Source organism: Gouania willdenowi, chromosome 9, assembly GCF_900634775.1.
Source record: "Gouania willdenowi chromosome 9, fGouWil2.1, whole genome shotgun sequence".
NCBI classification, from domain to species: Eukaryota; Metazoa; Chordata; class Actinopteri; order Blenniiformes; family Gobiesocidae; genus Gouania; species Gouania willdenowi.
The window spans coordinates 29,337,465-29,612,127 of record NC_041052.1 but is presented as its reverse complement, the minus strand read 5'-3'; the positions used below and the strand labels follow the sequence as shown (position 1 = coordinate 29,612,127).

At 41.2% G+C, this 274,663-nt stretch overlaps 9 protein-coding genes and 1 pseudogene across 20 annotated transcripts; 8 read left to right on the top strand and 2 right to left on the bottom strand.

The window, feature by feature from the left end:
• The first annotated feature begins 10,939 nt into the window (after positions 1-10,939).
• LOC114469177 (noelin-like) lies at positions 10,940-18,190 on the top strand. Its single transcript, XM_028456407.1, has 7 exons — positions 10,940-11,089; positions 14,013-14,162; positions 14,462-14,617; positions 16,079-16,298; positions 16,482-16,588; positions 16,704-17,084; positions 17,176-18,190. The coding sequence occupies exons 1-7, from the start codon at positions 11,054-11,056 to the stop codon at positions 17,455-17,457; spliced, it is 1,332 nt and encodes a 443-aa protein (XP_028312208.1). The 5' UTR covers positions 10,940-11,053; the 3' UTR covers positions 17,458-18,190.
• Positions 18,191-32,076: 13,886 nt separating this feature from the next.
• Positions 32,077-34,225, bottom strand: LOC114469843 (uncharacterized). Its single transcript, XM_028457679.1, has 3 exons — positions 33,485-34,225; positions 33,043-33,325; positions 32,077-32,905 (listed from the first exon to the last, which is right to left on the bottom strand). The coding sequence occupies exons 1-3, from the start codon at positions 33,769-33,771 to the stop codon at positions 32,201-32,203; spliced, it is 1,275 nt and encodes a 424-aa protein (XP_028313480.1). The 5' UTR covers positions 33,772-34,225; the 3' UTR covers positions 32,077-32,200.
• Positions 34,226-38,340: 4,115 nt separating this feature from the next.
• Positions 38,341-47,595, top strand: LOC114469931 (fibrinogen C domain-containing protein 1-like). The gene is made up of 9 exons (XM_028457836.1): positions 38,341-38,403; positions 40,408-40,486; positions 40,715-40,830; positions 45,647-45,995; positions 46,125-46,236; positions 46,316-46,452; positions 46,645-46,741; positions 46,858-47,037; positions 47,140-47,595. The coding sequence occupies exons 2-9, from the start codon at positions 40,409-40,411 to the stop codon at positions 47,424-47,426; spliced, it is 1,356 nt and encodes a 451-aa protein (XP_028313637.1). The 5' UTR covers positions 38,341-38,403; position 40,408; the 3' UTR covers positions 47,427-47,595.
• A 10,103-nt stretch (positions 47,596-57,698) lies between these two features.
• Positions 57,699-79,915, top strand: LOC114470152 (disabled homolog 2-interacting protein-like). 3 transcript variants are annotated; one of them, XM_028458164.1, is made up of 18 exons: positions 57,699-57,946; positions 63,018-63,144; positions 64,664-64,836; positions 64,901-65,172; positions 65,246-65,454; positions 65,519-65,663; positions 66,652-66,796; positions 66,891-67,127; positions 68,724-68,907; positions 69,154-69,377; positions 74,234-74,301; positions 74,391-74,807; positions 76,267-76,514; positions 76,596-76,709; positions 76,803-76,925; positions 77,083-77,162; positions 77,238-77,325; positions 78,769-79,915. In XM_028458164.1, the coding sequence occupies exons 2-18, from the start codon at positions 63,025-63,027 to the stop codon at positions 78,937-78,939; spliced, it is 3,018 nt and encodes a 1,005-aa protein (XP_028313965.1). In that variant the 5' UTR covers positions 57,699-57,946; positions 63,018-63,024; the 3' UTR covers positions 78,940-79,915. The 3 variants fall into 3 exon arrangements, with proteins under 3 accessions (XP_028313965.1, XP_028313964.1, XP_028313966.1); XM_028458163.1 differs by having other exon boundaries at positions 74,234-74,325; XM_028458165.1 differs by lacking the exons at positions 76,803-76,925; positions 77,083-77,162; positions 77,238-77,325; positions 78,769-79,915 and having other exon boundaries at positions 74,234-74,325; positions 76,596-76,777.
• Positions 79,916-80,258: 343 nt separating this feature from the next.
• Positions 80,259-113,901, top strand: pomt1 (protein-O-mannosyltransferase 1). 5 transcript variants are annotated; one of them, XM_028456422.1, is made up of 21 exons: positions 80,259-80,369; positions 94,116-94,248; positions 94,336-94,442; positions 94,513-94,563; positions 94,654-94,800; positions 94,868-94,976; positions 95,044-95,103; positions 95,171-95,264; positions 95,349-95,504; positions 99,456-99,586; positions 99,653-99,748; positions 100,602-100,694; positions 103,322-103,447; positions 109,912-110,008; positions 110,766-110,858; positions 110,935-111,055; positions 111,305-111,399; positions 111,466-111,579; positions 111,961-112,087; positions 112,249-112,426; positions 112,588-113,901. In XM_028456422.1, exons 2-21 carry the CDS (start codon positions 94,136-94,138, stop codon positions 112,760-112,762), a joined length of 2,283 nt encoding a protein of 760 aa, XP_028312223.1. In that variant the 5' UTR covers positions 80,259-80,369; positions 94,116-94,135; the 3' UTR covers positions 112,763-113,901. The 5 variants fall into 5 exon arrangements, with proteins under 5 accessions (XP_028312223.1, XP_028312226.1, XP_028312221.1 ...); XM_028456425.1 differs by lacking the exon at positions 103,322-103,447; XM_028456420.1 differs by having other exon boundaries at positions 95,171-95,504.
• A 332-nt stretch (positions 113,902-114,233) lies between these two features.
• Positions 114,234-139,940, top strand: snapc4 (small nuclear RNA activating complex, polypeptide 4). Of its 3 annotated transcripts, XM_028456418.1 has the most exons (23): positions 114,234-114,297; positions 121,603-121,716; positions 121,788-121,840; positions 121,915-122,008; positions 122,093-122,118; positions 122,190-122,312; positions 123,133-123,276; positions 123,353-123,437; positions 123,540-123,621; positions 123,745-123,846; positions 123,935-124,007; positions 124,068-124,232; positions 124,378-124,528; positions 124,602-124,708; positions 124,818-124,912; positions 129,989-130,083; positions 130,164-130,249; positions 130,319-131,116; positions 131,227-131,517; positions 134,243-134,407; positions 134,474-134,666; positions 138,495-138,729; positions 139,755-139,940. In XM_028456418.1, the coding sequence occupies exons 2-23, from the start codon at positions 121,605-121,607 to the stop codon at positions 139,825-139,827; spliced, it is 3,348 nt and encodes a 1,115-aa protein (XP_028312219.1). In that variant the 5' UTR covers positions 114,234-114,297; positions 121,603-121,604; the 3' UTR covers positions 139,828-139,940. The 3 variants fall into 3 exon arrangements, with proteins under 3 accessions (XP_028312219.1, XP_028312218.1, XP_028312220.1); XM_028456417.1 differs by having other exon boundaries at positions 134,243-134,666; XM_028456419.1 differs by lacking the exons at positions 138,495-138,729; positions 139,755-139,940 and adding an exon at positions 135,109-135,559 and having other exon boundaries at positions 134,243-134,666.
• Positions 139,941-143,190: 3,250 nt separating this feature from the next.
• On the top strand, positions 143,191-169,733 carry ankle2 (ankyrin repeat and LEM domain containing 2). Of its 2 annotated transcripts, none has more exons than XM_028456863.1 (13): positions 143,191-143,584; positions 150,004-150,477; positions 153,768-153,962; positions 154,132-154,316; positions 155,627-155,815; positions 155,886-156,008; positions 159,204-159,267; positions 159,642-159,817; positions 161,046-161,149; positions 162,458-162,648; positions 162,741-163,569; positions 167,243-167,374; positions 169,088-169,733. In XM_028456863.1, the coding sequence occupies exons 2-13, from the start codon at positions 150,015-150,017 to the stop codon at positions 169,296-169,298; spliced, it is 2,862 nt and encodes a 953-aa protein (XP_028312664.1). In that variant the 5' UTR covers positions 143,191-143,584; positions 150,004-150,014; the 3' UTR covers positions 169,299-169,733. The 2 variants fall into 2 exon arrangements, with proteins under 2 accessions (XP_028312664.1, XP_028312663.1); XM_028456862.1 differs by having other exon boundaries at positions 162,738-163,569.
• An 811-nt stretch (positions 169,734-170,544) lies between these two features.
• pgam5 (PGAM family member 5, serine/threonine protein phosphatase, mitochondrial) lies at positions 170,545-181,998 on the bottom strand. Of its 2 annotated transcripts, none has more exons than XM_028456864.1 (6): positions 181,649-181,998; positions 178,072-178,244; positions 177,576-177,701; positions 177,339-177,433; positions 171,595-171,728; positions 170,545-171,003 (listed from the first exon to the last, which is right to left on the bottom strand). In XM_028456864.1, the coding sequence occupies exons 1-6, from the start codon at positions 181,864-181,866 to the stop codon at positions 170,853-170,855; spliced, it is 897 nt and encodes a 298-aa protein (XP_028312665.1). In that variant the 5' UTR covers positions 181,867-181,998; the 3' UTR covers positions 170,545-170,852. The 2 variants fall into 2 exon arrangements, with proteins under 2 accessions (XP_028312665.1, XP_028312666.1); XM_028456865.1 differs by having other exon boundaries at positions 171,595-171,725.
• A 5,630-nt stretch (positions 181,999-187,628) lies between these two features.
• LOC114470474 (uncharacterized) lies at positions 187,629-187,746 on the top strand (annotated as a pseudogene).
• Positions 187,747-192,415: 4,669 nt separating this feature from the next.
• zdhhc8b (zDHHC palmitoyltransferase 8b) lies at positions 192,416-263,769 on the top strand. Of its 2 annotated transcripts, XM_028457515.1 has the most exons (12): positions 192,416-192,713; positions 231,221-231,342; positions 239,185-239,336; positions 243,877-244,049; positions 244,343-244,445; positions 244,769-244,860; positions 245,073-245,190; positions 254,141-254,246; positions 260,818-260,924; positions 262,069-262,818; positions 262,903-263,069; positions 263,387-263,769. In XM_028457515.1, the coding sequence occupies exons 1-12, from the start codon at positions 192,610-192,612 to the stop codon at positions 263,547-263,549; spliced, it is 2,157 nt and encodes a 718-aa protein (XP_028313316.1). In that variant the 5' UTR covers positions 192,416-192,609; the 3' UTR covers positions 263,550-263,769. The 2 variants fall into 2 exon arrangements, with proteins under 2 accessions (XP_028313316.1, XP_028313317.1); XM_028457516.1 differs by lacking the exon at positions 231,221-231,342 and having other exon boundaries at positions 192,417-192,713; positions 262,069-263,069.
• The last annotated feature ends 10,894 nt before the right edge of the window (positions 263,770-274,663 follow it).

Below are 274,663 nucleotides of genomic sequence, written 5' to 3'. Positions count from 1 at the left end.
CCATTGATGTCCAGAGGAAAATGCTGAGTGTGCACTCTCCTGAGGGCCACAACAATCTCCTTGGTCTTCTCCACATTTAGGAGATTGTTGTCTCTACACCACCCAGCCAAGGGCCTCACTTAGCTCCTGCATTTGGTCTCATCACTGTTACCTTTTCTTTAAGGCGTTGTCAGGTTCGGATCCTCAGCACATCCTCCGGTCTATGAATATACAGTATATATAATTTCATGCAGCTTACATCACAGTTGCTCGTCATATTTGTGCACTTCCAACACCTAACTGCACAGCCTTGTTCCTGCTGCTAACAACAGCTCTGTCTGTTAGGCTAATTCTGCATGCTGAGTCGGCGCAAACCATACAAGAAGCAGGTACAGAGTCGGCGCCAGGCGGTATTAAATGGGGGGCATTAAGAAAATACCCTCCCCTCGTACTTTATGACAAGTAGTGAAATAGCATTTGAGTGTTCAGCTTTATGTGCAGCAGGGGTGCAAGAAAGAAGGTAAATAATAGTAAATGAGCATTTAATGACAACCTAAAGCTATATAAACAGCCACAAAAACAATGATAGCTTGCTAACATACCTCTGATGAAGTGGTCTCTACAGACACAAACATCAGCAGACTCTGCTCCTCCCGACCGCAGACATAGGTTTAAAACCCACTCTTTACGGCGTTGTACTGTGAGCTTTTTACATTTCTCACCTTTGTGAATGACAATCTCATTTTCTTTTCTCGATTATAACGATTGGAGCAGCCGTAAACTCCACAAGACATGGGCATTTTGATTATTTCAGACGGCAGATTCTGAAGCTTCACTTCCTGCCCTCCATCCGAATTTTGCACTCTCGCTTTGTCGCGATGCAGCAATGTGACTGAAGTCACGTGAATCAACAGAGCAGGCCATAGATATATATACATTCTATTGGCTAATCCTAACAACAGCTCTAGGGTACGTTCAATAACACAAATGTAAAACAATTACACCACAGTATACAGTGGGGCAAAAAAGTATTTATTCAGCTACCAATTGTGCAAGTACTCCCACTTAAAAAGATGAGAGAGGCCTGTAATTTTCATCATATCTATACCTCAACCATGGGAGACAAAATGAGAAAAAAATCCAGAGAATCACATTGTTGAATTAATTGGTAAATCTCTCAGTAAAATAAGTATAACAACGTAATCCTCTCTCCAGTGGTTCTTTAAGTGTTTACAGTACATCCTACAAATACAACACCATGTTTTTTAGTATTTATTTATTTATTCAGTTTATTTCTGACATGGTTACATTCACTTTTTTTTTTTTTTTACATTTTTTTATTTTTATTTTTTGTACATGCCGAAAAAGGAGACGAGAGAAGCAGTTTGCTTATCTGGGTCCCGTCCCCTGTTTTACCATTGCAAATTTACATGGGTTTACATGTCTCTCTGGTCAAACATTCTTGAGTTGTTCTGAACAGTCCTTTTTTGTGTATTAGTATTAGTAAAACCAAGAGTGCTTCCCTTGATCCTGAAATTTATGTTGCAGGGGAAACGCTACTGACGGTCCCCAAATATAAATGTCTTGAACTGGTGATTGATTCACATCTCACCTTTAAAGTGCACGAAAAATGTTTTTACACTCAATGATTTTTAGCCATTTTAATTATTGTCTAACAAGCTGGTCCCAAGCTAATCACAGTACTTTAAGGCCATTAGAAACCTTAAATAAGCAAGCTATCAAAGTAATGGACAAAAAAACAAATATTACCATCGCTGCTTGATTCTGGAAAAGTACAGTTTTTTAAGTTGGCCAAATCTTCACAAATTTGCAAATATACGCTTGATGTACAAAGCAACACGTATTTTGGATCCTGTCCCCCTTGCAGGTCTCATTTATGGGGTGCCAAGTGTAAAAATGTAGTTTTCATTATTTATCTCATTTTTCTCATATTTAGCACATTTTCCTACATTTAACACAACATTTAACCACATAAATAGAGGTTTAAAAAAGCATTAAATCTAAATATATAAATCTAAATATAAATGTTAAATGTTAAATCTAAATGTCTAAATCTAAATGTTATATATCATATCTAAACGTTAAATGTTAAATCTAAATGTCATATATCATATCTACATGTTAAATGTTAAATCTAAATGTTAAATCTAAATCTAAATGTGGAACTTAAATGTTTTGCACATTTGCTAATTGACCCCACCCCTTGTAACCTCAACCAATGCACAACCAGAGACACACAAAACCACTCCCACCCATCTCTTCACCGATGCTTGGCTAGGTGATATGTATGGCTGGTTCTTTCCGTGCGGCAGAGATTGAGCGCGCGGCCATGGCAGGTGGACGAGCTGCCCTTCACATTACCCTCCCGCAACACAACAGTGCAACACAGTTATTAAAATGTATTTCAATCCCGTAGTTTGTTGGTGTGTGATAATACGATGTGACATGTTGAGATCTCCTTCTTCATATAGAGCTATGGTAGCTGAATGGATAAGGAGGTACATTGTAAAGTCAAAGGTCTATGATTCGAGCCCACCATTGGCCGCCTTTCAAATTTTGTCTTTTTGGGGATGTCAAAAATGTTTTAAAAATTTTCATTCTGCCATCACGTCATTTCAACGTTGGTCTGCTCAGCAGACGTATTTCAAACATCCCAAAACAGACGAAATAAAAAAAGGTGGCCCATGGTGGGCTCGAACCCAGACCTTAAGTTCTCTAGCGCAGTGCTTGATCTATTCAGCTACTGTAAGTACTGAAGAGATAACGTACTTTACTGTGTTGCACTGCGGGAGTGTAATGTGAAGGGCAGCACGTCCACCTGTCAAGACCGCGTGTTCAATCTCTGCCTCACCCAGGCAAGCATCGGTGAAGAGGTGGGTGGGAGAGGTTTTGTGTGTCTCTGCTTGTGCATTGGTTAAGGTTACAATGGGCGGGGTCAATTAGCATATGTGCGAAAGATTTAGATTTAACATTTAGAGTTTGAGAAAAAACTAAGAATGTTTTCTGGAAAATAAACAATGATTAATTTATTGACGTGTGAACTTATTAAATATCAATTTAGTTGGATTATAGATCAGAGATATGATCAGATGTTTTGTTTGTTTCTTTTTATGAGAATTGTTTGTCCTAGAATATACAGTACTGTGCAAAAAATGTGATTTAGAGAAATGATTGTTAAATTTAATTTAAACAACGACAAAGAAAAATTTGTAAATCAAATAATTATGTGCAATCTTTGTGTCTTTAAGCCTTCAAACATATTGTTTACACTTGCTGAAGGTAGAGGATATTGTTGGGTTATATATGGATGTATTTTTGACCAATAGGGGTGTGCATTGACCACTATCTGTCGATACGATTGATGGTTTGCACGTCACAATACGATCTACATAGCGATATATATATCGTTATATCAATAATTACAAATTTCACCTTTACAAGTACAAAATGGTTAAAAAAAAGATAAATTAAACTTGCGAGAACAAGTAAGTGGTAATTAACTGTAATTCAATTACCATTATCAATGAAATTATTTTTTAGATCGATATGATAATCGCACGGTGAAATATTGCGATATATTGCCGAATCGATTTTTTTCCCACCCCCCTATTGACCAACGAAAGCAAACTGAGAAAAAGACAAACAGACCAAAGTGAAGTTGTAGAAAAGTTTAATGTAATTTTTAATGTAATGTAATATTCAACAAGACACGAGGGAGTTCAACTGCATCAGCACAATGACCACAATGAAAACAGGTGCAAATCTGCTCGTATACGACAGGACCAACTGGACTTGTAAAACATTTGTATCTGACCAATCTCAGCGCAACAATGATCGGATGTCTATAAATACGGAGGAATGAATTTGATTAACATGTTACGTCCTCAAATTTTCCTGGTTCGGAGGCCCCGCCCACTGAGGTCACACAAACACTAGCAAGGAAATAAACATTTTCTGAGATGAAAATCAGCATTATCACAGCTGACGTGAAGAAAAACAAAGATTCGCTTTTTGGTGAAACTGGAATTTAAGGAGCTAATTTAAACGCTCTGTGGAAGAGAAAAACGGAGCGTTTTCATGTTGGAACAAAGTCTTCTGAACTAACTTAACCAATGCCTAATGATAGTTTAAATGAAATGTTACTCATCCACAGCCTCAACACGTAAATTCCTGCTTTTTGATCGAGACACTTCTTTACATTTTTGTCAAGAAAAAGTATATAATTTAGGCTTGCAGGCGAGAAGGTCAGACCTGACGTGAGATCCATTCGTAGCGTACGATCATGTCAGAATTGATTAATACCAGAGCTTGCATGAATTTGGTTGAACGCACATCGTACGCTCAGATCTGAACGTACAAACGGTTGATAAATGAGAGCCAATGTGTCGATATAGGCCTCACAGCAACAAGGCACTGGGTTTGAATCCTTGGCCCAGAGGCTTGGTAACCATTTTGTATGTGGAATTTGCATGTTCTCCCTGTGTTTGTAAATGTTTCGTTTTGTTTAGAGATTCCAGTTTTGTCCCCTTCATTGAAACATGCAGGACATTGGGTTATGATCGAGTTCTGGATCAATACTCACTGACCCAGGAGGGAACAGGCTGCTGACGGCCCCTCTCCATCCATCTCAGCTTCAGTCCATGTTCATGGTTCTCCTCTTCCTTTTTCTCTTGTGGAGTCCTGGTACGTGCTGGTTTAGTTATGTTTTTATGTCCAATCCATTTCCATTTCCTCTGTGCTATTTACCCTGTGATTGATGTTTGGGATGTTTTCTGCCTGTTATGGCAATTATTATATTCATCATCATATCGTCAAATGTGTGTTCATATGTACAATTTGTCATGCATTACTCTTTACACTTTTGAACAGCTGAGTCATGTTAGATTGTATTGTATCCACAGTGAAGGCCAAACTCAAACTCACATGCAGATATAAACGCACACACACTATCAAGGACAGATACCGTTTGACGCCATCTCCAAACGAACAGAACAAACTGACTTGACCTCCTCCCTGCTTTCTCCTTCTTATCTCTCGAGGTGGGGGTAGAACAGTTGAATTAGGTAAAAATGTGTGTGTAAAGTGTGATCTTTAGTCAGTCTTGCTTTTTTCCTCTAGCCGGAGCTTTTTGACCATCCTGCCGCCTTTCCTCCCAACAGGATGGGACACTTCTTTTTTTTTTGTACTCTTTTTCATTTAGTTTTATAATAAATCCTTTTTTTTTTATAAAATCATCAAGCTTTGACTGGACATCATCATTCAACACAGAGCCTAATTCATGTCACCAAATGAGGTCAACCGCAAATTTGCCATTACATGCCATAGTTCAATAAATCCTAAGAACGTTTGTGAAACTTCTCTTTTCAGTGAGAAAAGCTGATTTTTAGGCCTCAATCAATGCATCAGTAATCTGTAATTTGTTTTGCACAATTCATTGTGAAATGCTAATAAATGCACAATAATCTGTCATTGAAGGAGGCGGAGTTAAATTGCAGTTTGTGAACATCAGGACTAAAGCATCTCATGCATTGAGTAATGTTTGTATTGCTGATTAAAAGTCCATAAAGTTTTAATAAACAGTTGATTGTCCCAAGCTGATGATCACATTCACATCTTTATCAGTGTGTCCCTGGGGGGCGGTGTCTTCACTCAGTCAAATGGATAATAGGGATGGGATTTGACCCTGTGAAACCACAGATACTTTTTAAAGGAAACATTGTACACATGATTCTATTTTCTGGAATCATTTATTTTAAGTCACTATTCATATTGACTGCACACTATATTCTTCAGCAAACATCAGAATCAACTTTATTGACCAAGTAATGTATGCATACACACGAGGAATTTGTCTTGGTGAACTGTGCTCTCTCTGATAGTGTGAACATTAAATAATAACAATCAACTAGAAAAAAATTAAAATAAGTATAAACATAAATATAAACAGTAGTTAAACTAATACGTGCAAACTAAATAATAATAATAATAATAAAATAAAATACAATAATAATAATAAGATAATAGTGCAGTAGTGCATTGATGAGTAGTGCAGGTGAACATTTAAATTAAAATATTATGTCCATGAACATTCTCAGTTATGTTTAGTTCCATGGTTATTTCACAGTAACAGAAACAGGTCTGACACCCTATGACTGTTTAGAGTTGATCAGAGTGACAGCCTGGGGGAAGAAACTGTTTTTATGGCTGGTAGTTTTGACGTACAGTGATCTGTAGCATCTGCCGGAGGGGAGGAGTTTAAACAGATTGTGTGCAGGGTGGGAGGGGTCTGCAGTGATGCTACCTGCCCGTTTCCTGACCCTGGACAGGTATACTGTAAGTCTTGGATGGAGGGCAGATCAACACCAATGATCTTTTCTGCAGTGCTGATTATCCGTTGTAGTCTGTGTCTGTCTAGTTTGGTTGTAGATCCAAACCAGACAGTGATGGAGGTGCACAGAACAGACTGAATAATGGAGGTGTAGAACATGATTAGCAGCTCCTGGGGCAGGTTGAACTTCCTCAGCTGACGCAGGAAGTATGACATGGGTCATATGTAGCGTGTGCTCTGATTTTGTGTGACCCCCAAATCAATTCCCCAAAAGTTGAAATTTAAGTTGTTTATTTGACACATTTAAGAAAAACTGAAAATGAAATACAAGGAAATAAAAAGGGACTGAAAAACATTCAAAAAACACACAAAACGACAACAAAATGACGACAAAACACACAAAATAACTCTAGAGATGCACAGAACGACAAAGAGCACAAAATGGAACAAAATACACACAGAATTGCAAAAAAAAAATCACAAACACAAAAAACATTGCAAAAGAGAGACAAAAGGACAGAAAAATGCACCAAAAAACAAAGAAAATCAACAAAACAAACTAAATATAAAAAACCAAAAAAGACAACAAAAATGAAACCAAAGAACAGAAAAATACATAAAACATAGACATAAAATGTAGAAAATGACTCCAAAAAACACAAAATAGCAAGTAATTTAGAAAAAAGCCTTTGTCCTTTTCTGCATTCTTGCTCAGATTAATCAATATTCTTAATGCTGTAATGCTGTGGCATTTTAGTTTTTTATTTTTTGACTGTAATGCTGTTTAACCTTTATACCTAAATGGACTAAGAGGGCAACAGTCAGACTGTGAGTGGTTCATTGCAGCTCTGGTAGAAAAGTGGTAGGTTTAATGTAGTTTTATGTCTTTTTTGTGAATAGTGTTGAAAGTTGAGCTCGTTTCAAGAATAGCTTCTTCTTCATCTAAGTCAGGGGTCACCAACATGGACCATGTGAGGGGCCCTCAGCAGCTCTAGTCACTATTGAGCTCCATCTAAAATCTGATTTACTTTCCAGAAATCCAAATTTTACATGTTTTACGATTAGTTAAAAGTTGTTTGCTTGTAGCTAGTAAAATAGCAACATGGGGTTTTCTATGAATTGTCGGAAATGAAACAATTGAAAAAATTAGGAGAAATAAAGTGTTGCATGTTGAAACTTAAACATTTCCAACATTTTAAGTGTCTGCTATTCTTCCTTATTATCGTACCCTCTAATTAAAGTGAAACCTTGAGAATGTAGTATTTAAGAAGCTCTTTTCTAACTGGTTGCCCTATTATGTAGACTATTCAGTACCTTTGAAGTAGCTCACAGTTTCAGAAAAGTTGGTGACCCCTGATCTAAGTTGTATATTTTAGCTCCATGACTTTGATCAATGTGAGAGGAATTGAGTAGACCCCTTGGTATCATTGGTGGCCCTCAGGGGAATGCTAATGCTGTGTGGTGGTCACTCACTCTTCAAGTGTGAACGCCCTCCAGCCTCTGTCCAGCTGTTTCAGCTCTGTAATGTCTTCATCTGTCAGACTGAAATCAAAGACCTGCGAAAAGTTGCATCATCAGTGGTGATGCTTATCCTGGTCCTCAAGAGCCACTATCCAGCATGTTTTAGATGTTTCCCTCTTCCAACACACCTAATTGGAATGATTAACTCATCATCAAGCTCTGCAGAAGCCTGATAACGATCCTGGTCATTTCAATCAGGTGTGTTGGAGGAGGGAAACATCTAAAACATGCTGGATAGTGGCTGTTGAGGACCAGGATTGGCCACCCCTGGTAGGATAAAGATTATTCAGCCTTTGAATCCCATGAGAGATCACTCTGTGTGTGTGTGTGTGTGTGTGTGTGTGTGTGTGTGTGTGTGTGTGTGTGTGTGTGTGTGTGTGTGTGTGTGTGTGTGTGTGTGTGTGTGTGTGCGCGCGCGCACGCGCACGCGCTTTGTCGCTCTTTGGGATGACAGAAACTATCTGCTGTATGTGGTACCTTAGCAACACCTGGAAACATCTGTGTTAGCCCAACAATGTGTAGGCTACACTGTACAGCTCTATGAATGTGATATAGACACACCTGTGCAGTGCTGCGTCTGTGCTTCTTGGCTAAGGCTGAAACCACAGGATCCTCCAGGAGTTTGTGTGGATCTGTTTCTCCTCTGAATCTGCAGCAGAACACCGCTATGGGGTGCCAAGTGTAAAAATTGAGTATGAAAGTTTTAGCTAACTCATTTTCATTATTTATCTCACTTTCCTCATATTTAGCACATTTTCCTACATTTAACACAACATTTAACCACATATATAGAGGTAAAAAAAAAGCATTAAATCTAAATATCTAAATATAAATGGTATAAGTTATATCTAAATGTTAAATCTACTGTATATCTAAATCTGAATGTGATGTTATATCTAAATGTTAAATCTAAATCTAAATGTTAAATCTAAGTCTAAATGTTAAATCTTATACATAAATGTTAAATCTAAATGTTAAATGTTGGGTGGGAGCAGTTTTGTGTGTCTCTGCTTGTGCCTTGGTTAAGGATCCAATGGGCGGGGTCAATTGTGCGAAACATTTAAGTTCCACATTTAGATTTAGATTTAACATTTAACATTTAGATTTAACATTTAACATTTATATATAAGATTAAACATTTAGTCTTAGATTTAACATTTAGATATAACATATAACATTTAAATTTAGATTTAAAATTTAGATATAGATTTATCATTTAGATATAACATATACCATTTATATTTATATATTTAGATTTAATGCTTTTTTTTTTTTACCTCTATATATGTGGTTAAATGTTGTGTTAAATGTAGGAAAATGTGCTAAATATGAGAAAAGTGAGATAATTAATGAAAATGTGTTAGCTAAAACTTTCATACTAAATTTTTACACTTGGCACCCATTAGTCAGAGGAACAGTAGTGAGCGGGTTACTAGAGGCTCTGTGTGTGATCCCTCTGCGTAAGAGCACCTTCAGTCAGTCCGCCTGTTTCGTTAGAGGAGCCAGAGAGTGGAACTCACTACCAGACTGTTAAACATCAGAGCACATACAAACCACCTGAGGGGACGGCGAGTGAACAATTACACTTGCCATAATTAACTGTGAGCTGTCATGTTTGTATGCTTTGTTTATCCTGTGAATAGTGTTTTGTTTAGTTTTTTTCCCTAATGGTTCAACTTATTGTTACTGTTCTCTTGATTTGGTTTTTTTAACATGTATGTTTGTCATGTTAATGTATTTTAATGTATTTTATTTGCTTTTTTAACATCATGGCCAGGGGACTACAGATGAAAAATAATGTCCTTGGCTAATTCTGGCTTTTTTATTAATGTTTAATCATGTGTTTTATTAAATTTCACTGTTCACTATTGAAATAAACTAAACTGAAACTGAATTACACAACACAATATGCACAAATATAACATCACATTTTACTCACTTTGAAACACTCAACTCTTCCCCACCCCTTCCATTTCCCTACCTTGACTCTTTCTTTCCTGTTTCCTTCCCCCTCACCTCGGTATAATACTGCCCTCTATTTTTATATTTTCTCTTTAATAAAGTGTTTTTACCCTTCGTTAGGGAGGGCTGGTGATGGTCACAATTATGTAAGAAAATAAATTCATTTATTTAATTGCAATAACAAAACATTGCATTGCATTGCTGTCTTAAAAAGATTGCACTTCTTGTAGTGTTGATCTTTGACAGCATGTGTAGACAAAAAAAAAAGAAGATCCTGGTTGGTGCAGATTTCACAGCTGCGTTTAGGAAAGAAAGATTATTAATGGATAAATGCAATCCTTTCAATTACCGATGACATGTTCATAGAATGATCCACCTTTTATTGGCAGGTCATTTCCGAAGAAAACTGATTGGTCAGGAGGTGGGAATTTTGTACTCATTTAGAATTTCATCCACTTCATAACCTGGTCCTGACCATGTGTGTTCAGCCTAACTTACCATGGTGATTTAGCCCGGTAAGAAGTTAGTCTGCGTTCTAGTACGCCACACACCAAATAAATCCTGGAAGTTAGAAAGAGAAGAGGAAATCTATCTTCAGAGGACAGGCCGTAAATCATTAATTACATGAACACAATGTTAAGTTTATCTACTTTATTCAGTGTTTTTCACTCCATGGTATGTGTGTATGTGAGTGTGTTCCTCCTGAGACTCACACACTCTCCCACTCTCTGATGCTGGCAGATATAGTGATGCTGTTTCCATGGCAACCCCACAATGATTAATTTAGTCTTCCATTTTCTGCTGCTGCTTCTCGTCAGGCTGATGATCCAGAAATGTTCTAAATGCTGCAGCCTTCCTGTTGTTTGTGTTATTGTGTGCCGCTTTCTCAGATCCTTTGTGTGTTTGAACAAAAGTCAGCTTTAAGGCAGTGCTCACTTAGACCTGAGTGTGTTTATTAATATCTAACACACACAGTGCCATTGGAGAGCTCCACCTCTTCCTGCTGCTTCACAGATTTGTCCACCAGCCGGGCTGTGAAAACTCACACACACACACACACACACACACACACACACACACACACACACACACACACACACACACACACACACACACACACACACACACACACACACACACACACACACACACACACACACACACACAATCTGAGTGGGAGGATCTAGTTTCCACTCGGCTGCTTTTTGGTGTCACTTTAGAAGGAGGACGAGGACGGAGCTGATGGAGGAGCTGAACGTGTGTGTGTTGCTGCTGATGGTGAGTCCCTTCTCTTCTTATAATAACATCTCCTCACATGTGTTGGTCTTCTTCATCCTCTCATACGTACACCTGTGGTCACATGTGGTCACAGCAGCACCAATAACACATCCTGTGTGTGTGTGATCACATGCAGTGGAGCAGCCTGTAACGCTCAGTGGGATCATCATACTGGTTCGTACTGGTTTCTACTGGTGTGTCAGCTGCTCTCCCTCCAGGGTTGTGTTCCACAAAGCAGGCTATGTAAACTCAGAGTAACTTAAGCCTGAATTATATGAGAGCTAAGTGGACCTCTGAGTCAGTCACCATGGTAACAGACCCTGCAAACAGGTTTACTATAATTTGTGCCTTGACTCCTCCCACTACCATTCACTTCATTCCAAGTCAGATCAATCAATATCAAAGCTTAAACATCTAAAACGACTGAAGGTAACTGATGGAGAACTCAGTGATTTTATTCTTTTAAATTATGACCTAAATTCTGCTGTGACCTTATTTGCCTAATTTACCAGTCTATCATCATCATCCTCATTTCCCAAAAAGAGGTTGAGGGTATCATACGCAAAATTAAACCCTCCACATGCACTATGGATCCTTTTCTCACTGCCCTGATAAAATCAAATATCTCTGCTATCAACCTCCTGATCACCAGCATTATTAACCAGTCCCTTCAAACCAGCCATGCCCCATCATCCCTTAAGATGGCGATCATCAGACCCCATTTCATAAAAACAACCTTAGACCCAGATATCCTCACACATTACAGGCTCATATCAAACCTCTCGTTCCTGTCCAAAGCTCTGGAAAAAGCAGTCGCAGTTCAACTTATAGAACATCTGGAACAGAACCAACGTCATGAAAAATTCCACTCTGGCTTTCGATCAGCACAGGGACTGCCTCAGTTAGAGTTTTAAACAATCTACTTCTGGCAGCTGTTTGCTGCATTCGACACCGTTGACCACAACATCCTCCTTCAACGCCTACACCACACTGCTTTTCATTCTAGTTACGCCGTGGAATGGTTCAGATGTTACCTCAAGGACATTTCAGAATATGTGGCCCTTGGGAAAGCTAGATCCCGTATCCACTATTCCACCTGTGGAGTCCCCCAAGGATCAACCCACGACCCGACCCTTTTCACACTTTACAAGCTCCCCCTTGGCCATTTCATCAACAGACATGGACTTTCTTTCCACTGCTATGCCAACGATACACAACTATATCTGAAAACGGACCCCTTTACCTCTGTCTCTATCGCCTCACCATCTCCACCTGCACTCACCACCTGCCAGAACAGTTCATTTAAAGTGACGCATTGCCTCCCATGTTGTTGTTTCTGTTTACATTGACACATAAACATGTGCATCGCCATAGGTCTGCAAAAAACTTCCAACTCCATCAGGGTTTGAGCTGTTGTCATGGTAACTTGTGCTATCAGGGCTTTTTATGCTCAGAGTTCATTGAAATAATGCAGATCAGCTGATACTCGAGAGTTCAAGGCAAGGCAAATTTATTTGTATAGTGCATTTCATACACAAAGAAACTCAATGTGCTTTACATGATCAAAAAGTGCGACAGAAAACATTTAACAGCTTAAAAATCAATAAGAACATTAAAATCAGCAGTAAAACTTTTAAAATCAAATTTAAAAGTTCAGGGACAGACTCAGAGTTAGTTGAACCTGGTACCTGGAACAGGTTTACTCTGTGATGATGATCACTAAATATATACTTCTTGTGGACTTTGAACCCTGAAAACAAACTCCAGGATGCAAACAGAGCAGGAGAGCTCCGCCCACAGGTCAGCACTTCACCTACATCTGAAGGACACAGGAGCTTCTCTGAGGACGAAGTACCCCTGACTGCAGTCCACAGTTCGGGGCGGAGCTTAGCGCTGCTCGACATTGGCATGCTATTGGCTTTGAGTCCACAGTTCGAGGTGGAGCTCAATGCGACATGCTATTGAGCTGTGTGATTCTCATACAGTTAAAAATAATCAACCTCAAAATAAGTAAATCGTGCTATATAAATAATATTATATGTTACATAATTCTATAGGCATATAAAATAGATATGGTTAGAGTAAGGGTTAGGGTTAGGGTTAGAGTAAGTCTGAAGGCGATTGATTTATTCAACGTTGAGCACCGCTCCGAAAGTCGAGCGCCGCCCCGGACTGCAGACTGCAGTTAGGGGCTTCTCTCATGTTCACTACTGTCACCTACTGGACCTTCAACCTGGGCAGGGTTGCAAACCAGCGGAAAACCAAGGGTTGACACTTAAACTGGTTTATCGCTGGTTTGCAACCCTGCCCAGACTGCAGTCAAACACAATTTAGAAAATGCCTCAAGAAGCATGCTTCAGTTGAGGAAACTAGACTAGGTGTTCTGCCTGGATCATCTCAGTCTGCAGGAGAAGACCCTGACTGCAGCCTGCAGTTCGGGGCGGCGCTCAACATTCAATAAACCACGTTCAGACTTACTCTAACCCTAACTCTTACCCTAACCCAACTCACAAAACCCTTTTGGATGAGTGGCACAAGGAAGAGGGGAACACGAATAACAAGTGTCGGCCCGTGCCTGCCTTTGATTCCCTGTTCAACTGGGGGGGGGGTCCTCAAATCCTCCCAGGGAGGTCTCATCGAGAAAACACATTCCTTTACCTAACCCAAACCAAATCTATTTTATATGCCTATAGAATTATGTAACAAATAAAATGTAAATTATATGTTACGATTTACTTTTTTGAGGTTGATTATTTTTAACTGTATGAGAATCAGACAGCACAATATCATGCCAATGTTGAGCAGCGTTGAGCTCTTCCCCGAACTGCAGACTGCATTCAGGGGTACTTCGAACATGAATCAAACACTCGCTTTCCTCTGCGGGCGGGGCCTGTGGCTGACCTCTGACTTCCTTCTCTCTCAGGTGGGCTTGTGTGCCCCCGAGGAGGCATGGCAGGTGTACAGCTCCGCTCAGGACTCCGTGGGTCGCTGCGTGTGCACGGTGGTGACGCCGCAGCACAACGTCTGCTCCAGAGATGGACGCACCAACCAGCTGTTGCAGCTGCTTGACAAGGTGAGACTCACCTGTGGGGGGCGGAGCTTACAGGACTATATGTGACACGCCATGAGAACACCAGGACCATGTCAGCCAGTGGGCATTTGAGTTCTTAATTCTGAAGCTTTCACATGATGTCACACACACAGAAGTCAAAGAATGTTTGAAGAAGTTGTGGCAGTTTGAATGTTGGTCGTCTCCAAACTACAGAACAGAGAAATTGACGATGATACTGATGACAATGATGGTGATGGTGATGATGATGATGATGATGATGATGATGATGATAATGATGATGATGATGATGATAATCTCAGGTGGGGAACATGAGCCGCTCTCTGCTGCTGTTGGAGCAGCGTACACACAGGGACCTGCAGTTGGTGGAGAGGATGGAGGAGCAGCTCAGAGGGGCGGAGCAAAGGTTCAGACAAGTGGAGGATGGACAGCACAGCGCCACCGCTCGGCAGTACAAGGTACTTCGCGCACACAGCTCACATATACATGACTGAACATGCTGAGCCTGCAGCTGAGTACTGGCTGGTTTAATGGAGACAGTAACACTACAGTATTAAACCAACTGGTCATCATATTAACTGGTGACTTCAGATGTCAGTCATCAGTTAACACAGACACAATTTTGAACAGAACATGTTTGCAATTACAACTTCTTTGATCCAAAGCCACGTCCAATGTGAGCAGTGAGGGTCGCATCCCACAGTGATGGACCAGGATTAAAACCAGTGCCCCATTGGTTACAGCTGGCTTCATTAACCCTTACACCACCATTTTAACTCCATCTGATCCTCTGAATAAATCCTGCTAATATCAGTAATAAAGTGTGTTTCTAATATTTAATGTAACGTGATATAAATCCATCAGTTTACAGAGACATGTCTGAACACCAACATTTGAAGATGTTCTCCTTCATGTTCACATGTATCTGAGCATGAGTTGGAGATAAACTCATCCATAGGAAGCATTTGGGAAGGATCCTCACTGATGAAGCTGCGTCACTACCATATATGGTAATTTTCCATAAGCAGAGCAGAAAGGAGTGAAAAGTAAAAGGATGAATTTAACGTTAGGATGGACAGAATAATGTCAGATATTTGGTGGAGGCACTTTTTTTAATTTATTTACGTCAGACAAAGAAATAAAACAATAATTCACAAACAAAGCATTTCATGAGTCAAAAAATGAGCTTTTCCACTTTCTTTAGAATCATCATAATGTGACTTCTGACCCTGACCTCTGACCCCTGACCCTGACCTGTGACCCTGTCTGTGTTGTAAATGTCATCCTAACGTATACTCATACTAAGTGTGACATGTAAATGAGTATGTAGTGTGTTCACATTAGATAGTATCAAAAGATTGATAAGTGAGAAATACCCGGTTGTATACTATATGGGGACATTTTTTAAGTGTGCATGGTGGGCACACTCATACTCAACCGTCCCATTATGCATTGCAAGCTGAAAAGCATCGCTTCTTGTCTTCCATTATTTATTTTCTTTTCTGTTGTACATAGGGCTCTTATTTTGAAGTTAACAGAAGGTTTAGTCAGTAGCACAATGGAGGGTCTCTGAAAATGTGAATTGTGTATACGTGAGTTTTATGGATCAACGGAGCACATGTTGATATTCTACTTGGTCATTTTCTTACTTAAAATGCTTTCAGAACTTTCAAACTTGGAGAATCAGTGGAGATATTTAACCTCAATGTGCTTTAGGTTTTTGTCCTTGTAGGTTCCAAATGCATCTTGGGAAACTTGGAAATATTCTTCAATGGGAACGCTCATCATCCTAATCATACTTATAGTATCTAATAGACAGTATATATTCATTGAGTTTGTAGTGGATAGTGTGTTATTGAGACATTTACAACACAGGCCCTGACCTGTGACCTATGACCTCTGACCTGTGACCCCTGCAGGCCATGAAGTCTAAGATGGAGGAGCTGCGCCCACTGGTGCCCCTGCTGGAGAGCTTCCGGGCAGAGGCGGTGCTGGTGCAGAGCTTTAAGGAGGAGTTGAACAACCTGAGCCTGTTACTAGGAGAGCTGCAGCACTCACTGGGCGGACTGGAACAGCAGCAGCTGCACAGCCGGGTGCTGCACCTGGAGGAACGGCTCAGGAGCTGCATGCAGAGGCTGGGTGAGACAGAGCCTCCTAATTAGTCCTGATTGGACAGAGGACCGGAACACTTAGCCACACCCTCTCCCCCACAAAGCAGAAGGCAGCACACACATTGGTTATACTGGTTCACCTTTTTGGACTGGTTATACTGGTTATACTGGTTTAGTGGTTATTGTGGTCTTTGACCTCTTTCTCTTGCAGCCTGTGGGAAACTGACAGGAATTTCTGAGCCAATCACCATTAAGACATCAGGATCAAGGTTTGGCTCATGGATGACTGACCCATTAGCCCCGCCCACTGACACCCGGGTCAGTCTCACACACACACACACACACACACACACACACACACAGATGCACACCCTTCTGTCTTCACACATTTCAACACAATTTTTGAAGTACCTGAACCTGTCTGTCCCTTCAGGTCTGGTACATGGACGGTTACCATAACAATCGTTTTGTGCGGGAGTACGCGTCCATGTGGGACTTCATGTCCTCTGATAACTACACATCTGTCCGTCTCCCTCACCCTTGGTCGGGGACGGGTCAGGTGGTCTACAACGGCTCGCTGTACTTCAACAAGTTCCAGAGTCACACGCTGATCCGCTTCGACCTGCGCTCCTCCCTCATCCTGCGCTCGCGCCAGCTGGACTTTGCCGGCTACAACAACATGTACCACTATTCGTGGGGGGGACACTCGGACATCGACCTGATGGTGGACGAGGGCGGGCTGTGGGCCGTCTACGCCACGCACCAGAACGCAGGAAATATTGTGTTGAGCCAGCTGAACCCTGACACGCTGCAGGTAGGATTACCCACTACTCCAAGTACTTCCAGTACAAAAACCTTTTTACATTTGACTCAGTCTGTATCGTTTGTGACTGTCTGTCCCTCAGGTCATTCGTAGCTGGATGACCAACCATCCTAAGCGCAGTGCTGGTGAGGCCTTCATGATCTGTGGGACGCTTTATGTCACCAACGGTTATTCAGGAGGAACTAAAGTTTACTACGCCTTCTCCACCAACTCGTCCACCTATGAGTACATAGACCTGCCCATCAGCAACAAGTACTCACACCTGTCCATGCTGGACTATAACCCCAGAGACCGAGCACTCTATGCCTGGAACAACGGCCACCAGGTGCTGTACAATGTCACGCTCTACCACATCATACAGTGACTCTAAGCCCCGCCCACACAGCTCCTATACCACATCATACAGTGACGCGTAGCCCCACCCACACAGCTCCTATAGTTCATCATACAGTGTCCCTTAGCCCTGCCCACACTTGTCATTGGTTAGAAACGTTCCTGCGTCTCTGGGTTTTGATTCTTCTTCAGAAAAAGGAAAATCACTTTTATTCACAGCATTTATAACGTTTGTGTTTTTTTGTCCAAATAATGAAACACTTTGACCACTCCCACTCCAGGTTTAACACACCATGTGACCTAACGTCTCTGAGTCAACCAATCAATCGGTGTTTGTGGCCAATCAGAGAAGGTTGAGGTTTTTGCTGAATGTTTTAAATGTAAAGTGAAGGCTTGCTTTTTATATTTACACACATAAAGAAAAGGTTTTGTCTTCGTTCTGAACTCTTTGTATTCTTCATGAACGTTGTTCACACTGGCTGCGACTAAAGTATGAAACATTTAATGAACTGCTCTTTAATACTCTTTATAATGTTTTCTATTGTTTTACAGAAAAATCTCATTTCAAACTAATGTGTGCGTGCGTGCGTGCGTGCGTGTGTGCGTGTGTGTGTATCTGTCAGACACTATTTTCTTCTTCCTTGTTTCTTACCCGAATGTGACTCCACCCACCTGTGAGCATGTGACAGCTCTCTGCTCTGTGATTGGGTGATGTGTTTGATTTTTTTTTTCACTTCCTTCTTCAATAAACGACTGTCACATGACTGAGCTTTGATTGGACACACCTCACAGGTAAACACACAGTAGATGAACTACTGTATAACAGAAACACACACAAGGACTCCTTCAGTTAACCCATCCTCTTCAAAATCAGACACACATAAGCACTCACTTATTTGAACAGGTTAGGTGACCTCACAACCTTCAGGAAACTGCATTCCCGTCAGTGTGCCATGTCTACAAAACCCTAACTTGTTCAGCAGAACTGTCATATGTCTTTAAAAAAACAGACCAGATTTGAAGAATGTAGCATTCAGAGAGAGTTTAGACAAAAAAAATCTGACCATAAGAAAAGAGAGGAAAAACTCCTCCTAATACTGGTGCTAACTTGATGCGAGCACCTAGGTTAGCACCAGTTCTTTCTGTTTCCACTGTTATGGCAATTATTATATTAATCATCATATCGTCAAATGTGTGTTCATGTGTACAATTTGTCATGTGTTAATACACAATGACTGCATTATATCGTTGTGCTTTTGAACAGAGACGTTGCTCCTTTGCTGAGTCATGTTAGATGAGATTATCCGCAGTACAGACCAGTGCCAGTGTAGCAGCACTAGGGTGCTACTAAAAGTCGTGGTTGGAGATGGCTCCCCAGGTCCAGCTCCTGAACCCCTTACCTCTCAGTCTGACCAACTACAGTCAGAGGATGAGCTGTTGAGTGAAGAGGATATATTCGCTCTGAGACAAGAGGCTCCGCCTGTACATTACTTTCAAACTCCTGCCGTGACCCAGACACCATTGCCATCTGTCACAGTGCCAAGACCCCTAAGGGACCCTGCTGGCAGGACAGAACAGCCATCTGCTCATTTGGCCGTTCCATCTTCTGTTCCGCCAGATGTGGGTGAGCCAGCTGTGCAACGTACGGGACGGTTGACTGCTGGACAACATTCAAATGTCTATCACCTCCCCAGACCCATGGGTGCTGCAAACTCAAGCGTAATGTCAAACTCTGTTTCAGCTCTCTTTTGGGCTTGGTGCTACTTTTTCTCATTGTTGGGACAACGATGCAGAAAGGGGGGTTAGATTGTAGCAGCACTAGGGTGTCTGCAGACAAAATCCCATCTGATTGGTCTCCTTGTTGGGCGGGCAGTATAAAACGGGAACACTGGGTGTCATTTCCTCATTGCACTGTCAGCTTGGGGACCCGCCCACTTCCCGGTTTTCCGTCGTGAATCGCTCTCTAACCACCAGAGGAGGTATGATTTCAGCTGCATGGTAATAGTTATGATCGGCAGCCCTTCTCATGCTGCTTTTCTTTCCTGTAGCTTTGGGTTTTTTGCTGCATTGGTGCCCGTGCTCGCTCTCCGTGGTGCTGATGTGCACTTGCCTTCCATGTGTGATGCTTTTGAAAACTCTGGGTTACCGTTGTGTACGCCTCTCCTTGCTTCCTGCTCTACTGGTGCATGCTCTCCTTCAGTGCTTGTGACATCGCCTGAAAGGTATGCTTACGGTGGAATGTGTTTTTTAGACCCCACGATTGACGGTACTCCTTTATGGGCTGTTTTATTGTCTAGCTGTGTGCGCCCTCCTCGCTCTCTGCTGCGCCGAAGCGCATCCGCCTTCAGCCTCTGACAGGTACACACACCCCATGTCTGCTCCCGCTGTCATTAATTTAAATATTATGTCTAAATAAAGGTTTGTGTGACAGGGTTGTTTATTGGAGTGAGTTTGAGACCACTGCTGCTTTGCTTTGCTTTACTTCACGTCGCTGCTCTGCTACACTGAATATCTGTGGAACTGTTTGTGAGTCCATCTGCCGTCTTTGTGTCCCCGTGCTGGGGGACTGGACTTCCCCGTGACTCATTCCGATGTGTACCTAACTCTGACCGCCCCCCCATGCCACACCTGTGGCTACCTGTTTGAACTGATATCACATATCTTTGTATAGTATCTACGTTTAATAGAATTTGATCTGTTTATTGTCTATTTACTCGTTTTATATTTTGCATTTCAATTCTGCTTACATCAACCCATTTAGTGTACTCTTTTATTGTTGATATTAAGCTGTTATTTATCTTTTGTAAAATATTTGTTTAACCTCTGGTTTGTTATGTCAGTTGCTGAGAGCCAATAGTGGTGGTCCTGGTGGAGGGTTGTCGTGTGCTGCGCTGTGTAGTGCTTGTTTCTTGTCTCCACGTGTGCCTGAGTGTGTGTGAATTTGTCACCTTTTAGGTGTGTATTGTCTTGAAATTTCCCACTTTGTACCATTGTTTCCACGCTGGTAAGCCTCACTGGTCATTGTTGTTAATTTGCTTTTGTTTTATAAAGACTGTTTTTAAAATATATTTTTGTGATAAACATGTTAAACTGGGAACACGTCTGAAGCTCCTTTAATCAACGGGCCTGAGTGCCTTGGGTTATACATTTATTATTTTGTCTGCAAATCATTAAGTACTCTATGTTCTTTTAAATATTACTATTTCCTTGGGTGAAACTCCCAAGGTGGCGTTGTCATTACTAATAATCTCTCCATTTTGCCACACTTGGCGTTAGTCGACAAGACTGGTTTTTGAGAGCAAAGACGTGTGTCCCAGTGTTATTTTTGTGTTAATCAGTTTAACTTTTCCTGTCATTTTAGGCACAAGCAAAGCAGCAGCAAGGCCTCCTGTGGATGCGTAGGTGTTTTTTGCCGTTTGGTAAGCAGACGTTCAGTTTTCCATTTCCTGCGTGTCTCGTATTACTGTTTTGGCATGGAGGGAGAGATGCAGGAGTTGAGGGACTTAGTTGCCCAGTTACGTGCAGAGAATGAGAGGCTGCGGCAGGAGCAGCCCATGCCCGGCCCTAGCCTTCAGTGCCTGCTGCGTCCCTCTCTGCTCAGGCTGTGGTTAGTGCACCCTTAGCAGAAAGACTGGTTCTTGTGCCCAGGGACCGGAAGTGTCCCATGTTTAGGGGAAGGATAGGAATAGGATTAGCCGAGTGGATTGAGGAGGTTCTGGCGTGTATACGAGCTCGTCACTTGTCTATGTTCGACCAGGCATTCTTTTTGTATGACCATCTTGAGGGAGAGGCATGTGATGAAATGAAATTCCGTCCGAGTGCTGATCGGTGCAACCCGGATAGAATAGTTAGTATTTTACAAGAACTTTGTGGTTGCACTGAATCATATGTGGCACTACAGGAGGCCTTCTTCTCACGACGTCAACAAGACGAGGAGACGCTGCAAGAATTCTCTCTAGCACTAATGAGTCTTATGTCACAAGTAAAACAGCGCGCACCTAATGACATGCCAAATGCAGAGTTTTTACTACGTGATCAGTTTATTGAGCATGTCAATGACAGTGCCCTTCATCGCAAGTTAAAATGATCTGTTCGTGGACAGCCGGGAGCAGACGTTTTGGTGGTCCGAGCTGAGGCAATTAGGTGGGAGAATGAGGGTTTAACGGCAAGTATGAGGGGTAGGAGCCATTCAGTCCCTTCGGTTCTTGGCCTGCAGTACAGATTAGAGGGTGTTCCCCAGGCGGGTTCTAATTCACCCCAGAGGTCTGAGCTATGTGAGGTACGGGAGATGCTAAAAGTTCAGCAAGAGCAGCTCCACCAACTGACCCAAAGCATTTCTCGTCTACACAATCCCCTACCGCGTAATGCTCGTTGCGTCGTGAAAATATTATCTGTAGGAGGTGTCATCAGACTGGCCATTTTGCAAGGGAATGTGATGGCATACGGGCCCCTTCAGCTCAGCATCTGCTTGGCCCCACACAGGCTAATGGACAGCCTCATTATTTCCAACCGTCGGAAAACTAGCGCCCGCCGAATTGCAGAGCCAGAGTTTGGGGGTGCAGGAACTAGTTGCGTGCATTTTGAGGGAGCTTCTATGCTCATGTCATCTTGTCCCCACTTGACTGTTAGTATGAGTGGTGTGGAGGTCCCCTGCTTAAGGATCCATGGTATCCACAGTTACAGAGAGCTTTTTCCTCCAGCACTTTGAACCTTGGGGTCGAGACAGACTTAGTTCTTGCCATTGGTTGCAGCTTAGAGCTGCCAATGGTTTGGCTATCCCCTATGTTGGTTACCTAGAGTTAGATGTTCAGCTATGTGATAAATCTGTGACTAGGTGTGGGATTTTGGTGGTTAAGGACTCCCCTGGTAGCACGCCTGACCTGGTTCCTGGGGTTTGAGGAATTAATATAATTGACAGATGCTATCATGAGCTGTTTCGCAAGCACGGATTAGCACATTTTGACCTGCCTGTAGTGTGCAAGGCACCAAAGCCCATGCTGCATGCACTGCAAAAGTGCCATCAGGTCAGTGCGCGGGCCCCTCAGCAGCCCTTGGGAAGAGTTGAGGTGCGTGGCAAAGGAACTAGTGGTATCCCTTCTTGCTCAATAAAAGTTGTGGCAGCTACATGTGCCGAGAGGTTTTCAGACGCCACTGTGTTGTTTGATCCTTCAGCGACTTTTTGCGGGTCTGCTTGTTTCCCCTTCCCTAGTTCAAGTGGTTAGGGGTACTGCATATATCCCATTGTAAATGTAGGCTCGAAAAATGTGCAACTCTATCTTCAAACAGTTTTAGGCACCTTGGAAGAAGTAAACATGGTCAGTTTGCCCCCGGGTGTTTCTGAGGTGCCATCTAGGGTGGCTACAGTTTCAGCTCAGTCGGTCTCACATTCAGTGCTGGAGCAGATACAAACAGTTAAATGACAAAACGAGAAAGGATGCTTTCCCCCTTCCCCGCATTGAGGAGTCCCTCGATGCATTGACGGGTGCCCACTGGTTCTCCACTTTGGACCTTGCCAGTGGGTATAACCAGGTGCCAGTGACAGAGGCAGATCGGCCTAAAACAGCCTTTTGTATGCCGTTCGGACTTTTCGAGTGGAACCGCATGCCTTTTGGGCTTTGCAGTGCTCCAAGCATGTTCCAGAGACTAATGTAGCGCCTTTTTGGTGATCAACAGTGCCAGTCTTTGCTCTTGTATCTTGATGATATTGTGATGCCGTCCCGGACGACGGGATTGTGATTCCTGCCTGCCACAACTCCTTTACTCCTATAACACCATATATACCATATATATATAACACACCATCAAGCAACTGGAGAATCTCCATACTTTTTAATGTTTAGTCAGGAGCCAAGACTCCCGATTGACTTCTTGCTGGGTAGGGTGACAGAACCAGTTGGCGGTGAAGTCAATAGGTGGGTGCAGGAACACCAGACTAGTTTACAAGTAGCCTTTGAAGGTGACCTTGAAAGGTTGAGAGCAGCTGCAGAGCGGAGAAAGCAGTATCATGACCAGCAGGTCCGGGATGTTTTGCTGGAAGTTGGCCAGTTGGTGCTCCTGCGTGACTTTGGAAGGAGAGGGCGCTGCAAGATCCAGGATCACTGGAGCTCTGTGTATCAAATTCTCAAAGCACCACAACAGGGGGGCTCGGTGAACACCATTGCACCAGAAGATGACCAGACCAGAGCTAGAAATGTCCATCACACACTACTAAAAGTCGTGGTTGGAGATGGCTCCCCAGGTCCAGCCCCTGGACCCTTTACCTCAGTCAGAGGTTTCAGCTATCTTTCGGCCTTGGTGCTACTTTTTCTCATCGTCGGGACGACGATGCAGAAAGGGGGGTTAGATTGTAGCAGCACTAGGGTGTCTGCATACAAAATCCCCTCTGATTGGTCTCCTTGTTGGGCGGGCAGTATAAAACGTAAACGCTGGGTGTCATTTCCTCATTGCACTGTCAGCTTGGGGACCCGCCCACTTCCCGGTTTTCCGTCAAGAATCGCTCTCTAACCACCAGAGGAGGTATGATTTCAGCTGCATGGTAATAGTTATGATCGGCAGCCCTTCTCATGCTGCTTTTCTTTCCTGTAGCTTTGGGTTTTTCGCTGCATTGGTGCCCGTGCTCGCTCTCCGTGGTGCTGATGTGCACTTGCCTTCCTTGTGTGACAGCTTTTGAAAACTCTGGGTTACCGTTGTGTACGCCTCTCCTTGCTTCCTGCTGCACTGGTGCATGCTCTCCTTCAGTGCTTGTGACATTGCCTGAAAGGTATGCTTACGGTGGAATGTGTTTTTTTGACCCCACGATTGACTGTACTCCTTTCTGGGCTGTTTTATTGTCTAGCTGTGGCTGTGTGCGCCCTCCTTGCTCTCTGCTGCGCCGAAGCGCATCCGCCTTCAGCCTCTGACAGGTACACACACCCCATGTCTGCTCCCGCTGTCATTAATTTAAATATTATGTCTAAATAAAGGTTTGTGTGACGGGGTTGTTTATTGGAGTGAGTTTGAGACCACTGCTGCTTTGCTTTCCTTTACTTCACATCGTTGCTCTGCTGCACTGAATATCTGTGGAACTGTGTGTGAGTCCAGCTGCCCTCTTTGTGTCCCCGTGCTGGGGGACTGGATGTCATGTCCTCTACTTCTGGCATCTCCTGAAGTGGTCCGTTGGCACCATCTGGTGGTCTCCATGCCTCACTGTCCGGACTACTCACCTCTAATCTTCAGGATTGCTTCCAGCTGCGGCGGGGAGTGGTCTCCCCACCTGCAAGTATTCACACCACTACTTAAGACACTGGCAGACCACAAACCGACGCCAAACCATAAAACATTGCTCACTCAGACCCTCTCCGCCGCTGGGATCCCTTCTGCCTCCTTCATCTCTGGAATCTCTCTGCTCTCTCCACCCTTCAGCTGGTTCCTCCCCACTCCTGTGCCAGGCTCCTTCCTTTCGTCTGTGTTGGCTGCAGCTCGAGCGTCTCAGTGTTCCTGCCCATTCGGGGTTCAGAGGTTTTCTTTTGTTAGTTTTTGCCCTTTCTTAGCTTATGCCTTTAGGCCTAGAATTTTGGTTTCGTCAGTAGTTTCCTGATTGTTCTTATTTAACCTTAGTATTAGGTCTCCCTCAGTTTGCTCAGCACTTCCTTAGTTCTCCACTACCCCACTTAGGGCGCTGGTTGGTTTTATGTTGAATTCTGTTTTGTGAAATAAATCAGTTACTTGTATTTGTGCCTCCTGTTGTGCTGTCTGCGCTTGAGCCTCAGTTCTGTCTCGTGACAGTATGGTTTGGCCATAATGAGCTCAGCAGATCGCACGACAGATGAGGGCTCAGCCGCTCATCAGGCTGTAGTTAGTCATGACGCAATTCTAGGCCGGCATGAGGAGCTACTCAGGACTCTTGCGTCTAGCGTTAATGCTTTAATCAGTCAAATGTCTCACCTTACTGGTCAGCAGTCCGTGTTAGCATCTTCCATAGCTGCGTCAGGTAGCCAGCCTACCCCCACTAATGCCCACGAGACGACGGTTGTAGGTTCTCCCTCGGCTCTGGCCACGGTAGGCCGTGAACCCACGGTTCCGGTTCCTGAGCGCTATGCTGGGGATCTCGGTTCTTGCCAGGCCTTCCTGACTCAGGTTTCACTCGTCTTTGAGTTACAACCGACTTCCTACGCGTCCGATAGGGCTAAAATCGCATATCTAATTGGCCTTCTACGGGGACCTGCACGGGACTGGGGAACAGCTGTGTGGGAGAAACAGGGGGAGGTCTGCTCCTCCTACTCCCGCTTCTCTGCAGACATGAGGCGCGTCTTCGATCACCCAGTTCGGGGCCGAGACGCTGGAGATCGCCTCATGGCCTTGAGGCAGGGGGCCCGCAGTGTTGCAGAGTACTCCGTGGAGTTCCAGGCCCTTGCAGCTACCAGTGGGTTCAACGATCCGGCCCTCCAGAGGTCATTCTATAGGGGACTGTCCGAGGCTCTGAAGGATGAACTCGCCACCAAGGAGGAGGTGGCCAGCCTGGAGGCCCTAATCTCCCTCGCCATCCGGCTTGACAATCGGTTGAGGGAGAGGCGCAGAGAGCGCTCACACTGGAGGGACTCAGCACCCTCCCGCCGACTGAGTCCCACTCTCCAGTCTGCTACGCCCGCACCGTTCCCTGAGGCTGCCCCCGAGGCCATGGAGGTTGGTAGGATCAGTGGGGCACCGCTGACTCAGCAAGAGAGGGAGCAGAGGCGGGCTACTAACACCTGTTTCTACTGTGGGGGTTCCGGGCACTTCATTGCTTCCTGCCCCAAGAGACCAGCAAAAGAGAGGGCTCACTCGTGACGGGGAGTCTACGAGTGAGCCGGACTGCTTCCACCTCCCCTCATCTGCTACAGCTACCCGCCACACTCAGCTTCCAGAACCACTCACTTTCTGTGACCGTGCTGGTGGATTCTGGGGCCGAGGAGAACTTCCTTGACTCGGACCTCGCCAGGCAGCTCCACATCCCATCGGTGCCACTGGATTCTCCCGTGGAGGCCCGTTCTCTCAACGGCCTCTCCCTGGCCACGATCCGCCGGAAAACAGTTCCTGTCTCCCTCCGGTTAGCAGGTAACCATCATGAAACACTAACCTTTCACTTGATGGAACATTCTCGCCCACAGTTGGTGCTGGGGCACCCCTGGTTGATTAAACATAACCCCTCTATTGACTGGTGCGGCAGCCAGGTTAAGTCCTGGAGTACTGGGTGTCATGCTAACTGTCTCCGTTCAGCCCCATCCCCTGCTCCTGTAAATCCCAAGCCAGATCCTCGGCCTCCAGACCTGTCCGGCGTTCCTGAGGTTTACCATGACCTAGTTCCAGTCTTCAGTAAGGAGGATGCCCTATCCTTGCCTCCTCACCGGCCCTACGACTGTGCCATCGAGCTCCTGCCCGGAGCCACCTTGCCCTCTGGCCGTCTGTACAACCTCTCGAAACCCGAGCAGGCCGCCATGGAGACTTACATTAGGGACGCCCTGGCAGCAGGTATCATTCGGCCCTCCACTTCTCCGGTAGGTGCGGGATTCTTTTTTGTAAATAAGAAGGACGGGTCCCTGCGACCCTGTATTGACTTTCGGGGCCTAAATAATATAACTGTGAAGAACAAGTACCCTCTACCTCTGATAAACTCTGCCTTCACCCTTCTCCACGGGGCCAAAGTGTTCTCCAAACTTGACCTGAGAAATGCTTATCATTTGGTGAGAATAAGAGAGGGAGATGAGTGGAAGACGGGTTTTAATACCCCCCTGGGACACTTTGAGTACTTAGTAATGCCCTTTGGCCTCACGAATGCCCCCGCCGTCTTCCAGAACCTGGTTAACGATGTGCTCCGGGATATGATTAACCGCTTTGTGTTTGTCTACATAGACGATATCCTGATTTATTCCAGAGACCAGGAGGAACACGTCAGCCATGTCCGCTTGGTTTTGGAGCGCCTGTGGAAGAACCGCCTTTTTGCTAAAGCGGAGAAGTGTGAGTTTCACGTTACTACTGTATCATTCTTGGGTTTTGTCATCTCCCCAGGACGTGTTATGATGGATCCGGCCAAGCTATCGGCTGTCACCGAGTGGCCCCAGCCAGAGACCCGGAAACAGTTACAGCGTTTTTTGGGCTTCGCTAACTTTTACCGCCGCTTCATCCGTGATTATAGTAGGGTGGCAGCCCCTCTCACAGCCCTGACCTCCACCTCAATCCCCTTCCAGTGGACCCCCAAGGCCGAGCAAGCATTCCAGTCCCTCAAGGTACGCTTTACCTCTGCTCCTATCCTTGTTCAGCCAGATCCCCACCTTCAGTTTGTGGTCGAGGTGGATGCCTCGGACTCCGGGGTTGGGGCCGTGCTCTCCCAGAGGACCCCATCTGACCAAAAGCTGCATCCCTGTGCCTTCTTCTCTCGCCGCCTGACCCCAGCAGAACGGAACTACGATGTGGGGAACCGGGAACTGCTGGCGGTCAAGCTCGCTCTAGAGGAGTGGCGTCACTGGCTGGAGGGGGCAGAGCACCCATTCATTGTCTGGACGGACCATAAGAACTTGGAGTACATTCGTTCAGCCAGGAGATTGAACTCTCGGCAGGCCCGCTGGGCGCTGTTTTTTTGTCGCTTCCAGTTTTCCCTCACGTATCGCCCGGGGTCCCGTAACATCAAGCCGGATGCCCTGTCTCGTCAGTTCTCCTGCGACGAACCCTCTGGTGACCCAGAATCTATCCTTCCCCCTGCTCGTCTTGTCGCCTCTCTAACCTGGCAAGTGGAGGATCAGGTCCGTCAAGCACAGCCCCAACAGCCAATCCCAGGTAACTGCCCGCCTAATGTTCTCTATGTTCCTGAGTCTGTGCGTACCCAGGTGCTCCAGTGGGCTCATACCTCTCGCTTCGCCTGCCACCCTGGGGGCTTCCGGACCACAGCCATCCTGCGGCAGAGGTTTTGGTGGCCCTCTCTCGAAAGAGACACTCGGGACTTTGTCGCCGCTTGTCCCACCTGCTCCCGGGGCAAGACCCCTTATAGACCCAGCTCGGGCCTCCTTCAACCACTCCCAGTGCCCACTCGGCCTTGGTCACACATCGCTGTAGATTTCGTCACGGGGCTACCCCCCTCTGGAGGTAACACGGTCATCCTCACCATTGTTGATCGTTTTTCCAAAGCAGCACACTTCGTCGCCCTTCCCAAACTCCCCTCAGCCAGGGAGACGGCATCCCTCCTAGTTGACCACGTCTTCCGGTTGCACGGGATACCAGCAGACATTGTCTCGGACCGGGGTCCACAGTTCATCTCCGGAGTCTGGAAGGCCTTCTGCGCTGCTCTAGGAGCCACCCTCAGTCTCACCTCTGGCTTTCACCCTCAGTCTAATGGCCAAGCGGAGCGGGCCAATCAGTCTCTGGAGACGTACCTCCGGTGTCTGGTCTCCTCCAACCCCACTTCCTGGGGTGAGCATCTGACCTGGGTGGAGTATGCACACAATTCACAGATAAACTCTTCTCTGGGGATGTCTCCTTTTCAGTGCTCCCTCGGCTATCAACCTCCGCTGTTCCCCTCCCAGGAACAAGAACTCTCCGTTCCCTCTGTACAAACCTTCGTCAGTCAGATCAAAAGGGTCTGGGACAGGGCCAGGGCCAGACTTATACAATCAACTGAGAGGATGGAGCGGCAGGCCAACCGCCGTCGCTGCCCGGCACCAACCTACTCTGTGGGCCAACGAGTCTGGTTGAGGGCCAAGGACCTCCCTCTGAAGGTTGAATCCAGGAAGCTAGCGCCTCGGTTCATCGGCCCCTTCCCCGTGGAGAGGATCATCAGTCCGACAGCGGTACGTCTCACCCTTCCCCGAACTATGAAAATTCACCCCACGTTCCATGTCTCGCAGGTCAAGCCCTCCAGGGACTCCCCCCTGGCTCCTCCTGTTCCCCCCCCCCCCTCCTCCCAGGATGGTGGATGACTCACCCGCCTACTCGGTTCGGCGCTTGCTGGATGTTCGCCGCAGGGGTCGCGGCCTCCAGTTTCTCGTGGACTGGGAGGGATACGGGCCTGAGGAGAGGAGCTGGGTCCCCCGCAGTCGGATCCTTTGCCCAGACCTGATCAGGGACCTCAAGCGGCGGCGTCCTGAACGTTTTGGTCGTGCGCCTGGAGGCGCACGTAGGAGGGGGGGTACTGTCATGTCCTCTACTTCTGGCATCTCCTGAAGTGGTCCGTTGGCACCATCTGGTGGTCTCCATGCCTCACTGTCCGGACTACTCACCTCTAATCTTCAGGATTGCTTCCAGCTGCGGCGGGGAGTGGTCTCCCCACCTGCAAGTATTCACACCACTACTTAAGACACTGGCAGACCACAAACCGACGCCAAACCATAAAACATTGCTCACTCAGACCCTCTCCGCCGCTGGGATCCCTTCTGCCTCCTTCATCTCTGGAATCTCTCTGCTCTCTCCACCCTTCAGCTGGTTCCTCCCCACTCCTGTGCCAGGCTCCTTCCTTTCGTCTGTGTTGGCTGCAGCTCGAGCGTCTCAGTGTTCCTGCCCATTCGGGGTTCAGAGGTTTTCTTTTGTTAGTTTTTGCCCTTTCTTAGCTTATGCCTTTAGGCCTAGAATTTTGGTTTCGTCAGTAGTTTCCTGATTGTTCTTATTTAACCTTAGTATTAGGTCTCCCTCAGTTTGCTCAGCACTTCCTTAGTTCTCCACTACCCCACTTAGGGCGCTGGTTGGTTTTATGTTGAATTCTGTTTTGTGAAATAAATCAGTTACTTGTATTTGTGCCTCCTGTTGTGCTGTCTGCGCTTGAGCCTCAGTTCTGTCTCGTGACACTGGACTTCCCAGTGACTCGTTCCCACGTGTACCTAACTCTGACCGGCCCCCCAAGCCACACCTGTGGCTTCCGGTTTGAACTGATATCACATATCTTTATATAGTATTTAAGTTTAATAGAATTTGATCTGTTTGTTCTCTGTTTACTCAGTTTATATTTTGTATTTTATTTCTGCTTACATCAACCCATTTAGTGTACTCTTTTATTGTTGATATTAAGCTGTTATTTCTCTTTTGTAAAATACTTGTTTAACCTCTGGTTTGTTATTTCAGTTGCTGAGAGCCAATAGTGGTGGTCCTGGTGGAGGGTTGTCGTGTGCTGTGCTGTGTAGTGCTTGTTTTTTGTCTCCACGTGTGCCTGAGTGTGTGTGTATTTGTCACATTTTAGGTGTGTATTGTCTTGAAATCCCCCACTTTCAACCATTGTTCTCACGCTGGTAAGCCTCAGCACTGGTCATTGTTGTTTATTTAATTTTGTTTTATAAAGACTGTTTTTAAAATATATTTTTCTAATAAACATGTTCAACTGGGAACACGTCTGAAGCTCCTTTAATCAACGGGCCTGAGTGCCTTGGGTTATACTTTTATTATTTTGTCTGCATATCATTAAGTACTCTATGTTCTTTTAAATATTACTATTTCCTTGGGTGAAACTCCCAAGGTGGCGTTGTCATTACTAATATTCTCTCCATTTTGCCACACCAGCAACAAACAGTATCTGCTGAAGGCCTCATACCAAAAACTCACATTCTTTCACATACACACACAGATAAGCTACATCTAATCAAAGCCAAACTCAAACTCACATGTAGACTCACATGCAGATACACACACACACACACACACACACACATACTCACTCACATTCACACCACACACACATACAGACACACACACCATCTGACGCACATACACTATCAAGACAGATATCATTGCTCCAACGTCTCCACTGTTGGGAGCGTCTGACTCCCTCCTTTTCTTTGATCAGGGTGAGACTTTTCTCTATCAGTATAAAGTTTAAGCTGTGGAACTTTTCAGTAGTTGCTGGCTGCTTGCTCTTCCTACAGGATGGAACACTCTTTTTTGTACTCTTTTCCATTTAGTTTATAGTAAATCCTTTTTTCATAAAATCATCATGCTTTGACTGGACTTCATCATTCAACCAGGGCACAAATCATGTCTCCAAATGAGGTCAACTGCAAATTTGCCGTGACACCACCAACAAAGCACCGGCTCCACGAGCTAAAATACGGTGCTCAGGTGACACCAATTTATTACTGGGCCAGGAGTGATAGGAATTATAATATTAATTATTATTAATATTACAGTAATTTGCCAAGAAGTACCATCTGAAATTGAGTTAAAGTGTTTCAGATCACTTAGTTATTTATTATTACCTTGTCATCCAGGGTTGTGAATTCTTGTCAAGACTGTCTACTCTCCATAAAATAAATCTTATGATTGTAGTATTTTCATAAACCACAGACACCTTGTAAAAGTATAAACATTTACAGTTTTTCTCGAATGTCAGGACACATTTCAGGAAACTGCCCTCCATTTTCTCTAAACTCTAAACACAAAACACTTTTCTCAAGCTAGCTCCACAAAAACTCGCAGTCTCTTTACAAAACGAAACTCTCACTCCAAAACCCAAACTTTCACCACAAAACTGTTGCTCCTATGGCCAAAACCAAACTTTGACAACAAAATGGTCCTCACAGCTTGCAAAAATGTAAACACTATTGGATATCTATCACACACTTCAATAAAAATTGAAAACACAATGTTCAGGGTGTGATGTTCTCAGTACCCCATCATTTGTATAGTAATCACATCTGTATAGTAATCAATAGTAAGTCACAGATTATTTTTAGGGGAACCTCATTTATTGACAACCTGTACAAACATACTTTTTCCAAAACAAATTTCAAAAGAGAACAAAAGCATACATGGGGATACATGTCACAAATTCTTACAGTAAAGAGGTTCTATGGGGCCTGTGGGGGGGCCTGTGCGGGGGACTGTGCACGGGCCTGCGCATCACGTCGTCGGGTGGGGTCAGGCCACAGGACCTCGTCCACATCGCAGGCTATGTTTTCCCTCGCCAGGCAGCGGGGGAAGAAAGCTCTGGCATGCCGGACCCAGCCTGAGTAATCCCCCACATCATCACAGGCCAGGTCCATGGCCCTGAGGAGGTTCTCTCTACTATATGGTTGCCGGTCATACACCTTCCACCGCCATGATGAGAAGAACTCCTCTATGGGGTTGAGGAAAGGTGAGTAGGGTGGCAGACATACATTGAGGAATTGTTGGTGTATATTGAACCACTCTCTTATCTGGTTGGTGCGGTGAAAACTGACGTTGTCCCAGATGATGACATAGATGGGAGGAGGCTGTGCTGGAACCAGATTCTGCTGCTCACGGTCAATCAGGATGTCCCGTAGGTCTCCCAGGAATGTGAGGAGACGCTGGGTGTTGAAGGACCCAAGGAGAGCCTGCCTGTGGAGAAGCCCTTCTGAGGTCATGGCTGCACATAGGGTGATATTCCCCCCACGTTGGCCAGGAACGTCCACAATTGCTCTTTGGCCAATTATGTTACGGCCTCTCCTCCGTCTCTTGGTGAGGTTGAAGCCAGCCTCATCCAGGAAGATGTATTCATGTTGTCTCATCATGGCGTCCAACCCCAAGATTCTCTGTGGAAATGAATAGAGTATGGGTAGTGTCACAGAAGGAGTACTACAGTACACTGTGGGCTACTGTGCAGTACAGTGAGCTTGTACACCCACTGTACTGTGAACAATCAACATTGTATACCCGTATGTATACTTACTTGCACATACTGGAAACGTAGCTCTTTGATTCTGTCCGAGTTACGCTCAAAGGGAACTCTATAAGCTTGCTTCATGCGTAGCTTCTGGCGACGGAGGACTCTGTCTATGGTGGCCAAACTGACTCTGTCAATACCTCCAAAATTTATGTTGTCAGCTATGACTCTCTCCTTTATTTCCCTGAGTCTGATGATGTTGTTTTCCCGGACCATGTCCACAATGAGGATCTCTTGCTGTGCTGTAAATAGGGGAGCCCTTCCACCATGATGTGGCAATCTTTCAACCCTATAGAAACAAATATGCTTTCACTCTTCAAAAAAAGACTTACAATCTACAATACAAACATCAATGGAAATGTCCAGTCTCCCAAAGCAAACGTAATGTGGTGAAACCAATTTAGATTGTGGGCTACAAACATTTAGACAAAGTAACTACAGTACATACCTGTTGTGTTGTCTGAATGCCCGAATTATGGTGGACACTGAGAACCTGCTGAGGTTGGGTTGGACTCTTAGTCCAGCTTCTCTCAGTGACATTCCATGGACAATGACATGGTCAATGACAGTAGCTCGCATTTCATCTGTGATGATTGTACGTGGTTGTCTTGCTCTTCCTCCTTGCACTCCTCCTCTCCCTCCTCGCCCTCCTTGGCCTGCTCCTCGCCCTCCTCTGACACGAACTCCGCCTCTGTACATTCTGTTGCCGTTTGGCACCTTCAGCAAACTGTGCATTCTAAACTGGCCTATATAGGTGTTGTCACATCATTGGCAGGTGTCTTCAATTTTGAGTCGTTGTGCATTCTCAAGCGGCCAATATGGATGGTGTCACATGTGTCTTCAATTTTGAGTCACAGTGTTTAAGCAATGACACCCGTGCTTTCATTGTGTTCAACTTTTGATGTCTGAGTCTACCATTTTGCATTGTGTGAGCAAAAGTGTGTTTTAGCAAGTGTGAAAGTGTTTAGCATAAGTGTGAATGTGTTTAGAGCAGTGCAAATGTGTTTAGAGTTCTGCAACATGTGTTTTGGCAAATGCAAATGTGTTCAGAGTTTTGTGAAATTGGAGATTGAGGTGAAATGTGTTTATAGTTAAGCCAACTAGAGGCCAGATTTATTAAAGTGTTTAGGCAACTGGTCATTGTGCTCAGAGATCTAGAAATTGTGCTTTAGCAATCGAGAAAAACTGTATTAATCAAACACGTTAAAACCTAACACAATAAATCTAAAAGAGCGCTACGCTCACTAAAATCTATGCTATGATGACGTGTGCGTGTGTGTGTGTGTAGTGAATATCTCCCCGACGCGGAGTGAGTTTGACCTGAAACTTAATCGACGGCTTCCAAATACCCCAAGTGTGTGTATCTGTTATTTTGGAGTAATTTGGTCATTTTCTAAATGCATATTTTAATTTTATTTTACTTATGAACGGAACAACAACTGAAACCTATTCAGCTTTTGACCTCAGAGTGTGAGGGAGCGCTAGCGCACCATCTATATCTATTTCACTACACAGCTCCTCACCCGAGCAAGAGTCACGTGTGCGGCCAGAGCCAATCGCTGCGCACACAGCAAAGCAGACACGTACTGTAAACACACGAGCGATAGAGAGGAAGACAGTTTAGACCGAAACACGGGAGCTCTCTGAATAGATCATTTGAAACCGTCAGCCACTGGTGAGTCTTTTGCAGGCAAGTTTTCCAACCCATTCAATACTCCATCTGGAAAACTGCGGATTCTCTGTGGTGCCGTGCGTGGAAGCAAAGCTCTGACCACTCGGTTCGAAGGTAAAAAATGATTTTTGTTTTTTAAAAAAAAGACAGCCGATTTGTACATAATACTTTAATTTACTTACAAAAAACTATAATTTTACAAAAACACAACAGAAAGATACAAAAATACACATAATGACTCCAAAAAAACATACATTACAGATTTAACACATTTATCATGTTCATGTCCCATAGAATTAAACCAGATAAATCACACACATTTATTTGTGGGTACTTTGCACCCACAAATAAACCCCTTTATAACACTAAAGAGTACAGAGTATGTACACCTCTTTGTACATCCAACCTTCAAACACATACTCATTTGGTCATAATTAACTCTACTTAAGCTCCCACATGAATGCATACTTCCGACGGGCACTGTACTAGTATATATAAATGTATATACACTTTAAAGGTAAAAGCTTAGTAGAGAAAGAAAAAAAGAAAGAAAGAAAAGTAGCATGATTTCAGTGTGTGTGTGCGTGCGTGTGTGTGGGTGAGAGGGAGCTATGATAAGATCAGTGTGGAACCATTTGGCTGCGATTACATTAGGCCGATTAGAATTTGAGATCCAGAGTACCTCCGTTCTGATGGGTCCGTGGTCGGTGATCCGTCTCTTGTGGCAGATGGGTTGTTGAAGGAAAGTCTGATAAGCAAAGCTTGGTTCTGGCTTGTGGTAGGACCAATGGCCCTGTTCCCATTGGTTCTGGAAAGTTGAAAAAAAAAGAAGTTTGTGTGTTCTTCACCACGGGTCGAGAACTGACTTTGCGTGGACTTCTTCAATGCAACCTGCTTTCAGGCTCAGCTCATATTACGCAGACATTTGTTCTTGTGTTAGTTCAGCGTTTCAACTCTTACAGCTGGAACAGGAGGTTTTTCTTCTCTGGATGTGCAAGCTTGTTTAAAAGGTCTGATGAAAGAAAAACTGTGTTACAAAGAAAATAAAAGATTACGGAAGACGTACACTGCAGTGAGGGCAGCAACCAGCGCCCTAAAATCCAATGATTTTAATTTTGTGCTTTGGTTATATCGTGGTCTAAGCAATTCTATTGGTTGACTTGTTTTCGGGAGCCAATCAGAAAGTTTGGGTGGTTCATGATTGTGGGCTGTGTTTTTATCATGTGGGTGTGAATGAGTGGCTGAATGAAAACCCCTTTGGAAAGGAAATGATAAAATAGCTCATAACACGGTCATATTATAACCTTCATTACGAGATGAAAGCAGAGATCATATTTTCCCGAACAGTTTGATGCAGACAAGATGTGCTTTATGTAAAGTTAAATGAGAGATATTCCTTAAATACACTTAAGTGTAAAAACAATTATTCTAAGGATTTCGTCGTCTTCTGTGACTAAAGCAGTTATTGACAGTGTAGAAAAATACATTTCAAATTCTTATCAGAAATTTGTGTCTGCTTTTAGAATGTTCTTGGAGAAATGCACAAAGGGAAAATATTCTGCCGTGTGCTTCAAGATGCAGCGGGGGAAGAACAAAAAGTTGTAAATTCCTGTTCTCAGCTCCTTTGTCTCTGTTTGAAAGGACGAAGGAGGAAACTGTTCCTGATCATAAGTGGTCAAAGAGTGTGCCTTGGTATCTGTCATAGACATGACCTCCTACAACGGGAACTAAAAGTGGGACTGTTTTTCATTTATGACGAGAAAGGGTTTGATAGAGTCAATCACCTTCATCTGAAACCCTCATAGCTTCTATTTAGGAACCAACAACTTCCAAAATAAGAGCTGGCAATGTTTGGCGGAGAAAGTCAGAGCCTGATTGTCTCGATAGATGGGTCCAGCCACAGCTGTCTTATATGAGGAGGACTTTGGTTGTTAACAACCTACCTGCCTTCACGCTGTGGCACTAGTTCACTATGTTGGAGCCTCCTGCAGCTTTGGTGAGGAGCAGCTACAGAGGAGACTGGTGGAATTCTTCTGGTGTGGAGCTCACTGAATCAGAGCGTCTGCTCTGTACCTTCCTGCGGTCGATGGAGGTCAAGGACTAATTGACCTTTGCAGTTGACTGTAAACCCTTTGTCTTTTAACGGCACAGCGCTACCTGTACCATAAGGAACTGTCATAGACAGAAAGAACATCTGTGATTTTAGGAAAAATCTAAAACTTTCTCTACAACAAATATTTGTTTCTGGTGAACCTGGATGAAGTTGATCTGTCCAACACATTAGGCTTCTACCAGTCTGTCCAAAATCCTTGGAGAAGTGTTTTTAATGCTCAGAGAGACACCTCCCAAGAGTTGGGCAGCATCAAAGAAGAGCCCCTATTCTGCAATCCCATGATTCTTAGCAGGCTACTTGGTTCCCTCACCATAGAGAGGGCCTTAACAACATCAGGTCTGCCTAAGTTGGAGGACCTGAGGATGGCGGGAGAGTGAACAAGTGCAGCCATGAGCCGGGACACCAGCCAAAGATCACTGTGTCTGCCAGAGAAGCTGTTGGGCGAGGGTAGAGGAGCTCTCCATGGTTATTTCAGGGAAGCTAAGGGGACGGAACCCCAAGAATATCAACCAGCCACACACAGTTTTATTCCACATCTGTCCACCAAAACTGCAGTTAGAGAGATGGAGTCAGACAACAAATTTCTCTCATTGGCAACACCAAAACTGACCTTTCCAAAGTGAAGAAGAAGTGTCTACACGATCACTGTGAAGGTCCTAAACTTTTTGTTGCTGGAAGGGTCATCTCCCAGAGGCAGCTGGAGGTCCCTGTACAAGGCCCTCATTAAGAAACACACTGTGGATCTTCAGTGGAGGGTGGTACATGGGGGTGAGGCCACAAACAGACATGTGGCACGGCTCAATCCTCAAACTCACAGTTGGTGTGTTTTGTGCCAAGCCGACTTTCAAAGATGAAAACTACAGAGAGAACTTTTACCTGCTACTACCACCTTCTCGCTGATTCTCCTTCACAACAAATTCTTCCTAGTCTGATCCCAGTTATAAAGGCCGTGTCATACAGCTCCGGGTGGTCACACATAGCTTCCACTCCGTGGATGAATGGGTGAACAGACTGGTGTCCATGTTGACAGCCTGACGTCATCGTCAACAAAGACTGATTGGCTTTTGTCATGCGAAACAGTCACAGGAGTTAAATATTTTCAACTTTTGCGAATGTACGAATATGACGAAAAATCTGGAGTGTGCTCGCACGGCCAATGCTCTTGATGCATGGCTCGGACCGCACCGCCGCACAGGAATGACTTCACCTCTGGGCCGCGTCTGTTTATTGACTTCGTATGGTCGCACGAACGCATCCGGTGTGAATGCAGCACAAGTCAGAGTGTTTCTTCTTGTGTGCATATACAAGTTGTACATAGACTTTTATTCAATCTGAAGTAATATTGGTTTTTATCAACATATTTTGTTTATTCTAAATATATCAATGAGACAATAGAGGAATTGATAAAGGTCAAAGGTCTCTCTCTCTTTTCTTTGTCTATCGCACTCCCTTCCTCTCTCTCTCTCTCTCTCTCTCTCTCCCTCCCGTCTCTTGCCCTCTGAGTCAGTGTGTGTATCCATGCTGAGCTGAGCGTGTTGTTGGTTCAGATCTGATCTGGTCTGTGTTGAATCCTCTTGAACAGGTGAGTTTCTTTTTGTTCAGCATTAGAACTGTTTTTAAAGTTGGATTGAAGAGTGAAGGAGCGTTGCAGATTCACCATGTTAAAGCTTAGAGATGTGTGTGTGTTTCACACTGTAAGTAGAAACTCATCATCAGTAAAGTAAGTGAACATCCTGTGATATCTTACAATTAAAACTCCACCTGGACAATAAAAATTAATTTTTCCTCTAAAATGAATTTGAACTAAATACAAGCTAATACACTTCAGCCTCCTCTGTAAAGTATAGCAATAAAGAGCTCTGAGAGCTTTGTCTCATGTGTTAGTTGTATTTTAGCCGTTGCTACGTCTTGTAGCACTTGTTTAAACACGTAGTTGATGTTTGAGGAGATTCTTTTCAAATTATAAAAAAAAATGGAAGTCATTTCCCAGTACTCACTGGAACAATCCTTATAAATACAGTAAAGTGTGAGTGTTGTTCTGTGGAGCTTTAAACTTCAAGCTGTCAGTGAGGCATTTACAGTCACAGTCAATCAGAGGATTAGAGCTGGGCATCTGTTACAGACACAGCAGGAGAGTATCTGATCAAACCTGAGAGTTCGGCTGAGTTAATCCAGTATCGTTCCGTCACAGAGTAAACAATTTTGTTGCCATTAAAACACAGGCTTGGTTTACCTGCTGCAGGCTACAGACACATCATTTAAAATTACACTAAAATGGACCAATCTACAGCTTTAATATGGGATTAAAGGAAATCAAACAGAATGTGATGGAGATGTTTCATTATGATTTTAAATGATTAGTACAGTGCCCGTCAGAAGTATGTATTCATGTGGGAGCATATGGGGTATATTTGTGGGTGCAAAATGTGGGTGCAATTTTCCTGGTTTAATTCTATGGGACATGTGCATGACTTCATCATCACTTTTATATTTTTTTGTATGGTGTATGGTGTATGGTGTGCGTGTGTGTATGTGTGTGTGTGTGTGACTCTCTATCTTGGACACAAATCTCCTTCGTTGGTTCTCTCTCACACACGCACGCTGCTGAGAAATGTGTAGCTTTCAACACAGCAGCCATTGCCGACAGTAACTTCCAGGTGAGGTCTGTCCGGTCTAAATAGCGACCGGTCAAACTAACATGAAAATAAACGTTTCGAAATGTCATCACCAAATAAAGAACAGTAAAAAAGTATTTTTCCTCAAAAGAGAAAAGAGAAGTCCACAGGAGCTTGGGCACGCACCGGAAGTGAGCTATGCAGTGAAATAGATATAGATGGTGCGCTAGCGCCCCCTCACACCCTGAGGTCAAAAGATGAATAGGTTTCATTTCGGGGCCGTCCAGAAGTGAAATAAAATTAAAATAAACTTTTTGAAATTACCAAATTACTCCAAAATAACAGATACACACACTTGGGGTATTTGGAACCCGTTGACCAAGTTTCAGGTCGAACTCGCACCGCGTCCGGGAGATATTTGCTCCACCCACACACACACGCACACACACACAGACCATCCTTGCTTTTATAGGTACATTAATTCTGGTCTGATTACATGTTTACTCTGTCTGTACTTTAAAATGAGACAATCACAGTCTCCATGTGTTTGAAAGCATCACTAATATGTCTTTATCCATCACCTCCATTTTCCGTGGCGTGTGCATTCACTTTGTGATGGTGAATTCACTTCCTGTTCTGCCTTAGACACGCCCACATTCTACCAGCAATGCTAGAATGGCCGATGGTTACAAAACTGCAGGAAACTGACTTGTGCTTTACAATTTTAACAAGGCCCTTGTGCTAATGAAAGTATGACTAACACAAGGTCAAACCATCAACGACTGGTTTTACTGGTTCCATCTTAATTGTGTGTGTGTGTGTGTGTGTGTGTGTGTGTGTGTGTGTGTGTGTGTGTGTGTGTGTGTGTGTGTGTGTGTGTGTGTGTGTGTGTGTGTGTGTGTGTGTGCGTGCGTGCGTGCGTGCGTGCGTGCGTGCGTGCGTGCGTGCGTGCGCGCGCATGTCTGTCTCAGGATGATGCTGAACGATCGTTGGACGATCATGAACAACAGCAGCTCTGAGCTAGGCAGTAAACAGCCAATCAGATGCAAGGTGAGTGAAGGCACATTGAAGAAAACATGGAGTGCATGTATGTGTCAGTACTTTGTAGAAAGAACAAAGTACACACTTTAATGTGTCAGTGGGGCACAGACGTGCAGGTGATGAAGAGTGTTAATCTGTTTCTCAAAGTGTTAATCTACAGCAGCTGCAGGTTCTCCTAATCCAACAGATTAACCTCACCAGAAGGCCTGGCCTGTGTGTGTTTCTGTGTTTTGCCAGAGGTGTTGCTGTGTCCTTTCTTGGGTCGTTGCCGTGACGACCAGTGTGTCAGTCATCACTGCAGCAGTTTTCCTCTTCGTCTACCTGAATGAGTACCGACTTCCCCTCACCAACAGGTGACTCAACAACACGCCTGTTTACCTGTTTACCTGTTGACATGTTAATCCGTATACTTGAGGGGTATTCCAGAAAGCGGATTATGGTCAAACTCTGAGTATGTTCAGGCTCAAATATGGGAAACTGAGTTTCCAATTCTTGGAAGCGAGGTAAGTTAAACTCTAAGTATGTCACCACGGTAAAATTGTCCTTAAACTGAACCTGTTCGCTGGCAGTTTTTGTCTAAAAGAAACCCTGGATTTCTAACTGGCTCTGTCCACCTGAACGTCGCTTCTCAAGGAACACTTTAATTTCCCTTGACACTCTTCTCAAACCACACCTTTGTAGCATCACACACCACAGAAGTGCTGCTTTATGTTTTTTTTTTTTTTGCAAACTAGTTTTCTTTACAACATTGGGGATGCACAGCATTGAAGGAAAGGCTTTGTATGCAGAGCAATCAGAAAGGTTGCTCCACATTAAAAAACCTACTGCCGTTTATTGTATAGTTCCCTGGATACAAACCTGTGGCAAATGTAAAGGGGGACATGTCAATATAAAGGAATACACCTTTAAGGCTGGACATTTACATTATTTCTTACTGAAATAAGGGTTGGATATATACTTATTGACCGAAGAGGGAGTGCCGCAACACTTGCTTGAAAGCATAGGTCATCTTCTTGGGACATCTAGAAGACGTCTTTTTTGGACGTCCAGACGACTGTGGCGACTAAATTACATTCAAGATCAATGTAAATGACGTGGCAATAAGCGGCTGTCACTGTCTGTAGAGCTGAGGCTGCAGCGAGAGGGCTGTACACTTCCTCAATTTATTGGGGCCAAATTAAAATGGCATAAGCCTTTTAAATTCTAAGTATATTTTGAGTGAACTCTTCCTTTAGTTACTCTGTCAGTTGATCATTTAAACGGCTGGAGAAAAAGTGTGCAGCACTCTTGATGCAGCAGCCCTGCAGTGCTGCTGCCAGCTCCACAGACCCGTTTGTCACATCATTGGAGCAATAAAGTGATGAAGTGACCAAAAAGCGCAACATTGTACAGCAACTATAGTCACTGAAATCACATTTGGCGCGAATGTACCTTTAGAATAGGCTCATGTTTGGCCGTCCACAAACTCGTGGCGGGTCTACTCCTCCACCAGCTTTGCTGTATCTCCAAACCTGGATATCACATTTCTTCCGCCCCAGAGAAACATCCACTGTGGGTCCCTTCGGAACTTCCGTACGGATAACTCAACTATCATCCGATCCAGTTCTTGATGTCCTCCTCGCTATACCGGTCGGATGTTAGCCAGCCTCTCTCGCTCGGCTAGTGCTGCTGCCGACCACAACTCAACTTTGATCCACGAACAACTCATCCACAAACTCATCACTGACTGTAAGTTTGACTTCTTCCTTTTAACTGAGACATAGCAGTAAGGAAACAACTTCTCCCAACTCATTGAATCCACTCCACCTGGGTTTGTTTACACTTGCAAACCATGTGACTTTGGCCGGGGTGGAGGTCTTGCGATGATTCACCGCGAGAATATCAAAGTCTCGCCTGTGTCTGCGCCGGTCTTCACTTCCTTTGAATCCACAGTATATGAAATCTCTGGACCTACTCCCACCATCATTGCAACTGTTTACCACCTCCTCAATCCAACAGTGATTTTTTAAAATGACTTTGCTGCCTTACTTACTCATTTATCCTCCCTTTCCTCAAAAATAATAGTGCTGGGAGATTTTAACAATCACATGGAGAATATTTTATATCCTGCTTAGATAGTTAGATTGGTCTTCAGCAACATATTAACATTCCCACCCACTCAAAAGGTCAAATTCTTGATTTAATCTGTTGCTCCGGTGTCACCCTTCTCGACTGTGAAGCTGATGAACTCCCCATAACTGATCACTTTCTACTCTTATTCAATGCTGCAATCACCATTACTACCACTAAGCTCCCACATCTCATATAATTCCATAACATGAAAAATATATATCGCACCCTCACCTCCAGTATTGACCACCACCTAGACATAAATACCTGTTCCACCCCTGATGAGCTGGTTTTGCATTACAACACTACACTCTAATCCTTCTCTGGCTCCATTAAAATCCATGTCTGTTACATTCTATACTACTGCCCCTTGGTTCACACACGATCTCCGGCTCATGAAAGCCAGAGTTCGCCAACTCGAGCACCTCTATAAAAAACCTGCCTCACTATTCACAGACATGTACAATAACCACATCCTCCAGTACAAAGACTCCATTACTCAAACTAAATCATAATATTACTCTGGTTTAATCACTTCAAATAAAGGTAACTCCAAGTCTCTGTTTTCAATGAACTCACTCGCCCCCCTGACTCACTGCCACCTCAATCCAACCCTACCACATCCTGTGAATCCCTAATGTCATTTCTTGCCTCAAAAATCCAGAACATTCATCACCACCTCAGTCAGAACTTTCCTCTCCCCACCTCACCAGAATCCTTCCTATTTATTAATTTCTTTTCCACCTTCCAGCTCGCGCCTCCCTCTCTTATTTCTACCATCATCCACTCCTCGCTTATCACTGGAACTGTACCCTCATCCTTCAAAACTGCTGCAATAACTCCAATCCTGGAAAAAAACCTTTGCTGATCCTTCCAATTTCAATACCTTCCGTTCCATCTCCAATCTCCCCTTCATCAGTAAAATTCTTGCCAACTTCACTTTCACCTATCCCACAATAACCTCTATGAACAGTTCCAGTCCGGTTTCCACCCACTCCATAGCACAGAAACAGCTTTCTCAAAAATCACCAACGACCTCCTCATGGAAGCTGATTCTGGACTCCTCACCATTCTCATCCTCCTAGACCTGAGTGCAGCAGTCGACACCATCTCTCACACCACCCTTCTTAACAGATTAGTTTTCATTAGCATTACCCCTTAACTGGTTTAAGTCCTACCTCTCAGGCCGCACTCAGTTCATTCAGCTCCAATCCTTTAAATCAAACCCCTCCCACGTCACCCTGTGCCCCAGGGCTCTGTCCTGGGGCCCCTTCTTTTCATCATTGATCTCCTCCCCGTTGGCAATATCTTCCGTAAACATAGTATTCACTTTCACTGTTATGCGGATGACACCCAGCTCTACCTCACCAGCAAACCATCTTCTACCGCCCATCCCTTACAGACTGCATCATGGAAGTTAAATCCTAGTTACATCATAATCTCCTGAAACTAAACAGTGACAAAACAGAGCTTTTTCCTCATTGGTACAAAATCAATACTCTGCAAATCCAATAGTTTCTCCATCCAAATTGACAACTCCTTCATCTCCCCCTCCCCACAGGTAAAGAGTCTGGGGAGCAGATTCACTAAGATCTGAAATAAAGGGTGGTAAACCAAATGCATCGTTAAATCCTTTGCTGGCACTCTTTCCTCACTTGCTGCGAGGAATTCACTAACATTGCAGCACTAACAGCTGCGCGTATAGACGTGGTTGTGACCGCCCTATTTAAATGAACATTTTGCTCGTTCAACATGGAGAAGTGAGTGCACAGAAGCACAAAATGACATTTGAAGAAGTTCAATTGGAGGTTGGGGGACTTCTTGGTCTGCTGCACAAACATTTCATAATGAAGAAGAAAATAAACAAAGAAAAAATATGTATTTATATTTTTGGATTGACATTTGCACATGTTTTAATACCCCTAAACCTTTAATTTAGTGGTGTTATCTTCGACAGTACCCTATCTTACAAATACCACATCAATGATATCACCTGGTCTGCATATTTCCACCTACAAAGCATCGATCGCCTTTACCCCCATCACACTGCTGCTATCCTTGTCCACAGTCTTGTCACTTCCCGGCTTGACTAATGCAATTCCCTTTGGTCTCCCCAGCAAATCCCTCCATAAACTCCAGTTAGTCCAGAACTCAGCACCCTGCATCTTCACCAAAACCTACTCTTTCTCCCACATCACTCCTGTTCTCCACCAGCTCCACTGGCTTCCCATTCAATTTTGCATCCACTTCTGATCCTTCTGTTAACTTTTAAGGCCATTCACCACATTGGCCCCCCTCATCTGACTGATCTCTTCCATGTCCACAATCCATCCCTCAGATCCTCTTCCTCCATTCATATGTCCACTCCCCCACCCCACCTCACCACAATGGGGAGCTTTCAGCCGCTGAACTCACTACCTCTGGATCTCATGGACTCATTCTCACAATTCAAAGCCGGAGTCAAAATCCACTTATTCACAACAGCATTTCCCACCTGACAACCCCTGCCCTGTCACTGTGTTTTAGCTTCACTTTTACGATTGTTTTTATACTGTTTTAGCTTAACTTTAATTGTAGTTTTTATACTAGGCACTGTTGTGGTTTTATTATTATTATTATTATTATTATTATTATTATTATTATTATATTCCCCAAACACCTGCTTATTTCACCCATCAGGATGAAATAAATTGCTCTCTTGCAGCTCATTGCAATGGTAGCTTGTAATATCTTTGCTGCATTGATGATGGCTTTTCATCGCGTTCGTGCACATGACATAACTCAAGGTTTACATACTCAGAGTTGATTGACCCACTTCATACCTGCTGTAATGGAACCAGATACTCAACTCGGGGTATGCTGACTCAAAGTTTCTATAAAGCCTCCTTTCTGGACGACCCGTCCGTTTACCTGTTCACCAATTCATTTGTTTACCTGTTCACCTGTTTATCTGTATACCCGTTCAACTGTAGAGCAGTTCACCTGTTTATCTATTTACCAGTTCATCTATTTACCTGTTCACCCCTTCATTTGCTTATTTGTTCATCTGTTTGTTTACAGCCACAGGCTCTCTCCCTCTGTGATTTCGACCAGTCCCAGCGTTTCTGGCGCCCTGGTGACCGTGTCACGTGTTGCAGAGGGAGAGCCAATCAGCATCTTTCTGGACCCGAACTGTCCAATCCTCAGCGAGCACTTTCTGAAGTGGGAGGAGCTACAGCGCTCACTGCTGCACATCCTGACGAATCACAATGCAGAGGACAGTCGGGACAGTGGATTGGTGGAGCAGCTAAAGGTATTAGCAGGCCACGCCCACAACCTGAACCGAGAAGCTGATTCACTTAAAAGAGGTCAGGTGGTTTTGCAGCGACAACTGGAAGAAATGCAGAGTGAGCAGAGTCGTGTGATACAGGTGAGGAGGCTCCGCCTACAAACACAGTGCGGTGTGATTACACTTTAATAAGTGATCACACAGCGTGATGAGACACGCAGCACACAGTGAGAGGATGCTGACAACTCCTCTCCATGGTTATCTGTTTAGATGTTGTCTGAGGATCGTTCAAGTGTGATGGAGCTGTCACACAGCCTGCAGAGGGAGACTGAGAGTCTGAGGAGAGTGCAGAGTGAGTTGAACCAGGACAAGAGAATTCCAGGTAACACACACACACAAACACACACACACACACACACACACACAGACACACACACAAACTGAGGAGACCTCTCTATCAGCAAACAGACCCAAAGACTGCAGTGATCTTTTGGCTTCCGGCGTCTCTCAGGATGGAGTTTATTCAGTGTTTCCAACACACGATCCAAACGGATTCATGGTTTACTGCGACATGAGCACTGATGGAGGAGGCTGGACGGTACACACACACACACACACACGATAATTGTCCTTATTTATCACAATCCATGAGAGAAGTGTGTGAAGTGTGTTTTTGTTAATCTCTGATTTTAACACACTTTAACAAACTTTGTGTGAAGTCACTTCAGGTGCTCGAATGTCCAATAGTGTGCGTGCGTGCGTGTGTGTGTGGGCGTGCATGCGTGTATAGGTGATCCAGAGGAGGCAGGATGGCTCTGTGAACTTCTTCAGAGGATGGGAAGCCTACAGGGATGGCTTCGGGGTCACAACAGGAGAGCATTGGCTAGGTGTGACACACACACACACACACACACACACACACACACACACACACACACACACACACACACACACATACACACACACACACACACACACACTCTGAGCCGATCTCTGTGTTCAGGTCTGAACAGGATCTTCTTCCTTACTCGTTCTGGCTCCATGGAGTTGAGGATCGACATGGCAGACTTTGATAATTCCACTGCCTTTGCTCTTTACTCTGACTTCTCTGTGGGTCGGGACTCTGTGAATCCGGAGGAGGATGGGTTCCCTCTGATTGTGGATGGATTCTCAGGAACAGCAGGTTTGTTCTGATGACTTCGACTGATGGTAGTCAGTAGGCTCACCATGAGCACAGCCATTACGGTGTTGTTCTGCCCCCTGAAGCTGCTCTTTGGTGTCCCAGGCGACTCCTTCATGAAGCACTCTGGGATGCGCTTCACCACCAAAGACCGAGATCAGGACCAATCGGAGAACAACTGTGCGTCGTATTACCAGGGCGCCTGGTGGTACCGCAACTGCCACACTTCCAACCTGAATGGACAGTACCTGAAGGGTGGACACGCCTCCTATGCAGACGGGGTGGAGTGGTCCAGTTGGACCGGCTGGCAGTACTCACTGCGCTTCACTGAAATGAAGGTCCGACCCAGACCAAGACCTTCAAACCAGAGCCAACCCAGACCACTGTCATGAACCAGAAGCAGACCAGGACCTAGTAAGACCAAGAGCTCAGACATGAGATGGTCTAGGACCTGGAGCGTACAGATCTTGTGTGTTACTGTGTGTGTGTGTGTGTGTGTGTGTGTGTAAACGTTCCCTCAGACACTGAATGAAGGAGTGTTTGTAGGTTCATCTTTAGACTCTCAGGACCAGATGAATGACGAAGCCTCAAAGACCAGACGCTATGTCCAAAATCGTGTGTTAGTCTACAATCTTCTTGTCTTTTTTAAAAAATTGTTCCTTTTGTGCAGGGTTATTGTTGATTTAGTCTATTGACTATAATGTGACTCAGGTTTAGTCCATATGACTAGTTCAGTTATTGTCTATAGCTGACTAAATGACATTAGGATTTTAGTCGACTAAATCTCTCACAGATATTTGTATGAAGGTTTGTAAACTTACATATATATTTTACTCTTGTTCTTTGAACATCCAAGACTTTACTGAGCTTTTCTTTCATAAAACAGCAAATAAAAAATAGGACAAGTTATTGTTCACACAGTCACACTTTTATTTTATTTTTTAATTATTTAACCTTTATTGAACCAGGCAGAGACATTAGGAAAATAGTTCTTATTTACAAAACAACACATCACAGTCAGTGGCTCTTTCTGAAAAAGTGATGTATTGTTAACTGAAGAAAACGAGATACACTGCGATATACTTTGCTTCCATCTCCTAAGAGTTTAGAAGATGATGTTGGTGTTCCAAATCAGAGCCGCAGATCACAGACAGTGCTAGTTTTAATGTCAGAGGGCTGGAGGCAGCTGATCATCCATTCAAGAGAAGCTTTTTAGCATTTTGATATAAACAGTAAAACGTTTTCTATTCTACTATGTAGAACACACTTTTTACAGATCAAATATAAGCAACATTGTTGAATAAATGAATGAAAAAATAAGGCTAATTGTTCTTCAAACTTGTCTTCTTCCCAGTTCTTACTTGGAGATGCCTCACAAACAGTTTGTGCTGTTAAAACCCTGCAGAGCGTTCACTTTTTTTCTGTACATTTGCTGCAGCTTCCTCTCTCTTTGTTTTATACTTTTCAAGTACAATAACACATTCACAACCTGCATAATCATAGTAAAGGTTGTGTAAAGTAACAAGTGCATTGATCTAATTCGAGAGGAAAAAGCTGAACAATTATATAGGTAAATATTCAATGTTTGGGGAACATCAATCATATCACAAGATGAACCAATTTTAACTGTTTTCATTTGATGGACTTCATGCAATGCCTGAACTCATTTAGAAAAGTATTAAAGTTTAGTCTTTAGCCTGTTTTTACCAGTACCATTTTCCTTGATTCCTCCATGAAAATACAAAACCCCATAAGACAGCGAGAGTTACAGTGCTACCATATCTTTACAACAGAGAAGTACCAAAATAAGTGAATGACATTTTCAGGAAATAGATTGTAGAAGCTACAGCTGGAATCAATATCAATTTTAAATGTATTTTTGATTTAAAGTTTAGAATGGTAACACCTATGGATTAGCTTCCATTTCACATCATCCAAGATGACCCAAAACTTGAAAGACGAGTCCTGGACACGTTTCCTTGATCACAACACAGACCGGCCATCTCTTTTACACAGCGCAGGTGTAAAAGTCTGTCCCTTATGGAGCTTTGCAGTGCTGTCAGAGTGTCCTAGAGCTTATCATTCAGCTGTCCCCCACTGTGTCTATGGAGTCCAGGGAGTTCCTCCACACTAGTTTCTCCAGCCTCTTTTTGTCCCGGGCAGAGACACCTCCAACCCAACAGACCACTCTATAGAAGATGACAGATGAGACCACTCAGTCCCCTTTACGCACACAAAAGGACCTCAGCCTCCGGAGCAGGTAAGAGTCTGCTCTGTACTTTCTTATAGAGAGCGTCTGTGTTGTTGCTCCAGTCCAGTTTATTGTTTATTTGGACACCCAAGCTTAATACCCTTTTATTTATTTATTTATTTATTTTTTGCAGTTGCTAACAAGCATTGGTCGAGACTGAAGGCACATGTTCAAAACTCTTAAAGGGGCAGTATAATAAAAAATTCTCTTAATAATGGTTTTGCTATCGTGACATACATTCCTTTAGCCTCATTCAGAGGGCCAAAGTTGAAAAAGTTTTGATTCCTCCCTCCCTTGTTATTCCACATTTTGCAAAAAGTCAGCTCCAAACTGGCGAGTTGCATATTTCCCGCATTGTGATGTCACAACGCGGAAACTCCTCCTCCCGACAATTCTGGCTCCTCCAACCCTATATAAGAATGTGAGCTCCTCCCTCTCAAACTTCTTCACAGGTAAAACAAAACACTGAGGTTTAATATAGAATATACGTTATATACTTTATTATCATATATGTAAAGCTAAATACCGAAATTTGTTCTCTGCATTTAACCCCTTCCTGAAGAGCAGTGAGCAGCCACGGTGTAGCGCCCAGGGAGCAGTTAGGGTTTGGGACTGATCAACATCCCACAGTGATGGACCAGGGAGATTTGAACCAGTGACCCTATGATTACAAGATGATCCAAAACGCAGTGTGAGCGCTCACAATCAGTTCCATTTTTAGTAGCTGTTATACTGCCTAGTATTGCCTTTGACATTATCTCATGTGTTTGTGACCCATTGTGACAAAGCGGAAGAACAAAACAAATGATTATCAGCATAAATTTACAATTTTTGTGGTTAGAAGTGGTGAGGATGACAAGAAAGTAACTTTAACAGCTTAACACTGCAGTGAGTGTTTGAAACAGATGACTCAGATGCTGCTGCTGCCACACACACACAGCAGATGTTATTGCTTCCCAGCTCCTGAAAAATGGTTGTTTCTCGGATGTGGACAGACATGTCACCCACCTGATAACACAAGAGAGGTCTGCCCTGTTCAGGATATCCAGTGCAGATTCCAACCTCTTAGGAGACTTCACAGCAAGCTCTCCAAGACCTGGAGCTGTACCTCCGCAATTACCCTGCCAAAGCCAAACAAACTTGCAGAAGATCCCAAAGCATACAAACCCATATCACTGCTCTGCGTTCCATTTAAGATCTTGGAGAGAATGGTCCATAGTCGCTTTGAGCCAGTGACAGCCGTATACGATACTGTCTGGTACCGTGGACTCCACCTGAAATTACACAGGACAGTACCTGATTTACATATGGTGAAGTTCATCATGGAGATGCTGTCTCACCGCAGTTTTTTTCAACACACTATTGACGGCCAATGCAGCAGGTTAGCAGACTGAGGAATGGGGTACCACAGGAGTCAATTACCTCTATTTCTGCTGTTTAACATCTATATCTATGATCTGCACAATATAGCATCAAGAAAGTCAGGCTCTTTCGCCGTTCTGCTGAGAAGACACATGGAATGCACTGGAAGATGATCTCAACCAAGACGAACATCCTGGTAGCCTACCTCCACAGGTGACATCTACAACTCAGCACTGACAAGACAGTACTAGCAGCGTACCATCTCTGCACTAGAGACACCAAGAGGGAACTGGAGGTCTATGCTTACCATAAACATCTGGAGTACCAGCAAGCTCCAAAATATCTTGGTGTGCATCTCGATCGGACACTGTTCTTCAAGCAGCAATTTCAACAAGTGACGGTAAAGATAACATCAAGGGTTGCGCTGATCCTATGCCTCCTTGGCACAACGTGGGGAGCCAGTGCCAAAACACTGAGGATATCCACCCAAACCCTGGTCTTCTCAGCAGTGGAGTACCAGCCTGAAATAGAAGCCCACGCGTAAGAAAGGATCGATGTGGCTATCAACAATACCCTCTGGATCATCACTGGATGACTGAAACTTACCCCTATCGTCTTTCTGTCGGTCTTTGCAGGAATTGTGCTGGCTGGTCTACGAGGGGAGGCTGTTAGGCAAGGAAAGCACAGAAGCACGACTTATATCCTACACAACGTCACAATGACAGCAGCACCTCTGAGCAGACTCAAGTCCCGCAACCCCTAGAACAAAGCGGCTTAAGGGATGCTTTGATCCATCCCTGAGAATCTGTATAAAACTGTTGGCTACTGGCAACTTGGAAACAAGAGTGGGAGAAAGCTGGACCTACCCACATCCATCATTACATCTGAAACCCAGACAATGGTGCCATAGGTGACGATCTTACACGCCGGCATGGAGCCTCACCCTACTGACAGTCTGATGTTGATTGCTACACAGCAGAAATGAAGATGAGGGCCTTGCTGACAGCGCAGCACATGAGTCTGGACATCCTGAGCAAATTAGTACCACCTGCCCACTACACAGACCACCCTAAGGGGCCAGCCTCTTTGACATGGGACCAGAGACGAGGGCATGGCTACAAAACACTGAGTTGGACCTCTGATGTTAAATGAATGAAAACTTGTTCCAGTAAAAAATGACGCAAGGTAAGGATGTTATATCTCCTCATCAGTGTTGAGCAAGTTACTTTCAAAATGTAATACATTACATATTAGTAGTTACTGTCATTTAAAAGTAATTAGTTACATTACTAAGGGTGTGCTCACACGGGCAACCGGGGCCGTTTTAAGCTCACAGCAGGAATGCCCCCCTCCCTGTCCCTTTTCTGGCACGGTAGAACAGGACGTGATCACCAGCTCAACCAGCTTTGTTTTGACGAAATTGACACCAGGAACAGAGAGAGAACCAAGTGAGTGAGGAGGAAAGAGATTAAAACAGACCAAATATCAGTGAATTTATTGAAAATGAAGGCTCTCTCTGAACCTCCATCCATGGTGGTTTTTATCGTCAAAGGGATTTGAAAACAAAGGAGGAAACTGAGCCTATAAAGGAAAGATCAGTTTAATTTCTGGATCAATAAATGTTGTTCTGCTTTTGTGGAGCTAGTCCATGTGTACATTAATGTACGTGTAAATAGATGCTTTTGATGTGTGAGACAGTTGTTTAAACTTTGTGTGTGTGTGTGTGTGTGTGTGTGTGTGTGTGTGTGTGTGTGTGTGTGTGTGTGTGTGTGTGTGTGTGTGTGTGTGTGTGTGTGAGTCCATTTGATCATATTTATCTCCATCACTTTCAGTTTTCCTTTTGATGAACATGACAATATCTAACTCTTCTTTTATTTCTTCTTCTCTAAGTCCATGCAGAGTGGACACGCCCCTCCCTGGACATTAAAACCATGAGCTAATCCTAGTTTCCATCATCAGGTCTAGACCCATCACTTCTACAGACAACAGACAGAATAAAGCTCAGAGTGGGATGCACTTATTTATTGAAATGTATATTAAATGATTATTTAATGTTCTGTAATTTTATTTTCTAGATGTTTTTCATTGTTTCAATAATTTAGAGACTTAAAGAAGGTTTATATGATATGTTTCAAGGACAGATTGTTATAATGCATAATAAAGGTGATTTACTTGAGTCATCACTAATTTCAGATTGTTTTTAAGTCTTTGTATAAAAATACTTTAACAGAACAACAATGATGTGCAGAGCTACAGTAATGTTGGCTTCATACAATAATAATAATAACAACAACCACTGCACATGCCACCAGAGAAGCTTCCAGTGAATAATTTACATATCATGAACTTTTTTTTTATTTGTAAATTATTCACTGGAAGAAGAGATATTGTATGGCAAAGATATCAAAGGTTGTTTTTTTGAGAAGAGTCATATTTATGATTAAAAGTTATGATTGTATTATATTCTAAAGTTTAGAATTATCTGGCTCGTCTTCCTTTCTTACTGTTCACAATATAACCTTAAATTTAGTTCTAAAAAATGTGTTTACAGCTAATTTTACTGATTATTGTTACACATCATCCTGCATGTGCATTATGTACAGTATACATGTGTAGATTTAACAGTTAGAGAAACAATTTTATTTAATACAAAGCAAACGACATGCCAAAACAGAAAAACAAGGTAGAAATAGTGTATTTAAATTGTGAACCTAGTGAGTTGTCTGAAAAGTGCTGAGGGTGCAGCGGAGGGTCTTCTTCTGCAGAGACGTGATGATGAGGGGTTTGTGTAAAACCCAAAATTCCAAGGTAGTTTTGAGGGTATAAATATACATATAAACACATTACTGGTATATTAACCCATATGAACCAAAAAATATGGAAATGGGACATTTTACTGCTGCAAATGTGTAACATATTACTGGTATTTTGAGAACAGGACACATGTAGATTTCTGAGCAATTTATTATAGTTGTGCAGGACTCCCAGGAACTCCACATACTGAAAATTTGTATTGCCACAATTGCACTAACAATGGACACGACCTAAGAAGAGAACTACAATTAGATTAAAAATAAAATAGTTGCAATATTTTGCAGTCTTGTTCCAGGTTCTGCTGTCATAATATTCCCATCCTTGTACTCCCAATGTTTATATGTTGTTTTGTTTTTAATGGTTCTGTTAAATTTTTGCAAAAGTTGCACTTTATTTCTGGTTTATTAATTTTGTTTTGTTTTTCTTTCGGACATTTCATTTATTTGGGCTTGTATTTGTGATGTTCTGTATTTGGTTACATTTGGATAAATAAATTAATACACAACACTTTGCTCCCCAAAACACTTTGTTTGTGTGTGCTCTACAGAGTTTGAGTATGTGTCCCAGAACACTATGAAACCCCTTATAGATAAACCTTACTGTACAATGTCCAATTTCCATTTTTTTCTGGGTTATATAATAGCAACCACATTCGTCCTGTCCACCAAAACTACAGTAATATGTACACATTTGCAGCAAAGTAAAATGTCCCATTTCCATATTTTTTGGTTTTATATGGGTTGATATACCAGTAATATGTGTTTATATGTATATCTATACCTTCGGAACTATCCGGAACCTGATGATGAGCTTGCTACACTCAATTACTGTCCCACTGTAGGCTGAGCAAAGAGAAGTCCTGATGGTCACGTTGTCCTCTTCCTCCATGAGTTCTCTGAGATGTCGTTCATATATCCTCAGGTAACTCCAATTCTGACCTTTTCATCGGCTAACAAGCACTTCTCACACCGCTATCATAGCGGAATGCAGATGTTTATGTGCCGTAAAGCGTCGCGTGATACCAACGTCATCACATTTTGCGTGCCGGTCAAGTTGAGTTGTGTGTGCGCGCCATGCGCGGCCCACCGTGCCAGACTGCGCACACACCTGTTTGGACCACGTATTCCAGCAGGACCATTGAGCCGTTACCCCCCTGCAGTGCAGTTCACACCTACGCAGGCCAGACAATGGCCCCCCATGGTTTCACACATGCACAAAGCTGGTTAAGAATGGCCCTGGTTGCCAGTGTGAGCACACCCTAAATTACTGTCTCTGAATTGTAATGCGTTACACGACTTTTGAGTTACTTTTGAGTAACTTTCACCAAAATAACCGCAGAAGTATGACTAGAATTCTAAAATGCTAAAATATAGTGTATTGCAGCTGATTATATATCGAGTGGAGGGTGATGTGGTAATAACATGACTGTGTAGGCTACTAACAACTTAATAAAATAGGCACAGTGAAGGCTCATGGCACAATACACTTCTTGGGGGAGCTCGCCTATTCACAACCCACTTGACTGAAATATCTACTGAAGCACATCACGAGAAGGCGCTGAAAGCGTCCATCACCAAGGCAGTTACGTTTTGGGATGAGCACAAGACTTCCGAGACTGATGCACTGGATGGTGTTGGGGCATTAAAGCGGAGTGCGATTTCTTTAATTCTTGGAAGCTGATGCAGGATTTCCATCACAGGGGCAGAATTGAGATAATATGTTACCTCTTTTTCCACTGACATGGGCACATCAGCCGTGGCATTGGGCTGTACATCAAAGGAAAAAAAAGTCATCCTCGCCGGTAGCAGCAGGTTGAAGGGCATCGGGCATCAGGGCTGTAGGCTCGTCTGCTGTTAGGGAGCGGCACTTTGTTGTGAGGAGGAACTTGATGTGGTCTCTTCTGGCTTCTTCTTTTACCCAGCGCAGCTTGAACTTTGGCAGGGAGACAGCAGACAAGTTTTAATTGCTCCCACAATAACCTCAGGCAGCCCAGTGGTTGTTTGTGGTAGGCTATTTTTCATTCCTAAGATTTTGGCCATCATAACTTCTAGCGTCTGTTGAAGCGTTCCATAAAAACAAGTGTCCTCACCCTGTAGGATGTCCACTGCGACTGAAAGGCTTCATAATGGCACAATATTCCTTTAGAAACTGGTATTCCCTGTCGTTCATACATTTAATCTGAAGCTGTGTGCAGAGGCTATTGATGTCAGTCAGGGACATTTCTGTGATCTGAGCATAGGCATTATTGACTGAGTTCCACCGTGTTACTGTGAGGAAAATCAACTTTCTTCCAGGCACTCTGATGCGACTGTGGAACGACTGGCCTTTCTCCCCAGCGCTGAACATTTGGCAGTAGCACTACGATACACAGCTCTAGATTCTGAATTAGATACCAGCCTATTAACAACCTCATTGTTTGCAGTAAGATTAAGTGTATGGGCTGCACATCTATGGAGGCAGTACGCATAGCCCATGCTTGGTCGCACACTGTGAAGGTCTGTGAAGTCCACCTCGCCATCACCCTCCACCTCGTCCTCCTCAGACTCCACTTGCTGCTGCTGATGCTCCTTGAACACCTTCACAAAGTTACTCCCATTGTCCATCACACATGCAGTAACTTTATTGTTAGTTACTCTAGCTCTGTTGTAATTGTGTCCTATGTGTGTCGACCCCTAACTATTTTACAAGCTATCGCAGCCTTCTTTTGTGTCAAGGCACCTGCATTGATCCAGTGCACAGTCACCTGTTGCGACTTGTGCTGTATTGTGTTCTCTGTGTTGGTGGGAGAGTGAGAGTTCTCCCACAATTTAACATATTTCTTCATTTAGCAGGTCAATAGGGATTGGCCAACACACTATTTTATATGAGCGCCAAATACAAACCAGTCACAAGATAACATTACCACCAGTCAAAGTGTAACACTATACTCTATGGGTGCTCAAGACAAACCAGTCATGAAGTCTATAAATTGAAACAATAAAAACAATCCAGGGAAATGTATCATTTTCAACTGCTGTCAATATAACGGCGACGGAGGCTACGGTCAACTCTGCTGTTGTTTTTAGCTGCCAGCTAGCAGCATTTCTACTGTGAATGTCTCTACAACACACTAGATAGCCGCATGACTCAGTAACTTATGCTATTCTGTATATGAACCACTTTCTATGACGTCAGCTTACATTGTCATTGCTGATGTGGTGGGAGATTTTTGCCAACAAAGCTTTTTAAAAGCTGGCGGATTCCACTGTTGAGGCTGCGTATCCTCCACCTCATCCTCTGCCATCAATCTTCTCACTTCTCTTGGTTTAATGTGAATATGTCCATTTCGAAAATGTTGTGTCTGTCTCCGCCATCTTAGCGAAGGGGACGGATCTGGATAAGCATAATGCTTTTTTCCGTCGCCCTTTCCGGCATGCAAAAGGACAAAAATAAATAAATAAATAAAATAATGATGTGATTTTGCTCTGAATGTCAAATGAATTTCTGTGAATGCAACCATGTCGGAAATGAACTGAATAAATAAATAAAAAATAAAAAATTCGTTCTTTTTCTTCTTCTTCTTGTTATTTTACAGCGATATTAGTGACAGGTACAGGAAGTACTCTTACTCGCTGTATTTTTCTCTGTCGGCGGAATGGTTTGCAGAGTCGCAGTGAATTCTTAAAAAACAACACATCTCAGATTAAAATGCATTGTAACACGCATTACTGAGATTTGTAGCAGGTATAATATTACCAAAATTGTATTAGTAATGCGTTATATTACTGCGTTACAGCAAAAAGTAATACATTACTGTAAGTGGGTTACTTTGTAACTCGTTACTCCTGCCTCCTCATAAAATCTATTGTTGTTATAAGAGTGAGTAAAAATACAGATTTCTCCTACAGGAGTGTTTACTGGTGATAATAGAGGCATGGGTTTAACCACCACCTGAAATCAGAGGGATGACATCATTACCAACCGCCATCTCAATCCACTTAGAAAAAACACATATTTATCCTAGAGCTCAAATATCTATATCTATATTTCGGGAAAGTCTTTTGAACTCTGAATTATGAGCAGATAAATGAACTAATTAGAGAGAAATAGATGTAAATATGCAGAATTACAGTGACTGTAGGTCTGTCTGTCTGTAGGAATGACTGTCCTGACACCGCATCAGTAGCTGGAATTGTGGGATTGGAAACATGGACCCAGTGTTCATAGAGAGCTGAATGAAGAACTCATGGTGCTCGCTAACATGTGTGTGTGTTGTACTTATTATAATATGGGGAGAATATCAGGAATAAAAGACGTGGGAGGATGGGAGGAGAGATGAAAGGAGGAGAAGTAGGACAGCCTCACTGCAGGGGGAGGGGCAACCAATGACAGTGAGAGAAACAACAGACACACACACAGACAGACAGACGGACGGAGGAGGAGGAGGAGGGTCGGTCTTTTACATCAGCAGCAGCTTCATCTTCCTCCATCTTCTCAGGATGATCAGTGAGTCTCACTCAGTCATTGTCCTTCGTGTGTGTGTGTGTGTGTTTAGGTGTGTGTGTGTGTGTGTGTGTGTGTTTAGGTGTGTCTGTGTGTGTGTGTGTGTTTAGGTGTGTGTGTGTGTGTGTGTGTGTGTGCGTGTGTGTGTGTGCATGTTTGTGCGTTAGCTGCAGCATCCCTCAGACAGCTAGCCTGCTCTGTTAGCATGTAGCTGCTACCATGTCACCGTGGAGATGTGCACACACGTTTAATACAGTGAGTGTGTGTGTGTGTGTGTGTGTGTGTGTGTGTGTGTGTGTGTGTGTGTGTGTGTGTGTGTGTGTGTGAAACAGGTTCAGACTATTAATTAGTCCTTTAGTCCTGTGAGAGAGAAGAACATGGATGATGATGATGATGATGATGATGATGATGATGATGATGATGATGATTGTTATGACGATGGTTATGAAGGTGATGATGATGGAGATGAAGGACCTGCAGCAGGTCAGAGAGATGAAGGACAGAAATGGAAACGTGTCGACAGAGGCTGAAGTGTGATGAAGCTGATGAATGAGGAAGAGGAGAGATAAGGAAGAGAAGAAGAGGAGACACAGATTAGTGAGGATGAAAAGTCCTGATGATAGAGCTGTGGAGCTGTGGAAGTGTAGGAGAACTTAGAGACAGTGAGAAGATGAAGAATGGAATGGAGGAGAAGTTTGAAGAACACAGAGACATGCAGAGTTTGAATAAAGTTGATGAGTCCTCCAATTAAGTTATGGAAAGAGCAGAGGAAGCTTGACTAAGGACAGGAGAGATCATTAATCAATCAATCAACCTTTTATTTGTATAGCGCCAAATCATAACCAATGGTATCTCAAGACACTTTACAGTAGAGCAGTCTTAAGGACGGACTCATCATTTTATGGATACACACATATGCATATATACGTATATACACATACATATGTATCCCACACCCAACATGAATTCATTATGGCAGCAAGGAAAACCTTCTGTTAAGCAGCAGGAACCTTGTGTGGATCCCATTCCTATGATGAACAGCCATCCACGTTATGCTGTGTTGGGTGTGTGAGAGCATTAGAGAGCAGCAGATCATTAGAGAGCATGAGAGCATGTCCACAAAGAGAAGAACAGCTGCAGTGTTTGACAGAGAAGCTCAGATCGTGTCTTTGTCGATCTACAGAGTCCAGAGTAGAGTATGACATGCAGGAGAGCTGGAGGAGCAGCAGTGATGGTGATGAACACACTGACAGATGGACACTGGTGTTTGAGAAGGACATTGTGATGTGTAGTTAGAGGAGGTGAAGGAACATCTAGAGAGGTGGAGGTCTGAGTGTGTTTGACGGAGACGAACCAAGAGGAGCTTTGAGCTTACAGGGAGGACTAAGAGTCAACAAAATCATTCATTCCTGGGGTTCGATGCAGGCAGAGGAACCACTGAAGAGAACAGACTAAAGGAAAGAAGAACAATTTTTGTTTCCATGCCAACGATACACCTGATGATCAGCCCTCAGCCTTGTTTCTCTGATAGAATCCACAGAAGAAGTTTGAGATGTAAAGGCTCAAACATACCCTGGCGGACATCCGCTCAGCGTCTCAGAGACCGCGTTGACTTGTCCATGTACCTGATGACAAACTAAACACTGATCAGCATGTATCGGCCCGCATTAGATGTAACACAATCTGCATTTTGTCGCCTGCTGAAACAGAGCAGAAGAGATGAAGCCGAGCTACAAAAGTATCGACACCTTTAAAACATTTTCCAGAAAGAGTACAAGGACTACAGAGAAGAGCTAAGGATTGTGGAATTTTAGGATTTTACTGGAAACTATATGCAGCAGTGCGCTCGAGTATGAAAGCTCTGAGGAGTGTGGACAGTCTGCCTCCGAGAATGTTTGAGCCTTCAGTTAAAATGTTCCCTGGGCGAAAGGGTTGGTAATTTATAACATAGTTAGGGTTAAAACTTTATAACAGGGTTAGGATTAGAATTTATAGCAGTATTCGCATGGGATTAGTTTTACCTATACATGCGATTTGTAATAATTGCAGAGAATGTCTGTGATGTTAATCCCGTGTGAATCGGCCATGTCAGTAATTTGTAAAGTAAAAAATGACCTACTATATTTTGCTGAACTTCGAGGTCCTGTGATAATACTAATCCAATGCGAATAGGCATCTCTGATTTGGACAGAAATGGGCAGGATCTGAATCCGTATACCCTTCGTTCTTTGAGGTTTCTGGTCCTGCTCATGTTTTCATTCAGTGTGTGGATGTTTTAGCTCGTAAAAAGCTGCTCACGTTTATGTTTTCTTTTGCGGTGTTACGATCCAAATTGTATCCAGATAAACTGATGACTAACTATCAACTGTGAGGCTGGTGTGAGGAACAACAGATGTTAGAACTTCTACGATTTGACACTTTTGCAAAAACGCAGCTTTTTTGAGGGCAATAAAATGTTTGTTTTGCACGTTATGAATACCGCTAATAGCAGCCGTCAACACACATAAAAGTTGATCATAAGAAACATGGAGCACCAGTAGATTTTTTTCACCACCTCTGGTTCCACATATCATGTGCATTTTTTACGTAACATCCATTTTGTGGATAATAACGTAACGTTAATAATGTTTCAATTCACCACTAATGTGACTTATGAGTTGCTTCTTTTTATGTCCGGACAGGGAGCAAATGTCCGCCCAGTCACCAGTTTATCTGGATACTATTTGGACCATAACACTGTTTGGTAAAGTTGGCAGATATTCATTAATTCAGAGTTCCAACATCAATAACTCTTTAACGAAACGTCATCGACACACAAATTACACCTCTGCCAACGGTGTGAGGTGGACAACATGATACAAGATCATTTTTTATCAAACACAGCAGAGTAAAAGTCCATCTGTCGGTCGTTCGGTGTGGTGAGATTAAAACATGAAGATCTCGTCCGAGTTTCCTTGTAAATATCCAAATAATATCACACAAACAAAAAGACGCTGCTTGTCCATAAATTTAAGCAAAATCTCAGGCTTTGGTTATCCCGTTCGAATGCATCACATGAAAAGCAGACACTGGGGGATCATTTATTTGTTACATGTGGTCCCAAGGTAAAACTAATCCCGTGCGAATATTGCTTTAGGATTAGAACTTTATAGCAATGTTAGGGTTAGAACTTTATAACAGGGTTAGGGTTCAAACTTTATAACAGGGTTAGGGGTTAGAACTTTAAAACAGGGTTAGGGTTAGAACTTTATAGCAGTGTTAGGGTTAGTACTTTATAACAGGGTTAGTGTTGAAACTTTATGACAGGGTTAGGGTTAGTAATGTATAGCAATGTTAGGGTTATTACTTTATAACAGAGTTAGGGTTAGAACTTTATGACAGGATTAGGGGGTAGAACTTTATAACAGGGTTAGTACCTAATAACAGAGTTAGGGTTAGAACTTTATAACAGGGTTAGGGTTCAAACTTTATAACAGGGTTAGTGTTAGAACTTTATAACAGGGTTGGAACTTCATAACATGGTTAGGGTTACTATTTTATAACATGGTTAGGGTTACTATTTTCTAATAGGATTAGGGTTATTACTTAATAACAGAGATAGAGTTAGAAGTTTTTAACAGGGTTAGGGTTCAAACTGTAACAGGGTTAGGGGTTAGAACTCCACAACATGGTTACGATGAGTACTTTATAACAGGGTTAGGGTTAGAACTTTATAACAGAGTTAGGGTTAGAACTTTATAACAGGGTAAGGGTTCAAACTTTGTAACAGACTTTTTGGGTTAGGACATTATAACAGGGTTAGGGTTAGACCTTTATAACAAGGTTAGGGTTCGTATTCATAACAGGGTTATAAACCTTGTTACTTTATAACAAGGTTAGGGTTAGACCTTTATAACAGGGTTAGGGTTAGTACTTTATAACAGGGTTAGGGTTACTATTTATAACAAAGTTAGGATTAGTACTTTATAACAAGGTTAGGGTTAGTACTTTGTAACAGGGTTGGAACTTCATAACATGGTTAGAGGTTACTACTTTATAATAGGGTTAGGGTTCGATCTTTATAACAGGGTTAGGATTAGTACTTCATAACAGGGTTAGGGTTAGAACTTTATAACAGGGTTAGGGGTTTGTACTTTATAACAGAGTTAGGGTTAGTACTTTATAACAGGATTAGGGCTAGAACTTTATAACAGGGTAAGGCTTAGTACTTCATAACAGGGTTAGGGTTCGTATTTATAACATGGTTAGAGCTCATACTTTATAACAGGGTTAGTGTTAGAACTTTATAACAGGGTAAGGGTTAGAACTTTATAACAGGGTTAGGGTTAGAACTTTATAACAGGGTTAGTACTTTATGACAAGGTTCTGGCTAGTACTTTTTATCAGGGTTAGTGTTAGAACTTTATAACATGGTTTGGGTTAGAACTTTAGAATAGGGTTAGTGTTAGTACTTTATAACAGGGTTAGGGCTCGTACCTTATAACAGGGTTAGTGTTAGTACTTTATTACAGGGTTTGGGTTAGTACTTTATAACATTTAATAAACTGATGCTGAATTCCTATTGTTGTCATGGTAATCAATAACTGAGGCATCAGCTTTTATAACAATAAATACAGTCCAGTGAAGATGTGCCATGAGAAGTCAACACCTTGTTTACATAAATAAATGCCCTTCAAAATAAAAGCACTTCCTCTTCTTTCCTTTTGGAAGTAAGCACTTTTAACTCTTTGTTCAGTCACATTTTTTACTCGTCAGTTGATCATGAACACAGATGTAGTTAATTTTTGTTGTCAGTTCTTCACACCCGTCAGAGAAATGAGCGTTACAAAGGTGTGACTCTTTTCCTTCTCGAGAAAATTTAATGTATTGACTCCCCTAAAAAAGAACCATTTTCACCCAGTAGAACAAAGACTCTCTAAGCATGATTACACACCATGGACCAACAACACAGAACTATTGAAGAGATACAGACTGTAATTTGTCAGGAAAGCTTTCAAATTGTGTGTGTGTGTGTGTGTGTGTGTGCATGCGCGTGTGTCAGGAGGATCATATCTGCTCTGTGTGTGTGCTTCAGGTGTGTGATGAAGTTGGAGTCGTTGCTAAGCAGCAGTTGTGTGTCGTCTCTGGAGGTCAGGATGGACCAATCAGTGATCATCAAACCAGTTCACTCATCCCTGCTGGGACAGGACTTCTGCTTTGAGGTACAGACCCTACAGCCCCTACAGACGCTACAGACCCTACAGAAACTACAAACCCTACAGACACTAGACCCTTCAAAAACTACAGACACTACAAGACTCTACAGACACTAGACCCCACAGACCCTACAGACCGTACAGACACTACAGACTATACAGACCATACAGAGACTACAGTCACGACAGACAATTCAGACACTACATACCCTACAGACAGCTGCATACCTGTCAAGTTTTGGATTTGAAAATAAGGGAAATTTTCTGGCGCTCACTACAAGCAGTCCCACCCGCCCAACCAAGCTCCAGTATCCCTTATATTTTAAGACAGGTGTAGAAGAAATCTAAAATACCCACTTGTCAACCACTTACTAAATACAATTATGTGATTAGAATCTGGTAGGTCGACCTTCATTAACACTGAAATGCTGTGAACATTCCTACTAGGGCTGGACGATATGGACCAAAAGTCATAGCTCAATATATTTTCTCAAAATAGTGATATAAGTAATAAATCTTGATAATTTTATCAAATAAAGTCTGACCAGAAAGAGAATTCTGGGTTAAATTTGCTGATGCAAAATGCCACACAGGAACATTTATTAACAAACAGCTGATCAATATGTGCACTCAGAAATCCATCTGAGCTTTACATTCTGTTCTGAGAAGTAAAAGTAGCGACTCCTAAAACTAGTATTTTGATACATAATAAGCTATTATATATATATATTGATATATGAAATATTACAGTTTTCTATATTGCCAAAATAGAAAACTTGATATATCGCCCTAATTCCTCAATTATAAAAGAGCCTAAATAAAAACAAATGGGTATATGAAGCACATGTGTTTATTTAATATACTTACAGTTGATATACAAGTCAACACGTTGCATATTTACTGTTAATTTCACATTGCCTTTAAGTTAGACATGTACATTTTATTTTCATTATATATTTTCTGATAATTTCTCATGCACACTCATGTGGTTCTCTGGCATTCACTAATGACTTATTATACACATTTGTTGCAGACTTTACATTCTTTAACACTTTTTGTTGAAAGCAGTGTATATTTGTGGAGCTTGTGATTGGCTGACTTTTCATGGTGACTTACGTCATTCCTTCCCCCGTGGTAGACGTTAAAATCTCAGTTACCAATCTTACAGAACATGAAACTGTGTCCCATCCTGCTGCTCTTTAGGAAGATAAAATCATTTCACAGCGTATTTACACGAGTTCTTTGTTTTTGTTTTCCGGAACGTCTTCATTCATCCATCTCTTTTCTGAGTTGTTTCCAGGTTTGTTGCCGCTGTCAGCACTAATCTCGTGAGAACTGCCACTCAGGCCATTTCAGGTGGCAGTTCTTGCGAGGCTAGTGACGTCGTTCAGTTTAGTAAGGTATCTTTTAATTACATTAAAATATGGGATATTTACGGGAAATTAATACGGGAAGATGGCGGCCAAAACGGGATACTTGACAGGTATGCAACTGGTAGACTCTGACCCCTCCCCCTCCCTCTAAGGTCACCACCTCCACAGGCACAAAGTGCTTCTCCTGTCGATCGGCTGCAGAGCGAGACAAATGGATGGAGAACCTGCGACGAGCGGTTCACCCAAACAAGGACAACAGCCGGCGTGTGGAGAACACACTGACGGTGTGGGTGATCGAGGCCAAAGATCTGCCTGCTAAGAAAAGGTAAACCAGGCCGTGAGCTCACACTGGTCAGAGCGTGGATGTGACAGAGTCCTTCTCTCTGCAGGTACTTCTGTGAACTCTGCCTGGACGACTGTCTGTATGCTCGAACTTCCTGTAAGCTTCGCACCGACAACATCTTCTGGGGTGAGCGCTTTGACTTCAGCAGCCTTCCTGCGGTCGGTGCCATCACTCTACATCTCTACAAGGACACCGACCGCAAGCGCAAGAAGGACAAGAGCAGCTATGTGGGGTTGGTCAACATCCCTGTGGGCTCGGTGACTGGGAGGCAGCTGCTGGAGAAATGGTACCCAGTGAGCACGCCCAGTACCATCCGAGGTGAGAGACGTCTGATGCAGGCCCGGTCAACTGCAGAGCTGGCTTCACACTACCGTCTCTGATTGGTTCTCAGGGAAGTCGGCGGTGCCCATGGTGAGGGTGAAAGCTCGCTTCCAGAGCATGGTCATCCTGCCCATGGAGCAGTACAAGGAGTTTGCAGAGTTCATCAGTTCCAACTACCTGCTGCTGTGCTGCAGCCTGGAGAACAGCATCAGTGTGAGAGCCAAGGAGGAGCTCGCCACCGCCCTTGTCCATATCCTGCACAGCACGGGCAAGGCCAAGGTAAGCCCCGCCCACACATTGGGACCGTTGGAGTTAGTGATGATCTGCTCTACTCCGCCCACAGGACTTCCTCACTGACCTGATGATGTCAGAAGTCGACCGTTGCCGTGACAGCGATCAGCTGATCTTCAGAGAAAATACCATGGCAACCAAAAGCATTGAGGAATACCTGAAGCTGATTGGACAGAAGTACCTTCAGGATGCACTTGGTATGTACAGACACAAAGGCAGACACAGACAGACAAGTCTGTATCCTCATCTGTAGACTTGTGCTCAGTGTTTTTATGTTCCATCAGTTTTTTTGTTGATGCTAGCCGTAATTAGCTTTGTGGCTCCCTCTTGAAGCTGCAGATGAATGCTAATGTGCTACACAGAGCAATCATAACAGAGTTCCTCCCTGAATCACATCCTCACTGATTCTCTCTGCTTGTTAATAATGCAACGATCACACACATACTTTGATCTGTTTACCATTGTTTGGTCACATTCTCACAATGTTCACAATTATCAGCCCCAATACCATAAAAACCACCATCAAACCATTGAAACCAGTGAAACCAGTAAAACCAGTAAAACCATTAAACCAGTGAAACCAATGAAACCAGTGAAACCGGTGAAACCAGTTAAACCAGTAAAACGATAGAAATCATTGAAACAAGTGAAACCAGAGAAACTATTGAAACCTTTGTAACCATTGAAACTAGTGTGACCAGTGATTGAAATAATTGAAACAAGTGAAAGTGACACCAATAAAACCAGTGAAACCATTGTAACCATTGAAACCAGCGAGACCAGTGTAAACATTGAAATCAGTGAAACCACTGAAACCGGTGAAACCATTGAAACCATTGAAACCAGTGAAACCAGTGAAACCATTAAAACCAGTAAAACTATAGAAACCAATAAAACCAGTGAAACCAATAAAACCAGTGAAACCATTGTAACCGGTTGAACCAGTGAAACCATTGTAACCGGTTAAACCAGTGAAACCAGTGAAGCCAATAAAACCAGTGAAACCATTGTAACTGGTGAAACCATTGAAATCAGTAAAACAAGTGAAACCATTGAAACTAGTGAAACCATTAAAACCAGTGAAACCATTGAAATCATTTAAACAAGTGAAACCAGTAAAACCATTGTAACCATTGAAACCAGTGAAACCACTAAAAACCAGTGGAACTTGTTTCTTGTTTCCAGGAGAGTTCATCAAAGCTCTGTACGAGTCTGACGAGAACTGTGAGGTCGACCCTTCCCGTTGTACAACCTCGGACCTCTCAGATCATCAGGCTAATCTGAGGATGTGCTGTGAACTGGCTTTCTGCAAGATCCTGGATTCATACAGGTACACACACTCTCACTCTCTCACAGACACACACACATTCTCACACACATACACACACACACACTGCGCACTCACACTGCGTGTCTCTCCTCAGGGTGTTTCCTCGGGAGCTGAAGGAGGTGTTTGCTTCATGGAGGATGGAATGTAGTAACCGAGGTCGTCCTGACATCAGTGAGCGTCTGATAAGCTCCTCCCTCTTCCTGAGGTTCCTGTGTCCGGCCGTCATGTCTCCCTCACTCTTCGACCTGATGCAGGAATATCCTGACGAACGCACGGCCAGAACTCTGACGCTCATCGCCAAAGTCCTGCAGAACCTGGCCAACTTCAGCAAGTATGCCTTTATTTTGAAAGGCTAAGACTCTGAGGGGCTTTTACTCTGAAGGGCTGAGACACTGATGGGGTTTTACTTTGAAGAGCTGAGACACTGAGGGCCTTTTACTCTGAAGGGCTGAGACACGGAGGGGCTTTTACTCTGAAGGGCTGATCTGATTGGTTGGAAGTCTACAGGTGGGAGACCTAAGATGAAGGCGTTCACACAGAACAATAGAAGCACCAAAGCTAGGAGAACACTGAACATAATAATAATACATTTTATTTGTATTGCACTTTACACATGAAAACGCATCATAAAGTGCTACAGGTGCTACAGGAAAAAAACACAAAACATATAAAACCATGGTGGAAACATGAGGGATGGGGTCCAACCTGGGATGAAGGTGAAACAATGAGGGACACAGGAGTGGACTAACGTCCAGAATAACCAGCTGAGCTTGTGACATCAGCTAAATTTGAGGATTTAAGGTCTTAATCAGATGCAGAGGGGGGCGGAGCATGAGAATGAATTATTAGGGAGTTTGTGTGTGTTACATCAGAATCAGAATCAGCTTTGTTGGCCAGGTACAGTTTAGAACAATACGAGGAATTTGACTTGGTAGTTGCAGCGAAAGAATACACATCAAAACAACGGAGCAGCCATTTGCGGCGCCCACATATTTAGGTGAAAAAGGGATGTACAACAGGAGGAGAGGAGGGGTGAGGGGAAAAAACAGCCAGTTTGAAACTGATTCCCCTAAACAGAGAAAGCAGTGTAAGAGGAGCCATCTGCAGAAACTTCCTTGTGATAAGACAACCATGGCTTTAGCCTTGGCTGACTGAGGAGCCGAAAGGGAGACAAGCAATGTGTTTTTGATACAGGCTATGTAAATTTTCAATAGCCTTCTGTCCTGGGTCTCTCTGCTGTAATCCAATGAGTGGCCTAACTACTTCCAAGCCGGGCCTCCAACTTCTCCCAGTTGTTATCCATAACGTGTAGACGATCCATAAGCAGCTCTAGCTTGCTTTTGATATCGATCAACACATGAGTCAGAGAGTTCAGAGCCCTGCATCCTTCAGAAATCACTGGCAGCTTTTCCAAAACACTCGCCAGCGTAGTACGGACTTTTCGATAGATTAGGAAGCCACCAGCTCCGATCAGCAGCATGCCTACTATCATTATTCCAACCATGTAGATGTCCTCCACGTCTTCCACGGAAAGAATAGACAGACACACAACTCGCCACTTGTTCCAAGGGTCAAGTGCGTATCCAGCCGCAAAAGTCCCGCTTGGTCATGCGGGTTCACCACCCCCGGTTCTTTTCATTGAAAAAATCTGGCCGATAGAACTACGAGACCAACTAATTAATTCCATTATTCCGGTTTTGGGTGAGTCGCAGAGAGAGGCTCTTGTTAGGCTCACGGGACCAGACAAAGCAGCAGCAGGGAGAGATAAGGGCGGAAGGGAGGCAGAAACAGAAAGTGTGACTGCCTTCGTCGGGAAGTAGAAGAGATTCACTTTGGCTGAGGGTTTATCCTCCGGAGCACATGCTGGATATGGGTGGTGGTTCAACCCAAAGAAAGCAATGCTAATGTGATGCTAATTTGTGTGTAGGTTTGGCAGTAAAGAGGACTACCTGCTCTTCCTCAATGACTTTGTGGAGCAGCAGTGCAGCAGGATGCAGCGCTTCCTGCAGGAGATTTCCACTCCTGATGGACACACAGCAGGCTTCGACGGATACATCGACGTTGGCCGAGAGCTTTCTACTCTCCACACTTTGCTGACAGAGATCGACCAGGTAACACATGCCATAGTTTAAGGTGAGGAGGGTGATGATGAGGAAGGAAACAAGGTTAAGTCCAAAGGAAGTGATCAGGAAGTGACAGACAGTGACCATCACTCCTTAAAGAGTGCAGGGATGTTAATCAGCACATTCACACAGAAAGGACACGAGGAAGAACGTAAACAAACTTTAAAACCTGAGTAACATAAGCAAAGGAGAATCTAAAGTGACCCCTGACCGCTAGCTTTTTGTGTGTCCCAGTCGTGTCTGTCCAAGCTCCTCCCTCTGCCTCGGATCCTCAGAGATGTGTCGGCAGTGCTTGTAAACCCTGGGGCCGTGGCTGGTGCGGCCTCTGTTTCCTCTGTACAGCAGGGTGTGTCTGCTCCCCCGATGTCTCCGCCCCATCTCTCTCCTCCTCTGTCTCCACCACTGGCAGCCTGTAATCCCTCCATTGGCCTGCAGGGCGGCGTGGGACTGGATGGAGGGTAAGAAGTGCACTGGGATACGCCTCATCAGCTCACTGACATCATACTAAATAAATACATGTATATAGTAGAATAGAATCAACTTTATTGGCCACGTATGTTATACACACAAGGAATTTGATTTGGTGAACTGTGCTCTCTCTATTAATGTAACCATTAAATAATAACAATTAACTAGAAAAAAAATATAAACATATATATAAACAGTAGTTAGACTAATATGTACAAAACTAAATAAAATGATATTACAAGATAACAATAACAAGATAACAATAACAAGGTAACAATAACAAGATAAGATGATAATAATAATAATAATCCATCCATCCACCCATCTTCTCCTGCTTAGCCGTTTCCGGGTTGCGGGGGCAGCATCCTCAGTAGGGAGGCCAAGACTTCCCTCTCCCCGGCCACTTCCTCCAGCTCTTCCGGGGGGACCCCGAGACGTTCCCAGGCCAGCCGAGAGACATAGTCTCTCCAGCGTGTCCTGGGTCTTCCCCGGGGCCTCCTTCCGGAGGGACGTGCCCTGAACGCCCTGAACGCCTCACTAGGGAGGCCTCACTAGGGAGGCGTTCAGGGGCATCCTAATTAGGTGCCCGAGCCACCTCATCTGGCTCTTCTCGATGCGGAGGAGCAGCGACTCTACTTTGAGCCCCTCCCGAATGACTGAGCTTCTCACCCTATCTCTAAGGGAGAGCCCAGCCACCCTACGGAGGAAACTCATTTCGGCCGCTTGTACCCGTGATCTTGTTCTTTCGGTCATGACCCAAAGTTCATGACCATAGGTGAGGGTTGGAACGTAGACCGACCTGTAAATCGAGAGCTTCGCTTTTTGGCTCAGCTCCCTTTTACAATGACGGACCGGTGCAGACTCCGCATCACTGCAGACGGCCTCACCAATCCGCCCTGTCGATCTCTCGCTCCATCCTTCCCTCACTCGTGAACAAGACCCCGAGGTACTTGAACTCCTCCACCTGGGGCAGAACCTCATCTCCAACCCGGAGAGGGCACTCCACCTTTTTCCGGTCGAGAACCATGGACTCGGATTTGGAGGTGCTGATTCTCATTCCGGCCGCTTCACACTCGGCTGCGAACCGATCCAGTGAGAGTTGAAGGTCACGGTATGTTGGAGCCAACAGGACCACATCATCTGCAAAAAGCAGTGATGCAATACTGAGGACCCCGAACCGGACCCCCTCAATGCCCTGACTGCGCCTAGAAATTCTGTCCATAAAAGTTATGAACAGAATCGGTGACAAAGGGCAGGCCTGGCGGAGTCCAACCTTCACCAGAAACGATTTCGACTTACTGCCGGCAATGCGGACCAGACTCTGACTCCGGTCATACAGGGAACGAACAGCTCCTATCAGGAGGTTCGATACCCCATACTCCCGGAGGACCCCCCACAGGAATCCCCGAGAGACACGGTCAAATGCCTTTTCCAGGTCCACAAAACACATGTGGACTGGTTGGGCAAATTCCCATGACCCCTCAAGGACCCTGCTGAGGGTGTAGAGCTAGTCCACAGTTCCACGGCCAGGACGAAAACCACATTGCTCCTCCTGAATCCGAGGTTCAACTATCCGGCGGACCCTCCTCTCCAGTATCCCTGAATAGACCTTACCGGGGAGGCTGAGGAGTGTGATCCCTCTATAATTGGAACACACCCTTCGGTCCCCCTTCTTAAAAAGGGGGACCACCACCCCGGTCTGCCAATCCAGAGGCACTGCCCCCGATGTCCACGCGATGTTGCAGAGTCGTGTCAGCCATGACAGCCCCACAACATCCAGGGCCTTGAGGAACTCCGGGCTTATCTCATCCACCCCCGGAGCCCTGCCACCGAGGAGCTTTTTAACCACCTCGGCAACCTCAGCCCCAGAGATAGGAGAGCCCACTCTCGGGTCCCTGGGCCCTGCTTCCTGATTGGAAGGCGTGTCGGTGGGATTGAGGAGGTCTTCAATGTATTCCCCCCACCGATCCACTACGTCTCGAGTCGAGGTCAGCAGCGCACCATCCGCACTATACATAGTGTTGACGGTGCACTGCTTCCCCCTCCTGAGAAGCCGGATGGTGGTCCAGAATCTCTTCGAAGCCGTCCGGAAGTCGTTCTCCATGGTCTCACCAAACTCCTCCCATGTCCGGGCTTTTACCTCGGCGACTGCCGTGGCTGCACTCCGCTTGGCCCATCGGTACCTGTCTGCTGCCTCCGGAGTCCCACAGGCCAAAAAGGCCCGGTAGGACTCCTTCTTCAGCTTGACGGCATCCCTCACCCCCGGTGTCCACCAACGGGTTTGGGTATTGCCGCCACGACAGGCACCGACTACCTTGCGGCCACAGCACCGATCAGCCGCCTCAGCAACAGAGGCACGGAACATGGCCCACTCGGACTCAATGTCCCCCACCTCCTCCGAGACATGGTTGAAGTTTTCCCGGAGGTGGGAGTTGAAGCTCCTTCTGACGGGAGACTCTGCCAGGCGTTCCCAGCAGACCCTCACTATACGTTTGGGTCTGCCAGGTCTAACCGGCATCCTCCCCCGCCATCGGAGCCAACTCACCACCAGGTGGTGATCAGTTGACAGCTCCGCCCCTCTCTTTACCCGAGTGTCCAAGACATGCGGCCGCAAGTCCGATGACACGACTAAGAAGTCGATCATCGAACTGCGGCCTAGGGTGTCCTGGTGCTAAGTGCACATATGGACACCCTTATGTTTGAACATGGTGTTTGTTATGGACAATCTGTGACGAGCACAGAAGTCCAACAACAAAACACCGCTCGGGTTCCGATCAGGGGGGCCTTTCCTCCCAATCACGCCCCTCCAGGTCTCACTGTCACTGCTAACGTGAGCGTTGAAGTCCCCCAGCAGAACGAGGGAATCCCCAGAAGGAGCACTCTCCAGTACTCCCTCTAAGGAATCCAAGAAGGGTGGATACTCCAAGCTGCTGTTTGGCCCATAGGCACAAACAACAGTCATGATCCGTCCCCCCACCCGAAGGCCGGGGGAGGCTACCCTCTCGTCTACCGGGGTAAACTCCAACATACAGGCACTAAGTCGGGGGGCAAGAAGTATAGCCACCCCGGCCCGGCGCCTCTCGCCATTGGCGACTCCAGAGTAGAAGAGAGTCCAACCCCTGTCGAGAAGGCTGGTTCCAGAGCCCTTGTTATGTGTCGAGGTGAGACCGACTATATCTAGTCCGAACTTCTCCACCTCGCACACAAGCTCAGGCTCCTTCCCCGCCAGAGAGGTGACATTCCACGTCCCTAATGCTAGCTTCTGTAGCCGGGGATCAGATCGCCAAGGCCCCCGCCCTGGACGACTGCCCGATCCACATTGCACCGGCCTCATATGATCCCTCCTGCGGGTGGTGGGCCTACGGGAGGGCGGGCCCACGTCGTCCTTTCGGGCTCTGCCCGGCCGGGGCCCGTGGGCAAAGCCCCGGCCACCAGGCGCTCGCACTTGAGCCCCAACCCCGGGCCTGGCTCCAAGGTGGGGCCCCGGTAGCGCCAATCCGGGCGACGTGAACTGCCTTTGTTGTTTAATGTACATATATGGCTATTGAACCGCTCTTAGTCGGACCCGTCATCTGGGACCTGTTTGCCTTGGGAGACCCTACCAGGGACATTAAGCCCCCGACAACATAGCTCCCAGGATCATTCGATCCTGGGAGCTAATAATAATAATAAGATAATAGTGCAGTAGTACAGTGATGAGTTGTGCAGGTGAACATTTCAATTAATTAGTATATGTTTATGTACATGAACATTCTCAGTGACAGTTTGATCCAGGGTTATTACATGTTTAGTTCCAGGATTATTTCACAGAAACATGTCTGACACTCTTTGACTGTTTAGCGTTGATCAGAGTGACAGCCTGGGGGAAGAAACTGTTTTTATGGTGGGTAGTTATAAATACATATATGAATACTTAAGCAATATCAAATGAGAGGGAGTGCTCTTGTGATTAAATATCAGCACTGGTGTGACACAACTGCACGACCTCGAGTGTGATATTGCTTTTATACAACAGTTCTACAAGCACATTTTATTAGTTAACAGTAAGTAACAAGAGATTATGAGTTGTTTGTTTTTTTTAAATCCACGGATAATATATTTACGTTCAGTATATAGATAATCCAGTATACAGATAATCCGAAGCACTTACAATCAGTTCCATTTTTAGTAGCCGTTATATCGCCTTGTATCGATTTTTAAATGATCTGACGTGTTTGTGATCCAATACGCCGTGATTGAACAAAACAAATGATTATCACCTTGAATGGTATATTCCTGTGGTCAGTAGAAGAGAGGATGACAAGAAAGCAAAGTAGCAGCTCCGGTGAGTGTTTGAAACAGCTGTCTGACTCCACTGCTGATGTGATAAACACACTGTTGAGCAGCATTTGTCGTTTCACGATCACAATAGCCGCTTAAGTAGCCGAGTGTTTTACTGTAATGAGCAGTTTTTTGGCTGAAAACAATAACAAGAGTGAGTGGATAGCAAAAGACAATCGCTATGATGATCAGCTGTGTTGTGGAGCCGACGTCTACAGACACACCCACTCATGCATATGCATGAAGGTCCCAAAACAGCCTCTCTTTAGAAGCGTCATTAAAGTGACTTTTCAGAGGGCTAAAACTCCGGAAAACAGGCGAGTTTGGGAAAATGAACCTGAAATACTATGTTCTTGGGGTTCTTAGAAGAAATGGAGATGGATGAAAAATCGCATAATACCAGAACTTTAAATAGAATTTTTTGCAACAAAACAAAAATCATTATTTTCTTACATACATAAGAAGTGGAGATGTTCATCCCTTTACTTTGTAGGATGTGATTCACGTCGTACCGTTTCCTCTGCAGGATGGTGGACTTCACTAGACTTCCGTCTCCGACTCCAGAGAACAAAGACTTGTTTTTCGTCACCAAAGGTTCGAGTCTGCAACCTGCATCAGGTGACCCTTCACCTCGTACCTTTGTCCAATCAGTATCCAGCTCCATTAACCTCTGACCCCTGCAGGTCTTCAGGGCTCACCGAGCTCTTCTTACTCTGAGCCAAATGAGAATGAGCCAGCGTTTGAAATGACCAATGGCGGACGGAGGGAAGAGCTGAGCAATGAGAACCGCAGCCTCTCATTGGTGGACCTGCAGGAGGTAACCAATGATGGCTTTGATGACAGCCAATGGCAGCGAAGGACAGGGCTCCTCCCTCTCTCCTTTCAGAACCCAGTCTATCACATGACCTCTCCATCACCGCGGCAACAGCCGGCGGATGCCACACCTTCGGACGGATCGACGAGTGATGACCGAGTCGTCACAAAACCAGCCTTCGTCACTCAGATGTCTGTGGGTGGAGAGCGCACGTCAGCCATATCCAGCAGCAGCAGTGGGGAAGAGTGTTCACGCCGCACAGCCTCGCTTAGCGACAACGCCTCAGGTATGAATGCATAGCCTGACAGAGGACTCACAATTCAGCGATTTAATGTGTCTATTTACAGTTCTTTCCATCATTAACATTATTTTCTGTCCAGTTAATTCCCAAAGTAGCTCCTTGGGCTTTGCTGTAATGTGTCTGAATGTGATGGCGGTTTTGGATGAATGATTATAGGTGGAGTCAGGCTTTTGCATTACTTGGTCAGATGTGGATTCAGGGTTTATTTGATAGACCGGTCTGGGTTAGGAAGAGTGAATCCCTGTGAATCTACTGCTGTTTGCTGCTCTCTCAGGTTACGTGTGTTGCTGATAGCATTAGTCAAAACATGTGAGAGTGTATGTGCACAGACTTTGATGTGTGTTATCACCAGTGTTTGGAATAAGGCCGTTTAAAATAACGCCGTTAGGTAACGGCGTTTGTTTTTCAGTAACGGGGTAATCTAGCTAATTACTTTCTATGCCGTTACAACGCCGTTATCGTTACTGAACGCTAAATGCGGTGCGTTACATTAAACTGTGATCCAAAAGCAACCCTGGCTTCTTACTCAGCTGTAGTGAGGAGGTGGGTTAAAAACAATTATGAGCGAGTATGATTGGCTAAGGCGACGTCATGTTTCATGGTAGCCAATCAGAGCCAGTGTTTTTATACATGTGCCAGCAAGAGGAGGCTGGTTAAAAACATAGTGAGTGATTGTGATTGGCTAAGGCGGCGTCATGTTCCATGGTAGCCAATCAGAGCTAGTGTTTTTACTCAAGTGCCAACGCACACACACACACACACTACAGATTTGATGAAGCAGCAGAGATGGTGAGCGTGGAGCAGTCCGATGAAAAGTTGGCATGTTTAAGGTGACGATACAAACACGACTTTAAATTAATTGTGGTCAAAAACAAGAACGTACATGTGAAGTGTACATTATATCCAGGAGTGAAGACTTTGTCGACATCCATGTAAGCAACTCAAATTTAATGAGCACCTCACAACGACACACATCTAAAAAATCGGAATTCTTTGACATATAGCAACTTTTTTTTTTGACAGTGACGCAAATAGTTACTTTCCTTGGTAATGAGTTACTTTTATTATAGAGTAATTCAGTTACTTTTTGGAACAAGTAGTGAGTAACTATAACTAATTATTTTTTTAAAGTAACGTTCCCAACACTGGTTATCACTGTGCTGTGGTTTCTGACATGCTGAGGGCAGTGTGACTCACATGGCTTTTCATTCTCTACATGCTACCTCACAGAAACATCTTTCTCCTCCATTTCTATGCTAACGACACGTGATTCTTCTCATGTATAGACACACCCCCTGCCACAGGCTCCGCTCTAAAAACTGTCTCTGCAATAGGATCATTGACCACCAACTTCCTCAAACTTAACGTCAATAAATCTGAAATCAGTCCTGTGGATGGGGGGGCTGGGCTTAAAGTGATTGTAACTACTCTGTCCCACCCTCAGGTGGCCCCGCCCCCTCACGACAGTCGTCTACGGGTCCTCAGAGGCGCATTGACCAACCACCGTCCTCTGCTCCTCCGCGGGGTCGGACCCCCCCAACCATCGGAGGCTCCGCCTACACGCAGCGCCCCGCCTCCGGCAGCATGATGTCCTCCAGCCCTGATTGGCCAAGCACCGGCCAGTCACGACTCAGACAGACATCCTCATCCTCTAAAGGAGACAGTCCAGAGAAACAGAGACCCCCCCCCAAGGTAAGGGTGGTCTACAGTGCCCCCTCCAACCCCCACCCCCTATGAGGGACACTGAGGTGACCATATGCCCCCTATCCTCAGGCTCCGTCCCCCTGTGCATTGGACAGAACGGCTGCTTGGCTGCTCAACATGAACTCTGCCTCGTCCTATGGAGACATGGAGGACGATCGCCAAGACGACGCTCTGGTGGAAAGGGTAGGATCACATGATTCAGTACAACTTAATTTACAAACTACACTACACTGAGAGAGAGGTGTGTGTGTGGTGTGTGTGCGTGTGTGTGTATAGTACCAACAGGAGGTTGCCGTGCTGCAAGAGAAGCTCAGAGTGGCATCTCTGCGTCAGGAAGAATGTGAAGCTCGGCTGCAGCTTCAGGATCAGCAAAACCAGAGAATGCTTCAGGAGTACCAGGTGACACTACCTTACCTGTCTCACCTGCTCCAAGATCACACTGCCAGCAGCTTCAGCACTGTGTGTGTGTGTGTGTGTGTGTGTGTGTGTGTGTGTGTGTGTGTGTGTGTGTGTGTGTGTGTGTGTGTGTGTGTGTGTGTGTGTGTGTGTGTTTCAGGCCCGATTGGAGGACACTGAGAGTCGACTGAGACGACTGCAGGATGACAAAGACCTTCAGATGAACAGCATCATCAGCAGGTCTGAGTCTGAGTCGCCACTGTGACCTCTGACTGTTACCTGTGACCGCTGACCTTGGGTGTGTGACCTTTTCAGGTTGATGGCAGTTGAAGAAGAGCTTAAGAAGGATCATTCTGATATGCAGGCAGTGATTGACTCCAAACAGAAGATCATAGAGACACAGGTACTGTCTGTCAGCGCAGAGTGAGCAGCTCACTCCCTGCCTTCTGTTTCCTGTCAGGAATGTTTGTTTTTAACTTGTTATTGGGAGAACTTTGAGTGTCTATGATCGGCTGACAGTCTATCACCTACGAGCTTTACACAGAATGTTCCCATTTAGTACTAGTCCTACTGGTCCAGTTACTGAGCTACTGGTACATGGACCATGTAGTGTTCCTTGGTCCCATTAAATACTGCTCTGTGATTGGATGAGGAGGGGAGCTTTCATTACAGCATGTGAACAGAACCTGTTGGTCCACTTCAACATGTCAGTGCTGGGTTTAAAACCATCAGCTGTGGAGCTGAGCTCAGACACACCAATAGGAGTGAACCTTATGCTGCGTTCACACCAAACGCGTTTTAGGCGTCAAAATCGTGCCTCACGCACGTAGTTGGACGCTGGTGCTCATTGAATTAGTACGCTTGTCACCAACTTCGAAGATGCTTGGGACGCGCGTCAAGGGGAGGGGCTTCTCTGTTGCCGGTGGTGTTCACAGAACGGATGATATTGTGGCGATCAATTATGTTCATAATTCACCCAGTGACTATGAAGGGGTGGGGAACAATGTGTTGAGAAGGCGGTGTTTCCGGTCAGGTTGTATTTTGGTGTGACTCAGTGTGTGTACTGTATTGTTAGAGGGCTATAGAGAAGTGTGGATGAATGGAGATTAAAGTTTGGAGCTCCTTGCTGAAGACGTCGCCTCCGACCCCGTTTATCGGCTCTACATTATCGAGAAAGTGGCTGGGCTTTATTTGCGCCTCAGCGCCGTTTCTGGATTCACCAGAGCTGCGCTCGGACAAAAGTCTCTTTCAGTGCTACTTCCGTCTCTCCCGTGTCCAGTTGGACGACATGCTGACCAACTACGGGTGCTCTATTTCAGCAGAAGAGCGCCTGTCCATCTGTTTCTGCCTCCGGTTAGTGTTTTTTTTCTCACATTATTCTGAATACGTCACGGTTGGGAAAAGCTTCTGATTGGTCGACGTGCCGCGATACTCTAGCATTGGCTGCGTTGGTGGCGCCGGACGCACGTCAAAAGCGTCCGCCGCACAAAAAGCTTCGAAATGTGCCGCACAGGAGGCGTGGGACCTCCGACGCCCTGTAGAAGCGAGTCCACCATATATTGTGAATGTACACCTGCCACTTTTGACACTTTACACGCGTTTGGTATGAATGCGCCATTAGAGCTTCATAAGGAGCTCATTAGCTGCTCGTTAGCTGCTCGTTAGCTGCCCGTTAGCTGCTCAGGTTAGCAGCACTGGGTCTTTTGGTAAGCCTTCAAGCTCCACAGAGAACATCCACACTACCACTGCGTGAATAATGAAGAAGATGTTTTTTAGGCTCCAGGCTACATGTGCTCATACAAAGCTACACATGACATGAGTGATCAGCTGACTGTGTGTTTCTCAGGAGAAGAGGATCCTGACTCTAGACTCTGCTAACTCCCGCCTGATGGTGGCGCTGTCTCAGCTGAAGGAGCGTTACGCACTGACATCCCAGAGGAACGGTCTGTCTCCTAGCAACACGTCGTCCCTGCAGATCACTGAAAACGGAGAATTTCACAGCTCTGGGCCGTCCTGAAGGAGAAGAGGATCCTGCTCTGCACGTCGTCGTCATGGAAACGATAATCAACAACAAACAAAAAAACAGAGACTGTTAGCTTAGCTTAGCTCAGTCGGCTCCACCTCTTCCGTAGATTAAACTAACATTCAACATGAATTATTTACATACGCACGCACGCACACATACACGCGCACACACACACACACACACACACACACACACACACACACACACACACACACACACACACACACACACACACACACACACACAGCTGTGTTGTGCTTCTTGTCTGTTCAGGTTCAGATGTTTATTTATTGTTATTTATCACCTGAAGTATTTATAGACGGAAATAAACAAACTGCTTAGCTGTTGCCATGGCAGTGCCTGGAAAACACTCTTTTGATTGATTATGTATCAGTTATTAACAGTCAGAGGTTCATTAGTCAGACAGCAGGGGGAGCAGTTCCACTGTGAACTACACTGGCACAAATGAAGAAAAAGTTCTGAGCGACCACGAAGCAGAGCCAATCAGATACAAGGAGAAGACCTGAATGACACCTCCACATGTGAACAACTCACTGATTGATTGGAACGTTTATATAAAAAAAGTATAGAAACGTAAATACAGACAGAAAAGAGGAGGAGCATCAGTGATTCTTTGTTAAGGATCGTGCCTCTGTGATACAGAACAGAATACAGACAGGTCTATAGTTTACTGACATAAAAACACACATTTATTATATTAGTACACAGAAACGAGTAGAAGAGACTCAGAAACCAACAGAGCAGCTGACATTGGTTTAACAATTCCATTACGACCACATTTTAAAACCCTTGACATATTTTTAAGCACGTTTTTTTTAACAAGGAAATTTAATGAAACATTCAAACAAAATCACAGCACCTCTCAACTCTACTTATTTATTAATATATTGATATTGTACTTTTCATACACAGACACAATAAAAATAAAAAGCTTTCATTTTATAAATGCTTTGTGTGTATGTGTGTGTGTGTATGTGTGTGTGTGTGTCCTGTTCAAAGTGAAAAACTGAGTAGATTAAAATAAGGGAAAAATATCTGAATGACGTGATCACGGCAGAACAAAGATGTGCTGAATAGACACTCATAACCAAAGGGTGGCGGTAATACAACGAATCGAATCAAGCGCCTTAATACACCAAAGAAGAACTGTTGCTTGTTCGAGTGATGATTCTGTCACACATAGGCATCTGTAATCTATGCTGCCACCTACTGGAGCTTCAACATTAAATAACTTAGTCCACTAAACTGGTTTAAACGTCAGAAAACGCCAGGTACCAGGAGGACTAAGAACAGCCTGAGCACCGATAGCAGCCCAGCTGCACTGAGCCTGAAGCTAACGGGCTAATGCTAACGGCTAATGATGACAACAATGCAGAGAACCGGATCAGAGACCTAGTGAGGTGAGGGAATGTTTGGATAAGTCCAGAATGAACGTGTTTTTAAGCCTTATTAAAGTGTGTTGAAGGCTTTATTTCAGGCTTTAGTGAGTTAGGATGATAACATATAGATTTTTTAAAAAGAGTACCAACTCTGCCATAATTAAAAGTGAAATAAAATGAATGATTTTAAATAATTATGTGGCAGTATTTGTCATCAATATACAATTGAGTAAACTAGTGCAGTGCACGTAGAAAGCATGTTTTGCTGTAAAAAAGTGGGATTTTAAGTAGCTTTTACATGGGAGCTTTAATTGCTCTTTAATTCACAATAAAATTTAAATACTCTTTAAACTGACCTTGTAAACACTTAATTCCTAATGCAAATTTGATTCTGAATTACACACACACACACACACACACACACACACACACACACACACACACACACACACACACACACACAACAGACAAGACTGCTATGAGGGACAGCAAGTGTGTGTAAGTTCTGTAGTATGGATGTTTTGGGGAAGGTCTGGGTTAGGACACAGTCAGAAATCCATCTAAATGTGCTTTTAACACACAGACAGACAGAGATTCTTTGCTTTTAACGTCATGACAGTGCAGGTCTGCAGCCAGACTCTCGTGGCCATTTTCAGAACAGCTAACCCCCCCCCACAGACATTTTAGTGCATTTTCACTGATCTTTGAAGACCCACAGAATATTTTGTACTATGACTATGTAAAATCCAGATTTTGAAGGAATAGATTCTCTGCTTTCAACAGAAATAATTTTTTTATTTCTTGCTTGTTTCGTTCTTCCGTAATCAATAGTTGAATCAGCAGATAAAAACATTTTAACATTGGTTTTTTTTCTATAAAACAATAAAAACAACACTGAGACCGGGCTTTTGATGGCAAATATATTATTATTTTGCTCTCTGGGTCAGAGTTGTATGGTTCCCTTACCATATTTTGGCCTTCCTCCAAGTCCTCACCTCATGAGTGCCTCAGGTCGAGTTGTAAATGTCATCCTAACATACTACTCATACTAACACAATTAGTATTTAGTGTGTTCACATTAGATAGTATGAAAAGATTGAGGAGGTGAGAAATACCCGGATGTATACTATATGGGGACATTTTTTAAATATACACAGTGGGCACACTAGTCATAGGCCCAATCCCAATGTCCACACTCCATACGCTTAAAGCACTAGAAATAGAAATGGGACAGTCCTTTGTTTTTTGTTGACAGCAATGCATAATGGGACTTTGGGCTATAGAACACTCACACATGCTTCTTTATGATTGTGTTTACAGTCTCTCTGTATATTGCATAGCCAATGAATTATAAACTCACAAGTCAAATATGAAAGTTGAATACACGCTCAAAACCTTAAGCTGAGTTATTCCTGTGACCAGTAAATATATTTTTTATGTTTTGTTCTCAGCTGAAAAAACTTCAGGGTTCGCTGGTCAGTCCCTGTTTATCTTTTTAAAAGAAGGGTCAATCGATGCATTAAACAGTAGGGATGTCCCGATACAACCTTTTCAATTCCGATATGATACCGATATTGCAGCCTTGCATATTGGCCGATACCGATATTGATCCGATATCAGCATGAATCATACAAACTTTTATTACTTTTTTTTTTTCCTTCTTTTTTTCTTTAATTAAAAAAATAAAAACTTATTTTGTAGTGTGGAATGTTAGAAAAGGCTTGATCAAGTGATGTTACTCAAACAGAGAACAATAGTCAGCAACAGTAGGTATGAGAAAAACTGACACATTTATTAACAACCAATTATTTACATAAAATGTAACCTAAATAAACAAAAGATGAATTGGAAAAAAAAAATTGGGACACCCCTATTAAACAGTGGCAGAAATATATTTACCTCCCTCTAAGCTAAATAATTTATTGATTTTTAAAGACCCACAGAATATTTTGTACAATGACAATCTGAAATCTGACACCTCTGAAAGTCTCTACTTTCATCAGAAAAAAATTGTTTGTAGCTTGTTTAGTTTTTTACACAAATCGCCAGATTCAGAGCAAAAAGCTGAGAAAACAGGCTTTTTCTAAAAGAAATCTGTCAGTGACTTTAAAGCATTTTTTTTTTTTTTTTTGCTTTATTGAAAACTATAACATTGGAACATTGGTTTCCTTGAATTCCTTCTTTAATAAAAACCAGGTGGTCACTACATCAACAGAGAAGTCTTATATTCACAGGAGAACTCCGTCACAGTGTATCCTAGCAACCTCTGGGAAAAAATGCAATTGACGTAATATTACGTCAATGGCACTGAGCGTTTTGATTTATTATCGATTGGGGATGCACCAAATATTCAGCCACCAAATATATTTTGCCGAATATTGCAAAAAAAGCCACATTCGGCCTCGATTTAGTGAGTTAAAAGCAAGGCCGAATAGTAGCGTGTGACGCAATGACGCAATCAAACAACATGCAGTGATTTAGAGTCAGAAAAGTGTGTTGCTGCAGAAGCAGAGCAGCAGCTCCTCCTTTACTCACACAAACACAGCCAGACTCTCTCCTTTCCGTTTACCGCTCTCTGTCATCTGTCACCGCGCAAAAGTTGGAAGTCTGGACGCCTGCTGCTGCTCTGGTTCCACAACCGAGTCCGTTGTTAGCGCTGTGAGCCACCAATCCGTAAACATCGCCATTGTTTCCTCCTTACACTACACCGGGTCTTGCTTATGCAGCATTATAAAGCGATTTTTTTCTTTATACTTCCCCTTTAATGCACTTTAGTTTTTTTTCTTGGAATGCATGTTTTGTTTTATTTGAAGGGCTAATACAAATGAAAAACTTTGTGCTTTTTTGAAAAACAAAGGCTACTGGAATATTTAAAAAATGTCAGAATATTCAATCAGCATTTACTTTCTTGAAAAAAAAACATGTCTAAGAATGTATTCTAGGCTATTTATGCACTATTAAAAAAAGTAGTGAAAAACGTAATAATCTTATTCGGTATTATTTGGTATTCGGCCAAGCGTTTATATTTTATTCGGCTTCGGCCACAAATTTTAATTTCGGTGCATCCCTAGGATCGACAGAGAGTGAGAAAAAGTGCGCTTGGAAAAGTTAACATTAATCAGCCATAATGTATTTGTGTTATGTTATTTTTTTGCTTATTTTTAGCGATTATTATAAATTTCCTATGTTTCATTTGTGTTCTGATGGTTTTGTTCAGGCATCGAAACAGGCAGCTATTGTTTTTTACACCGTTGTGTTAGGCCGCTAAGGGATCCTGACCGCGGAATGTACAGGAGATAATATTCTCTACACCCCTCAAATGTGCAGCGCTCATGAAGAAAATACATCTCATCACATGGTTTATCCTTTCCATCAGTGAACTAATGAACCTTTCATCACATGCTGTGGCTGTGTGCTCTCTTACCGCAGCAACTGTGTGGATGAGGTGTCCCAGCAATCCCACACTTTCATACACGGGAGAAGCGATCTACAGGGAATGTTTCAAAGATCGACCAGTCGATCGCGATCAACGGGTTGGCGACCACTGACTTAGACTATACATAATGTATTGATAATCACACATCTACAATTACACACATTTAAGCATATATACACAGAATTTCTTGGTTTCTTTTAAAACACTAAATACTTTGACACATTTCCACATAAACTGTCAATATAATCTCCTGTATCGCGTAGGAGCGATAAAAAGACAGAAAAAGTGATTTCACCACACCCTTAACTACAACAGACTGATTTTTTTTTCTTTTCACCATTTGCTTTTGTGTATATGGTATTTCCCCACAATTATCACAATGCTACAATGTGTTTGTTACTAATTTGCTCGTTTCATGTCGCTTTAAAAGCAGCTCCTGCTGGTTTCTCCAAGAGATTTCTGTGCGGAGACTTTGAAGTGCGCTCCTACCAAGTCTGTGAGGGCTCAGAGCTGTCCCATTGTTAAATCATAAAGTGCGTGAGGGAACTTCTGCTGACTTTTTGAGGCCTTCTTGCGCCCTTTCCTTAAGTGGCCATCTCCGCAGATATATTGTGAGGGAATTACCCATAGTTCATTGTATTGTTATGTATGGCAGGAATCTCCTGGGAAACCAGCTGGAGCTGCTTTAAAAGCGACGTGAAATGAGTGAATTAGTAACAAACATTGTAACACAGGGCTTGAGACTGCGACCAAATTGGTCGCATATTCGAGTATTTTTTCAGTGTGCGCGTATGGATTACCTTATTTTGGATGAAGCGACTCCCACAGAGTGCACTTTTCTCTCTATCTCTCTCTCTCCATGCTGCGGGTGAGAAGATGGTGCGCTCTCACGTAAATTGGCTGCGAGGTAATGCAACAGTGAATGCGACGAGTATAAACACCAATGCGTTCTTTTGGAGTGTGCGCCTTCCTACTTCACCTCCTGCAACATCGACAGACCATCAACTTTCCCTGCACCTATGGCTAACCTTAAGTTTTAAATCTCTGGTAAGATAACTAAACCAACAAAAACATTATTCTGGAAGAAAATAGATTTTAATTGTGTGGGGACAGATACATTTTTAATTGGCAATGTGCCAGTTAAAAATGCTTTATGTGTGGCAAGAAATGAGCAATTAGCATGTGTCGACCACATGATCATGCGTTATCAAACTTCAAGTTACTTCGCAGCATAGCCTGCTTATAACCTGAAGGCACGCTACGCAGTATCTCCTGGTGAAAGCGATGTACTCGCTCCCGCTCCGCTACAGTCGCCATGTCCCACTCCTGTGTGGATTGCCTGGCCCCTCTGGAGTTGTAGGATGGTCACGATCTTTGCCCGTGTGTTTGGGCATTGATCATCTGAGGACAGGGTTATCCGATGATCCGTGCATGAACTGTGGTTACATGCCATGGTCAGTATTGCCAGGCTGAGTGAGGTGGAGCAGGCCTCGGAGGGGGACGACACCTCCCTGGACGACCTGCTTCTCCCCTGCCAGGTCCCAGCGGTCAAACGACTGGCCGAGGGGGCCGTGTTGGCCCCAAGGGCCAAGAGACTTAGGAATAATAAGCTGGCAGCCAAGGTCGACCGATTGTCGGCTGAGCTGGGTCAGATGAAAGACCTTCTGAAGGCTCTTCACCCTGGAGCCGCCGCATCAACACCTCCGATACAGGGGAAACCCGGCAGCAGCTAGCGGGCCTCCAGAGGCCCAGAGCAGCTCCTGGCGGCCTCCATGACCGCTCCTCGACAGCGACCCCCGAGGTCGACTTCGAGTAGCTGTCAGCGGTACGCCTGCCTCCAAAGCAGCCTAGGGGTGCAGTAAAAGTATTTCCATGTGCCATTACACCACACCACAGACAGTTTCTGTGATTTGCCTTCTTTGGGTACCACTATCAGTTCAGGTTACTGCCCTTCGGACTGTCCCTCTCTCCCCGGGTGTTCACTTGGTGTGTGGTTGCTGCCCTTGCTCCTCTGCAAAACAATTGGCTTGTCTGTGTGCCCTCTCGTGCTCAGGCAGCCAAGGATACAGCCCGGCTCTGGCCTGCTTGGGGCTGAGGGTGAACATGAAGAAGAGCTCTCTGGTTCATGACGGCCAGCTTGGCATTTAGATGGGTGGACGACATCCTCTCCTCTCTGTCCCATTTCAGGATTGGCTTACGTTCAGTTCCTGCGCCTCGCAGGCAAAATGACAGCGGCATCACGGGTCATCTCCCTGGGCCTCTTTGTTCTTCGGCCTTTCCAGATATGGAGCAACAGCCTCCACCTAGATGCCAAGTTGCATAGGCAGGTGGTCGAGGTTACCTGCGGGTGCGCCAGATCTCTAACTTTGTGGGAAGAGAGGTCATTTCTGGCGAAGGGGGTGGCCCTGGGCGCCATTCCGTCTCGCAGAGAGATGGTGACAGTGGATTTGTAACCAGTTCTCGGTGCCCAACCCTACATATGATGAATTTGTGTAAAACAAAAATAACCACATGGTTTATTTGTTTTGATTTAATTTTAAAATGGAATAATCAAAGAACGAAGAGTACATGGATAATAATACTACATATATGGCTTTGATTCAATTTTTTCTTCTTTAATATTAAATAAACATCTCAAGTGGACTTCCAGACGCTTGTTATTCAGTAGTCCTGTTTATATTCATGAACAGACGCTGTTTCTTGTGGGGAGTTAGTATAAATCATCAACCCATTTACAAGCACAGACCGAATGCTGAAACTATCAGATCTCAGTTTGTGTGTCTGTGCACTCACGTGTGTGCTAAACCCCTAGCAAAACAACCTTCTTCAACCCAGTTTTTATCGTTTTAAAAGCAGCATTACTACTATAGAGCTGTGCTTTCATTATTATATTTCCTGATATATAATCATTTTTACCTCTTTCCTCACATGGCTTTTTCTCCTTGACTCCTCGCTTTGTAAACAACGCAGGTTCTGTGCCGCTCTTGACCAGTGTTGTGCTAATTACTGAAAAAAAGTAACTAGTTACTGTTACTAGTTAATTCATTCACAAAGTAACTCAGTTACTATTTTGATTACTTACACCAAAAAGTAATTAATTACTGGAAAAAGTAACTTTTGAGTTACTTAGAATTAAAGAATGTATTTTTTGGGTCATTAGTGTCCGTATAGCTTCATATCAGTGCTGTATCAGAAAATAATCCACTGTTGATCAACTCTGTGGTTGAGGTCTACCCCAACTGCTCCTGTATTAACTTAATTGGATAAAAGCCTCTAATAAATGAAATGTTATTGTTTCCAACCCTACAGTTTATAATCATTTGCATTCACAGTACTAAACTCTGCTCAGTATTAGTCTTTACAAACACCAATCTGACTGAATCACGAAGCATTTTTTCAATGCCAGTTTGTTTACCTGAGACCAGCAGAAACTGAAAATGTTACAAAGAATTCTGAAATAAATAACAATGGTTGTGTTTAGCCCTTAGAATGTTCCCTTACAGCTTAAGTACAAAAACTAGCAACAATGTACAACATAAACACAAAAAACCTTGTAAAATAAATAAATGAAAGCAATCTAAATAAACGTTCGGAATACATTTTGGCCAACTCTGCTTTACAAAATACGGAAGCCCATAAGGGCCATGCTTTCATACATTTTTTTTCTCCTCCGTTTTCCCGTGATCACGACTTAATTTTCTCGAGATAACGAAACTTTGTTTTCCCGTGATAACGGGATAATTATCTCGAGTTCTCAAGATAACGAAACAATAGTGTAGTATAATAAATCATTGCAGGAAATAACATTCAGTTTAATTATGTCAGAGGAGAAGGAGCATATAGATCACCGCATCAGGACTTCATTAAAGTTAGAAAGACCCAAATAATGTCTCATTTTAACCGTTATGACATTAACAAAATGAGAGGATGATTTTTATTTAAATATTACAATATTTATTTTAATAGGTTCTACAAAAAACACAGGAAAAACCTGAAAACAACAGATGATCTTAAATAAATAAATTTGGTGTTCTTATATACAGTGGGGCAAAAAAGTGTTTTGTCAGCCACCAATTCTGCAAGTTCTCCCACTTAAAAAGATGAGAGGCCTGTAATTTTCATCATAAGTATACCTCAACTATGAGAAACAAAATGAGGAAAAAATTCCAGAAAATCACATTGTAGTATTTTTAATGACTTTATTTGCAAATTATGTTGGAAAATAAGTATTTGGTCAATAACAAAAGTTCATCTCAGAACTTTATAATGTACCGTTTGTTGGCAATGACAGAGGTCAAACGTTTTCTGTAAGTCTTCACAAGGTTTTCACACACTGTTGCTGGTATTTTGGCCCATTCCTCCATGCAGATCTCCTATAGAGCAGTGATGTTTTGTGACTGTCGCTGGCAACACAGACTTTCAACTCCCTCCAAAGATTTTCTATGGGGTTGAGATGTGGAGACTGGCTAGGCCACTCCAGGACCTTGAAATGCTTCTTACGAAGCCACTCCTTTGTTGCCCAGGCGGTGTGTTTGGGATCATTGTTGTGCTGAAAGACAGCCACGTTTTAATTTCAATGCCCTTGCTGATGGAAGGAGGTTTTCACTCAAAATCTCACGATACATGGCCCCATTAATTCTTTCCTTTACACGGATCAGTCATCCTGGTCCCTTTGCAGAGGAACAGCTCCAAAGCATGATGTTACCACCCCCATGCTTTTCAGTAGGTATGGTGTTCTTTCTCCTCCAAACACGACACGTTGAGTATTTACCAAAAAGTTCTATTTTGGTTTCATATGACATTCACCTAATCCTCTTCTGGATCATCCAAATGCTCTCTAGCAAACTTCAGACGGGCCCATACATGTACCGGCTTAAGCAGGGGGATACGTCTGGCACTGTAGGAATTGACTGCCTGGCGGCATAGTGTGGTAATTATGTTAGCATTTGTTATTTTGGTCCCAGCTCTCTGCAGGTCATTCACCAGGTCCCCACATGTGGTTCTGGGATTTTTGCCCACCAATGTTGTGATTATTTTGACCCCTCAGGGTGAGATCTTGTGTGGAGCCCCAGATCGAGAGAGATTATGTGGGCGACCGTTGCTCAGGTGGTAGAGGGTCGTCTTCTGATCGAGAGGTTGGGGGTTCGATCCCAGTACCTGACTATGTGTCGAAGTGTCCTTGGGCAAGACACTGAACCCTAAGTTGCTCCCAGTGGTTGACTAGCGCCTTGCATGGCAGTCCTGCCCCACTGGTGTGTGAATGTGAGAGTGATTGGGTGAATGAGCTGATATGTAAAGCGCTTTGAGACTGCTTCAGTGTGGTGATAAAGCGCTATATAAATCAAGTCCATTTACCATTTACCATTTATCAGTGGTCTTGTATGTCGTCCATTTTCTAATCATTGCTCCCACAGTTGATTTCTTCACACCAAGCTGCTTACCTATTGCAGATTCAGTCTTCCCAGCCTGGTGCAGGTCTACGATTTTGTTTCTGGTGTCCTTTGACAGCTCTTTGGTCTTGGTTATAGTGGCGTTTGGAGGGTGACTGTTTGAGGTTGTGGACAGGTGTCTTTGATACTGATAAGTAGTTCAAACAGGTGCCATTAATTAGCAGTGTGACGATATCTCGATACGGTGATATATCACGATATTTTTCACACGATTGATCATCGATATGCTCGTGCTACATATCGATTTGTTTTTTGTTTTTTTTTTTGGATTTAAGATTTATTGTATTATTTTCAAAACCTTTTCAGCTTTATCACTAACATGTGCAGAGAGGTCTTCACAGACACTTTGTCACTGTTGAAGCAACCAATATTTTGTTTACTGAAATATTGCGCTATAATGGTGTCACTGGTAAGAAAGACCCTATTTTTTGTTTACAGAAAGCACTATGGGAGATACTTATTCATTTACATTGATATGTTGACACTTATTTACAGAAAAGTTGAACTAAAATAGTGTCACTGTTCATGTTCATAGGACACTTTTTCAATTTATTGTCTTTCAGAGATATAAAATAAAAATTGTTTTTTCACTTCATCTTTTTTTTTTCTTGTTATGTCATTAGGGATGTAACGATTCACTCAACTCCCAATATGATTCAATTCACGATACTGGGTTCACGATACGATTCTCTCACGATTTATTGTACAAAATGAGACAGTAGACAAATGATGATTGGAAAAATATTCCTTTATTTTTTTTTTAAAAAAAACTAGAAAATACTGTACTATTTTCCTTTTTATTTTTAATTGTCAAAAGAATCCCTTGATAAACTATTCAAAACAATGCAATTTAACTAAAAATAAATATTGAATGAAATAAATAAAGGAATAATACAAATGAAGAAGAAGCCTATTAAACACAATTTTGGTTCGACGGTAAACAATGCAAAACTGCATAATGGTTCTTTTTCTTTTTAAAAGTGCAACTGAAAATGTATTTTGTCCCTTAACAATTGGACTTAAAAAAAAAAAGTCATTGCATTGTATTTACATCAGATATTTGTTTGGACCAGCAGAGGGTGGTGGTAACCCAGATGTCAGTTGGCATGCAGAGATTCGAGCAGTGAAGAAGAGATGCCATGCTAGCAGACAGAGCTAATAGTAATATTACAGATTCATTCTTTCGGTGCTAAAGGGGTAAGGAATCATTTATGAACATGTTTAAGAGTAGAAGGCGGCCAGAAAGAAAGTAGCAGCAGACGCCCCAACACTTCTGGGCGAGAGAAGGATAAATAGATATAGCGCCCCTAGATAATCGTTATCGTGTGCTTTGTATCGCGTATCATATCGTGAGGTACCCAGAGGTTCCCACCCCTAGTTTTCAGTGTCACGTTCTGCTTGGGTTAATTTTGTCGTTGACTCTGTAAATTCTGCACTTGATGGCTGAGGTAGTCTGTGTATGAGCTTATCTGCAGTAAATGTCTCAACTAAGTGAGTGAAACACTAGCTGAGGGAAACCAAGGGTCAGCCTCCTCTTCAATCTATCCTTCCTGCAACATATTATACAATGATATTTGATCACCAGTAGAAAACTATTTACCATCACAGACCTTTTGAGGGAAAGTTACCATTTTGACATCCTGATTTTAGCAGTTATTATAGTCATAACAAAGACGCAAAAACAATCTTCGCTTGAAGTATCTCGATTGATTTATCTATCATTTAGAATTGCTGCAGTGTTTTTTCTCCAAAGCTAACAAAGACATTGTAAGTATATCAGTTACATGACCTGTAGTTTGACGCATCAATGTCTTCATGCTCTTTCACTATATTGATGAACTTTCTACTAAGCTGATCCATCCTCAGCACCTCTTGGTTCACAATAATTCTTTGCTTGATGTTCTGCTCACAAAAATTCTCATAACTGACATTGAAGGCGGACTCATTTCTGAAACACAAACACACACACACACACACACAATTAAAGGTCCCATATCATGCATTTTTCACCCATTTCCATTTGTTTGAAGAACCCCAAAAACATAGTATTTGAGGTTTGTTTTCCCAAACTCGCCTGTTTTCTAGAGTTTTAGCCTCTGAAAAGTGACTCTCTGACCAACGGGCTGTTTGGTGCCTGCTTATGCATATTCATTAATGGGCTTGTTTACATTTAGATAAACACTATGTAGAGATGACAATCAAGAGCTGACAGCTGATGCAGTGGCCAAGCGGTTAATGTATTCTACAAAATCTACAATCTGTATAATGTGACGAAGCAATAAAACAATGAACATGTATGTGAACTGTCTCATAAAAAGGAATATTTTGTAAAATACATTAACCACTTGACCACTGCATCAGCTGTCAGCTCTCGATTCTCATCTCCACATAGCGTTAACCTAAATATAAACAAGGAGAATCACTCTCCATTACTATTTTTGTTCATAAATGACTCTAAATAACCTTTTTCTAACAATCTGTGGAGGCAAATTTCAGCATCCTGCCTTAACGGTTAAGAAAAATGACTTTGTTTTGGTCAATCACACACATGGGGGAGCGGGAAGGGGAGGGGCTCAGAGATGCAGGAAGGAAGCCCAATAATACTTTGATAAGGAATTAACATTGTAACAAGGTTAAAAGCTCAAACAAGTTGATTTGCATGATGTAGGGCCTTCAAATAATGCAGAAAATTGTGCAACAAAAACATTGTATCCTTAAGATATCAATATGTGCCATCTGAGCAAATTATTCCATTGACCACATAATATGTCTCATGTTTATCTATTTGTGGTCCCAGTAACTGTTGCAGTAGACTTGGTCAAGAACCTGGTATAACTGATGGTAGCAGGACTTGTGGTATTGAACTTTTCATCTTTAATATGCAAGAGAACCCCAGTGTCTTCCTTCTTCTCGGGAGCCTTCAGCAACAGACCTTAAATGAATGAAGATAAATACATGGTGTCTGTATTTTTATGAATACACAGTATACACACACACACTTGTATATATTTGTATATATACATACTGTGTATATATTAGGTTTTTTTATTTTTTTTATTGATGGACTGCAGTTCAAATAGTTTCAATTCAAGCATATATCTGATGTGCTGCACACACTAATAACTACAGCTAATGTTGAACTCTTGTCCCTAGTTGGGCTTCAAAACCAATACAACGTACAAAACTACAATCCTATAAAGCAATATCAGAGCTGCCAAGCCTCACGCTTTGAGTGTGACAGTCACGCAATTTGATGCATTCTCACACCACACGCCACACTTGACAGTACTCTTTATTTTTTTCATGATAATGAACTTTGGTCCTTGTGGCTTGCCATTGCTCGAGTAACACTGATTGACTGACCGAGATAACCAATCCCAGACCAATCCATGTCTCATTGTGCCTAAACCTAACCAACCACTGCAGGCATCACACAATAATAAACCAATCAGAAGCAATGTAAGGCAGGTCTTGACGAGCTGTCTCTAGACACCTCACACGACACACACCGACTCGTCGACATGCTTTCAGTGTGTTTCTAGAAGTCAGATGCCGTCTGAGGTGGTATGTAACTACCCAATTTTGTTCACTGTTTATATTGGTGTGTGTGTGTGTGTGTGTGTTATAGTGCTAGTTTACTCGTCTAAAAACTAACCCCTCCTCCCTCCCAGTGCACGGTCACACACAGTCAACTGTGTTAGCAACTGTCTGTCAGAGGGTCAGTGCAAATGTCTGTATGTCTGTAAAACTCTATCAGTTCTGAGCGTTAAACACTGAGAGACGTTTGAGGAAACACTGCATGTGTTTCTCTTCTTTAACTTTCTGTCGCTCCTCAGCAGAGATCTGCAGCTGAAGCTAACGGGAGTGTTTCCACTCTTAAAGAGACAGTGTCCTGAATGTGATTTACTTTAAAACGACTTTCAGCAACTCAGAGAAAAAAGCAACACTACATAATTGAATCACATTTCAGCCTCAATGAAGGAAAAAGTCAAAAGTGACACAAAATGTTGTTATTGCGCTGCTAGTGATTAATAAAAGGGTCTTTGTTGCTCCACTGACTTTGACCCATTATTGTTTTTCTTGTAAAAGTATTGATAAAAAAATTAATGGTTTATATCGCCTATTGCCATTTTGAGGAAAAATATAGAGATTTTTGGTCCATATCACCTAGGCCTAATGTAACTAAAGCGGTAACGTTTTATCTTGTAAAGGATCTTATTGTCTAAACTGTGTGAAATAAGGGGTTCACACACTGTTTAAAGTCAGATTTTATTCATATGAGTATGTTACCTCAATAACAAATAGAAATCACTAGACTGATCTGCTGCCTTGTTATGTAGCATGTTGCTAATGCTAACGCTACACCACTTTAGTTAAACAAAGTAAAAAGACTGTGTGTGACTATAAGAACATGTCAGCCCTTTTGTTTGATGTTAATTGTACTTGGAACCAGTTTGATAAATTGCTTACATACAATTTTTAATTTTTTTTTGAAAATGACCTTGTCTTAAATGATCTTTTATTCCTTTTGTCCATTTAGGGCGATGATTCTAACTAGGTGAATTGGTTTGTTTTATTGGTAAATAACTTTAAAATAGTCTAAATGATTTGAATGAAAAAAATTGTATTGTGATTGTCATTTTGCAAAGAAAAAATTGTGATGTGATTTTTTTTTTTTTCCCCCATTATATCGCCCACTCCTACGTGTCTGTGTGTGTCTGTTTCTGTGTCTGTGCTAGACATTAACTTAAATTAATTAGAATTCAGCTATTAGCAGTGTTTTGTCATAAAAGTCTCACTCTTGTACAATTATAACACATCTATGGTTGATGTTAGCTGATAGGTGAACTTTGACCTTGAACTTTGTTCTTCTTTCCTCAGTGATCATTGCGGCTGTGAAGATGCTGCAGCTTCCCCTGGTGGTGACGGCTCACATCGACGTGCTGCTGCTGGTGTTAAGCGCCCTCTCCCTGTGGACCCGGCTGAGCCACCTGAGCTCGCCCAGAGCTGTGGTGTGAGTGTGTGTGTGTGTGTGTGTGTGTGTGTGTCTGTATGTTTGTGTAGTTGTGTTAATGTGTGTGTGTGTGTGTTCTTTCTGCAGCTTCGATGAGGTGTATTACGGTCAGTTTGTGTCGCTCTACATGAAACGTGTTTTCTTTGTGGACGACAGCGGCCCGGTGCTGGGTCACATGATCCTGGCCCTGGGAGGTGAGTCAAGTGCGTGTGTGTGCGCGTGTCTGTGTGTGTCCTTCTGCTCTGATGTCTGTGTGTCTTACAGCGTACCTCGGAGGCTTTGATGGGAACTTTGCATGGAACCGAATCGGAGCAGGTTTGATACATAAACCCAGTGTGATCCCTGTGGACAGGTTCCTAGTGTTCAAGTTGAAGCATTAAGAGGTGCGTTTGATCCGTGTCACAGAGTATCCCAGCGGCGTGTGTGTGTGGAGTCTGCGGCTGATCCCGGCGATATGTGGAGCGTTGTGTGTTCCTCTGGGTTACCTGCTCACGCTGGAGCTGCACTGCTCTCACCTGTCTGCCCTGGGAGCTGCTGTGCTACTGCTGCTGGGTGAGAGTGCCCCCCTCAGTTCACGTCAGGACCACCATTTACAATAATAACATCCTCCCTCCCTCAGAGAACTCTCTGATTGTCCAGTCACGCTTCATGTTACTGGAGAGTGTGCTGATCTTTTTTTTGCTCCTCGCTCTCTACTCATATCTGCGCTTCCACAACGGTGTGCACAGGTGAGTGACCTCTGACCCCTCAGCTGTTCATCACAACCTCCACTGACCCCCCCCCACCTACTTTTAGCCCCACCCTCAGGTACGCCTGGCTCCTCCTCTGCGGCGTCTGCTGTGGAGCCGCAGTAGGGTGAGTGAGTGCATGTGTGTGTGTGTGGTACCTGTCAGGTGTATTAATGTACAGATGTGTGTGTTAGTGTGAAGTACACAGGTGTGTTCTCCTACTTGCTACTGCTGGGTGTGGCCTCCCTGCACACCTGGAATCTGATTGGAGATCGAACTGTCAGTCACGTAAGTCATAGAATGTTCCAGAGAATCAACAAAGTCCTGACCAATCAGAGAAGAGCTGACAGCTGTGTGTGCATGTGTGTGCAGCTGAGTGTGTGTGTTCAATGTGTGTGTAGAGCTGTGTGTCTCCTGCTGGTTCCTGTTCTGCTCTATGTGTTCTGGTTCTATATTCACCTCAGTCTGTTGAAGCACAGTGGACCACATGACCAGCTCATGAGCCCCGCCTTCCAGAGCAGCCTGCAGGTGTGTGTGCTCGTGCTCCCTACACACTAACCCAAACCAAAGCACAGTGTCTCTTAAATAGAAAGTGAGTCTAATCTGATTCCATAATCCAACACTCACTCAACTTTAGATTGGACACAGTTTACGTTGTTTATAATTTTTTTTAATAAGGTTTTAAATATCTACATCAGTGACTGATGACTTCCGCCAAAATTAAAACAGAGTGATACAAAAAAATCTTTATATTTAACTGCTTCACATGTAAAAAAATATAAAACTGTGAATGTGACAAAAAAAAAACTTGTCACTGAAAACCTATATTAAATATTTGGTGTCACAAATCATTACACAAGGACAATATGGTTGTTATATATACAATTTAGCGATGATGTGATATGTTGCCATGGCAACACGTCATAGTACAGTGGGGCAAAAAAGTATTTAGTCAGCCACCAATTGTGCAAGTGCTCCCACTTAAAATGATGACAGAGGTCTGTAATTTTCATTATAGGTACACTTCAACTGTGAGAGACAGAATGTGAAAAAAAATCCAGGAATTCACATTGTAGGATTTTTAAAGAATTTATTTGTAAATTATGGTGGAAAATAAGTATTTGGTCAAAAACAAAAATTCAACTCAATACTTTGTAATATAACCTTTGTTGGCAATAACAGAGGTCAAACGATTACTATAGGTCTTTACCAGGTTTGCACACACAGTAGCTGGTATTTTGGCCCATTCCTCCATGCAGATCTGTTCGAGAGCAGTGATGTTTTGGGGCTGTCGCCGAGCAACACGGACTTTCAACTCCCTCCACAGATTTTCTATGGGGTTGAGGTCTGGAGACTGGCTAGGCCACTCCAGGACTTTCAAATGCTTCTTACGGAGCATTTGTATATTATTTGTAAATTATGGTGGAAAATAAGTATTTGGTCACTTCAAACAAGAAAGATCTCTGGCTCTCACAGACCTGTAACTTCTTCTTTAAGAGGCTCCTCCTCCACTCGTTACCTGTATTAATGGCACCTGTTTGAACTCGTTTTCTGTATAAAAGACACCTGTCCACAACCTCAAACAGTCAGACTCAAAACTCCACTATGGCCAAGACCAAAGAGCTGTCGAAGGACACCAGGAAAAGAATTGTAGACCTGCACCAGACTGGGAAGAGTGAATCTACAAAAGGGAAGCAGCTTGGTGTGAAAAAATCAACTGTGGGAGCAATTATTAGTTTTTCTGCTAAGGGGACAGGACGACTGATCCGTGTTAAGGAAAGAATGAATGGGGCCAGGTATCGTGAGATTTTGAGCCAAAACCTCCTTCCATCAGTGAGAGCTTTGAAGATGAAACGTGGCTGGGTCTTCCAGCATGACAATGATCCCAAACACACCGCCCGGGCAACAAAGGAGTGGCTCCGTAAGAAGCATTTGAAAGTCCTGGAGTGGCCTAGCCAGTCTCCAGACCTCAACCCATTAGGTGCCATTAATACAGGTAACGAGTGGAGGAGGAGCCTCTTAAAGAAGAAGTTACAGGTCTGTGAGAGCCAGAGATCTTTCTTGTTTGAAGTGACCAAATACTTATTTTCCACCATAATTTACAAATAATATACAAATGCTCCGTAAGAAGCATTTGAAAGTCCTGGAGTGGCCTAGCCAGTCTCCAGACCTCAACCCCATAGAAAATCTGTGGAGGGAGTTGAAAGTCCGTGTTTCTCGGCAACAGCCCCAAAACATCACTGCTCTCGAACAGATCTGCATGGAGGAATGGGCCAAAATACCAGCTACTGTGTGTGCAAACCTGGTAAAGACCTATAGTAATCGTTTGACCTCTGTTATTGCCAACAAAGGTTATATTACAAAGTATTGAGTTGAATTTTTGTTTTTGACCAAATACTTATTTTCCACCATAATTTACAAATAAATTCTTTAAAAATCCTACAACGTGAATTCCTGGATTTTTTTTTTCACATTCTGTCTCTCACAGTTGAAGTGTACCTATGATGAAAATTACAGACCTCTGTCATCATTTTAAGTGGGAGAACTTGCACAAGTGGTGGCTGACTAAATACTTTTTTGCCCCACTGTATTGTGATTCCGTTTCCAGTTGGAATAGGGAGGCTGAGGGTGTAGGTTCTGAACGACACTCATCGTGTGGAGGGAGCACTTTGGGGTGTGGCCTGTGTCTGATGTTTGTGTAGGAGGATGAGCTTGGACAAGGAGTGATAAGAATTATAATATTAATTATTATTAATATTACAGTAATTTGCCAAGAGGTGCCATCTGAAATCGAGTTAGTGTTTCAGATCACTTAATTAGTTATTAATACCTTGTCATCCAGGGTTGTGAACTCTTGTCAAGACTGTCTACTCTCCATATAATAAACCTTATGTTTGTAATATTTTCATAAACCACAGACAACTTCTCAAAGTAAAAACATTTATTAATCAAAACAAGTTAAAATCAACTAACACAATAAAGCTAAAAGAGCGCTATGCTCACTAAACTAAGGATAAATGTATATACACTTTAAAGGTAAAAGCTTAGTAGAGAAAGAAGGAAAGAAAGAAAGAAAAGTAGCATGAATTCAGTGTGTGTGTGTGACAGCTATGATAAGATCAGTTTGGAACATGTGGCTGCAATTATTTTAGGCCCGATTAGAATTTGAGATCCAGAGTACCTCGGTTCTGATGGGTCTGTGGTCGGTGGTCCTTCTCTTGTGGCAGAGCGGACTGGCAAGAGGAGTCTGAAGCAGCAAAGCGTGGCTCTGGACCGCTGGAGGGTGTACGAAAGGGTCCTTTCCTGGACCTGGTTCTGGCCTGTGTTAGGCTGGACAGTTCTGTTCCTTGTTCAGCGGGTTTCACAGCTCGTTCAGTCAGCAGGTTTCCACTGGTTCTGACCTGTGTTAGGCCTGTCTGGCCTTTGTTCAGCGTGTGCAGGCTTTGTTCTTGTGGTTCAGTGTTCAGCTCCTTCAGGCTAGGTTTTAGGTTCTTGGTTCAGTGTTCATCATCTTCAGTTGGAACAGGAGGTTCTATCTCTGGGATGCGCAAGCTTGTTTAAAAGGTCTAATGAAAGAAAACACTTTGTTACAAAGAAAATAAAAGATTAAAGAAGACGTACATAACACTGCAGTGGTCATCTTAATGGCCAGCACCAAAATCCAATGATTTGAATTTTGCGCTTCGGTTTTGTCCGGTCTAAGCGATTCTATTGGTCGACGTGTTTTCGGGAGCCAATTAGATTGCTTTGGATGTTTTGTGGGTTTGGCTATCATGTATGTGTGATAAGGAATGAATTAAGCAGAGATCATATTTTCCCGGTTATTCTTGGAACAAAACATGATATACTTTATGCAAAGTTAATGAGAGATATTCTTTAGAAACACTTTTACTGTCAAAACAATTATATGGGGGCGGTGTTTAGCTCAGTGGGTAGAGCGCCCGCCCCATGTACAGAGGCTATAGCTCCTCACCTGCAGCGGGTCCAGGTTCGATTCCCGGCCTGGGACCCTTTCCTGCGTGTCATTCCCTGCTCTCTCTGACCCCCTTTCCTGTCAAGCAACTGTCATATAAAGGCCACTAGAGCCAAAAAAAAAAATCCTTTAAAAAAAAAAAAAAAAAAAAAAAAATTATATGATCTTATTCTAAGCATGTCCGTGATTTCCTGTGAATGAAGAGAGTTAGTGGCAGTATAGAAAAATACATTTCAAACTTATCAAAAATGTGTGTCCTTTTAGGATGTTTCATTGTTAATTCTTGGAAAAAGTAGAATACAAAGGGAAAGATTCTGCCATGTGCTTCAAGGAGGAGTGGGGGAAGAACACAGTCGTAAATTCCTGTACTCAGCTCTTTGTCTCTGTTTGCAAGGGAAAAAGGAGGAAACTGTTTCTGACCAAAGTGGTCAAGAAGTGTACCGTGATATCTGTCATAGACATGACCTCCTACATTTGATTAACTGAGTGCTGATTGGCTGATTTAGGGCGGCCTGTCTAGGATCACTCGAGGTCAGCCAATGGAAGTGGCCTACGGCAGTCAGGTGACGTTAAGAAGCTCCGCCTCCCAGCCAATGCCCTGCTGGCTCAACTCGCACAGAGCCAATTATCCAATCAGGTGCTGCCGTTAACCCAGCAGCCAATCAGAGGCTGTGAGCAGCACTCACCTGTTCTTGGATTGCAGGTATGAAAATGGGCGGGGCAGCTCTCACCAGCAGCAGGTTGCATGTTCTCCCTCCAAAGACGTCAACAACTGGTGGATCATCAAAGACCCTCACAGGTACTGACTAACCAAATAAGTGACTAACTAACTAACTAACTGACTAAAGGTTGTTTTATGGTTTTGTGTGTACAAATAATGTAATTTTTGCAGCCACGCCCCCCCGCGTGGCCATTTCAAGCGGAAGCGTTTTCGTGTCATGCACCTCTATTTTTTTCGAACAAACTGGACGGAGCCACACGGGAAATCGTGGTGGACAAACAGCAGCTACTTGTTGCTGAAATTAGAAAATACAAACATTTGTATGATTCTTCAAGCAAGAATCATCGCGACAGCCATGCAGTAAATAATCATTGGCATGAGATTGCCGCCACACTTGGCAAAGTAGAGGATTGGGTGAGAAAAAATTTACAGAACAGATTTGTGAAAGCAAAAAAAGCCTTTAAAGGACACAGTGGAGACCCCGGTGGAAGCAAACATTTCTCCAGTATTTTAACAGAGTTGAGCTGGCTCACCATTTTCATGAAACACAGGTAAACATACTCAAATTTCTCTCCAGATGAGGTAAATCAAATAATTATTTTACAACAGAAAATTTAGCACTGAAATGCAAATGTTCATTATAGATTTTATAAAATTTTTATATTTAAAGGTTGTTGTGGAAGAGTTGGAAGTGGACAGCATCAAAGCAATGGCTACTTCTTCTACTGTACTTTTCTACCGTGGTTGGCATGTGTTTATAATACACTGCCCCCGGCAGTTTGGGAGCGGAAACCACACGGAGTATGAATGCCACATGTGTTGTTTCATGGGCAGCACATTGATGCGGAAAGCATAAAACAACCTTAACTGACTGACTGACTGACCACACTAGTAGGAGGCATGCTGGGTAACGTAGTTTTCTCTGTTGTAGGCGGGGCCTAACAGTGGATCGTCCTCCTCGACCTGTTCGTCATGGTGATGTCATTCAGCTGGTTCATGGGACAACCTCCCGCCTCCTCAACAGGTGACTCAGATGAACTGTTTATACTGATCATGGTACGATAACTCTAGGTTAACTAAGTAAGCCTGATCTGCTGTCCTGAGGATCAGGTTACATTAAGCCTGAATTAAGCTTAAATCTTCTCTGTTCGTCAATCCTCACCCCCTCCATCTGTCATGCGCAGTGGTGGGCTGTCAGGGCCAGCAAGGCCTTCTCTGCTGGCCTAAACATCATCAGAAAATAGATTTAATTTTAATATATTTTTTTCATAAATATGTATTAAATTATTCCTCATAGTCTTTTCTCTTTATTTCATAGCTTTCCTCTTTGTTGCGCTGCTTCCAGGATTGTATATTTATGTTATAGCTTTCATCCAATTATATTTGAGCTGTCACGTGTTGCCAGGCTCCAAGAAATCTGTCACGTTCAGAGGACGTGAACGTGTCACGTTCACGTCCTCTGATTGGATATGCATTAGTGAGCGACTCGAACGAGCTAAAACGTTAATTCGCGTTAAATTCACTGTTTTTTTCCAACCCACAATGGCTGAAAGAGGAGAAGAGATTGATCTGGTCGCTGATATACATGCAACGCCATTTTCAAGACGGACCTTTCAAGAAAAACTTGATATTGTGAGGATAGGTCGTCGAACCCCCGCACTAGCTAACCTGTCCCAGCCGGGAAAAGGGTTTGTGCGCCACTTTCAAAGCAGCAACTACGAGCGGTATCCCTGGCTCACAGGTTCACAGAGGAACTGCAAATTGTACTGCTGGGAATGCCTGCTGTTTGCAACTAGCCACACTAGGTTTGGAAACTTGAGTTGTTTAAGCAAGGCAGCAACGAGACACCAAATCACGGCTGGGCACTTACAAGCCACAGTGCATTTAAAAACATTTGGGGACACCCGAGTGGATCTACAGCTCAATGAACAACTGCGCAGGGAAACGGAGCTCCACAACGAAAAGTTGAAGAAAAATAGGGAAATATTGAAAAGACTGATAGATTGTGTCATGTTTTGGGGTAAACAGGAACTTTCATTTAGGGGACACGATGAAAGTGCCGAGTCCACAAACAGAGGCAACTACGTGGAGCTTCTTTCTTTTCTCGCTGAAAACACAGACTTGCACTACCACCTGTCCACTAACAGAGTGTTTATTGGGACGTCAGGCAAAATACAAAACGACCTGATTCATGCTATTGCTGAAGTGATGGGAGAAGAGATCAAAATGGAGATTAAAAAAGCACCCTTTGTCGCTGTTATGGTGGACGAGACGACAGATGTGGGTAATGTTGCCCAGCTTGCACTCGTCCTGCATTACGTGACGGACACAGGTGTCAAGGAGCGTTTTGTCAAATTTGAAGATGTTACTACTGGCAAGCGAGCTGATGACATTGCTACTCAAATTTTCTTTGAGGCATATGAATGTTGTTCGGACAAAGTTGTGGCACAGTGTTATGCTGCATTCACACTAAACGCGTTTTTTGCGGCACACGCGAACAGATTACATGCAAAGTCAATGGTTTAGATGCGCTAGGAAGCGAATTATTAGCCGGTGGGGCGGAGCGGATTGTTTCGCGCGTGGAAAGCGGTGGTTGCTGCAAGTGTGCTCCCGATTTTCGTGATATTCACCGTTCGCTTGAGTTGAAAATTTTGAACTCCAGCGGCTGTTTCGCGTGAGGTGAAACAACCTCCAAAAGAGGTGGAGCAGCTTATCCTACAGACCTTCAGTAGACCACCTCCTCACCACCAGCTCTGACTGAGGATGAGATGTTTTTCAGAGACCTGCTTCCTACCCTGCAAAAAGTGCCACCAGAATTTAGGGAACGTTAAATTTCAAAGTTATAAACTTCTTGATTATCATCCGGTAACACTAAAGTGTCTATCTTTATTTCAATGGGTTTGTTGTTTTTGTGTAGAGTAGCAAATCCTTCTTCACGATTTTCCTTTTGTTCTTCTACAGTGTCAACGGATACACCATCCACATAAAAAGTGTCATCATCAACAGTGTAGTCTCTCTGCTCTACGTTTATCTGGTGCACTGGTTTTCTGCTGCAGCCTTGTTTATTGAAACATTTCTTATCAAAGCGTTGAAAAGTGGATTTACAGCATTTTTTGTAATGATTCATCTTGTTGCATTTGTGACATTGTTGGCCAAAGGCTGGACATTTATCTCTTTGTGCTGCATGGCTACTTCCACAGTTGTTGCAGTTTGTGATTGGTTTTACATCCTGCAGCTGAGCTCGTTTAAACCTTGTCCTGTTGTGCCCCCTAGTGGAGCTTTTCTGCAGCTCATCCATGCATGTAACTGCCTGTTTGGTTAAGGCTTTAGTGTTCTCCTCAGTTACTTCATATATACGGCAGATGGAAACGGCCTTGACTAGTGTTAAATCACTATCACGCAGCAATGCTTTTCTGATGCTGTCATTATTTATGCCACACACGATTCTGTCGCAGATCAGTTCATCATTTAGCTCTCCAAAGTGGCAACTTTTGGCTTTTATTTTTAAATCACTGATGAATGATTCGATATTCTCACCTTGTTTTTGATTTCGAGAGTGGAACTTGTGCCTTTCCATTGTGTTATTGTGTTGTGGATTACACACTTCCCGGAATTTTTGTTTGAGACATTCGGGGTTTTCTCTTGACTCAGCTGGGACGAGGACGGCTCCCTCGACACCTGGCGCCCTAACTTCTGTGGCGTAGACGAACGAACGCTCCCGTTCAATGGCTTCTGCTCCAGCGAGATTGAGGAGGATATAAGCCTTGGTCTTTGCAGGTTTGTCTGAGTGTGCCGCCTCAATTAAGATGTCATATTCTCTTTCAAACACACGCCAGTTCTCAGCAATGTCTCCTTCAAACACGAGTGGGTCGGGTCGCCGAAATCCTTCCGCCATCACGTTAGCCAGCTGTAACGCTTTTCCTCCCTTATATCTTCAGGACTTGCACAGAACGGTGTTATAACTCACCGGCGACAGGCTCTGTAGTCTTCTGACACCATGTAGAAATGTGCGAGGAGTCCACTGTGAGCCTTTAGTTGGTTTATTCACAACCCAATCACAACTTCACAACGTGACTGTATCCGTAGAACTGCTTGCATGGGACACCTTTCTAGAGAGGTGGAGCACGCGCACTGTTGACCAGTACGGCAAGCGATGAAGCCAATCATAACATAATGATTTACAGTTACGGTCATTATACGGGGTGGATTAAATAATGAATAAAGGATTGTTTTATCCCGTTCTTCTCCGTGTTATTATCACATTATAAAAAAGTTTAAAAATAGCAGGAATTAGTGCTGGTCTCGAACGGTCTTGATGGAAAATCCCGAGTTCGGACAGCCCGAGTCCGAGACAAGACCGAGTCAAAATGCTTCAGAGTCCGAGACAAGACCAAGACCTTTAAAATTTGGTGTCGAGACCGGTCTCGAGACCAAGACCGATCTTGACCACCACAACACTATCATACACATTTCACAACTAAATGTGATGCTATGACCACTTTAAACATCAAATAAGACTACATACCAACGATGCCACAAAAAGCACAAGATGTGGTAGTTGTATTGCCAAGAACACACGAGGAATGAAACATTACTTCCTGAGTCTAATAACATACTTTGTGTGTTTTTAAAGGTACAGCTTACTTATCAGAACCAACTGAATTAACTCAGAAACAAACACACACTAAATCAGGTAATCTGAATAACAGAAGCAGAACAGTGTCCTTGGAGAGGAGCAGAAGGAAACCTACTCGGTCCTGACCTGTAGATCTTCAGCTTTTGTGGAGATTATTGTGATCCAACCATGAATAAGGTCAAAATTTATATGTGAAATACAATCTACTGCCGCCCTGTCCAGGGTGTAGCCCTGCCTTCCGAATGAAGAAAGCTGGAGGTCAATGGGAGGAGTCATAGAAGCGAGGCAGGACTCCAACTTCGATACTGCTTCTCCCATTGATTTAAAAAAAAAAAAGTGCTTGGATCGGTGTCAGCAGAAATGTTTGGTCCCCCCCCCCGGTTGATACTGCTGGAATCGCAGCTTTTGCTATGGTCATCTGATTAAACGCTACCATTGGTGGAAGTAATCATTCATCTGAGATAAAACCACAATGAACCACCTCTCAAGCCTTCATTTCAGTGGAACGGTCCGTCACTCTGTGGGTCAATCCAGTCTTTTAGATGATTGAGCCCAACTGCTATTCTTTGGGCTATCTTTCTGTATGGTGTCACTTCTTCGCATCTCATCATCTATTCATTAATAACAAGCTCCCGTGCCGCAGCTCTTTCCTGTTTCCACAGCGCGGTCAATCTCCTTGCACTCTAAAGCTGCATTGTACGCTTTTCCTGGAGTCTTTGCCATGATGAGTGTGTGTGTGACACCTGATCACAATTTTTATTTATTTATTTATTCAGTTTATTTCCGACATGGTTGCATTCACAGAAGTTTTCTTTTTCTCTTTTTTGTTTTTTTTTTTGTACATGCCGAAAAAGGAGACGAGAGAAGCAGGTTGCTTATCGGAGTCCCCTATTTTGAACACAGAAAATTTACATCAGAGCTCGTCTCTCTGGTCAAACATTCTTTGATTCTGAACACAATTTCATTTTTTTCTTTTTTTTTTTGTCCCTTTTTGTGTAGGATTTATTCTCATCTGTAGTCAGTGTTGTCTTGTTTTTTTTTATTTTTTTATTCTTCCTCTCCATCGTTGTTCGTGTTGTCCTTCCCCGTAGATTTCATTCCCAAACATTGTTTGTGTTCCTCCAGTTCAGAAGAAAAGTTCATCTTCTTTCTCATTGATCTCTCACTCGTTGATCTCGTATTCTTGCAAAAATGTCTTCCGAGTTTTTTCTTTATATCTAGCCAAGTTTGCAGCTTGTTTTGTCTCTGCATCAAGGCTATTCCAGCTGGTAATAGCTCTGTTGACAGTGCTGTATTTTCCAATGTTAGATTTAACCCTTTCTTGTATAAACACGTTATTATGTCTTAGTTCATAAGCAGTGTGTTTGTATGTGAAACGTTTTTGTATTTGATATGGGAGTGTATTTAGTGATGCCCTATATGCGAGAATTTGTGTGTTGCAGTGTATTATTTCTTGCAGTTTTAGGTATTTGGCCTTTTCAAATAGTTCATTTGTGTGTGCGTTGTGTGGTGCCTTATATAAAATCCTAATTGCTTTTTTTGTAGTTTAAATAAAGGTTCAAGATACGTTTTGTAGGTGTTCCCCAGATTTCTGAGCAGTAATTTAAATGTGACCCAACAAGGGAAGAATAGATTGTCTTCAATGATTTGGTATGTAGTATTTGTTGTAATTTCCATAGGATGTAGGTGCTTTTAGCAAATTTGTTTTTAACTACTTGTATGTGTTTTTTCCAAGTCAGTTTCTTATCTATCCACACTCCTAGTGCTCTATATTCTTTTACTTGTTCAATTATATCCATGTCTAGTTTCAGTCTAATATTTTCTGTTATTTTTTTATTTCCAAAGCTGATGAATTTTGTTTTGCTGACGTTTAGGGCTAGTTTATTTACATTGAGCCATGTTTGGATTTTTGATAGTTCCTCATTCGTCGTTTCTATTAGAGTTTTAATGTCTATACCTGAGCATAGGATGGTTGTGTTGTCCGCAAACAGCGTTAGTTTAAGGCAATTTGAGACTTTGAAAATGTCGTTTATATATAGAATGAACAGTTTTGGCCCTAAAATCGAACCCTGTGGCACACCACACTGTATGGTTTGGCATATTGATATGTTTTGTTCAAAGTCCACATATTGCCTCCTATTTCTCATATAACGTTTAACCCAGTTTAGGGCGTTGTGCCTAATGCTGTAGTTTTGAAGTTTTTCCTCCAGAATATCATTCATGGTTTATTGTGTCAAATGCTTTTTTAAGGTCCAAAAAAATGCCGAATACAAATAAATTATTTTCTAATGCATCTCTTATATTTTCCGTGGTATCAGTTATAGCCATTGCTGTTGAACGTCCCTTTCTGAACCCATATTGGCCTTCGTGTAATATATTATTTTCTTCTATGAATTTGTCCAGCCTTTTCATGAACAGTTTTTCTAGAATTTTCGATAATTGCGGTAATATTGAAATAGGTCGATAGTTGGTGAAATCTCGTTTGTCTCCACTCTTGTGGATCGGTCTGATTTTTGCGATTTTCATTTGGTCTGGGAAAATACCATTTTTGAATGAGAGATTGCTGATATATGTTAGCGGTGGTGTTATTTCAGCTGTTATAGTTTTTAGTAGACTCATAGTTAGATTATTAACGTCTCTGGATTTTTTTGAATTACAGTTTGTAATGATTGCTTTCACCTCTGCTTCCGTTTCTTCTTCAATGATTCAATGCTGTTGGTTTAATGGTGACCGTGACTCAGGTGATGGACGGGCCGTCTTCTGATCCAGAGGTTGGGGGTTTGATCCAAGTCTATACCTGTCTGTCCTTTGGCAAGACTGAACTCTGTGGGGCAGATTCACTTAAGGGTTAGTGTTGTTAAAACATATGACAACAAACGTCACTCCATGCAATAATAAGGGGTACAAACTCCAGGGAATCAGCACTGCGCGTCACAATGCACCCACAACCCATTTAGCGCATTTCCCTCTGATGAATATGTAAAGTAGGCGCATCTCATAAGGGGTGCAAAAAAATGGGAGGAGGAAATGCAAATAAATGAATGCAGTGGGTGCAATGCAATTCATCAAACCTGGAACTGTTTGTGGTGATTGTTTTACCACTGGAAAATAGTACGACTGACAAGCAGGTGCAAACACACATGCGGAGATCAGCTGCAGTAAATGTTGACACAAAACACAGCAAAGATTAAAAAAAGACTCCAGTTAACCTTTCTAGTATAAGAAAATAATTAAAATAAAACAATTGTCTATATTAACAGCCACTGAATAAGAAAATGTTGAGTACAGTCAAATGTGTGTGAGGGAGAGAAAAAGCTGGACACCTGAGGCGATGTGTATGTTCATTGTGGCTGTGGTGCAGAGAGAATGCTGTGCCCGGAAATCCATGGATGTCGCTCCAGACGCACCGCTCCAATGAGCTCCTGTGTCTTTCTCTCCATGTTTTGACCTTAAAACTCTCGTATCGCGTTGATGTCAGGAGCATCAGGCCAGAATGAGCTGCGCGCTGCTCGAAGGCTCCGACCTACTGGATGATGCTCAGTAGATCATTTTCAAATGGTGCTGATCGACTGATTGACACAGATTCTGTTGCTGCATTAACTCAGATCAATGGCAACAACAGATCAATAGGACGGTTTCTGTCCAAATCTGCCTGTTTTTCATGGACTGATAAGAACAAAGTTACAGGACCTGACGGAACAGCAACATTAATTTAGGAGGAAAGAATATCATTAGGTTTTAAAGTTGTTGTTTTTAAATAACACTTTTTTCTTAGTTTATTTTGTTTTCTACATAATAAAATGTTGGTGGGCCAAAGCAGAGAAGGCGAACACTCAATAAACTTTGCTCTCCTCTGATAAGGTGAGGAAACAGCGGCAGCAAATGATTTAGGGATGCACCTGGTTTACCACACCTTTGATTCAGATCTTAGTGAATCCACCCCTGTGTCTCCTGTTGGTCGACTCACTCCTCCCATGGCAGCTCTGTCCTATTGGTGAGTGAATGAGAGTGAATGGGTGAATAAACTGATGTTATGAAGTGCTTTGAGATGACCTCAGTGGCTATGAAGCGCTTTATGAATCATCTCCATTTACTTTTTAATGTGAACACTTTGATTGTTCTAATGTGGTCAGGCTTTATTTTGAACATCACTGATCGTTCTTTGTGCAAAGTAAGAAAAAAACTTTCATTCTGTAAAACATGTCATATTTATTCATGTTTTTAAACCAAACGATGAAGATACTTAACACAATGAGACTATCTTGCTGACCTATCTACTGACTTACATATTGACCTACCTACTGACCTACTTACTAACCTACCTATTGACCTACCTACTGACTTTTTGTCAGATATTTTACTTTACAACAGCTGTGTCAACAGCTGGGTTCGTTTACCTTTAATCATTGAATTGTGATAAACGTCGTAGGTCCCTCTGGATGTCTTTACACATATGGCTCACATTCAGTTCAGACTTTAAACTGATAGAAAACACATTTAATGTGCAACATGAACGAACAAATAATCTGAAATGTACATTAAGAATTTCTTTGTGAACTTTGAATAATGGAATGTTTGTATCAATAAAATGGATAACAATGATTTTAATGTTGTTATAAAATTAGTTCATAAAATGAGAGGTGGATCAGATTGGCAGAAAAGATCGGTTTCATATGCAAGGTTGGCCGACCGCCTATCCCCAAAATTAAGGAAATTGTCGCTGATCCATTGGTGCATCCTTTGATTGATCGCATCTTGTGAATTTGTAAATGATACATAATCATCTAATTATTGCACAGAAATGGTTCATTGTGAAACATGTTTGAAGGGAAATGTGTAATAATTGCATATGTTTTCAAAAAGAAAAACAGTAAAACGTGAATCATCCATCCATCCATTTTCTTCCGCTTTATCCGGGGCCGGGTCGCGGAGGCATCAGTCTCAGCAGAGATGCCCAGACCTCCCGATCCACGCACACCTCCTCCAGCCGTTCTGGGGGAACCTCGAGGCGACACCAGGCCAGCTTAGAGACATAGGCCCTCCAGCTTGTCCTGGGCCTTCCACGAGGTTTCTTCCCAATAGGACATTCCTGAAACACCTCCCGAGGGAGGTGACCAGGAGGCATCCGAAACAGATGCCCGAGCCACCTCAGCTGGCTCCTTTTGACGTCAAGGAGCAGCGACTCTACTCCGAGCTCCTCCCGGGTGACTGAGCTTCTCAACCTAAAACGTGAATCAATCAGACTTTAAAGCTCAGTGTGTTTTACCAAATATCAGTGATTAGAAGAACTGAGACTCATTCAGTGCTTAATATGAGACATCACTCTATACAATAAAGTGTTTGTTACCCTTCCTTAGGGAGGGCTGGTGATGGTCACAATTATCCAATAAAATTAATTCTTTTATTTAATTGCAATAACAAAACATGCATTGCTGTCTTAAAAAGATTGCACTTGTAGTGTTGTTGACCTTTGACTGCATGTGCAGACAAAGAGAAAAAAAAGAATAATATGAGACATCAGGGTGACTGTGTGTGTGTTGCTTTGCTGTAATACACACACGTGTGTGTGGGTTACTAATGCTTCCATGTGCACTCTGTGTCACAGTCATGACGTGGCGGCTCCGATCAGTCCTCAGGCTCAGGAGGTTTCTGGATTTGTGGATTTCAATGTCTCCATGACAGCCCAGGACCTTTGGAGGCTGGTGAGTCTGACCTCTGACAGCATCAGGCTGTTTGTTTGGCTGCGTTGTAAATATCCTAACGTACTACTCATACTAAGTGTGACGTCTAAATCGGTACGTAGTGTGTTCACATTAGACAGTATGAAAAGATTGAGTAGGTGAGAAATACCCAAATATATACTATATGGGGTTATTTTTTAAGTATGCACGGTGGGCACACTAGTCATACTCAACCATCCCATGATGCATTGCGAGAGGAATGTAAAATGGCCTTGGAACCGGCTTCAAGCTAAAAATCAAACATCCCCTTTTAAAAAAAAAAAAAAAAAAAATCTATTCTTGTCTTCAATTAGTTTTTTTTTACTCTTTTGTAATTGGGGCTCTTATTTTGAAGTTAAAAGGAAGTTTTGTCAGTAGCACAATGGAGGGTCTTTTAAAATATGTCAAATGAAATGTATATACGTAAGTTTTATGGCTCAAATGAGCACATGTTGATATTCTACTTGGTCACTTTCTCACTTAAAATATTTTCAGAATTTTCAAAGGTGGAGAATCAACAGAGATATTTAACGTCAGTGTGCTTCAGGTTTTTGTCCTTGTAGGTTCCAAATGCATCTTGGGAAACTTGGAAGTATACTTCAGTGGGAACAGTCATCGTCCTAATCATACTTATTGTATATAATAGACAGTATATGCTCATTGAGTTTGTAATGTTTAGTATGTTAGTGGGACATTTACAACAGACAATGTTTGTTTGTTTGTTTGTTTGTTTGTTTAGGACATTGCTAACAGGGAGGCAGAGTCAGAGTCCTGGAAGAGTATCAGCTCCGAAATCCGACTGATTCATGTAAACACATCTGCTGGGCTCAAGGTGATTGTGTTATGATGTTTATACTGATGATGTGCAGTGACTTGATTGGTCACATGAAGTCATGTTTGTGACACAGCTGAGTGGCTCCGCCCTCCCCGCCTGGGGTTTCCATCTAATGGAGGTCGTAGCAGAGAAGCACTTCAGAGCAGATGCTGTTTCCTTCTTTTGGACGGTGGAGGAGCATCGATACTGGACCAGTGAGTCCTCATCTACTGTAATAAACTAGTTACGTCATTAACTAGATACTCGCTTAACTAGTTACTCACTTAACTGAGGTAACTAGTGAGTGAGTTACACTCTGACAGCTTTTTACTAATGTGTCGGTCTTATTTGTGATTTGAAACCACACTACTTATTCCTGTACTCTGTGTGTGTCTGTCTGTCTGTCTGTGTGCACGCGCGCCCGTCCGTCCGTCCACCCGTCCGTCTGTCTTCCTTCCTTCCAGCTGAAGGTCCTGCAGGTGCTGATGGAGGCTCACAGCTGGAGGACAAACAGACACACAGGAGTGTTTCTTTCTGGACCAAGTTCACTGAGTTACAGGTACATACACACACACATACACCTGGAGACTGCAACTTGGTGATGTCACTCCTGTTTCCATGGCAGCGGAAGATGCTGACAGTCAAACAGGAAGAGACGGAGCACAAGTACAGCTCCACCCCTTTGGAATGGATCACCATGGAAACCAACATCGCTTACTGGATGGACAAGTCCTCCAACGTAACACGCACACACATACACACAGAGACACACAGCTTGGCTGCTCCCTCTGTTCATGTGAATGTAATGTTTAATGTTTACTTGATCAAACAGTAGTCTGATCAATAACAGATGACTGAATGATGTTTGTTAAACAAACACAGTAAAGTCATCAAAGTCCCATGGATCAATGGATCAGTGTGTGATTAGACATGCTTCAGTTGTTCTCTATGTTCAATAACACCAGGTCAGAGAGTGCGTGGCTAAACCAGGCATCATCCTATAAAGTTTGTTCTTTTCAGAGCTCTGTGATGTTGAATATAAAGACAATGTACAGACTTTTCTCAGCATCTAACACACATTAATAATAACCATCTCTGTTCTCTCATTGGTGTCTTTCAGGCTCAGATCCATCTGATTGGTAACCCAGTTTCATGGGGTGTGGCCAACCTGAGCCTTCTGGCCTATCACATCATAGTTTCTGTTTACCTGGTGAGGAGGAGGCGGGGCTTCAGAGACTTAACTGAAGGTACTACACACACACACACACACGCACACACACACACACACACACACACACACACAGAAGCAATAAACATAGAGATGAGAGTCCAATCTAAAGTGATTCAGTCTGTTACAGACAGAAAATAACAGATCTGAAGGAGAACTTGTGTGTGTGCTTGTGTGTAGCTGCGTGGCAGCACTTTGTGTGTGTGGGGTGTGTGTGTGTAGGAGGTTGGATGATGAACGTGCTTCCATTTCTGCTGATGGAGAAGACTTTGTTTCTGTATCATTACCTTCCTGCTCTGACTCACCTTCATCTGCTCACACCTGCCCTGCTAGAGCACACACACAATCACCTGCTCAGGTACGCACACACACACACACACACTGGATCAATAATATATTTATGACCATCTTTCATGGTCTGTAAAGCTGTGATCTCATGACAAGGGTTTAAAGTTCACAGACACATCGGGTGCTACCATTAATTTGTGTGTGTGTGTGTGTCCGTGTGTGTGTCCACAGTTCGCTCACACACCAACGTGCGCTCCGTGTGTGCGCAGCAGTTGCTCTGCTCCTCATACTCTGCTCCTATTGGTTCTTCAGCCCACTGACGTACGGGTGCCCAGAGCTCTCAGCCAATCAGCTGCAGGTGCTGAGGTGGAGGAACAGCTGGGACTTCCTGTTACGCCGCCAGTAAAGGTCAAAGCTCAGAGTTGAGCAGCAACAAGACCTGCTTTTACTCTGAAAGAATGAAAGACACACACTGACCAATTACAACCAGCCATTGATGGGTTAACATGGTTACACAGCTGTGTCCATATTCACACTGTGTGTCTATCTGTGTGTGTGTGTTAGAAAGAAAGACACTTTTTAATGACACATTACAGACTGCTCAGTGTCTGTCTGTTTGTCAGTCAGTGTCTGTGGGCTGACTGCTACTGCTTCACAAAGGCACCGTGCGTGTGTGCGTACTTGTGTTTCAGAAATGACCAATGGGACAGCAGACATCTCTGCTACAGAACATCCTGTGAATGTTGTTTCTTAAATCAAAGTGTATTGTGAAAGTTTCCCATGCTGCTCATAGCAGATGATTTCCTTTGGAGGATTGTGTGAGAGCTGCTCTAATAAAGGTTCTCACTGACTTGTTTCTGCAGCTGAAGGAGAACCAGTTGTTATTCTGTTTACTGCACAAACACACAAAAGGATGAATGAAAATGACATCACATTCTGACCTTCAGGAGAAAAGGAAGAACATCATCCCCTGCGTCTGTAAATGTTCATCGTTGGTTTAGATCTTCTCCTGAAGGTCCACATGTCTCTGCTCATGGTCATACAAGCTGGTTGTGATCTACAGTCTGTCTGTAGCCAGTGGCGGTTCTGGGGAAGAGCCAGCGAGGGCTGGTGCCCCTGTAAAACTGACCCTGCCCCCCCATCTCCACACCAAATAAGAAAAAAATGTTTTATATTGGGTGACAGTGGTTCAGGTGGTAGAGGGGGTAGTCTTCTAAGCAAAAGATTTGGGGTTCTTTACCAGTCTATGTGTCAAAGTGTCCTTAGGTAAGACACTAAATCCTAAATTGCTCCCAGTGGTTGACTAGTGCCTTGCATGGAGTGTCAGCCCCATTGGTGTGTAAATGGGTGAATCAGCTGATATTGTAAAGCGCTTTGAGACTACTTCAGGGGATAAAGCGCTATATAAATCAAGTCCATTTACCATTGTTCATAATGTTAGTGTTGTTGCTGAAGCCAAAAAAAATTTAATTTTGTTTCCTTTACCAATTACTTTGGACATGAAAAATGAAACTCACGTTCAATAAAGCTTTTCTGTTACTGTAACACTTTTAATAGTACTGTGTATGACTTTATCATTATCTAGACCACAAAATGTGCATAGTTAAACGCTTCTCAGTCTCTTTTGTCAAGGTTATATGTGACAGCTGTCTGGAAATTGCCCCGTCCCTTGTTGTGGCTAATGTAAATAATGATCAAAGACACTGAGCACGTGATGATGCTACTAAAAATAATAACAATTGTTTCTTGGATATTGGCGTGTTACAACCAACTTGAATATGTGTACCTACAATAATTAAATGAAGCGTTTTAAAATGAGATTCAAGAAAATGAATCACCGTGACGTCAGCGCATGGTCACGTGCTATTTGTACCGCAAAGCCTGATGGGAAATATACCGACGTTCAAACTGCGTGTGACGGGAGGAGAGCAGTTCGTGCAGGTGAGAGCATGTGAATTGTTTTGGTTTCTGATAACAGACAATACTGACCTGTAACTACAGACACAGTACTGACCTGTAACCACAGACAGACACAGGACTGACCTGTAGCCACAGACAGACACAGGACTGACCTGTAACCACAGACAGACACAGGACTGACCTGTAGCTACAGACAGACATAGGACTGAGCTGTAACTACAGACACAGGACTGACCTGTAGCTACAGACAGACACAGTGGTCACATAGCTGCAGAACTGTATATGTGCTGGTGATGTGTGAGGATGGGAGTAAAACAGAGCTGCCAACTTTCAATAAAACTTTGGAGTGAGATTCAGTGGGACTGAGCACAATGTTGTTGTTTAGGCCTGGGCAACATATCATGATTCAAGATATATTGAGTTTTTTATTTTGGCAATATAGATCATCACAGCGTAGAGTCATCAACTCACGCACAGAAAGGAAGCATTTGGCCACCATTGATTTTTGCTGGCAATCTTGTGAGGATAACAGCAAAAAAGTGCAATCCATGGAGTCTCACAGTTTTGCGTGACAGGTTGTAGGGCTGGGCGATATAGCCTTTTTTTTTTTTTAACATCTCGATATTTTCAAGCTATATTACGATATTTATCTCGATATTTTGTCCTTGCCTTGAGGTGATGCATACAATCGAACCAGAATGGCAATACTCAATATATATTGATGTTTTCTCTGTGGTGTAATTGGGGATTGCCCTAACTATTATAGCATAGCTTACCTGTTAGTTTCTTCTTGTCAGAGGTAAGCCCTCAGAATAAAGGAAGTCAGTTAAAGCCACATACCAAATGTCACACAGGGACCTTTATTAACAGAGGTATAGAGAACAATATCAAAATGTATTTTAAAAAATTATGTGTATTTGTGCACATTTTAAAAACCACAGTGCTCTTCAGTTTTTTTTTTTTAAACTATCAATTGTTTATTAATTAGTACTGACAATTGTGAATTTTTCAGATACAGAATATATAAACAGTTGCCACTGCGCGCACACAGACACACGTTGTAATGATCGCCTTCTGAGGATTGTCCCTTTAAGGTAACCATGGTAACGTAAGGTCAGAGTTGAGTCATCCTGCCTTCTTCCTGATCCGTACAGAGCAATAATGGGAATTCAGACTCTTTTGGCTCCCAAGTGTCTCTTCAGATTTCATGGTGCTTAAATTAATCTATTAACAATAGTATCAAAATTAATGCGCAATATGAATTACTAATATAAAAGAAACGTGCACTATATCAAATGTTTATTGTATAATTACACCTGTATTTATACACTACAGTGATACAAAAAATAAATTAGAAACAAACTTAGAAAAAAGTGCAAAAACAAACGTTAAACTATTTACAAATGACCTTAACTAACTTTTAGCTTATTACTACTAAACAAATTTAATGTGAAACAACATACAGAAGCTTACATAATCACACAACAAAATATAAATTAAAATGTATAAAGATCCAGATAACAGTTTTCTCCTTCAGTGAAGATTGGCTTTGAGAAAAAACAAGTGCCTCAGCTTTGAGGGGTTGATCCTGGGGGGTAAACTGATTTTCCTGCTTGTTTTGAGCCCTGTTCATAACATTATTGACCCGCAGAGACCTCGGATCTCAACAGCGCGCACACACTCACTCACTCCCGCACACAGTGACACTCGAAGCCAAACCATTTCCAAATTATTTAACCATTATTCTTTTTTTTACTAACTAACTCTTCGACTCTGTCTCTAATGTTGTCGCTGCTGAGGTGAGTGAGAGGAGGAGGGGGGTGTTTCGTCAGCGCGCATGTGTGTTGAGTTTCACTCAGAGGGACAGAGCGGGAGAGAGGTGCGGCGGGGTTAAGATAGACAGAGCAGAAAAAGGCAAAACTGGCGGCTCTACCGAAGAAATTTTTAATGTTAAGTGAATTATATTGATATTACGATATAGTCCTATCCTATATCTCTTCAATAAATATATCGATATTTATTAAAAACTCGATGTATCGCCCATCTCTAACAGGTTGGTGCTCAATAGAAACGCTCCGGAAAAACAGTATCGGGTCCCGAACGCGAGTAGTGTATACCGCGTGTATAGCTGATACCGCCAATGGAAATGTGGAATTACTGGCCGCTGTAATAACTATTGTTCTGTCTTCACGGAACATTTTGGACAGACTTTTTTTTTTTTCTTTGAGTGAGAAATGTGTATGCGCAGTCAGTCCGTGTGAAATCAACCGATTGCGTGACTCTCACATTGAATATGTAAGGGGTTGACAGCTATGGGTAAAACCCAATTGTGCATAGCCAAAGAGAAGCAGAGGTTAAAACAGTCCGAGTGCTTGAGTTACGCTGAAGCTGTTAGAAAAGTACAGGAAAGTAGTGGAAAACCTACAACAAGTGAGACAGTGAGGAAAGCAGAGGACAGGGTCCCCACGGTCATGAAATTCCTGGAAAAGTTATGGAATTTGAAAAACTGATTTTCCAGTCTTGAAAAGTCATGGAATAATTTAACTGTTTTGGGAAAGGTTTGGAAATATAGCCAATTTTATTTTAATGTTTAAAATCCAACCTTTGCTAATACTATGGGATGTTAAGCAAGTCCCTTAACCCTAACACCCTGTGTAGTACATCACTTTTGATAAATGTGTCTGCAAATTGAAATCTTATAATAATCTTATAATTAAACATGGTAGCATTTAGTTGTTGTTTAATGTTACATTCAATAGCTGATGCATTGTTTTTTTTGTTTTTTTAAAATATTGCAAAATAGGTGTTTAAGTAAGGCTGGGCGATATATTGAGTTTTTAATAAATATTTATTGCATGCAGGGGAAGCTCAAACACTGCTTCTATGTCGTTTCAGATGGGACGGTAACAGAAAAGTAACATAAAACTACATCTATGCGCTCAGTAGAAATCAGGTAGAAGGCAGGTCTGACTGAACTCTGATCTTACGTTACCATGGGGCCCTTAAAGGGACAGTCCTCAGAAGGCGATCATTACAGCGTATGTGTGTGTTAGTAGTGGTAACTGTTATATTATAATACTTTGGATAACAGTATCTGATAAATTCACAATTGTCAGTATTAATAAATAAATAATTGATAGTTAATTGTAATAATTAAAAAAACTACAGCACTCTGGTCAGTTGAAGTTGTTTTTAAAATGTGCATAAATACACAATTTGTTTTATAAATAATATTGTTCTCTACACTTATGTTAATACAGGTCCCTGTGTGACGTTTGGCATGTGGCTTTAACTGACTTACCTTATTTTAAGAGTTTGCCTCTGAAAAAAAGAAACTAACAGGTACGCTATGTTATAATAGCTAGGGGAAACCCCAATTACAATTAATCAGAGAAAACATCAATATATATTGAGTATTGCCATTCTGGTTTGATTCTATGGATCTAAGCATCATCTCAAGGCAAGGGCAAAATATTGAGATATATATTGTATATTGTGATATAGCTTGAAAATATTGATATGTTTAAAAAAAGGCCATATAGCCCAGCCCTATGTCAAAGGCAATTGGACCATTGTACGATGCTTTATGAAGTGATGCATTCCCTAAGCCACATTTTTGCTACTAACCATTGCACACTGTCAGACCTTTGTTACATTAGTACACTGGAAAGGCCCACTCATTTTTGTGCTCTAATGGTCTTGAATCGATCTTAGCGGTTCAAAACTAAGTGATGGAAATTTGGTTGAATATTTTGAAAAAGTTTTGAAAAATCATTGAACTTGAGTAGTGCAAAGGTTGCAATCGGAGTAAGAAGGAAACTTTAATTGTGGATGAGAACAATTTCATACTGTTCATGGTGGATGTGATAAACTCCTCTGCTCAAACTGAAAGGAATACCGAAAATATCAAAACAATCCTTAAGAAGAAGTAGGGGAAGTATTATATGGAGGATCGATGCATGTCCAGTCTGTGACGACGGGAGCTCTAATCACGGTCATTGTTTAAACTGAAGTCACAGAAGTGGGATAGCACAGGGTGAGCAGCAGTAAAGTAAGGACTACACCAGCCACCAATTCTGCAAGTTCTCCCACCTAAAAAGATGAGGTTAGGTACACCTCAACTATGAGAAACAAAATGAGAAAAAAAAATCCAGAGAATCACATTGTAGTATTTTTAATGAATTTGCAAAGTATGGTAGAAAATAAGTATTTGGTTAGTAACAAAAGTTTATCTCAATACTTTGTAATGTACCCTTTGTTGGCAATGACAGAGGTCAAATGTTTTCTGTAAGTCTTCACAAGGTTTTCACACACTGTTGCTGGTATTTTGGCCCATTCCTCCATGCAGATCTCCTATAGAGCAGTGATGATTTGTGACTGTCACTGGCAACACGGACTTTCAACTCCCTCCAAAGATTTTCTATGGGGTTGAGATGTGGAGACTGGCTAGGCCACTCCAGGACATTGAAATGCTTCTTACGAAGCCACTCCTTTGTTGCCCAGGCGGTGTGTTTGGGATCATTGTTGTGCTGAAAGACAGCCACGTTTTAATTTCAATGCCCTTGCTGATGGAAGGAGGTTTTCACTCAAAATCTCACGATACGGGGCGGTGTTTAGCTCAGTGGGTAGAGCACCCGCCCCATGTACAGAGGCTATAGTTCCTCATCTGCAGCGGGTCCAGGTTCGATTCCCGGCCTGGGACCCTTTCCTGCGTGTCATTCCCTGCTCTCTCTGACCCCCTTTCCTGTCAAGCAACTGTCATATAAAGGCCACTAGAGCCAAAAAAAATCCTTAAAAAAAAATCTCACAATACATGGCCCCATTCATTCTTTCCTTTACTCGGATCAGTTGTCCTGGTCTCTTTGCAGAGAAACAGCCCCAAAGCATGATGTTACCACCACCATGCTTTACAGTAGGTATGGCGTTCTTTCTCTTTCAAACACGACGAGTTTTTACCTAAAAGTTCTATTTTGGTTTCATCTGACCATATGACATTTGCCCAATCCTCTTCTGGGTCATCCAAATGATCTTTAGCACACTTCAGACGGGCCCGGACAAGTACTGGCTTAAGCAAGGGGGACACGTCTGGCACTGCAGGATTTGAGTCCCTGGCAGCGTAGTATGTTACTGATGGTAGCCTTTGTTACTTTGGTCCCAGCTCTCTGCAGGTCATTCACTAGGTCTCCTCGTGTGGTTCTGGGATTTTTGCTCATCGTTGTTGTGATCATTTTGATCCCACAGGGTGAGATCTTGCGTGGAGCCTCAGATCGAGGGAGATCATCAGTGGTCTTGTATGTTTGTCCATTTGCTAATAATCTCTCCCACAGTTGATTTCTTCACACCAAGCTGCTTACCTATTGCAGATTCGGTCTTCCCAGCCTGGTGCAGGTCTACAATTTTGTTTCTGGTGTCCTTTGACAGCTCTTTGGTCTTGGTTATAGTGACGTTTGAAGGGTGACTATTTGAGGTTGTGGACAGGTGTCTTTCATACTGATAACGAGTTCAAACAGGTGCCATTAATACAGGTAATGAGTGAAGGACAGATGAGCCTCTTAAAGAAGAAGTTACAGGTCTGTGAGAGCCAGAAATCTTGCTTGTTTGTAGGTGACAAAATACTTATTTTACAGAGGGATTTACCAATTAATTCATAAAAAATCCTAAAATGTGATTTTCTGGATTTTTCTTTCTCATTTTGTCTCCCATAGTTGAGTTATACTTATGATGAAAATTACAGGCCTCTCTCATCTTTTTAAGTGGGAGTACTTGCACAATTGGTGGCTGACTAAATATTTTTTTGCCCCACTGTATCAGGCAGAAAATGAACAACGGATTTTATCGGACTGCATCTAAAATCTCACATATAAGCTCCTATATGTTTTTGTTGTTTTTGTCCCCACCCTCAGTTGTTCACACCATGTACTGACAGTAAGAATTAACTGAAGTGAACTTGAATTGTTGACTATTGTTCTCTGTTTGAGTAACGTCACTTGATTAAGTCTTTTCTAACATTCCACACTACAAAATAAGTAATAAAATTATGCAATATCGGCATTGTATCGGAAGTGAAAAAGTTGTATCGAGACATACCTATTAATGATAACTTGTGCAGAACCTGTAGGAATTATGTCTTCCTATAGAAAAGTGGGAGGTTAAGTAGCTTTTTCATGGATGGCCAAATGGGGTTGAGTTTGAAGGTGGGACGTCAGGGACATTTAGGTTTGTTGTGAAATGAGTAGAGTGATAACTGTTGTGTTTTCATTGGGATGTAAGGATTAATCGTGAGGCAGTTAAAAATCGATTCAAAGGTGTCACAGTTCACATCGATACTCTGAAATTGAATCGCAGTACTTTAAAAAAAAAAAATTATTGTAATTTAATTATTTTTATTTTAGTTTTTTTTCTTACAGAGAAGGCCGCTATTTATTTAGAATTCAAAATTCAGAACGCACCGCCATGTTTTAATCTAGAAGCGTGGAAGCAAGACAAAATGAAAGAAGTGAGAAAGAAATCCAAGGTAAGAGAGGCACAGAGAGGAAAGGGAGAAACAAGAGAGAGAATGAAAGCCATAGTTTGTTTATTTATATTATTTCTTTGATCTGGGATTTGTTTTAAAGTCCAATTGGTACAAAATAAATTTTCAGTTGCACTTTTAAAAAGAAAAGGAACTATTATGCAGTTTTGCATAGTTTACTGTAGAGCCAGAATTTAAATGAATAGGCTTATTCTCCATTTGTACCATTTCTTTGATTTCATTTATTTTTAATTAAATTACATTGTTTTGCATAGTTTATCAAGGGATTTTTTTGACAATGAAAGATAAAAGAAAATAGTATTTTTATTTTCAAAGAAACAAAATGAATATTTTCAGTCTCATTTTGTAAAATAAATCATGAGAGAATCGTATTTTGAACCCAGTATCGTGAATCGAATCGGGAGTTGAGTGAATTGTTACATCCCTAGTTTTCATATATTTAAATGAATAAATGGGGAAAAAGCAATGCACCAGCATGAAGCTATGCCTTAAGAAACAGTTTGCGACACTCACGTTTACATGGGAGTTTTAACTCCCCTTTAATTAGAATAAAAGTTAAATCCTCTTTAAACTGACATTGTACTTAATTCCTAATGTAAATGTAATTCTGAATTACGCACACACACACACACGCATGCGTAGTTCACCCAAAGCGAGCAAAAAGTGAAACCACAGCGGAGTGCTGGCCGAGACGCCATGGGGCGGCCGTGAAGCCCCCTGTCTCAGCTCTGCTATCCTGGCGCAGAGCTGACATGTCTGTAGCTGAACAGCTGTTTGTTTGACCCTCCACACAGACATGTCTGCAGCTCTGGGCGCAGAGAGAGACCGGATCCAGAGAGAGGTGGAAGAACTGGAGAGAAACCTGTCCGTGAGCCAGAGAGAACTGGAGCTGCTGAGCAGTGAGACAGGTCTGTAGTTTTAGGTCTATACCTCTGTCTGTACATCTGTAAATTACTGACCTGTTTGTTCCCCTTGTCAGATGATGAGTCGGACAGCGAGGACATTGAATGTAAGGAGACATCGGTTAGACGGGTAAGTCTGGTACAGACACCTACTGACACTGTGGGTTCGGTCCTCAGGTTTAGATACTGACACTGTGGGTTCAGTCCTCAGGTTTGTTTGCTGAAAAAGACAAACTACAGAAAGAGATTCAGAACCTGGAGGAAGTGCTGGGAGACTACAGACCTGTCTGTGACTCAGGTAACTGACTGTCTGCACCTCTGTCTGTGACTCAGGTAACTGACCGTCCTTTCCCTTTGTTTACATGTTTGTGTGTGGTTTCAGACGATGATGATGGCCTCAGCAGTGAGGTGAGTACATGTCATAAATTAGCAGTAGAAGTCTGTAGGTGGTGATACAACATGTCTGTCTGTCTGTACAGAGTGAACTTGGTCTGTCGCCGTCAGTGGATTCTTGTCTCCAGATGAATCTTGTTTATCAGCAAGTTATTCAAGAAACCTTGGAACAGCTACAGACACTACTGACACAGAACTACAGACAGCAGGTCAGTAACAGAAAGTACAGCAGGTCAATACACTGACAGGACCACACACAGTCAGCTGGTCAGTACAGACAGACAGTTGTCACTAGTGAGGCTTGCCTTCTGATCAGAGGTTGGAGGTTCGATCCCAGTCTGTACCCAGAGGTGGAATGTGGCCTTCTGGTGGGCCGTCCACCTGAAGTGGGCCGGTCCGCTTGGTTTGTTTTTTAATGATTATTTTGACATGGCCAATCAGTCGGCTTCTGTGGGCGGAGCAGTTTTTGTAAAGTTTTTCCAATTGGCCAACCAGCCAATCCTCATTGGTCAGCAGCCATCGACACATATTATTGATCTATTGTTTGTTATTGTTAATCAATCATGGGTTGACCATGCTGTCAATCACTACATGAGCCAGGGGGGTGGGGCATCATGGGCAGGACGTGCAAAGCTGTTTACTGACTTTAACTAGTCAAGAAAAAATGGCACTGAGAACCAGATAAAGTCATTAAAGTATTGGCCGAAATTCGGAGTCAGCATCGGAAGTCACCGGAGATGAGTAAAGTGACATAAATCAGTAACAGGTGAAAAAAATGGTCCAAAAGTAGCAAAAACTTTGCAAGAAAAGAGTGAAAGTGACTAAAATGAGCCAAAAACAGTGATGAGATTAGGAGAGAACACGCTTCTACGTGGTGTCCTCTGAGAATGTGTCTGTCTGTACCTGACTTTACCCATCTGTAACTGTCTGTACCCGATGACCTCGGTGGTTATAAAGAGCTTTAATAATCTGACAAACAGCACAGTACTGACGGTCAGTAGGTACTGACAGGTGTTGTCATGTTTACAGAGAGAGCTGATGTGTCAGCTCAGCGGACCAATCAAAGAGCCTTCCAGAGGACAGAACAACCGCTGCCCCTCCTACCAGCAGCCAATCACAATGTACCTGGGACACTTCCTGAAACCCTACTTCAAAGACAAACTGACAGGCCTGGTACAGACATCTACAAACATACACAGTACTGACATCTATAACAGATGCAGCACTGACAATGATTGGACTGTTCCAGGGTCCTCCAGCCAATCAGGAGACGAAGAGGCGAAACTCCAAGATAACAGGATGTTTGGAAAACAACAAGTTTAAACTGAAACGATGTAAACACACACACACACACACACACACACACACACACACACACTAAATTAAATGATGTTATTGTGTAATTCTTGTGTGTGTGTGTGTGTGTGTGTGTGTAGGGCAGAGCTGGCAGAGGTCACTTCTCATTCATTGTGTATCGAAGGATCGTCTGAAGAGGATGATTCAGCCTAAACTGTCAAAGTACCTCCACAATAACTGATCCATGATCAATAACCATAACTAACCAATGATCAGTAACCATAACTGGCCAATGATCAATAACCTAATACAGATACATGTCAGTTAGTGTCTGTCTGTCTGTAGGTTGGAGTTCCTCTCTCTCAGACTGTCTTCAGCTGTGGAATCAGACAAACAACGACTCAGAGACCAAATAAACACTTTAGAGCGAGACATTGAGTTGCTGAGGTGTGTGGATGCATGTGTATGTGTATGTATCTGTGTGTGTGTGTGTGTGTGTGCCCTAATTGTTCCATTCTCTGTTTTTATTGGTCAGAGAGAAGAAGGAAGAGGAGATGATTGGTGTTCGATATGAAGTGCATGATTGGCAGAAGATCTCCAATGTTGATGTAAACAACCATACAGGGTGTAAACAGTGTTTACAAACTGAAGATCTTTGTGTGTTTTAGTTTGAAGGGCTCAGATACGCTGAGGACATTCACTGTTTTTGGGTAAACTTCCTCCACCCGTCAATCAACAAGTTACCATGGCAACCTGAGGAGATGGTGCAGCTAGAGGCGGTTGCTAGGAAATGGCATCACAGACACTGGGACAGCATTGCTGAGGAGCTGGGAGTAAGAACCTGTCTGTCTCTCTCTGTTTGTCCTTCTTGTCTCTGTTTCTCTCTGTGTCTGTCCTACTTCAACCTGTATGTCTGTCTTTCTTTAACCTGTCTGTTTCTTTTTCTGTCTGTCCTTTGTTAACCTGTCTGTCTCTCAGACGGGGAGGACGGCCTTCATGTGTCTCCAGATGTTTCAGCGCTATATATCCGACACGCTGAAACGCAGCGTTTGGACACCGGCTGAGGACGACTTGCTTAGAGAGCTTGTGGACAGAATGAGGATCAGAAACTTCATCCCTTACACTCAGAGTAATGTCATCAGTGACATCACAGTGATGTCACAGGAAGCTCTGTGTGTTGATTGGTCCTGTCTTTTTCTCAGTCAGTTACTTCATGGAGGGACGACAGCCCAATCAGCTCATCTACCGTTGGACCGGCGTTCTGGATCCACGACTGAAGAAAGGCCCATGGACCGCAGAGGAGGACCAGGTGGGACGATACAGGACTGAGACAGACAGGGACAGACTGACAGATAGAGACTGACAGGGACAGAGACAGTCAGACTGACAGACTGTCTGTCTGTCTGTCTGTCTCTCAGCTGCTGCTTCAGGCTGTGTCTCGTCATGGAGCGAAGAACTGGTTTAGGATCTGTTTGGAGGTTCCTGGTCGTACCGACGGTTCCTGCCGAGACAGGTGAGATTGTACCCAGTTATTAGAGTTGCAGCAAATTATTTTTTTTAATTTAAGCTCATTCGTCCCATTGTGAATGGAGTGGCAGGTCACCCTAAGGTAGACTTCATTGGCTACATCAACAGTGAGAGACAGTTTGTAGTTTTTGTTACATTTAGTCATCTCTTCATATTTTCTCTCCATGATCTTTGTAAAATGTGTCATTGAGGGAAGTGTGTAACCTGGAATTAAGGTGAGGATCATTGTAGTGAAGCTTCATCTTCAACCATGGACACAGGCCTCATGTCACTGACATTCATGAATAGGATGCTCTCAGTCACCACAGCTGCTCTCTGTGGTTACATCATGTCATCAATTAACTTGTTTGATTTGCAGTATTAGGTTAAGGAAAGACCATACACTGACACATAAAGTACAAGAATCTTAATAAGATCAAATAATGATAATAGATCAAATTTGTATAGTGCTTTTTTGGACACTCAAAGACGCTTTACACGAGAAATAAGACAAAACAAAACAAAAGAAGTTTATGAAAAAGCCAGTTTGAACAGGTGGGTTTTGAGTAATGATTTGAAGTTTGGTAGTGAGTCTGAGTTTCTAATGGGCGGTGGGAGTGAGTTCCAAAGGGTGGGGGCAGCGATGACGAAGGCTCGGTCCCCCATGGTCCGGCGGTTAGTGCGAGTGATGGGAGTGAGGTGGTTGGTGTCGGCTGAGCAGAGGTGGGTTGGTGTTGTTGCAGGAGCTCGGTGAGATATGGTGGGGCCAGGTTATGGGGGGACTTGTAGGTGAAGAGGAGGAGTTTGTATTGAATGCGGTATTGAAATGGGAGCCAGTGGAGCTGTTGGAGGACGGGAGTGATGTGTTCTCTGAACCTGGTGTGAGTGAGGAGGTGGGCAGCAGAGTTCTGGATGTATTGCAGTTTTTGGAGGTGACTTAAATCTTAAAATATCAAACAAATGTGAGTAGATGTGATAAATTACTTTAACCCCCGTCTTAATCCAATTAATCCAGCCTCACTCCATTACAGACCAAGCTTTATCTTTAAACTATTACTAACTTTGTGTACATGTTACGGTAAGTCTATGTATAAAGCACATTTAAATGCTGCTTAAGCTGATGAAATTACAATAAAAAAGTATCTCTCACACACAAACGCACACGCAAGTCACACAAACGCGCACGCACACAAACACTCGTGGGCGAACACAAACATTTGTGCACACACGCTAGCATCAGGCTGGCTGCCAGAGGGGCTAACGATACGTTTTGTCTCTTCCAAACAGAGCAAATGTAGGATGATATATGAGCTCCTTTATTCTCAAACGTGTGGCAGCACGTCTGAGAACTTCAGCCAAACTTTGTTCTCCGCCTCAGCTCTGCATCCAACTTGCTCTGTTGACTCGCTCGGCAGGTAGTGTTTTTTTTTCTGCTAAAACCAAAAGAATACTACAACACCTGGCTAGAAATAGAACAGTTAGACTGCAAACATATTAAACTCTCCAATCTCCCTTTTATCACTGCAACCCTTAAATGTCACAACTGTTTTCAAAACCTACTGATTGCCTCCACCCTGACTGCATGGTGGAAAACCCTAGACATAACAAAGGTTCAATTAAAACCTAGCATGCTGTCTCCAATTTGGCACAATCCCAATTTTGGAAATAGAAAAACACCACTTTACGTGAAGACATGGGACGAGAGCAGAATCATTCATCTCTGAGACTTCTTCGAAAATCACAGGCTCAGGACATATAACAATCTAACCCAGACATTCAATATAAATAAAAGTAATGTTTTACAGTACTTACAAGTAACAGAGACAATTAAGAAAAATACTCCAAAATAAAAAAAAAAAACACTCAAAAATGTACAGAGCAGTCTCGAACACTAACTCTAATCACTTACCAGTCGCTAAATGGGAAGCTGAACTTTCATTCACCACAAACACCGATTTCTGGACAGAAAATTTGTTGCAATACTTTTAAGATGACAAAAACATCTCCAAATCTGTCTGATAGGAGACCTCACGATGCTTGATCTTCCAGCAAACCAATCGCAATCCATAGCCAAAAAAAACAATGTTAGTGAATTGGAAGGATAACAAATCCTTAATCATCAACCAATGGCAAAATCTCCTCATAGAATTAATTTCCATGGAAAAGATGTCTGCTCTCAGAAAAAAATTAAACAACCTGCTTTTATAAATGCATTAAATCATATTTTTTGGCCTGATGATCTAGCCTGCCAGCACCACTCTTTACTAACACTAATCCAACTGTGGACCTGGCCCTCCCTGGGCTTGAGGGAGGGGTTTAGCCTGGGTAGCTTGGGTGTCTCTGCACTGGCCTACTGTCCTATTCTCATGGTCCCTGGGCTGTGGGGGTGTTGCCTGGGGGGTGGGGGTGCCGCCGTGCTCTGTGGGGCCGGCATGGTTCAGGGGGTGCAGCGGGGTGGGTTTCTGGCTGTCCTGCTCAGCGCATCCCTGGGGCCCGCGGTGCTACGTGCCCATCTGCGCCATCTATCCTCTACGGTGGCCAGCGGCGCTGTATGGACAAAATTGGACAAGTCACTTGGATAAAGGGTAGGTTTTCTAAGGAGAGGTTTGATAGATTACAGTGGTTTTAAAGGCCTGTGGCACATAACCTGTTACTAGAGATGTATTAATCAAGTTCACCACATTAGTGCAATTAGTGGAAACACATCTTTAAACAGTGGAGTTGGGATTGGATCCAAAAACAGGTTGTTGGTTTAGAAGCACTAACTATTGAGGTGAGTTCAGATAGATCAATTGGAGTGAAACTTTGTAAATAAAAGCTACATGTTGGGGTTATTTCAGGAGCTGCTTTGTTTAACAAATTATTGAGCACTCCTGCAGGGGGACATTACTGATTAAATTCTAACAATTAGAAACAAAGCTAAAGAAGTTAATGAAGTCATCACTGCTCAGGTTGACAGGAATAGAGGCGTCAACAGAGCTGTGGCTTTTGGTGAGCCTGGCTACTATTGAAGTTGAGTAGGAAGTTATAGCTTTGCAAGGAGCTTTTTTATAGCCTGACAAACTCTTTCTCCGGGCAATATGACTTTCTACCATGTTTAAAGAGAGCCACTTCCTTTCCAATTTTTGCGATGCCTAGTATCTAGTTAGTATCTGGTGATGGTTAGTTAGTATCGGGTTAATGTACCTAGTGATAGTTCGTTAGTATCTGGTTATGGTTAGTTAGTATCTGGTTAATATACCTACTGTTGTGTCAGTTTTAAATGAAATGAGACAGAGTCAAGTTGAAAGGTTACAGGTCAAATGCGGACACAGGGTTTATTTGGTCGAAGGGTTTTTGGGGCAGACTGGTCTGGGATTCAAAGGTTTCCATGTTTGTGTAGTTGTTCTGTGCTCTCAGGGTATTTGTATGCTGCTGATGGCGCTAGCCATAACAATGATGGAGCCTCTGAGAAGAGGCCTTGGTAAATGTTATCATTATGTTAGTATCTGGCCTCCTTAGGGCAGTTTGACCAGAACTGACCAGGAGAAATTCTGTAATCACATATCACCTAGTGATGGTTAGTTAGCATCTGATGATTGATAGTTAGTATCTGGTTATGGTTAGTTAGTATCAGGTAATGTACCTAGTGATGGTTAGTTAGTATGTGGTTAATGTACCTAGTGATGGTTAGTTAGGATCTGGTTAATGTACCTGGTAATTGTTAGTTAGTATCTGGTGATGATTAGTTAGTATCTGGTTAAGGTTAGTCCAGCTGTTCTCAAATCGTTGTGCGATGCACCGAGCATGAGCACACACAACATAGAGCAGGAGATATGATTTGCATTGAACAAACTCTAAAGAGACACCATGGAAAGATAGGGGTGAAAAGAAAGGCGGAGAGAGATGACAAACTAAAATCTCCCGAAAGTTAAGATGAGGAAATATGACACAGCGTATGTAGCCCTTGGTTTCAATATGACTACGGTAGGAGAGGAGGAAAGACTGGTGTGTTCACTGTCTAAAAATGTTGGCAGCGGACAACATCTTCAAGACAAATGTTTTAACTTACAATTCGATGAAGCAACTACCAGCAACAAAGACTATTTTTTTATTGCTTATGTACGTTTTGAAAAAACAAACTCCCTGTGTGAGGATGTACTTTTTTGTCAATCAGCACAAGTTGTTTTATTTTAGTTTTGTAGGTTAAAGTGTTTTATATATCGTGCTCCTGAGTTAATGTTGCTGGTTAATTTGAATTTATTAATATTTATTGAGTTCATTGAATTTTATTTTTCAGTATTAAATGGTTCAAGTCGGTCAAATTTACCTGCAGCACTTGTATATATGTATATTTCCATCCTTTATATTTATTATTATTATTATTATAGTGTTTCTGTTTTTTTGTTTTTTGTTCTTTGCACCATCCATCGAGAGAAATTCCTTGTATTGTTTTTAAACTGTACTTAGCGAATAAAACTTTTTTTTTTTTAATTTCAGGCAAATTGATGCACAAAATATTTTCTTCTTCCTCTGGGGGGCCTTACAGAAAATAAATGAGAAGCACTGGGATAGTCAGTATCTGGTGATGCTTAGTTAGTATCTGGTTAATGTACCTAGTGATAGTTAGTATCTTTTGATGTTTTGTTGGTATCTGTTTTGGTTATTTTGTATCTGGTTAATGTACCTAGTGATGGTTAGTTAGTATCTGGTTATGGTTCGTAAGTTAGTATCTGGTTAATGTACCTAGTGATAGTTAGTATCTTTTGATGTTTTGTTGGTATCTGTTTTGGTTATTTTGTATCTGGTTAATGTACCTAGTGATGGTTAGTTAGTATCTGGTTATGGTTCGTAAGTTAGTATCTGGTTAATGTACCTAGTGATGGTTAGTTAGTATCTGGTTATGGTTCGTAAGTTAGTATCTGGTTAATGTACCTAGTGATGGTTAGTTAGTATCTGGTGATGTTTTGTTGGTATCTGTTATGGTTAGTATCTGGTTAATGTACCTAGTGATGGTTAGTTAGTATCTGGTTATGGTTAGTTAGTTAGTATCTGGTTAATGTACAGTACCTAGTGATGGTTAGTTAGTATCTGGTGTCTGCAGGTATCTGGACTGTCTAAAGGAGGGATTGAAAAAAGGTCCGTTCGACTCTCAGGAGAAGACGCTTCTTCTGCAGCTGGTGAAGAAACACGGAGTGGGTTAGTCAAACTAATTTAATGATACAGCGTATTGTTTCACTGATGGATGATTCTAACTTTCTGCTGTGTTCTTGCTGTAGGTCGTTGGTCAAAGATCTCCGCTGAGATTCCTCAACGCAACGACGCCCAGTGTCTGAGAGCCTGGAGAGCTCTGAGAAAGATTCAGGTTGGATTATACACCTCACGTGTTCTCCTAAAGTCTTCTTCATCTGTGGTGTGTTTGTGATGTTCACAGGACAGAGCAGTGAGGTGGACCCCAGCCTCCAGCACCAAAGTGAAGCAAGAGGAGGAGGAGGGGAACTCTGAGGAAGAGGAGGTGGACTACATGGACAGCAGTGAGGAAGACACAGTGAAGAACAACGTGGAACTGGACCAGGATGAGGTGGAGGATGAGTACAGTGTCCCTCCAATGAGTGCGTGGATCCCTGCAGAGGGACCTTCATCGTTAGACGTGCTGACCTTCAGACATGTGGCCCCTCCATCAGCTGCGGAGCCTGGAGGTCAGAGCGTTCGCTGCACTTTGGTGGGAAACAGCGGCAGTGTCACAGCGCTGTACGCCCCTCCTGCAGAGCTCAAAGCAGCTGAGCGCCATCGCACATCCTCTCTGTTGATGATGACTCTACAGCAGCTTCAGGCTCACATACGCCGCCTCTTTCGGTCGCTCGATAATGGAAAGCACCGCCCACGCCGTACCACCCAATGTGGTCGGCGAGTCAACTCAGGACCACTAAATGATGCCAGACTAAACAACCAACTGCAGGCCGCTGTTACGCCGTGGGTCGGAAACCTGCTGGTCCCAGAGCGGCAGCTGCGTATCGTATCGGATGCCCTGAGGGAACAAGTGGAGAAGAGCCGACTCTCTGAGGAGTCGCTGCTGATGCTGATGAAGGAAGTGAAGAGGGAAGTGATCACATCACAAGCCTACTCGAAAGTGGGCGGGGTCACAGCTGCTCTCACAGGAAGAACGCCTTCACTGGTTAATCAGGACCCAGCGCCCGTTGTCCACAGTTCTGCCTGCCTTACTCGCATTCAGGTGAGTCCAATGAATGACTGAGTGAGTGAGTGAAATCAGAAGGTGATCTGTTGGACTTCCTGCTGCTCACTTCTCTTTCACACTGATGGTATAAACTCTTCTCTCCACAGGAGGCCCCCCAAAGCCTCGCCCACGTCATTGTCCTACCTTCGCCCAGCACGCTGACCTCGCCCTCAGGCCTCAGTTTAGCTCCACCTCCTTCTGTATTGACCAATAATCAGAGTCCATGCCGCTCGGCTCTGAACTCTGACGCCCTTTTAAAGGTTGAACTCAGTGACTCTGCCTCCAGAGGTCAGCGCCCTAAACCCGCCATCAGTAATAAAGGTCTGATCCAGGACAGGAAGAGGACCCGAAAACCAAGTCAGAAGGTCCGAGAACAACAGGGGTCCACCAGCGAGAATGTGAGCTCTTTTCTTCATTTTACAATAATCTTCTATGAATCAAAGCCTTTCTTACTATCCTGATGTTCCTCACACTGGACTCACTGAAACGGTTTCACTATAATAATCTATCAATAATTGTCTATAAAAATGGTCACCAACCTTTTTAAAACTATTAACTACTTCACAGGTACAGTATAGTCCAAAGGGCTACCAGTTAGAAAAGCACTTTTTAAATACTAAGATTTCACAGTTTCACTTTAATTAGAGGGTAAGGTAATAAGGAAGGCTACCAGTAACTTAAAAATGTAGGAAATTTTGAGGTTTCAACATGCAATTGTTTCATTTTCATTAAATTTGATAGACAATCTACCTTGCGTTTTTAAAAATATATCCTATATATAACTTACCACTGACCATACAGCAGATATACAACACTTAAAGATGGTTAATTTGATACTCTTTTTTTTTTTTTCCCCTGATAAATATTTTATTATGGACTTTTTCAAAGTGATACAATTTTCAACTATACTCATACTTACAAAACAGTTCAGTATTACATACAAATATAGAAAGAAAGGGCAATAAAAAAGGTAATAAACCAAAAATAACATAAAACAAACAAACAAACAAACAAAACCTTAAGTACTACTAATTAATTTGAAAACTTTATCAGCAGTATTTAACTTTACTAAGTAGTAACTACATCTCTCATATGTATCCATCTTTGTGAATTTGAATCCTGGAAAGTAAATCAGATTTTAGATGAGGCTCATTGGGGATTAGAGCTCCTGAGGGCACCTCACATAATATAATAATCTATAATAATACATGAATAATCTAGAAAATAATAATAATTATCTATAATAATGATAACTTACTTGTCAGTGGCAATAGTTCATAACTTAGAGCAAGAGGCGCTCAAGCCTAATAATAACTTACTAGTCAATGGTAAGGGTTAATAACTTACTTGTCAGTGGTAAGGGTTAATAACTTACTAGTCAATGGTAAGGGTTAATAACTTACTAGTCAGTGGTAAGGGTTAATAACTTACTAGTCAGTGGTAAGGGTTAATAACTTACTAGTCAATGGTAAGGGTTAATAACTTACTAGTCAGTGGTAAGGGTTAATAACTTACTAGTCAGTGGTAAGGGTTAATAACTTACTAGTCAATGGTAAGGGTTAATAACTTACTAGTCAGTGGTAAGGGTTAATAACTTACTAGTCAGTGGTAAGGGTTAATAACTTACTAGTCAGTGGTAAGGGTTAATAACTTACTAGTCAATGGTAAGGGTTAATAACTTACTAGTCAGTGGCAGTATTTGGAATAACGGTGTTTAAAATAACGGCATTATGTAACGGCGATTGTTTTTCAGTAACGGGGTAATCTAACAAATTACTTTTTACGCCATTACAATGCCGTTATTGTTACTGAACGTTAAATGCGGTGCGTTACATGCATTGATTAAATAAACTGTTATCCGAAAGCAACCCTGGCTTCTTACTCAGCTGTTGTGAGGAGGCGGGTTAAAAACAAGGTGAGCGTTTATGATTGGCTTAGGCGGTGTCATGTTTCATGGTAGCCAATCAGAGCCAGTGTTTTTACACATGTGCCAGCAAGAGGAGGCGGGTTAAAAACAAGGTGAGCGATTATGATTGGCTAAGGCGTCGTGCCAGCACACGCGACACACACACACAGCAGATTGGATGAAGCAGCAGAGAAGGCGAGCGTGGAGCAGTCTGATGAAAAGTTGGCATTTTTAAGGTGACGATACAAACACTACTTTAAATTAATTGTGGTCAAAGGCAAGAACGTAAATGTGAAGTGTACATTATAACCAGGAGAAAAGACTTTGTCGACATCCTTTGTAAGCAACTCAAATTTAATGAAGCACCTCACGACACACGCATCTAAAAAATGTGAATTCTTTGGCATCTAGCAACTTTTTTTTTTAACAGTAACGCAAATTTACTTTTATTATAGAGTAATTAAATTACTAACTCAGTTACTTTTTTGAACAAGTAGTGAGTAACTATAACTAATTACTTTTTTAAAGTAACGTTCCCAACACTGGTCAGTGGTAAGGGTTAATAACTTACTAGTCAGTGGTAAGGGTTAATAACTTACTAGTCAGTGGTAAGGGTTAATAATAACTTACTAGTCAGTGGTAAGGGTTAATAATAACTTACTAGTCAGTGGTAAGGGTTAATAATAACTTACTAGTCAGTGGCCAGGGTTAATAATAACTTACTATTCAGTGGCCAGGGTTAATAATAACTTACTAGTCGGTGGCCAGGGTTAATAACTTACTAGTCGGTGGTAAGGGTTAATAACTTACTAGTCAGTGATAATGGTTTATAATAACTTACTAGTCAGTGGTAAGGATTAATAACTTACTAGTCAGTGGTAAGGGTTAATAACTTACTAGTCAGTGGTAAGGGTTAATAACTTACTAGTCAGTGGTAAGGGTTAATAACAACTTACTAGTCAGTGGTAAGGGTTAATAATAACTTACTAGTCAGTGGTAAGGGTTAATAATAACTTACTAGTCAGTGGTAAGGGTTTATAATAACTTACTAGTCAGTGGTAAGGGTTAATAACTTACTAGTCAGTGGTAAGGGTTAATAACTTACTAGTCAGTGGTAAGGGTTAATAATAACTTACTAGTCAGTGGTAAGGGTTAACAACTTACTAGTCAGTGGTAAGGGTTAATTTGACTCAGGTCGGCTCTCTTCTTCTTTGTAGGATGAGTTGAAGAAGAAGAAGAAGAAGAGAAAGAGGAGCTCCACACCTTCATCAGCACCTCCATCTCCTGCTCCACTCTCCTCCTGCATCTCCGTTCCTCCATCAGCTCCTTCAGTCCTGGTCTTCGTTGGTCCGTGGCAGGCCCCGCCCTCTGCTTTCCAAAAGGTAGTCCCAGCTCCCTCTCTCAGGAAGAAGGATCTGTACACTGATTGGTCCCTGCTGTTCCTGAAGCCTGATGCGGGGCTCCTGGATTGGTTGAATGGAAGGGGGGGCGGGCCCTATCTTCCACCCTCCGTATGCACTCTGAAAGCACTCAGTGAGCTGCTTCGTACCAGGAAGGCTCTGATTACCTCCTCCAAACAGCTGCTGAGTGGACAGGACAGCTTTCAATCAAGCCTCACCCTCAAGGACAATCAGAGACCAGGTATGTGATTGCCTTTATGGTACAGACCCTGTGTGTGTGTTGATGATGTCATCCTAACATACTACTCATACTAAGTGTGATGTCTAAATGAGTATGTAGTGAGTTCACAATAGATGGTGTGAAAAGACTGAGTAGGTGAGAAATACCCATATGTATACTATATGGGGACATTTTAGTGTGCACGGTGGGCACACTAGTCAACCATCCCATGATACATTGCGAGCGGAATGTAAAATAGTCCTGGGACCGGCTTCAAGCTAAAAATCAAACATCCCCTTTTCAAAATAATAGCATCGCTTCTTGTTTTCCATTAGTTGTTTTAAACACTTTTGTAAATTGTGGAAGTTCGCCAATACATTGATTATTAGATCAATCGTGATTCGAAATGTAATGATTTGATAACTATTCATAAATGTTCAAAAATGATTGTTTTTCATCATAGCTGAATGACAAGAACACGACCGCTGCTCGCAGAACGTAAGTGAAAGTCATGTATGCCGCCCGGACATCTTAAGGAACGGACCAGGTGAAGGTGGTGATAGCGGCAGCTACTCTTAAGCTACAGTTACTAAGCATGAGAGTCACTCATTCGGGATAAAAAGTAGCATTTGAATCAAGTGATGTATACTATGATTTCAAAGCTGGCCAAGAGGTATCTATGCATTCCTGGCACCAGTGTCTCCAGGTCCCTGGCTGGTCCGTGACAGTGCGCCATAACCGGATCTGGGTCAGCCTGGAAGGGCCCGGCAGTGAAGGTGGCTCTCAGGCTGCAAGCTTTACAGCACCGTCCTACTCCCAACTCTGCGTTTCCTGTTGCCGTGGACTAGGTTACCTGCTTTGATTGTGCAGAGCAAAATGTTTAGATTCTTGTGGGATTTATGCTTATTATACTTATTGAAGATTTTGTTTGGAAATCTTTACTGAATAAGATAGCTTTTGTGTTAGATCAGATAGAATTACCTGAATAAGCTAATGTTTTTTTTTTATGTTTTTACATGTATTCCTTTTGTAATATGATTACTGTTGGATTTGGTGATTTGACATAAATAAAGATAATGGAGGTACATTTGTTTGATTAATTTAATTAATGGATACCGACACATATTCTTTGTTTAAAAGTATGAAGTAGCTACAAAGTGAGGAGAAAAAAAAACTTTACTCAGGGTAAAATAAGATACATCAATAATCATTGATTAATTAATTGAATCGTGAGGTTCCTTAGATGGTACAACTCTAGTAAATAGGGCTCTTGTTTTGAAGTTCACAGGTAGTTTTGTCTGTAGCACAATGGAGGGTCTCTAAAAACCTGTGAGATGTGTATATGTGAGTTTTATGCATCAAATGTTGATGTTCTACTTGGTCACTTTCTCACTTAAAATGCTTTCAGAACTTTCAAAGGTGGAGAATCAACAGAGATATTTAGTCTTAGTGTGCTTCAGGTTTTTGTCCTTGTAGGTTACAAATGCATCTTGGGAAACTTGGAAGTTTACTTCAGTGGGAACTCTTATCATCCTAATCATACTAGTATATAGTAGACAGTATATATTGTACTCATTGAGTTTGTAGTGGGTAGTACGTTAGTGGGACATTTACAACAAAAACCATGGCCTCCTGCTCAGGTGTCTTACAGATCTTCCACTTGCACTCCTCATTCATTCAAACACTGGAACCTTTAAACTTGTGCTTGATGGTATGTTTCCTAATGTTCTTCAAAGCTGATTAGGTCAAATTCTGGTTTTCTGGTGTTCTCCTGATTAAGGGATGGTATGCCTCCAGCGTGTTCTATGGATCCAGTGATGGTTGCATCACTAATCCTTTTGTACTGTTCCAGCTCCTCCTCTTCTTCTGCATCTCTTTCACCTCCTCCACTCTCAGTAAACCCTCCTGCAGCGTCATAGCATAAACCTGTCTTTTAGGCATGAAACCTGTTTGTTTAAGGTGAATCAGCTGTTAGCACTGTTAGCTTAGCAGCTGGTTTGGTGCAAGTCTAAGTAGACTAAGCTGGTCTATTGAATACCAATTTTTCTTTGCACAGGTTGAAGCGTGCATGTTACTGCCACGTTGTTCTACTTGTTACCCTGGATCCTCACCCCCGGTGCGACTCGCGACCGCAGCGGACTGTCCTCAGTGCGTCCTGACTGTGTTCTATCATCGGTCTGTCTGACAGAAATGACGTTTGTCTGTCTGAGGCAGGATCGACCGTCAGTCTGTCTGAGGCAGAACTGACCATCTGTCTGTCTGTCTGTCCAAGGCAGAATTGACAGTTTGACTGTCCAAGGCAGAACCGACCATCTGTCTGGCCGAGGAAGAATTGATCGTCTGTCTGTCACAGGCAAAGTCTGTCTGTCCGAGGCGGAACAGAACCGACCGTCTGTCTGTCCGAGGCGGAACAGAACCGACCGTCTGTCTGTCCGAGGCGGAACAGAACCGACGGTCTGTCTGTCCGAGGCGGAACAGAACCGACCGTCTGTCTGTCCGAGGCGGAACAGAACCGACCGTCTGTCTGTCCGAGGCTGAACAGAACCGACCGTCTGTCTGTCCGTCTGTCTGTCCGAGGCTGAACAGAACCGACAGTCTGTCTGTCCGAGGCTGAACAGAACCGACAGTCCGTCTGTCCGAGGCTGAACAGAACCGACCGTCCGTCTGTCCGAGGCTGAACAGAACCGACAGTCCGTCTGTCCGAGGCTGAACAGAACCGACAGTCTGTCTGTCCAAGGCAGAACAAAACTGACCGTTGGTCTCTCCGAGGAAGAACCGCTGAACATCTCTTTGAAATGAATGTTAAAAAACGAGCTTAGGAAGTCGTGGGAAGAGCGATGAAGAGTGATGCATGCAAAGCTTCACTAACATAGAAGGAATGCAGAGACTAGAGGGTTCATCGGCAATAATTTGTGGGACAATATATGGTCCAGAAAAGTTTGTTTTAGGCCCAGGCCTAGTCTGTAATTGCCTCCGTCAGGTGTGATAAATGTGTTTGTTACTGAGTCACAGCTCGAGTCTGCAGGAAGTAGCAGAACAATCTCCACTGTGATGATGTTATCATTAGCATGTAAAACCAAAGCTGAAGGTTCATTACTAATCAACACGTTGTCCATTTGTTTCCTCCTGACTTTTGTTGGTTCTCAAACATTCCTCTGAGTAGGACGACAGGAAGTAGTTGTAGATGTCCAGGTACTGTAGATCTGAACTTTGACCTTTGTTAATGCCAACTCCATAAAACACAGCAGGTTATCATATGGTCGGCTTCTCCTGCCAACATGGAGGTATAAAATAAACTAGTCACATGATGTCCTGAGCCCTGTTCCTCTGACACACACTGGACGCTGCACTTCAACGGCATTCATGGCGCTAACACACTTCACACACGGGAGAGAGAGAGAGAGAGAGAGAGAGCGTGTAGGAACAACTGCACTGCCCACATGTTAGGCCTCAACCTCCCATAATGCAACATTATATAAGGTGGCACCAAGCCAGCAACAGTACGAACTGACCTCCAATGGATGCCTTTAAAAAAATAGAAAATGAGATTAACGCAAGTTGAAATTATTGGCATTAAGATAATACATGTTTGCGATAATAATGCGTTAACTTTGACAGCTATAATAGATATATATTAGAGGGTTGGTTTGTTAATTATTACAAAAATGATCAATGCTTTACTACCAAATTATTCAAATCTATCACTGACTAATTATTAATGACAACTATAAATTAATGATTGTTTGTGAGCAGGAGTGATGAAAATTACACACACACCCATTGGTCCACGGCACGGTGTTTGGGGACCACTCGTCTCTCTGAGGTGCATTTGTTTCGTTTACCCTACAGGTCTAAGTCCCATCCCTGAGGAGGACCAGCAGGAGGCGGAGCTAATTTCAGCACTGCGACCAATGGTCAGGGAGTGTTTCTCGGCTAACCCTGCATACCGAGCCCTGAAGAACCACTTCCTGTCCTGCTTCACTGTCTCCGCCCTCCTTGCCACCATCCAACCAATCAGGGAGCAGTCTGACACCTTTCAGCTGGAGGAGGAGCAGCTACAGGAAAGAGAGAAAGGGGAGTTAAGGTAAACAAACAAATATTTAGAGTCAGGGAAGCTGATCCAGGATAACAGGATGAAGTCTGGTTTAGCCACGCCCTCTCTGACCACACTAGCTTTTCCTGTTTCATAAAGTTCAGATCAGACTGAGGAGCAGCAGTTCAGCCAATCAGCTGCTCCCGTTTAGGTGTTCAGTTCACACCTCCAATACACTCACTCTGAATGTCTCTCACTCACTCTCTCACTAATGAGCGTCATCTCATCAGTTTTCTTCTCCATTGATTAATGACATCATTATTAGTCATTTATCAGGTGCTCTGGCACCATGTGACTGACTCTGAAGACCAAAAGAGCAGTTCAGATCATGGTCCTCAGTGTTCCTGAACAGTTGAGTGTTCTGAGTTGAGAGATACAGAGTTGGTCCTTCATTCAGAGAAGAGTGTAGCTGTAGATGTAGAGACATGTTGGGGCAGATGGACTGGAGCTCTGGATCAGAGAGTCCAGGAGCTGCTCTCTCACTGTTCTGTGAGCCAGAAGAAGAGTTTTGGACATGATTGGAGTGTTGAGACATGAACCTGTGGTGTTCTGGGCTGGTTAAAGAGCAGCATGCTGCTGTATTCTGGAACATCTGCAGAGATTTCCATGTGCACCAAGTTCTTCATCCATGTAGAGATATCCAGACACACTGATATCTGAGCTGAGAGCGTGGTGTGATCAGGAGAAGCTGAATGTGGTCACTATAGTAGAGGTCGGAGGAGCCATGGGAGCAGATCACTGCACCATGTGAGGCAGAGAGAGAGAGCAGCCTATAGCAGACCCCCAGCTGCTCACAGCAGTGTGAAGATGTATGTTTGTAAGGAGGAATGGACAATGTGTGTGAGCGGTTGTCTGCTGGATGTTGGGAGATGTTTGTAGACCACCTCCACACTCAGTGGTGGGTTTGGAGTGACTGAGCTGCTCAGGCTCAAAGGACTAGTTAGTGATGGTAAACACAGCTGCTCCACCATCCTTCACATATCTCACTATTTGTTTCATGTTTCCACCTTCTGCAGAGACCCGGGTTGCTGTGTGATGTCACGGGAAAACCAGCCAATCACATCTCTTGCATCGACAGCTCCGTCATGAACTCATGGCTCAGATTTATGATGAGGTGCATGTTCTGATCCTAAACACACAGTGTTCAGGTTCAGTATTTAAAGGTTTAATTTGTTCATGTTCTAATAAAGATATTTATATAATGTGTGTGTCTGTGTGTTTTACCGTCCTAATGTCCTCCTGATATCTCAACACCTGTTCTCATCTGGGCTCAAAATGGCCCCATCATCACAAATTTGATGACTTTAGACTCGACTTGTGACTTGAGCCTGACAAAAATTTTTACAAAATTTAATAACGATTAATGATCAATAAGTCTGATCAAACCCCTGGGGGATGGCACTCTGCCATAAGAAGATCCACCTTTAAACAAACTGAGAGCCAATCAGGAAGCGGCTGAAAACATCAAGCTGAGACGTGCGCACACCAGTACAGAAAATGATTGCAAGTGTGATTCCCTTTGAATTCATAGATTATACCGTGATCAATAATTGATTTGGAAAAATTATACCTGGTTCTACTTCCCAGGATGATTGTTTGCTATGGAAATTGTTTGAGCATGCATGATGTCTGAGGAAATAAAGTCAAAATGGACCACAAGATCTTTTTCACAGTTTATTCCAGAGCTCTGGCATGAAGATGGTAAATATACACATATATTAGGGCTGGGACTTTAACATGTTAACTGCGAATAATTAATTACAGAAAATAACGCACTAAAACACACTTGTGCAGTCCAACCAGCGCAGAACTTTTCCCGATATCCCCATAATACAATCTGTAGATCCTGAGAAGTTGTGCTTTGTTTAACTCTGTACAGCACTTTGTGATTTTATCTGCAAAAAGCGCTTCATAAATAAACTACTTACTTCGTGGGCATTAATTTTAGTTTTTTAAAAAAATGATGGAAAACAAGCACAGTTGTGTAGAAATTGTGCTAAAAAGAGTTTTCATATCACTTGATTGGTTACCTGCACATCAAGTCAAACTAAATCGATCTGTGACAATGGATTGAATCAGAGCTAATAAACATTATTTTGGGTGGCGCTATACAATCGGTACATTGGTTTTGTACTAATTTCTTGGTTCTACATTCTCCTAAAATCTCTCTCACCAACTCCCTGGAAAGTTCATGCACATCATAGACATGAATATGCGCAGGCTCCTCATTGAGCACTGGATCAAAAGTCAACGTCGCCGCCATATTGGAGATGGCAATAGCGAACGAAGAAGACGCCTAGTTCCAGTTCTGTGTAGAATTGTACCAGCCGATTTACTGTCCAAACTAGATCTCATTGGATTACCTTTCACAAGTATGACTGAAAAGAAATACTTTGGTTGTATTTGGCCATTATGTAATTACTTTACGAGCAGAGTTTACCACTCATCATACCATGGATTCCCTCGGTAAAACCAGCCTCCAAACAACCAAGAAATCTTTCCTGTTTAACTCGATTATCTACTCTGATTGTTGTTAGTTTCTTAGCTAACTTTTCACATACTATGTAGGTTTCCCAGAGATGAAGAGCTCAGAAAAAAGTGGGGGACAGCTGTCAGACAGTCCATCATCCATACTCTGCAGTGAGGACTTCGACAGGACAGGTCAGTCAGGATCAGTTCTGGAGCTCAGTCTTTAGTTTCCCACCTCATCTCCACAGTGTATGTGTATTATAGGCTGTAAGGATTAACTCATTCAATGCCAGACTTTGCTGATTTTTTTTTTGTTTTTTTTTTTTTTTCCTTTTGTGAAAGTAACCGTGACTCAGGTGGTAGTGGGTCGTCTTCTGATCGAGAGGTTGGGGGTTCGATCCCAGTACCTGACTATGTGTCGAAGTGTCCTTGGGCAAGACACTGAACCCTAAGTTGCTCCCAGTGGTTGACTAGCGCCTTGCATGGCAGTCCTGTCCCACTGGTGTATGAATGTGAGAGTGAATGGGTGAATGAGCTGATATGTAAAGCGCTTTGAGACTGCTTCAGTGTGGTGATAAAGCGTTATATAAAATCAAGTCCATTTACCATTTAAAAGAGTCACCGATGTATTTTGTTTTACACCATGGGATAGTTTCTCTATTTCATCCTTCACTTTAGCCACTACCAGGACTTCTCAGTACAGATACGGGTATACATGTCTGTAAATGGCCCCCTAACAGACATCTGTATGTAAATATTTTCAGCAATCAATGAATAGTATATATATATATATATATATATATTTATAACCAGACTATTTCCAGAATAAACAATGTTAATATTTCAATATTTATCCACACAATAAGTGTTACATACAGTAGCTGTAATAACTCTGAAAACATTAGAAAAACTAGAGTACTCGGAGAACGCAGACCACCAAGTACAGCACGAGTACCGGGCGGGACATACACACAATGCACTTCCTTACCACTATTACATTACCCATAAGCCACTGCGCATTACCCATAACCAGAGCCGTATAGAGAGAGTGTTGCGATAACAGAAGTCCAAAATGCTTGACCGTCACGTGATTTATGTAAAACTGAATTTTGTCCCGGAAGTTAGTGGGCGGGCCATTCGAATCCATTGATTCCTAGTGACATGACTGGAATTTTCATTAATTTATTGTCAATAACTGCTTTTTTACGTAGTTGAGGCCAACCTTAATTTGAATGAAAAATGGGTTAATTTTTATTGTATACAGTCTGTATTCCTTTGAATTCATTTATTTTTTCTTAAAAAAGGGATAATTAAAAAACACTACAACCAGACAGGACACATTGAAAACACATTTATTATTTTCATACACATATAAAAATAGACATAAATTTTTTTACTATGCACTTATGTACCAAGATAAGCTCAAAAAAATGTCTAACAGATTTAGAAACATTCATAACTTGTGAGTGAAAATATACGGCTTCCCAACCGAACCAGAGAGGAGAAAGAAATGGATTATAATCAGGATTATAACAATAAAAAATATGTGAGGCGATCATATTCAAACACTAAATTTGCACTTTTTCCACAAATAACACAATTGAAAAGCTTTTTGTTTGATAAAAAAAAAACAAATAAAAAAGAAGATATGTAGTCTATGTGGGTAGATAAAACTGTGTGAAGTAAACGCTGTGTATCTGGTAATGATCCCTTAATTTTCTAAGAAGTATTTAGAATTTTTTTCTTTTTCTTTTGAACGTGAAAACAACAACAGTTTATCTCACAATGAAAAAAACATGATCATTATAATAGTAATAAAAAAATTAAAATACAAAAACTAAAACAAAAAAATACTAGTTTCGTGGGGGATAATTAACTAACATGCCTTAATAAACACGTTAATGGATTTAGATACGCTGATAATAATAATAATAATAATAATAATAATAATAATAATAATAATAATAATAAAGTGCATCACAAACCGTCTAATCCACTCCAGCTCCATTGGCTACAATAGTAAACTGTTCACTTCCGGGAACAATTGTGAGGCTCCCTGAGCCGCCATTGCTGTAAAAAAAAAACAAAAAAAAAAACAAAAAAAAAACGAACGAACCACTGGAGTGAACGGAGTTGACGTAACTCTCTCTCTCTTTTACGGCTCTGGATCCGCTCCATGAAAGGATTAGTGGCAGTGACGTCTCTCCATCTCGTCGAACAGGCAGCAGTCACCATCCCTTAAAGAGGAACATGCGCAGAACACGTTGTAAACAATGAGGCATCTTCATACCTTCACCTGTTTTGGTGCTACCGAGAGGTTGCCGGCGTAAAACTAAAGATTTCGCTGAACCCGGCGAGCACCCTTAAAAGTTCTTCGGTATGTATGATTATTTTTCGTTCTTATACTAGATATAAACGCGTCTCCCTCGGCCTCGCCGCTCCATTTAGTCAATAGTTTTTGCAGATGCACCGCGAATTACACTTGGGTGTGACGGCATGCTGATGTAATGATTTACAGTTTTTAGAGTTTTTTGTTTGCTTTAAAAAATAATAATGTTTAGTCAAACGTGTGAGTGCGTGTTTATCGTTGCATTTTCTTCGTGCGCCGAGAAAAGGTAGTTTAGTGAGGCAGGACACAATATCTAGCTACTTGGTTAGCAAAGCAAGCTAGCACATGTTAGCCAAACACAAGTGTCATTGATGGTGTATCGATCATAGAGAGAAGTAGAGACCTGTGTAGGCTTCGGTTTGTAAGATGTTAATGAAGATCACGGAGTGTGTACAACCATAATATTTTGACCACCATATGCGTCCAGTTATCAAGGCATGCACTCTGTTTGACTGCACTGTTATTTTTACTTAAAAATATGGTTTCAAAACTTTGGACTGTTTATTCCAGTCAATTGATTCGTGTAGTTTGAAATAAAAAAGGTTTCTAACTACTTGACTAAAACAGATTTGTAACTTAATTATCTTCCAGTTCATGTTATCTACTTATTTAATACATAACTTAGTAATTTTGATTTGAATTGGTATCAAAATTCAACTTTGTGTGTGTGTTTTTTTTAATCTATTGATTGTCATTGACAATCAGACCAAATGCCGATCAAAAGGTAGTGGTGATTGGCCAGGGACGATAATCGATAAATCAATTAACTGCATGGTAAATAAAAGTGAACTTGATCATTTTTCCAGCCCCCATATATTGTTACATGCCTGCATATTTGTTTTCCTCATGTCCCAGCTTCAAACTGGCTTAATGACATCAGCTTCAGCACCTGTGTGCATTTGTTATAGATATGCACCAAAATGAAAATTCTTGGCCAGAACCAAAAATGAGGAAACTAACGCTGGAAATCAAAACACCGAAAGAAAAGAAATTATATTGCCAATTATTGAATTTATGGCAACGGCTGTATACTAACTAGAACAGGGGTCACCAACAGGCACCAGGTAGCCCACATGAACCATGTGAGGTACCCTCAGGCCTGTTCTGGAGCTCTCATCACCAATGAGCTCTACCTAAAATCTGATTTACAGATACACACAAATGACAGATGTAGTCAGTGCATTAGTTGAGTTACTGTACTGTTGCAAATTATACGTTTTTGTATTAAATTACCCATCTTTAAATGTCTGTTTTCACTGAAATATTGTGACAAACATTTTCAAGTGTCACAGATTTGTATATGGCTGTGAAAAGATATGTTTTGTTTTTTTTAAGTGGATTTTCATAAAATATTACATAATAGTTAAATTAACATGTTACATGTTTCACCATTATTCAAAATTGTTAGTGGCTAGTAAATAAGGAACATGATGATTTCCTGTGAAACTTAATGAAAATGAAACAATTGTATAAATTAGGAGAAACAAAGTGTTGCATGTTGCAACTTAAAGGGAAAAAGTGAAGGTTTTTGTATTAAATAAGTGCTTTTTGAAATGATAGCCCTTCAGACTATTCACTAGCTCTGAAGTAGCTCAAAGCTTCAGAAAGGTTTGTGACCCCTGAACTAGAGGATGGATACCTGATGGGTTGGTTCAGGTTTGGACACGTATGGTCGGGTTCGGATGAAAAACTGCAGCCTGATCTGCACTTCAGTACTAAAATCATGGCAATGTAATTCTTAAATTATTAACGGTTCAAAGAATAAATCAGTTTAAAAATATAGCATTAACATTTCAACATTACACAATTTAAAATGAAGTAAAATAAAACAAATTAAAAATGTTTACCTTCACCTCATTTATGTATGCATTAAATGATAATGTACAAGCCTATAACTGACTGGACTACTGAAAAATAGTGTTATTAAATATGATCTTTGACTGTCTCTCACCGTCACAGCTTGGTTGCATAGATGGCTTTTGAAGGTCACTTGTCATGCCACATGGCAAGATGGAATTTTTAGGGCCCTATAAAATCCAAAATCCATGTTTTCCACAAAGATTTTATTTAAATTCTGTTTTTGTTTTAGAAATATTCATAATTTTTTTCAGAACATATTCGTTTTTAACTCCTGGGAGGAAAAAGAAAGAAAACCACGAGTAAACAAACATCTATGTCGTAAATAAAAATGTAATTTAAAACCATGTGTTAGCTACAATTAAAAAAATGAATTGTGCTGACATTGATTATTTATAATTGTTTATAAATATGTCATATAAAGATGTATGAGAGCAGCATTAATGTCAACCCATTTTCCCTCTGGGATCAATGGTTTACTGAATCTGAGCAGTTTTATTGATCAAGTTTTGATCAACTTAATTTCAATTAACCTTATTTAAATGATCCTGATGACATCATTCCAGACTGTAAGGATTACACAAAAATAAATGGACACAAGGATGCAACAGTTATTTCACCACTAAGGGACAGAATATTTTACAGTTTTTTATGAACTTATGACATTTAAGAATCTACCCTCCCTGGTATCTGTGGTCTCTTCCACAACAATAAACAAGTTTTCCCCACAGATCTGTAGCACTGATGAGATGTTGTTGCTCCAACACTGTGAGCAGGTGAAGCTGATGAAGGCTGCTCACATTTTCACAGAGCGCCCTAACGCTTCACGAGAAACAGGCGAAGCCTCACAGACACATAACAGCTTCCATCACATTCCGTTATATTCCAACAGTCGATTCAGTGATTCCGGTAACATGGAAATTATAGCGCCCTACATTTTTTTTTAAACAAACAGAACCATGTATTGCTGATGGAGATGGTTAACTATTCAGTTATCACTAAGTAGGGATGCACCCAAATTAAAATTCTTGGCCGAAACCCTAAGTAAGAAAACCAAGGCCGAAAGTCGAAACACCGAAAGAAATGATCATGCCAATGAATTCGGGCTGGGCGATATGGCCTTTTTAAAATATCACTATTTTCAAGCCACATCACAATACCGAATATATATCTCAATAACTTAAAATGATGCTTTGATAATTGCAATAGAACCAGACTGTCAATAATCAGTGTATAATGATATTTTTTCTGTGATTTTTCCCCCAAAATATTATAGCTTTCGCTTTTCAGAGGCAAACCCTTAACAAAAACCAAAACAATCAGTTATGAGTTAAAGCCACATGCCAAATGTCACAGAGGCACCTTTTTTAACTCACTTTCCACAATATCAATAGCATCAAACAAATTGAGTGAAAAGAAATTGTGTGCATTTATTAAGTAAAGTACTGTTTGAATAAAATAAAACAAATAACGTCCGTTTTCGCACAACAAAAATACACACAGTAATGATTTAAAAGAAATACACTTTATAATAATAATATATATTTAACAGTAAAAAAGACTTTCCCACTGAGGTTGACAGTTCTGCAAAAAAGTATGTAAACAGTGACAAATGCATCTCTTTGTGTAAATGTCAACATTGTTTAATGTTTTGTTCCTGACATTCTCTCTCTGTTCTGCTGTGCTGTCCATCTCCATGTGCTCTGTGCGCTTCTTAGTCTCCAAGCAGGTTCTCCACAGCCATAACAACATGTGTAATTTTATGTGTGCACTGCTTTAATCCCATCCAAGTAATGATCTTTATAACATAGATCAAGTACAGTCGCGATGTAGTTCAGGGGATCTCAGTGAAACATGTACTGAATTGACCAATGAAAATGTAATGTACTGTTGAGTGCTGAAATTGACATAATTTGAATCAAGCGCCATTCTAATTGTCAGATGAAAAAATGTTCCATTGCAAAACAAAATAAGTGAAAACTGCTTATTCAGGTATCAATGCTCTGTAATTCCTGCAAGGACCCGAATGACGGATAAAGCTAATTAATAACCCTCTGAAACACTCTTTCCTGCATTTTGGGGGCCACATTTTGTAAAGTACAGCTAAAGTTTATTTGAAATCTTTGTTTGCAGCCTTACTTTAAAGCCAAAATTTATTTTTGAATTGTTGAAGGGTCATGATGAATGGAGTTTGAGAGTTACTCTTGCTTGGTATAGGTTCGTGACAAATAAATACTCAGAAACACTGTAGAGACAAGAAATAACATTTTGTTCAGTAATATCGGAACTGTTATGCCCACGGGAGCCCCCAACTGATTAATTTAAACATTTTCTATTGTTTTATTTAGTTGATTATTTTTGCTTAGAGAAAGGCTCAAACATACTCGGGTGGGCCAGGCCAATTTAGTGAAAAGTATTTTTCCCATCAACCTTCATTAAATGAAACACCAACCTGCATATCACCTGCCTGGTGAAACAGAGCAGGAAAGATGACGTGTCTTTCACTTGATTCCAGCAACTGGTGGTTTCTACTGGTATTGCACGAGTTACAAGTTTCAAAAAGTTACCGATCGCATTCGCTAAATGAGTTCCGTTATAGCCCTCTGAAAAGTCACTTTCATGACCGCTTCTAAAAACAGGCCATTTTTGGCCTTCATGCATATGCATGAGTAGGTATGTCTGTAGTTGACGACTTTACGCCTCAGGGGCCTGGCTTGCACTTATTATACTGCGTCTGTGTTTGGTGTGTGGCATTTCAGCAGCTGATTACCATAGCATATGTCTTTTGCAATTCACACATTGTTGTTATTGTTTTCAGTAGGAATGTAAAGGTTAGCGGTGTCCCGATCTGATATTGTTAATAGATATCGGTCCGATATTAGCCTGAAAATGAATATCAGATTTCAGATACAAATTTCCGGATTTTCCGATTTTTATTTTTTGTTTTATTTTATTCAATTGTAGAATACTGTAGATATGTTGAAGGTTAAAAATTATGTAACCAATTGGTAAATAATAAATGGCCAGTTTTCTCATACCTACTGTTGCTGACTATTGTTCTCTGTTTGAGTAACATCACTTGTTCAAGCCTTTTCTAACATTCCATACTACAAAATAAGTAAAAAATTTTTTATTAAAGAAAAGAGCGAGAGACAAAAAAAAATTATGAATGATTCATGCTGATATTGGATCAATATCGGTATCAGCCGATATGCAAGGCTGCAATATTGGTATCATATCGGAAATGAAAGAACGTGAAATCCAAGGTAAGAGGGGCACAGAGAGGAAAGGGAGAAACAAGAGAGAGAATGAAAGCCATAGTTTATTTATATTATTTTTCTGATATGGGATTTGTTTTAAAGTCCAATTGTTAAATACATTTTCAGTTGCACTTTTAAAAATAAAAGGAAATATTATGCAGTTTTGCATAGTTTACTGTAGTGCTAGAATTTAAATGAATAGGCTTCTTCATTTGTACATTTTTTTTATTTATTTCATTCAGTATTTATTTTTAATCAAATTGCATTGTTTTGCATAGTTTATCAAGGGATTCTTTTGACAATGAAAGATAAAAAAAAAAATAGTAGTTTTTTTTTTTTAGAAGAAAAAAAAAGTTGAGTTAATCGTTACATTCCTAGTTTTCAGCCAAAAAACTGCACATTACACTAAAACACGTGGCTATTGTGATTGTGAGTCTGACAAACGCTGCTTTAGGGTGTGTGTTAATCACACCAGCGGCAGCAGAGTAAATCAGTCAGATGTTTCAAACACTCACCGGAGCTGGAAAGTCACTTCCTTCTCCTCCTCACCTCTTCTGACCACAGGAACAGTCCATTTAAGACAATAATCCATTCTTTTGTCCTACTGCTGCATCGCCTGGGGTCACAAACGTGAAATCATCCCAGGAGCGTGCTGTAAACATTTGGTTTGTTGACATTGTCGGAAAAGTTAATCACATTTCATTGTGGAATGTTGAGTCCTGTAGACGGATGCAAAAAAATGTTTTCCCTTCATTCTTACCTTGATTTCTTGAGTTATTTGCCAGACAATGAGGACTGTCATTTGTTTGACACCATTTTTGTTTTAATTTATTTCCGGTATTTTCCGTGATTTCACTTCACTCCACAAGACAAATTCTGTCCAGATTCAGATCTTTCCATGCAAGCTTAAAAATAAACAACTGCCATTGTTTTTCCACAACTTTCATACCTTGAAAAAACAACAGAAATGTGTTGGGAAGTCACTTTGGCAGAGTTTTGGGGCAAATACAAGAAATTAGGCTTTCTGTTTAAGTTTGTGAAAATGATTGTCTCCAGCAGATTTATGAAATGGGGGCTACCCTAGTATCAATGTAATGGTAATGTTATAATCTAATAAAGGATTAAATGTCAATGTAAATTTAGTGTTATGAAAGATGCTAAAGATACCAACAGGTGTGTCAAATAGAATTAATTTAATGTTATGAAAGCTTTTATGGATGTGGGTGGGATTTAGCCCATAGGTTTAAAAATAAAAACAATAATGAGTGTATTTGTGTGTGAATGTTGCAGGGAGCAGAAGCATGGAAGCAGTCCTGAGCAGACTGAGGAAGTTGAGTGCAGATGAACTGCGTGAGGAGTTTGCACGAGCAGACCTCAAGTGTGGCCCCATAACGCAGACAACCCGAGCCACGTTTGAGAGGAAATTGGCTCGTGCATTGACCGGACCAGACAGCAGCAACTCTGAAACTGACAGCAGTTCCTTAGCTGACACCTCCTCGAATCAGGTCAAATGTATACCTGCGACATGTGCTACATCAACAGTGATAACGACTGCATCTGCTGGAGAAGAGTTGGATTTCGGATATGGTTTGGGCCTCAACCCTCCACAGGAAGTGGAGATGCCAATGACGACATCTTCAAACAGCTCAACTGACCACAGCATCATTCAATTCAAAACTCAGACTCCTTCAATGCCAGCACAAGAGTCCCCAACATTTTATTATGGAGTATGTCCACTGTCGGAGGACGTTGTAACTCGAAATGGTAAGCAAGACTAATTAGAAGTAAGATCAGATTACATTAGATCACGGGGGAAAAGACTCTAATGGAGAGCTTGTGTGGCCTCAGGAGAATAGCTGACTTGGCTCAGTTTATGTTCTCAAATAACTATCAGAGTCCCTCCAAACTAACAGGAAAACCTCATCAGTTGCAAGATTTATTTATATGTTTTTGATGTACTCAATCGTACTGCATGGATACGATTTACAGCAGTAAAAGAACAGGAGGGAAAAACATCAAAGCTCAGTGTTTCACAGAGTTGTGTGGATTCTCAAATTTTGTTGTTAAAGACGTCACGAACGCATCTTATTTCAGCTGAACGTGGTAAAACCTCATAATTCCGGTCAGTTTGTACAAACATCTGCGCAGGCCTTCCCCTCATCACTGCTTCAAGTCTGCATATTAACCTTGCGTTGCAGCATTTTGGTCAGTTCGCTTTCCATCTGATTTGTGAATTTAATTGGAAACGCTCCTAAACCATTCAATTCAATGGAAGTTGAATTAGCTTTTCTGACGTTTTACACTTTGGTTGAATATTCACATTGGGCCAAACAAAGCAGACTTTTTGAGGAAAAAAAGCCCAGGGGCCTCATTTATAAAACATTAAGTAGCCTCAAAAATCTGAAAATTTGCTACGCCAAAAAAAATAATTCAGATTTATAAAACAATGCAGAGCTCACCTGCATGCACTATTTCACTTTATAAATCACAGCCCAGCTAGAAGTTGGCGCAGTTGAATTAACTTCATATGCCTTCCTCGACATGTTCACATTCTACTATAAATGATCAATGCAAAGAAGCTCATGAATGGTCTTTGCAGTAAAATAAACTGCTGACCAAAGTGATTCTATGATCATTCGTGACAGAAGTGACGAGGAAAAGCAGTTTTAGAACAAGGAAGAGATGCGTGTGAGAGATGAAGACATTATTAACAGCAGTCGTCACTGCAGTTAATGATGTAAAATGTGACAGTGGTAAAAAGAAGCATCTGAGACGCACCATTAGTGTATCTGCTACGGGAAACACCTGAGCCCACACTGCTGCAGTTAAACTCATCATTTTGGGAAGTTGTTGGGGCGCAACAGAGCACGGGCACAGCTTACCTCACTGCTCCGCAGCTTGGTGAAGCGTCAAACGGCTTTCCACAGACACTGCAGTCTGTTACAGACACGCAGACACTGCTGTGCGTCAGGATACATGAATCATGTGTTGATCACACAGTGCGCCAAGTTTGTCCGATTGTGTTCACATTTTACAGTTCACGTATGGTACATGTATTAATTTTCACTCTGAGCTTTGCAGTAATATGCATATTTAAATACATGATCTAATGGCTCACTGTTCACATTTATAACGCAGCAGGCTTGGGTTTGATTATGTGGATCTATAACTGATGTGTAAGCACATTAAACGTATGAGATGAGTCTAGTTCACCACCTCACCATCGGCACCGTCGTTTTCTCGTGTCTCCAAAGTGTCCGTGCGCCAGATTCAGAGTTAGGCACCATAAATGAGGCCCCAGAGCTGTTAAACCACTCTAGGATTTGCCTGTGTGAAAAAAGTTGCTAAGTTGCTCTCAGTGGTTGTTTAGTAGTGTCATTAGGGCTGCACAATTTTGACAAAAAAATTGCAATTTTTCTGACAGATATTGCGATTTGGATTCGATTTACAATTTTTAAAAGTATTTTATACATTTAAATGCATATGCGTTTTATTTTATTTTTTTTTCCAAATTCTGTTTTCCACATCATTTTTTTATTTCAATTTTAGAAATATTATTCAATTTTTTCAGAAAACATTAGTTCCTGTGACTCCTGTGAGGAAACAAAATACTCGTAAATAAAAAAATCCATAATTAAACAAAAATGTCAAAAATAAAGAGACAGTTAAAAGGAAAATATAAGTTGTACAGCAAGGAAACTAAATAAATACCAATAAAAAAGAAAACTATAATTAAACAAAAATGTATGTCAAAAATAAAAATGTAATTTAAAATAAAGAGTAAGATATAATTAAAAGGTAGATATAAGTTGTAGTGACATGGATTATTCTGATGGCTCCTTTTTAATTATTCATGTCATATAAAGACGTATGAGAGCAGCATTAATGTCACTCAATTTCCCCTCAGGGATCAATGGTTTATTGAATCTGATCAGGTTTATTGATTACGTTTTGATCAACTTTATTTAAAATAACCTAATTTAAATGATCCTGATGACATCATTCCAGATCGTAATGATTAAATAAAAATAAATGTGTGAGACACATCACGTGTAAGAAGTGTTTTTTCACCACTAGGGGTCAGAATATTTTAAAGTATCAGAAGTTATCAATAATCTACGATGTTTCAGACTCTACTATCCTTGGTATTCATGGACTCGTCCACAACAACAGAACAACTTTATCCACAGATCTTCTGTCGTTCTGATGAGATGTTTAAACGCTCTGAGCAGGTGAAGCTGATCATGTTCTCACGGAGCACAGCAGCGCTACATGAGGAATGGACGGAGCTTCACACACACGTTAAGTTAAGAGGTCACTGGTCTGCTCTGATTTAGGAGTCACTGATGATTTGCATAGTTTTTGGCCAGATTAGACAGTGTTTAGGTGGTGTTTGAAGTGGCCAGGATGAGAGTGGCAAGAATGTTTCTGCAAAAAAAACATTCTTTTCCTCACAGTGACAGTGTTTAAACACGATTCTGTCCATTTCCGCGTTCAACAGTAGATTCCGTGTTCATTGTTCGATTTCGTGATTCTATTAACGTGGATTTTATAAGGCCCTAGTGTAGTTGTTAGCGCACTCAGAGACTCGCTGCAGCAAAAAGAGAGAGAGACTCGCTGCGGAGCATACAAGCGTGTGTTCTGTAACCATCTCTGATTGGCCAGCAGCCCAGGAAGGCAGTTCTCTGCAATTCTGATTGGTGAACATATTTATCACTCAAATGATGGAGACTGAAGAAAAAACCTCCAGCATCTGAGGTTAGGCTATCACAGTAGTGAAAGCCTTAATATGGATGTGATTAAGGTTAATTGTTCAGCCTTAAAAGCCATACATGGCAGCTCTGTCACCACTGTTGGGCACTTACAAAATATATCTGCAAAATATGAACTAATATTATTGTAACTATATTGATTATTTTTTTGATATTTTACAAATCAGATCCGACAGTCATCTAGTATAGAGTCAGACTTCTATTACACAAAACATGGATGCTTGATGTATTAAACCATAAGGTCCTTTGTTATATTTGTGGTTTCTCTGTTATCGTTTGTAGAGGGAGTACATGTGTACACGGAAAAGAAAGATGCACTTCAGGCTGTAAAAATGATAAAGGGAGCCCGCTTCAAAGCATTTCCTAAACGTGAAGATGCTGAGAAGTTTGCTCTGGGAATGTTGGACTATTTCCCTTCACCAAGCAGGTCAACTCCCTGTATATCTCCTATTAAACCAGGCCTGGTTCCTAGTAAAGGTCAGTAAATGCAATATTGTTTTACATTTGTTATTTTTAACACTAAAATACATTGTATATTAATATCAGCCAGCCAAACTATGTAACTCTCTTTTTCTTTGGTAACTATAGTTCCTATTTAAATGTTATTTGCAGTAATTTTCTTCACTCGTCTTTATTTCCACCCCAGATAACATGGAGGTTGATGCAATCAACCGAGAGCGGGCTAACAGTTTTAAGAGCCCACGCACACAGGATCTAACTTCAAAACTGAGAAAAACTGTGGAAAGAGGTGATGAGTCGGCCTTTTTCGAGCTGATCTGGAGCAACCCGCGCTATCTAATTGGCTCTGGGGATAATCCCACCATCGTCCAGGTGAGAAAATAAAGATTTTCCTTGTCACCGTCTTTCCTTTTGGCTGTTCCCTTTGTGGGTTGCAACAGCAAATTGATGATATGAATGACTAACTGGCATAGATTTTTACATTGGATTCGCTTCTTGACACAACCCTCTGCATTTATTTGGGCACGGGACTGGCACAAGGAGGGCACTGGCTCCTGCCCCTTTGAGGCTGCAGCATTCGGGAGCAGTTCGGGTAAAGGGCCTTTTCTCAAGGGCCCATAGCGATTCCCCATGTTGAGGTTTGAACCAGGGACCCTCCGGTTACACTCCTGTAATCATTGCCACCACTGCTTAGTTACCCTGTATCAGTTCAACTAAATTTATGCATAAATTGGCAGCATAATTGGAGTCATTGTATTCACTGACCGTTCCACAACATGTGAAACACGTCGGCTCAGCCACTAGCCATAGTTATGGCAGCGAGTTGATTGACATTGTTTTTATGGCGTGGTAATATTGTTCCGCAGAACTGATTTTTTTTTTTTTTTTTTTTTTTTATTAAGGGAGAGATTTTCTCAATTGTTCAGAACTGCAATTATAAAACAGTCAAGTAACAAGAGTTGACAATGTGAAGCGATAATTCAATTCCTAATTAAAGCAGATGTGGGGACTCTATGTACCTGTGAAATGTGTGTTTTTTAGGTGACAAAGAGCTTGACACACTATTTGCATATTCACACTGTTACTATAGCAAACAGCAACACTAAGAAATTTGTCACCATTTAAAACATAACACCAGCTAGATGTGATGCTGCAGTTTGTCTGAAATGTATTTTTAATTACAAATGAGGACTACTCATCCAGAGATTTAACTGTTCAAGTCAAGTGTTATTTCACCATCCTTTTTGGAACACATCATCCGTGTCTGCTTTAGATTTGTTGTTTTTTCTTATCCAACTTTCTAACTTTGTACCAGAAATGCACAAATTTTTTTACAAAGCAGCATTGCTTTTTCACCGAAGAACTGCATTTTCTTATTTTTTGTGTTTGAACGAGTACACATCCCTGTATCTGACTTGATGCCAGTATCAAGTCATTCTTGGTTTAAGTGTGTACGAGCTGTTTTTAAAGCTTGCTATATGTTGACTTGTGCACTAGAATCACTAACTGCTGTAAATTGAGCATCTCTCATTAAAAATAAAATGTGGGAGGAATTTAAATCTCGACTGAACGTGGGGCCAGAAGCTGCTTTTGTACATATTCTAACATCCACTACTGTTTAAAAGGACTTAAAGGAAAAATCTTCATCATCCATACTCTGTTTTTATGTTGTTTGAGTTCAGGAGGGCTGCCGGTACAATGTCTTGCATGTGGCTGCAAAGGAGAACCAGGCAGGAATTGCACAGCTCTTACTGGACACCTTGGAAAACCCTGAGTTCATGCGCCTTATGTACCCAGATGACCAGGACGCCATGCTGCAGAAACGGATCCGCTACATTGTAGACCTTTACCTCAATACTCCAGATAAGGCCGTCAGTTCACTGCAAATTGTCCAAATCAATAATTTTATATATCAAATGACATGCTTTCTCTGCTTGTCAGGGTTTTGAAACGTCACTTCACTTTGCCTGTAAGTTTGGGTGCCCAGATGTGGTTAATGTCCTGTGCACTCATCCTGACATTGACAAGAACTGTAAGAACAAGGATGGTCTGAAGCCCAGTGAGGTAGGACACTGATAACTTGATGGTGTACAGTAAAGTTGGAAAAGAGCAAGTTTACTAGGGCTTTGTTTTTTTTTTCTATGCTATTTTAGATATTGTTGACCTCATGCAGAATCTATTATGGGACAGTTAATTTAAAGAGTAACTCAACCTCAGATTTTGACTGAAGAGTCACTAAAGGGAAATTTTTTTTGAATGCCTTGATTTTGAACAATTTATGTTAACTACCGGCTCAATACTCACTAAAGCGCTCTATTCACAAGTCCTTCAATCCAACCTACTTGCCACAGATTGCAGAGTCCACAGGTGCTAGTTTTATAGCAGCCAACAGTCCCTGTTAGTGATGTAAGAAGCCACCGTCACAAACTACCATTCTCAGCCAACAGCAACATTTCATTGTAATAGCTGGGTTTCAACCCATAGCGGGCCGTCACTCTAACATTTTACAACAAAATAAGCCACATTTTAATACTTTGACTAAAATGTCAAGAGATCAACACTACTTCTTACCAGTGGCGGCTGCTGGTCTTTCATGCAGGGGAAGCTCATTTTCTGCCTACCTATCTGTTTATTTAAATGTGAATTTTAGTAGAATTCACATTTTGTTGTCAACAACTATTTGTAGATTATCACACACGCACGCGCGCGCACACGCATGCACGCGCGTAGCTGCTGCGCGCTGGAGTGTGAGTGTTTGGTCAAAAGTCTCACAACACAAGCAGTAACAGTCTCCACAAACACCAGGTTTGTCAGAAGTTAATTCGCTATGAGAGGATCAGCAAAGTCTCCGTGTCAACACAGAGCAACGGACTGAAATATTTGAAAAACCCGCCTGTGTGTTTACAACGTCATACTCTCTGATTGGCTCATTTCGCTGTCAATCAAAATTGAATTAGCCTGAGAGAGATCATCCAATCATCATCCATTATTCCAGCGTCCGGAACAGACAGATCCAGCCCACTGCTCCATAGACCTCCTGTGAAGCCCGGCGTCCGATGGGCGGGACTAAGTGCGTCATAACCGAGCATTTATCCAATGAGCGTCTAGTTTGACTGCAGTGGATCAACCCCTAAATCCTGTCCCATTGAATTCAATTGAAGCTGAACTTCACCACTGTTTATTAACACTGTGACGCTGCGGTAGTGAATGAAGAACGTCACGCTGTCACTGTCAGTTTCCTGTTATAAGAAGCTGATTCTGAACTAAACATACATGTGTTCTGTCATATATTTAGTCAATGAAATGTACACACAACACTACATATTTGACCACTGATTTTAGGGGAAGCTGAGGTTCCCTTGTAGTCTTAAAGCATCCGCCACTGCTTCTTACCAAATATGAAGGTTTTGGGGTTTAGTTACTCTTTAATTGAATTGTATTTATTTGGTGTTAAATACAGCAGTCATCCTATACCACGTATCATATCAAATTAAAGAGTTATATTTTCAAAGAAAAAACATGTCCATGGGAGCAGTAATGAGCAACTATGTAGGGAAAATAGAAATGTATTTTAATGGGAAGAAAGTTGTCCCAATAAGTAGTAGAACGAGTAAAATATATCTGCTAAACTACAATGTCTAAATGCCATTTGTGGAGTTAATCACTTCAACATATTTTACAGACAAGGATGTTAGTTGTACAGAGAGGACACACAAATATGAAAACCTGTATGTTCTTAAAACATGCACATTTACGAAATAAACGGAAATATAAAATTCAAAGGTGCACAAAATAAAATGAAGTTTAAAAAGTGGGGGTCATTTCTTCAGACACAAATCTGTTCTGCAACAGACGCCTGCAAATGTGTTGCAAAACTCAAGCAGCGTGGATTCACACGAGAAAAGCAGTTTGTGCATCTGTAGCCACATATGCTTAAAGGTGAAGTAAACAGAATACAGTATTCCTTTATTGATCCCCAGAGAAGAAATTCATTTTTGCAGCAACTCAATAAAATGAGCAGATGGTAAGAAACAAAAAATAAATATAAACATAAGATAACAGTGTAAACTGTAAGAACTGAAGGTCAGACTTCATTTAGAAAAGAAAAAAAAAAAAAACACGAGCAAAACAAAAAAACAATGTTAAAAGTAATTAATTGAATCTGCTTCATTCATGCTAGAGAAATTGTGGATCAGTAAATAATAATCATAGCCAGTTTTTCTGGAAGAGTTCAAAAATAAATAACTACTGGACAAAGAAATACAGAAATAATAAGAATTTGAGGAATCTGTACTTTTCTAACTTTCCATTTGAACATGTACACTGTAAAGATAAGTATTTGTTAAAAATGTTGACACTATAACAAGGATGTGTTACCAAGCTGAGCCCCCCAAATACAGAACAATAGATCCAGATTGTTGAAGAGATTTATCTAATAGAGATACTGACACACATGTTGAGACTGGAGAGACTCTTTGCGATTTTAATTCCTTTTCCGTTTTATTTATTTCTAATTTCATAATTGCTTAAAATCACATGTTTTTTTTACTAACGCATGCTTTTGAGAGAAAAAAACATAATGAGCACGAGAAATGGATATTGTGTAGTTGGCTGTTAATAAAAGTGCATGTGTAGCATATTGCACCAGTCATTTTGACCCTGGATCCTCTTTCTGGTAAGACTGAAATAAATATTGAGATTTATGTATCACCATTTTAAGTAAAATATCTACACTTACATTTTTGTCCATATTTGCCTAGCCCAGGGGTCTGCAACCTGCGGCTCTGGAGCCTCATGTGGCTCTTTGACTCTTATGCAATGGCTCCCTATAGCTTTGAAAAATATTGAAATAAGTAATTATTTTCTTACAGAAGGTATTAATGATTTTGACACCAAATAAAATCACGGGACAATGATTTGTCAACCTAAAAATACATCACATTGTGCAATAACTCTGCCACCTCCTGAAACATCTACAGACCATTAACTTCTCCTACACCTGTAGTTTTAAATTAAATATTCGATACAATTTTAACTGTACTGAAGTTTTACACTATGTTGTCTTCATTAAAAAGTTTTTTTTAATCCAGGTGTGATGAGGCAAAATGGCTCTTTTGAGAGTAAAGGTCGCAGACCCCTGGCCTAGCCCTACCTGCACATGAAAAAGTACTGCAGAACTTAGTCATCCTGCCAGTCACTGCTTAGGGCGAATACAGATTTAACATTACACTTTTTGTTGTGTTTATTTCATCCCCATAGCTCATCTGTAGCAGAAGGAACAAAACCCCAGAAGTAAAGCAGAAGATCTTGGACTTCTTGGAAGGTGTGGCGACATTAGTTTGTTTAACATTGAATGTTTTTATTCAGCTGCTTATTAGTTTTTTTTACAATAATTACCTGTTACTTTATATAGCAATATCTTGTCGCTCACATTTAAGGTTTTGTTGTATGATGTAATATTTTTGGTCTAGTAGTTCATAAGCATTGAGACCAAATGCTGTTACCAATTAAAATGTTCTTCTATTTTAGGTTTTCATTTACTTTCCTGCTAAATTTGACACATGAAGATGGTATTTAGCACATGGATATGCCCACAGTATCTCTGGCATGACAACGGCTTTCCAACAACATTAACAGTGTCGTCTGAAAAATGTAATTTGTAATATATGAAATATGTATTTAAATTCTGTCTTACAGATCGCTGCTATGTTCCTTTGCTAAGGGCCACTGATAACTCTTCTCAGCCAATCATTAGCAGTCCGTGGTTGCCTGAGACATCGGAAAGTTTCTCACTGATTCAGCGGCACACAAGGAGCCCAGTGGACCCCATGATGACCGTCACAGCTTTTGCTGGTCCACTAAGCCCAGCAAAGGCATGTATACTTCTGACTGCAGGGTTCTCACCAGTGCTGCTGAGTGTAGGGGCCTCTACAGTGGGATTTTTGATCCCCTACTCTGTGTTTCAACCAGCGTAGGGGGCTTTTCTGTTGTTTTTTTTTTTTCTTTTTTTTAATTGCTATAGTTGTAAAAATGGGGCAGTGTCCATAACAGTCCCGATATTACGGCGGGTCCTATATATTACCTCATTTAAATTTGAAAAGTGCATCTTCTGTGCATTTGTCTTTTGAATCAAATGTTATTTCTTGTCTATACAGTGTTTCTATTTATTTATTTGTGGAGAATCTACCAAGCACAAGTAACTCTAACTACATTCATCATGACCCTTTACCAATTCAAAAATAACTTTTGACTTTATAGTAAGGCAGTAACAAAGATTAAAAACAAAAAAAACTTTAGCATTATTTCCTAAAATGTGGCCCCCGGCGGGTTATGCATTTCAAAATTTTTTGCGTAGAATAGCCCTGGACCCCCTACAACACTCGCGCCAACGCGTTCACTTGCGTGCCACGCAATCCCCCTACACTGTGAAAAATTCCTGGTGAGAACCCGAGACTGTATATTTCTGAACATGACCTCAAATTACTGTCCTTAAGAGCTGCATTCTTCAGTTTGAAATTCTTGCTCAAAGCTGCACAACCACACAGCTTATTTTTTATGTACCCGCATGTCATCCAAGAGTTGTTCTAATAAATGCACTAATGGGGATATACTCACAAACAAATGTCGGAGGTAGAAATTGCAACTCCAATATACACAAATGGGATTTGCATTGCATTGATGGGTTTGGAGTCCTGTAGAAGAATCCAAAATGGCGCAGAAGTGGAAAGGTTTCTTGAATTGTTTTTACTTCATTCTATCATGTTTTTTTCTTTGACAGATACGACAGTGATGTGCTTTACCTCAATTCTGTCCTGTATTCTCTGTGATATGTGGTCACTCTGATTTCAGCTGGTATTATGTTTCTGTTGAAGCCACAATATTAACATTCACCATTGTTTTGTCAACGACTTTATCTCTGTGAAAACAATAGAAATGTGACTTTGGCAGTGTTTTTGGGGTCACACTGACATTAATAGTGGGTAAGAACAACCTTCGGATGACAAGCAGATTCAGTTTAAAAAACAAGATTTATGTGGTTAAGCAGCTTTAATCTGCTTTGCAAACAGTGTGATTAATGTTTTTATTCATTATTTAATTTAGGCAGATGATTTTTGTCGGTCTTGGAAAACACCCCCAAGAGATCGAGCAGAGTTCCACCATCTTCTCAAGTCTGATCCAGACCGCGGGGTGGAGAGAGTGGGCAGGTACTTCTAAACATCACTCTGCTTTCTGTTTATGTTTCTTCAAGATATTTATAAATGCACGAGTGTGGAATGAAAATGCTTATCTGCTGTAAAATAACAGAATAATTAGATTGTCTTCACACAACTTGAATTTGTCTTAAATTTTATTGATTACGGGAATACTAAGTTAAAGTGCACATGAGAACGTCCGTTAATACCCTTTACGACACCTCAGACCCCGTCCACACGTAACTGAGTATCTGCTAAAACAAATCTATTTTTCTATGGTTTGGCCTGTCATCCACACGAGAAACGTAGGATAAAAACTCCAACCAAAGTGAAGATTTGGGAAAACTCTGGTTTTGCGTTTGAGTGTGGACATAGATAACTGGAGTTTTAAGTTTTCAAGTGTCACGAGGACTATGCTGGCGACATTGGTGTGGGGTAGCCGGTTGGGGGTGCTTCGGTATGCCTGTTTTGTCGGTCTGTGGCTGACGGGGTGGCCCTGTTTGGGCGGTTGATGGTGCACTCTCTCGTCGGAGGGGCTGGGGCCACCTCCCTGTCGACGGTGTTGTTTCGTGGGGCCGTGCGGGCGCTAGTTCCTCTGCTGCTCGGTTGCTCCTTGTTGCAGCGGGGAGGGACGCTCGGGACCGGCCCCGCTGGTGCCCCGCTGTGCCTGGGGAGTGGGGGGTGCCGCCGTGCTCTGTGGGGCCGGTATGGTTGCGGGGTGGGTTTCTGACTGTGCTGCTCGGTGCATGCCATCTACCTCTCCGGTGGCCTGCTGTATGGACAGGGCGGGCTCACACCAGACAGGCCTTCTACATGGACCCGGTCTTAAATATTGTTAGGCAGGTGTGCAAAGCTATAACAGTGCGCTTTGGACCCCTATACATAAAGCTGCCAACAACAGAGAGTGACGTCCATTCACTTGTGGATAGCACATTTATGCGGTTTTGTGTGGACGTAACTTTTTTTTAACCGGAGGAGGGTGGATATACGTTTATAAAAATACCCAGCTATGTGTGGACAAGGCCTTGGTTTCTCCAGTTTTTGTCCTCTACAACAGCCGGGTGACTGTGAGTGGGGGAGGGGTGTGGCACAGTCTCGTTATCGTCTTGAAATAATTTTATTGTCGTTGATGAAATCAACACTGCTGCAAAGATGGACATATTTCCACAAATAAAATTTAAGAAAAGAAGACAGAGTACCATGCTTTCTACACAAGCTGATATACAGAACAACAGTGCTTCTTTCATGTGATATTGCTTAAATATGCTTTAATCGATCGACTCTATTCAAAGTAACAATCTATATATATTTCATTCACAGAGACTTGGCCCATGAGATGGGCCACCCCTGGGCGGAGTACTGGGACTTCTTGGATAGTTTTGTTGATTTGTCGTCGGCCAAGGGGCTTCATAAGCTGGAGGAGTATTTTAGCAAGAAGGACTTAAGTTCATGGAGTCATGAGGAGGCTGGAGAGAATGAAGCCAGCAACAGGTTTAAAACCCCTTCTCCAGGTACACTCTCCTGTTCTCAGGAATAATGCAATAATTCATTGTGACTTTCTCAGATATTTGGTTGGCAGTTTGTTTGTTTTTTCTGTTAGCAGGCAAGCCTAAAAAGTTTTGTAACTCAATTTCTATCGGTGCCTTCCTGGATGAGGGTGACGATATTAGCCGCGAGGAGAAGAAGAATCGGCAGAATACCGTTCTTACCAGCATTACTTCATCCGCTGCATCCAAAGATGTCCTTAAGGGAGCAGTGGGGGGTCTTGACTTCCACCACCGTGGGGCGGACCTGATTGAGACGGCAGCTGAACAGGACTTCCTGTGCTGCTGCAATGACAGCCTCCTCTCTCCTGGTATGGTCTGCCAGAACAAATCCTGTGTGTCATCCAGAGACAGGACTCAGAACGGAGACAGGGGGTCCCCGTCCCCTCCACCAGCTACTTCCTACCTGTTGTCACCCATTTCGAATCTCATGGTAGAGTTTGATCGCATGTCGCTGCAGGAGCCACTGGAAAATCCTGCTAGCTGTCAGGAGAGAGGGAACAGTGAGCGGTTGGACTCCTACAGCTCCTCCTCAGTCTCTGATCCTGTCTGTGGGCTTGATTGCCTCTCTCTGGGTGATGGCAGTGAAGGTGGTGACGCTGTAAATCAACCAAGCTGGAGAACGGATGGAGCAGGAACAAAGGAGCGGCTCAGAAGCAGCAGCTCTGAGGAATATTTTGATGTGGAGGAGACTGCAAAGGTGTTGGGTCAAACTCGAGAGGCGCTAACTGGAATGAATAACTCTTGTGCAAGGTCTAAGTCCTGGGATCATGGCAGTCGAGATCTGAGCAGCTCCGGTTCCTCCACATCTTCCTATAAGTCATTAGACAACTCACGAGAGTTTTTGCAGAGGACGCCACAACACGTCAGAAGACTTTTTATTGATGGGTAGGTCACTGTGATTGCTTTATAATTAGTCAGCGTTTTTAACGCCATGTTGTCCTGAACCAGTTTTATCTTATCGTGTCAAAAAGCCTATATGTAGGACCTGGGGTTGGCTGGACTTGTTACCTAACAATTACGGTACCTAGAAATGGCAACAGCCTTTGTTTTGGAACATCAAAATTTACCTGATGATGATAAATATATCTTCATTAATTCAAACCCTAATTATTTCGCAATATGTGAAAAAACACATTTGCTTAGTCTTAAAAAAATTGCAGTTAAATATTTTCTGTTTTTATTGATTTATTATCGATTATAATGAGCAGGATTATGGTAATGGTGTGATTTGTCATTAGTTACAAGTAAAGGTTTAATTAAATTGTTTCCTGGGATATATTGCAGTGCCAAAAATAGAAATTAAAAATGCTGGCCTGAGTTTAAGGGACCCTGTTTCCGAGAGGTCTCTATGTAGTTGTGGTACATTTGCTCCACATTAGTTGTGGTGTAGCATATGTACTGTATTTAATTAAATTCTTATTGTTTCTACAATATCAATGCATTCAAATGAATTTCCTAAGCCATGTGCACTCTATTGTTTCCTACATATTCCATGTATATACTAGTAATGAAAAATTTCTATTACTTTAGTGCCGTGAAAAATAATGTACCACCTTCCTTTTTCCTGATTTCTTTTTTTTTTTATGTACTTAATGTCAAAATTATCAAACTAATTTTAATATCTCACAAAGACAACCCAAGTAAATATACAATGTCGTTTCTCAATTATTTTATTTATTAAGGCTTGAAAAAAATCCAAACCTATTTAATCCAATGTGAAAAAGTAATTGCCCCCTGAACTAATAGCTAGTGGTGTCCCCCACCGCAGCAATAATGATGACAAGAATTTGGCATCGCTGTGAAGAAATTTTTGCCCACTTTTCTGTGCAGAATGGTTTTAACTCAGCCATATTTGAGGGTTCTTTAAAAATGTAGGTTTATGGATAGAATTTGCTGTTTGCTTCAATCACATCACTGGTGTTTTCACTGCCCAGGCCCATCCTGTCATAACAGTTTTATATAGGAAAGACATTCCTACCTATTAAAGCAGGACGTCACTTTGGTTAAAACCTGTATTAAAACAGACAAGATTCACTTGAAATCATTTAAATCCAGTGTGTAATGTTTTAAATGTCATCCACACATGTTATTTGTTTGCTTTTCAAACATGTACAACCTAGTGACTGCTATCTGGAAACAAGGGATATTGACTATTTTCCTTATTTACTATGCTGATGTTTCCTCATCAACTAGTCTGCTACACAAGGTTTTTTATTAAAAAAAAAAGTTAAGTTCAAGCACAAAATAATGTACATGGTCTAGTTTTAGGTATTGTGTGCATTTTAATAACAATGTTAAAAACGTGCTCTCCCTAACAAGTTGTTAGTTAATACTACCGAGAGATGTGCACACTGAGACGGACGACCAGTTAAACAATGATGAACATCAAAGTACCTCCTTAGTGATCAATCATTAGAAGCAAATCACACTCAAAGGAAACTAATGAACACTGAAATCAGTGTGTGGCATTTCCCATTTTGTTTAAAGCACTGAACAAACATTCGTCCAACAAGCAGTCGTAACAATGTGATCAACAACCGCATTAAACTCACTGTACAAAAGGCTACAAAAACAATGAAATAATAAATTGGTGACCAGAATACCTGTTCATCTTTCAATAATATTGATAGGACTCACATTTATAATCAACAAGAAGATTGAGAATGACCTATATTAGGATAAAGATAAACAGGTGATGAATCAACTTTATTATAATAATTGTATTGTACTGTACATACATAAAATGAGTCCATTGATGTTGTGCTTGGGAAGCAGTTAGGGCTACGGGACTTGCTCAATATCCCTCAGTGAAGGCCCAAAGTAGATTTGAACCGGCGACCCTTGAGTTTAAGGCTCGCTTCCTTAACCATTAGATCAGCACTACTACTAAATACAAAGTAAAGCTTTTACAGATACAATTGAATACCTCAAAAATCCTTTGTACCTTTTCATGTGCACTGACGCACACACTTGCCTGTGTGGGCTGACGACTGATGTCCAGTGGCTGTTTAATGAGGTTTCACTTTGACCCAGTTGACTTATAGCCTCAAAGGTTTGTGTAGCACTGTTTGCTTAAAACTTTGATACTTTTTAGAAGTTTTCTTACAAGTTTGTAAGAGACAATCAACCTGTGGCACTGCTCAGGTGTAATGGAAGCCCATTTTGCTTTGATAGCAGCCTTCAGGTCATCTGCATTACTGGTTCTGATGTCTCTCATCTTCCTCTTGATAATACAGGTCAGGCAAGTTAACCAGTTTTAGTACATTTGGCATTGTAAAATCAGCATCTCTATAAAGATTGTCAAGCATGAAGTGCACTAATATTGTCCTGGTATGTGGCTGCATTGATTGTGGACTTCAGAAAACACAGTGGACTGACAGCAGATCACATCATCACTAATGGTGGAATTTTGCATGTCATTTGGAAATCAAGGTCTCAGAGTCTGGAGGAAGAGTAGAGAGGCCCAGAAACCACATTGCCTGAAGTCCAGTGTGAACTTCAACACGCCAGCCATCTACCATGAAATCTTTTTCTTTTCTCACCTTGTCTGCACATGCTGCCAAAGGTCAACACTACATGTAGTGCCATCTTTTTTAGACGGCTATGCGTGTTTTATTATTGCAATGAAATAAATACATTTGTTTTATTGCGTAGTTAATTTATGACCATCACTAGCCCTCCCTAAGGAAGGGTAAGAATTATATTAGAATAAAGATAAAAAAGAGACGGCAGTGTTAACACCTGATATTTGGAATCAACTTATTTCAGGTTAACGACTTTATCCCAAAGCCTGAAGGCTCAAACTTATTCGGGTGGACACCCGCAAAGCAGAGTCCGCCAGGCCAATTAAATGCAAAGCTCAGATTTTACGACCGTTCACTTTTCCGCGGAGTTGGTGTCACATAAAACACTGCTCGGCATTGTATCGACCCGCATTAAATGTAACAGTGACCTGCATTTCACAGCCTGGTAATCAGAGCAGGAGAGATGAAGATGAGCTTAGAGGAGAGACTGGCAGACGAGGTACGAAAGTACAGACCCCTTTAAAACACGTACAAGAAAGAGTACAAGGACTACAGAGAAGCGCTAAGAATTGTGGGAAATGGAGGATTTTATTGGAAACTACTATGCGGCGGTGCGTAAGCATGTACGTATAAGCTCTGAGGAGAGTGGACAGTCCGCGCTGAGTCTGTTGTGCGCAGAGTCTGGCCGATGTATGATTGAGCCTTAAAGCATGCCAGTGTATCCACGTCGTCAAAACACCAGCCAGGCCAGCAGCGCCAAGGAGCTCCAGGCCACCCCCACCACGACCGATATTCTGTTTAAAACACCCTTTTTTATTGGTCTTCTTTAGTGTCTAATTTTCTGAGACACTGGATTTTGGGTTTTCATTGTCTTTAATCATCACACTTTCATATGACTTTCTCATATATGGGTTTCACTTTCTGAAACGAGTGACAAAAAATATTGAACTTTTTTATGATACATATTTTTTGGGGGTTTTTTAATAAATGTACCTGTACATAAAGTTAATGTATTTGATTACTACTTGCTACAGAAATTCGCCTTCTAAACTGGACAGAGAGGTCTTGTCAGCAATAGAACAAGTCGACATCGATCCCCAGAAGTTTCCCAACATCGACAGGTGGAAGAACATGATGAAATCCTACTCAGCCTCAGAAATGCAGAGGTTAGTGTGAATACATACTTGGTTGTCATTCATTTTACACAGGTGTTTTTTCTCTTCTTGAGTGTGTTTTCTGCTTTACTTGCCATACGTAAACCTATACAGTTATTATAATATACAGTTCAGTACAGGTGTATATCTTGCATTACATACTACGAGTGTACACTGGTAAATTAGTATGGATGACCTTGCCTTTAAAGTGGTGATATAAAATATAAAACTCTATGATAATTATTTGCGAGTGGTGAAATAGCAATGAAGAATGAAGTTGTTGCATAAAGAAAAATGTTCATATCCTAGAAACAGTAACGTTTATACTATAAATTAAAATGGAGATCAGATTTTTTCTTACATTCCCACATGTTATGGGCCAATGATAATCTGTCACAAAAGCATTTTTTCAGATTTCAAGAGCGTGTCACCCAAAAACCAATACATATACAGTATGACTAATCATTATTGATTTACAGTATATACTGTATGTCTAATTGACACCTAACTTCACTTTCACACCCCCATGTTAAGAGAGATTTCTATTTCACCTGAGTTCTGCTGTAGCTCCACCGTGTTTGACAGTAAGATTGATGAGTGGAGCGAAAGGGAAGTGTTTTCCTTCTGATTGGCCAGTTTGCTAATCATTAAGCCAAGTTTTGGATGGCTGAGTCATCAAAATGAGTTCAAAATTCATGCTTGTATTAAACAGTTTGTACTTGTAAGTTCAGTTTTTACAAAGTACAGAATTAACGAGTGATGAAAACTCAAATTCCCCAATCACAAAACTATTTCACACATGCACAAAATATTTTTGCAAACACCGAACAGTTTTAACAGCAACATTTTTTAAAATATTTATATTTGAACGATATTGTTTTAACTTTATTTGTTTTTATACTTTCTGCCGTTGCATTTGTGCAGGAAATTATGGTCAATGACACAATATTTGGCACTAATTGACAAGCCTGCTCTATGGCATCACACATTTATTAATTTTTTTTTCCACTTGTCTGCACATGCTGTCAAAGGTCAACACTATAGTGCAATCATTTTGAGACAGCAATGCATGTTTTGTTATTGCAATGAAATAAATTAATTTAATTTATTGCTTAATTGTGACCATCACCAGCTCTCCCTAAGGAAGGGTAAGAAATATTTTATTATAGGGAGGATATAAAAAGGGAGAGCAGTGTTACACCTATGTGAGGGGGTGGTGGGGGAGGGGGAGGGTAGCAGGGAGGAGAGACTCAAGGCAGGAAATATAAAGGGTGGGGAACAATTGATTATTTTAAAGTGAGATGTGAAGTAGAACATATTGTGCTTATTATGTTGTGTAATCAAGCCATTCTGGTGACAAGTGTGAAACTTAGCTATAAAGGTGGTCGCTGTGCACAGAGGGAAGGAGTAAGTGGTAATACCTAGAACAGGTTTTTGGGATCAACGTGTCTAAAGTTAAGCTCAGTACGAGTTTTATCCCACATCCCGAGGCGTGTCAATGCATCATAGACCAGTGTGTGTGCAAAAATCGCTACTGCTAACCCAGGCGCCGCCCCGGGTCCGCAGAAGCAGCCACTGCCCCCACATACACATCCGAGAAAGCCCCAAGCAGCCGAGCACTCAGTCATGCATAGACAATATCCAAAAAATGAAAATATTGTCACTGCAAAAGTGCAGATCTATCACTATTGTCTCTTACTGACTGGGTTTTATTTGTTTTCCCAGCTGGCCCAGCCCTGCTGGAGTGAAACCTCGACACAAGATGCTGCCTCACACCCCCAGCTCCCCCATCAGTGGCCTGGTGTCTCCGTCTACCCGCTATAGTCCCGCCCAACACATCGCCCCACCAGACTTCAGCCCCGGCCGCTATAGCCCCGCCAACATTCGCTCCATCCAACGCATTCGCCTCAAGCACTTAAACGGACCAACGGTCTAACATCCACAAACTCAACTTGTAATCTGATTACTGAATCCTGTCTTTTTGCCTTTAAAGCCAATGCCAGGTTCACTTCAGCTCAGAAACTACCAACCTAACTTAGATATGCACAAGTGTTGGAAAGATTTGTGGTAAAGAAAATATGGGGTTTCCATGGAATAGGAATTTTGTTAACTTTAGGTTGTGAATGTTTAAAGCAAATACCCAGTGTTTCTGAGGATGTTTTAAAAATGATTTAGAAAATAAGCTTTTTTGTATGTTCGTCAGTAGCACAAATTCAAACAGTTTTATTAATGTTGATTGAATTGACTGAAACCCCCCACCTATTATTTTAACCGCTGCCTTAAATCTTAAATTCCTGCAAAAATGAATCCATTGAGCTTTTACATGCACATGTAAGTGTTGGGGAAAATAAACTAATCCTAAGTTGTTTAACAAAGCTTTACACTCTCCATTCTTTTTAAAAACATGTTTTTACTGTCATTTCTGCCAGAGACCTGACTCAAAGAAGAGAAATTCAAAGTTTCTTGTCATCACATGAAATAAGTGTTTACAATATTACCATGTGAAGTCATTTCTAATCACTAAAAGCAGATGTTTTAATGCTATTCTGAAAGCTGTTAACATGTTACACTTAAAACGGGAGAGCACAACTGTATAATGCTTGAAGACTGAAACAGAAATGGAAATTTAAAAAACTTTAGTCAAAGTGTGTGACAAAGGTGAAAATTTGGATTATGCAAGTGACAAAGTAGACTTTTCCCATTGTTATCACAGTTGATTGAGAAACTCTATAGAACAGGTTAAAATACAAAGAGTTTCATCTGTTAGATTTAAAGCAACAGATCAGGTCAAATGTTTTGAAGCCCTGGATGTATTTTTTATTTCTCTAGCTACACTTTCGGCTTAGAGCAAAACCTATCATACGGAAAAGATTTGCGTTGTCCCGATGACTATGGTTCTAGATTCATGTAGAATCACGTAAAATAAATTTCATACATGCTTGTTGAAGCATTCTTGGTGAGTTTGTCGTTTTGACACATTTTTAAATTCATCCCTTCATTACCACCAGCTTGTCAGTGCTTAAATCCTAATTGTTGCCCATTACTGGTTTAATACCATGAATTAATGTCATTGAGGCAGGTTAAGCAAACATATTGGCACATTTGTCATGAGGTCAAAGCTTTGGAGCAGTAATGGGAGAACAATGTGAGATTAGGCAACAAAAAGTGAATATCAGACATGATACTATTTAATATGATCCCAGTGGAATCACTTCTGTTTATTGTGACATTCAGACTAAAAGTATCCATCGACACAAAACATTCTGCTTTAAAAAACAGAAAAACACTTCAGGAGTGATTACCTCTACTGTTGTTCTATGGCACAGGTCACATCATTGCACACACAGCCAGCTAGTCTCCAAACACCATGATAGAAACTTACAAAATGATTACATCAAAAAATAATAATAGTTTTTCAAGACACTTTGGTAGAAAACTGAGGTCTGACTATTCCAATTACAGTTCAGTGAACTGAGCATCTATAGGTCCATCAGGTCCGTGTTAGTTTTTCTGGGGGCATAAATCCTGCATCGCCAAGGGTTCGAAGAGCCACGCGGCCACTGGGGCGTATGGTGAGCCATGTGATGCTGCCATTGTTCAAACCCATCCGCAACCAGCCCTCTGGGGGGAACTGGAGAGCCCTGAAAGATACAGAGGAAGCCCATGAACATTTCCAACTGTGGTCATTGGATAAAATGATGCATTCTAAGTGCTGTCAAATGATTAACGCATGATTGTAAAGAGTTAACGTGGCAATATGAAAGGAACGTTTAATCAACTATGTTCCAGCAAATGCATTGTACAAAACAACAAAGGTTTAGTATTTGATTAAAATGTTTTTTTTTTTTTTTTTTCCATTAATATTTTCTTTACAAAGAAGGAGATCTATTACTTTTTTCACATTGGAAAGGTGAACTTGAATTAAACCAAGTCATTTGTAGTTATTGCTGGGTCAGCGCCAAACAAAATACAATTCAGAATAAACACAATTTATGTGCAATAATTGAGTGTGTAGTTTACAAATTCACAAGACACGAATAACAGCGATTCATTACAATCAGATTTGAAACAGTTAAAAATGTATTATTATGTATGTATAACACACACACACAGAGACAGACAGTTAATGCTATCAGTCACTTCTTATGTTTCAAACACTCTGAAACATGGTGTAGTTTGATCCCTTAAGATGAGGTTTAACTGCAGCATTGGACCACGACGCTGACACGCACCTGCAGACAAAGTAGCGAATGACGTTGGCATGACACACGATGATCTCATAGCTGTCCTCCTTCTGTTTGGGGTCCGCCCGGTGGATGTAGCGGCGGAAGGCTGCCTCAATACGAGCTCCATCTTCGTGGTACTGCTGAAGGATGGTGGAGAGGTTAAAGTCACCCAATCAGTGCAGAACATTAACACATCTAACAAACATGGAGTCAGGTACGAAAATATCAAAAAATGATCAATGTAAGTGATTACTTTGATAAAGAGATACTAAATCAGAAAATACAGCAATTTGAGGCCCAACTTCAGTCTGAAATTAGTCCAATGTACGGCTGGGGGATATGACCTTTTTTAAATATCTGGATTATTTCAAGCTATATCGCGATATACGATAAACAGTATTAGGCCTGGGCAATAAATCAATAACGATATATATTGCGATAGAGATGTAAAGCATTCTGGGAGATGTAGGCAGATCAACGGCTTGAGCCGCTCCAAAGTAGCCATGTACATTAGTAGTATGTTTCACCACCTGAAATGATGACTCGCACAAACACCGCGGCCAGTGAGCACCGCCGCGGCTCTCCGCCCTGCTATCACCGCTCACACGCGCGCACACGCACTCATCACACTCCAGCTAAAGCTGTCGTGCACCGTTACATGAACCGCTATTTGGTTTAAGACCCGACAAAGTGAACCAGTCCAAGTTCCTCCGTCAGATCAAACACGTTGAACAGAGATGCACGCTGCCAGCAACAATAATGAACTGGAAACTCCACTAAAGCATGCTAAGCTAAGCTAACCCACCGACACAGCACTGGGCTAAGAGCTAATGCTAACCTCTTTATAAAAGGAAGAGACCAAGTAAAAAATATGACTTACTGTAATCAAACCACAAAGAGCAGCTGATTTACATATGATGAGATTTAACGACTGTATGGAAGGATAAAAGCTAACATGTCACACGTGTGAAATAAATGTTAAGCATAAAACTAACATCACTATTCATCCGTCCCAACTTGTGAAACACAATATTTTTAAATTATGTTTCACGTGTTCAAAAGACAAAGCCAGTCCCATTAGACAGTAATTTAACTATTATTACACCTAAATATCCTGTTTGTACTGTTCTCACTAATAATGATTCAATTATCATGGTTTCATTATAGGAAATCACAGAGATATTTATCAACCATAACTTTATGTGATTCAGCAGCAGTGGTTTATATTAAACAGTAAAAACACAGTTATTTGTTCTTTTGATGTCCTTGTCTTTTTTTTTTTAATAAAATAATTTCATTATAAATGAGGAAATAAATGCCAAAATTGCCCCACAATATTTTCTTAATACATACCCTGCTGTTCATTTCATGTTAGTTCTACCTCAGGTGTGCACTGAATTATTATTTACAAACTTGCGTTGCACATTTAGTTTGATTTAGCATTTATTTAATGTCTATATTTGTACATTTAACAGTTTATCTTTTTAAGTTAGGTTTTTTATTTTTTTTACATAATTTTGTTGTCCTCTTTTTAAATGAAAATGTATAATTATTCAAGTATTTAAATTTTGCCTTTTTTTCTTCTGGTCTTTGTCTTGAATAGATGAAAAAAAAAAACAATAATTATGGATATCGACTGATATGAAACAATTACATTGTGATAAACTTTTCAGAAATGTCAGCCTAGCATTACAATATATATCTCAATATTTTGCCCTTGCCTTTAGATGATGCTTTGATGCATACGATCAAACCAGAATGGCATTACTCAATATATATTGATGTTTTCTCTGTGATGTAATTGAAGTTTCCCCAAACTATTACATAGTGTACCTGATAGTTTCATCAGCGTGAGGGGGGCGGAGCATAGTGGCTGTGTTTGAGAATCATGGACAGGGGAGAGGAGAAATATAGTAGGTGCAGACTTTTGGCTAATGGAAATAAATGTATTGCCATTTTAATGCAAAATCAACTATCAATCTAAACAATACTGTCAGTGCAATATCATGCTTATAAATATATCAATATAAATTAAAATAACAACATATCGCCCAGTATTATGTTATCATTTCATACACACCAAGACAGTACAAATTGTCATCTTTCTAACCCAATGTAAAACAAAATCTACAATAATTCAAAATAAAAACTATTTAAAAATTTTTTATGTGGAAACCACTGTTTGCATATAATGTCAATCAATGTTATGTTGCATATAATATGTCCTACATAGCAGTGTACGTTTTCAATGACTTTGTAAACCGCTGTCGCTATACAGTCTAAACGCAGTGGGTTTATTGTAACTAGGGCTGGGCGATATGGACTTAACTTGTAAATAATATAAACCTACCCCAAAACCTTCTCAGACAAAAGGCATCCCTTCAAACTGCAGCTCCCCCTCCTTTGTTACTACATATCTAAACACCTAAACAGACCTTTTGGCTCCTCAGCATTCCTGCTGCGTAGGGACCCCAGAGCATGGCCTCTGATCAACATGAAACATTGGCCACGGTTACATGATGCTTTTTAATTCAGAATTGGTTATTTTAAATTAAATTCAAGTCTTTTGCTTCGTATGTACATGGAAATAGTCATTCCGAATTGAGGTTTACATGGAAAACGGGTTTATTCGGCTTTATTCTATTCCGCTTTACGTCCGGGGGTTGGGAAGGCTCTGATTGGACAGTGGGAGAATGTGTCGTATCACGTCTATCAGGAAAAAAACACAACAAACCTTTTCTTTTCAGCTCCAACATAAAAGACCACATAATAAGAACTGCTTTCACTTTTATTTTGATAGTAGTTTTGAATACAGCAGCTCCACAATAACACAGTTTTACTCTGTCTGCGGAGCAGCAGACGACATAGATCAGTGGAGAAGGAATATAGAGGACCGTACTTTGGCCAATCAAAGCCAGCAGTTAGTGCAACAGCTGTTCTACCTCCATTATACAGGACGTTGAGTGAAAAGAGAACTTTATGATAATCTGCGCGTCACTAGTGAAGGTCTGGTGCTTTACGCCCTGATGAAGCCGTGTGTGTAATAAGTCTGTGTCCGTGTGAATGTCCACATGTTTATGCTTCTGTCCATCCACTCTTTTCATTCTATCCATGTATTATAAGGTTCTTATTACATAAATAATCTCGGCTCCAGTCTGGGTTGCCAGCTTGGATCATGTCGTCACCAGCGCGTCATCGCAGCAAGTCGCGCATTGGCTGAACGACCGGAATGAAGTGTTTACAAGATCGAGTAATTATTTAATTCGGAATTACAATTGGAATAAACCAACCACCCATTTAAGTTTAAATCAGAAATACATTTGGATTAAGAATTAAGTGTTTACAAGGTCAGTTTAAAGAGGAATTAACTTTTATTCTGAATTAAAGCTCCCATGTAAACGTGGTCAATGAAAGATGCTTAAACTATGTCAATGAATGTAAAGTTCAGATTTCTCATGCATGCTTTTATTTCACTGTTTTGACCGCAGGAATTTACGCACCGTGGAATTGGATTCATAAACATTTGAATGCAATCAAAGAAAAAAGAAAAAAAACAGACCTAAATTAATACAAATGTTTACGTTTTACCATTTAGAGCCGTGGTTTCCAACCTTTTCGGCGTCGTGACCCCATTTTCAGGCTGGACTCAAAATGCCACTCACTTTGTTGTTGTTGTGTACACTAGTTAAAATCGCTACACCTCTGTTATTCGTGAATGGATGGGACTGAAATTTAGTAGATATAATCTATGAATGTGTACGCAGTAACGCTAGAGCCCGATCTTGGATTTGGGGCCCAGGGGGGCCCAAAAAGAAAACAAAAGTTGATTTCTCATTTATTTGCTACTCAAATATTACGACTGTTGGTGGTACCGAATCATTGGCACATACCAATATATGAATGGGGCCCACGACCCCGTACTTGTCAATTTTTCAAATGACTACTCCTCCATATGGAATGCAGTTTAGTATGAAAACTCTATGAATGAATATGATGAGATTTCTGGTCATTTCCATATTTATTGTATTTATTGGAACATAGACGTGTGATATATAATTTCAAAGGTAATTCAACATAGATTACAATTATGCCTTGCACAAATTGATTAGGGGCCAGAGGTGCCCACCCCCCTTTTTAAGGCAATTGCCATTAAAATTGTTTTCTCATTTATTTGTGAGTCAAGTATTGCAACAGTTGTTGGTACTGAATCATTGACACAAACCAATATATCAATGGGGCCCATTACTCCGTATGTGCTTGGGGACGCCAGGGGGCCGCCTTTTTCAAATGACTACTCCTCCGTTAATACTCCCTGAATCGGGCTGTAATTTGACATGGATATTCTACGAGCAGATGTCAAGAGTCTCAGAAACCTTTTTATAACAGAGTCATTTGACTGAATTCTCGGGAACGTGGGACGTGCTATTCGGAGCAGAGACGTTACGCTGGCTCGGCCATAGTTCATCCAAACTTGTTATATAAGAAATTTCCAGAGACATTATTTTCTCGAGAAATAGTATTTGATCATGTTTATTATACTGTGTTAAAAATACAAAGAAGCCAGGATTAGTTCACAAAGTGACAAGATGCGCCACCTCAGATATTTTAATACTATACTTTTTCTTTTTTCTTGACATTTTATTTGAACTCGATTTATATTTGAGAAAGTGAGTATAGAAGTATAGAATACAGTTGTATTGATATTATCTGTTAGGCATGCAACAATTTTCAATAATATATTGAATCGTTCGGTACGGCATCCACGGTTCAATACTTACTTGTAACCCGCGTTTTTTAAGGTTTGATGTACGTCTCTCTAAATTGACTTTGACTGTTTGCCTGTAAGTCAGCGCACAGGGATAAGAAAACCCTGCTACGTGAGTTAATAAGCCAATCACAACGCGCTAAAATTTGGCAATTTTGATAACGTTATTTACTTTTAGCAAGGCTTGAGGAAACAAGACAGCGGTGAGGGAACATTTCAGTCTAATGACAAGGAAGAAAAAACGGTGAATAAAAAATTAATGTCTATAAACATTGTTTTACTCATATCACCTATTTAAATAGAAACATTTCCAACATGACTTCACATGTTCGGTGCATCACCCAGTGATATCATTGTCTGAAGCAGGGTGACCAACAGGTAACACCATCATCTAAAAAGCTACAGTCCCTCCCAGTGCCTTCGTTCAGACATATTTCACTTGTTCAGAGAAATAACAAAGACAGTGGGTGTTTGTCACCAGGGATTTGCAGCTGTTTACGGTGGTTGAAGATGTGGGGTTTTTTAAATAAGCTGGATCCATGTTTCAAAATAAAAGGCAAGTTTAAGTTGACTGAAGTACAGGTTTATTTATTGAAAATAAATATTACTTATTCTATTTTTGAATTTATATTTCCCTAGTTTGTATATGGGCTGCCATGGTTAAGCACTTGTCTTTTGTGTTATTTTATTTTATGTTTATTTGATTGTTTTGTTTATTTTATATCATGCAATACACCATCACAGGAATGTGTATGAACTGTTTAAAATGAAAACAGTAGATTTCTTTCTTAATCCCTTGCTGTTCGTTAAAATGTACTAAAACACTTAACACTGGAAACACTTTAACAGCCCATCAGCACTAAACCGTGACCAAAAAACCAAAGTATGTATTGAACTGTGGATAAACTGTATTATTGCATCGTATTGTAACTTGTAATCCTTGACATGCACTAACAAATATACAAAAACAGAATCAGTCTCTCACCACAGCATCAGGCTTCCAGTGGGTGACTGGGGGAACGGGTTCGATAGGGGCACCTTCTCTCAGCAAGTCGCAGCTCACTAGCGCCACATCTGGATCTAGAAAAGTTTAAAAGCACAAAAAGCTAAATTGCTCATAACTGTGACAGTATTATGTGTATTACGCTTATATCATAAATGACAAAAAGTGAACAACAAAAATACTAGACGGGTAGAAAACATAAGTGCTGCTCTTCACTACCTGAGAGGTGTTTGCTGATGATATGTGCCGTCTCTGTGGCCCTTGCCATGCTAGAATGGATTAAAACGTCATACTTTAATCCAAGTGCTGCCAACCGCTGTCCTGTTAACTCAGCTTGTTCACGACCTAGGGGAGAGAGACAACAGTTATTGTGATAACTACCGGTAGGAAGGCAATTTTTATAATAATCTGGTTATAGCTAGAGATGCACTGAAGTGAAAATTCTTGGCTGAAACTGAAAACCAAAAATGAGGAAACCAAGTCGAAAAACCAAAACACCAAAAAAGTTATGCCAATTATTTAATTAATGCCGCAACAGGGAGCGACTGCACAGCAGAGAAACCCGCACCAGGACCAGCACAGCCCCGCACGATACAACACTGTCCACAGCTACATGGTTTCAGGAGTTACCGATCTGTGGTTCACAGCTCAACCACTTTGTGATGTCCACTAACACCAAACAGTCAGGCAGATAGTTAAAAGGAAAATGAAGCACCTAAAGGAGTCAAAATTCTCTCCTTGTCACAGGAACCACTCAGGTTGTACTGGGAGTGTCTGATGAGGAGGATGTTGCGTGTGGCTTTGGGCTTGCTGTTGTCCTGCTCTGAGCTGGGATCTTCTGTGGCACTCTCCTTCTTCTTACCATTGGACAGTGCAGATGGATCCCTCCTTGACACAGATAAGACAAGACAGATTACAAGTGGCTTGTCCAATTATGTTAGCTTGAAGGATGAATCTAAACACAGACCATTAGCTTACAGATCAATATCCATCTGTTAATTATTAGAAGAAAAAAGTTTTAGAAACAAGGTAAAAATGTTGAATTCTGCTTTAGTATGGAAATTTGGCAGAAAATGCAGGGTAAATAGTGAAAGTCCTACTTATTTGCAAAAAAAAGTTAAGGGGAGGCCTATGATGCATGACAGTAATGATTGTAATGTGAATTTACACCAATAAATTTCACACAAACCTTTAAAGAGGCTTGACAAAGTTTTAATGATAGATAGAAAAGAGGATGCACAAGACATAACTAATCCATACATTACTCAGGACCTACTGTACTGTATGATGACATACACTTGGGGATGTGTCAAAAATTAGCGAGGGCCACGGGCCATTTGTCCCTTAATTTAGCCAAGAATTCCCCCAAAAACCTTGTTCCAAGGCTTAAAATTGCCTCCAAGTTTTTGGTCATTAACTTATTATTCTCTGGAGCGCTGTTCTCCATGCTGTCGTTGCCATGCACGCACGCACTATGGGGCCATTATTGTAACAAAACTATTTGTGTGCACGTAATACAATCTGTGTGTCTGTACCCTGACCTGTTTGTGTGTGTTTCAATCCGTGTGTGTAGAATTGCAATGTGTAAAACTATGTGTGCGTAATACAATCTGTGTGTCTGTACGTGTTTCAATCCGTCTCTGTGCACGGGACTTTTGGAACACATGCAATCTGTAACTTTTTAATACTTGCATTTCCTACAATACCACTAGAAACCAGCAGTTTTTGGTATCAAGTGACAAACCCTCAGCACGTCACATTCTGATCGAACCGGACCAGAACAAAAGTCCACTGCACCTGGTTTCCCTGGACAGGTCCTGGACCAGTGGAGGATTTATTTAATCCGTTTTCAGGTTCTGCTCCTATTTTCATGCAGTCTGCGGATGTTTCAGTAACAAGATGCTCACGTTCAGCCATCAACACACATGGATGATACGAGGGGCACTAGTTGAATCATTACACCACAGAAAACCGCTGCTTGTCTGTTTTTTTTTTCTCTTTTTTTCCTGCATTTCTGTTTTGGTTTCAAAGTAGTGTCATGGCAAATTTTATATTCATCATCATATCCTCAAATGTATGTTCATGTGTACAATTTGTCATGTTTTAATACATGACGACTCCATTAATCTTTACACTTTTGAACAGCTGAATCATGATTAAACAGTACAGATCGTATTATTCTCAGTGCAGCACAGTCTCTGCTGACATGCAGATATACACTGACGCACACACTTATCAAGGACAGATAAAGACTGGAGCCAAACCTTCTCATAACATCTTCATCATCCTCCAACATTTCCACTATGGGCATCTGACTCCCTCCCTTTTGTCTCTCACTGTTGGGACCTTTTCTTATCTGTATAAAAAGCTTAAGCTTTGAAACTGTTGGGGCGGGGCGCGGCACTTCCTTTGGACGTCCGCCTGGACGGACGCTAATTTTGTTTCACTTTGTTCCACTTTGTATTCTTTTATTTAGTTTAGAATAAAATCATTTTTTATTAAATCATCAATGCTTCTCCTGGATTCTATCATTCAACCAGAGCAATGAATCATGTCTCAAATGAGGTCAACCGTAAATTCTGCCGTAACAGTAGTAAAAAAAAATAACCACACAGTTTGTTATTTTAATTTCATTTTGAAACAAAATAACCAAAGAACGAACAATACATGGATTGTGTACTGTTGTTTGTCTGTTCCGTCTTTGATGGAATCTGTCTCAAGGAGCCGAGGCAAATATTTATCAAATCATCATAGTATCCATAGAGATGCCTCATAACTGATCAGCTTTATTAATTTGTTTAAGACAAATAAAGGTTAATACTGTAAGTTAGTTATTAATATATATATAAAAAAGTGTATTATGAAGTTTGCCGGGAGGGTCTGTCACTTGGTACCAGCAATAACTGCTGGTTTCTAGCAGTATTGCTGGAGATACAAGTATTAAAAGAAATCACATTCGCCAAATGTGTTCCAAAAGTCCAGTGTAGAGAAACAGCCAGGTTTGATGACACATGCACACAGATGTTAATACAAACACACAGAATGTAATATACACAGACAACTTTGTTTACAAATTTTAATTCTACACACACCGATCAAAGTACAGACACATAGATTGTATTACGCACACACAAATGGTTTTACACACACGCACCTCAATAATTAATGATTAAATCATCAAGCCTGAACTGGTTTAATTATAATAAATCAGATTGATATTTATCAACCATAAGTTAATGTAACCTATTGTCAGATATAAAATAAACAAGATTCAGCAGCAGTGGTTTACACTATTGTAGTGATTATAGTTGTTCATGTACTTTTTTTTTTTTAGAAAATAATTTAATTATAAATGAGAGGAAATAAATGAATTCATTACAAAAACACTAATAGAGTGACCAACATGCACAAATATTTGCCATAAAATTGCAGCAGCTATTGTAGCCTTTTTAATGTGTAAATGCTATTACTGAAGCAGATTCTAGAGTTGATATATTTAGTTTCATTTGTGTTTGTAAGGAACCTGTTTAAACTTTAAGTTGGAATTTGGCTCATTAAGACTATTGGTCGTGTTAATTGTCAATCATTCTGATCATATGTTTACGTAAGGCTGTTGTACGTGCTCGGGTTGTGCGGCTCCTGTTTGGTGGTGGGTCTAACAGTGGGAGAAGTGCCTGCTCTCTTTCACATGTAGGCGTTCCCTCTTCAGCAGGTAGAGTGTCGCGCATGTGCAGAGGGCGTTTCATTTCTAAACTTCGGGAAAATCGTCCTTTAAACCTTTAAGATAAGGTTATCTCAACTTAGTGATTAAACTAACATTCTGAGTGAACAGCACTGAACACCTTAAGCATTACTCTACAGTTCATGACTAATGGTAAATGGAGGTTCCGCTAACAAAGTCAAGGGTCTCAAAACTTCAACCTGGGACCAATTAGAAAATGCCCTAGTGTTTGTAATGCTGGAATTTATTTCATTAACTATAATCTATTTGGATATTTGTATAGATAGAATAAGATTGATTGTAAGTCAGATGGTACTTCACTTTAAAACATAATTAATGAAGTAAATGATTAGTTCTTATTTTATTAATTCAATCATTAAAATTAATTACTGTGGTTATTAGCTTAAATTTGCTTTCACGTATTGTAAAGCAAATACTATGACTAAATAAATATATGCTGGGTTTATATGTGTTCTGCACTATGATGTTATTTTGAGCCCTCTGGTAACAGACCACTATTACCAGTGAGCCAGTCTTTAGACACTGCTAGGAGCTCAACACTACCACATACTTGTCCCAGTTGAAGTCCCACTGTCCGTTCGTGGATGGAGTGTGACTGCCATGTGTCCACGCTGGCTGCGCTGCTTGGAGAACCGGGACTCTGGACCAACAACCGGCCGCCTCTCTGGGCTGCTGTCCGAAACACCAGCGGGAGTCAGCGGCCACAGCTGCCAACGCCAAGACGGCAGAGCCTCCGGCGACCAGTGTTAAAGCTCTCCGGTACGACATGTTGTTAAACCGCTGATGGGTTAAACTGAGCTGCGCCTCCGTCTCTATTGTTAGCCTGCCAGTGCTAATGGCTCTAACATCCGTGTCACTGCAACACGGACACTGACTCTGACTCTGCTCCTACGCGGACACCAGATTTCTTCAACGCATGCGCGTACACTACGTCATTTCCTGTAAAAGTTAAATGTTACAAATAGATGTTGTTTTAGTCATTTAAAATTATTTAAAAGTTATTTTATTAAACTAGTCAAAGAAATAAAATATGAGGAGAATTAAATATTAGACAATAATAATGAATAAAACAATGAAAAGGTCTGGCTAAACAAAAATTTTAATAACAAAGTAAAGGCAATAAAATGTTTTGTGCTCCATCTGGAAAATACAAGACAGGACACAACACAATACAGAATTTCATTTTTTTTTTTGTCACTAATGTGTTATTAGTTGATATGAACCCCCTGTGTCTGTGTGTCTTTACTCTGTCAGGAGGTCTGTGAACCCTGCTGTTTCTCTAGCTATGGCCTGTTCGGGAAAATCAAAGTGGAAGAACTTTCTATTCTACGTCATTGTTCAGTTCATCTGTGCTTTCCTAGGGGCTGCTGTAGTCTATGGCGTATATTACAAGTTGTCAGTGTGGCTTCACCTCGTGCGCTAGGGCAGATGTGCCTTTATCATCCATACAGATGCAGATTTCTCCAGTGGGATCCTGTCTTTGACCGGAATAAATATCCTGGTCAGCTTATTTGATTAGATGAGCTTTGTGACCACCCCTCTATTATTTTTCGTGCTTGGGGGTCCCACACTGGGGCCACTGGCAGCATTAGTCAGAGAGGGTCACAACAACTTTCTAGCCAATGGATTTCTTACACTATACTACATTTAAAAGGTTGGGACAAAAAGTAATGCAAACCATAGTTAGGGTACTTCTGTTACATGAAGGCCCATAGAAACTTTAATTTATTTGCAAAATAATGAAATAACTCATTTCATTATGAAGGCCGGATGTGGCCCACTAAGCACCAGTTAGCTCTAAATACTCCCAAGTCGACCTGATGCGACCAATGTACAATTGGTTGTGATCTTTTATTAAGAACAGCCCTAATTGACCCTTGTCCTGTTTCCTTCCTGGAAAGTCACATGTGATCAAAAGCAGTTTCAGCATATTTAGGCCTAAAAGAAGCTACTTGTGAACATTGCATTAGGTGAGCCACAGAGATAATGGCACTTTTATCACTTTCACTTTATTAGTTTGTCCCTTGAAGGGCAATTTGAATTGCAGCTGATAAGAGACATCAGTCATAACCACAACACAACATAACACACAATACAAAACAATATCAGCGGTGAGAGCAGCAAATTACTTACTACTTAATAATTAAAATAAATACATAGATGTACATGCAGAGACTAAAGCAGCAGTTTATCCTGGTTACCTTCTTCTCTGCTCTGTGTTTAAAGCCCTGATGGAGAAGGAGAACTTATATCTGTTTTTAGTGGCTCGGGGAACAGCTCGTCGAGAGCCAGAGGGGAGGAGTCTGTATTCTGGGTAGAGAGGACGAGTTCTGTCCATAAGGATGGACTTGGTTTTCTTCAGTATCTGATTTTTAAAAATCTCATCCAGAATTCTGAATTTGACCCCAGCCACTTTAGATGCAGTGCATACAAATCTCCTGAGGGAGTTCTTGTCCCTGTTGGCCAGGTTACCAAACCAGCAAAGAAAAGGTAAGGAAAGGACAGATTCAATAAAAGCACTATAAAACTGATCATGCTTATGATTACATTTCCCCACTGAATATAAGGTAAATTAGATATGGTTTATTTGCATTTAATCCTCATTTATTAATCACAGAAACTCACATTTAAGCTCCAGCACTTTGGGTGGGTGCAATTGACATAAAAAAAATGTAAAGTCAGCTGATAGACCATATGAAGGCTTTATAAACCATAGGGACATTTCATTGGCATGTTTATAGGACAGGATGATTCTGATTGGTCTTTAATAACTTTGTTTACGGGAACGAAGTTTATATACTTGACAAGTTAATAATCTGAATCAGATTATTTATTTTCTTTGTTTCTTTTTGTCCTGTAAAATATGTAGATTCCAAAATTCTGCAGTTGTGGTTTATTCTGTAGACATCTAAAAATGATCATAATCCTTTAATAAAAACCATTTAAACTCCTCTAGTTGGTGGGCATAGCTATATTGGTTGTGGGCATCTTTGCCGTCACGGATCGAAGAAACATTGGAGCCCCTAATGGTGTGGAGGCACTGGCCGTTGGTCTGGTCCTCCTGGGCATTTCTGTATCAATGGGACTGAAATGTGGATACCCGCTGAATCCTGGCAGAGACCTGGGACCATGACTCTTCACAGCTGTGGCGGGATAGGGGACGGCAGTGTTCAGGTAAGCCACATAATGTTTTTGTTCTCAGGCCGCTGTCAATTGAAAAAGATCAACAGGACATTGAAATATTCCAAATGACTGTAAAATAGGCATGAGATTTTGTACCTGCAGCAGGAATGAGATGGTACTTGTGATATGATAAGTAGGTGCACGCAATTTGGCCAAAGGGATAAGCATGTATACAGACGACAAAACAAAAGGTTTTAGTTCCTTCTACGTGCTGTGAAGGAGTTTTTCTTTGTCCAGTACTGAAACGTAAACAACTGAATTGATTTGCTTATCAAAATTTAGGCTAGAATATCATAGGAATTTAATAAAATGAGAATAATACATTTTCAAATAAGGAAAAAAATAATAATCATTTCCCACAGCATTTTAAACCTGAAGCAACAAAACACCAGAAAAGGGTTTGATCACTGAATTCTGTTCTAGTGTTTTTAAAGAGCAGCCCATATTTACTGTATACTTACATGTGAGCCTGAGCAGCAGTTACAGTATATAATGTCACATTCACCACACAAATGCTTTTGATGCAGCTGAACAATCACATAACAGCTCCAACATTTGACATTTGAACATGCTCTTTTTCTTTTCCATGCAGCTCTGGGAACAACTGGTGGTGGATCCCAGTGGTAGGGCCCATGATCGGTGCTTTTCTATACAACCTGGCAATCAAGCTGCATCACCCTAAGGTGGAGCAAGAGGAGGTAGCTGAAGAGGATGAAGACATTAGCCTAAGCGAGAGATGTAGGATGGTTCCACTCGAGGGTTTACCTTTCTGAACAAATCCAACAAGTTCATGTTGTCTTCATTGTTGACTGACCACACCCCTGCCGCCCAGGTGCAAGAGAATGAAAATGATCCCTCGACCCGGGTTGATGGTGTTAAAACTCTGCTTCCTGATGTTGATGGTCTCTTTGATCCAGCATTTATGTTAGTTGCCGTCTATCTCAATTATTGTTGCATTATTGACTTATTTTGTTACTGTTGTCGTCTTTGTTGTAGATTTTAATGTCCAGAAAAGCTATTGTCCTGTGCGGTTCCTCTTCGTGGGCGAATTAAATGTTTCCGGTGGTTTCTATGGTGTTTAGGTGGGCTGTGAGTTCTTGTGTGAGGCGTGTTTAAATTGAAAGTATCTGGATTTTGGAACAAATTTGTATAGTCCAGAGATGTCATCAACTGTGAGGTTTGTGCATTTTTTGAGTGTCCTGTCATTCCTGTACGAATTGTAGTTTGACGTCAACAGTGATTTTTGTGAATAGGGATATTACGTCACACGAAATGAGGATCTCGTCTTCTTGATTTTTTGTGCCAGTTGTTTGGAATTTTTCCTGTGGGGGTCTGTTAGTCAGAGTATGGGTTTGATAGTGAGTGCTTTTGATTAATTGTAGGTGACTGAGCCGATGTTAGCATGTCCTCCACACAGCAAGAAAAGCCTGGGTTCAAGCCCTGGGGTGGACACTTGATTCTTTTATGAGTGGAGTTTGCATGTTCTCCCTCTGCTTACATGGGTTTTCTCCAGGCACTCCGGTTTCCTCCCATAATCTAAAAACATAGATTTTTAGATTATGGAAGGAAACAAATCCTCACCCTACTGATGATGTGTTGCAACAACACATCCTCAGTAGGGTAAAACTAACCTGTCTCACGACGGTCTAACCCCAGCTCACGTTCCCTATGAGTGGGTGAACAATCCAACGCTTGGTGAATTCTGCTACACAATGATAGGAAGAGCCGACATCGAAGGATCAAAAAGCGACGTTGCAATGAACGCTGGATCAGAGTTGGAGATGGGCACCAGCAAACCTACGTACGTTTTAGAGTTCATAAATGTAGCTATAGTTGGAGCCTGCTAATCTTTTTTATTTTGAATTGAATTCATTCGTGTTATTTTATTTTTTTTAATCATTGTGCATTTTGACAAACCTTTATTTTATACAGATGCCTTTGTGGGAAATAAATGAAGTTCCAACTATACAAGATTTGGTCTCTTCTTTTTAAATTTATACATGAGATGTTTACTGTAAGGAAGGAAAACGTGGCAAGATTTATTACCAAAAATAAAGGTGGAGGGCTATAAGTAACGAGTTACTTTTAAGTACTATTTAATTGAACTACTTTTTACTTGTACTTGAGTATTTTATGTATGACTTACTGCACTTGTACTTGTACTTGAGTACAATTTCAATCAAGTAACAGTACTTCTACTTGAGTAGAATATATCAGTACTCTTTACACCATTGGTCATACTTCAAATAACGCCATACCCGTAGTGTGGAGTATTTAGTAAATGAGACGGTAGGTGAAAAGGTGGAGTGAAACTAAAAACACTGTGGGCATCTGAGGTGATGGTGGATGTTCAGGGATGCAGCTGATGCCAACAAATTTCAGGAACTTGCCATGGCTGCTGTGTCAGTGTTGTCCTTGCCTCACTCGAATGCTGAAGTCGAGAGACTATTCAGCCAGATGAGTGTGGTCAAAAGCAAACTGAAAAATCAAATGTCCCTCACTGACCCTTAACGCCATCCTCCTCCATTTAACTCAGGTCCATCCGTTGCTAAACCTGTCATTGAAAGCCTTGACCAAGATGAAGATAACTTTTCTGTGAGCCAGCATAGAAAACAGTGCAGGGGGATCTGAACACAAACAAACAAAACTACTCAATATGGGTTTGTTATCATTATCCCGCTTTGTGCTATTTCAGGTCATGGGGGTCTAATATATATATATATATATCCTAGTGAACTTAACTTCATGTTCGTTTTAATCCCCTTCTCACTTACCTCTTCTGTCTCGAACGATTCCGAGTAAATAGGCGAATGCTGTAGACAGAGGCTGCTCAGGCACTTTCTAGAGAAGCGTCAGACATGTTTGCAAACGCATTACCTGCGTCGCTCTCCGCACAAGGTCCATGATTAAACATTGCATTGACTTCTTCTTCAGTAGAGTAGTGTTCGACACGTTAGTTCCTTTATTTTGTCCAGCACACAAATTAGCCAGCGAGTTAATGACATCTGCATCATCGAGAAAAAATTACTACAAAGATGGCATCTGGGTTTTTCATAGATATGAAGTCTTTCATATATATATATATATATATATATATATATATATATATATATATATATATATATACATTCAATCTTTTCATATATATATTCAGACTTTCATATATATATATATATTTAATGTCCTAAACGGCTTAATATATGTATACTGTATATATATACAGTAATTAACATTTAAAAAAAAAGTGTCACATTGTTTTTTAATTTATGTTTTAATAAATATTTATCACGTTTATACTGTGTGTGTAATGACCCTGTGAACCCTTGAGACTGACTGTCTTGCTTTAGGGTCGTGGCCACACCAGCCTGTCATTGCCCGATCCCGTTAGATCTCGGAAGCTAAGCAGGTCTGGGCCTGGTTAGTAGTTGGATGGGAGACCACTGAGAATTCCAGGTGCCACAGTGGGGTGGCAGTCACCCAGTGGTATCTGTCATTGTGCCCTTGGGCAAGGCACTTCACCTACATTGCCTAGTATGAATGTAGTGTGTGAGTGAGTGTTGGTGGTGGTCGGAGGGGCCGATGGCGCACTATGGCAGCCTCGCTTCCGTCAGTCTGCCCCAGGGCAGCTGTGGCTACAATAGTAGCTTACCACCACTAAGTGTGGAGTGAAAGAATAATGCCTTAATTCTGTAAAGCGACTTTGAGTGTCTATGATAAAGCGCTATATAAAACTAATGCATTATTATTATTAATAACCAATTAAACATATTATGGTTATGTATATATTATGTTATTTAGTAAATATAAGAGAAAAATGAACTTTAAATATTACAGACTCCATTTAAAGTAGAACACCTTTTTCAAATAGGATAAACTATAATATACTCACCACTGTCACATTACTGTCTGGGCCCTTTTGCAGACACTCGAATAAGAGTTCAGATAGGAAACATGGGCTCTGTCTTCCATGTGCGATTGACATTGCCATGATCTGGCCAGCATAGACATATCCATTGTCTTTCATTGCTGTTATCAAATGACATGACATCACATGAAGAATCCAAATGAATGTTTATGTTACAAACCACTAAACTGTTTTTTATTTGTTTTATAAATGAAAAGCTTCAATCACTGCTGAAGAGTCAATCAGTGTAATGATAAGAATATTTGGACTATGAATACCTTTGGAGTTGCATGTGAGAACTTTGGCATTGGGTGGACCCTCAAAGATGCCAATTTTGTCCTTGATTTCATGAAGACAGAGGCGGAAAAACTCCCGTGTAGGTCCTCCATTGTCTACTGCACCCTCAGATGCTCCATAGTCATCAGTGAACTTGACATCAACCTTCTTCTCTGGTGAAAAATTGGATCTACCCAGAGCTCTGGTTGCTCCATCCCACACATTTATTCTTATGATATTGAAGCATACCGTGCTGTCATTATTGACTTGAGAAGCAATCTGCTCCATTATACTTTCCAAATTTATCGTCAGGTCACTGAAATAAAAAAACAATAAAAAAAAAAAACAACAGAAGGTGAGTCACGGCATTTTCAAACAGTGGCAATCTGACAATCTCTTTCCTGACTGTAAACAAGACCATCATTCTACAAAGTTATTATTTTAAAATCCACTAACCATGAGAAATTAAATTAATTATATTTTGATAGCACTATGAGATGACTTTTGTTTTAATTTGCACTATATAAATAAATGTGAATTGCATTGAAAGTTGACTTAAGCGGCCTTTGAATGCAGGTGACTTTCATATAAGTTTCACTATTCAGTCTCAAAACCTAGGTTCACCATTTAGACACAATCCATTGTAGAGTTGAGTCACTAGTCCCTGCAGGTTGAAGCTAAGGTGAGAAAGACTTGGATAAGCTGAGCGGCAAAGGAAGGCAGCATAATATTACATAATTGAAAAGGTTAAAAATGATCTTTTAAACAGATTGGGAAGATGTGTGTGGTCCAAGATGTGTAGATGTGTGCAGCTTCACAGTAACCTATTACTTTATGTTTTGTTGTAATTACAAACCTGTCACTTGCACTAGACTGTAAGTTGAGGACTTTAGCAGAAACATCTTGTGTGTCGCCCTTGACACCAACGATTGGACCACTCAATGAAATACGGTTGCTGTCACTGGAGATGGCTGATATTTCACTGGACAATATCACACCCTCTTCAACAGCGATAACAGCAGGATTAGTGGACACTGCAATATTTTCAGCATGAATGGAAGGTCCAATACACCAGATCACCACCAGAAAAGGAAGACATATTAGTGGAGAGGGACTGGACCTCCACGGTGGACATGGTAGAGACGGTTTCTTTAGGAAAGTCAGGAGCACTACCAACTCCTGTCAGAATAAGAAAAAGAATACATTTACATTTAACTAGAAGTACTGACAACATATGACAGTGAATATCATAAACGTTGGACTTGCAGAGGTTTTTAAATTAAATAGATGTTTCTTGTACAAAATAAGAAAGCAAATTGAAATTTACGGAGACTCAGCTATAACTACTTTTGTGTAAACACAAAAGTACAAGACGAACATCATTTTGAGTTTTTTCAAAGATGCATGTAAATATAAATATTTACCACATTTCTCATTGTCTGATAAGCCTGCAAAATCTGAGCTATTTGTATGGCTTCTCACATCATCGGAAAATACCTGTAAAATGAATCAGATATTTAAGATAATCGCTGTGAATTCATTGTAACATACATTTGTATTCTGTGAGAGCATTCTATAAAAAACAGATTAACATCTAGTATTGCCATAGTAATAAATAACACCAGTTCTTTCTAAATACTTACAGAATCTTCATCCTCGTTGTCCTCTTTTAAAATGGCTTTGTCAGGTCTGACAAAAATTGACTTTTGATGAGACAGTTTTTTCACTAGCGCTCCACACAAAGTTTGAGTTGGGCTAAGAGATGGCTCAACAAGTCTGTTGTGGCAGGGTAGACTTCTGTTAAAGCTGCAGTACATTGATTTATCTTCATAGAATATTTGTGAAAATATTAACAATAAAATTGTATCCCAAAGTCTGAACAATATCCAAATTAGACTGTTAGAAACAAGCAGTAACAAAATAGTAACTAAATGTGTGAATTCATAAAAAACAGAGTAAACCATTTTATAATTTTGCTTTTAAAAAGACAAGTGTTATGACACTATTTGGACATTAAAGATACCTGCATCCTTCCACTATTTGTTGGAAGGCTGTCCTCATTTCCTGCATCACTTTGTTTGAGTCCCAGTCACAGGGAAATTCCAAGGCTGAGTTCACGTGCCCAGTTTCAAAAAGCCAAGCTTTGCTTTGCACGCCTTGGCACAAGTGCAACTTCATGGTCTGGCAGAAGAATCACCTCTGGTGAAATGTTGAGACGCAGGACGTCCACTTCTTAACTGTGACTGAAACCTAAAAAAACATTAAAGGAAATCAAATGATTATGTTATAGTGGGGACTGTTGTTTATATGCCATCTTTTACTATATAATAGTAGGTCACTACCCCATATTAAAAAAAAACTGTAGTGACAAGACCCAGAGATGACATTTAACAGCAAAGTACATACTTATCCCAGATTAAACTGACAAATGGAGCTGGACAATGACATTATAATAAACCACATTTCTGTAATTTAATTGGACCATTGTGGTTTATTTGTGCAAAAAGTCCAATGAATTGCCTAAACCAACCAATGATCATCTCTTCCACCTCTGTATTTTTCAATTACTGATTCATAATGATAACAACAAAACTTTAACTATACGGCATTTCAGATGCATTGCATCACAGCCTCCCATAGGGGTAATTCAAGGGGGAGCGACGGATGCATTGTGCACTGCACTGTCTAACTTCCAAAATACTTGAGCTAAACGCTTCAAACCTAGACTTTCCTCAACAGATATCGTAATCTTATGCAAATATAATTTGTGATTTAGTTTGTAAGTTAGAGCCATTATAGTTAGTATAGTATAAAAAACACATGATTTCTGCCTTTAAGGGATTTAACAAATGGAATAAAGTTGTCAAAAATCAGAAACCGTGTTCACTTAAAAGTATGACATTTGTGGAACAAACCAGCCTAGGTTTAGAGAGTCTAGCTCAAGTATTTTAGAAGTTAAACAGTGCAGTGTCAGAATGAGAACCAGAAACACGTCGACTGTCGCTAAACCTATCGGAGGCTGGAATCAGACACTTAACCTTTGTTTTAATCGGCATCTCACTCACCTTTTCTGTCTGGAACGATTCCGAGTAAATGGGCGAAAGTTGTCGACAGGGGCCTCTCGGGGACTTTCTAGAGAAGTGGTAGGAATATTTTCAAATGCGTTACCTGCGTCTCCCACGGCACATGGTCTACGATTAAACATTGCATTGACTTCTTCCTCCGTAGAGCGGTGTTCGACACGGTTAGTTCCAATATTCTGACCAGCACACGCACTAGCCAGCATTTTTTTAAATTGCAGACACAAGGTTTCGTGCAGCTTCACTCATTGTAAAATAAGATGTAAGTCCGTGAGGGAAAAAAATGACTACAAAGATGGCGTCCGGATTTTTCATATATATATGAAATATTAAGTATTTCATATATATATATATATATATATATATATATATATAGCAACTATACAGCTATAGTTATATACTATATAACTATGTATAGCAACTATATATATATATAGCAACTATACAGCTATAGTTATATACTATATAACTATGTATAGCAACTATATATATATATATATATATATATATATATATATATATATATATATATATATATATATATATATAGCAACTATACAGCTATAGTTATATACTATATAACTATGTATAGCAACTATATATATATATATATATATATATATATATATATATATATATATCAACTATACAGCTATAGTTATATACTATATATAGCAACTATATATGTATATATATATGTATATATATATATATATATATATAGTTGTTTTTTTAGTGTAGCAGGCTACTACCGTTAGATGTGCTCTATTTATATTATTTTTGCTGTACTTTGGTGATATAATGACACAAAACGTGTAATTTTCTGGTTTCCTGGCTTTGCTACCAGGCCCCACCTTTACTAGGGGACCTCAGCCTGTGGGTTGACGGGGTGTGATTTCCTGAGTGACTGTTCCAGTTGTTACTGCCTGTTAGGATTTGTGGAGCCAGAAAACGGGCTGGTAGTACCATTGGTACGCAGTGGTTCGGCCGAGCAGGCACATCGGATTATCTTGTTTCTACTGGAGATTCAAATCGGATTAAATAACTGAGGAAGGTGGAAATGAGAGAATGCTCACCAGCGGTAGAAAGAGATTCAAACCCAGCCAGTACGTACCAGTGTCCACTGCTGCAACACTCCTGGTGGGATCGACCACTTTATTTTTAGTTTTCACGTAAGTTTGTACGTTTTTCTCTCTATTCGTTGTGTGTAGATTCTATCTACCGCAGTTAGATGGAGCTCAGGGATTGGAGCAGTTTAGGGATGTGAATGAGTTTTTAGGAAAAACAGTGTGTGTGCGTGTGCGTGCGTGCGTGTGTGTGTGTGTGTGTGTGAACCCATGCTAGGGAAAGTTCTAAAAATACATGCACGTTTGAACGCGCTGTTAAGTTGATCCAGTCACATATACGGGTTTATTTTGAAGAAAATCCACACATGCTCGTTCCATTGTGGTTCAAATGTCCCACAGAAGCCAGCAGACCGCTTTACCCCTGCCCTGTGGGTCACTACCTAAGTTAACTTAGTTCACATGTGTCCTTCTCAAGGCCCGGGGGCCAAATGCAGCAGTGCTTCTCAAATGGGGGTACGCGGTGACACCGAAGGGGTACTTAAAAACTGTTTCTTTTTAAATGAAAGAAATTAACATCAAGAAATAACAACAAAACAGTATCTTGCGTCTTCAAATTCTTTAAAGTGGAAAATTAACAAATGAAAAAAATATCTGGTTTTATATTTTTTATTTATAAATGATCATCATAATAATGATGATGATGGAAATTATCTTGATTAGAACATGAACTGAAAATATAAGGGTAAGGTTTGGTCCCACACCAGGCGGGAGATGACCAGAAATGATTATATATATATAATCAGGAGGCACTAAATACTTTTTCTTTCCACTTATTTACAAAATTAGATATTTTATAATGTGTGTTATCAGTTATCACTCATTTATTCAATCATTACGCTCTGAGCAAAATGTTGTAGTCGGACAAAGGGGGTACTTTGATTCAGGAATAAGAGAAAGGGGGTACTTTGATTCAGGAATAAGAGAAAGGGGGTACTTTGATTCAGGAATAAGAGAAAGGGGGTACTTTGATTCAGGAATAAGAGAAAGGGGGTACTTTGATTCAGGAATAAGAGAAAGGGGGTACTTTGATTCAGGAATAAGACAAAGGGGGTACTTGCTTTAGAGCATCCAATTCGGCCCTAAAGAGAAATTAAAATGAATTATTATCTGACTGCATTTTATATCTCAAATAGTTCAAAGACTCTCTCTTAATGTTTCAATGGTCACAAAATCAATTACATTTAGAAGATCCTGCAGGTACTGATATATTATTTATTGTTTGGATGTTGTGGCCTTACATACTTTAAATATAATTTATATGTAGTAGTTCAAACTCGAGTACATTAATGTTGAAATTGCTCATTTTGCTGCCTAATCTGCGGCCCACTTGGGATGAAACTGCTCTGTATTTGGCTGACCCCCCTGGGTTAGTTAGTTAGTGAATATTCACTGTAGTTATCGTTGCATATCTCACTACACCTGTCCCTGTTACAGCCTGCTAATTAGAGCTAAACAGAGCCTGCTAATAGTGTAATAATTTTATAACATCATAGAGTGAGTCAGTCATGTAATAACACTATTAGAGCAAAATGATTTTAAGTTTTGGGCTCAGCATCTTGTTACATTATTGACCACCAGTCGTAACATATTGAGTTTTATTTTATTTAAATGATTACATTTCGGGCTCACTTACTGACTAAAGTTGTCCCAAACAATCATTTTTTTAAACGATTATTCTGGTGATTTTTTAATTTTTTTTTAATCGACTAATCTAATGATAACTTTTTTGATTAATCTTAAGGATGTCCTGATGCACCTTTTTCACTTCCGATATGATACCGATATTGCAGCCTTGCGTATTGGCTGATACCGATATTGATCCGATACAATATCAACACAAATCATACATACTTTTGTTCCTTATTTTGTAGTGTGGAATGTTAGAAAAGGCTTGATGAAGTGATGTTACTCAAACAGAGAGCGATAGTCAGCAATAGTAGGTTACTTTGTGTGAACCACAGTCACCTATGGATAGAAGTGCTGGAGCAGAAAGTTTTATTGGAGAGATTATATCGATGATTTTAGATGCAGTCCGATAAAATCTGATATTCGTTTTCTGGCTGATATCGGACTGATATCTGATATGAATATCTGATCGGGACACCACTAATTAATCTAACAATTAATTTTTTAGGAAATGATTATTTAACATCCATTGATCAATGCTACTGTTCATACAATAAGGATCTCAAACCATCTCTTGTTCACATTTCAATATTTATTCAACATTATTCAAAATAGCCTCCTGGGGTGTGCAAGGTCTCTGGTTTGTCTTTTGAAAGAAATCTTCACCACTGCTTTGTCTGTTATTGTAAAGAGGAAAAATAAAAAGTAGGTAATTCGTAAAATATGCCAATAAAATATATTTCATACATAATGTTCTCATGAAGGTGTACACATTTACAAATTAGTTGTTTCTTAAGTCATATATATATATATATATATATATATATATAAATTGCAATAATTCCCTTGTACTTTAATATTGGAATATATTGTATTGTATTGTGACCTATGTATCGGGATATGAATCGTATCGCCAGATGCCAGGCAATACACACCCTAATGTATAATGTATAATGCTCCATGAATGTTTTAGAAAAGAAGGGTATCAAATACAATAATCAACAACAATCAAAGGGTATGATCAGCTGAATCTGTACAAATGAACAGTATGAGTGAGTTCGTGAAACTAGGGTATGTTTGTGTTTCTAAGGTGAGTGTAATATGATGAGTCAGTGGACGGATGGACAGTTCTTATTTGTATAGGAACTTTGTTTGTCTGCCTTTCTGAGTGGCACATTTCTCAATGACTCTGGTGTTGAAATGGTGTTAGTTTTATAGCCAGAGCATTGTGGCAATCTTGTGCCAGTTAAGAAGCACCTCTGGTTCTGTTGTTGACATTGGTGTGGCGATGATGATGTTGAGAAGACACAGTTTCAGTAAAGGTGTCTTCAGGGTTAATCTCCATCAAAACCTGATACAGAGCCAGTGCACCACTGCAGCTCTGGAACTCCTCATTGCTGTAGATCAGGGACAGTGAGGGAAAGACTTCCACTGTTGTATCCAGTGCTGAATCTGGGAACTTCTTGTTGTGTTGTGGGAACAAGTCTCCTTGCAGCAGAGTGGCACTGACCAGGGGCCTCCTGTACAAAAGGTACGGCCTCCAGAAAACATGCGTACGTTAAAATCCACATCAAAATCTGGATGTAACAATACTGGAGTGAGCATGTACATGTGCTGTGTATCATGTCAAGTCCTGAGGTGGTGTACATACATTTCCACATAGTTGAGGCTTTAGATCCTAAGAATTAATTTGGCACACTACCAAAATAATACAATACATTCACACATGGACCTGTGAGCGTCTGATAACCTGTATCATTTACACATTTATTGTGAGTTAAAGTTTATTTTTTATCTGTCTAATGTGTGTCAGACACATGTTTTTCACTGCCTATCAAAGCTGTGTGCGCTGGTGTCTCCATGCAGGTGATCAGTCATCCACTGAGTAACACACTTTTACGTCTGAACACTTTGTTAAGGCTTTCAGTCCAGCATCATTTGCAGCCTCACACAATTGGCGTATTGTTAATGGACTTCACTTATAGAGGTTTTTATTCCCAAAGCGTTTTACACTGAGTCACATTTACCTGTTACACATTCACAACCTGTTTTATGATCAGATGAAGGACAGCGTGACCAACATTAAGACTGATGTGATTCTTTAGAATGTTCCGATTCTCTCCCAAAAAGAAGTGTTGTCTGTTATATTGCTCTGTCCCTGCTCATTATTGTTACTGTGGAACATATTTTGCAATTATTATTATTATTATTATTATTATTAGTAGTAGTAGTAGTAGTAGTAGTAGTAGGAGTAGTATTTTCCCTCTCTTCCTTAATCCAATTCCCACATTGCGAACTGTATGTGTCTAATTAATTAAAGTATCTTGACTGTTGAATCATCAACAGTACATGTTCATATTGATCTAATCTCTTCTTTCCTGTGTTGCTGGTGGTAAGAGTCGCAGCTTTTTCTGATCACGCTGAGGGGAATCCCGGTGCCGATCTCATTTCCATATGATTTACGTATGTAAATGGTGGCGTGGACAGGGAGGGGGCACATGTGACATTAGGGCCTGGATGGACCAAAATTTTCTTCTTCTCAACTCAGACAAGACTGAGGTCATTGTACTGGGCCCGCGACACCTTAGAGAAACCTATGCTAGCCTAACTGCCCTAGATGGCATTACTCTGGCACAAAGCACAACTGTTAGAAACCTTGGGGTTCTATTTGATCAGGATTTATCCTTCAACTCTCACATAAAACAAACTTCAAGAACTGCCTTCTTTCATCTCCGTAACATTGCTAAAATCAGATCTATCCTGTCTCAGGGCGACGCCGAAAAACTAGTCCATGCTTTTGTTACCTCTAGACTGGATTATTGTAATTCTCTTTTAGCAGGCTGCCCGAGCAAGTCGCTTAAGACACTTCAGCTGGTTCAAAATGCTGCAGCACGTGTACTGACTAAAACTAGGAGAAGAGATCACATTACTCCTGTATTAGCCTCTCTGCATTGGCTTCCCATAAAATATAGAATAGAATTCAAGATTCTTCTTCTCACTTATAAAGCCCTAAATGGACAGGCACCAGTCTATCTCAAGGAGCTTGTAGTGCCATACAATCCCCCCAGAACACTACGCTCTCAAAATGCTGGACTACTCGTTGTTCCATTCATCTCTAAAAGTAGTATAGGAGGAAGAGCTTTCAGTTATCAGGCCCCACTTCTCTGGAACCATCTACCAACCACGGTTCGGGGGGCAGACACCCTCTCTACCTTTAAGGTTAGGCTCAAAACATTCCTCTTTGATAAAGCTTTTAGTTAGGAACCAGCTCATAGCTCATAATTAAGATGCAATAGGCATAGACTGCCGGGGGGGGGGGGTCTGGCATGCTCGGTTGGAGAGAGGTTGGAGAGGGCGTTAAGAGAGAGGTCATTTAGGTTAGAGAGGGACCGGAGAGGGTCCCATTCCTCTTTCAAACACTCCCTCTATGTCTGCTTACTCCCTTGTGTGTTTGCTCCTGTACTCCTTCTGGCTTTTGTCTTGCAGGTCCGTGGGATCCTCAGTGTGGAGTTACAGAGACTCAGCGGCTCTGTCTCCACCCTTTCCTCTGCACACACCCAACACAGCATAACGTGGATGGCTGTTCATCATAGGAATGGGATCCACACAAGGTTCCTGCTGCTTAACAGAAGGTTTTCCTTGCCGCCATGATGAATTCATGTTGGGTGTGGGATACATATGTATGTGTATATACGTATATATGCATATGTGTGTATCCATAAAATGAAGAGTCCGTCCTTAAGACTGCTCTACTGTAAAGTGCCTTGAGATACCATTGGTTATGATTTGGCGCTATACAAATAAAGATTGATTGATTGATTGATTGATGTGCGCTCCCATACACACTGATTCGGAAGTTCAAAGGATAGTTGTGTGGATCCCGTCGTACCCAGAGATTCACACATCTGAATTTTCACGAGCGTACGCCTGTCTCTCGATTGAAACGTATACTTATTTCAAGTCTTTGTACACGAGGCCTCAGGTGTTTGGTGAAGGAAAACCTCTCCTTGGCAAGGCACATAATGGTGTCACATTCCTATGACCAGTCGTGTTGGACAGTAACGCGTTACTTGTAAGAATGCATCACTATGAGATTGGCCCCCATGCTGCTAGGGCAGGGCTCGAGACTGCGACTAAAATGGTCGCATATGCGAGTATATTTTCAATGTGTGCGAGTGAAAATTTTATCGAGTCACATCTGTGCAAGTGCGTACGGGTGACCTTATTTTGGACGAAGCTTCTGAGCACTTCGTCACGTCCCACAGAGTGCACCACTCTTTTGATTTGCAATTTACATGATCAATAAAAATCTAATTAAATCAAACATTATTCTATATAATTTAATACACTGTATTGTCTTCATTGAGAAGGTTATTTTTGGCTCCAGGAGGACTTTAATCCAGGTGTGATGAGGTTTGTTGCAGAAAAACTTAATCTTGTCACTAAAACCTGAAAACATTTTGCAAATATCTCAAGTCAATGTCAATCTTTACTTCATAAAAAACTACAGTACGCCAGTTAAGTTCCCCCCCATTAAAAAAAAGGTGCGAGCAAATTCTGTGCTACCGCTGGAATAGTTTGTGTAGAGCCCTGTGCTAGGAGGTAGTGGCTGTGTGTTGTTACAAATGAGCATAAAAAAGCCCTTGTTTTTATCTTCTGATTACAGAAAACAATGTTTTATGTTTTTTAAGCATCTTAAAATGTAATTTATTTCTGGATTATTACTTACCGACTGTACCTAACCATGTGTGTTTTGTTGGACACAATCATTAAAACAATGGTTTCAAAACTTGCATTTTATTTTTCAATATAAACATGCAACACTTAAAGTATAAAAGTGTATGGATCTGACAGCTGCGTTTAGGAAAAAATGATTAATAACTGCAATAATTATTATTATGCAATCCTTTCATTTACCGATGACATCCTTTAGGAAAGATATAGATTTACATCTGATGGACTGATCTACAGTCAGCGGATGAAGCCTGTTTCGGATGCTCTCCGTATTGCCATGCCAACGGATCAAGTCATTAATCATTCTATATACGCAGTGACGTGTAACGGAGCAGGTCCATCACTGACTGTGGGCAGCGTGCGGACACACACACACACACACACACACACACACACACACACACACACACACACACACACACACACACACACACACACACACACACACACACTCAGTGCTGAACAGACACTTCATTCACCAAACTTTTCCCTTCTGACGGTGGTTTTGAGTGCATACTTGAAATAACATAACCTCTCCTTCCTTCCCCAGTCATAGCACAACCAAGGGTGCACACTTGGAGGCTCTAGCATCGACGTCTACGTCCGTGTTGTAATAAAGTGAAACTGGTGGATCAAAGCGCTGTCTGTTTATCATCCAATAGATTCATATTGTATAATCACACGCTTTTATGCGTTAACAGTGTCAATAGCCAGCCTGTGTTGTTTTTAGTCTGAAATATGGATTTTAATTCTTCATATTTTTTAAAGAATGATTCCTCAATTGTTTGTGATTGGTCTGACACTGAAATTTCCACTCCTGTTACAAGAGCACGCATGTAATGTCTGAAATCAACTTGCTATAGTGAGCGTGTTGATATCCCGGTTCGTAGTACAGCTGCTCTCTGACGGATAATGTTTGGTTAGGTAAAGCCCTCTAAAAGAGTAAATCCAGGACATACTTATCCAGTTTTGTGGTACAGGCTCAAGATGATCAGTAAGACTGACTAAAGTCACATGTTTGCTTTTTGTATTCTTTGGTCTTCTTTTGCTGGACGTCATGCTTCTCTGTTCTTTAAGTTTTATTCCTCAGCAAATGGTTAAAGGGTAACAATCGGGCAAGTGACTGTTTTTGGTCATTTCCGCACACATTACACCACCACCAGTCCTGTGCCTAGGTCAGCTCAAGAACCATGTGGTCTTCACCGAGCCAATCAAGAGAGTTTACTCTACATCACAGATCACATGGTTGTGACATTCGACCAATCGGCAAAGACCTGGGAGGTCTCCAACTTTCTGTTTTTTCTGAAATCAGAAAAAGGTGTTCATGTGACTCAACTTACTTTGCCGTTATGATTGAAACATCTAAAGTAACCATGGTAAATTGATGAAACTCACACTTTTTTTAGTTGACTAGTGGTAGGTGAGGAAATATGTTTTGTTTGTGGACGACTTAGTGAAATGAGTACAATTACTGCAGGAAAAATGTAGGCGCCATTTTTGATCATATGTAATGAAACTTTGGTGTGACTGCTTTTGGATGTGATTTTTCTCATGGCAGCCAGTACTGACGAGGTGTCAGACTCACCAACAACCAGGACATTCCAGGCTCTAACTATACTGAACAAAAATATAAACTCAACACTTGTGTTTTTGCTCCCATTTTTCATGAGTTTAACTCAAAGATCTAAAACATTATCTATAAACACAAAATACCTATTTCTCACAAATGTTGTTCACAAATCAGTCTAAGTCTGTGTTAGTGAGCACATCTCCTTTGCAGAGATAATCCATCCCACCTCACAGGTGTGGCATATCAAGATGCTGATTAGACCGCATTATTATTGCACAGGTGTGCCTTAGGCTGGCCACAATAAAAGGCCACTCTAAAAATGTTCAGTTTAATCACAGCACAATGCCACAGATGTCGCAAGTTCTGAGGGAGCGTGCAATTGGCACCCTGACCGCAGGAATGTCCACCAGAGCGGTTGCTCGTGAATTTAATGTTCATTTCTCTACCATAAGCTGTCTCCAAAGGTGTTTAATAGAATTTGGCAGTACATCCAACCGGCCTCACAACTTCAGACCACGTGTAGCCACACCAGCCCAGGACCTCCACATCCAGTATGCTCACCTCCATGATCATCTGAGACCAGTCATCAGGACAGCTGCTGCAACATTTGGTTTGCATAACCAAAGAATTTCTGCACAAACTGTCAGAAACCGTCTCAGGGAAGCTCATCTGCATGCTCGTCGTCCTCATCGGGGTCACAACCTGACTGCAGTTTGTCGTAGTAACAGACTTGAGTGGAAAATGGTGTCTGGCACGTTGGAGAGGTGTTCTCTTCGTGGATGAATCCCGGTTTTCACTGTTCAGTGCAGATGGCAGACAGCGTGTGTGGGTGAGCTTTTTGCTGATGTCAGTGAAGTTGTGGATCGAGTGGCCCATGGTGGCGGCGGGGTTATGGTATGGGTGTATGTTATGGCCAACGAACACAGGTGCATTTTATTTTGATGGCATTTTGAATACACAGAGATACAGTGACGAGGTACAACGGTTGGTGGCGTAGTGGTTAGCACCTCCGCCTCACAGCAAGAAGATCCTGGGTGGACACTTGGGTCTTTTCTGTGTGAAGTTTGCATGTTCTCCTTGTGCTTACGTGGGTTTTCTCCGGGTACTCTAGCTCCCTCCCACAATCCAAAAACATGACTGTTAATCAATCAATATTTATTTATAAAAAAGTGCTTTTCATGCAAATAAATGCAGCTCAAAGTTATTTAACATAGTTAAAAATACACCCACCCCTTACAAGTTACAATAAGGACAGAATAAGGACAAAGGCACATGACTGGGTACAGAGGACCTAGGTAAGGAGACATCACAAGGAGCTGTCTGGACCAGGAGCAGGACACAGATCGTGGGCAGAGGGCACTGAGACAGAGCCCCCAGTCCAGCAAAACAGCAGAACCTATTCACCAGCACTGAGGGCCACGAGACAGCACCACTGCATCCCCGGCCCATCACAGCCACCAGTGCAGAGGGCTCCCTCTAAGAAAACACTGGAATAGTAATCCTAAAACATAATAAAACTATAAAAACAACATAAAAGAACAATCCTGAAACTATAAAAACAACATAAAATATAACAATCCTAAAACTATAAAAACAGCAAAAGACAACTAGAAAAACATGAAATATAACAATCCTAAAATGAATAAATAATTAGTTAATAGTTCATTTAAAGAGGTGGGTCTTGAGCCTGTTCTTAAAAATATGAACGTTCTCCAGCAGACTGTTCCACAGATGGGGGCTGTAAAACTGGAACAACGCCGCACTGTGAGTGCGTGTCCTGACTTTTGGGATTATCAAAAGGCTAGCACCAGGGGACCTCAGGGCCTGAGAAGGTTCAAAGGGTAAAAGTAGTTCTGAAAGATAAGAAGGCCAAAGATCAGTAAGAGAACTTTAAAATCAATCCTGAAACACACGGGGAGCCAATGCAGCTTTTTTAAAATAGGTGTGTTCCGCCTTTGTCAGGACACGTGCTGCTAAATTCTGTAATAATTGTAAATGTGAAATACTCTTTTTGGAAAGCCCAGAAAGCAGGGCATTACAGTAGTCAATTCGACTAGTGATAAAAGCATGCATTAGCGTCTCCGTGTTGGCCTGAGAGAGAATGTTAAGTAGCTGGAATCTCTAAATTGCCTGTAGGGGTCAGTGTTTGTCTTTTGTGTGTTGCTCTGTGAGGGACCGGAGCTCTGTCCAGGGCGAACCTGAACAAATCTACCTCTGTTGGAAATTCCAATGTAATAATAAAATAATATTTTAATAAATGACACCATATTTAAAGGTCCCATGTCATGCTATTTTTCACTCATCTCCATTTGTTTTAAGAACCCCCAAAAACAGTATTTGAGGTTTATTTTCACAAACTCGCCTGTTTTCCATAGCTTTAGCCTCTGAAAAGTCACTTTCTGAGCAACTCTACACAAACAGGCTGATTTGCATCCTACTTATGCATATTCATGAGGGGGCATGTCTATAGACGGGACACTGACTTCCTCCTCCCTGCACGGTAATGTAGGGCCAGAGGAAGGCCCGCCCTCCTCCCACCCACTCCATAGCTGAGCTCATGCTGCTTTATAAACACGAGACAGAGCATAGGGGCGGGGCGTTCTCCGGTACATACATAAACTGTAGAAAATACATACATAGCACAGCGCGAAGGACACTGTGGGTGTGTCTGTTTACATGTCAATCATGGCAGAGAGCTTCCTGGAGGCGCGGCTTCTTCAGCTCAGTGCCGCGTCAAATTCATCATCAAAGTGGGAACGCGTCATCGAACTGGAGTGAGGTGTTGTAAGAAAGGAGCAAATCACCCTCTAACTAACGATTTAGGAAATCAATGAAAAAAGCACTTTGGGCATGTGTATGATGTTTAAAGCTCAGAAAAGTTGATTTAGCGTAACATGGGCCCTTTAAATAAACAAAATGTGCACCGCAACATTGAGGTAGACAGCAAAATCACATTTTCAGTCAGTGCCACAAAGAAGATTTAAATAAATCACTGCAGAACTACAGGTTTTGAGCCTGTTTTAACAGCAGGAACATTTTGGTTACTCAGCTACTCAGAGTTCAACATGTTTACAAAGGACATCGGCTGGGTGAATGGCGCCTGGTAGTCTTGTGGAGGTGGCTGGAACTGATAAAGGCTCAAACATACGCGGGTGGACCCCCGCAAAGCCTTAAGGGTGCTTGGGATACAAAGGTGGCCTAGCCTGTGAACCTGCAAATTGAGAATGGCCAGCCTGCTGTGCTTCCTGTGCATCATAAATGATGTTAGTTATTTCTTTTAAGCCTAAATTGTAGTGCTCTGTCCTTTACGTTTCTCAACTCTGAAGCTACCCGTAGAGTAGATGCTGCTAATCTCAATGCTGTGCTCAGGTTTGGTTTTAGGTTTGTGCACACTTGGTCTTTTGACAGGGTACCCTGTGGACTCTGTGACATGGGAACTGTTTGAGGTGTTTTCCTCTTCCTGCGTCACTGAAACTGGACTAGTGTCCGAAGAACTAAAGAATTCTGGATCAATTCCCATACTGGACTTTTCATCGTCTCCCTCCTCTGTTGCACGTGAATCCACCGACTCTGTGTCAACCTGTGGGAAACAGCACAGAAAGCCGACAGAGCGGAAGTGAATACACAGAAGGGAAGATTTTGTCAGTGCAGTTTAGGTCAGATACTAATTTCACACTATTATCACTAGGTCTGACCAAGTTAGAATCAAATTATCATTGTTATTCATTAACTTTGTGGCTTTATTTGACTAATAACATGTCACGGAAAATTTGCGGTTGACCTCATTTGGAGACATGATTTATTGCTCTGGTTGAGTGATGGAGTCCAGGCGAGGCATTGATGATTTTATAAAAAAAGGTTTATTATAAAACTAAATAAAAAGGAGTACAAAGATGGACAAAATTAGTGACCGCCCCGGGCGGACGTCCGATGATCGAGTGGCACAGTTCTAACTCATCACGTATATTCCCCCTCAGTCCCCCTCCCTCCTCCCCCCAGGAGATAAAGAGGACAGGATGGAGGTGAAAGAAAAGGGTGAAAAGAGACAGTTTCTTCTTTAGGTCAAAACAACCAGTTCTCTGGTATCTCCTGATTGTCGTGAGTGTTGGAGGTGTGTGCGTGTATGGTGTTTGTGTGTATGAATGGATGTGTATTGGGTGTGTATGTGTGACTATGTGAGTGTGTATAGGCATGTGAGTGTGTGATGCCTCTGTGTCTGAGGGATAAGATGTGTTTTTGGAAGCTGACCTCGAGAAGAGAGCAGAAAACATGAGACAGCAGGAATGAAAAGTCTCAACTTAAAGCCTTAAAAAGAATAAGGTCTATGAGTAAATATGTTAATAAACATAACTAACAATTTTGCCCTGACAAACATTTTAAGTGATAATTTCCTTGGACTTTGACTTTGTTTCCTCACAAATATGGTGCATGTGTGTATGTATGTATGTATTTATGCTACTTGGTTATGAACTAACTCTTAGGGGCAGATTCATTAAGATGTGAGATGAAGGGTGGTAAACCAGGTGGGTCCCTAATTCCTTTTGTGGCACTCATAGGCTGTTTCTCGCTCCTTGCACGTTGGAGGCTAGATCCATTCCACACATATCTTCCAGCCACAAACGGATGTAATTTCTACATATTACTCCGCGACAGAGCTTGCGCTCTGGACGGAACTGCTTGGGACAAGTAACAGGAGTGCACAACACCGGTTTTAGTTGATCGCAAAAACACACAGACCCTTATCAGGTATGTAGGTCCCGATATCTTCCATGTTAAGGAATCATTTAATCAACCAATAAAAATTGAATCCACTGAAAGTGAGATAATGTGATGAAACACCCTCATCATGAAGGGGCCATTCATTCCTTGCCTCGCACCCCTCCCACTCCAGAGCTAAACACGTGTCGAATCGGCCACCTGCAACACCGACTAAATTGCCAAAAAAAAATATGCAACTGATCATGCACTCCTAAATACAGAGCCGAGCCGTTCCCGCTTAACTTTAGGGTCTGTGAAGCTACACCAGTTTCTGGTGAAGCGATACAAACAGGGAGGGAGGGGCTAAGCAGCCTCCGTCAGCGTCACCTGCTCAGAATGTTTACCAGTAATTTGAACAACGCCTCATCAGTGCTACAGAAGATCTGTGGGAACAGGTTGTGTGTTATTGTGGACGTGACTGATTCTATTGTAGAGTCTGGAACATCAAACGTTGATCATAACTTGATACCTTCAAATATTCTGGCCCCTAGTGGTGAAATTACTGATGCATCTTGTGTCTATTCTAATCATCTGGAATAATGTCATCAAGACAATTTAAATTAGGTTATTTTAATTTAAGTTGATCAAAACTTAGTAAACCTGCTCAGATTCAGTAAACCATTGATACCTGAGGGGAAATTGGGTGATGTTAATGCTGCTCTCATTCATACATCTTTATATTACATAGTGTATGATTATAAATAATTAAAAAGGAGCAGTAAGAATAATCCATGTCAGTACAATCTATAGCTATCTTATATAATAAATAAAATATTTATTTAAAAAAAAAATAACAATAAAAAAATAATAAAGTGGAAAACAGAATTTGGAAAATAAAATGGAATTTGGAAAATGAAATAAAATGGAATTTGGAAAATAAAATAAATGTATTTTATAGTGCCCTATGTAAGTCCTGTTAATGTTACAATTGCACAATTGAAATACAGTTATTTCACCCTGCGATGAATGTGCACTGCAGCTGAGAACAAAGCAAAAGCAGTGGAGAAAGAAATAGTGGCTGGTAAAAGGCACATGGATCAATAAAGAAAGCTTGATAGGCTTGTCCAGACCAAAAGAGGAAAGAAACAAGGCAAATGATGGAAACTGTTAAAAGGACTATAAAACCAGGAGCTCAGCAGCAGTGGTGTTAAGTAACAAAGTGAAAAACAGTACAAATGTGAAGTACTTTTGCTTTAACATCACATTTATTCATATACAGTGGTGTGAAAAAGTGTTTGCCCCCTTCCTGATCTCTTAGTTTTTTGCATGTTTTCCACACTTAAATGTTTCAGATCATCAAATAAATGTAAACATTAGTCAAAGATAACACAAGTAAGCACAAAATGCAGTTTTTAAATAAGGGGGTTTAAAAAATGATTAATAAAAAAATCCAAAGCTTCATGGCCCTGTGTGAAAAAGTGTTTGCCCCCTAAACCTAATAACTGGTTGGGCCACCCTTAGCAGCAACTACTGCAATCAAGCATTTGCGATAACTGGCAATGAGTCTTTTACAACGCTGTGGAGGAATTTTGGGCCACTCCTCTTTGTAGAATTCTTGTAATTCAGCCACATTGGAGAGTTTTGAATTTTGAGCATGAACTGCCTTTTTAATAGGATTGAGGTCAGGACTTTGACTAGGCCACTCCAAAGTCTTCATTTTGTTTTTCTTCAGCCATTCAGAGGTGGACTTTCTGGTGTGTTTTGGATCATTGTCCTGCTGTAGAACCCAAGTTCGCTTCAGATTGAGGTCACGATCATCAACATTCTCCTTCAGGATTTTTTGGTAGACAGCAGAATTCATGCTTTCATTTATCACAGCAATTCTTCCAAGTCCTGAAGCAGCAAAACAGCACTAGACCATCACATTGCCACCACCATATTTTACTGTTGATATGATGTTCTTCTTCTGAAATGCGGTGTTACCTTTACACTAGATGTAATGGGACACAAACCTTCCAAAAAGGTCAACTTTTGTCTCGTCAGCCCACAGAAAATTTTCCCAAAAGTCTTGGGGATGATCAAGATGTTTTCTGGCCAAAATCAATCAATCAATCAATCTTTATTTGTATAGTGCCAAATCATAACCAATGGTATCTCAAGGCACTTTACAGTAGAGCAGTCTTAAGGACGGACTCTTCATTTTATGGATACACACATATGCATATATACGTATATACACATACATATGTATCCCACACCCAACATGAATTCATCATGGCGGCAAGGAAAACCTTCTGTTAAGCAGCAGGAACCTTGTGTGGATCCCATTCCCATGATGAAAAGCCATCCACGTTATGCTGTGTTGGGTGTGTGCAGAGGAAAGGGTGGAGACAGAGCCGCTGAGACTCTGTAACTCCACACTAAGGATCCCACGGACCTGCAAGACAAAAGCCAGAAGGAGTACAGGAGCAAACACACAAGGGAAGAAGCAGACATAGAGGGAGTGTTTGAGAGAGGAATGGGACCCTCTCCGGTCCCTCTCTAGCCTAAATGACCTCTCTCTTAATGCCCTCTCCAACCTCTCTCCAACCGAGCATGCCAGACCCCCCCCCCCGGCAGTCTATGCCTATTGCATCTTAATTATGAGCTATGAGCTGGTTCCTAACTAAAAGCTTTACCAAAGAGGAATGTTTTGAGCCTAACCTTAAAGGTAGAGAGGGTGTCTGCCCCCCGAACCGTGGTTGGTAGATGGTTCCAGAGAAGTGGGGCCTGATAACTGAAAGCTCTTCCTCCTATACTACTTTTAGAGACAAATGGAACAACGAGTAGTCCAGCATTTTGAGAGTGTAGTTTTCTGGGGGGATTGTATGGCACGACAAGCTCCTTGAGATAGGCTGGTGCCTGTCCATTTAGGGCTTTATAAGTGAGAAGAAGAATCTTGAATTCTATTCTATATTTTATGGGAAGCCAATGCAGAGAGGCTAATACAGGAGTAATGTGATCTCTTCTCCTAGTTTTAGTCAGTACACGTGCTGCAGCATTTTGAACCAGCTGAAGTGTCTTAAGCGACTTGCTCGGGCAGCCTGCTAAAAGAGAATTACAATAATCCAGTCTAGAGGTAACAAAAGCATGGACTAGTTTTTCGGCGTCGCCCTGAGACAGGATAGATCTGATTTTAGCAATGTTACGAAGATGAAAAAAGGTTTGTTTGTTTTATGTGAGAGTTGAAAAATAAATCCTGATCAAATAGAACCCCAAGGTTTCTAACAGTTGTGCTTTGTGCCAGAGTAATGCCATCTAGGGCAGTTGAGCTAGCATAGGTTTCTCTAAGGTGTTGTGGGCCCAGTACAATGACCTCAGTCTTGTCTGAGTTAAGAAGAAAATTTTGGTCCATCCAGGCCCTAATGTCCTTTAGACAGGCCTCAAGTTTAGATAGCTGATTTGTCTCACCTGGCTTCATTGATACATACAGTTGGGTATCATCAGCATAGCAGTGAAAGTTAACAGAGTATTTTCTCATAACATTACCAAGGGGGATTATATAGATACAGAAGAGGATTGGACCTAGCACAGAGCCCTGAGGAACCCCGTAGCTTACTTTAGTGTACACAGAAGACCTATTATTCACGTGTACAAACTTATACCTATCAGATAGGTAGGACTTAAACCAGTTTAGGGCAGTCCCTGTGATTCCAAGTAATTCCTCTAATCTCTCTAGTAGTATATAGTGATCTATAGTGTCAAAAGCTGCACTAAGATCTAATAAAACCAGCACTGAGAGTCGTCCTTCATCTGAAGCCCAGAGTAGATCATTAGTTACTTTAACTAAAGCAGTCTCTGTGCTGTGTTGAGCTCTAAAACCTGACTGGAAGTCCTCGAACAGGCTGTTGTTTTGAAGGAAGTCACAGAGCTGAGCCGCCACAACTTTCTCAAGAATCTTTGAAATAAAAGGAAGATTAGATATAGGCCTGTAGTTTGCTAAAGTGCTGGAATCAAGAGTAGGTTTTTTGAGAAGGGGTTTGATTACAGCTACTTTAAAGGACTGTGGCACGTAGCCTATTGATAGGGATATATTTATTGTCTCCAACAAAGATGGGCAGACTAGGGGAATAACTTCTTTAAACAGCTTAGTTGGGATCGGATCTGAAAGGCAGGTCGATGGTTTGGAGGATGAAATAATAGAGTTAAGTTCCTGAAGTCCTATATGTGTGAAACAGTTTAGGTTAGGCCTATTTACATTTAATGGTACAGCAGGCCCAGGTGAAGGCAGGGAGTGGCTAATTTTATCTCTAATCTTATGAATTTTATCGTTAAAAAATGTCATAAAGTCCTCACAGCTGAGGGCTAGAGTAATCATGGGCTCAATAGAGCTCTGACTTTGTGTTAGCCTGGCTACAGTGCTGAAAAGGTACCACAGATTATTTTTATTTTCTTCAATTAGTGAGGAGTAGTATGTAGATCGACTATGTCTTAAGGCTATCATGTATTTACTATGGCTTTCTCGCCAGAGTATTCGTGACTCCTCTGTTTTATTGGAGCGCCACATTCTCTCTAATTTACGGGTTGTTTGTTTGAGTGTGCGAGTTTCAGAGCTAAACCACGGAGCTTTCCTCTGACGTTTAATAGTTTTTTCCCTCAATGGGGCAATTGAGTCCAAGGTGGATTTTAGTAGACTAACAGAGCTATCGACAAACAGATCCAGTTGAGAGGGGTTATAATTAATATCAGTTATTTATTGGATGGTGCACTGCGTTTAAGGCAGCAGGAATGGCCTCTTTAAATTTAGCCACAGCACTATTGGACAGATTTCTACTCGTAACTATTTTATTGCTGTAGGAAGATGAGATGAGTTATTATCAATGGGTTATATAACTGAGAATATTAATTATGATTATTAATATTACTTCAAATTTGCGGGGTGCCACTCCTTTTAACAGGAGAAATATGTCTAAGTTTTTAGACTAAACTCATCAATGTGAAACCAGGGAAAAGTGAATTCTACCAGACATCTACACCATCATCACAGCTTTAATGAATCAGAGGAATCAAAGATTATGTTTAACCTTTTATTCAAAAGTCAACAATTAACACAGTCAAAATATCAATTGAAATGGGATAATTAAATCATGATAAAATGCATTTCTAGGCTAATAAAAGTGAGGATTATACGTAATAAAGTGAAATCACTAATCTAGAAGGATGCTAATCTACCAAATATTGAATAAAAATGCAGGATACATATTCAATAATAAAATCATAAAATCAAAGAATAAAATAAAGAGAGCTCATAACAAAGAGAGGAGGACGGACAAGGGGGAGACGAACAAACATGAATGAGATGTACTGTGTGTGTAGCATGTTGTTAATGCGTGTAAGTTTGTAGTTATGGAAATATGTATGTGATCTATTGTAGATGAAAGTTGCTGATGAGAGTTCATTCTTGTACCTTGAAGATGTCAGGGTTGGACCTGGAGGTGCTGTTTGAGCAATGCAGCAGGACGTGCCACCGTTGGTTCTGTTTCGGTTCAACAGAGTGTAGCCCCTTCAGCCGATCCGGGCGGTTAGGCCTTCGCAGCTGGCTTAGAGAATGGCTCTTGGCTAACCCCAACGGGTCGCGGGCCGGGCTTCCTTTCGGCTGTTACGCACGTCACTAGATGCTGTATTCGTCCGAACCAAGCAGCTGTGGTTTCCAAAATCTAACTGTTTCAACTAAAAATAAAATGAAATAAATGAAAAGACTGGAAACATGAGGGAACACGTGTGAGCATGAACGCCCGCGTCCAAAACTGTAGTTTCTGGTCGCGCGTCTTTTTTTAAAGGACGTTTGGCGACGCCTTTTGGAGGAGGCGTCTGGGTGGATCCTTCTGTGATCATGTCGGTGATTGGTCAATGTCTCTGCTTTCAGCTTGTGGGTGTGTCTTGGGTGTGTGTGAGTGTGAGACAGAGACAGACGACAAGGGATGATTCTAAACATAAAAGAATGCCTAATAATTAATTCCACATATTTCAAAACATCTTTTCAACATCATATCCTGAAATATCATGTATTACGAAAGAGTTTGATACCAAACACGACTAGGAAATAGCCTCGAATCACTTTAGGAACTAATTAATGCATTTTACCTGTAATTACTCATAACATAAATGTCAAAAATCATGTTATGCCTCCTCTTAACTATACGGTCGCAGTAAATACCTCAAACTAACTTTTGTGATGTTTTTCTGGTAATTTTAAGCACTTTTAAATGATAAACACTTTAAAATAGCATTCTGTTGGTTATTGTCTTGCATGAAACGAGTGTGATTGAACAGGCAATATTTGTAATTCCAATTTCTGGAGAAATCATTACACAACAATGTTTTCATTTGTAATTTTTCAGTCAAACACATGTTCGTTGTTCTCATTTCTAACTTTTCAAACATAATACAATTTCTTTGTTCTCCTTTCTTCACTAGGAGACCTCTCAGTGAAGGTCTGGTAAGCGTCTTCCTGTGATATCTCACCACAGGGGGTCAAAGGGCATTGGGACCGTTCTTTGAACTTATAGCATCCCACAGTATCTGTTTTAAAAAGGGGGAGAAGAGGGATGTTCTTCTTTGATCATAAATGTCGCAGGGAGGTAATATAAGGGAAAACTGTCCTTGGATTCTCTGGTCCTTTTGTTTGGCCGGAAGGGGAGTCGTAAAAGACGGGTTCATACTGAGTACTTCACATAGCTGGTTCAGTCTTAGCGGCTCCGGTAAGAAGTTCAAAGACCACATAGTGGGGTTAGTCCTGCATCTCAGAGTTACGGGGGCAGTTGTGTGTAAACAGTTCGATGATAACACAAAGACAGGCTCCTTGGTTCATTCCTGCTGGCAAAGGGGGAAGATTTATGCTTGAGGTGCTTTTGTTCCCTACATAATCCCCCTGTTGATAAGGTTTCAATGCTTTGAAGCTCTTATCAAATAGTTCTTTTGGGGAACAAAAGAGGGAACAAACCTTCAAGTTGAGGAAAACGGGAAACAGGTAAAGGTGTGTTGAGGTCCTCACACGACCTGACGAAAGTTCAGGAGCGACAAAAGTCCAACGTCCTTGTTGGAAATTGGAGGTGTTTCCCCCTGTAGGGTAGGGAAATCACTCTCACCTTGACGTTGAGATGAGCAACATTGCCAGGAAGTCAATACTGGAGGCAACGCTGGGATGTTGAAGCTAGAGCCCCTGGTGGTTGAGGCTGGAGCCCCGGAGGTTGAAGACTGGAGCCCCTGAAGGTTGAAGACTGGAGCCCCGGAGGTTTGAGGCTGGAGCCCCGGAGGTTGACACCTGGAGCCCCTGGGAGTTGAAGACTGAAGCCCTTGGTGGCTGGCGTTGGGGCATTGCCTGGTGTTGATGCCTGTGGACCATGGAGGTAGGAGTTGGCCGACCATGGAGTCGATTCTGAGGTGCCGCTTGGCAGTGGGCACCCGTAGACCAGGAGGCAGACTAGGTGTGTGTACTATATGTTGCTATGTGTCCCTCAACGATGCTCGGTGCGAACATGTAATTTGGGATCAGCAGGATGGGGTAACATAAAAGTGTACACATAACACATAGACAGCGTGGTATCGGTCAGTTACTCCTGGTGCACATCAATAAGACAAAGACAAAGCATGCAGGGTATAAAAGAATCAAATCTAAACACACAAAAGTAAGTCCCTAAGGGAGCTTAAACTAAATGAGAGAAAAAGAAGAGCTTTCTTTTGCTCTAACTAAATTTGGCCTGTGCCTATATAATGAGACGAGTTGTGGTCTCGGTAGCAGGGTGTTAGATATGCTAATGTTTGGGGTCTGATCAATGGGATGGCTGATTGGAAGTTTACGGATCAACCAGCACGGTTAAGTCCTGACCCTCGGGTGTGTCCTCGGTGGGACCAGATAGCGTAGTGGATTCTAGTTCCTAGGTCTGAGTTTATGTCGTCCTTGAGGTGGTAGATGTTATTGAACGTGACGACTGGTAGGTTAATTAGGAATGCTATCTCTCGGCTCGTAGGGTTTATTCAGCTCGCGGTTGATGGCTTGTCTGTTGATTTTGGTGTTCTGTATAGCTTAATTTGGTTTCGGTGGACCCATTTGAGCTTTGGTTCGGTTTTTGTGCTCGGAATCTTTATTTGGTACACCACTGGAGACAGTTTATCGGTGACCAGGTAGGGTCCTGTCCATTTAGGAAGAAATTTTATTTATTTATTTATTTTTTTCAGTTTGGTTGCATGATGATTGGTTTTGCCGGCGGGCGGAGCAAAGCTGTAATACCAGACGCGGTCTTCCACCTGTAGTTCCTCTTGTGAGGCTTTTTGGTCGTAGTAGGTTTTACGGCCTTTCGCGCTCTCTTTGAGGTGTTTTTGAGCAAACGCGAACGTAGCTCGAAGGTGGTTCTCAAGATCGGTCGTGTATTGGTGGGTGGTGTAAGCGGTAGCGGTGTTAGCTTGGTTTTGACTTTGACTCCTCTGTGTCTGGCGTAGGGCATGTCATGGGCATGTGCCAATATCACCCCCCTTTGGTTCTGTGGGACAACGAACGCATGCGTTTGGGAGTCCGCAGAAACATGGACCCAGGTGCCCTTGATTATCTGTACTGAGCGACGGGCAGCGAACAGATGGCTGGGTGTGGAGGCAAAGTCAGAGGAGACTTTTAATGTTATTGGGTCATTGTCGGTGAAAGCGGGTTTTACCGGTGCGATGACCTGCGAGGACATTTGGGTGTCGGTTTCGGCAGCCGCACGAGAGCGCGTAGTAGCATTCACTGACAATGGGTGGGGCTCAGCGAGCTGGGTGGGGTCAAAGGACCAGGGTGTCCCTGATAGCGCCCCCTGTTTGGCGAGAGCATCGTTGATGTGTTGGTTCTGAAACGCAAGACCATCGGTAGCGAGGGGGTTGTTGGTTAACGAGCACAGGGAGGTACTTCTGGTCGTTAGAGTACGGTCTACGGTTTTAGTAGCCGGACGCATTTGGGCCGGAGACCGGCTGGGGGTCTCCTTTAGAGCCCGAGAGTGGTTCAGTTGGTAGCACTGAACTCCGTCGAGTGAGTCATGCTGCAGCGGCAGTGGCTGCCTGACTTGTGCCCAGATTTTCAGATTCCGAAAGTCGATCAGGGGCTCAAATCGGTTGAGCAGATCAATACCTATGAGAAGAGGAATCTGGTTGTGGTCTGAGATGTAAAACGGGTGCACCAGGGTCAGGTGCCCTATGGTGACTTGTACGAGAGCCTTCTTCGTGATAACGGTGGCGTTGTCGCCATAAGGTTCAATGTCAATGTGGCAGTCTTGGAGTATCAACCTTAGGTTGGTCTCCTTGGCTAGGCTGTGCAGCTCATTGAATAGTTGGGCGGACATGAGGGATATGTCTGCTCCTGTGTCAAGTAAGGCTTCATTGGTAAGCACACCTTCAAAAGTGGCTGATATATAAAACTTTCGGGCGATTCCTCTTTCGTAGAGGTCGCACAAGAATTGGTGAATTGGTGGTTCACCCTCAATGGACTGATGTCCATTGGCAAAACGGTGGTTTGGTGCATGTGTTTGCACCAGCAAGACAGCACTAGGCGAATCATCGTCATCTTTGCATTTTGATTGTTTTTGCTATTGATTTTGTCATCTATCATTTGTTCGAACATTTTCTTGATGGATGCCATTTCTTTAGTGATTTGGTTAGATAACCTGATTTCTAAACTTTCTATTTCATTAGATTCATCGTCTGATCTTGATCTGTTTGGCTGCTGGTCGTATGACCTTTGATTATATTTGTGATACCGAGGTTTTGAGTGTTTGTTTCTGAGTGGAGGTGTTCGGCGGTCGTTATCGCGTCTTTTCCACTGGTCAGAACGGTCGTAATCATACCACGGTAGTCGCGGTCGGCGATCTTGGTGGTGTGAGTTCGGGCGAGAATTTTGGTGCCGAAAGTTTTGTTTTGGCGCATAATCTCGATAATCGGTGTTATCTTGGTATCGTTTTGGCTTTATTCCATGGTACGGTTGCTGGTTGTACCGCGGAGGGGTCTGTGGTGCTTGCGGTGGAGGCATTTGAGGACTGTCGGGTGTCTTTTTTGTGCCTTCCAATTGCAGCGAGTGAGAGTTATTCTTTATTGGGAACATTTCGTGAGGTGTGGATTTTGCCGAATTTTGTTTGTACAAGAGGAAGCCTCTGATTGCAAGATCGCGAAGTTTCTTACTGGACATGGTATAGGGATCTGCCGCGACGCCGAGATGGGTGCTCGTGCTGTGGTGAAGGTTTCTGAGGAACAGTTTTTTGAACTGCTCTTCTTCTTCCATACCTGGGTCGTTGCGATTACCAAAGTATGCCTGTAGCAAGGTGTGGTAATATTGTTGGGGTGATTCGTTTTTCCCCTGTTTAACGGTGTGGGCATAGTCGAAACCTGTTTGATGAAGTGCGTCAGAAAATTCATCCACCATGAGGCGGCACAGTGTTGTGTAATCATTTCTGACCTGAGGTAGTTGACGTTCAATGAAATCATTAACAAGCCTGCTCGAGGTTGCTTTGATTAGGTAGATTTTATCTTTAACATTAGCCATTGGATAACTTTTTAGATAAAAATCAATGTCTCTCAAAAATGCTCTAGCATTTTGGGGTTCGTCGAACTTTGGTTCAAATCTCGGAATGTTTCTGGCGATTTTATCCAGGTCGCGGTTGGACGGTCGATTGCTATTAGGGGGCCTGGCGGGCGTCGGTTTGCCGTCAATAGGAGGGTCCGCGGAGGCATCCCGGGGTCTCCTTAAGCGACGCGGACGTACCGGTGGGTCGGTGGTGCGCAGGACTTGTCGAGTTGCGTCTTCACCATCGGAGTCAGGATCGCCATCGGCCTCCGACATTGACAGTGATGAGAGAGCGTGCCCGAGCTCACGTCTTGCGTCTAGGAGCTCTCTCCTGGTGAGGTTCAATTGTCGTTGAACCTTAGCAGTAGCTACTTTACCGTCAGCTACTTGTTGTAATAAGTCATTAACCCTTTCTCGTTCTGCGTCTAATTCTCTAGAGAGCAGTTTAGTTTTGGCTTTTGAGGCTTTGATCGCCCCTTCTGCCTCAAGGAGGAGTTTCTTCCCATCATTTGACTCGTGTAGTTGTGCGTCTAATTCCCGGGTGGTGGTGTCGAAATCATGTTCGAGAACGCGTATTTTATCACCGAGTAGCACTTTGGATTTTTCTAATTCTTTATTCTCAGTGATTAATTGATTAACCTGATCTTCCGCTTCTTCTAGGTAAGTCACACGCATTTGGAGCAGTCCATTTTCTTCACGTGTTTCGTCATACTGGACCGTGAGGTTCGCGCAGCGGGCTTCGCGTTCCTCGATGGCTTCGAGTTGAGCGTCTCGTTCGCGCTCGAGGGTTTTAACCCGATCCTGTTCGTATTTTAACTGGGCGGAGAATGCTGATATTACAAAGCCAAGCTGTTTAACCAGCTCCTTATCTTTCAGCTTTTTTGAAACGGCTGCAGTGACGCAATCGGCCACAAGGTCTCCTAATTCTTGAGGGGGAGATTCTCGGATTTTGGCATCAATTGTGGATTTTCCGTCCCCTAAAATTTCTGTGAGGAGGAATTCTAAGTTCTCGGCTGGATGGTCTTCTGAGGAGACAGACATGTTGATTTGTTGTGGATCAAAATCGTACGAAGAACTCTAAAGAATTTCAAAATTTCAAATAATTTTTCAAACAAAGTTTAAAAATTACAATGGTAGTAAATTGTTTTATCTTATTTCGTTTGTTCTTAGCAATTCACTGTTTGGTAAATAAAAACTGAGTGGTAAACTTGAAAAAGTTTGGTGTGGTTTGTTTAATTTAAACAATTGTTCTTACTCATTTAAGACTTGTTCTTACTGATTTAAGACTTTTATTTAAATTAACTTTACTTTAATTCAATTTCGTTGAATTAATCAACAGATATTTTTAATCAATTAAAAAAAATGTTTTATTGAAATTAAATTCAAATCTTATTGAATTTATTTTAATCAATAAATGTTTTCCTCAATTAATTTAAACTTTAGTTTAAATTAGCTTTACCTTGATTCAGTTTCCTTAGATTAATCAGGTGATCAATCAATTGGAAAAAGAAAAAGAGAAAGAAAAAAAAAATTAAAATTTTTAATTAATTAATTAATTAATTAATTTTTAAATTAAATTCAAATCTTAATGAATTTATTGTAATCAATAAATGTTATTTCCAATTAATTAAATTCTGTTTTAATTTATCAGTTTTATTTCAGTTGTAATTTTCTTTAGGTTGATTTTTAAGAATGGTTTGTGTTTAAATTCGGTTGTGTTGAATTTAATTACCTTAATTAAAACTGGTTTAACTTTTATTAAACTTATTTTAATTAATAAATCCTTCTTAAATTAGTTGCTTTCATTTAATTAACTTCCTAATCAATTTAATTGTTTTTAATCAAATTGATTTAATTTTAATCACACTGGATTAATCATTTAGTAAAATGTGTATTTTACTTTAATCATTAGTTTATTTATTTAAACTGTTTTAGTTTAATTATTTTTTCAAATTGGTTTAAATCTTGTTAAACCTTGATTTTAGTGCGTCACTTGTATTTAAATGAGTTACCTTAGTTTTAATAAGATTACCCTTTTTTTTTTTTTTTTTTTTTTTTTTTTTTTTAAGATTACCCTTTTAATGGCTTAACTTCCGTTTAGTTATGGGCCTTGTGTGTGCGTGCGCGCGTTTCTGAGAGATGACAAAATCAAATCGAGCACATTTAAAACCACACGATTTCAGCAAAGTGACGGTAAAGACAGCTGTATCGATGCACAGTTGTCAAGCAAAACGTGTCTAAAGACACGCTGTAACTTAGATGTGTTTAAAGTCTCACTGGGCACGATAGGTTAGCTTGATGCTAACCGCTTAGTAGCAGGCTGCTGCTGCTAGGCTGAGGCTCTCGTTAGCCTGTTATTCGCGAGCTCGCCACGAGGGGCAGTCGCGTCTCAAAAAGGGACAGGAAGGCCTGTCTTTGTGTATGAACGGTGGCTTGACACACTTGCTTCCGGTTTCTGGAGCTTACACACATGTGTTCCAACCACAATGAGCTAACATGAGCTAATACAACGATAGCTTGTCCGTTTTAAGGAACGGAAGATTCAGACGACTTACTCTTTGTTTGCGTCGGTAGATACCAGAGTTTCAGAGCTCTTCGGGGTAGCAAAGTCCTAGTTTGCACTGTCTGCGTATCTTTTCCTTTTATACGGGGTTTTCCCGGTTCTGGCAACTTACTGTTTACCTCTGACGTCACAGTCACTGACGGCGCAGTGATTAATTTTAACTTTTTCTTTTGGCGCGGCGGCCTTTCATAACATTAGCGCTTTAAACACAGAGACACGGCGGTCTTATTTATTCAGTTTCTAAGCATTAGTGCGGCGGCTTTGCTTAGAATACAACATTGGTCGGGGCTCGGCGGCTTCCGAACCAATCTGGCAACACGAGTGTTCAGTTTTTAGACCGGCTTTTGATTCCAATGATTATTCATTAACGCTGTGTTTATGGCTTCAGCTAGTCCCATCTGGGGTGCCAGAAATTATGTAGGAAGATGAGATGAGTTATTATCAATGGGTTATATAACTGAGAATATTAATTATGATTATTAATATTACTTCAAATTTGCGGGGTGCCACTCCTTTTAACAGGAGAAATATGTCTAAGTTTTTAGACTAAACTCATCAATGTGAAACCAGGGAAAAGTGAATTCTACCAGACATCTACACCATAATCACAGCTTTAATGAATCAGAGGAATCAAATATTATGTTTAACCTTTTATTCAAAAGTCAACAATTAACACAGTCAAAATATCAATTGAAATGGGATAATTAAATCATGATAAAATGCATTTCTAGGCTAATAAAAGTGAGGATTATACATAATAAAGTGAAATCACTAATCTAGAAGGATGCTAATCTACCAAATATTGAATAAAAATGCAGGATACATATTCAATAATAAAATCATAAAATCAAAGAATAAAATAAAGAGAGCTCATAACAAAGAGAGGAGGACGGACAAGGGGGAGACGAACAAACATGAATGAGATGTACTGTGTGTGTAGCATGTTGTTAATGCGTGTAAGTTTGTAGTTATGGAAATATGTATGTGATCTATTGTAGATGAAAGTTGCTGATGAGAGTTCATTCTTGTACCTTGAAGATGTCAGGGTTGGACCTGGAGGTGCTGTTTGAGCAATGCAGCAGGACGTGCCACCGTTGGTTCTGTTTCGGTTCAACAGAGTGTAGCCCCTTCAGCCGATCCGGGCGGTTAGGCCTTCGCAGCTGGCTTAGAGAATGGCTCTTGGCTAACCCCAACGGGTCGCGGGCCGGGCTTCCTTTCGGCTGTTACGCACGTCACTAGATGCTGTATTCGTCCGAACCAAGCAGCTGTGGTTTCCAAAATCTAACTGTTTCAACTAAAATAAAATGAAATAAATGAAAAGACTGGAAACATGAGGGAACACGTGTGAGCATGAACGCCCGCGTCCAAAACTGTAGTTTCTGGTCGCGCGTCTTTTTTTAAAGGACGTTTGGCGACGCCTTTTGGAGGAGGCGTCTGGGTGGATCCTTCTGTGATCATGTCGGTGATTGGTCAATGTCTCTGCTTTCAGCTTGTGGGTGTGTCTTGGGTGTGTGTGAGTGTGAGACAGAGACAGACGACAAGGGATGATTCTAAACATAAAAGAATGCCTAATAATTAATTCCACATATTTCAAAACATCTTTTCAACATCATATCCTGAAATATCATGTATTACGAAAGAGTTTGATACCAAACACGACTAGGAAATAGCCTCGAATCACTTTAGGAACTAATTAATGCATTTTACCTGTAATTACTCATAACATAAATGTCAAAAATCATGTTATGCCTCCTCTTAACTATACGGTCGCAGTAAATACCTCAAACTAACTTTTGTGATGTTTTTCTGGTAATTTTAAGCACTTTTAAATGATAAACACTTTAAAATAGCATTCTGTTGGTTATTGTCTTGCATGAAACGAGTGTGATTGAACAGGCAATATTTGTAATTCCAATTTCTGGAGAAATCATTCCACAACAATGTTTTCATTTGTAATTTTTCAGTCAAACACATGTTCGTTGTTCTCATTTCTAACTTTTCAAACATAATACAATTTCTTTGTTCTCCTTTCTTCACTAGGAGACCTCTCAGTGAAGGTCTGGTAAGCGTCTTCCTGTGATATCTCACCACAGGGGGTCAAAGGGCATTGGGACCGTTCTTTGAACTTATAGCATCCCACAGTATCTGTTTTAAAAAGGGGGAGAAGAGGGATGTTCTTCTTTGATCATAAATGTCGCAGGGAGGTAATATAAGGGAAAACTGTCCTTGGATTCTCTGGTCCTTTTGTTTGGCCGGAAGGGGAGTCGTAAAAGACGGGTTCATACTGAGTACTTCACATAGCTGGTTCAGTCTTAGCGGCTCCGGTAAGAAGTTCAAAGACCACATAGTGGGGTTAGTCCTGCATCTCAGAGTTACGGGGGCAGTTGTGTGTAAACAGTTCGATGATAACACAAAGACAGGCTCCTTGGTTCATTCCTGCTGGCAAAGGGGGAAGATTTATGCTTGAGGTGCTTTTGTTCCCTACATTGCACAGTGCGAGATCCTCTAGGATAATGTTAAAAGATATTAAAAAGTGATCTGATAGCAGAGGATTTTCAGGGTAGACTTTTAGTTCATTAATATCAAGGCCTTATGTTAGAACAAGATCAAGAGTATGATTTAAACGATGAGTAGCTTCATTAATAGTTTGAAAAAAGCCAACTGAGTCTATTAGGGACATAAAGGCTGAGCTCAGGCTATCACTATCTTTGTCAACATGGATATTAAAATCTCCTACTATCAGTATTTTATCAGAACTGAGGACTATGTTTGATATAAACTCAGAGAATTCTGATAGAAATTCAGAATAAGGGCCTGGAGGACGGTAAATTATCGCAAATAAGACTGGCTGGCAGGTTTTTGATTCGGTATGAGATAAATGTAGAACCAGGCTTTCAAAGGAAGTGTAACTGGCCTTTGGTTTAGGATAGATTAGGAGAGAGGAATGATAAATAGCTGCTACACCACCTCCACGGCCTATGTCTCGTGGCATATGAGTATTTAAATGACTGGGAGGAGTGGCTTCATTTAAACTAACATATTCATCTTGATACAGCCATGTTTCAGTTAAACAGAGTAAATCAAAGTTATTTTCTGAGATAAGGTCATTTACTAGTAGAGATTTGGATCTCAGTGATCTAATATTTAATAGAGCACATCTAATGGTTTTATGTTTTGGTGTTTCTTGATTTGAGATTTTAATTTTTTTTCAGATTTTTATAATTGATAGCTCTTTTATTTGATTTTATGTTAAAATCATTGTGAAATTGGGGTCGGGGGACAGACACCGTCTCCATAAAATAATATTCATCACCATCACAACAGTTGTCATGGCGATGAACACAGCTATCATAATAGCAATGGGAGGGAAACTGTCCTAAGGCAAGCGCAGAGGGGCGTAGAGGACTCCACCTCTGTAACATGGTCTCATTCACGAGATGTCATAACAGTGACTGTGCCATGTTTTCTGATAGTAGAGATGCTCCCTCCAAAGTAGGATGGATTCCATCTCTTCCTATCAGGTTCGGTTTTCCCCAGAAGGATCTCCAATTATCAATGAAGCCCACCTCGTTTTCTGGACACCACCTCGATAGCCAGCGGTTAAATGATGACATGCGGCTATACATGTCATCACTGGTCAGATTTGGTAAGGGACCAGAGAAAATTACGGAGTCTGACATTGTTTTAGCATAAGCACAAACTGATTCAATGTTCACTTTGGTTGCTTCCGACTGACGACGTCGGGAGTCATTAGTGCCGACATGGAGGACTATCCTATCAAACTTACGGTTACTCTTTGCCAGCAACTTTAGATTTGATTCTATGTCGCCCGCTCTGGCCCCTGGGATGCACCTCACGATGCCCGCTGACTTCGCTAGCTTCACGTTTCTCACTATGGAGTCGCCAATTATCAGAGTTTGTTCCCCGGTGAGTGTGTTGTCCTCACGGAGGGGGGAGAACCTGTTTGAGACGTGAACATGGTGGTGTCCCGAGCGGCTTTTTGACCTTCAACTATGCTTACCACGGACAGTAACCCAGTCATTGCTGGCTGGGGGGGAAGCTAAGCTAGAGCTAGCACGGTCCGCACCGGATAGGTCCTGCTTGCTAGCTTCGGTTTTGGTATCAGGGGTGCGGAACCGCTTCTCCAGATTGTTGATCCTCGCCTCCATATCTAACAGTACGCTACACTTTATGCAACTACCATTGTCCCTAAAGGAGGACGAGGAGTAACTAAACATCTGACACACCGGGCAGGAGAGCGGGGGGGAGGAGAGAGAAGCCATAGGTGCTAAATTTAAGCTAAGCCAAGCTAAGGACAAAAGGAAGTTTAAAGGAGATTACACTGCCTATAAGAGGCGAGATTGCTTTTTACTTAACCTTCGTACGTTTAACTGTACGGTAAAAAATTAAAACAAGTGTTTTCAAGGCTAAAATATCAATGACAACAAGTTTGATTAGAGTTAGCAGAACACAGTAGTAGAGCGCTGCAAGCAGCGGTAGAGTGTAAACAGGAAATGATCGATACGTCACCACGTCAGCACGTCACCAGCACGTGCATGAGACGAGCCTTAATGTTCTTTTTGCTGAGCAGTGGTTTTCATCTTGGAATTGTGCCATGCAGGCCATTTTTGCTCAGTCTCTTTCTTTTGGTGGAGTCATGAACACTGATCTTAACTGAGGCAAGTGATGCCTGCAGTTCTTTAGACGTTGTTGTGGGGTCTTTGGTCGCCTCTTGGATGAGTCATTGCTGCGCTCTTGGGGTAATTTTGGTCGGCCGGCCACTCCTGGGTAAGTTCACCACTGTTCCGTGTTTTTGCTCTTTCTAAAGCTGGAGTCCAAAAGCTTTACAAATGGCTTCATAACCTTTTCCAGACTGATTGATTTCAATTACTTTTTTTCTCATTTGTCCCGGAATGTCTTTGGATCTCGGCATGATGTCTATAGCTTTTGAGGATATTTTGGTCAACTTCACTTTGTCAGGTCGGTCCTATTTAAGTGATTTCTAGATTGAGAACAGGTGTGCAGTGATCAGGCCTGGGTGTGGCTACAGAAATTGAAATTGGGTGTGATGTAGCTTTGGATTTTTTTCTTCCTCATTAATAAAACCGTTAATTCAAAAACTGCATTTTGTCTTTACTTGTGTTATCTTTGATTAATGTTTAGTGTGGAAAACACTAAGTAAGAAATCGGGAAGGCGGCAAACACTTTCACACCACTGTATATATTTTAATTGTTTTTCACAAACAACAACTTGAGTGACGTGAATAAATTTTTTTTTCCTTGAAGAAAATAGTGTATTTTGCCTTACTGTATTCTTCAGAGTGTTCAAGATTGCTAAATTTATGTGTTATGTCTGTACGGAGAGCCGCCATTTGGTGCATTGTGGAAGTTAGAGACGTAACAGGTATGTTTACATTGTAGGAAGTGTAGTTTTTTTGTTGGCTCTCAGCGCTAAGCAGCGTTTATCCACTCCTTCAGTGATACAAGTGCACCATCCAGGTTGTAGAGGATTAAATATCACTTCTCTCAGCAATGACCTGCTTTTTGGATGCGGCACTGTGCTGACTCAGCATGCAGAATTTGCCTAACGGACAGAGCTGTTGTTACCAACAGAAACGAGGCTGTTGGAGATACTAAAACCCGGAAATATCTGAAATTTTTTTGGAGACATACAGGAGACAGAGTAAATGTGGCCCCATACTTTATGCACAGGCTGTAATATCAGCAATTTTATCATTGTACCCCTACTATCTTTCACAGGGAGCAAATATTTATTCCTGGTTATTGTTTTCCAGAGTTTTATTGGGCTTTATTTACCGGCAAGTAGTTCGGGTGTTTGCGTTTAGGGTGTTCATGCATCACTGTAGTGCTTAAACTACAGAGAGTTTACATTTGAATTGTTTAGATTTTTTTGTTTTCATTGAAATCTTCCCAAATTTTAGAAACTTTGCACCAAGAAAGAATTCTCAGTGCTCCCCTGAGTACCAGACCAAAAAATGTATGTGCACCCTTGGTTAATAAGTACAGCTTGTGACAACAGGACAAAAAAGAGCAACACAAAGGATGGACACAATTTTAAAGTATATTGTCATTTACACTTGTTAAAAGTTGAAAAGGTTAAAGTCAATATTTTTTAGCAAATTCATCATACAAATGAATCATTTATTATCAGGAACTGATCCATGTTTTTGCTGAGTTGTTTCCTTACAGTGTTTTTTTTTTGTTTTGTTTTTTAACCTTAGCTTTTACTCAATATGTGACGTGAGGAAAATTAGTTTTTGAATGATTCAACATTTGTTCATCTCATCATGTGAGGAAAGTGTATTTGAGTAGGAAAAGTGTCATATTCTATATGATCAAAGTGCTGCTTTTGACAGTGTTAACCATACCATTTTGTTGCACTGATTGTAAATGTGGGTTGGACTGAATGGAACATATTGCAATGGTCTCAGGCCTACTTGGAGGAGCCGAGTTATTTCATAAGCTTTGGAAACTTTGAGTCTGACTGATTACCTTATATCCTGTGGGGCCGAAAAACTAGTCCATGCTTTTGTTACCTCTAGACTGGATTATTGTAATTCTCTTTTAGCAGGCTGCCCGAGCAAGTCGCTTAAGACACTTCAGCTGGTTCAAAATGCTGCAGCACATGTACTGACTAAAACTAGGAGAAGAGATCACATTACTCCTGTATTAGCCTCTCTGCATTGGCTTCCCATAAAATATAGAATAGAATTCAAGATTCTTCTTCTTACTTATAAAGCCCTAAATGGACAGGCACCAGTCTATCTCAAGGAGCTTGTTGTGCCATACAATCCCCCCAGAACACTACGCTCTCAAAATGCTGGACTACTTGTTGTTCCATTTGTCTCTAAAAGTAGTATAGGAGGAAGAGCTTTCAGTTATCAGGCCCCACTTCTCTGGAACCATCTACCAACCACGGTTCGGGGGGCAGACACCCTCTCTACCTTTAAGGTTAGGCTCAAAACATTCCTCTTTGGTAAAGCTTTTAGTTAGGAACCAGCTCATAGCTCATAGTTAAGATGCAATAGGCATAGATTGCCGGTGGGGGGGTCTGGCATGCTCGGTTGGAGAGAGGTTGGAGAGGGCGTTAAGAGAGAGGTCATTTAGGTTAGAGAGAGACCGGAGAGGGTCCCATTCCTCTCTCAAACACTCCCTCTATGTCTGCTTCTTCCCTTGTGTGTTTGCTCCTGTACTCCTTCTGGCTTTGGTCTTGCAGGTCCGTGGGATCCTCAGTGTGGAGTTACAGAGTCTCAACAACTCTGTCTCCACCCTTTCCTCTGCACATACCCAACACAGCATAACGTGGATGGCTTTTCATCATGGGAATGGGATCCACACAAGGTTCCTGCTGCTTAACAGAAGGTTTTCCTTGCCGCCATGATGAATTCATGTTGGGTGTGGGATACATATGTATGTGTATATACGTATATATGCATATGTGTGTATCAATAAAATGAGGAGTCCGTCTTTAAGACTGCTCTACTGTAAAGTGTCTTGAGATACCATTGGTTATGATTTGGCGCTATACAAATAAAGATTGATTGATTGAGATTGAAAACTTCCTTCAACTAAACCATGACAAGATGGAGGTGATTGCCTTTGGTAATGGAAAAAAGAAGACTAGTGATTTCCTTGAGTTTTGATCTAAATGCCAAAGACAGAATCCTTGGTGTTCTGTTTAATCTGACATATAGCAGTAACAGTGACGTGCTGTCAGGGTAGTCGAGGTAGGCAGTGCCTACCCAAGGGTGAATTGATATTTTGATTATTTGTTTTAATTATAATATAATTATAAATTATTTATTTTTCCATTTTCAATAGCCTACAGTACCTATAAGTTTGAAAGTGTCCGCATTTTGTGCGTTTCATAGCCCAAATTACTAAACAGCACTATTTCCTGGAACTGCTGCACAGTCTCACTCCACTGTAAGGCAGAGGGAGGCCACGCCCCCTCCCAAAGGTACGTTGCTCCTCTGCCTCCGTTTCCATTGTGTGTTTTTACGTTTGCGCATGCGCAGTCAGGTCCCCAAGATGACAACCATTCATGTCCAAAGGCAGCGTAGAGAGCTGCCTTTGAATATAATCGAGCTATGCTAAATAATAATAATAATAATAATAATACATTTTATTTAAAAGCGCCTTTCAAAACACCCAAGGACACTGTACAGGGCAGTCATTAAAATAAACACAATAAAAACAGATAAAAACAAGTGCAGCAGAATAAAACAGAGTACAGTATTGGTGTGGTGAATGTGTGTCTAGATGGAGTAGGATTGTCTGAAGAGGTGAGTTTTGAGTTTTGATTTGAAGAGTGGGAGGGAGTCTATGGTACGGAGGTCAGGGGGGAGAGAGTTCCAGAGCTGGGGGGCAGAGTAGCTGAATGCTCTGTGCCCCATGGTGATGAGTTTGGCTGGAGGTACAGAGAGCTGGAGAGTGGAGGAAGAGCGGAGTGTGCGGGCAGGGGTGGCGATGTGGAGGAGGTCAGATATGTACGGAGGGGCCAGGTTATGAAGTGCTTTGAAGGTGATGAGGAGTATTTTGAAGTTGATCCTTTGTTTTATGGGAAGCCAGTGAAGTTGTTGTAGGACGGGGGTGATGTGGTGAGTGGAGGGGGTCCGTGTGATGATTCGTGCTGCAGAGTTCTGGAGGAGCTGCAGTTTCTGGAGGGATTTGTTTGGGAGGCCGAAGAGAAGTGAATTGCATTAATCAATGCGGGAGGTGACGAGGCTGTGGACAAGGATGGCGGTGGTGTGGGGGGTGAGAGAGGGGCAGAGACGAGAAATGTTCCGTTGGTGGAAATAAGCGGACCGGGTGATGCTGTTAATGTGTGAATGGAAGGAAAGTGTACTGTCGAAGATGACACCCAGACTCTTAACTTGAAGGGAAGGAAGGAGAGAAGAGTTGTTAAAGGAAGTATGGAAACTGTTGGATTTTGAGAGAGGATTTTGCTATACGTAAGTTCACAGTACATTAGTGAATTGATGCCATGTTACCACTGCTGCTACATTCTCGAGCTAATGGGCGGGATAACACTACAGGCAGGATGACAGCGCCAGAGATGATAAAGAAACTTTTTTTTGAGGAAAAATGACAGCTTTTAAAAGATGGGAGACCAACACCTTGGCTACCAGAGCTTCAGCAAAGGTATGGTCAGAAAATATTTGTATTTTCTACAGTGAATGGAACAAAAGGAAGGATTGGCTTTGTGAATGTGCCTCACTGAGGCTGTTCCGAGTTGTTGTTGTTGTCTTTTTCTCTGGGTTTCTGTGTTTCCAACACAAACAACAGATGTGCTGCCATGTCATGAGATATATCTTGTTGGGAGAATATGGAGGCTACATTAAATCACTGTTTATGTTTCTTTAATGGTGTTTTTAGATGTTGATTTTGTTAAATGGCTAAATGCTTGTTCATGTGGATCTTGTTGGGTTTTTTCTTTATTATGAATTTTATATTTTGATAAGCGCATTGAGATGACTTTGTTGGAAATAGCTCTATACAAATAAAGTTGATTTGAATTGAATTAACACTTGTTGCAGAAACGTATGAAATTGTCATTGGTGGTCTCGATTTGCAACGTGCCTACCCAACCCTAGTGGTCACGGCACGTCACTGAGCAGTTATATTAAATCAGTACAAAACAGCCTTCTACCACTTAAAGAACATCTCCAAATTGAAAGGTTTCATGACTCAGAAAGATCAGGAGAAGCTGCTCAATGCTTTTATCTCCAGCAGATGAGACTATTATAATGGTCTTCTCTGTAAATAAAAGAGTAATATGTTGAGTGAAGAGATAGGCAGGGGAAGACAGAGGAATAACCGCTGAACAGTCATAAACTCCACCGGGCTAAGAAGAAGACTAATAACCACTTGTTCTGCTTATATAGCAACACTCCACCTGTCCCAAATCCTCAAAGCCGCCTGTTTGCAAATGTGGCTCAGATGTCATCATGTTCCACAGAGGCCCCTAAAAAAAGCTTTACGACGGGTATTGCTGTTTTGTTTGGAGCTGCAGAAAAATGGTTCGCTTCCTCAGGAGGTAACAAGGAATGCCATAACAGCTGTCTATTAAACTTGCTTTGATGGAACAGTTTAAGCTCAGCTGTGACAACAGCCAGAAGAAGCTGACATACAGAAGGAAACAAAAAAACTCCACAGAAATGTAAATTTTTCCCCCCTAGCTCCTGCTTACACAGTAGACACTGAGATACTGTATATTTAGATTGTTATGAATGAATGTCATAGCAACTGTCTTCGAGTAGTCTGGTGTAATGTTAGTCTTGACTTTTTTTTTTTAAAGGTTTCAACATTTGCCATCTGTACAGTTACAGTCCCCCCATCCCCCATGCCCCCCTCCCCTTCAAGAAGGTCTCCGAGAGGCCCGATTAAACGAGCATTAACGAAGGAGTATTAACTTGAAAAATGGGGCCCCTTGGCACCCCCGTGGAACATACGGAGTAATGGGCCCCATTCATGCATTGGTATGTGTCAATGATTTGGTACAATGTTTAACTGACAAATAAATGAGAAAGTGACTTTAATGGGAATTGCCTATATCCTAATCGAATTGTGCAAGGCATAAATGTAATCCCCGTTGAATAAGTTTTTGAAACATTATATCACACAACAATGTTCCCATACATTTGGAAATTACCTTTTCAAAAAAAGGGCTCCGAGCGTCTCATCATATTAATTCATAGAGTATTCATACCAAACTGCATTCCAATCTAAAAAGAACTAACGGAGGAGTAGTTATTTTAAGAATGGGGCCCCGGGTTGCCCCGTGACTTGTACGGGGTAATGGATCCCATTTATATATTGGTATGTGCCAATGATTCGGTACCAGCAAACGTCTTAATATTTGACTCGCAAATAAATGAGAAATCGACTTTCATTTTTTTTCTTCCTTTGGGCCCCCTTGAGGCCCCCCTGGGCCCCAAATCAAAGACCAGGCTCCGAGCGTTGATGTGTACACATCCATAAATTATACCTACCAAATTTCAGCCCGATCCATTTACGAATAACAGAGTAGTAGTGATTTTAACTAGTGTAGACAACAACAAGAACAACAAGAAGAACAAGAACTAAGTGAGTGGCGTTTTGAGTCTGGTAGCCCGGCCTAAAAACTAGCACGTATGGGCTCTACAATCTGTGGTGAGTAGGTTGGATTGAGAGAAGAGTGAATAGAGAGGTATATTGAGTAATGAGTAGATAGTTAATATAGCACAGATTGTTCATTGGAGATTTTATAGAATAGACTGGGCGTGTCTTAACTGCCCCAGAAGCCCCGTTCATAATCAAGGCATTTTTTGAATTTCCCTCCTAGTGGCAGGTCAGGAAAAAGCAGGGGTTAAGTTACACTAGGTGTGAACGCAGCATAAGACGTGATCTGTATTTATTTAAAATATTTGTCAGTGCTGAGAAAGTCTGTTCACACAGATATGTAGAGCCAAATGGTCTTGAGTGAGTTCTGGATATAATAGCGTTGGATATTCACTCTCGTCTTTAAGGGAGCCTAGGCCAGAATCTAGAAATCAGACTCCAAAGTGACACCACGGTCATTAGTGTAACTGCAGTCATTAGCCAAGCCGCCGATAATCGAATCAAACTGGAAAAATTAATTGTTAGATTAATAAATGCATCAAAAAAATAATCGCTAGATTAATCGTTTAAAAATCAATCGTGTATCCCAGCCCTAGGAACATATTGTGCTGCTGTTTGTTAGTAAATGTGCCTGTGTGGCATTTGGATAATCAAATGAAACCCAGAATGATCTTTTTGGTACCTGAAAAAATCTGATGGTGGAATATCAAAGTTCTTCTTTAGCTGTTCAAACAAGATTAATGTATTATCTTTAAAGAGATCCTCAACGCATTTTCCTTGTGCCATTGCTGAAAGGATGAGTTCATCAAAGACGGGGCAAAATTGACATTACGCTGAATAGAAGCTGCAGAGACTGTCTGAATTTAAAGTCAGTTCTAAACGGAAGCCATATATTTAAAGCACCTCAGACAGCCACATTGCTTGTCCACAGGTGTTTACGTAGAAGTAGTGGACCACACAAAAGAGACCCAAGTGAGACCGGATTACTAGAATGTTGGGCAAGGTGGACCCAAGATGGAGACTCAGCATCCCACACCTCTGCAGCCTAAAACATTAACTTATGGGTGTTTGTTGTCAAGTAGTAATAAAGGAAGTTCGGTAAGGATAAACCTCCATCCTCCTTGTGTCTCTCTAAAAATTATCTTCTGATTCGTGGGATGTTTTTATTCCAGATGAACATGGACATGTGCCTATTCAATTCCTTAAAAAAGGCCTTAGGGTTTAAGACTGGCACAGTGTGAAACAGATATAGAAGTCTAGGCAAGATAATAATTTTTACCGAGTTGACTCTTCCAACAAATGATGGGGTTCTGGCCTTCGCAGCTGGGTTAGAGAGTGGCTCGTGGCTTACCCCAATGGTTCGCGGGCCGGGCTTCTTTTTCGGCTGTTACGCACATCACTAGATGCTGAATTCTTCCGAACCAAGCAGCTGTTGTTTCCAAAAATCTAACTGTTTCAACTAAAAATAAAATGAAATAAATGAAAAGGTGGGGAAGGGAAATGCGTTGAGCATGAAACGCCAGCGTCTCAAAACTGAAATTTTGGGCGGTTTTCTTCCTTTTAAAAGATTATCTTTGAGACTCGCCTCCCAAGAGGGAAGCTTCGTTGTTTGGTTTAAATTGCAAATGCAATGCTGAAGATATTAAAATCTAACCTCTGGGTTTTTGTACCTCCAGATGCCCCTGGCTGACAATGGTAATTTCTCCTGCTGTGCCTCTGTACAATGGCCTGGTCTTCCTTTTTGTCTTGGCAAACTTCAGCATGGCGACCTTCATGGACCCTGGTGTTTACCCCAGAGGTTTGTTTGCATGTTTATATTTATTGTTGTCTCAGGTAAGGGCCTACAAGCAAGTTTCTCTTTCCTCACTTCCCACTTTCTTCTCGTGTAGCACGACACAATTTATATTTTCTTAATCCGATCAGAGTTACAGCATGGTGGAACATACCAAGGCTACATATTCCAAAGAGTTGGAAATTAGCAATAGCTATAAACTTTTTGTACAATACATTAATAGCATTCAATTCACTGCATTAAAACTATGTGCATTTGTATGTTCCCTATTGAAATTAAATGATATTCTGTAACTAGGCTTGTTTTGTCTGCTGTCTGTGCTATTAGGAGACTTTTCGTATTCATCCAAAACCGAAACTATGGATTTGGTCAGCTGGTCACTTAGTGCTATTGATCATATTTTTTCAATGAAAAGACCAGGCCGAGGTGAGCCTGCATGCCCTGATGGAACGGTTCCAGCCGGATACATGATGGATTCCTGGGACTGGTGAAAGGTTGTGTGCCCGTCTTTACTCTCCATTGAGGACGTCGAGGATATCTACATGATTGGAATCATGGTAGCAGGGATGCTGCTAATTGAAGCTGGCAGCTATCTGATCTATCGTAAAGTCTGTATTACATTGGAAGCTGTTTTGGGAAAACTGCCACCACTCATCCCTGAAGGTTTGGGCAGGGCACTGAACTCTCAGACTATCATGATGAACAAACTCATAAGTAAGCAAGGTGGTACTTTTGAGCATTTGCATCCGATGGAAGGATGTTTGCAGATCTGACTCTCTCTCCCCACCCTCCCCCCTTCCTATCCCCAACTGCCAGCTGAACTCTCGGCTCTGAACCATCTGACTTTTTACCTGTGAAAAGTGCTCTATAAATAAAGATTACTTACTTATTCATGCTAATGACAGGTGTTGTGTCAAAATAATGACACGTAATGTCAGCCTTATGTATACCACTTCAAATAGAGTGGTACCAAAATGTTTTGGAAGGAGAGCAGATTGCAGCCGATGACCTTCTCTGCAGATTGGATGATACGCTGTAGTCTGACCTTGTCCTTGGCCGTAGCTGCAGCGTAGCAGATGGTGATGGAGGAGCAGAGGATTGACTGGATGATGGAGCTGTAGAAGTTCACCATCATCTTTGTTGGCAGTTGAACTAGTAGTACCCTGCTGAGTTTTTTTGATGAGGGAGCTGGGTGGGATGGGAGCCTGTCCTGCAGGAGAGCTGGGATGATCGTATTAAAGGCAGAGCTGAAGTCCACAAACAGGATCCTGGCATAGTTGCCTGGGGAATGCAGATGCTGCAGTATGAAGTGGAGTACCAAGTTTACAGCGTCAGCATCATCTACAGACCTGTTGGGTGTGTATGCAAACTGCAGGTGGTCCAGATGGGGGTCACTAATGTCTGTAATGTGTGAAAGCACGAGGCACCCATGACCACAGAGGACAAGTCGACGGGTCCGTAGTCCTCTACGTCTTTGGACTGGGGGTGATGGAGGAGGCCTTGAAGCAGGCTGGTACGGTACATGTCTCCAGTGAGGTGTTAAAATAGTCTGTGAACAGGAGGAGGGGGTAGGAGAGAAAGCCTCTGGTCCTGTTTACACAAGGACATTTTCTAGTAAAAATGCAAATGTTTTGTTGTGTTTTGGCGGTGCATTTACACGGCAACTACGTTTTGGTGCTTGAAAACGGAATTTTTTAAAAACCAGAGTGGAAAGTTTTTTAAAACGCTACCCCCTTTGTGTCCGTGTAAACAGTGAAACGAAACTTTCTGTGTTACAGGCAAGTGCACTGAGACTGCACATGACCCGGCCCGTAGCATTCAGAATGCAGCCTGAACCAGAATAAAGCTGATCTCTCCTGAATCCTGAACTTGCTGCGACACCATTCACATCCGCCTATATGTGCGCAGTACGCACATATAGGCGAGGTTCTTTAATAACTCAACTTTTTTTAATAACAACTCAGTGTGAAAAAGTTTTTGCCCCCTTCCTGATTTCTTACTTTTTTGCATGTTTTCCACACTTAAATGTTTCAGATCATCAAACAAGACAGTCAAAGATCACAAGTACCGTAATTTCCAGGCTATAAAGCGCACTGTTTTATTGGACGCATTACAATAATTTAGCTATTTTCTAAGAAAAATTCACACAAATGCAGCGTCATAACATAGGCATCACCCTATTGGCTGATGAGGGTGCCCTTCAGACAACTCGACCAATCAGAACGAGCAGGTAGGCAGGCTGCAGTACTCAAGTTAGGTTGCATGGCAATGTCCGTGGTTTAAGTTTCCTTTACGACATGAAGTCACTGCCCCACGTCTACATATCAGTCCATTTACAGTTTTTTATGGTCACTTTTTACTGGAACCAGACTGATATACTGCTTCGTTTGCTCTTCTTACAGTGAACTACCGCGGAGCGATCACAGCGAGTCTGACTCTTGAGTCAGAATACGGACGCAATCGCTTCCAACACACAAATCCAAAGTGGTGATTTGGCAACTTCATGCTGTTATGCTACTATTACAAACTAGCTCAATTTTACTGTTCTGATCTCCTCTCTGTCTGTCCGTCCTCCTTATGGAAGCGTCTCCATCAGCCTCAGAGTTCAGAGGCTGATGGACTCAATCCTGAACAAACCTAACGCAGTGATTTAACAAATTTATGCTGTTTATCCTTCTATTACAAACTGGCTGACTTTTACTTCATCCTTCTGCTGCTGCAGCTCTCTCTGCAAATGAAATTTCATTGTTCCACCTGGTCTAATGTGACAGAGCTCAACTTTGTGGCGGCATGAAGCTTATAAAACCAGAAAAATCCACAATTTAGCTGCGTCAATGTTTAAGCCGCAGGGTTCAAAGCATGAGAAAAAAATAGAGGCTTATAGTCGGTAAACACAAAATGCAGTTTGTAAATTGAGGGTTTAATTAATGAGGAAGAAAAAAATCCAGAGGAGCATTAAAAAAAGCTCTTATTTATCTTCCGGTCACAGAAAACAATGTTTTAGGTTTTTTAAGCATCTTAAAATATAACTTATTTCTGGATTATTCCTTACCTACCTAACCATGTGTGTATTGTTGGACACAAACATGAAAACAACAGTTTCAAATGTGCACTTTATTTTTCAAAATAAACATATGCAACATACAAACAAGGTATATTAGTGTATCGCGAGGGGGCCCCACCGTAGAGCGGAGAGAGCGCAGTGAGGTAAACTGGTCCACGGCCCCGGAAAGCAGTGAGTTGAGAGCGCTCTTCTGGCAGCCTCCTCAGCACATCAGTCATTGTTTACTTTTAATAAAACACACACACACACACACACACACACACACACACAAGGCAGTAGTAGCGATAATAACAGTCAACACACAACTTTTGTCTGTGATTGACTCTGTTTGGCGGTGCCTTACATGTGCTGCAGCCATGAAAGGAAATAGAAAAACTCCGGTACTTTTACTCTGTCTCAGTTCTCTCTTTGACTTAATCCACTGTAAAAACAACTCTCGTATTGCTCCGCAAAAAGCTGAGACATGGCGGTGTTGACTGGAAAATGCAGTGACTGGCACTGAGGATTTGAGCCGACCATTCACAGCCCTTACATTCTGCATCGCCTCAAAGCGCAGTCAGGATTTTTGGGAGGAGCACGTCAGGTTACGGGGAAAGGGATCTACGTCGACGTAGAGCGCTACGTGCAGCTACGTCGTTGACTTGACACAGAACCATATATCAGGCTTAGCAGCAGCAGGGGCTCTAGGCTTATAGGGTGTACTCACACTGGCAACCAGGGCCGTTCCTAACCAGCTCTGTGCATGTATGAAACCACGGCCCGTTGGTCCTGCTGGAAGAGGTGGGCCAAACAGTGTGCCAGACTGGCACGGTGGACCGCACATGCGCACACACAACTCGACTATACCCGTGCGCAAAACGTGATGACGCGACGCTTTTACGGCACATAAACATCTGCATTCCGCAATGATAGCGGTGTCATGGAGGCAGAGGACAACGTGACCGTCAGGACTTCTCTTTGCTCAGCCGACAGCGGGACAGTAACGGAGTGTAGCAGCTCATCATCGGGTCCGGATATTTCCGAGGGTATAAATATACATATAAATACATTTTACTGGTATATTAACCCTTATAAACCAAAAAATATGGAAACGGGTATTACTGGTATTTTGTGGACAGGACACATTTGGCCAAGAAAAATATGGAAAAGGGACATTGTACTGTTGCTAATGTATATTAAATAATGTGTATATATGTACAGTAGGTATATCTATAAGGGGTTTCAGTGTTGTGGGACACATACTCACAAACTCTGTAGAATCACAACAAACAAAGTGTTTTGGGGAGCAAAGTGTAGTGTATTAATTTATTCATCTAAATGTAACCAAAAACAGAACATCACAAATACAAGCCCAAATAAATGAAATGTCTGAAAAAAAGGGTAATAATTTGCCAAACAAAAATCAGTAAGCCAGAAATAAAGTGCAACTTTTTGCAAAATTTAACATGAACCCTAAAAACAAAACATTTAAACATTGAGAGTGCAATGATGGGAATATTATGACAGCAGAACCTGGAACAATACTGCAAAATGTTGCAACTTTTTTTTTTTTTTAATCTAATTTCAGAATCAGAAATGTTTTAATAGCCTAGTACAGTTTTTTGGACAGTACAAGGAATTTGACTTGGTAGTCGGTGCGCGAAACAAAAAACAAAGAAAAATAATAATAATAATAATGATGATAAATATAAAGGATGAGGAATAAATAAAGGATAGATAGAGAATAAAGGATAAATAGGATAAATATATATATTTGCAGCAGGTAATGTCCCATGGAGGTGGTGATCGGGTGGGGGTTCAGTGGGTGACTGGGGGTGTGTTAATGTGGATGGTGGCAGAGGGAAAGAAGCTGTTTTTGTGTCTGGAGTTTCTGGTCCTGATCGACCGAAACCTTCTTCCAAAGAGGAGAGATTGAAACAGTTTGTGACCGGGGTGGGGGGGGTCAGCCACAATCTTTCCTGCACGCCTCAGAATCCTGGAGGGGGGCAGATTGCTGCCGATTATCCTCTCTGCTGAGTGGATGATACGCTGCAGTCTGGCCTTGTCCTTGGCCGTAGCTGCAGCGTACCAGATAGTTCTCTTCTTAGGTCATGTCGTGTTAGTGCAATTGTGGCAATACCAATTTTGAGTATGTGGAGTTCCTGTTAGTCCTGCACAACTATAATGAATTGTTTGGAAATCTACATGTGTCCTGTTCTCAAAATACCAGTAATATGTTACACATTTGCAGCAGTAAAATGTCCCATTTCCATATTTTTTGGTTTATATGGGTTAATATACCAGTAATGTGTGTTTATATGTATATTTATACCCTCAAAACTACCTTGGAATTTTGGGTTTTACACAAACCCATCATCATCACGTCTCTGCAGAAGAAGACCCTCCGCTGCACCTCAGCACTTTTCAACAACTCACTATGTTCACAATTTAAATACACTATTTCTACCTTTGTTTTTCTGGTTGCATGTTGTTTGCTTTGTATTAAATAAAATTGTTTCTCCAACAGTTAAATCTACGCATGTATACTGTACATAATGCACATGCAGGATGATGTGTAACAATAATCAGTAAAATTAGAACTAAATATAAGGTTATGCTGTGAACAGTAAGAAAGGAAGACGAGCCAGATAATTCTAAACTTTAGAATATAATACAATCATAACTTTTAATCATAAATATGACTCTTCTCAAAAAAACAACCTTTAATGTCTTTATTGTCACACAATATCTAAGCTTCCAGTGAATAATTTACAAATAAAAAAAAAAGTTCACTGATGGTGACATTGAGATCTCAATGTCACCATCAGTGAACTTTTTTATGATTTGTAAATTATTCACTGGAAGCTTCTCTGGTGGCGTGTGCAGTGGTTGTTATTATTATTATTATTTTATGAAGCCAACATTACTGTAGCTCTGCACATCATTGTTGTCCTGTTAAAGTATTTTTATACAAAGACTTAAAAACACCTTTATTATGTATTATACCAATCTGTCCTTGAAACATATCATATAAACCTTCTTTAAGTCTCTAAATGATTGAAACAATGAAAAACATCTAGAAAATAAAATTACAGAACATTAAATAATCATTTAATATACATTTCAATAAATAAGTGCATCCCATGTTGACTCTGAGCTTTATTCTGTCTGTTGTCTGTAGAAGTGATGGGTCTAGACCTGATGATGGAAACTAGGATCAGCTCATGGTTTTAATGTCCAGGGAGGGGCGTGTCCACTCTGCATGGACTTAGAGAAGAAGAAATAAAAGAAGAGTTAGATATTGTCATGTTCATCAAAAGGAAAACTGAAAGTGATGGAGATAAATATGTTCAGATGGACACACATACACACACACAAACAAAGTTTAAACAAACACACATATACTCTGTCCTAAACTGTCTGAGACATTAAAAGCATATATTTACACTTACATTAATGTACACAAAGACTAGCTCTAAGCTGTGAGCTTGGAACGGCCAGAGCTGGCAGTATGAGTACAACCATAGGGGCTTATCTGCCTGAGCCCCCTCCAGACAGAGGCGGTGTCGGTGGCAGAGAACTGGTGTTGAATTTTGTCAGAGTACAGATGCTTGGCTCTTCTCACCTCCTAGTCAAACATGTACTTCACTCTATACTTGACTCTTCACAGCACTAATTAAAATGTCACTGACCTCAGAAAAACAGGTTTATCTGAAGAGATGAGGATGGAATCAGACTTTCACAGTGTCTTGCCCTGTGGTGTGGAGGTGAGGTTGGATGAATCCGAGGGTTTTTTGCCAGCCATTGTGGACAGATGTGTAAAGTAGCTGTCATTGTACTCCTCTAAGTCTTCCAGTTTAGACTGTAAGTGTTGGTAGCTGTGCTTTGCTTGATGGTTTGAATGTGCCTGAAAATAGTTAATAAACTCTAAATTCATTGAAATATCAGTCTGATCTCTCTGCCTCACCAATGCCGATTAAGCTGTCAGAGTGACGTCATCCTTCCTCGACCTCTCTCCGATGTGGATACACTTATGCTCTCGTGGTTTGATCATACTTGCAATCAATTATGTCCATTGCACATCTTCAACCAGACATTTTCTTAAAGTAGCATAGAGCAGGATCTAAAAATAAGACTCCATAGTGACACGACGGCCGTTAGTGTAACTGCAGTCGTCAGCCAAGCCAGCGCGGGAGTGGGCGTGAATGTTTCATAGCAGAGCAGCTGATTCTGTGAAGTAGTTTGGACCACTGCGCTTGTCTTTGTTCAGTCTTCAAGCCTCCTCCTCCTCCTCCTCCTCCTCCTCCTTCTCTTTCTCCTTCTCCTTCTCCTTCCTCTTCTTCTTCTTCTTCTTCTTCTTCTTCTTCTTCTTTATTTCTGGCAGAGTAGACTCCTCTCCAAGCCGTCAAGAACACACACCAGCGTCATTTGACATCACGTCTGCAGGACTACGTGGGAAATTTGGATCCCAAATGAACAAAATGCATCACACAGTCTGTTCAAGGCAATAAGAAGATATGTGTGTGAACTCAACGCTTTATCACCCATTACCATTAAAACAAAATGAATGTTTCTTTTTTTAATAAATCCTGCCCTATGCTACTAGACTACTGCTCACATCTCCTTCACTTGATTGCGTGGAAGTCAAGAATTACTAGTGTGTGTGCAGTGTACACACTGCACACACACACTGTAGTAACTCTCAGCTACTCCAGGAATAGCATTGTTTTTAATCAGATTTAATAACTATTTCAAAATGAATAATTTCAAAATGTACAATAGTCAAATGTTTCTTTGTGCCACAGCCAATGAGGACAAGGACGAGGATTTCCGCGCACCGCTCTACAAAAATGTTGAGATCAAAGGAATCCAGATTCGGATGAAGTGGTGCACAACGTGTCACTTCTACAGGCCACCTCGCTGCTCACACTGTAGCGTCTGTGACAACTGTGTTGAGGTTTGTGAACTTTGTAGACAACTGTGTGTGCGTGTGTGTGACCTGTGTATGTAAAAATAGAGACATTTGTACCCCACCCCATTGTGCCTATGTCACAATAACATCATTGTGTTAGCTAAATAAAAAACAAGGTACAACTAGGGGCTACATAGCTGAAACAAGACAATATGAAATTTACTGCTTACTTACTCACTGTTGGCCAGAAAAAAAGATTGGTGTGTTAAAGTATTTTTCTTTAACATTGCTTGTGTTTTAATCCCATATTTTTTTTATGATGTTTTCTTTTCTGAATGGAAAACACTAAATAATAACAAAATGACTTCTTCACCAACATGTTTTACTTCCAACCTGGTAAAAAAACATTCCATATTACTTGATGTGTTGCATTACTCCATATTAAGCATCTGCCTATTAGCCTAATAATGTTTTTTAAGTTAACAACAACTCTTAATAATCAAGAAGCCAATAGCATCCAAATACATTAAGGTCATTTTTATTTATTTAATAATAGATGCTTAGAAGTTGGTAACACTTTACAATAAGGGTCCCTTGGATAATGTTAAGTTTAACAACATATTATTAGTCATGATAATACATTACCTAACATTAATTAACATATTAACACTAGCATGACCAGAGTGGTGTCATTTGACACCTATACCTATAAAGTCCAAGCTGGTGTCAGATGGCGGGTGTGAACAACTCAGCTTGTGACCATTGTTATGTTACTGAGGCCCCTCAGCTAGGGTGGGGGGGTGGCTGGGTTGGTTTCAGGACACAAAGACCTTTTGTATTCTCCTTTGTGTTTCCCATACAGCAGCTACATAGAGGTTGCAACTTATATTTCAACTTTTGCAACAGAAAGTAGTAAGTAGTAATAGTGAGACGGCAACAGTTTGTTTGCTGCATTCTTGGTGAAATTTATTTAATAGAGATTTTGTGAACAATTCTGGCACTGCCACACCTCCTTTATGCATTTGCCACATGCAAACTTGTCACAATACATACAACGCTTGGTGGCACGGTTTTTCCTGCAGCAACACTTCACCTGGCACAATGCCCTTTTCCCCACATCAGGTGTGGGTGGTTATTGCTGAAGGTTTTGCTCATTCACCTCCTTGGCTGCCATATGAGACTGGGCAAGCTCATTTGCAAGCTCCAGCAAGAAGTCCACCCTTCTCTCCTTGACCCCAGTGCATGCCTGATAAAGCACATGTGCGTTCAGCGCTGCAATGTCAATCATGTTGTAAAACACAGCGACTGGCCAACGCCGTGTTCCTGAACGCACAGTGTACTTTAGAACCATCTGGTCCATGACGTCCACACCGCATTTCATGCTGTTGTAGTTGGTGACTGTGTTCGGCTTTTTTTTCCGAGTAGCCTCAGTCTCCACCACGCTGTGCACGCTACTGAGGAGGCAGACAGTCTTCTTTCGTTTGGGCACATAAACAGTCAGTGTGGCACCAGAGGTTGAAAACACTTCTGTGCTGAATTCCTCACGGGCCAAATTCTTTTTAGCTGAATCTGGAAGCTCCCGGCGAATCTTATTGACTGTGCCAAGGAGGGTGCTCTTCCGGCTGTGCAGTCGACGTGCTAGTGACAATGAAGTGAAAAAATTGTCGGTTGTAAGAGTTCTTCCTTTGTCCATAAACGGTTCCATAAGCTTCATCACCACATTTTCAGACAATCTCTCCCCAGGTGGACGACTGGGGTCTTTGCCAAGATATGGGATGATTTTGCACACATACTTGGATTTAAGGTCACATGCCACCCAGAACTTGATACCAAACTTGTCCGGCTTCGTACTTCCGCATTGGGTCAAAGGTTAAGAGGGATAATGTCAGCATAACTGATGGTGTAAACAGAGATTTAGATTGTTTTTCCCTGTTGAAGCATTGATTCTTTGTGCATCTTGTGCACTTTCTTCAAATTTGTAAAATAATAGCTTAATAAAATAATCATGGACCTGGTTAGTGAATGGTGGACGTCGTGAATTTACCTTTTTAAAGTGAGAACTCAAACAGTCCTTTTCACACTCGGAAATCTCGCTTTACCATAAATAGCAACAATACATTTTATTTATAAGCACTTTTCAAAAACAATAAAGGTAAATAGTGAATACTGTTAATACTGTTTTTCTTTTTCTAATTTTATTTATTGTGGTTTAGTAATTGATCACAACACACATGGCTCATATTAATTTGGCCATTCTTATCCAATAATTCCATATAATGTTATTTGGATTAACAAACATCTACCTGGGAGAAACTGGTTTCTCAACACTGGCCATCATTTACACCAACCCCCAAAGTTTGTCACTGCCTAGCTGCACATTCCGATCGAAAGGCTTTATTTACATAAGAGAGGTGGCCCACTGAGTTGCAAATGAGTGTCATTTGGCGGCCTCTGGGCAGGGCAACAGGATTAAGAAAACCTTGGGCATGCTAGTGTTAATTAATGCATGAATAAGCAGTTACATTAATTAAAGTTAAGTAATGCTTAACCATAGTTAAGGGTAAGTAATGCTTCTGAGGCAGTTGAGCATTTATAATGTGTTACCTAAGAGATGCATGTGTTACACTTTACAATAAGGCTCCAAAAAGGAATGACTCTTTGTTAATTATGGTTAGGTAACACCATACCAGATAATATATAATAATATGATTACTAGTGGAGATGTTATTACATTTTACTAATATATTAATTAATAATAAGTAATGCATATATAAGGATATCTAATTACATTATGCAACTTTTATTAATGTTTAATAATGTTTTAATTAACTTCACAATAATGGGCCATACCAGCCTGTCATTGAACTCGGCAGTTAAGCAGGTCTGGGTCTGGTTAGTAGTTGAATGGGAGACCACTGAGAATTCCAGGTGCCACAGTGGGGTGGCAGTCATCCCATTGGTATCTGTCATTGTGTCCTTGGGCAAGGCACTTGCCTAGTATGAATGTAGTGTGTGAGTGAGTGTTGGTGGTGGTCGGAGGGGCCGATCGCGCACTTTGGCAGCCTCGCCTCCATCAGTCTGCCCCAGGACAGCTGTGGCTACAATAGTAGTTTACCACCACTGTGTGGAGTGAAAGACTAATCCCTTAATTCTGTAAAGTGACTTTGTGTTAAAAAAAGTGCTATATAAAATTGATGCATTATTATATTATTTATTACTGCTTATTAATGCATTAAATGATTTTATTTAATGTTAGGTAATACATTTTAATGATTAATAACATATTATTAAACTGTTAATTAATGCTTAATAATGCTTTAATTTGTGCTCTGAATGAATGATGAAGTCTAATCAAAGCATGATGATTTCATAAAAAAAGGATTTATTATAAACTAAATGAAAAAGAGTACAAAAAAAGGTCTTCCATCCTGTAGGAAGGGCAAGCGGCCAGCAACTAACTGGAAAGTTCCACAGCTTAAACTTTATACAGATAGAGAAAAGTCTCACCCTGATGAGAGGAAAAGGAGGGAGTCAGATGCTCCCAACAGTGGAGACGTTGGAGAAATTATATCTGTCTTGATAATGTGCGTGCGTCAGTTGGTGTGTGTGTGTGTATTTATGTATGTGTGTGTGTGTGTATTTATGTGTGTGTGTGTGTGTGTGTATCTGCATGTGAGTCCACGTGAGTTTGAGTTTGGCCTTGACGGTCAGATGCAGCTTATTTGTGTGCGTAGGTGAAAGAATGTGAGATGGCCATCTAAACCCTGTGAAAGGTATAAAACAAGAATCACATCTTATACTGTACGTAGGCACTGTTACAGAGCTCTGTTTATCAGAGCTTTGGTATGAGACCTTCAGCAGAGACTGGTTGTTGCTGGCACTGTGGATACAGCACATTCTGTCTGTACTGCGGGTAATCTAATCTAACATGACTTGGCAAAGGAGCAACGTCTCTGTTCAAAAGTACAACAATATAATGCGGCCATTGTGTATAAACACATGACAAATTGCACACATGAACACACATTTGATGATATGATGATTAATATAATAATTGCCATAACACATGTTTATCTAGTACAGGGTTTTTTAAAAAAAAAAAATTTAAATAATGAATTGTTATATTTTACAGAGGGTATTGATGATTAAGGACATTAACTTCAAATAAAATTCTGATAAAACAATTGGTAAACCTAGAAATAAATCATGTTGTGCAATAGCTCTGCCACCTTCCTACTTCACCTCCTGTAACCTCTACAGACTATCAACTTTCCTGCACCTTTGGTTAACCTTAAGTTTTAAATCCCTTTTAGGATAACTCAACTACCAAAAAGAGTTTTCTGGAAGAAAATAAAGACTTTATTTGTGTGGGGAAAGATTGATTTAATTGCCAACATTCCGGCTTAATATGCATGCTTAATATGCTTGCTTTTTTTTAATCAAGTCCCACCCCTAGTTTTAATATTTCTCATGTAGAATATAGTTGCCGTCTTCTTTTGTTTAAGGTTCAGATCTTTTAGACCATTGAGTTTTCAATACTACAAAATTTGTAAAGATGTCCATCTTTTCCTCCTTTCCTCTTCAGGACTTTGACCATCACTGTCCATGGGTAAACAACTGTATCGGGCGGCGGAACTATCGCTACTTTTTCCTCTTTCTGCTGACACTGACCATTCACATGATGGGAGTTTTTTTCTTTGGACTCATCTTTGTCCTTTATCACAAGGAAAGCCTAGCAGCGCTGCACACTAGTGCCACGTATCCTTTCAATTCACTTTATTTATAATGCTTAATAAGATGTTTTGGTTTAGCAGATTAACAAATTGATTTTCATTTTATATTGGCATTTACCATGTAAAAAATATGGTAAACTTCAATATAAAATAAAAAACTATTTGTTTTTCATTACAGAAATATCCAAAAATCATTTTTACTTGCTTAAATGTTTTGCCTATCCTGTACCACTTTTAGTCATCTTGTCTTACCCATATGCTACCCAGTGGCTAGTTATTTATACATTTCTAGTAGTTATCTTTAACATTCTTGTGCAGTCTGGTTGTGATGTGCATCACAGGGATTTTCTTTATTCCAGTCATGGGGCTCACAGGTTTTCACATAGTGCTTGTAGCTCGCGGTCGAACAACCAACGAACAGGTGAGTAGACATGAGTGTGCTGCTAAATCATGTGACGAAAACTCTGCCTATTCAAACTAGCTTTTAGTTACATGTAGTTTTATCAACCCTTGTGCCTGAAGGATAAAAAATGATGAATTTAAAAAACAGAAGTCATTCATGACAGTAAAGGGAATGAGGGGGGCAGACAAAGTATGCAACATCTCATGATACCTTTTTATATAAATATTTAAACTAAGTCATCTTTACCATGTGTTTTTGCATTCAGAATCAGCACCGTGGCTTTGTGTGTGTGTGTGGTTTTTTTTTACTACCAAAATTAAACAAGGCCTTATTTTCCTCAGGTTATTGGGAAGTTTCAAGAAGGAATCAATCCTTTCACTAGGGGATGCCCCGGCAACCTGGAGTATGCCTTCTGTAGTCCCCTGTCACCCCGGTATGATGCTATGCAGAGTAGTATTGTGTAATTCTGGTCAAATATCATCATTTCTTTTTTGACTATTTCTTGCATTGAATTAAATCTATTTTTTAATGACGAGCATCAAAGTGGCTTACGTTTTATATAATAACATTTTGTAGATGTTTGTCATTTCTTTGCCAGCTTCTTGTTCAAATGTAACAATAAGTTACTTTTTAATATTTCTACAGCTACATAGTGGACCCTAGCAAAAACCTTCAATACGAGATTCCATCAGTGTTGACCAGACCAAACGTCTCCGACAGGCAAATCACTGTCAAAGTTAGTGATAATGGGATCAGCTCCACGGTGAGTAATCACTATTACACACTGAGATCCTGCATATACAACCCAATTATGGAATCACCAGTTTTGGAGGATGTTCATTCAGTTGTTTCATTTTGTAGAAAATAAGTAGATCACAGAAATGCCACAAAACTAAAGTCATTTAAAATGGCAACATTTTGGCTTTAAAAACACTAAAAGAAATCAAGAAAAAAATTTGTGGTAGTCAACAACAATTGCTTTCTTAGATCAAGCAGAGGGAAACATTTATGGAATCACTCAGTTCTGAGGAAAAAAAAATAGAATCACCCTGTAAGTTTCCATTTCCAAAATGAACACCCTGCATCAGATTAAATCTGCTCAGTAGTCTGCAGTTAAAAAGGAGTGCTCACACCTTGACATGAATCATGGCTCCAACAGGAGAGATGTCAGTTGAAACAAATGAGAAGATTATCAAACTTCTTAAAGAAGGTAAATCATCACGGAATGTTGCAAAAGATGTTGGTTGTTCACAGTCAGCTGTGTCTAAAATCTGGACCAAGTACAAACAACATGGGAAAGTTGTAAAAGACCAGCATACTGGTAAACCAAGAATGACATCCAATCATCAAGACAGAAAACTTAAGCAATATGTCGTGAAAACAGAAAATGCCCAGCAAAACAAATGAGGAACAAATGGGCAAAAACTGGAGTCGTCTGTAACCGAACTGTAAGAAACCACCAAAAGGGAATGGGATTCACACACAGAAAAGCTAAACGAAAGCCATCATTAACACCTAAACAGAAAAGACAAGGTTACGATGGGCTAAGGAAGAGCAATCGTGGACTGTGGGTGACGGGATGAAAGTCATATTCAATGATGGATCACAAATCTGCATCGGGCAAGGTGATGATGCTGGAACTTTATTGGTGCCGTTCCAATGAGATTTATGAAGATGACTGCCTGAAGAAAACATGTACATTTCCACAGTCATTGATTATATGGGGCTGCATGTCAGGTAAAGCCACTGGGGAGATGGCAGTCATTACATCTTCAATAAATGCAACAACTTTATGTTGACATTTTGAACACTTTTCTTATTCCCTCAATTGAAAGGATGTTTGAGGATGATGACATCATTTATCAAGATGATAATGCGTCTTGCCATAGAGCAAAAGAAAGACACATAGGTCAATGTCATGGCCTGCAAATAGTCCGAATCTCAATCCAATTGAAAATCTCTGGTGGAAATTGAAGAAAACGGTCCATGACAAGACTTCATCCTGCAAAGCTGATCTGGCAACAGCAATCAGAGAAAGTTAAAGCCTGAGTGATGAAGAGTACTGTTTGTCACACGTTAAGTCCATGCCTCAGAGTCTGCAAGCTGTTATAAAAGCCAGAGGTGGTGCTACAAAGTACTAGTGGTGCGTTGTAGTGTTTTTTTTTCATGATTCCATATTTTTTCCCTCAGAATTGAGTGTTTCTATATTTTTTTTCCCTCTGCTTGATCTAAGAAAGCGATTGTTGTTGACTACCACAATTTTAACTTCAGTTTTGTGGCATGTCTGTGATTTACTTTTTTTCAACAAAACTGAATGAACATTCGCTTTGACTGGTGATTCCATATTTTTTTGCCAGGGGTTGAATCTTTGCATCGTTATGGTCAATGTACATAAACTGGGATCAAATGAACCCCATATTTCTCCTTGTAATATCCCAGAATATTGTGTATGTAAGACATGTAATGTATGTCATTTCCTTTAAGGTGTTTTTTTGTTGTTTTTGCTTTAGGTTAAAGACAAGTTAAGTTTTTTTTGCTGAGAGATTGTAGGTCATACAATATTTACCTAATGTTTGGTAAATATCCTACAATGTACAAGAAGAACGTCAAGCTAAAACATAATAATAGTAAACATGCACAATAGTAGTTGTAGTCAGATCAAGAATAAAAAACAATTAAACATAGGAAACACACAGTTACACAGAGCAACATTAAAAATATGATCTTCCATCGCTTTCTAAGAGACTTAATTGTTTCTACAGTCCTGAACTCTAAAGGAAGACAGTCCATTGTTAGGGAACACAAACCTATACCTGGTTTTGTGGCTCTGTTGCTTTGCTGCGCATAGGACCCCAGACAACAAGGACTGCCCGCTTTGTTGCCTTAGCTTTTATACACACATCTATTAGCCTGGCTGTGTTTGAAATGGCATACTCCATACTATGCACTACAAATTGAGTATATACTGTAGTGTCTACTATATACTATAAGTTGGGTTAGGAGGATAATATGATGACCGTTCCCACTGAAGTATACTTCCAGGTTTGCCAAGATGCATTATGAACCTACAAAGACAAAAAAACGGAAGCATACTAAGGCTAAATATCTGTTAGTTTGCCACCATTGAAAGTTCTGAAAGCATTTTAAGTAAGAAAGTGACCAAGTATGATGTGGGCATACCAGCCTGTCATTGCCCGACCTCGTTATATCTCAGAAGCTAAGCAGTTCTGGGCCTGGTTAGTAGCATGGATGGGAATGAGAATTCCAGGTGCCACAGTGGGGGACAGTCAATTAAGGGGTATCTGTCATTGTGTCCTTGGCAAGACACTTTACCCACATTGCCTAGTATGACTGTAGTGTGTGAGTGAGTGTTAGTGGTGGTCGGAGGGGCCGATGGTGCACTATGGCAGCCTCGCTTCCATCAGTCTGCCCCAGGGCAGTTGTGGCTACAACAGTAGCTTAGCACCACAAAGTGTGGAGTGAAAGACTAATGCCTTAGTTCTGTAAAGCGCTTTGAGTGTCTATGATAAAGTGCTATATAAAATCCAATGCATTATAATTGTTATTATTATTATTATTATTATTATTATTATTATTATTAAGTAGAATATCAATATCTGGACATTTTAACACATTTCATGCTGACATTTTGGAGATTTTTGGAGACCCGCCATTGTGCTAGTGACAAAACCTCCTGTTAACTTCAAAACAAGAGCCCTATTTACAAAAGCGTAAAAATACTAATGGAGAAGACTTCCGGTGGCGCCATGTTGATATAGGTTGCAAAAGTTTTAGCGCTGCTGACTAAACAACCAACCAAATGACATTTAAACAAAAACTCGGCAAAAACTTGCCTAATGACACAACAAAGACAAATGCTTCCGACAGGCTCGCTAGATCAATTTAGAAACAAAGACGGAGAAGAGAAATCAAAACGACTGATGCTAACAGGCCTGAAGGAGCTAGCGCTAGCAAAGGTGCTGAAGCTACGGCGAAAAACATGACCGAAATGCTGCAAGCTATCGCCAAGTCAAACAAAGAAATACGGGAGGAAATTCTACAGATGATGATGGATGTAAATTAATTTAAAGGCCAAACCAATGAATCATTCACAAGACTTAAAACGTCAGTCTCGGGTTTAAGCGCACAACTGACGACACTGGAAAAGAGGGTCTTTGACGCAGAGCAGTGTATAACAATGATGGAGGAGACCACCACAGTAAAGCCATCTGCTTCCTACTACAGCGAGAGGCAGAACTCATGGAACGATGTGAGGACCTTCAGAATAGGGCGTGAAGGCAGAATTTAAGGCTGTACCAGGTCCCCGAAGGGAGCGAGGGGAAAAACATGGTGGCGTTTATTAAACAGCTGCTGCCGAAGGTGCTGGATGAGCTGCCGCTAACTGAAGCCGACATCAGGATTGACCGGGCGCACAGAACGCTGATGCCCAAACCCAAAGAAAATGACCCTCCGCGATCCATTATGGTTAAATTTGCAGACCACACAGTGAAGGAACAGATCCTCCAACAAGCGTGGAAACAGCGCACGGTGAAGATTGGGGGGAGGCTGATCTACTATGATAATGATTACTCACCTGAGCTGCAGAGGAAACGCGCCCAGGTCCGACACGTTGTTAAACAGCTGAAGGAGAAAAACATTAAAGCCAAATGCATGTATCCGGCTCGGCTGAGGATGACCTTGAGCTCAGAGGAAAAAACTTTCCAGACGGTGATGGACGCAGCGCCGGCACTCCGGGAACTGAAGATCTAGGTCCGTGTTCATGACCGGTACAAAGTGGAACAAGAGCTAGTCAGGCACAGATGGGAGACGAAACGAGGTGGACGGAAAGTCAACGTGTTTACTACGGAGGACTGCAGGCTCTTTTTCCTTTGAAATGACAAATCATGCAAGAAGTAAGGTCTTGTTGTTAACTCTGTTTGAGGGGCTAAAGTTAAATATTCTTGTTGATGTTGAAGGGTTATATAAATAATATAATGTATGCGTAATTTGGAAAACTTTTGTTTCTAGTATATTTTTTATTTGTTTTCTTTACTTGCTTTACACTATTTTTATTTTACTATTTACATGATTATTCATGTTTATTTCTATTATATTTATATATTTAGTGTCTATTTTATCTATGTATCTTTTTATTATTTTGTTAATTATTTGCCATCTCTATTTCATGTATACAATTATTATTTGTTCTTGTTAGATACTTTACTTTAATCCTTATATTCATTATTCTGTTTTTATTTATTTTTTATTTAAACTTTGTATTTTATTTATTTTGTATTTCTAATTATTTTATTATTTTTACATTTTATTTTCTGTAGTGTATATTTTATTTTATTTTATTGTTTGCTAAATATTCTGCTGTGTTTAGAATGTAACTATAGCATTATTAAGTCCTTTTGGGTTGTGGTTGCAGCTGCAATGGACAATTCCAGTGATTTACACTCAGCCATCGTATGGCCGCAGCAATTTACCCAACAAAGTGGGACTGCTACACAACGTGACATTATCCCGAAGGGATTCCGCCGCCCTCCGCCCAGTTTCATACGGGAGTTGGTCTCTACCAGAGACAGACCAGTTGAGGACTGGGAAGCCAGGTTGTTTTTTGTAAATTGTTTATTGTTTGTGTTTTGTTGCACGTTACCTCCTTGACAGCAGATAGTGCAGTTGATGGTGCATATGACATTTAGAATTTGAATGCAAAGCATTATGACAGTAAGGATTAAAAGCAGTACATGGATGGTTTATCTGTGGTTAGTTACAATAGAAAGTATCTGGGAAGTCCAATTAAAAGGAAGAAAATACTCAACCATCTTAAAGATTTGCACTGCTCAATTGCGATGTTGCAAGAGACACATTTGTCCGAGGTGGAACATCTGAAATTAAGGAGAGACTGGGTGGAACAAAGATACAGCGCGCCTCATGAAAAATGGAGAAAAAGGGGGGTTGCAATCTTGTGTTGTGTTTTCTTTAACTGTGAAAGGGTACTGAAAGACAAAGAAGGCAGATACGTCATGGTGGTATGTACTATTGGGGAGAATAGATTTACATTCTGTAACTTGTCTTCACCAAATGTGGACTGTCCACTTTTTTTCCAAGAAAATGACATCCAAACTAGTGGAGGAAGGGGAGGGGATTATTGTGGTTGGAGGGGATTATAACTGTGATGAACTCAAAAGTAGACCGACTGAGACTCAGACTCGTAAATCAGTTGCTGTTTTGGGAATGATGGATGCATTGGGCCTGATTGATGTGTGACGATATCATCACCCCAGAGGCAGAGACTATTTGTATAGGTCACAGGTTCATGGGACTTACTCCAGACTAGATGTGTTTCTGGTTTCAAAGGCTGATGTACATAGAATGTTAGAGAGCAATATAGAACCCATAACCTTGTTGGATCATGGCCTTATTAAGATAAAAATAAAGTTGGGTCAAGAACAACGATTCAAATACTGGAGATAATGGAGAGGTTAGCCCATCTACTTTATGGGACGGGGCCAAAGCTGTTATGAGGGGACATGTAATCCAAATTACATTGAGATTAAAAAAGCAAAGGGAAGCCAGGGCACTTGCTCTGGAGACAAAATATTGAGAAGAAGGGATATATTAGAATTACTAAAACGGGAGTGTCAAACATTAGATGATATACTCACATAAAGCTGAGGGAATGCTCCGGTTTGTGAATCTAAAATATTATGAAATGGGTAATAAAGCAAGTAGATTATTAGCGTTTCAGTTAAGGAAGGCTCAATCAAACTGGGTGGGGCCTAAAATTAAACATCCTGACACAAATAGAATCACTTCCCAACCAAAACAAATAGCAGAGGCATTTGCTGTATATTATAAGAAACTTTATGAAAGTCAAGAATTAGTATGGAAGAAGGAGAAAACAACAGAAATTCTGGATTTGGTCCAACTGAAAAGATTGACACAGGATGAGGCTGAGAGGTTGAGTTCCCTATAGCAATACAGGAAGTAATAAATAGTATTAATAAGTTAAAGAACAGCAAATCCCCAGGTGTTGATGGATACTCTGGAGAATACTACAAAGTTTTAGTTAACGAGTTAACGCCCTAATTTTATGCCAGGTATACAACTACGCACTAGATGACAGGGACCCCGAAAACTTGGTCAGAAGCAATTATCTCGTTTATACACAAAGATGGAAAGGACCCCACTCAATATATGGGATATCGGCCTATAACTTTACTTTATCAGGATCTGAAAATATTAACCTCTATATTGGCAAACAGAAAACAAACACACATGGAAATTTGATAATTTGGATCAAACAGGGTTCATCACTGGACGGCAAGGCACTACTTATGTTAGACAAGCCTCTAATAGACGGACTCCACCAATGCTTTTCAGCTTAGATGCTGAGAAGGCTTTTGATAGACTAGACTGGACATGTCAGGATGGGGTTTTATTTTGGAGGGCAGACAGGAACTCTGGGCCTCCCTCCGAGCAGCTTTTTCCTGATTGGTCACAAGCTGCAAATAATTAACTATGGGGCATAAATAGGGAGGCTGTGCTGCAGTTTAATGCTGGGACATTTCAGTTGCTTCTACTATGATATCACTTGTGACCTGGGCTCGGTTTTCATGCCAGTAACTCCTGGATCGACAACAAGTGTTTTTAGCTGTTGGACATTGTTCTGCTTTCTTCTCGGTTTTGCTTTTTCTGTTTTTTGATTACCTCTGCCTCCCTGGACTGACCACGCCTATGAAAACAATAAATGTGGGAATAATGCACCTGAGCTCCGCCTCTGTCCCTGCATTTGGGTCTGCACCTACACCTGCACATGACAGGACATTTCTGGAGCAAACGTTAGCTTGTATGGGGTTTATTGAACCTTTTCTGACTTGGATTTGAACCCACGGTCAAGAGTCAGAGTCAACGGAAAATGCTCCAAATTTTTTGACGTGGGACAAGACACTTTCACCAGCCGTTTTTGCTCTTAGCATTGAACCCCTTGTTGAACTGATCAGAAACAACCCCCTTATAGAAGGAGTAAGAGATGAGAGTAGCAACGGAAAATAGCCCTATATGTTGATGACCTATTGTTGTTCATTGAAAATCCCATTCACTCAATCCCTGCTCTCTGAAAAAATCTTCATGAATATGGTGTAGTGTCTGGCTATAATGTTAACCCAACAAATCAGAGGCAATGATGGTGTCTGGGTTGTGGCCTTGCCAGCAGGGTGTCACAGTGTCTTTTCGCAGAGCTAAACAGGGGTTTAAATACTTAGGAATCAAACTCACTCTCCATGTACCTCAATTATACAAGGCTAATTATGAAAAAATATTTGAAACAATTAGAAAAGAACTGGCAAGCTGGGAAGTGCTCCCGTTATCCCTTCTGGGTAGAGTGGAAGCTATTAAAATGAACCTACTTCTCAGACTTTTGTTCCTATTCCAGGATCTCCTAGTCTTGGTCCCAACATCAGCTTTTACAATGACTTATATTTAGGTTCATATGGCAAAATAAGAGACCAAGAGAGAGACTTAAAACTACTCTTGAGAAGAGGAGGGGTGGACTTGGCCTTCCCAGTATGAAATATTACATTTGGGCAGCAGAACTAACAGCGCTGGTAGCCTGGGTTAAGAATGAAGTGGAGTCAGGATGGGTGAACATAGAGCAAAACTCACTGCCAGCTACACTGCTGTCCACCCTATCAGATAAAACTCACTTTAAAAGTGTGGTCAATGGTCCAGAGAGGAATTAAAGGGACAGCCGGTCTTTCACGGGATTACCGGAAATCCAGATTTCCCACCCTCCACAGTGGACACAACCTTTAAGAGATGGGAAGGCAGAGGCCTAAAGGTTAATGACACAATGTAAACAAGTGCAAAATATAACATTTTTTTATAGCTTCTGTTTCCACTGTATCCAGAATAATAATAATCTTTCTCAACTAGAACTGTTGATTGATTTGTCACATGACTGCTCCAGGGTGTGAGTTTTTTTGTTTCACATCAACCTGGGCTGCAGCTCTTTGTTTTTTACACTGCTGCCAACTTGTTTGAAGTGTTATTTCAAGTTTCAGTTTTACAGTTACAGTTGGGGACCTTTGTAATTGAATACCCTAGTTACAGTACAGCAACCAATTTAAACTACTAACTAAAAATGGCCTGTTTAAAGGCTTTTTCAAATGAAAAAAATATCCTGTGAAATCTGTGACCTGTTTACCTGCACAACTCAAAGAATCGGAATCGAGAATCTTTTAGAACAGGAACCCAAGCTGCTTGAGGTCCAGTGTGAAATGTTCACAGTCAGTCATGATTTGGGGTGCAATGTTCTGTTCTGTTCCTCACCCTTCTTCCTCTAAACTCTTGGACCTTGATTCCCAAATGAAAGGCACACTTTACGTTCATCAGAAAAGAAGACCTTGGACCACTGGCCAACAGTCCAGTCCTTCATTTACTGAGAAGTAAATGGTGATTTCTTCACTGTATTCTAATTTTTTGAATTCCTGTTTTTGTGGGTTTTATGAGCTGGAAGCCCAAATTATGTAAAAAATAAATACTTGAAATAGTTTAAATTGTGGGCCATGAATCTATAATCTATGAAAGTTTAACTTTTTGAATGGAATTATGAAAATTAAAAAACTTTCCCATGATATTCTATTTTTTTGGAAATGGTCTGTAGTTAGTATTGTTATAGTTGAACTGTACTTTTTTCTCTCTTGTAGTCAAAAAGCAGCCTCAACGGTTTTGATGAAAAAGAAACACCACCACCGCTACCAGCCAAAGTTGACAGATATTACCAGCTGAAAAGTCTGCTCTCCTCTAATGAAGGTAAGAACTACATCTTTTTGTTTCCTGCTCGTCATCACTCTTTTTCTCACCAGTGACAGTCAAATGTTTTTTGCTACCTCCTAACTAAATAGCATAAATCTTATCTTATATTATCCTGGTAGCTCAGAATACTACAGTTGGTCTAAGTTATTTAACAATGTTGAAAATGTGCAATAATCTATTTTTATAGCTCTTCTTAGATTGAAATCTCCATCAACACCATCACAAACACCTGTCAGTAGCAATCCTCTAACCAAAGTGCATAAGAGGATCGGCATTAAAAATAGAAAATGTTTTTTTCTTTGTACTTTATTACTGTTCCTAAATTTGTGAATGCAAATGCTATGTTATTTCTAATACATTTGGAGATTTATTTTGTTGTGATGGGGGGGGGCCCTGAGAGTTTTTCATTCTTCAAAGACCTGAGCAGTGAGACAATAATAACCATAATAAATGATATCATATGTTCACAGTTTATAAATAGGCAATGCCCTACCTACAATGTTCTAGTGACGAAGACTAATAGTTTGGTGTAAATTCATCACTAAAAGGATAGCGAAGCTGGTGTTTTTCTTTCTCTTTTGTGCCGAGGAACACAGAAAGTTTTCTTGGATTTGCGTCTTGCAGAGTTTAAAATTATTTGCTCCCTAATGGATGTTGCAGCTTCAGACTTCTTAGGTCCTTGAGTTGGCTGATCAATACCTGATCTATCAAGAAACATGTGTACGGTAACGATCTCAGCATTGGAGAGATTGGATCAGTTTCACAGAAATTTGAGAAGGAACCTGTAAAAACATGCTTCATGGGGAGAAATTCTTGCAGGAGGATTTTATCTTTGACAATGATGGAGATATTAATAGATTTCTTGTTAACTTCAGACACATTGATCCCAAATACCTGTTTCAGGTATTACCACTCACTCCTTCCCTCTGCCCACAGCCACCACCATTATAGTTAAGCCTCACGCCTACAACTACACATCTCACTTTACAGTAATCAACTCTTCCCCACCCTTCCATTTCTCTTCCTTGAATCGCTCCTCCCTGCTCTCTTCCCCCTCCACCCCCCACTCCCTCACCTAGGTGTAACACTGCCCTCTCTTTTTATATTCTCCCTTTAATAAAGTGTTTCTTACCCTTCCTTAGGGAGGGGTGGTGATGGTCACAATTATGCAATAAAATAATGCAATTTATTTAATTGCAATAACAAAAAAAAACAAACAAAAATGCATTGCTGTCTAAAAAAGATTGCACTTCTTGTAGTGTTGACCTTTGACAGCATGTGCAGACAAAAAAAGAAAGAAAAAAATTTAGATTTGTTGTTTTTCATGTTAGTAATGCTTTGCTCAGGTCTTCATCAAATTCAAGAGACTAGAAACTATTTACTAAGTCTTTGCCTTACAGCAAAAAGTCCTGTGTTCCAGCACTGGGGTAGACACTTTGGTCTTTTCTGTGTGGAGTTTTCATGTTCTCTCCATGTTTATGTGGGTTTCCTCCGGGTACTCTGGTTTCCTCTCACAGTCCAAAAACATGACTATTAGGTTGAATGGAGTCTCTAAATTGTCCCTAGGAATGAATGGGAGTATGATTGGTTGTCTGTGTGTGTTGCCCTGCGATAAACTGGCGCCCTGTCCGGGGTGTACCCCCACCCAGCGCCCAATAGGAGTTGGATATAGGCACCAGCAGACCTCCGTCGCCCTGAAGAGGAACAAGTGGGTCTGAAAACGGTTGGATGGTTGATCTGATGTCAGGAATCAGTTTAATATCCTCCCAAAGGCATGCGGAGTTGCATTTATTGTTTGAAAATTCCAAATCAGCAATGTGCTCATCATATGTGGCTGTCAAGTCAGACATTGCCAGTAATTTCCCTGAGAAATGATAGTTTTTGATGTATTCAATAAACTTAGTGAAGACGTGCTCTAATGACTTGAGTTGCATTACTTTCAGTTGAGTCACATCCAACAGTTTCTGATTTTCTATAGAGCCTTGTCAGACATGCATGATGTTATACAGCATTAATAGCAACCGCTATAGTTCTGCCAATAAATGCCTGTCACCCACCACCTGAGCACATCCTTTTACATTTCTATGCAGAGTGGCAGCCCTCCTCAGTTCCTTTTTGTGGTCTACTCCACCACAGAAGGGACAGTTTAATGTATGGTTCACATGATATTGTTGAGCGTGTGGGTAAAGCCATTTTCACTCGTGCCATGTTTTTACTGGGCTCACCAACTCTACATTATTTTTCTTTCCCTTGATCTCTCAACTTTTTGTTTATCAATAGCATTTCTGCAGCTTTTGTACCACAACACAGGATTTTGAGTCATCAGACAAAGTATATTTATTTTGCCTTTATTGAACCCGGTAAGTCATTGAGGACAAGTTATCATTTGCAATGACGACCTGGAAGCAGTAAGGGTTAAGGGACTTGCTCAATGTCCCACAGTGGATTTGAACCAATTGCCCTCCAGTTACAAGCCTGCTTCCTTAACCATTAGGCCACCACTGCCTAACATCCCAACTACCATTACTGAATAAACTCATGCAGATCCCATAATGTTCAGCTCCAGGATATTTTTTGACAGCTTCTTTATGACATGATTATTTCTCAGTTTGAATGATGAAGAAGGACTTAAAGGTAGGGTAGGCAATTTTCAAAAGCTAGCATAATTTTGAATGTAGCCTCCCCGACGGCTCCGCCTTTACCCCCTTGCCCCTCCCGTCTGTGCTCCGTCTCACCCACATGCATGTGCACAGCTGCTGCAGAAGAGAAGAGAAGCTCATTGTTTGTATTGTGTAGAAACATTGTTGTCTCATGTCTCATTTAGCAGTAAGTAAACACTAAACTTTACCATTATATATGTTAAATAACGTGACCTTTCAGTGTGAGCTTGTGCATGTGAGGGGTCGAGAATGAGCAGGGAGACAGGGAGACGTGATTGGTTAAAAAAAGGTTTGTTTTTTCCATTGGTCAAAGTTATTACAGGTTTACAGCTACTACAGATGATATATTTTCTTCGTTCCTTTTTTTAAGAGCACATAAGATCTTAATTTCTGTCAGGACATAAAGACAATTTCAACCAAAAACTTTTAATCTGCAGGGTGGACTGATAATCTGCAGTCAAAGCATTCCATTATAACTAATCTGAAATATAAGAAATAAAGTTGTATTATACAAAGTTGTATTATACAAATGAATATTAACAAGCATTCAAAAATCTATCAGATAATGAAGCCAACTAACTAGCTAGCAACATGTAGGCTATGTGCTTGCTTCAATAATAATAGTAGTACTAGTCATTAGTTATAAAACAATAAAAACATTTTCTCTATTCAATAAGAAAGTCATACAAACTTCAAAGTATTAACCTGTCCCATCTTACAACAACAGCTAGCACAGCCTCTGGTGCAGATGAAATGCGTTGTCAAGGGAACTGATTTCCATAAGCTACTCCTGACTGGTTCCTATCCAATCCAATCCAACTTTATTTGTTAAGCACTTTAAAACAACCAGAGCTGACCAAAGTACTGTACAGACGAAAATAAAATACATCACAGCTCACATGAGATAAAACTACATTTGAAATACAAAATAAAGTAAAAGGCATAAATATGAGATACAAAGTAAATTAAGAGACATGAAACAGGAGTCGAATAATCATGCTATTTTGAACACATTTAATATACAGACGTAGCTGCATTACTTATGATAAAATAAAAATGAAGTTTTTTTTGGAAAAAATAAGAAAAGTCTTTGACACAACATTGCATATTTATATGTGCATATTTACTCTTACTTCAGGGCTGCCAAGTTTCAGAAAATGACAAGAGTGAGACTTTTATGACATGATGCGTTCCGGCGAAAAAAATGTGGCCTTTTTTAACATGACTTTGGCCTGTTTTAATGTTGATTTCTACCTTAAGACTGATTCCTCACCTCCATGCCAGCGGCTCTCCCTGCAATGTGGCCTCCTAATTCTAGTTTTAATCAACCAGAAATTAGAAATGAAAACTAACAAGAATTTTGACAAAATACATTTATTTGTCAATATTTCATTTCAACCAACTCTCCATCATTTAGCTGTGAACATGTCTCATGTTGTAGATGTTTGTCACAGATTTTGATGCCTTGATGACAGAGGCAGGGGGCTCCCACTTAAAACACTGTGGCCCAAGGCAGTGCTACCTTTACCTCAGCTCTCCTTGTCTGCAACAGAAAGGAAGTCATTAAAAAGCAAATCATGTAACAAACATTAAAACATTAAGTGATTTTTGATTGAATGAATGTCTTAGCAGCAGACTCAATGTCCATAGAAAAACACTATTACATACAAAAATAATTATAAGAACAGTTCAAATGAACATTAGATTAGACAAGACATTTGTTTCATTTACTATGAATTTATGCTGATATAACCTACAAGTAAAATTCAGCTACTAGTGTTCATAACACTGCTAATAGCTGAATAAGAATTTTAATTAATTTAAATTAATGTCTAGACACAGACACACACAGACACGTAGGAGTGGGCGATATGGGGAAAAAAATCACATCACAATTTTTTCTTTATAAAATGACGATCACAATACAATTTTTTTCATTCAAATCATTTAGACTATTTTAAAGTTATTTACCAATAAAACAAACCAATTCACCTAGTTAGAATCATCGCCCTAAATGGAAAAAAGGAATAAAAGATCATTTAAGACAAGGTCATTTTCAAAAAAATTTTAAAATTGTATGTAAGCAATTTATCAAACTGGTTCCAAGTACAATTAACATCAAACAAAAGGGCTGACATGTTCTTATAGTCACACACAGCCTTTTTACTTTGTTTAACTAAAGTAATGTAGCATTAGCATTAGCATCACTTGCTACATAACAAGGCAGCATATCAGTCTAGTGATTTCTATTTGTTATTGAGGTAACATACTCATATTAATAAAATCTGACTTTAAACAGTGTGTGAACCCCTCATTTCACACAGTTTAGACAATAATATCCTTTACAAGATAAAACGTTACCGCTTTAGTTACATTAGGCCTGGGTGATATGGACCAAAAATCTCTATATTTTTCCTCAAAATGGCAATAGGCGATATAAACCATTAATTTTTTTATCAATAGTTTTACAAGAAAAACAATAATGGGTCAAAGTCAGTGGAGCAACAAAGACCCTTTTATTAATCACTAGCAGCTCAATAACAACATTTTGTGTCACTTTTGACTTTTTCCTTCATTGAGGCTGAAATATGATTCAATTATGTAGTGTTGCTTTTTTCTCTGAGTTGCTGAAAGTCGTTTTAAAGTAAATCACATTCAGGACACTGTCTCTTTAAGAGTGGAAACACTCCCGTTAGCTTCAGCTGCAGATCTCTGCTGAGGAGCGACAGAAAGTTAAAGAAGAGAAACACGTGCAGTGTTTCCTCAAACGTCTCTCAGTGTTTAACGCTCAGAACTGATAGAGTTTTACAGACATACAGACATTTGCACTGACCCTCTGACAGACAGTCGCAGTTGACTGTGTGTGACCGTGCACTGGGAGGGAGGAGGGGTTAGTTTTTTAGATGAGTAAACTAACACTATAACACACACACACACACACACACACACCAATATAAACAGTGAACAAAATTGGGTAGTTACATACCATCTCAGACGGCGTCTGACTTCTAGAAACACTTTCTTTCTGAAAGCATGTCGACGACTTGGTGCGTGTTGTGTGAGGTGTCTAGAGACGGCTCGTCAAGACCCGCCTTACGTTGCTTCTGATTGGTTTATTATTGTGAGATGCCTGCAGTGGTTGGTTAGATTTCGGCACAAGGAGACATGGATTGGTCTAGGATTTGTTATCTCGGTCAGTCAATCAGTGTTACTCGAGCTACGAGCTATTATCATGAAAAAAATAGAGTATTGAATGGGGAAATATAAGCGTGAGAAATGTCAAGTGTGGTGTGAGAATGCGTCAAATTGCGTGACTGTCACACTCAAAGCGTGAGGCTTGGCAGCTCTGCTTACGTTGTCATAGTAAAGGGAAAACTGTTGGTTTGAAACCTTTTTTTTTTACCCTCAAAATAAAGATTTTGACACCAAATTTGTCATTATAGCTATAACAGAAGCAAAGATATGGGTTCTAGAGTATTTTCAGCAAATTGGCGGCCGTATTTGAAAAAACATGTCTATTTCCAATACAGTGTGTGATCTCACTTGTATCTTAGGATAAATGTATTTGTATGACCCTAAGGTACTTCCATACCAAAGAGGACCTTTGCATCATGAGGTGAAGTCAGACGCCTATTGTTTGGGCTAAACCTCCCTACTAAAAGACCGAAACACCCCCTGATTCAAAGGAACACTACTGATCATGTGTCCCAATTTTACATTCTTCCCAGATCTGAGACACTCTCAAAACCTCATGTGACTATCATTTTTTGACCAAAGGATGGTTTAACATCCTGTCCCAGATTTAATGATTCAGATTCTTATGTAATCACAAAAATGGCTAAATAACACTCTGCTCACATTTTTGTAATTATTCATGTTACTTTCTTATTTTTCTATTTGTTTTGCAGAATGCTCTCTTTCTGGGAAGACTTACCCCTCCACACCCACTATGGAGAAACTGCGGCCATCCTTTGTCACTATGCCCAAAGTTAATTACCACCCAACTGGAGAGAAGGTATTAAATGTTAGAGGTCGGAGTTTAAAGTAGTTTTGAATCCTGCCTTTCTATGCGTGTGTGTGTGTGTGTGTGTGTCTATATATATATATATATATATTAGAGATGCAACAATATAGACTTCTTACGGTTCAATACGTACCTCGGTTTTTTGGTCACGGTTCGGTTCTAATGGCTGGGGCCGTTAAAGTGTTTTCAGTGTTAGATGTTTTAAGTACATTTTAAGGAAACAGCAGGGGATCATTTAAACCATTTTATTTTACTTTGAAGTAAAATACATATAAAATAAAATAACACTTCAGAAGGACAAGTGCTTCACCCTGACAGCCCATGTACAAACTAGGGAAATCTTCATTCACAAATAAAATAAACATAATCTCACTACTTTCAATAAATAAACTTGTACTTCAGTAAACTTAAACTGGCCATTTCTTTTAAAACATGGATCCAGCGTATATAAAAGATGACAGAACCCCAAATCACCAACCACAGAAAAACAGCTACAAATCCCTGTTGATGAACACTTACTGCCTTTGTTATTTTTTATGTTTCTCTGAACAAGTACAGTACGTCTGAACAAAGGCACTGGGAGGGACTGTAGCTTTTTGGATGACGGTGTTACCTATTGGTCACCCTGCTTCAGACAAAGATATCACTGGGTGATGGCACCGCAGATGTGAAGTCATGTTGGAAATGTTTCCATTTAAATAGGTGTTTTAAGTAAAACAATGTTTACAGACATTCATTTTTTCATTCACCGTTTTCTCTTCCTTGTCATTAGACTCGACAATGAAAGTGAAATGTTGCGCCTCATAGCTAACCATGCTCAGAGTAAATATTGTATTTGTCAGCATCACCAAACTTTAGCACGTTGTGATTGGCTTATTATTTAACGTGGTGGGGTTTCCTAATCCTTGCGCACTGACTCACAGGCACAAACAGTCACACGGTCAAAGCCAATTTAGAGAGAAAGACAATGCGCGGAGCCTATACACCAAACCGTAAAAATGCAATTTACAAGTTTATATTGAACCGTGGATACCATACCGAACGGTTCAACATATTTGCATGGCCTGATATATACTGTATATATATTTACAATTATAGGTTTTATTTGTAATTCTTTTTTCTTTTTTTTTTAAAGATTGTCATTTTAGATGACCCAAAGAATTCTGCTATTGTGGAAGAACGTGTCCATGGACATGATTATCAATCTGAGCCAAATTTGGACATGCATACTGGTTCCTCACTAAAAAGCTTTTTCCAGTCATCATCTCTCCAGTTAGACTCTGACCCTGTAGACTTCAGATCCCTCAGCTTGAAAAGGGGGAAACGAGGTGTGGAGAAAGGCCAGGTTTCCACCCTGCAGTCCCAGACTGTCACCTCTAACCCATACAGGAGTGTCTTCCCTCCAAACACACTTTCCAATCTTAATGGTAGTCTGTCCTATGATAGCCTGATTAACCCAAACATCTCCGCAGCCACTGCCAAGGAGTGCTTAGCCCGTCATGGTGTGTCCAAATCAATGGGGTTCCACTCACCCTACCTGCCCACCAAATTATGCCACATGCGGGAACCTGAAGTACACAAGCAACAAGTCACTTTGACTCACAGTCCCAGAGCAGTGACAAAGCAATCTCCTCACCTGACAGGACGGGATGCATCTCCTGTGCGCTACGACAACCTCTCCCAGACCATTATGGCCTCTATCCAGGAACGAAAGGAGATAGAAGAGAGGGATAAACAGCACAAGTGCCCCCATACACACTCATATGCTCAAGACTCTGGTGAGTTTGAGCTGGGTTATGGCCTTAACCCAAATCGATGTTACCAAGAAGGCCCTTGTTGCCCTCGGCCCAGAGGCTCGAGAGACAACCTGATGGTGGTCGGGCTGGTGAGCTATCATCAAAGAAGCCCTATTTTGCGTGCAGATGACTCCACATTTGGCCATACGCTGAGGACTTCTTTCACTTCACAGCACACGGAACACAGCAGCCAGACTAGGGGCCTTGAGAGATACTATTGCTCACACCAGCCCCACCCCCACCCGCCTGTTGTGCCCCACTCATCTTCCTACTTCCACCAGAATGCGTCTTACTCCAATGACCATGAAAGGATAGATGCCCCTCATCTGGTGTTTTCAAGGTAGGATTTCTGAACTGGAACTGTAAGGTATTGAATATATCTCTTCTGAAGATTCTTCATGGGCACCTTAGTGATTCTCACAAGACAAAATGTCAGAATTATGAGTTGTAATATTTCTAGCAACAGATTTATTTTTACATTATTTCTTTTGACATCATTTTCTTCTCACTATTTACTAGATCATCACCTGTTACTGTTATGTTTTTATTATTTAAAAATGTGATGTTAAAGGAAACTACTTGGAATTATCCAAGCCTATATAAATATATTTTTTAAATGATTGACGTTATTTCTTCTTTCATTTTTTTCTAATTCAGAGAAGCCATGATGATTAACGGGCAAGTGGAATGCGATCCAGATGTCAACATCAGCCCTGGCCACCACAGTACTATCAAAACCATGGGTACGCGGGAGGCACCACATATGAGATATCAGTGTGAGCAGGGAGGTCATTTTTGCCTCCAAAACCACCAGTATTAGTGAATAAAGTGAACATAGTCCCTTGTGTAATTAAGAAGCTTTTTCAAGCAAAATGTTTCAAAAGTCACGTATTTCTGGTTGATCAAGGCAACTGACAGGTAATTAATGCTTACAACTTTTTAAGCAGGGCCGTGGCAGTGCATTTTAGGCAAATGCTGAGGGCTCCGACCAACATTTGTTGTAACAAGCAGAGAAAAAATAAAATCTGTCTTCAAATGTATTGTTTTTTGCCTAATATACAGTATTTTAGTGCTTGTGTGTGCTGAAGAAGTATGGTATTGATACTCAGGATTGGCACGTACACAGATTTAAGTATACATATTGGTTTGCGAAATAGTGTTATTGGTGCATCTCGACTAATAAACCATTTAAAAATAACCAAAAAAAAAACCAATGCTTTCTTGAGCACTCCCTCCTAACTAGGAAGACCAAGAATAATGCCACAATAGTACTATATGTCATAAAAACAAATTGTCTATAGTAGATTAGCTAACTAATGATATAACTGAGATTTTAAAAGGCTTTACTTTTTAAATTGAAGGATGAGTGTTTTAACAACTCAGCTAAAAGGTCAGATTTGCTGGCTAACCCCCAAAACCACCGTACCTCTCCCACACTTTTGGAGTGGAAGGCGCAACACATATGGGTTTGAAACACTGCGTCTCTCACACATTGTTGCATATCACATGATCCACTGGCGTCAAATCTATTCCTCGACTTTTTTAAAGTGTAAGTCCTTTTCTTGAACCGGGCAGGATTTCAGCTACGGTTGGCTATGTAAACCTTCAGGACTGGATCGGAGCCACAAGGAAGGTGTTATTCCAACAGGGACTAGTGGTTAAGGAAGCAGGCTCACTGGTTTGAATCTCCCTGATCCATCACTGTGGGATGTTGATCAGTTCCTAACCCTAACTGCTCCACCGTGGCTGCTCACTGCCGCTCAGGGAGGGGATAAATGCAGAGAACACATTTTGTGTAAGTAGCTTTATGACATTAAAGTATAATGTATATTCTATTTCAAACCGCAGTGTTTGTTTTACCTGTGAGGTAGTTTGAGAGGTAGGAGCTCACAACCTTTTAGGGTAGGAGAAGCCAGGATTGTCAGGAGGAGGAGTTTCCACTTGTTGTTGGAGCTGACTTTTAACAAAATGTGGAATAACAAGGGAGGGAGAAAACAGAACTTTTTCAACTTTCGCCCTCTGATGAGGCTAAAAGAATGTATATCACTGTAGCAAAACCATTATAAAGTGATTTATTAAATAATTCTGCCCCTTTAACATGAAAACACAACCATTAGCACAGTCAGAACCATTAAAACCATTGGAACTATCAGAATAATTAACCACCAGAACCATTAGCGCCATCAGAACCATCAGCACCACCATAACCAAAAGAACCATCAGAACCATCAAACTCAGTCACAGACACACGAACGTTTCTTTGATGATCCATTAGAAAGAAGATAAATAAAAATTGATTATGTTTGTATTAATGTTTTATTTGAGATGATGTCTGCTTTTTTATTTAAAGTAAAAGACATAAAACTGATTATAAATAAAATTGAAGTCATGTTTTACCTCCACTGGAAGTAGCTTCTTAAAGTCCTTCACGGGATGGTCGGGGTCACATCTGAGCTTTCCAGGGTCAGAGTCCCTAGAACAGGGATCATCAACCTTTCTGAAACTGTGAGCTACTTCATAGGTACTGTATAGTACTGTATAGAATACCAGTTAGAAAAACGCTTTCAAGAGGGTAAGATAATAAGAAAGGCTAGCAATAATAGGAAAAGTTTCAATATGCAACACTTTATTTCAATATGCAACACTTTATTTCTTCTAACTTATGCAATTGTTTAGTTTTCATCACATTTCATATAAAATTATCATCTTCCTATTTAACTAGCTTCTATCAAACAACTTTTAACTAATCGTCTATGTAACATTGGTAAAATACAACAAAAATGTCATTATTTACAAAAATTCACCTTGCATTTGAAAAAAACACATTTTATAGATCATATTATATACTGTATAACATACCCAGTGACGTGCCGTGACCACTAGGGCTGGGTAGGCACGTTGCAAATCGAGACCACCAATGACAATTTCATATGTTTCTGCTGTCAAGTGTTAATTCAATTGAAATCAATTTTATTTGTATAAAGCAATTTCCAACAAAGTCATCTCAATGCGCTTATCAAAATATAAAATTCATAATAAAGAAAATACCCAATATGATCCACATGAACAAGTGTTTAGCCATCTAACAAAATCAACATCATAAACACCATTAAAGAAACATAAACAATTATTTAATATAGCCTCCATACTCTCCCAACAAGATATATCTGATGACACGGCAGCGCATCTGTTGTTTGTGTTGGAAACACGGAAAAAATGACAACAACTTAGAACAGCCTCAGTGAGGAGCATTCACAAAGTCAATCCTTCCTTTTGTACCATTCACTGTGAAAAGTATGAAACATGTTCTGACTTTACCTTTGCTGAAGGTCTGGTAGCTCAGGTGTTGGTCTCCATCTTTTAAAAGCTGTTGTTTTTCCTCAAAACAAAGTTTCTCTATCATCTCTAGCGCTATCATCATGACTGTAGTGTTATCCCGCCCACTAGATAGAGAACGTAGCAGCAGCGGTCACGTGATATCAATTCACTAATGTACTGTGAACTTACGTATAGCATCTAGCATAGCGCGGTTACGTGCAAAGGCAGCTCTCTACACTGCCTTTACGCGTAAATGGTTTTCATCTTGGGGACCTGACTGCGCATGCGCAAACAAACACGCAATGAGAATGGAGGCAGAGGAGCAACGTGCCTTTGGGAGGGGGCGTGGCCTCCCTCTGCCTTACAGCGGAGCGAAAAAAAAAAGACAGCTGTTCCAGAAAATAGCACTGTTTAGTAATTTGGGCTATGAAACGCACAAAATGCGGGCACTTTCAAACTTATAGGTATTGTAGGCTATTGGAAATTAAAAATAAATAATTTATAATTATATGATAATTAAAAAAAAAAAAAAATTATAATTAAATAATCAAAATATCAATTCACCCTTGGGTAGGCACTGCCTACCTTGCCTACCCTGACGGCACGTCACTGAACATACCACAACCCATACACCAAATCTGCAGCACTTAAATACATTGGTCACAATATTGACTTAAGCCTGACTGTAGCAATAACTAAAGCTCATCTTGCGGGGGGCCGGCTGGGTGACTTTCAGCGTCCCCTTGGTGCCTTAGGCGGCTGGGGATGTGGTCGTCTTCGCTGGGCGGGCTGCTCCCAGTGCTGCTTTTATTCCGGGTTCTTCTGGCCCCTCGCTCTTTCTGCTGCCCTGGCTGAATCTTCAGGTCCAGGGCAGCGCTTGGGTTAGCAGTAGCGGTTCTCACACATACATTGGTCTACAATGCAGGGGCAGGCCTTGGGATTTGGGATAAAACTCGTATTGAGCTTAACTTTAGACACGTTGATCCCAAATATCAGTTTTAGGTATTACCACTCACTCCTTCCCTCTGTCCACAGCCACCACCATTATACCTAAACTCACACTTATCACCAGACTGGCCAGATTACACAACACAATATGCACAACTACAACTTCACATCTCACTCTCACTTTAAAATAATCAATTCTTTCCCACTCTTTCCATTTCCTACCTTGAGTCTCTTCTCCCTGTTCCCTTCCCCCACCCCTTCACCCAGATGTGACACTGCCCCCTCTTTCTATATTTTCCCTTTAATAAAGTATTTCTTACCCTTCCTTAGGGAGGGCTGGTGATAGTCACAATTGTGCAATAAAATAAATTCATTTATTTAATTGCAATAACAAAACATGCATTGCTATTGCTGTCTTAAAAGATTACACTTCTTGTAGTGTTGACCTTTGACAATGTGTTAGTTTAATACGCTCTAACCTTCGTTTAGCTGACAAATTAAGGCAGTGTTTATCAACTTTGGGTCACCTAGAGTTTAAATGGTGTCACCTGAAATGTCTAGTGATTAATTAAAAAAAGAATTATTGATTAGAAATACATTTTAGATTTGTTTTAATTATTATTTTATTATATTTTATATTATTATAACACAATCTTAAACTGTATCCTATACTTTCACTTTGTAAAGTATAAATCTAGTTATTAATAATAATAATAATAATTATTATTATTATTATAATAATAATAATAATAATAATAATAATAATAAAAGAAATATCTGAGCTGGCACAACTCCTGGCTACTCTGTATTTGTAATACGATACAACAAACATGAACAAAAAGTAGTTCTAGTAAAAAATGTCTTCAGAGTCACTATAAATACATATAATACATACTGTATAACACATAACATACAACAAATCAAATATGATTCATTTTGTGAGCTGTTAAAAATAAATCAACTAATATGAAAATGATTTAAAACTAGTTTGTGTATGTGTGTGTGTTATAGAATGTCAGAATTTAATCCGAGATTGCGACAGTTGTAAGTTCTGCTACTGATTAAATGTTGAAATAAACACTGCACCTTTGAATTTAGAGAAGAAACTTGTTTTGTAGAGTTTTATTGTGAAATCCAAAATTGTTGGGCTACGTCCGAATAGTCCCTCCTATCTACTTTCCTATCGAGTTTTCCTTAACCCTGTGGATGATGTCACAGGGTTAAGGAAAGGAGTTAGGAGACTTCCTAAAGGAGTTGACAATCCAAACAACTGCTCACACTCACTCCTTCGGGCAAATTAGAGACTCCAATCAACCTAACAGTCATGTTTTTGTTTGTGGGAGGAAGCCAGAATACCCGGAGGAAACCCACGCAGCACGGGGAGAACATGCAAACTCCACAAAGAAAGGACCCATGTGTCCACCCCAGGGCTTCAACCCAGGAGCTTCTAGCTGAGGTGGATGTGCTAACCACTAAGCCACCATGCACCCTGAATAAAACAGAATGTGGCTAAAAATGTCTCTGTTCCCTTTTTCCTGATTGACATAGAGCTCTGTTTTTATAATCTGATAATATTACTTACATATGAAGGCGCGAATGAGCGTGTCCCTTTTAATGTTGTTTCCGCAAAGCATTGTGGGGCAGCATTATCTCGTCTCCTTTGGTAAAGGATGCTTCAGTGTTTCCTAGGCTAAAGGAGGTTATAATATAAAGGAAGTATTGAGCCTCCTTTTCTTAGCTTAAAGACAATTTGTATGCTCCTTACTACCTAAACACTTCCATGGGTTAAGGAAAAGTAGATAGGAAAAGAGATAGGAGGGACTATTCAGATTCAGCCCATGTCATTTTAAAGGGGACATATCATGCTAAATCCACTTTTTTAGCCCTTAAATGCATTTTGTTGTATATTTAGATTGTTTAGAAGCACAGAAAAGTTCAAATTAGTCTCTTCAGATGCTCCGTTGATATCTTTATATTCTATTTTGGTCATATTTTTCAATCTGTTTCGATTTTTCTATTCTCTATTACGTTTTTTGAACAATAACGTCACAGTATTTGCAGCGGAACTGCCAAATTAGGACATTGACTCCAGGCCCAACACTTCTACCTATTTTATTTCTCGCTTTTATTTTGTAGTCCAAGCTCAAGGATGCCGAAGTTACGAGAGGATAAGTCAAAATGTTGGGTTGTTGGATGTAGTAACCCACACGCTTCATTACACCATCTCCCAGCATCAGAACCTTTTCAAAGTGCCTGGTTGAGTTTTATTTTTCACAGAAATGTACCCACATCTGTGGGTAAGATCATTTTTGTGTGTGCTAAGCACTTCAAGGATGACTGCTTCAACAACCTCCGCCAGTATAAAGAAGGATTTGCTGAAAGACTTTGTCTGACTGAGGGTTAAATTCCTTCTATCTTTGGAGACGACGAACAGAGCACTTCGGTAAGCTGTAAATAACGCTAAAAAGTGTGATGATAAGACGTCCCTGTCATTGTTTTGTTAGCATTAGCAGTTGCACCGTCTTCAGACTTCATATGTTAGCGCTGTGTGCTCGTTTTAGATCCTTGATGATTTGGCCTACGTGATTTAATTTAAGTCTAAAGTTTTCATTAGTCATTTCATTTTGCCGTTTTTGTCTTTGAAAAGACTGTAATAAAATGCATTTCGTGACGTTAGCTTGGCGCTAGCGTTAGCTCACTTGTTAGGGTTCTGTAGGTTCATCATCTTCATTTTCATCTCGCTCCGCCGGGTCCAACTCTGGCTCTAACATGTAAAGCTGGATGGACAAGTATTCCGTTGTTGACATTGTGTAAATAACGTGTGAATAAACTTTTTCTGCGCCGCTACATAGCCATATCTCTTCTATCAAACTACAAAAATGGCCGAGCAGGGTGGAGTTGAACCTGGAGAGGGGGCGGGGTATGGAGTGTCTCATTTGCGTTTAAAGAGACCGCACCAAAACGAGTTGCTCTCAGAAGCACATCAGAAAAGGGGTAGAAAAGGGGTCTGTGGAGCTATAATAATGAGGAATTCAGACCCAAACAGTTCCGCTTTATATAGACCACAACTGTATGATTTATATGTAAAAAGGAAGGATTTAAAACCATGATGTGTCCCCTTTAAAGCACACTAACACAGAGGTCAGAGGTGAAGGTGACGCTGTCCTGAGCGAAGGCCTGAGTGTCTTCGTCCACGCCGTGACGCTCCTTGCTGAACAGCTGCTGGGTGCTGAGCCCTCAAACGCGATCCTCTGGATTCCAGAAGGTGTGCAGCACTGCTGGGACCTGCACATGGCACAGGTTTAAGGTCACAACATCTGGAACACTTTCCATCACATTTAACCAGTTCATTTAAAGTGTAATCCCACCCTAAAACCACTTTGTTTTGCTGAATCCATATATGATCAGGTTTATTGATCCTCATCCCACTCTTCACATTTTAGTCTAATCTATCTACAAAAGCAAGGAAGTTCTGCGTGCGTGTGTTTGTGGAGCGAATATCTCCCTGACACGGTGTCTGTTCAATCTGAAACTTTATGAACAGCTTGCACATAGCCCGAGTGTGTGCATGCGTCATTTTGGACTTATTTGGTGATTTAAAAATGTTTATTTTCATGTTTGTTTGACATGTTTGCTGTTTAGACTGGACGGACGGGACCCGGAAGTTATTGGCGGGCAATGGTTGAGTTTTTTTGGGGCAAATCAAGATTAAAGTTGAAATTTTGAAAATAAACTCAAAATACAAAATGGTGATAAAAGTGGAAGGTTTGCTAATAAAGTCAAATCTACAGAAGCAGACTAGGGCTTAAGAGGGATAAAATTACCATGGCTGACGGTGCAGGCAGTGAGTCTGACAGAGATTCAGATTATTTTCCCATTAGAGCATTGATTCCTTGAAAGATTTTTTGTGGAAACATGGTATCGGTCGCGCAGGCAGAAATACCGAAGCTAATTCCAAAGCTAATGCTGCACACGAGCTGAAAATTCAAGTTTTTTTTGGCTTTTCAAACAGTGACCAATCAGATGATCAGTGCTGTTTCACTTATCAGCCTGTTCATCTTGTGCACTTCCTTCAAATTTGTAAATTGAATTAAAATGATAGCTTAATAAAATGAATCATCATCCGGTAAGTGAATGGTGGACCTCGTAAATTTACCTTCTCAAAGTGAGAACTCATACTGTCCTTTTCACACTCAGAAATCTCACTTGTCCCATCAATAATAATAATATAATAATGATAAGACACTTTACAGTTGTTAAAAATAACTACTCAAAAAACAATAAAGGTAAATACAGAAAAATAGAAATACTAAATGACAAACGCTGTTAGGTTGGCAATACAGTATCAACAGACCGACCGAGCTTGTTGACGTTTTTTTCTCTTTCGTCGCAGATTATGTGCATGCACAGTTCCAGAGTGTGAAAAGGCTTATTTTAAACTAATATGAAAGTCAAAAATTTGTTGAAACCGGTTTGATTTGATCAACTTTAATTAAATGTATTTATTCCAGAAGAGCTCAAAATGAAAAAAATGTAAGTTATTATCTCTGACTTTTTAAAGCATCACAGTGAAGCATGTAAATCAGGAGTCTCAAAATCCATTTATGAAAGTAGAAATTTTTAACACAACCCTACAAGACGAGCAAGACTGGGACTTTCTTCACGTATCAGGTTGGTGCTACACTGATGGCTGCTGTTGATATGCTTGGCACTGGGTCACAGAGTTGGTCAAACAGTTTGGCTTTTTAATACACGCATGTGTTTCATCAAATTTCATGTGTTACCCCCTTGCATTAAAGGTTTTTGTGCAGCATTCCCATCCTTAAGCACAAAATGAAGTCAGACTTTTGACTGCTTTCCCTTTGGCACCTTGTTGATTCCTCACTATTGGCTCTGATGAAGGTTTTCTCACTCTCATAGAAACATGCAGAACTCAAATGCCGCACGCTTCCACTTTAAATTGTGTTTAAATGTGCGACTGAAAGCTAGAGCTCCCAACCGGTTATGTTCATTTCACTATAGACATAAAACCGCTGTCAGAGTGGAAAACAGTTTGATGAGTGTCGTGTCTGCCTCAGCACTCTGAATGAGCACCAGTTGTGTTTTACATGCTGTCGTTGTCAGTGCCCAATCCTTTCGTCCTTTTGTAGGAGACAAGGAGTAATAAGAATGATAATATTAATTAACATTAATATTACATTAACATTTTGCCTGAGGTGCCATCTAAAATAGAGTTTATAGCGTCTTAAATCACTTAAATAGTTATTAATACCTTGTCATTCAGGGTGTGAATTCTTGTCAAACTGTCTACTTTCAATTAACAACCCATATTATGTTGCATGAACCACAGACAAATAGTAAATGTAGAAACATTTATTATTCAAACAAGTTAAACCTAATCACACTATAACCTAAAAGAGCGCTACGCTCACTAAGCTATGGATAAATGCTCGAGTATATGAAAATTAAAAAGAAAAACTTGAATGAAACTCCACAGAGAGTGGTTTCATTGTGTGAGAGTGTGTGTGTGTGTTCAGCATGGAGATAAGAACTATGTGACTGTATGTACTTTTAGGCCTAATTAGAATTTGGGATCCAGAGTGTACCTAGAGTACAGATGAAGGGTCTGTGGTCGGTCATGAAGAGTTTGGAGCCGCAAGTTGCGGTTGTAGTCCAAGGTGTACGGTTCTGCACTTGGTCGGCCTTTCGCTAGTTTCTCATCGGGTTACAAGGCTGGTTTCACAGCTCGTTCTGAGCCAGCAAGTTTCAACTGGTTCTGGCTCGTGAGAGGCCTGGAGGGCCTGGTCCTTGGTCAGCATATGCAGGCTTTGTTCTTGTGTTGGCTCCAGTTGCTTGGCTCAGCAGCAGTGGGAACCGGAGGTTTTTCTGTGATGTTACAAAAAAATATAAAAGTTAAGAATAAATCAATACATCGCGATGGGGTGACTCAGTGACCAGCGTCTGTCATAATCCAAAGATTTGAATTTTGCACTTGGTCGTATAATGGTGATGACATACTGTATCCGGGCTTAAGCGGGTACCATCAGAGCCGTATAGAGAGAGAGTTGCGACACCGCCGTTCACTCCAATGGTTTTTTTTTACAGCAATGGTTCTCATGGAGCCTCACATTTTGTCTCGGAAGTGATCAGTTTACTATTGTAGCACATTGAAGCTACAGTAGATGAGAGAGTTTGTGATGCACTTTTGAACTTTAAGACGTTTGAATTAGCATATTGGATATTATTATTATTATCATCATCACCGTAACTAAACCCATTAACGTGCAGTGTTTTTTAATGACCCCCCCCCCCTCCACATGACTCCAAAAACTCACAATAAAACAACAAATACACTGAAAATAACTCCAAAAACACACAAAATAACAACAAAAAATAAGGAAATGCCACATAAACCGACTGACTCACAATTAAAAGAAAATACAAAGCAATACATACAGTATATAATACATATTAACACATTTTCTAACCAAATTAATGTTGGCCTTAATTACGTGAAAAAGCAGGTAAGCTGTTTACATTAATCATTAATACAAATTTACGTTAGGGAAAAAACTATTTATGGAACTACATAAACATATATTGTATATACACATACACATGACGGTGTACTGTATAAATATTGTCAATCAATGCAGTTATTGATGACAAATTACCGAAAATCCCAGTTCTGTAACTAGGAATCAATGGATTCGAATGGCCCGCCATTAACTTCCGGGATAAAATTCAGTCTTACATGAGTCACGTGACGGTCAATCCTTTGGACTTCCGTTGTCTAAAAGGACTCTGGTTACCATTGGTTGACGTTTTTGCTGCAGCCAATCAGATTGCTTTGGGTGATTTGTGGGCGTGTTCTATGAGTGGATGAAAAACACTAAGACATCTCAATCTAACTCAGAACAGTTTGATTATAACCTTCAAAACAAGATGAGAGCATAGATCATATTTTTCTGCTCAGTTTGACACTAAGCACGATATAGTGCTTGCAATGTTAATGGAAGATATTCATTAAAAAACACTTCAACTGTAACTTTACTGTAAGTAACCTTATTCTAAGAATTTCCTGGTTTCCTGTGAATAAGAGTTAATGACACAGCACAGGAAAAATACTTCAATTTGTATCAAAAATCTGTGTCCACTTTTAAAATGTGTTCATTGTTAATTCTGTAGAGATGCAGGGTGTCTTTGACAAACCGGTCGTAAATTCCTCTAAGAACCCTTGTTCTCAGCCTGAGAGAGAAAGAACAGGGGAAGCCAAATGGTTTTATTCACTGTTTCTGTAGTTACGCAGGAGTGCTGTGGTATCTGTGATAGGTCACAGGCATGAGCTCCTATACGAGTCTACGTCCAGACGGCCCATTTTATGGCACTTTGTGCTATTTAAAAAGAATTAGAAATGTACATTTTGAGTGAGTTCATATTCATTTTTGGGATTTATTTCATTTTCTGTTTAATCTTGCATTTGTTTTTCCTTTAAAAAAAAAAAAAAAAAAGTAATTAAAACTACCACAAAAATAGTCATGCATGCACTATTAAAATATTTAAGAAATGTCATACATTCAAATATTTCGTCCCAAAATTTGTAAAGATTGCACGTATGCGTTGAAAGAATCAGGCACCGACAGCCAATGGCCTGCCCTCAGGAACAAT

Coding starts and splice junctions, on each gene's coding strand:
- ankle2 (XM_028456862.1), top strand. CDS start 150,015: ATGGAAGCAGTCCTGAGCAGACTGAGGAAGTTGAGTGCAGATGAACTG. Junction 161,150..162,457: donor GGGGTGGAGAGAGTGGGCAG/GTACTTCTAAAC, acceptor TTTCATTCACAG/AGACTTGGCCCATGAGATGG. Junction 162,649..162,737: donor GTTTAAAACCCCTTCTCCAG/GTACACTCTCCT, acceptor TTTTTCTGTTAG/CAGGCAAGCCTAAAAAGTTT.
- LOC114469931 (XM_028457836.1), top strand. CDS start 40,409: ATGATGCTGAACGATCGTTGGACGATCATGAACAACAGCAGCTCTGAG. Junction 40,831..45,646: donor CGACTTCCCCTCACCAACAG/GTGACTCAACAA, acceptor GTTTGTTTACAG/CCACAGGCTCTCTCCCTCTG. Junction 46,453..46,644: donor CTGATGGAGGAGGCTGGACG/GTACACACACAC, acceptor ATGCGTGTATAG/GTGATCCAGAGGAGGCAGGA.
- LOC114469843 (XM_028457679.1), bottom strand. CDS start 33,771: ATGCACAGTTTGCTGAAGGTGCCAAACGGCAACAGAATGTACAGAGGC. Junction 33,326..33,484: donor GCATTCAGACAACACAACAG/GTATGTACTGTA, acceptor TTGTTTCTATAG/GGTTGAAAGATTGCCACATC. Junction 32,906..33,042: donor TACGTTTCCAGTATGTGCAA/GTAAGTATACAT, acceptor TCATTTCCACAG/AGAATCTTGGGGTTGGACGC.
- snapc4 (XM_028456417.1), top strand. CDS start 121,605: ATGTCTGCAGCTCTGGGCGCAGAGAGAGACCGGATCCAGAGAGAGGTG. Junction 122,313..123,132: donor CACAGAACTACAGACAGCAG/GTCAGTAACAGA, acceptor TCATGTTTACAG/AGAGAGCTGATGTGTCAGCT. Junction 124,529..124,601: donor CTTCATCCCTTACACTCAGA/GTAATGTCATCA, acceptor TCTTTTTCTCAG/TCAGTTACTTCATGGAGGGA.
- LOC114469177 (XM_028456407.1), top strand. CDS start 11,054: ATGGAGGAGCTGAACGTGTGTGTGTTGCTGCTGATG. Junction 14,163..14,461: donor TGTTGCAGCTGCTTGACAAG/GTGAGACTCACC, acceptor TGATAATCTCAG/GTGGGGAACATGAGCCGCTC. Junction 16,299..16,481: donor GAGCTGCATGCAGAGGCTGG/GTGAGACAGAGC, acceptor TTTCTCTTGCAG/CCTGTGGGAAACTGACAGGA.
- pgam5 (XM_028456864.1), bottom strand. CDS start 181,866: ATGTCGTACCGGAGAGCTTTAACACTGGTCGCCGGAGGCTCTGCCGTC. Junction 177,702..178,071: donor GAGAATTTTGACTCCTTTAG/GTGCTTCATTTT, acceptor TCTCTCCCCTAG/GTCGTGAACAAGCTGAGTTA. Junction 171,729..177,338: donor ACTGGAAGCCTGATGCTGTG/GTGAGAGACTGA, acceptor ACCATCCTTCAG/CAGTACCACGAAGATGGAGC.
- LOC114470152 (XM_028458163.1), top strand. CDS start 63,025: ATGAAGTTGGAGTCGTTGCTAAGCAGCAGTTGTGTGTCGTCTCTGGAG. Junction 66,797..66,890: donor AAGATCCTGGATTCATACAG/GTACACACACTC, acceptor GTCTCTCCTCAG/GGTGTTTCCTCGGGAGCTGA. Junction 77,326..78,768: donor AGAAGATCATAGAGACACAG/GTACTGTCTGTC, acceptor TGTGTTTCTCAG/GAGAAGAGGATCCTGACTCT.
- zdhhc8b (XM_028457515.1), top strand. CDS start 192,610: ATGCTCACCAGCGGTAGAAAGAGATTCAAACCCAGCCAGTACGTACCA. Junction 244,446..244,768: donor GTCGAACAACCAACGAACAG/GTGAGTAGACAT, acceptor TATTTTCCTCAG/GTTATTGGGAAGTTTCAAGA. Junction 254,247..260,817: donor TCTGCTCTCCTCTAATGAAG/GTAAGAACTACA, acceptor TTTGTTTTGCAG/AATGCTCTCTTTCTGGGAAG.
- pomt1 (XM_028456420.1), top strand. CDS start 94,136: ATGCTGCAGCTTCCCCTGGTGGTGACGGCTCACATCGACGTGCTGCTG. Junction 94,977..95,043: donor TTCCACAACGGTGTGCACAG/GTGAGTGACCTC, acceptor ACCTACTTTTAG/CCCCACCCTCAGGTACGCCT. Junction 110,009..110,765: donor CCCAGGACCTTTGGAGGCTG/GTGAGTCTGACC, acceptor TTGTTTGTTTAG/GACATTGCTAACAGGGAGGC.